Source organism: Astatotilapia calliptera, chromosome 19 (assembly GCF_964374335.1).
Source record: "Astatotilapia calliptera chromosome 19, fAstCal68.1, whole genome shotgun sequence".
In the NCBI taxonomy this organism is placed as follows: domain Eukaryota; kingdom Metazoa; phylum Chordata; class Actinopteri; order Cichliformes; family Cichlidae; genus Astatotilapia; species Astatotilapia calliptera.
In genome coordinates, this window is record NC_137440.1 from 24,320,079 (window position 1) to 24,608,436 (window position 288,358).

At 40.0% G+C, this 288,358-nt stretch overlaps 4 protein-coding genes and 2 long non-coding RNA genes across 10 annotated transcripts; 3 read left to right on the forward strand and 3 right to left on the reverse strand.

The window, feature by feature from the left end:
• Positions 1 to 21,856: 21,856 nt before the first annotated feature.
• On the reverse strand, positions 21,857 to 32,113 carry bmp4 (bone morphogenetic protein 4). Its single transcript, XM_026152662.2, has 4 exons — positions 31,816 to 32,113; positions 27,843 to 27,965; positions 26,835 to 27,199; positions 21,857 to 23,054 (listed from the first exon to the last, which is right to left on the reverse strand). The coding sequence occupies exons 3-4, from the start codon at positions 27,190 to 27,192 to the stop codon at positions 22,201 to 22,203; spliced, it is 1,212 nt and encodes a 403-aa protein (XP_026008447.1). The 5' UTR covers positions 27,193 to 27,199; positions 27,843 to 27,965; positions 31,816 to 32,113; the 3' UTR covers positions 21,857 to 22,200.
• A 15,488-nt stretch (positions 32,114 to 47,601) lies between these two features.
• On the reverse strand, positions 47,602 to 48,050 carry LOC145422524 (uncharacterized). Its single transcript, XR_013903837.1, has 2 exons — positions 47,920 to 48,050; positions 47,602 to 47,773 (listed from the first exon to the last, which is right to left on the reverse strand). It is a non-coding gene; the product is annotated as an uncharacterized LOC145422524 (long non-coding RNA).
• A 36,506-nt stretch (positions 48,051 to 84,556) lies between these two features.
• Positions 84,557 to 104,984, forward strand: ddhd1a (DDHD domain containing 1a). Of its 2 annotated transcripts, XM_026152135.2 has the most exons (14): positions 84,557 to 85,812; positions 86,903 to 87,079; positions 90,635 to 90,736; positions 93,701 to 93,829; positions 94,842 to 94,989; positions 97,102 to 97,211; positions 97,333 to 97,439; positions 97,526 to 97,788; positions 98,614 to 98,689; positions 98,921 to 99,070; positions 99,830 to 99,894; positions 99,995 to 100,167; positions 100,841 to 101,038; positions 101,939 to 104,984. In XM_026152135.2, exons 1-14 carry the CDS (start codon positions 85,167 to 85,169, stop codon positions 102,121 to 102,123), a joined length of 2,529 nt encoding a protein of 842 aa, XP_026007920.2. In that variant the 5' UTR covers positions 84,557 to 85,166; the 3' UTR covers positions 102,124 to 104,984. The 2 variants fall into 2 exon arrangements, with proteins under 2 accessions (XP_026007920.2, XP_026007921.2); XM_026152136.2 differs by lacking the exon at positions 90,635 to 90,736 and having other exon boundaries at positions 84,558 to 85,812.
• A 2,311-nt stretch (positions 104,985 to 107,295) lies between these two features.
• Positions 107,296 to 144,217, forward strand: fermt2 (FERM domain containing kindlin 2). Of its 4 annotated transcripts, XM_026151090.2 has the most exons (17): positions 107,296 to 107,539; positions 108,704 to 108,861; positions 121,461 to 121,694; positions 127,624 to 127,752; positions 131,006 to 131,038; positions 132,646 to 132,871; positions 133,000 to 133,102; positions 133,463 to 133,570; positions 135,526 to 135,660; positions 136,207 to 136,256; positions 136,818 to 136,942; positions 137,131 to 137,237; positions 137,319 to 137,534; positions 139,904 to 139,924; positions 141,146 to 141,270; positions 141,407 to 141,548; positions 141,913 to 144,217. In XM_026151090.2, exons 2-17 carry the CDS (start codon positions 108,705 to 108,707, stop codon positions 142,084 to 142,086), a joined length of 2,085 nt encoding a protein of 694 aa, XP_026006875.1. In that variant the 5' UTR covers positions 107,296 to 107,539; position 108,704; the 3' UTR covers positions 142,087 to 144,217. The 4 variants fall into 4 exon arrangements, with proteins under 4 accessions (XP_026006875.1, XP_026006876.1, XP_026006877.1 ...); XM_026151091.2 differs by lacking the exon at positions 139,904 to 139,924; XM_026151092.2 differs by lacking the exon at positions 131,006 to 131,038.
• Positions 121,723 to 125,585, reverse strand: LOC145422639 (uncharacterized). The gene is made up of 3 exons (XR_013903926.1): positions 125,338 to 125,585; positions 123,257 to 123,310; positions 121,723 to 123,062 (listed from the first exon to the last, which is right to left on the reverse strand). It is a non-coding gene; the product is annotated as an uncharacterized LOC145422639 (long non-coding RNA).
• An 11,160-nt stretch (positions 144,218 to 155,377) lies between the features above and the next one.
• Positions 155,378 to 223,278, forward strand: stxbp6 (syntaxin binding protein 6 (amisyn)). The gene is made up of 6 exons (XM_026151295.2): positions 155,378 to 155,702; positions 165,447 to 165,661; positions 209,060 to 209,190; positions 209,356 to 209,521; positions 220,060 to 220,217; positions 221,490 to 223,278. The coding sequence occupies exons 2-6, from the start codon at positions 165,508 to 165,510 to the stop codon at positions 221,511 to 221,513; spliced, it is 633 nt and encodes a 210-aa protein (XP_026007080.1). The 5' UTR covers positions 155,378 to 155,702; positions 165,447 to 165,507; the 3' UTR covers positions 221,514 to 223,278.
• Positions 223,279 to 288,358: the final 65,080 nt, after the last annotated feature.

Below are 288,358 nucleotides of genomic sequence, written 5' to 3' on the forward strand. Positions count from 1 at the left end.
ACGATCAAGTCCAAGTTAGTGTCTACAGCTGTTAGGGTGATGTTTTGCATGAAAGATTTCATCTGCTCATGCAAAAATAGTTTGACAATTTAGGGAAAAACAATTTAGTTTTCTTGCCAACAGTTCGATTAAAAAAGTATACTACTTTCATGACTGTCAAATATAAAGCTTCTTCCCATCAGCTTAACGTAACATAAAGATTTAAAACAGTGGAAACAGCTGCCTTCCATTGCTATTTAACTCATTAAAATCCATTTATTTAATAGTTTTACATTTAACATGTGTGCAAGGATCTTTACTTTTTATTTTCTTTGTCAGGGCCAGAGATGGGCAGTAACGCGTTACTTGTAACGCGTTACTGTAATCTGATTACTTTTTTCAAGTAACGAGTAAAGTAAGGGATTACTATTGCAAAATCGGTAATTAGATTACCGTTACTTTCCCGTAGGAACGCTGCGTTACTGCGTTACTAAAACCGTGATTTTTTTTGCGAGAATGTCTCATGACAGTGACGTAAGCAAGTGCGACGTTGGTGACAGCAGCTGTGTGCAGATCAACAATGGATAATATATCGAGTGCGGGAGAGAGTATGAGCGTGCAGCTTTTAAAGTGTGGAAGTACTGACCTTACTTTGAGTTTGATTCCATAAAAAGTGACAAAAACATTAGCGTCCATCGTGCGTGGGAAGAAAACTTCTTTTTACAGCGAAAAAAACCCCTAAACTTCCGAGCAAGCACCGAGTAGCTACGACATGATGGGAAACTCACAGAGACACTCGCGCAGATTCTTCAACTGACCGCAGCACACCTACACCAGGGTAACCCTCCGCCTACCCTGCTCCTGCTTTACAGGTGAAAATAGAGCAAAAGGACCGCTGAGTCTTTGACTTTATTTATTTTCTGCTGTGTTTTACTTGCATCTGTTTGAAAGACTGAGTGTAAACACAAAAAATATTTTTATTTTATGTGCTGGAATGTGTAGAAAATAGGTTTAAATGTTAAACTAATTTATTCAAGTCAGAGAATGTTGCATATAATTAAATGTTTTGCTTGATGCATAAAGTTAAAAGATTAAAACTGATAAAACAAGTTAAAAAAAGAGACTTTTCCATTTGATTACATTTTGTATGATGGATTATGTAGAAAAAGTAGAATTGGGCTGAAAGATCTATCACTTTATCACCTCTTCAGGTTGTAAATCGTGTTTTTAAAAAGTAACTAAGTAACTAAGTAATTAATTACTTTTGAAAATAAGTAATCAGTAAAGTAACGGGATTACTTTTGGGGGGGAGTAATCAGTAATTAATTACTGATTACTTTTTTCAAGTAACTTGACCAACACTGGTCAGGGCGAGTGCCCTCCTGGCATCTCTGCACTTTGGCTTAGTCCAGAACTGTTAACGAATTCATTTACTGTGTAAAAACAGCAGCATCAGTTCACTTCCCCTCAAGGTCTGGTCCGTGTGCACCTCTGGTTCTATTTTTACCACTAGTTCTAGACTTGCATCCGGGATTTCATCAAAAACCTAATATTTTCAGAGATTTCTAACATTAACTGTTTCAAGCTGACCTGGCTTGCATGTAATGGATGATCACTAGCGATGAGATTGTGGGCTATTCACTCAAAAGAAATGATTATTTCCCCTCATACACATGAAGCTGTAATTTTAGGTGAAGTTCAACTGGAATATATAAAATGTAAAAAAAAAAAATAGAGCAAAAAGGTTTTATTTAAATAATTTAGTTGAATTATTTGAATTTGTTCACGTAATAAATCGTTATGGTGAATATGATTGAATATATACCAATCAAGTACATTTCATTTGACCTGATTCCATAAACTTTCACATTACACATTTTAACTATGTAACAAAATTATCTGGAATTTGCATGTAATCAAACTACTTATTCTAACTGGCAGATTCATGGAACTATGATAACAACTCTAGTGGTTGCAATAGAAATTGCCTGTGATGTAAATAAAGAATGTCATTAAGGATCTGGAAGTACGAATATTCAACAGTCTTAAGTTACAGACACAACGATACCTCTTCATAAATTTCACCTCACCCTGAAAAAGACTGGTGACCTGTTAAGTGCATACCCTGCCTCTCACCCTATGACAGCTGGAATAAGCTCCAGCCCCAAGCAGTTAAGAAAATGGATGGGTGCACATTGCCAGTTTTGGGTTGCACACCCTTTTAGCTTCAGAACTGCCTTAATTCTTCATGGCATGGATTCAACAAAGTACTGGAAACATTCCTCAGAGATTCTGGTCCACACTGACATGATAGCTTAGCACAGTCGCTGCAAATTTATCAATGATGTGAATTTCCTGATCCACCACATCCCACAGGTGCTCTATTGGGACCTGGTGACTGCGGAGTCCTTTTGAGTACAGAAACCACTTTTAGGTGATTTGAGTGTTGTCATAAAGGGTTGGACATGGTCAGCAGCAATAGCCTATGTCACTGAAATTATACTCATTTGGTACTAAGGAGTTCAAAATGTGCCAAGAAAATACCCTCCATACCGTAACACCACCGCCAGCTCCCTGAACCATCGATACAAAGCAGGATGGACGCCAGTTTCTGAAGATACCATCTAAATGTTGCAGCAGAAGTTGGGTCAGACCAGACAACAGTTTTCTTCTGTTGTTCCATTTTGGTGAGCCTGTTCTAATCATAGCACCAGTTTCCTGTCATTACTGACAAGCAGACACCTGGTGTGCTCTTAGGGTCATGTAGCCCATCTGCTTCAGGTTTCGGTGTGCTCTGCATTCACAGATATTCTTCTGCATACCTTGGTCTTAACAAGTGGTTGTTTGGGTTACTATTACCATCTTGTCAGTTTGAAGTAGACTACCCATTTTTCTCTGATGACATCAACAGGATTTTTTACCAAGAGGACTACCGCTCGCTGGGTGTTTCCTCTTTTTTGAACCATTCTCATTCTGCATTTTCTGAAATACCTAGACCACCGTTCTTCCCAAATCTGATGCTCAGCTTGAACTTCAGCATGTCGTCTTGCTGCCATGCGACTGGCTGATTTGAATTAAAGAGAAGGTGTAAGGGTGTAAGTACCACTAATGAATTTGATACTTATCAAATAATTCAGTTGTGTGTGACATATCTGAATATAAGCTATGGATAACATGCATTACGGCTGAAGTAGAGGATAAATGTTGATCACATCACTGCATAACTGTCAGACTGTTTTTATCATTTTATTACTTCTGTATCACTTTGTTGCTTTCTTGGATTAAAAGTGACATCCATGGGAACACAAACAAATAACGGCAACAAAAACTGACATTTGAAATCACACATCATCCTCTTCGCTATGCTGCTAAACCTATCATGGCACTGCATTGCAGTTAAAATGGTTTGAGGTCATTCAATGAGTTAAAGGAATATGTCAGACCGCACCCTTGCAGTGTACATGAATTTTATGGCATTTAACATAATGCAAAACTAAATTACACAACGCGGCGTGACATCATTTCACACAGGCGTGGACTGCAGCTTTGGGGATTGTACAAAGTCATGAAGCCATGCTGACGACCAAAGATTCGTGGAGGTAGCTTCACCGCAGGTTTAACCACTGCCGGAAAACTCAACGGGTTACAGTAAAAACCCTTAAGTTTAATATGTGAATGCTGCCACACACACACACGAGGTTAGGACAGCTCTTAGGGTGGCTCAAAAGACATTTGGTAAATCTCATAAAACAGGCAGCCAAATAAACAGCACTGAACCAATACACACACAAACAAACAAACAGATTCCTATTAAGAAAGGAATTAAGGAAACTAAGTGACTGCAGCCTCTGCGGAGGAGAACATCACGCTGCGGGCCTGCCTGAGTCCTCAGAGTGTGTCTCTGTGCATCTGAGAGTGTTTATGGACTGGCTCTAAGTGGAAGTCATTATGGGATGTTTGAGTACGCTTGCGCTGATAGCAATGGTTCTGGGTCCACCCAAGGCTCAGAGCGTAGGTGGTCTGAGCTGGGGAGGAAGATGAGCGACAGAGCGAGGGGGCGGGGTGGTTCAGTTATAACGAGTGCAGAGACAGAAACAGAGAGAAGAGAAAGACAGAGGAGAGCTAAAAAGTTTGGCCTCCACCCTTTTCTACTATTTGCCTCTGCTGCAGATGTGGTTGTAAGAAAGGGAGGGGGAAAAAATCAACATAAAGTTATAATTATCCACATGAATGCAGACTGAATTTTGGGAAACTGCACACATACACACACAAACACATACACACACTTTTACTTGTGCCAAGAGTGGCTGTACCTTTGCGCATACTTTAAACACACAAACAGAGCTCTTATTTCCATAAGACATATATAATACAACATTGTGAACCACAAAGAGTAAAAGCTCCGATCCCAGGCTGTTGATGCATCATGAGAAAAAATCTGCTATTTTTGATGTTGGAAGGTTTGAAGCAGACAATGTGCAGCACGCTATTCCAGTGCAGGCAGCAACCATTTCATGAGCGGTTACAATCTGTTAACTATTGCATGCCTACAACTGGTTTGTATCAGCTAAGTTTACTTAACAGTATATTTCACCTCAGGACATTTGGAGAGATAACCAAATAAACCTTTCAAAGTAGGAATGTTCCCTGGAGCTGCCAGGTTCAAAGTGAAGCCCTTGAAGGCCCCAGAGCAGCTCAGGGTAGGTGCCTATACTCAAGGTGGACACGTTTTACTGAGGTCTCACTGATCACTAAGACATGGCAGTGTAATGGGGAACAGGAAGTACACTTAGCATTGAAAAGAAGAGTGTAGCAGCACTGAGGGTGATTTGGCTTGAGGGAATTGTGGTGGTGATCCTGGATTGTCGGGGAGGGGATGGGGGGGGAGAGCATTACCAGCAGCAACCACCCCAGCTTTGACACTTTGCCCAGAAGAGCGCACTGAGAATTCAAACATAGTCTCTCAGATGTTCCACTTCCTCTTGTAAATTTCAGGAATTCTTTCATGTTACAAGTGCTTTTGTTTTATGGCCACAGCACTGGAGAAGTGGCTGTGCAGAGCCCCACAGCTCGCAAATTTCTCCTTTCTCCCCAGGTTTCAAGACGGGTGTGTATATGTATGTGTGTGTGTGTGCGCGTGGATTAATTGTGGGCGTAAAGGGGAAGAGAAAGAGGGAGGAGGTGAGTTTGTGGGCATATCCCTTCCTCACTAGCCACTCTATTCATCACTTTGTTGTCGCAGCTGCAGAAGAAACCGCAATGTGGTGCATCCCTTTTGAAAAGTCAACATGATAAGAATTCCTGGATTGAAGTGGCACAGCCCACACTTCCTTGGCATATGGGCTATTTCCTCCTAACACTGGTCTGCACGGTGGAGTGGACTGTGACAGGACTCTGTGGTCGTCTTTGTCACTCCCTAAACACATCATGTCCTGCCTGATCACGCCAATGATAGGGTGTCCAGCATCAGACTATGATGTCATCTTGCACAGAGGAAAGGGAAGAACCCCGTCTGGCCTTGGCAAACAGTCGTCTGGGTCCCCCAACCATCTAATTAGGAAAATGTATACATGCGTCAGCGTGACGACAGCCGCCAACCACCAGAAAGGGCGGAGCTGATACTAGCCAGTCAAACTGCAATCAGAAAATAGAGAATATGTAAACCTCTTTAAAAACAAAAACATGTTGTACTTCTGGTTTAACATAAAATAGCAGCTCTCAAACCATCCAAATCCACATGAGGAGAACATTTAAACAACTAAGATCTACAGTTGTCTCCCACTTTTGGGATTTCCTCAACTTACTGACCTCAGCCGTTCTGTGTTTGGCCTTTTTTCCAGATAGAATCCATCATTTTTCCCACAGACAGTTAAGGCCAGACAACGGCCAGATGGCGTAGCTATTTGCTTCTCTTTAACTCTAGTCTGTACACCAGCAAGATAGACACAGGTCAGCCGAAAGAAGAACTCTGGCACAGCACCAAAAAGCCTGTGCAGTACAGTTTAGAGAAAAGGGGGCTTAATTCAGGTCCATGCTGACAGGTGGGACTGTGTCAAAGGTAATCTCAGGGCAGACTGACGTATGGTCCGCTCTCTTCGACTACTCTCTTCTTTGTTGGACCGTGCTGTTCTCTCCCTCCCGTTCTTGCTCTCTTGTTTCTCCTTCTGTGTGCCAGTGCACCTGTGCTCAGCAGGGGGACGTTCAGAAACGAAAGGCATTAACAGAGACTTCCAGAAAGTCTGTTCTCATGACTGATCTTTCACCCAAGTCATTTGTAAAACTTGTACAGAGGATGGTGTGCAAGAGTGTGTGTCTATCGGGGGTGTACAAATATGTACTCTTGATGTTTATTTGATGTGTTGTGTATGTGTGCGGGTGAATTTGTACTTTTGTGTAAGAGATCGAGCATAGCTGAGTTGTGGATGTGTGTGTGTTCTTTGCCGTCCATGTGCAAGAAGCCGGGTGCTGGAATCTATCCAGTACCAACTACCCAAACACAATAAATCAAAACAGGTGTTTCAATATGTCGACTGCTGTAACATGAAGGCCAGATGCTTGCCAGGCAATTCTTTTCCTCTCCTGCTGCTAAATCATAAAAACAGAGTCTCAGGATGCCTCATAGGTTCTAACCACAAAAATTCAGAAATTCTAAAATTACCTTAATAAATCAACAATCAACTACTCTTTGCTACAATTAAATCTGACAGTTTGCTGCTGTTCTTCAAATTTTCGACTGTCTGGATATCGGCACACCGCCTCCTTGGTGAACTTACCAAAATCTGTTTGAATTTTTGCGGCTGAATGATGAACAGCAATGACTCACATGCTTTTTTGTTCAACCCAAAAGCAATACTATTTTAAACGTGGAGACTAAAGGGCACACATGTTTACTAGGAAAAAACAGCTTTTGTCTGGTGAAATGGCCATTGTTGTAAACAGCAGCATCCCAGCTGTGAATTTCACGGCTGGCGCTAGATGAATAAGTATATTTGTGGCGATATCATGCAGTTTATTCTGCTTGAGATGACTTGGCGCAGCGTGAATCAGCTCGACTCGTTTTCCATTACAATTGAGTACCACCTAATGTGCGTGGGGTCATTATAGCGGCTGAACGTCCCGTGACGTGATTTGCATGTGACACAAACGCCACATCAAAGGTGGACCTAGAGGCAATGATATACCTGCTGCTCGGTCTGTGGCTTTTCATCAGACTCGGGGACCACGGTGTTGGTTTTTGTGCCTCCATTTCCCTCGTTGCCAGGTTTCAAAAATTGTGTTTTTGTTTTTCGTGAAAGAAATGCTCTCATAATTCATTGTGTGACACCATTGAGTGGGCAATTGGTGGCACACAATCTGTTGACATCACATTTTCAGATCGCCTTGATGGCTTGGAACCCCAGCCAAGTAGTACCTGGTACCAGGTATTATCACTTAATGAGGAACTCTAAAAACCATGTCAATCCATGTTGCACCAACCCAAGCAGGTAAAAATGGAAAAGGGCTATTTGAGATCTCATATTATTGTTACTGAAGTACATTATTACAGTGAATAGTTAACCCTGTTTGGCAGCGGTGGTGAGTGCAGACGTCTAGGCACCAAACACTTCTTGGTTGGAAGAGTTTGTGGTTTTGTTTTAAACACAACACCTCTCAGGATTGATCCTGTTGAGAAATGATGCTTATAGCTACACACTTCAAACTGTTGAAGACTATAACCAAGATTATTGCAACCATGTGAAATGAACCTGTGTTATTGTTGCCTATGAAGTGGTTACTTCACAGATAGGGACCAGGTCTGCAAACACTCACAGTCTGTTGCTGTCTTCAAAGTGGTTTCAGTCATCAAGACGGTAATAAAATGGCAATAAGACGGAGTCAGGCTGCTATCAGGTTGTCATTGAATTGGTAGGCAATTACATGCAATTTGTCTGTAATAATATGGCAATTAACAGTGAAATCTGTTGCTGTCTCTATATTTAAAATGTAGGTGTGAGTGTAAGTCCAACTACAACCTTACAGATTTGAGAAAAAAGATCAGAAAAATGATCACAAAGTTGCTGTACGATGGTGATTTTACTGTAAACTGTTAACTCCTTGGCTGTAGCTCAGATGGTAGACCAAGTCACCTGCTAATCGCAAATGTTGGTGGTTCGATCCCCCGTCTGTTCAAGGAGGAAACCAATACTGACCAAAACCAGAACACGAGGCTCGTTTCACATTCCCCCCCCCCCCCCCCCCCCCCAAAATCTAGATGATCCCCAAGATTTTTGTGAAAATATTCTGTGGACTGATGGAACAAAAGTTGACCTTTTTGGACGGTTTAAGTCCCGTTACATCTTGAATAAAACTAACAAAGCATTTTATGAAAAGAACCTCATTCTAACATGTAATCAGTCAAAGAATGACAAAAAATTCAATGCAATCACTGGCCGACCCCCAATTTCTTCTCAGAGGTTGCTGTCCTACGTTTACTCTAGAGTCACTGAGATGCCAACATTAACAAGCATCCATATCTGACAAGTTAGGTGTGAAACCTGTTGCACAGACTACTTACAGCAATTTATTTGTTCATTAATTATCTCATAGATATGCATCACTTCAAGAAAGTTGTGGCTCAGGAGGTAAAGTAGGTCGTCTACCAACCCAAACACTAGTGGTTCAATCTCTGGCTACTACAACCTGCATGTTGAAGCGTTCTTAGTCAAGATACTAAATCCTTGCATGAATGTGTGCATTACTGGGTAAATGAGGCTTGTATGATCTAGAAAGTTCCACCAATCGGCTATTTCACTTACGGCAAACACACCAAAGGCTGCTCACTTGATCATGATCATGCACTGTGCGTATCTATCCACAACCTTGAAGAAAGAATGCACTGCTAAAAGATAATCCAGTCTAGATCTGTGCAGATGTTTGCTGCTCGTCTTATGGAGTGCTGTATTAAAGTCTAAAAGGTGAACAACAAAGCACAGGAACCAGCTGTTCCAGTGTTACATAAGGCTTTCTGTTAGAACTCATTTGGAGGTACTCACCAAATACCATTCATATTTTTTCCCCCTGTCCACTGAACACTCTCTCTTTTCTTTTTGTTCATCCCAAAGTCTTTTGCCTGTATGCTACACTGCACATCTTTTTCCTTTTCTCTCAGTTGGAGTTTCTACGTTCTGGGCTAAATCATGTCCATTTGATGTTATGTCCAAACCTAAACAGAGGTAATGTAAACACTTATTTGACACGGAGGACCAAAACATGTCAAATTGTTGAGAGCTGCAGTCAAAACTTCCGTTGTGGTTTGCATTGCAGCACTGATTCAGCTGGGGCTTTATCCCGCTGTTGGTCTATAAGCAGCATTGCATGATATTTTTTTCTCTTCAACCTCTTTCTTGTTCTCATCATCCTGATTTGAGAGCATCCTCTGCTTGTAAGAGTTACTGTACCCAAGCTATAATGCACACCAGACAGCCTGACTTCCTAATGACTGGTTGTGCTCCAAGCCTTTCCGGGCACAGCTATGGCCGGGAGCCTCACACAAACTCCCACAGAAAAAGAAATGCAGCCACACACACACACACACATCATAGTGACATGTTGCTAAATAGCTTTAAGTTATGTGTCGTCTTACCATATCACCGTATTGACTCCCATAATTTGTGCTTTTCTCTTTAAGAGCAAATTCTTTATACCATTTCAAAAACATTGATCGTTCATCTCTGAGTTGTTTCATCTGTTATTAGATGTTGGATCGCAGGTAGCATAAGGTTAGCATGTGCCAGGAGCACATGTGAATACCAGGTGACGTGAGTAAGTATGTACATCCTTTCCCAAACGTAAAGGACAAATAACTGGAAGTATTTTGTAAATCCCCTGGCTGTGTCCAATAGAACAGACCATCCGCTGTGATAGCCTGGACTTAATTAGTACGGTATTCTTCTCTACCTTCCCTCAGATTTTTGCAGGACCTCAGAACCACAAGAAAAATTTTGTTTCTCTCTCTCATTCCACGTCTGTCAGCCATTACAACTCTTTCCTGTAGCGATCTTTTACTTTTTAGATATAACTCATTTTGATAGCACACGTGCACCACCTCAGCAGGGGCTTTGCTCATTACCAAGGCAACATGTCTGTTTGTTTGGTGTGACTGTTCCTCTGCCTTTTTATTACTGGCTCAAATGTTTAATTGTATGTTTTCAGTGTTTTCCTCTTTTCCACGTCTTCACAGTCAGTCAATCCTGGGGAAACAAAATCCTGCAAGAAAGGTAATTTTGTGAAGACTTCAAAGGGCAAATGTTCAGTTTCATAACATTCATCTTAGACAGGGGTTAAAGTGGGATCTGGCAGGTGGGGGAAACCAAAGATTGGGTGTAGCAGTGCACCACAGGGAAAAGAATTACTTAGAAATAAGTCATATAATAACTTGTTTTGTGAGCTCCAGTGCATTTTTCTTTCTGTAGGCTGTGATCACAGGACATATGAAGCTACTCCAGTATTCACGGCTCTTTGTGGATTTAGTCAGCTGAATTCAACAAAATATAAGCAGATGTCTCACGAGCTGTATGGCTGTTTTCCAACCCCTAGACACTATAAAGCTGCTATAAAAGTGTAAAATTCAGTGAGTGAGTCTAATCAGCGTCATCAGCTTAAACATGACTTGATGTCTGCTACCAGTTGTGACCGCATGCTGCATTGCTGCAGAGCAGTGGCACAGATTTGAGTCTGACCTGTGGTCCATCGCAGCGTGTCTTTTCCATCTCCTTCCTTTGACTGTCTAAAAAATTATGTATATTTTTTTGAATTTTTTAAACTATATTTTTTGATCCAGCTAGTCACATCAATCACATAATTTCATTGAACAAATTTGCATTTTGGGTCAAGTTTGATTTTTCTGATTTTAGCATGCAAATAAAAAGGTTTAACCAATCAGATCCCTGCATTTGGCAACAAGTACACTCATAACTCATAGGACGTGGCACTTGTTGCGGTGACCGCTTGCCCAAAACTTGTGTTGTGCTACCTGTTGTGCTCTGCTGTACATAATTTTGTGTGTGTGTGTGCCAGCTCATTGTGTGTACTAGATGCACCCTTTACCTAAACTACACATATTGCATACCTAAATACATCAAGCTACTTTATTGGCCAATTTAGTGGAAATATCTTTCCACAACACCACTTTCCTCCCTTAATCCATATAATCTAGTGGTTAACATAGTCGCCCGACATTTGAGCGATCCCTAAGTCAAAACTGAAAGGAAACCTAAAAAGTTGCATCAGGCCATCAGGCAGGATGTGATATAAAAACCTGCAGCAATGCAGATCCTGTCCTGTGGTGAACTCTTGTGAATAAGGGAGCAACTGAAATAAGTTTATAGCTGTTATGAGGAGATATATTAGCTTGAGAACAAAACCATTTTATACAAGGCCGTAAACATGTTTATTTCTGTTGTAAGGTTGGGCATTTTAATGTGGGATTCTATGGGACTGACTCATATTTGGAGCCAGGAACTGTAGTTTTTGGGTTTCTGACTTCATTTCTCAGCATTGGAGGTTGAGACTTGGTGGCACATTATTGTAGGAACCTCTTCAAACTTTTGCAAATCACTGCTGAACAAATGAAAATCTATTTTATCACATGACATTTCTTTTTGTCATGGAAACCAACATGGTTGAGCTTCAATATTTTCTTGTTGAGGTTTGCTGTCATAAGATGTGGAGACTTCACCTTAAGCTTATCAAGTTTGTCCATCATTTGTAAGGATGTTAATGGGTTTTGTCTCTTTAATATAAACATATGTTTGAGTAGCACAGTGTCACTAGTTTGAAAGAATAATAATTCTTCGAGCAGGAAAGAAGTACTGGTCATTCACATAAAACCTGAACCCTTTCTACTTTCCCAAGAAAAACTCATAATAATCCAAATGCATGTTGGATACCCTTGTTTGTCTCTCACTAGCTCGTCGTAGGTTTAAGAACTTAGTGAGCACGATTTTTCCACAAATGTCAGGGGATTAATATCTGAAGCATATGATCAGTGTTCACTTACAAAGCCATGGTGTCCCTCAGGGCTCACGCCTGCACGCTTTTACTGCTTAGACCATATGTTCATGATCTCACTTACACATGCCCCAAAATCCATGCTTAAAAATATACAGTTGTGTACATTAATGCCAAGATCAACAAACAGCCTTGCGGCGGTCACTTGCAATGAAGGGAGCTTAGAAATGGTGGCTTATGTTCTCTTTATACTTGTATGGATGTGCAAACATTCATATATTGTTGGTCGTTTTGTAGAAATCCATCCATGATTAAGCTACAATATATTATAAGTTGTTAAATAATGTGATGACATTTTCTCCCTGACCCTATTGAACTCTCCAGGTGGCTCTGGACCCAGTGAAGGCCGTGCTCTTTCACTAAAATGAATCATGTTTTGGGCTGAAGCAAAAACCTCTAATTGTAAGCCAGGTCTCCTATCTTTGTCAGGATATGTAACTTATGCTGGGTGGCCTCCCCACACAAACACAGAGTATTGTACTTTCATCTGAGGAAGCAAGTTCTTCTGCTGTCTCCAGATTAACACGCAGACGAACAAACACCCTTTCAGAGCGATGCGCACACAAAGGGCAGGTTGTGCTGTTGCATCCTGCCACCAGAGGGTGCAGACAATATGCCCCCATCACCCCTGGCTTCAACCCAAGATTCCTTTAGGACCAAAGAATGAAGCTCCGGATGTCGGATGGGCAAAATGAGCCCACCAGACAACAATGAGCTATGATAGGATACACACATACATTTTCCACCCATACACAATCAAATGTTCAAAGACGTGCCTACATATTTGAAGATGTGTTCGATGATACAAGCCTATTCGAAGAAGCTGTCCTCTCTCTGTCTCTGTCTCTTTTTCTCACATGTTCCAATACAATGAAAATTATTTGATAACCCTGATGCAATCCCCCATATGAAGTCTCTCTTTGCCTGATGTTTTCTCTTTCATTCCAAAGCATTTTTACATTAAAAGCACAAAGGAACGTTGTTGAGGATAGTGAAATAACAGAAAATGTGTATGATCTTAGTATAAAACCCTAAATGAAGAAAAAAGATTAAAAAGGATAAAAAAGCACTGAGAGTGCTTCAGATATTTGACGTTAAAAGTTGTTTCTTTTGTCAGATGACTGAGCTGTTGCATACGTCTTTTATTACAGGCCTTACTTTGTTCTGTTTATCAGTGTTTTCCTTTTCCTCCTCCTTTCTACAACACCCCTGAGAGGTTAAATGGACTGCAACCTAAGGTAGCACCAGCAAATAGGAAAATGCTGGTAAAACACACAAAAACACAACGGAAGTAGTAAAGAACCAAAAACTAATAAACAGAACACAACAGAAGTGATTTAGGGGAGACAATAATCTGATGGAACAACTGTGGAAGATACAGAAACCAAAATATGCAAAGAATTGCACTGAGACACACTGAGACACACTGAAAAGAAGCTTTTGGAGCTTTGCTTTTTCTACATCTATTATATTTTGTTCAACTTCACTTCCATTGTATTTTGCAAGTTAGTTTTGTGCAAAGCTAACTGAACCTTGTGTTTTATTATTGTATTATAACAATAAAATATTATTTAGGATCCTGTGCACTCTTTCTTATGCCTTTCTCCATCTCTGAGGGTGAATGTATCACACATTACCCTTTATTTTCTCCTTGTGGTAAATACAGCAACTGCATCTTTAGCTAGCAGGCACATTGTATGACAAACTGCACAGAAACAGTTAATTTGTTTGCTAATAATTGATGAGCTGTTAGAAATGTTGTATTTGAAATTATCTTTGAAATGATCCCCCACTTAAAAATGTTACTCTGTGTACGCTTGCTTCTCTTCTGTAGTATCAGGCCACAACCTTGTATGCTGCTCTTTAACTTCCTAAAATATTGCATTAAATAATTAATAAATTATATGTTTTTTCGTCTTTACGTCATATACGTCACACCAATAGGATTTTCTTTCTAATAATGCCTCCACCAACTGGGTTAGAATCAGTTTGAACATAACAGTGACAAGAAAATAAAAGTCCATAACTCTCCTCAGACGCCTTAAACCTAAAATTCTACTTATGAACAGAAATCAAGCAAAATTAACTCTAAAATGATCATTTGAGCTTTTTTCGAATGTAATTCTTTAGATAAAAACTTAATATGAAAACGTGTTCAGTTCACTGAATGAAAACGTTTTCATCTAGAAGCACTGAACAAGAGATCTATTTTGTCACATAGGTGTCTAGATTACAAGGTAACAAGTAAATATAAAGTGGGAAAACAATTCAGAGGTTAGACCAGGCCCACACCTCCATTACTACAGCATGAAAAAGTGTGCCAAGCATCACCCAGCAGCTGAGGCTGTAAACTGCAGAGCTTTGAGTTAAAACAAAATATCGGTATGATAGCATGCTAAGATATAAAATGTATGGGTTTATAAGCACGCTAACGTCTGTAAAATTAATGCTAAGCACCTGTAAATCAGCACAGTTGGGGCAGCATTTGTTGCTGCTCTCACGAAAAAAACAGCAAAAAAAAAAAAAAAACCCAAAAAAGTGCTGGTGGCTCAAGATGAAAATTAGGATTTGTCATCTGAGGACCATGACCACCATTCAGTTCAGTCCAGAGTGGCAGACACGCATACCAACAGACCGCTGTTAGTGCTAAAAATGGTTCAAATAACTGCTTAGAGATATACCACTTGTGCTCATTTTAGTTCCAAGATGTAAATAATCTATGATAGAAACATCACAACTTTCCCAGACTAAACTGTTAAACCTAGCATATAGTAAAAGGGTTTTGGTACTGACTCTATCAACGTAGTGTGTGTGTGTTTTTATTTATTTATTTTATTATTCTTTATTCACTCGGGCTGTGGTGTTACCAACATTTGTTTCACATTTGACTGTCTGTGACCCATACAGCACAAACATCTGCTTGTAGACCTGGAGAAAGTTTTGAGGCTCATGTGTCATCATATTAGCATTTCACCCTGTGTGGAGTCATACAGACGCACATGTGCACCCAGACATACTCACACACATCACTGTTACACATTACTCTTGCCCTACAGCACACGCAAATATTCTGAACATCCATATGTACGCAGGCTAGCACACACGCCATCTTTTTGCATTTAGCTGCAGGAGCACCAGCGCAGCACAACAGCAGCCATCTCTAGTGGTCTCCTTCACCACAGAATCTTGATAACCTCTGGGGCTTTTGTTAGCTCAGAGCAGAACCAGACCGCCACTTTAAAACACACATGCATGCACACACCACAAATATCCCACCCCCAGCGTCCCTAACTGTGGCTGACACATCAAAGGCCAGAGTCCGAGGAGCCAAGTTAGGGAGGGTCGGAGGAATCATGGGAGACAAAGGAAGCGATTAAGAGATAAGGATCAGTCTAAGATATGACATTTCATCCTGGGCAGATCCGGTAGACACACTCCATTCAAGGAAGGGTATATAGCAACTAAAAGGGAGGAGGGAGAGAGGGCGGAGGGAAGGAGCTGCAGGGTCTCTTGCTTCTCTCCCTCATTGCACCTTTCTCAACACCAAAGTCAGTTTCTGAACAGCTTATGTGCACGCTTCAAAAAAGCGCCGGACAACAAGGTAGGGCAGCTTCAAAGGTGAGCTCTATTGATTTTCCTCGCTTGTGTACAACAAGCAGCCATTGCTCAGGAACAAAAACTGTTGCTGATTTACCACCTGGTTGTACATTTTCCTCAGTCTCACTGCCAAAGCACCCAAGGTTCCTCATTTTATTTCCTCTTAAATACTATTTAGCAACACAAAAGGAGCGAATGCGAAAAAAACGTCCTCATTGTGGGCCTAATTGCCTCAGGGTCATGTTACATCTCCAGTTTCACGTTGTTGCTTTCAAACTGTAGCCCGCAAGCCCGAGGCACAATCCACCTGCCTCCCAGAGTGCCACACAAAAGGGTCAGCGTATGAACACAGAGGGAGTCTGTTAGCAAATAAACACTGAGATCGAACTCCAGCCGTGCCTCACTCAAACACCGGTTCTCTTTTCAGATATATATTAACCTGAAAGGGAGACATTGCCTGCGGCCAAAATAAGGCTTCTGTAACTAACCTGAGCAAAACAATGAGAAGTCATCAGATGACGCCATACTGTATATCAACTATTGTCGTGGTGAAAGCCAATTTGGTGTTTCATAGAGAAGGGAATGAGAGAATGAGATGGAGCAGTTGTGCATAAACAGCTTTATCTAATTACAGGCGGCTTTAAACAAATTTCTGAGCTTGCCAAAGCTTTCAGAGTGGTGGAGATCCATACATGAACTATGCTTCTGTTTAACTCACGGTCTTTAATTTACTGCCTTATATACTTAGGAATATAGAGCTAACACGTAATGTAATATGATGCACAAGAGAACAAAGTTGTTTTAAGGCAATATCTGAATGAAAGTCCTAAAATCCACTCAGGCACTGAATCTATGAAGATACACCTATATTGTAATTTGAATGAATCTATGAAAAATGCCAAAAATAATGTTTGAATGGCATAAAATAGCATTTCAATCTGACACAGGACCTGAGAGATGTCTCAGTGGAAGAGGGGCTGTTAAGAAGCAAAACAGGAAAGAAAATACAAATGGATAACAGATTTCAAATAACAAAAATACATTTTTATTTTATACTCTTGGTTTGGCCCTCTTAGCGCTGTGAAGAGGAAGTAAGTATCTTTGCTCTAACAGAAAATAAAGGGAGGCCTCTTTCTTCTATTTTTGGAAAAAGGGAATAAAATCCTGAACAAGTTGCTTTAAATTAAAATAATGTTGTGAAATGAGCTTGTGAAAATAACTTTCCAAAGCCTCAAGCAGATGAGGATGAAACGTGTTTTTGGCGCATTGGTGTAGCGCTGCAGGGCCAGCCAGCACACCTGTTCAGTTGGAGATGCAAGGCAGGAGCTCTAAATACAGGCCAGAAGAGTGTCAGGGGGCCAGGCTGCGGGGCCAGCCATCTTTTCATTAGCCGTATCTAATGAAACTGCACAGGGCCACAGGAAGAAAGACCTACTGCCGGGACACCCTGCCCTGCCCGAAATTACACCAGAGACTCGCCCACAAAAGAAGCATTCCGTCCGCACAGCGACACTGGCACTTGACACCAAATTTTAAACCTGCGTGTTGTTTCTTCGACAAATGGAAATTTCCACTGTGGGCCCTTCCCAGGCCGAGAGGCTGGTGAGAGAAACGACTGCTGAGGGGTCAGTGTGTAACTCAGAGAACCCACGCTCCATGCCCCCCCCCCGGCCCACAATTCCTGTGTGCTTTGTTTGGCAACAGTTGTCAAGATGCAAAAATCCAACTCTCTTTCTAATCACACAGTCAGCAGATAGTATTAAGCTTTCTTTGAGAAGGCTCCATTGTTTTCTTTCTGCTCATAACAACTGACAGACACCAAGGGCATTAACAGCCTCAATGGAGTGATCACTTGAATTTTGGAGTTGCCAAATCTTCAAAAGAAGGTATGCTTACATGTATGTATTTACTTTACATCTTTTCATAGCAAAAGATGTCCTTTCTTTATCCTAAATGTTCTTACTCACCTGAGTCTGATCCCTAACAAGTAAAATATCCCTCTGCTGTTACCTGTTAGTACCTCCAGCGTACTCATCATGCGTCTGTGCATGCATGCGTTTGTGCCAGTGACCCGAGGTCAAACTGTTCCACCGATGACAGCCTTATCCCCTTTAATGCACCATGGAGTGTCCCAGCTGCCATGTGCCAGCACAGAGGTGTGCGTGATGAGTGGAGATGAGTCACAGACAGGGTGAGAGGAGGTGTCACACAGATAACCCCTACAGATGGACAGCGGGAAGGGTCTAAAGTTTCAAACCTGAATGTGTGTTTGTGTGCCCTTTTGTGTAAAAATGATATATCCTGAAGAGAGTATAAAGAATATGTGTGCATTTCCATGCACGTGTGTGGAAGTATGAGTGAGAGGGTGTAACAAGAGGCCCTGACCTCGAGCAGCACTGACATGAGCTGTCACCATGATAGCCCCTCTTGATTCAGGACAACAGAATAAGCACACACAGTAAATGAGTCCCTTAATATGTGGACTCATTTAATATTTCCAGTCCAAAATTTCATTTTATAGAGCATTTATATACAAAGCCTTTTTGTGCAGTACTTTTCATAAAAATAATTTTATAACTGTATATTGTGTCCCTAGTGTTAGTAGTCTGGCTCACCCTGCAGATAGTTGTGGTTTTAGATGCTGTTTGGAGATCTCCGCTGTTCAAACATCTGCCAATACCTCAATAAAGCAGAGGTGAGCAAGTCTTTGTGGTGTTCGAGGCTTTTACGTGATATTTGAAAAATGCTAAATCAGCACGAATTTTCAAAGATATGCAGAAGCAACAGTGTTTATCCAGCTAATCTCAGAAATGTTTTGCTCTGAAAAGTTCTCTTTTGAACTTACAAAACTTGCCAACTATGCATCGCAACCATTATGCATGGCTCTGTAGTGAATGGATAGATTAACAATCTATCCAACAGTCAAAAGATTAAACCTCCTTTCTCTCTCATCTATTTTGTGTTATTGTAGTTTTAATTGACCTTAACAGACAACAGATATTTTAGGTATCTTTTATTTATTTTTTTGTTAGACAAGTTTACTACCAATCAAGTAACTACTTTCATGCTTGATTTGGATCATTTTAGAAAGTCTCTTAACTGGAAAAAGATAAAGGATGCCAGCGATAACAGTATTAGCTATGGTTGGCTGTACAAAATGAAGGATAAACGGAGCTAAACGGACTTCTAGAAATCTTTGTTTCTTAGTTTATTCTGCAACATGAGCCAGTGTAGTGCAAATTGATCTTAGCTGTGGTGCGAAGAGAATAAATCTTTTGGGGTTTTTCTATCGTATTTTCTTCACGGTGGTTACATTTCTGCCACACTTGCTTATAGCTTTAGTGTGAATGGAAGATTTTTAATTGAATCTGAAACAGTAAATTTTAATCGGTTTTGTAGAGTATTTGTAGCTCTTTAAATGCATGTTTTATGTAATTTGACAGTGAATATTGAATTTTTGAGCACTACCTGTATCACAGCTATTTTGGTGTCACACACAATTGATATTGATCACCTTAATGAAGGCTCAGCCTAAATATAGCATTTACTACTGCTGCAGTTACCTACTATAAATCAGTATGGCCACAGTAAACTAGGCCTACTCGACTGTTAGCGGTGAAATAATAAATATATAAGTGAAATAACAGTAAAATAGAATACTGTGGCACTGAAACATTTGATAAAAAGAAAGGTAGTATAGATGTATCATTGTATGAGACTGCAAGTCAAACAGGCCAGACTAGATTCTGCGTTAGAACTCTGTGGGGTAGTTCTGACTTTTTTTGACATGACATGTTATTTAGCATCAATTTCCCAGCCAGCATGGGGACTCAAGACAAATATAAACTGTAAAATACTTCTAGCTTTTTGTTTCTCCACCAATGGACAGAAGTTAGTGTTCTAGTAATTTTATGTCCTTTCCTAGTCCTCTCAAAGGGAGGTGATTGTTAAAAGCAGAGTCACATGACTTGTCTAAAAGATGCAGTCAAACACACTGAAGTCTCTAAAATCTTGTAACTGGGGGGGGGGGGGGGGGGGGGGGGGGTTTAGAGATAGGGGTATGGAGTGCTCCCACTATAGCAAGGCAATGTAAGCAAGGATCATCTTCCTTTGTTCCTGCGGGAGGGCTGGCTGTCTGTAAACACACGGCTCACTTTACGGTGGAATGTCCAAATAAAAAGCTTTTTGAAGACTTCACCCAGTCAATTAGTCGCGCAGTGTCAATAGACCTCCTGCATAATGACTCACCTGTAATTGCGTGAGAATGAGTACTTACAGGAAGCGGCGGGGTACGTCACATAGGAATGACAAAAGCCTCAATCTGTTTTTAAGGAATTGTTCTTTAATTGACCCCCACACCCTTCACCTCCATTCATGCTAACACACACTCATGAAGTCCTCACTGCTATGTGGCTGACTGCACTCAGTGAAGCTTCTTGGACTTGATGCTGCTGAAGGTTCTGTAAAGGTTGAGTCACCTCCACCAAATACACATTTTAAGGGCCTGCTTGACGTTAACCAAAATGCTAGCCTCACTAAGTTTGTCGAGCTTACATAAATGCAACTCGCTCTGGGCTTTTTAATAGACACGCATGCTCTTTGTGTAGGGTAGGGAGATAATGAACAGGCAAGGTGATTACCGTAACTAGCAGATGTTATCTCAACTTTAGGGGGGAGATCAGTTGAAATGTTGTAATTGTACTGTCAAGCTGCTAAAAACAACCCCAGCCCCCTTCTTTGCCAAGTCACACACACACACATGAACACGCACACATACATACCTCCCGTCCTCCTGCAGACACTTCAAAATTAAATTCTTCAACGTCCTCCACTCCTTTAGGAGTCACCCCTTTTTGAGGCAGATATGCAAGCATCAAAGAGACATCCAGCAGCAATTGGAGTGCCTCAGGGCTTGCACGTGCTCCAGTAGTAAAAACTAACAAACTTGTCTTTTATCATTAAATAAAACTGAATTAACGTCATACCTAATTTAGTTGATTCATCTTTAGTTTTTTTGTGTTTTCTGTCAATCGTTTAGTGGCTTAAGTTGCTTTTAAAGGTTATTTCAGAAAAAAACACCCATCAAATTAAAACTCTTTAAATGTAATTATACTGTTCTTTAGGCATTTAAACAATGCGCAGTGGTTTGCCGGAGACGAATATGTACAGGACGCTGTCTAGGCAACAATGCACAGCCAACGTCCCCCCAACAGTTCAAAGGAGACGCTCTCCCTAAACATTATCACATAATTTGGGACAGCTGTCAGCTTGTAAATAAGTGATGTAGAAGCCTTTTGTGTGATGGGGCACAGGTTGGAGACAGGCGTCTTTGCTCTGCCGGCATGAGCCGCTGAAGACAAAGGCAGGAGACAGAGTGTCTAACCTTTGATTCTTCTGAGGACTCAGCCGCCTTGTATGAGGGCAGGACGCATCAGCCACAATCATGCCCCCAATGTGGGGATGTCAGGAACAATAGAATCACTCTCACGCAGTTGGTCTGAACAACCCATCTCGACTGCAATTGGATTAGCAAGTATCCAACCACCACATGTTAGCCTAATTGACATTAAAGTGAAATTTGAGAACAATAAGGCCCTAACCCTAATCTCCTATGTCCTGTTAAATGGCATACTGCTTCTCAGAAAACAAAACAACAACAAAAAACTTCCTATGTTGTTTTAAAAAGATGCAGAAGCAGTTTTTCTGCTGGTTTTTGCTCTTCCTTTGATGAGCTGCAATCCATTGAAAGCTGGCGAGATACCAGATAACAAGCCAAACATTCTTTTATTTGGCAAAGACAAAACAGAGAGATTTCTGTGCTCGTCTCTTTTGTTTTAGTAAAAAGTGATTACACCGCAATTAACGTGCCACGGGGAGAAATTTCAGCCTCATGTTTAAATCCAAATTACAAAAGTAATGGGAGATTTAAGGTCAGATTGTAGTTTTTATTAACTCCTTTTTGTTTCTATTACATATACTTTACAATGACGTTTTTACCTTTATGATTTTGTTTTGAGGGCCTTTTCAAAATAATCAGATTGATGTCGAACGTCTTAATTAAAGCCAATACAATTCACCATTGTAACAAATTCACTCAGTGCTCTAATTTATGCAAGTACACAAAGGATGCATCATTTGATATTACTGAATGTGTTACTGGAAGCAATTCATATTTTTGTTTATTTTTTTCTATATATAATATGAAAGCAATAAATATTACCAGTAAATAAACTTTACTTTTTAGAGTTTTTACTATTTTTCAACAAAACAAAACAAACAAACAAACAAAACCTTATACAATCTAATGTACATTATGAAAAGTTGTACAGCTTTTTTATGTTTAAAATAAGGATTTATTTTTATTTATTTATTTTTAATATGTAGATATAAATATATATTTTGTCAAAATATATGATATAGTCAAAGAAAAAAAGTGAGACAAACATACATCTCATAAAAGTTATAAATAAGGGTCCAAGTGAACATTTTTGGGAGTAAAGACCTTCCGATTTGTTAGCGCCCGTGTTGCTTTTTTCAGTGCCGCAGTCCAAGCCCACACTTTAGTACGTCTGTGCGTTAGCGGCAGCCGCAGCCCTCCACTACCATTTCCTGGTAGTTTTTAAGGACCACCTTGTCATGTTCATCTAGGTAGAGCATGGAGATCGCGCTGAGCTCTGTTGGCACACAGCAGGCCTTGGGAATATTGTTGTTCACAGAGTTCACCAGTGTCTGAACAATGGCGTGGTTGGTTGAATTCAGATGATCTGCCAGAGGAAAGGGGCATTCCCCGTGGCAGTAATAGGCCTGGTAACCAGGAGGCGCCACTATCCAGTCATTCCAGCCTACATCGCTGAAGTCCACGTACAGCGCATGGCGCCGGCAGTTGCGGTTGCGTTTACGGCCCCGCTGTCTCGGGCTGCGCTTGGTCCGGCGAGTCAGCGGATGACCCTTTCCGTCGTGACCAAAGGTTACCAGGAGGGGGCGTAGCTGCTCCCAGTCTTCACCGGGCTCTTGGTGCAGCGAGCGGCTAATGCGAACGTGTCGGCCCTGGTGGCGTGGAGTCTGGTTGAGGTGCAGAACCTCCACAGCCAGCCCGTAATTGGGAAGTCGTTCACGAGCCCAGCGCAGCACGGCGGGGCTGACGTCAAAGCTCTCCCAGCGCGACGCGTTGTGGCGCACGAGCCGCGTATCCAGTAGCTGTGTGATAAGCTGCCCGGGTCGGGGGGCTTTGAGCACCTCGTACACGTTTATTCGGTGAAGTGCCTGGTCGTCTGAGATGGCATCAGCAATGGCCTCATCAATCTGATGACGGTAGAGCCTCAGTTCTGCGGAAGACAGAAGCTCGTCCTCTGGGATGCTGCTGAGGTTAAACATAAAACGAATGGGCATGGGTCCTCTGTCATCCAGCTCATGTAGCTGCTCCATGTGCTCTGAAATACAGCAAAAAAAAAAATATTTACTGCAAGCTTAACTAAGAAACTCAATAATTTTGAGACTATGTAAAATAGACTTATACATCCTGAGCAAGGGCAAAAATAGCAAGGGTACAAAATATGTGCAATATCCTGATTCAAAATTGCACAAGTTTACACTCATTTCCTCAGTTAAACAGCAGAATGTTTACTTTTATATGTTATCAAAAGTCACTACATGTTTGACTACCAAGATTTACATTTTATACTTTTTCTGTAATATTTATATCAGTATCAGTGAGTTCTAGCATAATCCTGTTATTGCCAGTTGCCAGTTGCCAATGACAGGATGAAATGAATGTTACTAGGTTTTGAAGCTAGGGTAGGCAGCACTTTTCCAGCATCTTTCTGCAAAGTAACCACAATAAGCAGACAGAATGCGATTTTTCTTCAGACAAATGCATGTTCTTCAACAAAATGCGAAGTTGTAAAGTTAAAGAGTGAGGCACCTTGACAGCTCTTTGAAAAGCGCATGTGGCATCAAAGTGTCACTTTAGGGTGCAAAGATTTCCGAGTTTGGTTCCCACCACATCAGTCTTTCAATGTTTTTGGTGATTTTGTTTGGTGGATCTTTGTTGTTTAGTGTCACTACTAAACCTACGAGGAATCCCTGAGAGTCAAAGGATGTGATAGCAGAGTTTGGCGAGTCACATCTTTCTAACCTGCTCAGGTAAGGTAACGTTGTATGAAGACAGCAGTGATAACAGTGGTAGTATGTCGGAGATGAATGGGTTAGAAAAGGCTTTCACGTTTAACAAAAGGGTTTGACGTGTCAGTTAAATATTACTCAGCGGAAAGTGCTGTGCTTATCTGTTGGGAACGCACTTAGGATGGAGAGTGAGACCTGCAGGATAGCAGTGCATTGTAGTTTTTTGTCTTTGCTTTTTCAGGTTTATGCCGACTGCAGTTTAAATGACTGATCAATATTAGTATGCCTTAAGCATCTTATGTGTTTTTCTTTTAATGGCACTCTGTGCAGCAAACTCAGAGAAAGTTAAACATGAAGAACTCTGGTGAATATCTTTGTGGCTGCCATGGCTCAGGCGGTAAAGTAAGATTGTCCACTAACCACAGGGTTGAACGGTTTGTTCTGATCCCAGCCTGTTGCTGGATGCGTGTGCAGAAGGGCTGCAGCAACTTTCAGCAATTACAATGCAATTTCTCCAGAAATTGTTTATCCTGGATTTATCTAACCAAATAATATGCTCCCAAAATCATCACTGCGATATGCACCAAGTTCAGTCTTGGAGATCTGTGCTGGAGAGCCAGCAAGGTTGTTGTTTTGTTCTTTTTTTGTTTTTTACTGGCATGCATCATTTCTCTGGACAAGTCTGATGCTAGATTGTGCAAGCAGCTCTCTGTCCCTGGTGTCATTTTAGGAGGTGGGCACTGTGGCTGTAGCGGTGGTTTATAGCCCCTAATTACGAACGTTTAAGTGTGTTTGTGAAGTCTCACAATCATATTTTTTCAATTCTTCTGGCAATTCTTTTTTCATATAGAGGCTCAAACAGACAGTAAATACATGCAGCCTAATTGGAAATCACAAGTATACTCATTTTTTGTTTCGGGTATTAGGTTTATCAGTGATCACAGGTGTGTATTGTACTTCAGCTGTATTATTTAGGATTTTTTGGAATTATTTTGACTCATCACATTTAAAGGATTTTGAACAGGGGTGCACTCAGTTTTTTTTTGTATACTGTGCAAGCATTGTATGCTTTCTTAAAAATGATTAGATATAAAATCATTTCTTTGTATAAAGATATCATTTTGTACACTGGAAATATGTTTACTTTGAAAGGCCTCCAGGGTATTCAAGAATATAAATGTATATCGTCCGTGTTTTCTTATCTATCTTTAAGGATTATCCTGCCCTTCTTTCAATGCCTTTCTCTGAGCACTTTGCTGAAACATGCATTACAAGGAGGGTGGTGATTAACGTACCACAGCTACAGTATAAACACAGTGGAGGCTCCCTATTCCACGCACAGTCTGCAGATTTCTGGCAAGATCATCATTGTTGGGGAAAGGAATGTTGTGTCTACTATTTTCCTGCTCAATCCACCCCTGTTATTTCACACCCAGGCCCTAATCTTACCCAGGTGGTTCTCATTATTAAAACCTGCTGTGTTTTTGATTAGCTCTGCAGTTTATTCACTTAAGACATTTATCATTTTCATCATGAATAATCATTAAGGAGTCAGACAGTACAGGAGAATCTCATTTATCTGAAGCCGGTGGGAAAGGAGGTGTTGCGAGAAGACGCGGTGCGTATTCAAATCCTCAACCAAATCAGATTTGAAGTGGGCACTAACACACTTCGTAACTTATGTAAAACAAAGAGATGCCATCAATTAGACCCAGTCAATAAACGTGCCATCTGAATTCAAGGTTAGAGGTTACACAGTTTAACCTGCCTATAAACATGTCTCTTCACATAATCATCCATCTGCTGCAGGCTGCAGTGCCTCCCTATGTTTTGGACAGATCATTTAACTGAGTCATACCATCACACAATGGCGCTGCCATGAAAGCGAGAACTGCCACTCTTAAGGCTTCAGAGCATATTATTAACATAGTTTAGTAAATCAGAAGAAGGGTAAATGCTTGTAGAGGAGTAGAAACCGATGCACAAGCACACATGTGCGCGTGTTCACATTGCATCATATGCAGAAGTTCCTGTACTAGCGGTGGTGCGCTTCCTTTTCTTGCTAGCCTTGCTACGCTACCATTTGAGTTCATGTGGCCGTGCGCTACCTTAGCAACACGTCTGGCAAGGCTGACTCATCCCTCCTTCCTCACTCCCCTCTCTATCCATAAATTATTCCCAGTTTTCTCAGTTATCCATGGTACAATTGAGTTCCTTGCTGACTAACAGTGATACATCATTTTCTTTCTTTTCCAAACACATTATCTTTTCAAACTAAGCTTACGTTTCACAGATCACTCAAACTGGACTTTCTCCAAGCCCAGAGAAACCTCTGCATTTGATACTAAAACGGATCAGTCACAATAAACAGAAACCCTTCTAATGTTCCACTCTGTCTATCACACCAGCTTTTTGAGGCCATTTTTCCATCTCGCCAAAGAGTTGCGAGCATCTGCTCTCAGCACCCACATTGTTGGCAGTAGGGGCTTTATTTAGAAGTCTGCAGAGTAGCATTAAAGATAATTGTACGTTGAAGAAGGTCCTTCTAAAAGAGCCCTCCATATAAACTGGAGACATGAGAGAGGAGCACACTACAATTCCCGTCCAAGAACGGGCTTTTTAAAGCCGTGTTCTCCTGGGTGGGGTGAGAAGTGTAAGTCAGTAATATGGAGGTATGCTTTTACTTCAGCTGCTAACCAAACACACAGAGCTTTGTCAAATTAGGCTCTTGAGAGCTTGTCTAGCAGATTTTTTTTTTGCCCCTCTGTAGACAGTGTTTGGTGACCACATCCTTAGATTCCTTGGTTATGGTGAGATGGGTGGAGCACTCTTACAATCATGTTTCAAGGGATGTCGGAAATGTGCTTTTTTTAAAACCCCGAATACTAAGCAAACCTCACCCATGCCAGCGCACTGCATTACCACCAAAACTATTGGAATGCTTGGCAACAGCGACCTTGCTGTAAGAGTGGTGTAATGGTTTGTGTGCTGACACTTGTATTTATCATCTCTCCTCCTACTAATGACATTCCTTCTTTCAGTTTTGTGCTCCTTAAAATTGTTTTTCTGGAGTTCATGTGTTTGCTTACCTTCATGGTGGAAGCCCCTCACAGTGTTGGCCCGACTGGCTGACCTTTCTGGGTACTCAAAAGCAATGTCGTGCGCTCCGGCCTCCTCAGCCTCACCCGACTGTAGCCGATAAAGGTCCAGCAGGTAGCGGGGCACAGTGGCTGAACGACTGGGCCGCGGCCGCCTTTTGAGGCCGAACATATGCAGCAGTGTGGCCTCAAAGTCCCGCAACAGTTCATGGCTTTGAGCGGCCGAACGACCCTGCAGGCCAGGTACTTTCTTTTTTCCTTCTTCAGGTATCAGACTAGCATGGTTGCTCTCTCCCAGCAGGACTTGGCATATTAAAATGACCATCAGCATTCGATTACCAGGAATCATGATGTCTCTGGTGAGAGCAGCAGATGGAACAGGAAGATAAATGATTAAAAAAAGGGCTAAATAGAGCAGATATAAAGGCAGCTATAAGATTTGTCTTACCCTCCATCCAAAACACCATTATTTTCTCTTGTATAAATGTTCCCACTAAAGGCAGACTAATTAGTTTCAATAGTCCAGTCTGCCTTGTTTACAGTAAAGTAGTCTCCGATCAGATAGACCATTTAGAGTTTATCTTTATCCTCCAAAGGTAAACAGCTAGCTCAAGAACCCATCTTTTTTTTTTTTGAATGGAATCTCAGGGCCATTCCTCCCCACTATCTCCCTTCCTCCTTGTCTCCTCCACTATAATTAGACAAATAAAAGAGGCAGCCCTGGGGTCTAAGCAAATTCTTAACTTGATAAAAAGTCTCGGTCTTAAGACATTCTGCTCAAACAAACCATGGCCCAAACCTGGGACATTGTGCCACACACTTATAAGAAAAAGCTCTTCCTCAGGCACGTGGCTCGCCCAACACCCCTTAGGGACCTTCAGTCCAAGTCTGGATAGACGCCACATAAATGAGTGAGTCAGCAGACAGAGAGAAGGGAGATGCAAGATTTAGCAGCGTGTCACATGCCGCAAATTTAAATGGCATGGCCCACTTACTTACCGACAGAAAATAAAGCATGGGGAAACAGTCCATGTTTGTTGGGAGCAGGCAATGGACCCGTTCTTCTAGGAAATGTCAGGTGGCGTTGGGTGGCTGCAGGAGAACTTTGAAGTGACCCTGTTCCTGAAAGATGAAGGCAAAAAACACAGGGATATTGTGAACTGACACTTGCAAACACTTGAGGTTGTTACATGGCATTTCTTCAAAGAGTAGCACAGGAGCTTGTGTATGTGTGTGTTTATTGGTGAGAGAGAGACCCAGTGTCTCTTTAAGGCTTATCATTTTGGCTGGTGGGTAAGCTAGCTATTTGCTGTAAGTGGAATGTAAGTAGGCATGTGCTACAACACAGACAGCAGATACCTAATGCTTGACACCCACCTTGGTAAGAAAATACAACTTATTCAATGCTTACATCTATTTCAGAGACACCCATTTGAAAAGCAGCTTCCTACTTTACATTAATGACAAGCTAAAAATCTGATTAGCGCCAGGTTCAACAGAAAAACGTCAGAACCCACAGAGCACAAAACAAGTCTGATCACAATTAGCAAACTCTTTATTCAAGATAAGAGGGCTGTTGGTTTACTAAAACTGAAAACCCACTCAGCCTTTACCCCTCCAAGCGACTGAGTTGACCTATTTTAGACAAGGAACTAAACAGATTCTTCTTAGAAGAGCTTCTCTTCCATTTTAGAGCTCGCATGGGTTGTGACTCTGATGGCAGGACTTCTCTACTTTGATAACACTGTACATACAGTAGTACATTCACCACTGATGTACGCATGATATACTGAGCAGAATGTGCTTCTAGAAGACTAATTTAAAAATATATATATATAACACTTCCACACACAAAAAAGAACCACTTTCCAAAAAGGGAAAAGTCAGAGCTTTAACAGGCAGGTTTAACAAGAACAACATGGATCAAATGATTCAGTTTGTACACCTCATTTGAAGTGTTAAGTGCTGCTGAATCGCACTAACAAGGTTACTGAATTTTAAGTGACCACAACAACAGCATCATGGAACAAACACTCCAAAGTGACACAAGGCTTCGGTCATCATTTGGATCTTGTTCCACTGGAGCACAACCAAGAATTACTGCACAGTGAGGAAGCATATTAGCTCACACTCTATCTGCGTGTGTGTGCGTGTGTCACATACAGTTTGTGTTTTTCAGCTTGCTAGCATGCCTGGCTTCATATCTATGTGATTAACTTGCCTCCTGCATGCCTCACTATACATGCAATCTAGGATCTATTTCCCTAACGGTATTAGACTTTGACCTCGGTTTGACCCTCCTTTTCTCGGTCATGACACAAGATCCACTGTGCAAGAAGAGAGGGTGACATGCAGTGTGCGCGCGCACGACTGCAAAACGCAGCGCATGCATTGACGTGCGTGTCCGCATAAGTGTGTGCCACCATTTGCATGTTCGTGAGAACTGCAGCAAAAAGAGTGAGGAGGATTCAGAACATGATCAGCTCTATTACCCATGGGGTGAGGGGATAAATGTGTGTGTGTGTGAGAGAGTCTGTGTGTGTGTACATCTCTGACAACAAACGTTCATTGTACAGAGAGGGCCTCTCCCATGATTACAGGGATTCATAGCACTCAAAAACACTGACCATACAGAACATCTTGTAACTGTAACCAGCCACTGACAAAGCTGCAGGCTAAAACAGACAGACACTCAAAATGGTGCGATGATGATGAAAGAAGATGTAAGGCAGACAGGGAGTAACGCTCAGCTCTGTGTCTCTCAAGCCAGTGTGCTCGTGTTTACTGGCCTGTTTTCACCAAGAGCGATAAGAAATAGTTTTACACCAAATTCTTAAAAAAACAACAACAGCAGCAAAAAAATCGCCACCCACACCTCTGCACTCATCATAAACGTGCAGTCATTTATTGCCCTCTCAATCAAACAAACGAAAACAACATGAGATTATAAAACAAAGCTGGACACACAGAAAAGCTTTCCACTAAGTGACAGAAATACATTTTGCAGCAACCGTTGCAGACCAGGCTGCAATTAGGCTGCAGCAGTCAAACTGCCCTTGGCTTTGCTTGATCCCCCTTGGCCTCTCTCATTCGTTCTCTCTCTCTCTCTCTCTCTCTGTCTCTCTCTGACCAGAGATAATGTGATCAGACTATGCACATGGCTCTTCAGATGTGTTTCCTGAGGAATTTGACAGTGATGGTGGGAGGGAGGATGGGAATGAGGGAGGGAGAGAGGGAGGAGAGCAACAGGTCACTGTGGAACAGTGATTTTATCATTTTAGTCACAGGGTTCTACTTATTGATTGATCAGTGGCAATGTCTATGCTTAATTCCGGTTGCTGCCTGTATAATTAGAAGACATTTATGTATTTGAATGGTAGTCCCAAAATAATGCCATGTTCTTGGAATGAGCAATAGGTAAAGAAAACACACACAACCCCAAATGTCAAACACTTTTTCTTTTTTTTTCTTGTCTTTTTTTTTTTTTTTGCTTTGTAGTAACCAAATTAACAAAGCTAAATAATAATATTTAACCAGTCAGCCTAAGAAAATTCTATATTTTATGTGCAGGTTGGGATATTTTTTAAATTTCTCAAGCTCGAAATTACAACATACAATGATGTTTCTCTGGCATTATAAACAAAAGGCAAAAAGTCTGAGGGAAAAGATGAGGTGTGTGGGATTTTTTGATGTATCCTGTCGGGTTTTTTTCCTTTTATTGAAAAATAAAGGGGAAAGTGTCAATGGCACGTTTTTTCTTTTAAATTAAAAAAAAAAAGTGTGTTGTTAATTGTGCGTTAATAACGGAAAACCCAGAACAATCAGACGGAGGCTGACAAGGAAAATGACCGAAAAAAATTAAAGCCATCACCAGAAGTGACATGTGACTTCTTTATATATAATATATATATATATATATATATATATATATATATATATCATATATATATATATATATATATATATATATATATATATATATATATATATATATATATATAAAAGTAATTCTAAAATTAATTTATTTGGCCATTCTGCTCCTCTGCAGTTCACGAGATGAATTTGAGTTGCAAACTAAACTGAGTGCCAAGGAGACCGGGCGTCCGCAGGCCGCAATTTTCCCTGCTGCAGTTTTACCGGATTAAATGACAGGATTTATCTTTACAACGACTTGTTGCAAACAGATGAAAAACACGTGAGTGGACAACAAACCGGACTCACATCTGCAAGACTCTGCAGCTGTAATGTATTAGCATTTCATGTTTTCGCAAGCATTATGTCATTACTGGACATCAGCTCGGTCACCTGGCGCAATTATGCGTCAATTATTGTTCAAAACCCGTGCGGTAAAATGAAATGAACTTCATCTTTTGCGAGAAACCCCCCAACTTATTTTCATTATCGCTCATCTCTGATCTGTCAACCTCCATCGTTCATACGAGCCTTCATACTTGGATGACAAGAAGCAGTTACAGATGTTTAATCAGTGTTAAACTGAATTATAAAATGCATACACGTGCGCAACGCTGGCGATTTCAATGAAAGACATAAAAAAACAGAACAGCAAAATCTGACGCTGTGTTTGGACATGACCTCATCTTGATTTGTCATCGGCTCAAGTCTCGGGCACAATAACCTGTTACTTGTTTGGCCATGATCACAGCGCCATTCGTTCCAAAATGCACTTTTATATCGGTTTTTGAATGAGTTCCGCGCGCTGTGAGTGTTTTTTATGCCCATTTATTCTCGCGCATTTATCCCGGAACGGTGTTTAAACTCTCAGCGGAGTCGCTTAAATGCGCACAAAGGAGAGACCCAAACTTAAAGTAACAACACTTCAGCGAGAGCCTCTCTTGCTCAAAGATGTGTGTGTCTGTATGTTGTTGCTGTTGTTGTTGTTGTTTTTTTTTTAAGTTTCGCTGTTGACTCTTTGATGTGTGTAGTCTAAATGTGTCGTTTGGTGAGCGCTTACCATCAGTAGAGGTACAGGTATCCTCGAATGAAGTGAATATGAAAGGGAAGGTGTAAGGCAGTCCAGGCGTAACGCCGAAAAAAAGCCGAAATGTGCCTTAAAGGAGAAATTATGCGCCTTTTTGGCTCATTAATCCTTTAGCGACACCTCAGAACGGACAAGAGGAGTGAAGGCCGGCGCTCGGGCTCTGCAGCGGGGCTTCTTATTCGTCTCCAGTGCGGCTCACTAGGGCGATCGGCGCGCAGGACTGCAGGCTTTCAAATGATCCAGCATCTATGGCCCCTTGCAGTTTTTATGTGTCCGCCCAATTTACCCTCTCTGCCTCCTCCTTCCTCCACGACCCCCACCTCCCTCATCTGTCTCAAACACCTTGGATAACCCCCCCCTTCTCTCCTCCTCCTCCTCCTCCACTTTAAATAAAGACAACTCACTGCGCTTTTCCCCCCTTTTCACTATGTGAAACTTTGCATTTTGTCTTTAAATAACGCCCAGCGGGTCAAATGCCCGGTAAGTCTCCATATGCAACGTGTTAGTGACCTAACCTAAAATAAATAAATAAATAAACGCCTTGCGTACCTGCAGATGTAAACAACTGGTCTACTTTAAAAATGCTATGCATATTTAATTATTTAAAAAAATATATATATACACGTGGCCACGTGCGTACATTTTTATTGGTTAAAGGCTTTTTCTTTAATCCTTCATCAAAATTTATGAAATGTATTCAAAGTGATTGGCTTCCCCGATATAAGCGATGTGTTCCCACTAATGTACAACTTTACAAAATAGCTTTTCTGCCTCTTGCACTTCTTATTGTTATCGTCATTTGAAATTATTCCACGATCGCATGCCGTGGATCCATGTTTCGATAGTGCTTTTGATGAGGGGTTTCACGGAACTTCATGACTGCTCTTTAAACTTAGTAGAGGGTTCATTTAACATATAGACATTTTATATGACTGGTATCACCGTTATGTACTTGTGTAACATTTCAATCACTGCCTAACCCCACAGTGGGCCATCTGTCTGAATGATTTTAAAATGACTGTCGTTTTAGAACTACGGATGTGGAACGGTGATAAAGAAAATGATATTAATAAAGCAGATAATCACAATTAATACCACGTACTAAAAAAGATCTAAATTCAGCCATAATGTTCTTTTCAGTCCTGTTTTTTTTAAAGTATGACTGAAATTATTCCTTGAAGGATTCCGTTTGGCGAACCGCTGCTTAAAAAGATAAAAATCCGTTTCCCCGTGTTATGACTAAAACGTTTCTGCTCCTGTATATGTTTAAAAAGCATTTAAAATGTGCCAGAAACATTACAGATTTGTTTTAGTTTGTTTGCAGTCTTAATAAATATTATCTCCACTTGTTCTTTCCCAGATTTTAGTCTTCCAGCATTATGCACTGTATACATGTGCATTTTGTCTTTTTGATGAGACCTTGCTCATTTATTTTTCGTCAGACTTAGAGCTTTTTTTTCTTTCCTGTTTTTTTTTCTTTTTTTCTTTTTTGATCCATATTTAACCACTTTTAACTGAAGATTTAACAGCTTGAATAATCACACCAGTGCCCAAGAGTCTATATTTAATATTACAGGTTTGTAGGGTTGGCAAGAGTTAGAATGCATAGATGAGTGTCAGATAGGTCGTGCAGTTTCAGTTTTACTACAGTACTACAGTTACTGTATTATTCTTTGTATAATGTAACTTAAAACTTCCTGTTGTTAAAAAAAAAAAAAGATTCACCTGCATTCATTTGGTTGTGGTTCCCCACTGAGTTGCAGTATTGTTAAAATTGCATGTGATGTACTGTGTATCACACATTGGTGCAGGATGAGTTTTAGACTGTAAAACTGCTTTGTAAAGCTGTGCATGGTAGAATTAGGAAGGGGTTGTTGTATTGTTTTACAAAAAAAATCCACTGCGGTCACTCTGGATATTTAGGAGTGCTATTCTGCCTCCTTATTTTCGATTTCTTTGATTTCTAAGGTGCATGGAGAGCATCCAGTCTTCTATCAACAAGTACTACCACAGCATAGAAATCAGAAGCTTGTGTGCAGTAAGTGGTGCTAGGCTAAAACAGACTTTATAGCTGGATGGCTTTCACATTAATCCAGTTTTCTGATTCACTTCCTGTCTTACATTAAGATTGACAGCATGTCAGAATAATACACACTAATAATTCCCTCTCTCATGATAGACTAAGTAAATACTGGATGGTACATTATATCACATCTTGAGTTAAAAGTTGCATTGTGGAATGATATGAGTCCGTGCTGATACAATGTCTGTAATGCAACACAAACATCTTTTCCATATTGTTAATAGCTTTAAATTCTTTACTTTTTTTTATTAGTTTTTAAACGAATAATCTTACAGATTGCCCTTTTAGAGATGTTTTTGCTATTAAACTGGTTCCTCTCAAGTCCTTAAGCCCTCTTCATCATGTTGATTGCCATTCAGAGATTCAGTCCTATTTGACTTTAGGTTTTATGATTAATTAAAGCAAAAAAAAAAAAAAAAAAAAAAAAAAGACAAACCAACAAAAAGAGTGTGTTTCCTTCTCGACAGTTTATTTAATGTGCGGGTGGAAATTCCAACATAATAATCCTCTCGGTGTTTTTAGGTGAATTAACAATGGACAGGATGTTTCTGTGAGGTCAAAAGATACAAAGACGTATAAGGCTGCATCAGGGTGATGTACGTAACCTGTGGTTGTCTCATCCATCAAAACAAGATTACACCAGCATGACTTTGTATTGCAAGTTTTAAACAGAAGATAAGCTTCAAACTAGTGAAGTAAACACAAACAAGCGGAAAAAAATAAAAACAAAACCTGAATTATGGCGCAATTTATTTTGGACAGATAAGATAAAACTCAATCCATCCTGTACCAGTGAAAAAAGAAAAGTTAAACAGTTCAAGCACACGTCACCTGTCAGATATGATAGATGTAAAGTATGTTATTTGCCTGCATGAGAGTGGATTTCATTTTTTTTAGATGATTAAAAAACAGTTGTCTCAGTAAAGCTCTAAGATCTTTATTATTATTATTATTATTATTACTATGTAGAATATTTTTTACTCATACTCATCGTATGGGTATGAACACACATATATTCAAACTTTAAAAAATATTCTACTATATTCTTTGTGATCCTTTTACATTAAAGGTGAGATTTTTTAAAATCCAAAATACACCACAAGTCACCCTAAAGTGGACTGAAAGGTTAACTTTCAAAACTGTCTTGAGTGCAAGTAATGTGGTGGATGCCCATTCCAAGCTGTTGACTGGGTTTAGCCTCTTTGAGCTCCTCAGATACGAAGGAGATTATCAAATGTGGGCGGCTTAGAACCACAGGTAGTCAGTGAGGAGCTTTCCCACTGCTTGCACCTCTGAGTCCAAAGTTTTCTATAGATGGCAAAAAAGTCCCGAAATGTCAAATTCAGGCATGTAAAAACATCAGCATTCTGGTAGCGCGAACATCTATTGAGGAAGGTAGAAGTTGCATGGAAAGTTCACCCTGTTTTTCTTTTCTTTGACTAAACTGAGCAGGTCAAAGAGCTCACTTATCTTCTGACATTTGCCTGCAGCTATTTGTGGGGAAAGGTCAGCAGCTTTGCTGTTTTAACGTAAGCTGGGAGAGTGGAGTGATTTCACCTACCTGTGTCACTAAATCCTGCTCGGAGCTGCTCACCTGTGAACACCAGCCCTTAATCAGCAGCGGCTCAAAGGTGACCCGAGCACCTAGACCTCCAGCCTGATGTCATAACACACCTTAATTTTCTCTTTTTTTCTACCTCAGAGGCTCTGCAAAGTGCTCACTAGTGCAGACACGCGCCACAGCCATTGATCAAACCTCAGCTTTCACTGCTAATGCTTGGATTTCTCACTGGAACATTCTTCAGCACAGCTGCCTCGTGTTTCTTTGGGTTCTCGGGCTGAGGGTTGCTTGTCCTGTAATCCCCTAACCCAGCCTTGAGACCTAAAAGTCTGTAAGTGGTGTGGGGGGTTCAGGGAGGGAGACAGACAAGGGAAGCAAAGTCTGAGGATAGATTGGACAAACTATTTTAATCCCTGTAATGGAATTGGCATGTAAACTCATGAACCTAGAAGTAAACAAAAAGAAAATGGAGAAGAATGGATGTTGAACTGATCTGAGCCTCTCTGGGATAACTGTGTTGAAACTCTTCTTTCCCCCACCAAACTGCTTCCAGTCTCTTTCACGAGAACAAAGGTGGCCCAGCGTCTTTTCCAGCCCACCCCGTTCAACAGATGTCATGCTTAAATAAACCCTACAACTCCCCTTTTACAAAGAATGTTTAAGCAAAAAGTTGCCGACCCACTTGGGGTTTTGTTCTTCTGTAGTCAAAGAAACACACAAAAACTTTAGCAAAGACAGTATCAGTGACCTTTTGAGTTCACAATAAAAATAAGCCATGCCAAGTCACCTCTTATTGGCACTCTTGCTGGAAAATATCATCAGACCCGTAACAAAGAGAGATCATCAGTGACACTCGGGCATATGAGATTGAGGCTCTGTGTGTCAAATGATGTGGAGCTGTGAGTGAGAGGACTTTAATGTCTGTCCATCTCATGCTGTCACTGGTGCAATCCTGCCCCTGCCAGATGTTATCAAAGAGACCTGGTCAAGTGAGCTGCAGAAGGGGGGCTTTTTGAGCCTTTCCCTCTCTCTGTCAGGGTGCAGGAAGATACACTTGGGCTTCAACACTGTCCAGACACAGCCTGAGTGCAGCAACGCCTGATGCCGGGACTCTGGGGGGTAACGCTGGGAAACTTTCTCAATGGATTAAAAAGCTTTTTTTATCACCATTTGGATTGGCACTTGAAGATACTCCTTTAATCTGAGAGGGGGAATTGACTTTGGCCACACCGCAGCCCCTAAGAGGCCAAGCAAAGAGGTAGCAGAATAAATTCTCCAGTGGTGAGAACTTCACAAGTGTCATGTTCTGGAGCTTGAGAGAAAAATAGATTAGGCTTGAATAGATGGAAATCAACCAGGAATAGAACATAATTAAATAACATGGATGCAGAAGGCTGATACACTGCCCTGAGAGATCCTGTGACCAGTGTTTCAAAACTGAATATCTAGGATTCTTTTTGGATAAGAACGACTGTGTAATATTCTCCAAATCAAGTTATGAGGTCACCGTACAAAGTTGCCATTCAGCAAGAAAACTGCTGCCATATTTTACTTTCTCAAGCCATAATAAAAAGAAAGGCAGATCTTTCCAAAACTTTACTAATCCATTTTTCAGAAAGTTACGTACCACCTTCAGTGACCCCGGCTGAAAGCAGAAAGCTGTATCAAAATGAGAGACACAAATCAGACTGCCTATCTACTCTTTAATTCTATCAGTGACAAAGAGCCTAACCTCATAAATCATAAATGGGCCACAGAAGAGCCGCAGCTCCCCCAAATGAACCAACACAAAATTCAAAACTTACCAGAAGTGAAGTACATTCAAAGCTTCTGCTCTAATTTAAAATGTTTCCACTTTGTTATCTTTTCGCTCCAAAAACACACGAGTGTTAACAGTATCTTTTCGAAACTTGACATTTAATGTAGTGCGTAAATCACTCCGGCGACCTGTTGTCCTTTTAAGAATGTAATTACATACTTTCAAATAAAACTTAAAAGGATCTGACAAGTTTTAAAATGCAGTGTGTGCTCTCAAGACGGAGGGAAGGAATTCCAAGCAGTTGGGATATGCTAACATCCCTGTGTGGGCGAAGAAGACATGATAGTGTTGAAATGAAAGAAGGAAAAACTGAAAGAAATATAAAATTAAAGGTAATCAATGCTGCATTCACCAATATTATCGTGAATCTGGGTTCTATTTTTCATCATAGATGTCAAATACTACTATTGAGGGTTTACTATATTTGTGAAATAGTGAAGATCACAGTGGTAGGAAAGACCCTCAGACATCAATCCCACCACCTCATTTAATTATTTATAATCTACGAATGATACAGTACTGTGCAAAAGTCTTAAGTTACAGTCATTTCTTTATCTTTTAATAGGCAAATGGTTGATAGAAATTTATTGAAACATGTGTAAACATAACACGCTTGTAATTATTTCTAACAATTGGTGTGGCCACCTTTACTCATCAGGCTGAGACATGTCAAAGCTTCCCTTTATTTGTTGCCTTTTCTTCCATTCTCTGTCAAGATGGTCTCACATTGTTTTAATAATTTTGATGTCCGAGCTCTGGAGAGGGCAATCCATGACCGATAGTGTTTTGTTGTGTGTTTTTCCACCGAGCTATGCTTTTACTGCATTGGCAGTAAAAGAGATCACTTGTAAAAGAGATCACTTGTATTTCAGATCACTGTCATGCTGAAAAAAGAAGCGTTTCAGATGATTTTGCACGGTGGATCAAAATCTGGCCATAATTTTCTGCGTTCATAATTCCATCAGTCTTGATAAGATCTCCAACACCACTGGCTGAAATGAAGCCCTGAACCATAACAGAGCCTTCACCGTGTTTTACAGATGGCTGTAGACACTCACTTATTGATGATTGACAACGTTGTGATGATGTAATGTGACAATAAAAGTGATTTGATTTGATTTTGATTATTTGAACCTAAATTACACATTTGGATTTTAAGCCTGTCAAACTGTGCTACCTAAAAAAGATTCAGTTGAAGAAATTGAACAAATGCCCTATCTCTAAGCTGCATTCTCTTTCAAAAGTTTTGGGAAATATAGTTTATACTCAGTTGAAGACTTTTGTTTTTTGGAAAAGCATGATCTCCTGAGGTTTGAAATCCTTCCTAGCACAGAGTTACACTGTTACAGGTCTTTAATGATATTTTCCTGGTATCTGATTCTGGTGACTACGTGATTTTTCTTCTGCTTGATCTAACTGTGATACATGGACCTGGTATTTCATTTACAGCATCTTGAGAGAATCCGTGCGTGTGCTTTGGAAGGATTTCTGCTGGCTCTGATTCCTCCTCCACTCCCCTGCTACACGGGGTTCCACAGGGCTCAATTTAAGGGCCACTGCTTTTTGTACTTTATCTACTTCTACTTGTATCCATTCTTAGAAAGCATAGAATCACCTTTCACTGCTATGCTGATGACAATCAGATCAATGTGTCATTAAAGCAGAGGGATGTTTCTCTCTCTTAAATACTGCATGAATAAGTCTAGCTTTTTTCATTTAATTCTAGGCAGCATTTTCAGAAAGTAATATATGCCTTTATTAGGTCTCAGCTATATTACTGCAACACACATTATGTTGGACTTAGTAAATCTCATCTTCAAACACATTTGTACTCTGTAGTCTTCAACTCAGGAAGACGCACTGTTTTTATTGGTGTTGTTTTTACTTTTCAGTGTATTTATTTATTCATTCTTGTGCACAGCACGTTTTTTATTATCTTAAAGAGCTTTATAAATGAAGCTCGTATGGTAAGATGTGTTTCTGCAACAGGCTGCTCATAAAAAAGTGCCATAAGATACAGAATAAATTGGTTGTTTGCTAATCGTCTGTTATGTGTAGACACAACACTGGTTTATCCCTTGAGTTAGGTGCCTTTTTAATGTTTAGATGATTCATAGGTCAATTTTAAGTGACATACCAAAAACAAAAAAAAGGGAGAGGGAAGAAAAGAAACTATTGCTCAAGACCACTTTAAAAATACTTTTAAGTAAGTAAGTAAGGTAAGTAAGTAAGTAAAAGTCTGGCTCCTTTGATCCAGAGTGTAAATAAATGAGGAGTGGTTTATGAATTTTGCACAGCATTGTATGTTTCTTAATACTAGGGTAAAAACCTTCTACTAATGTAGGCTGTTGCTGTAAGTTAAATAGCTAGACTTACTCATTATTACAGCTTACTCTGGGCAAATAAACACACTGTCCAAGTCATTTCCTGAACTTTTTCTGGTTTGTTTTGGTTAAAAAAGAGACTAAATGTCAACTTTTGTTCTTACTAGAGATCAGTATTCACCTCTTTGTCTGTGAAGAAATCTAAATCTTAACAGTTTGGGGCATTTTTTCTTTGCCAAATATTAAGCTGTGATTAATGTTCTTAGTTTAGCAAATAATCATTTCTGATCCATGTTAATATTAACAGACTATTGGACTCACAACATTTTTCTTCTAAATGTGGACAAAATATTTAAAGCTTCTTTTCGGTTTGCCCTACAGGCCTGTTCATGCCATCAGTTAAGAAATTCTTTTGTAATATTTCGTCTGTTTACATGATTTTTATCTGTGTATTTTAGTGTCTTGTTCCAAAAAAATAGTTCCTGATTATATGTTTCACAGGTCAAAGTGTTTAGTGGACTACTGGTTGCTAGCCACGGCTTTACTTTCCAAGTAATCTGCAGATGTTGGGTAGTCAGCTCACTGACTGATTATGTGCTTGACTGATATGTCAAAACACTAATAAAAGCACCATCAATTGATTTATTAGGAGAGACCGATCTGTTTATCAAACTTGGATATTTGTCAAAGTGAATTTGTTTGCAATGTCAACAGTGCACAAAAGCTGGATGTTGAATCATAGTGCAGCATGTCAAAGAAATGTATTTGCGATCGGCTTATTCACTCATATAACGTGACGCTGGATGTTTACACCGCTTATTTTGGACCTTATCTGAAAAGTGTGGAAGCTAGAAATGATACATTTCCTTTCAGTGATACAGTATATTCACCAGTTTAATCTAGTCTGAGCAAAGCCCCTGTGTTTGTGAGTTTATAAGGCTGAGTGAGGCTCAGTCTCCAATGACTCACTCCTGACGTAATATTTCATGGTGCAGTCAGATGTTACTCTCAGGGGTGTCTGGCTTGCTGCTTGGGATTTGGAAGTAGGTGGTGAGGCGATTAGGTCACCGCACTGCTTAGAGATCCAGGAATGCTGTAACCCAGGTTTTGGGATCTGCTCCATTTATGATCTCTCTGTGAGAACCAGTATGTTGCATGCTCGTGCCACACGCTTGTGTTAGAGCAGAGTAGCCTCCAGGTTCCACCCAGCACCATATTTCTAAACCAAAAGGGATTTTTACACACTTTAAAGAGAGAACCTTTCAACTTTACTTTGGGGGCAGCAGCATGTAATTGCTTTTGCTGGAATTGCTGACGTTTTAGGAGCGGTCGGAATATCTTGGCGAAGCCAGTGGCAACAAAGCTCTGATGCTTGGAAGCATCAGCCTGTTGTGGTTGCTTTGGGAGGAAATTCTACAAATATCACCATAAAGTGACATAAACATTCTCAAACATCATGTCAGTGTGAAGTGAAGCTATATAAACCCTTTTGCAAATACACAGAAACATAAAAAGCACGTTATTTAAGCAGTCATAGGATATGGAATTTTAGGAAAAAAGGTACAAGGAGAAGGGGAGGACTACTGAAGAATTCTCTTTTGTAGGATATCCTATGATCTTTTTCTGGATGGCTGACTGAAAACTTAATTTCTAGCTGGGCCTGTAATTGTAGGTCATTTTGCTCTATGAGTGCAATTGCAGATTTGATAAACAAGATCCCCTGGCAGTGCAGTGTTTACTTTCAGGGCCTTGATTTGAGAGCTGAAGTTCAGGGGTGGGATACAGTTTGCCCCACATACACTCACACAGACTGGCTAACATAGCATACGGCACAGTATGAATGCAAAGACACATGATCCTGTGGCAGGGCTCATTCCACTTTCTTAGCCTGCTGTTGCGCTCACTCCCAGCACATTTTTCTACTGTAAAGATTCAATCTTTAAATGCAGGCTACAAATTTAAAAAGCAAATAACACTGTATGTTTTAGCAAACATTACCCAATCATGAGTAAATAGTAAATCTGCAGGGGAGCTATTTTCAGACACAAATTAGTTGTGCTACTGACTATTTATGGCAACAGGACGATTCACTCACAGGAAAATAACTGCACCCATGCTCATGATACTGAATTAGCATTTCGTTTAGTACTAAAAAAAAAAGCATCAAGCCTACAGAATAGGAATGCCACATCTGTGATGATGATGAACTGAATCCCAGCTGGGAATTAAGCATAAGGTGATGTTTGAATTTCCTGATTTAAATTTACGGTTTGCACTTCTAGCATCCTTTTGTGTAGCGCGAGTCAGAAATTTATGAGGCCGGATGTAAGCTGAGTTGTTGAGTGCTGGGAAGCTCTTAAATACGTGCTTAGTCATATTACTTGTTTTCACGTCAAATCAAGCTTTAGGGTGAAAGCAAGCTTCTGAGGAGCCTGTGACGCAAGTGCGATGGAACGTGAGAGGGAGTTTGGTTGTGTAGTAAAGAGATGCTCCAATCTCTGCAAACAAACATAACTGAAACAAAAATAAAGCTAAAGAGAGGAGGACAAAGCGGGCAGATTTATTCGCTGGAGTTTCGGAGACATCTTAATGGATCCAGTTAACTGAAGCCACATTTTTCTCCTCTCGGTGCTTAACCGCTGGGGCTGGTTGACATGACACAAATTTTCCGTGGACAGTAAAATAAATAAATAAATAAACAATGGGTCGGTGATTCTAAAATGAGTCAAGAGCATTAAGAGTAGTAGTACGTTTTTGTGTACTCCATCTGCATTAGGGCTGCCGCTGATGATCTCAAAAATACTGCGACTTAGGCAGAGATGGTCCATCCTCTCACCTCAACTCAATCCAGTTATCTTCATATTATACCAGGTACAGTTGCTATATAATGTAAGGTAAAGAGCCTACAATATTAGTGCAAGAATCCCCACAATTAGACCACCGGATCCAGCTGTAAACATAAGTTTCATTAAAATGAAAGTTTAATCTTAAAATTAGGATCAGTGTCTGTCTCTCAATCCCAAACTGGGAGCTTTGTGAGTTAAAGAAAATGTTCTCCAAGATTTTCCAAGTTAATGGAATTTGTATTAATTCAATTCAGTTGTATTCATGTAGCACCAAATCACAACAACAGTCACCTCAATACTCTATATTGTAAGATAAAGACTACAATAACCCCCAACACTGAGATGACCCCCAACGAGGAAGCACTTGGCAATAGTGGGAAGGAAAAACTCCCTATTAACAGGAAGAACCATGCCTAGGGTAGGGACATTAGTAACCTACACCAGTGCTGTTTCTGTGCCATGATTCACTCTAAATCCTGAGTGAAATTCTTCAAATAAACGATTCCTCTCCAAATGGTAATTTTAAACAAATCCTTTGAGAAGGAATTTAAATGAAGATCAAAAGTTTCTAAAACTTTCACTGACATCAGTGAGACGGGTGTTCATTTTTTTTTCTATAATGGTTCTATAACGTTTCCTGTTTTCCTCTATTAGTACAGAACGGTAAGTAGTATGTATGTGGTGAGCTTTTTTTATGTGTAAGAAACTAGCTTCCCCAGGGTGTAATTCTTTTAATTGAAAGCCTTACTTTTATAAGGAATAACGTCGATTTGTGAATCGGATGTTCTTTTCCAGGATCTCAAAGAAAAAAAAACTTCTGCAAAGTCCCTTTTCTTGGAAAATCTAACTTATAAAGATTGTGTGTTTGTGTGCACATCAATAACCCTTTATCATCCAGGAAACACAAATATGCCACTTCTGTATTGACGCATGCAAACATCGTATTCCTTTAACAAAAGGCCAAATGTGCTCACATCCAAGCCACAAAATAAAAGCTTGCTGGAAAAAAGTTAAATAAAAGCACCACAGTTTTAGTGATATTAGCCAGAGTAATGATACATGTGTCCGTGTTATTCCATGTGTTGTTGTCTTTAGTGGTTTGGCTCACTTTAATTGTACATGAGGGCTCATTTGAAATGTTTTGTTTATTTATGTGTGTGTGGATATCCGGGAGCAGGATCTAAAAAAGATATGTATAAACATCTTCTCCAAAATTTGATCTTAACCAGAACACAACTACAAATCTGAAAAACAGTGAATGCAAGTGAAACTTCCTCCCTCCCTTCCTCATTGTTGTGCAACCGACACCTTTTAAACCAAGCTGCTTTTACTCTTCTGGAGCTGTAGGTGCAAAAAAAAAAAAAAAAATCTATTGTGGGATAACACTGGTTACCATGGCAGCTACCTAAACATGCCAGTGGTTGGTTTGGGGTTTGCTGCCAAATTTGTTGCCTTACTCCTCCAGTTTCCTCTCCAGGAACCTGGATCATACCATGGGGTGGGGGGATTGTGTGCTAAGAACCATCTTCTGCTGCAGGGCTATCAACACAAACTGCTTCTGTAATGACTGCAGCAGAAAATAAGCAGAAATGTTATGCGTTTCATCATCTCATCAACATGCACACTTACACTATGCTGAAAATGCAGGATTTTCTTTTCTTTTTTCTTTTTTTTTTGTCCACACCAGTACCTCATCCTCTTACCTAAATGAAATTCAACTTAAAAGGGAAGGAGTTGTAGACACACAATTTCAGGTAATCTGAATTTAACTTCAATAAAGCTAAAAACTAAAAACAGAATAAGTGGCGGAAGTGGTGCACTGAAGGTGATGACCCATAAGAGGAAATTTAATTGGAGATTATGTATCGGAATTTCAGGAGCGGGACCACGCCTCCAAACACGCTCCTTCCGGCTGTCATCTATATAGGTTCCCCCAGTTCTGCAAGCTGTTCATTCTCGTTTACGTGCCCCACCCTCCCTCCCTCCTTGTTCTCAATTCCATAACTTCTTCACTCCTATTTAGTACAAGGGGATCTGCCAGGCCCAGCAGCCGTCGCCAGTCCCCTTCGAGGCCTTCCCCAAACCGCAGCTCAGTTCATGTCCAATCATTCACCTTTACCTACTAAAATGCTGTCAAACCTAAAATGAGAACGTGGGCCCAGCTAGTGAAATAAGGTATGATTTATTTTAATTGTCCAATCACACTTCATACTTCTCTCTGCTACAAAAAGACTGCTGTGTCTTTGTCATTTTTCCTTTAGTCAAAAATTTAGCACAACCCCAATTCCAAATCAAGCTGCCACACTGTGTGAAATTTAAATAAAAATGAAATGATCTGCAAATTGCAAAAACATATTTTATTCACAATAGAACACAGAAAACATATAAAAAATGTATTGGAGAAATTTTTCATTTTGAATCTGATGGCAGGAATATGTCTAAAAAAAGTTGGGAACAATGTAGAATAAAGTTCCGCAACAAAGACTTTGAATATCTCATCATCTACAGTACATAACATCATAAAAGATCAGACATCAGGGACGAAGCCAAAAATCAATATTGGGCCCCCTCAGGTGGCACTGCATTAAAAACAGTCCTGATTCTGTCATGGAAATCACTGCACGGGCTGAGGAACACTTTCAGAAATTGTCTGTAAACATGGTTCAATCTGCCAAGAAACAAGACCTAAACGTGATCCAGAAACATATTTATCCACAAAGCAAAGTGGTCCCATTACATTGGATAACATTGGATAACATGCCCCCACCACATCTTATAGATGGAGGGACTATCTGGCTTGTTATCAGCACTTAGTTCAAAAGCCTGCATCTCTGATGGTATGATGGTGCATTAGCACCTATGAAATTGGAAGCTTGCACATGTGGAAATGCACGATCAGTGCTTAAAGATATACTCAGATTCTAGAGCATCAAATACTCCCATCCAGAGGGCATCATTTTCAGGGAATGCATTTCATATTTCAGCACCGCACATTGCATGCATTACAACAGCATAGCTTCATAGTAGAAGTCTGGTTGCTGAACTGCCCTGCCTACAGTTCAGAACTTTTACAATCTGAAAGCATTTGGTGCATCGCAAAACGAAAGCTGCAACAAAGAAGATCCAGGACTGCTGAGCATGTGCTAGAATCCTCTGTCAGACAAGAACGGGACAACGTTCCTCTCCCAGCAATGGTACATATTCTCACTTATAAATTGATATGTTCTATTGTGAATGCCATATTATTTGCATTTTAGTAAGCATCCTATCTTTTTTTTTTTACTTTTTTTTTTTTTTATTGAGGCTGTAAAGTGTTTAGAATATCAGATGTTTTCTTTTAATTTTTTGCCCCCGCAGGCTCAAAGACACTTCAGCGGGGTTGCTAAAGGATGGCAGAGAAGAACAAAATTGTCATTTTTTCCAGTAAAGATTTAATCTCCTTCCATTGTGTAATCAGTATTACATACACTTGGCTGACTCATGCTTAAATTTAGTTGATCCACCTTCGTGTCACTTCGGCACGATACCAAATTAGCAAACATATTTGAATACAAGGTCCTCAAGAGGGGTTGTTGACAAAAGAACAACAAACATTTACAGAAGCTGCTGCACCCTCCTTGGCAAGAAGAGCAGGAGATGACATCAGAGGGGGGAAAAAACACAGAAATTCACTGTTTATGTGGTGTATTTTTGGGGCTTGATTATGTGGGACTCCACAACGTTTTAGAGGCTTTAAGAAAACTTTAACCATTGGAGCCTCGGCAGATCTTATTATTGCCTGCATCTGTTGAAAACCAAATAATGGCGGGTGGTCACCTTTCATCATGGAATGATGAGAATGGGTTCTGTAAGGTAAAACCACACAATGCAAGCATGGATGTGACATCACTGCTTTTAAATGTGTTTTGTGTCCACTGGCTAGTAGAGACAGGAACCATCTGGGCTTGTTAGAGAAGGCTGGATGATAAATGGAGTAGCACTGTGACCGTGTGCATGTGTTTGTGCCTCTGCACTTGTGATAATGCATGGAGAGCAATATGGAATGTTTGAGGCTCACTTTTCCTCAACACTTCTAACCCATATTTAACTACGAGCTTTAAAGGTGCAATACATACTTTTCTTAACAGCGCATGAATAAGCAACAGCTGAGACTTTATCTTACTGACATATATGTATTGTATTGCTGCTGAGTTTAGGGCTACATGGTTGTGGCCAAAAGGATTATAACGATTAATTTGGCCTGTATTGTGATCACAACTATTGTAATGAATATTCATTGATTTTAGTGACAAAAGTTAAGAAAAAAGTTTTTACTTTACCTTCACATAAACACAACATTGCATCCATATTGTGTTGCATTTGTGCTAATGTACAAATCTTTGCAATAAAATAAAACTGGTCTACCTTAAGCATCTAAAATGATTGGATCTGTTAGAAAAGAAATATAAATACAATTTAAAAAAAAAACAAACTTTAAGTACTATGTAGCATTTTGCATATAGTACATGTACTGACACTATCAAAGTTTTTATACAGGTTCGCTTTTATGGACCAGTTGTGCTGTATTGATTGGCTTTAATACATTATTATACTGCAGCCTGCAGCGTTTTCAGGCAGCTAAATAAGTCTTGGTTAACTTTCCCTTTTGCTAATTCCAAAATATTTCCAAACAGCAGATTAATGATCTGTTCCAAGTGACAAGTTGGTTCAAGATACTGTGCCAGATATTGATTGTGCAGCTCTAACTGAGGTTAGCATGCTTACCAGCACACAGGCCTGCACCCAGTTGTTACATTTTTTTCTTTTATGCATCAGTAGCTGGTTCCATACATGAATTCTGGAAAATGTTCTAGGGAGCAGGCATTTTGAAGACTAAGGTTAATGGTTGCTCACACACGTACCCCAAAAACCCATGGCCACAGTGCATGTGTTAAAAAACACTCAGTATTCAAATATGCTAATGGACAGGTAACAAATGAAATGGTAAATCTATTATTCATGATGTGATTTAATACTGATCAGCTAGGGTTAGACTTTGGTAAAGGTCCAATTAGTTCACTTATCCTTCATCACACCTCTTTCAATTATCAAGAAGACAGAGGACTCAATGGCAGGACTCAGAGAGGTCAAGTTTAGAGCATTTATTTACAATGAAAAACCAGGGAGATATATACAGGTTGTGATTCAGGAAGCAGGGGATCCAGGGAACCAGGGAAAGGGACACCTAAACAATCCAAACTCTCCTCACTCAGCTCAGGCAGTTTCTCCAAGCACTCCAGGGCGAAATCCAGGGAAGGTCTGTACACGAAGGAAAGAACAATGAGATTAGTCACAAGGGGAAAAAGGCAGGGAAACCACACTAGACTAAAGAGCTGAGGTTTTACTAACAGCACAGTTCAATGCTCCAACAAAGAATGAACCTCAACCGCCCCGTTAAGTAGTACCTGCTGACGAGATCATCGGCAACAGGTGATTGATTATTGCAGGTGTGTTCAGCCAGAGGCGGGAACCTGCGATGAGTCCTGCCCATGAATCCAGATACAGACACACAAGCACAGAGAGAGGAGAGCGAGACACAGAGAGAAAATAAAGGTCAGGAGGACTGAGGGACCGTGACAGGAATGGCTTCTCTCTAGCTACCAGCATCAAGAGTAGTCTGGAAGCCTGTGAGCATGAACATGCTGTTGAACTGGTTCCCATGTGAGACAAAAATAGAACTAAAGAGTTCTATTACAAAACAATAGCAATCTCTTCTTGAAATAATGTATTCTACACATTGCACCTTTAATGTATTTGCAGGACTATGATTTATAGGACTGTCAGGGATGTCAGGTTTTGGGTGAATTTCAAAAACACTGGTGTTTGTGATAACACAGGTCTGGAATCGCTAAGAGATGATCCACCTTAAAACTCTCTGACACTCTTCCGGCCTCTTCAACTAGGCTCATGCTATTTATGCAACCCTGCCTACATTAAATACACATATAACTGCACACACACAACCACAGAGACACACTCACAAGCACACACATAGCTACCCACTACCGCCACCCTGCCCACACTCTATTTCAGTCTGGACTTTACCGTTCCAGAGACCACAGGCCCCACCACATAGAGAGGACTGTGTTGGGCTCTCTAAACCCAGTCAGACCAGGCGAGCTGCTGGGGTGGGGCGGGGCGGTGGTGGTGATGGGGGTGAAGGTGGTGGTGTAGGTGGGTGGTGGTTGTGGGGGTGTAGTGCTATCTCGCAGCTGTTTCGCTAAGGACGGCGAGGTCTCTCAGCATAAATTTCACTGATATCACCTCCATCAGAGGGCCATAAAGCTGATTTATTATAAATACAGCTCTCATGTGTTTACTGCGCACATTCTTGAGCCTGCAACATCTTTCAAAGTGAGCACTTGCAGGTGCTCTGGCTCGGTCTCCATGGGGCAGACTAGAGGAAATCAAGAAAAAAACAAAAACTGAGAGACACACCGCGAGGGGGGCCGATAGACAGGAGGGAGAGAAAGAGAGGGATGAAGCCGGTGAACTGGGAAAACATGGCAGCCATTATGGCAGTGATTTAAGTGTCTCTGTGATGATACATATGTGTGCTAAAGGATTGAGTTACTTTGCATCACCTTGCATTATGCTCTGAGAAAATAAATCTGGAGGTGAGATTACAGCTAATCAGCCTCTGCTGCAGCTCATACATTCCTCCAGTTGAGAAAGAACTAACAACTGTGGCAGATGATGGATGATGGCATAGTTTATGCCAAGTAGGCTTTAATTGTTTTTAGAGATAAATGAGAATTAGGCACGGTGCTTGAATTTTAAATTCGTATGTGCCTTATCACACCTTGGGCTGTTTGATAAAATGGTAATGAGCTGTGCTAGAGTTGTGCTTTTTGTTGTTGTTGTTTAACACTGATATTAAAACTTAGCAGATGTAAACAGTACGGCGATGGATCCCTGCAATCTAACCACATTACTGTTGGTATCATTAGCTTTTACGTCTCAATTAACAACTGCATCTCTTCTTAAACGAGCAGCATTTTAGGATAAAATCTTATGTGTCTGTTTCTTGTGTACCAGCAGTGCTGACAAGGAGCATGGGGAAAAGAAAACATGTTTCAGTGATGACATGAAGTGGCATTTAATCTTGTTTATGAAATAAAGATTTGGCGCTTCGTTTTAGTGTTGAGAAAATGAGCACTTCTCATCTTACAACCCCTGTTTATTTTAAGCTGTTTAATCCACTCACATAACAGGGTTCCTCTCCCTTAATCTTGTCACTTTATTGTTTGATTGCAAAGCAGCATGACAGGAGGATAACATCTAAAGGAAACAAAATGGAGTCCAGATGACCAAGAAGGGAGTATCCTTCACCGCAGCTTGGTGGATTTGCTTTCTCTTGATCTCACCTCAGTTTCCGACAGTGACACAACGGTGAAAGGACAAGTCAGAAGGGAGAAAGGAAAGAAGGAGGGAGAGGGGGGGGATTTCCAAAACATCTTGGCTCTATTTTGGAGATCGGCAATAATGAAAAAGATGACAGAGGGGGAGAGAAGAAATGTGAGCCATTCCAGAAATGCGAGGGAGCCGCTTGCTTTGTGGATACAACAGGAGACTGAGTAAACCTAACACCAGGAACTGTGAACACACCGCTGCACCACTGAACTGCATCATTGTGTCTGTCTGACCTCACACTCATATATTTTCTTTTCCAAAACATATGTGATGCAAAGATGATGCCAACAGTGGAAAGACAAAAAAAGATTTGGACATAGGAAACACTGAAGGGCTGAGGTTAGTCTGAGGATCTGCAGTCAATAGACAAAAAAAGTAAAGTAGCAGTGGGAGCACTGGATTTTTTGGCATGCGAAGAGACAGAGAAGATTATGAAGAAATCCTTCACTTTGATGGAAGCCTTTTAGCAAACCTGTCAGCGATGAATGTGTTCAATTCGGACTCAAACAATCCGCTGCAGCTCTTCACTTTTGGCCTTCGTCCCTCTTCTCTTTTATTTGCCCAACACTTCAGAGTAAAAGCAGGGGAAGTGGCTTTGGTAAACAGTAACATTAGGTTACAATTGTTTCAGAAGCACCTGCTATGCCAATTTAGGGTGGTTAGACTTGGTATTTATGCATGCACACACACAGGCAGACACACATGCACACTGAGAGACATGTAAACAAATACCCACAATCGTCCTACCACTAGTCCACAATCTGGCTTGTGTTTGCTTTCCAGCATTTTTTTTACAGGGTGGAAATATTTAGCCCTGATGAAACATGCATTTATCTAGTGTTTTTTTTTTTCCTTCCCAACCACAGGCCCTAAAATCAAATAAACGAAGGAACTCTATTCTGTTTTTTCCTCCATAAAACCCCATCAAGAGGAATGCTGGTAATCCATGTCTACTCCTCCATCGTGTCCTGTTCCTATCATTACCAGCCATGTTGTTCCTATTACGCCTCAACATCCTCTGCTCTTATCGAGATAAATGTGCTGAGATATCATTTCATGTTCCCTCATTTTGCTTATTGCCTGCCCAAACAGAGAACACAGGTTCACTGCACTGAACCAATTTACTGCATGGCTGTGGTGTAGGATATTTTTTTTCTTCTATACTTCTCTTTCTTTTTCTCAGGAAAAGCATTTCCACTGACTTTGTGGGCTGTACCGTTTGCATTTTTTTTCTAACTTTAACATGAGGAGTTGTTTACTTGGATCCCATTAAACAGGGAACACAAGCCTCCGAGACTTGAGTTAGTTAAAGTGATGCAGGGGAAAAAATGGTATAAACATGTACATGGAAGCCGTCCACACAGAGGAAGGGCAGTGAGCAGAAAAAGGGACTAAGCTGACACAAGATGTATTGTGTCTCTTCCCAAACCATAGTTTGAAATTCTTCGTCGTTTTAAACAGGAGAAAACAGCTCAAGACCCCGAGGTATTACGTCCACGTTGGGCAATTCCACATCTCAAAGTGTAAGTCCCATGCCAACATCCGTTGCTAGTGAAGGGAGAAATGTATCCATGTTAAGTTTTCCTACATATATCTGCATTTTTAACAACTGCCACCACCACTGCACAGTGTTTTTGCCTCCTGGGTTCAAATATGCGATCTGGCTGGGCCTTTCCATGTGGAGTTTGTTCTCTTCATGTGTGCATGGGATCTCTGAACACTCTGGCCTCCTCCACCCATCCAAGAACATGCTGTTAAGGGAGTTAGGTTAACTGGTGATTCTAAATTGAATGATTCTTAAAGACTGCTATTATACCAATAAATAATTATATTACCAAGCAAATCAATTGAATGTGAGTGTCTGTCTTCCTGTACTAGCCACGTGACAGACTGGTCCCCTGTCCATTGTGTACCCTACCTTTCACCCTATGACAGCTGGAATCGTCTACAGTCCTGGAATGGGCCATTTGAACACCTTGATTCTTTTCTTTTTCAGTCATTCTGTTATAGAGTTCCTGCTTCGCTCAGCATTGTCCTGTTTCAGCCAAGTTTTAGCTGTTAGACAGATGGCTCACATTTGACTCTGGCCTTGTAAAGCCAAGTGTATCATATTTGATACTTGAGTTTTTGTGGGTTTTTAAGACTTCCACATCATCAGTGTGATGTTCCCTCCCCTCAAAAAACAAAATTAATTCAGCAATACATGTGTAAGCATTAAATTCCAAAAAGAAATCTTTTTTATTTCATCAGAAGGTTCAACATATACTCCATTTTTTTTAAATGATTTTTTTGGTAATTATTTCATGGTTCAGGCTTTAAAGGGCTAAAATACTTTGGTATGCTTAGTTTTTCACACGACTACATCTTGACCAAAGTCAGATTAAGCAGCTAAAACGATTCCCAAAAAGAAACATAGCAGGTGTATGATGTGACCCAAATGTATTACATGGCTACCCACAACTTGCGACTAAAATGACTTGTTGCTGTGAATGGCATCAGACAGCTGCTTCCTTTCTGGGAACACTAGAATATTGACTAAAACCAAAGCCAGGAACTGTGACCACACCGTAGGTCATCACTGTCTGCCTTGTTCGTTCTAATTCACACGTACAACCTCCAACACTTTTAGCCCCATTTGAAAACCTTATGACGACGATAAAGATGATGATGCAAAAGTGACGCTGAAACTTACAGTAAAAGAGCAGCACAAAAGCTGCAGTCAGTACTGTGGTGTTTAACCTCTAATAGTCTGGGACTTGTGCTTCTTAAAGACTGCTATTATGCATATAAAAATAAATGATAATATCATTACTAAGCAAATCAAGTGAAACGTGTTAAGGAAATTATATCACAGGTGTATAATTCTAAATGGGGTTTTCCTACATCTGGGATAAAAGCTCAAAGATCCAGTTTTATATCACGTCCTTCACTTTTTTCTTGTGTGTCCTCTTAGCACACGCTGGAAATTTGGAAAGGGACCATGGCAAAGAGAGAGAGAGCGAGAGAGCGAGAGAGGAAGGACAAGAATGAGTACAATTAGCCAGTGTGTGAACAAGCTCTTGTTTATTGACTTTCAGGGGGAAACTTTATTAACCTGCCCAGCCTTGAATGGAAGACACCTGCTGTTGGCACTTAGGCCGTTATTACTGAAATAGCCACAGGGAGGGTCCTTACTATGCCCAGCACTGCCTGCTGTTCCATTGTACAGCGCTCCATCGTCCAGCAATTGAGTGCTACAACGTTTATAATGAGATTGCCCTTTGTTAGATATCGTCACTAGGCTGACAGACCTTTTTCCCCTCACTTGTCAGCAATCAAATTATAGTGGGCAAACCCACCGACTTCGGTTTTGTTCCTATTGTCCGTCAGTAAAAATAGACTCTGCCCGTGATTGACTTTTTTTGTTGAGGTTGCCACTGGTGAAGTGAATGAGTGCAAAAGAATTAAATTCACGACAATGCAAACACAAAACAGCAAGTTTGGAAGGATAAAGAGCCAAAAAGAGAGATACTGAGTCACTGTAGGCTACAAGCGAATCAGTGTGGACACCATAGATATGGCTGGTCTTTCTGATTTGACACAGTTCCATGTCAGCCAGGAATTCAATTGTCTGATATTTGCTTAAAAAACAGGTTTATGGTAATTTACTACAGTTTGGGTCTCATTTTTCATGTTGATCACCGTAACATTAAATGGACTGAAGATATTTGAGAACACATCATCATCAAAAAGGACACACTCAGAGATTCAGGTGGGCTGTAAAACAAAGTTTGTGATCTCAATGATTACTGATAGAATGTAAAAAAAAATTGAAAAAAGTATTTTCTCAGTAAAGCCTCAGTCTGCAGCAACAATTCTTGTAATTTCTTTGGTCACTACCAGTTCGTCACAGCTATTCGCAGTTTGCATGGAAAACACCAACTTGTCTGCAAAGACTCGTCCATTACCTTCCGGACTATAGTGACAATTAGAAAAAAATGCAGTGCAAGCTGAAAGAAAAGTGTAAAGTGACTGGAGCCTTACCGCTGCAACTAACACACTTCAAAAGGTGCAACTATTACTTTGAAGCGAATGGGCTCGATGTCCAGTTTGCATCGCACCTAGTCTCGCTACTGTTTGGTGAGCAGCTTTCAAGTGTTTGCAGACAGGTTAGCTTGTTCTATGCAAACTACAGAAAACCATGCTAGCACCTGCTAGCATCCAAAGCAATTGCAAGGAGACATTTGCATAGATTCACATGCTATTATGTGAATCTTTCTGATGAATTTCAACTAGCTAATGCCAGGAATCTTCCCTAACCAGTCAAAAAATATACACTTAGTGACTAGTGGAACTTTAGCGATCAATTTCACAGTAACTGGCAGCAACCACTCACAACTGGTCAGAGAATATTCACATCTCCTTTGCTGACTGGTGGTTGCCAGATAGTCCTTGACAGATCTCCAGACCTGTGTGACTATGGCTTTATGAGCCTCATTGATAGATGGAAAAATAAGGAAACCTTTGTATAATTGCATGAAGAAATTTTACAGGTAAATTTCAGGGTCGATGACTGAAACCTCACAAGTAAGTTAAGAACAAAGAGGCTGAAAACTAAGAATTTTCATGTTTGGGTATTGCAAAGATCCAAGTGATCCCAAGTAGACTCCTGAGCTAGTCTACAGGAGTCTACTTATCTTCATTCTGTACTTCATTCTGCAAAAAATGTAAATTAGATGAGGTGTCAGACAAGACTTTATAACCAATAAATGTATAAATCATCTACATGATCATGGAATAAACATGCTAAGTTAATTCTGATCTATGCCCAGAAAGGGGACGTGTCACTGAGGAGATGAGAGGATTGATGGGTCTTCCTACTGAGTGATACTTCCTCTAAAGTGCATAGTGTCAATAGCTGACTTTCAGCAGAACCGATAAAACGCAGCTACTCTGGCTTTTATCGTCCTTCCTGAGCTCAGGGAGCGCTGATACCGGCCATTACAAGGACAGCACTGAAGGCGAGCCTGGATGCGTGGGCTTCAGCATGTCTGCAGCTAAAAGTAGTATCTCTGTGTAGACTTGTGTGAGTTCTTGCCTACTCATTGATGATAGTCTACTTAAAAAGATGGAAGGGGAAGGAAAATTATGGCCATAAAACCAGAGTATACTTAACCGTCTAAAGTCTCTTTATGTAAGTGTGTATTTATTTATTTGTTCTTATTCAGGAAATTAGGTAACTGGAAACCAAAAGCAGTTTAGAACCAAATATCCACAAATATACAAGCTGTGCACATCCAACTTTTAACCTTACTGGGGCCAACATGTACTCTGTAGACCCCTCAGGCAAACACAATGTTGTGGATCACAGCTCAATAAAAATAATGTTGCAAAGTCAGCCACTGGCTTGTCCTTCCGTCCTCCCAGTGCCCAGCAACAAACTATTCATTTGTTTATACACTGTTGGAAATTATTTGATAGCAGACACTTAATTTCCTGCTTTTGCTTCTTTGTGTGTAACTTTTGTTCTCATTCCTATCAGATGGACCCACAGTTCTGAGCATGTATAAGAGCTGAAATGATTAACTGTAGCAAATTCCCAAGGATTACCAGTCAACTAACAGCTACAGGTCAGCTATGCCTGCCTTCAGAAATGCCAAACTATAAACAAGTCAAAGAATGAGATAAGTGTGCATTTTAGTCCAGCTTTTCTGCAGAGCTGGGTTCTAGTAGACCCTCAAACATGCTGCTGTATGATTGCATTTAAAGAAAATCACTATAGTGCAAATGAGCTGTGAGTCTCTGTGCCTGCATATGTTGTGTGAGGAGTGTTAATTAGGTGTGGAATGATGACCTTTGCCTGGCCTAAAGGGACCCTTATGCATAGCAGCCATGGAGAGATTAATAGCTATTGCTAAGCAACATGAATGTGGGGTCTGAAAATTCTGCCTCAAGTCATTACAAACACTTAATTTGACCATGCAAACACCAAAAAGCTGCACAGAGGGTTTAGATGTGGATCTTAAAGCTATGATTTAATCCATATAAATTATCGGCATGAATTCTGTTAATTCTAGGTTATCCAAAATAAGTGACATGTAAGGCTCCAATAGTTTGTGCTTGTGGCTTCTTTTTGCCTACAAAAAGTAACTGCATGTTAAACAAGATAACAGAGTGTATTTGGGCAAATGAGGAATGAAAGGTATTGTTAGAGCCTTAGCTCATTGTTGTCTCTCATAGCCTCATCCTAACAATAACATGTATCTTCCAGCAGAAGCCACGTTAGACGGATTGATGTCTGTATAAATATAAATGCATTGTTACCTTCTAAAGGCATTCATTTGGTGCCTCTTAAAACCTCCCTTCAACCATTTGTCTGCTGCTTGCTGGCCAGACACTGCTAACCAGCCCTCTCAAGAGAAAAGGCAGAGGAGCTAGGGTACTGAATATGCCTGTTTAAATAGATATTTTAACACAAAGGCACCGCCACTCTCTCTCTCTTTCTCGCTGTAGCTTCTTGTCTTTCTGGAGTCTTTCGATCTTCTGCATTACGTATTCGACCGGCGCTGAAGCCACTTCTGTGGTGCTTTTCAAGAGGAACCCCTTTGAGAGGCAGCTCCTCAGGGACTGGGGACAGGCAGTCGGCCAGCTTCCAGAGTAAACATATAATCATCCCTCGGACAGCTATAATTATATCTGGGACGTGAAGGAACAGAAGCAAGCAAGAGCCAGGCAGATACACAGTAGCAGAGGTAATGCAGAAAGCCATGCACTTAATATTTGTTTTCTGCTGGAATATAAAGCTCGGGTTGTGTTTGTGCAAACAGTGAGGGAAGAGCGGCTGATGGAAAAGCAAGTCAGCGCTCAGCCTGTTGTGGCGGGTTTGGGGCAGTGGCAGTGTTTTGCGCTCATGTGCACACACCGGCTTTGAATGTTAGGACACGTCTGCGTCGATATGAGCGCTGAAAAACACACAGGCGCACACACACACACACACACACACACAAACACACACACCTTGCATGCACATCTCCACCCTCATGCAGTTGAACCACACATGAAACAGTGGGTGGTTTCAGGGGCAGTATGGAGAGTTCCCCTTAGCCCTGTTCTTTAATCCAGCATCTCTCAACAGTGCGACTTTAATGCGGTTAACTAACTAGCAGGCTTTGTGGTCAACTACCATTCCAACAGTCCATGCTGAAGAGCAATTGATTATAGTGCCTGGCTGGAAAAAATCTAATGACTTCCAGGATGCTTTTTTTTTCTATAATTAAAAATGAATTTGTCACAACTGAGCAGCAAAAAAATGAACCCAGCCTGTGAATGCCTGTTTTCCTTTACATCACCTGACTCTCTTCTAAACCGGCCAAGCCTTGGTCTTTTATGTGAAAGTTCCCCTCTAATTTTCCTTGTCTGCGATGCCCTCGAGCCAGGTTGGATGGGGATGGAAGGGGTGGGGGGAAGGGTGACATCACAGCATTTAGGCAAATTCCATATGTAAGAAAAAAAGAAGCTATTCTCTATAAAGCAGTGGAAACACTATAAAGTTATAGGAAGCGATTACCTGATAATTAAGCAGCCTAAACAAACCCCCACCGTTCTCACACATCATTACTGCCTCCCAAACAGACAAAGCAGCACACATGTGCACACAAACACATGTTGCGGAGGCTGAGAAAGGGCTGTCTCTAGGGCTGCAGGTTGAGGCATCGGGAGCAGCAGGGACCAGGGAGGGAGGGCTGAGGGACCAGGCTGCAGCTGGGGTCAGGAGAAGGCACGTTAATCACTGCTATCCTGTCAACAACAAAGAGTGGGCCTCACCCAAATGCTCTGCTCAGTAGCCATAATAACGCCATGTTAGTCAGGCAGAGGTGTCACTAGAGAACCAAGAAGAAGGAAGAGGAGACATGGTGTGATGATGCAATTACAGGAGTAAACCTGGACAGGGGAAACAGAGTAAGATGGGAAAAATTCTCAAGTGATTCCTTCTCTTGCTTGACTATCACTTGTTAAAACCACAGGGTTTTTTAGAAAGAACCCCCCCCCCACCCCCCTCCCAAAAAAACAAACAAAAAAAACCCCAACACACACATACACACCCCAATGAAAATGCAATAAATTATCGTCATTGGCTGGTGTCTGACATGACTTATTACTTGCATGCCCCACCCATCCCAGTAATCACAGCTAGTTGTTTCATCTGCACCAGACATGCAGACACGCTGGAACTGAGTGTCGGACGCAGAACTTGGACACATGCACTGATCCGTTGTCTTATTTCTTTTCTGATAGCTTTATGGCTTTGCTTCAAATGATTTAACAGGACGTCTACATGCTGAAGATGCTTCCTTACCTTTTATTTTTCTTTAAGTTTCCCCAAGAAAAATGTGTTGTTTCAAGCTCCGGTAAGTGAAATGCAAACCCTTTCCTGCAGTGACCAAACCGTGACCCCACATCAGGTCACATTACTGAGCAATGGACATGTTTAGATGTTTTACTCCAAAGGAAAACATCATTAGGATCTGGGAGCGTATTTCACTTTTCCCTCATGTCCGCAGCTCAGAGGTAATGGCCACCCAACCCCAACCCCCATCCCTCGCAGAAAGTTCGGCCTTAGACCTGACCTTCAGCCTGCCGGGCTTCCGCAATATACACACATACACGCGCACAGACACACACAAACACGCATTATACATTTCGTCATTTGAATTTTGAAAACGCATTTACACAAGTGCAAACTATTTTGAAATGGTCTTTCTTTTCTCACTGTTCCATCTGGACTGTCTCTGCTTCAACAGTTGTCTGATCTGACACGGCCTGATAATAGGGTCGGGCCCAAGTGAAACCAGAAACAATTTGTTTTGGTCTGAGCTATCATTCCATTTCCCATAAGCCATGCCTCTCCCTTCTCTCCTCTCAGCCCCTCTTTGTATCTCTTGCCAAGAATTAAAAGGCATGACTTTAGACACAGTTACAAAAAGCAGCTGCTGAGTAACTTTCCTCTCAGAAACATACTAAAAGACCATTCCAGATTTACATATCTTATTCCAAATCACAAACTGCATGCCTTTTAAAGAGCCCCAAGGCCCACTGCTCGCTCAAATGGAGCAGCATTTCATAGCCCACCTCTGGAATGAATAAGGGAGGAAGTGGAGAGGCCACACTCACCCTAAGGCAGGAAGTGACATACTCATGATGCTAAGCAGCAGTTGTTTTGAATCTTGTAAGACAAAAAGAAAGTTCTTAAAAGGAATAGCAGATTGAAAGAGAGGGGATCAGGAAAGGAATAAAGTAATCTGATTAAAGTCGTTGCCTACAGCAGCATTTCCAATTCTAAACATGTCCATCCTAAACCTGCTGATGTAAACACGGCATGCTCTTTGACCTTAGTGGTAAACATCTGCTCAAGGATAGGCTTTCACTCTTGTTCAAGCACTGCCTGAGTTGACATTGACAAACTTACTTTTAATCACCCAAAGTTACACATAAAATGAATCTTGATTATCTCTTTATGTTAAAAGAAGAAGAAAAGGAGAGGCCTGCTGTAATACGAGTATCCACTGCAAAAGAAACTGAGGTTTCAAGCTTATGATTTGTTTACTGTTAGGTCTCTGATCTGTAAGAGCTCCAAATATCAGCTCAGAGGAAAAGGGATGCCACCATCTGTATAACTACTCAAATTATTCAAATCTTATTTTGTCTTTATTTCAGAAGACACAACTGCAACTACTGTGCTTTATACAGAGTACTGAAAACAAATATACCACCAATACTCCTGTTTAACAGTGCACGCTCAGGTTAATGTGCATTCTTGGCTTTCTTTAATAGGAAATGAGGTCCTGATGTTTTGCTTATCACATCAAAATACTAAAAAGTAGAGTGAATGGAGACTCTTGTGCTATTTTGGATTTTATGTCAAAAAATGATACTTTTCCCACATTCCGCCACTGAAGGATTTGTCTGACACAGCCTGCCCTCTTTTATGTCTTCAACTGCCTTCTTGAAAAGGACAGTGTTGCAATATTTGCATGTATCCAAAACCTGTTGCTATCCAGGTCTTTCATGATGTTTAAAAATAGATCACTCTCCTTTTAATCTGAAATGTGGGTTATTCTTGTCGGCATGCATCTCTACCACAGCTTTGGAAAGTGTTGGTTTTGTGTATGCTCAGAGCTGACTGTAAACAAGAATCCATGAGCTAAAAGCTGTGGTAAAACCCCCATTTGAGACGCATATCCAAAATGTGCTAAATACATCCAAAAAACCTCCTAAAAGTTCTAAAAACAGAATGAAAAAAAAAAGATAAATCAAACATCCAAATGGAATATGCTGTTTGCTTGACGTATATCAAATTCAGACTATTGTCATATTTAGAATGACAGTGGAATTGTTCATTCATAGCTATCTATCGTTTGAAAATGAAGACATGCTTTAGGAGACATGCCTTGGGGGAGAAGGAAGACCCTTGAAAGGGTGAGCAGCAGCCGGTGGGTCCGGGGCCCTGGGGCTCATAAAATTGCCGCCACCAGTGAGGAAGGAGGGGGAGGAAGGAGGCAATTAAAAGAACTCCAAGTGGCCTGAACGCTGTGCACCAGCTGACTTTCTTTCTGCTGTGATATGAGTAGATGCAGAGGTGGAGGAAAACGAAGTGAGAGAAAGAAATGGGGAATAGCGGTACAGTTGATAAGTGCTGTGACTCCGCTCTGGATTTAGGCTAGACCTGGCCAGACCACCACTGAGAAAGGGGCAGACTATCAAGACAGACGACTTCCTACTACCACTGCAGTCTGATTATCCCCTCGAGGCCCAGAGAGAGAGGCCTATAAAAGCCTCCTCATTAAGACTAGACCATTTATAGATGGCTTAATGAGTCTAGGTCTCTAAAAGAATAGAGGGAATGAGGGACTGATAGAGTGTCCACATACTACTTTGAGGTTCCCGTCTCCGCACCTCCCTGCCCTCGGAGGTCTTGTCGAAGAAATCACAAACATGAGTGAAAATCAGACACAGCAAAGGTTAGTTTTCCTGTAATCTTTGTCTATCTCAGTTAGGATCGTTACCTCAGAATGGAGGTAGGCTGTTTTTTGTTATGTTCAGTAAGACACCCTTACCCAATTCGTTCCCTTTAGAGGTTCTCATCAAAGTGTGTGAGCCTAACCTCTCTCAGAAATGCCCTGAGCATGTGCATTATATGCTTGAATGAGCACCCGTTCTAGATAAGTTGCGATAGCGATCTAACTAGGTTGGACTTAACATTTCTGTATCACTTTTAATGCTGCATAAGTCAAAACTGGATTTAGTCAGAGTAGCAGATAGGCACCTGCAGGATTACACATAGCTGTATCTCATGTCTGATCAACTGTGTCTTGTAAAGAAAATAATAAAACATTCCTCTATGATGCATTTTCAGCACTGTCTCTCGGAGCCTGTGAGAGAGCAACGTGTAACTAGTTAGAACGAACATGATCCGAATGACAGAATAGCATAACTTTAACAGAACTGCTGTATGTGCCATATTTACAAAAGGATGAACATGGCCACAGCACTAGTTGTTATTTAATGGCTTATAACACAATGTACTAAAAGGATGAATAGACCGTAAAAACTTGTTATGTGGGTGACAAACTGTTCTTGGTGACAAATCAAAACCACTAATTGCTCTGTTAAGTTCTCCAACACGTAATCTTCACAGGTTCAATCATCAAAATTCGCTGGAAGCCATCAGACATTACTTTTAATTAATCATTCTTGGAAAACTCTACACAACAATTTACATTTTTTCCCACAGAGACACAAAGAAAAAAAAGAATCTCAACCAAGCGACTGGATTGGTTCTCAACATCTGATAAGTTCAACAGTACAAACACAGCGATAAGCTCCTGTAGGTCATTCATCATACCACTCCCCCCTAAGCTCCATGCATCCTGGTCACCGCCCTCCATGACTTGATAACCCACATTGATTCTATCTGTCCCCCCAAGAACAATAAAAGCTACATATTGATACCATGTCCCATCAAGTTACCCCATGTGCGTGGGCATGCGTACACACCTGTTGTAAGCACGCACAAGTACTTAGATGCTTAAACGCAGGCAATTACAAAGCACGTACAGCTGTAATCTTTATGAGAACAAAATGCTATTTAGCGAGATGTTTTAAGAATAGCTTTAATTTGTTTAATAAGCGAAGAAAGCGAGAAAAACGAACAAAGTTTTCCTCTTTTAAACTTAATCCAGCACTATTGTTGAGACCACATTGTAAAATCCCTGTCAGACTAATCAAGCAATACTTATAATAATGTAATGCCTATAAATGGTGCAATAAAACTGCTGGCAGTAGTCCTGGAATCCTTTCACAGAACATTTGTAATGAGCGCAGATGGATAGGTCTCTGCCTCCTCACTTTCTTGGTGGCACGGTGGGTGTTATTCTCTTCCCCACAAAATAACGAGGTGTTTTGTTCTGTGAGAGAATGGATTAGGGATGGTATCAGTGCGCCACTTTGTGCCAAAGCAGAGAAAAAGAAAGTGAAAGCAAGTGAGACAGGCTGAAGAAGAGCCTGAGAGGAGTTAAGGATTAATGATTGTCCTGCAAGCAGAGACCTGTCAGGTGGGAATGAGCTGCCAAAATAACACAGGGTGATTAAACTCTTACACATTTAATTAGATAGTTCCCCTCCTACAGATCTCTTTAGCATATGAATCCAGGTTTCAGCGTAATGCTGCGGAACCCCAATGTGACAGGAATATCATAAAGAAAAGTAGTGTCTGACAATCGAATAATAGCTGGACTTAGGAGAACTTTTTTTTTCTTTCAACCAAAATGGGAAGCACCTTGGAGCATGAAATGTGGCTCCAATTGTTTCTCTGTGTGTGTATCCACCCATAGCACTGGAGAAGGGTTATTGGCAGGCAGGAGGAGGGGAGTTTGGGGAGGGGATGCTGAGCTGAGAATGCCAGGAATGTCCAACCCTGTTTACAGCTCGGGCCGGTTCACACCTGCAGGTCAGGGTGCTATCACCAGCCCCGGCCCCTCCTCTCCCTTTGCCCCCCCACCCCCACCCCCCCACCCCCCTCATTACAAGGGGGTCAAACTCAGAGGTGACCTAATTAGAAGCTCATTACATCACAGACAATCTCCATTAGCATGCCAAGCCGGCCTGTTAATCCATTAGCACCACAGAGGCCCCCAGTGCAGTCTTTACATTCCTACCCCTGTGGCCCTCACTCAGGGCCCCTGCCACACACAAACACACACTTCTATTGCTCCTATGGGAGATGCTGAAATAGCCCAAACATTCTTATCAAGGACACAAACAATAACAAGAACATTAATAAACTGCTACCTATCCTCATAAGCAAAAATTAAGATCATGCATTCCTTCAAGTGAAAATCTAGTTTGTTGGTTGCACCTGTCACCTTCTATTCTTTCGTCGTCCTTGAGCTAAGTGTGTATCTTTTTACGAAACACATTAGTTAAAATTGAAGCCGCTCATTGAGCAAATTTGTTTCAGGGTTTTTGTGAAATCACACATAAATCACTTTTTATTTATTCAAAACACAGGAGATTCATTCTGATGAGGCAGTGACGTCCTGACACGTCAAGGTGTTATAGGCACACTGGGACAGGTAGGAGAGGATGACTGAACTTTTATACCACAGTGGTCTCTGAGCGGGTCTACACCTGCGGGTTTTGGCTGCCGAAATACGCTGTTAGATCCAGTGTGTCTTTCTACATCTGCTGATGCTGCTGCTCCAAGATAAATCCTTTCTTCTCCCATTTTGACCATTAGAGAGAAATGAGAAAAAATGAAAGTCATATTTCAGTGAGCTGCTTTTGGCATTGAGCTCTCAGAATTACGACCCTCTAAATACTTTTGTCCTAGGTCTGCTTGTCATTATTGTACAAAGTTTTTTAAAAGTTTTTAAAAAATTACAACTCGTCTCACAGCGAGAAGCTGAGCTGCAGTCAAGCATGTGTCAACAAATTTCCCTGCTTCTCTTTTCAACTGTTCAACCCCATAAATGAACTTCCCTCACTGAGTCTTTGTTGGAAGAGGCCTCTAAAGTGCTGGATGCAGCTGTGGGGTTGTGGCCCAATACAGGAGACTGAATGAATCAGTTTCTATCTCGTCACTGGGGACCTGGGAGACACTGAGCCCCACTACCTTCCCTTTGAAACCTCTCCCCTCTGGTGACTGGCAGACCATACAACGCACAGGGCTTTGTAAGTGACTCCATTGTTAGGGGCAGATTGAGAGGAAAAAAGGGGACTAGCCCTAGGGATAGAAAAGCAAGGTGAAATAAAAAGGTCTGGCTCTGCGGTCTGAAGAGGGCAGGAATGGATCAAAGGACTGGGTACTGACCTGCGGCCTTTGTCCATCAGACAGCCATGGCTTCATTTAACCTCTCTCTGGAGGTCGACAAAGTCCATTGGGATATCGAGCTTCACAGGAGCTGTGCCCTATGGGCACATCTCAGTGCCTCCTCTCCAACCCCTCCACCTGGGACAATATCACAGGTGAAAGTGGATGGGAGGGGTTGGCCTGTGCATCGCCCTAACCTGTCAGGGATCCACCACAAAGGGAGCTGAGCCCTCTCCCCGGATGCCCGGCGGCCAAGTCTTACCTTACTATACGGTATTCACATGGTCTTGCTGCCTCCCTGCCCTGGCTCCACTGGGAAAGCCACAGCATGGAGGGAATCAGAACAGAGAGGAGCTCTCAGCTGCTCACCTGGGGATGGTAAACCTCAGCTATGTGGCAAACAAAGGTGAACTTAGAGGCTCTCTGCTGCATTGTTTAGTTGTGGAAACTTAAATCTTTTAGCCTTAATGAACTGTTGAATAGAGAGGATTTTCCATGGTTCAAGGGGCCATGTGTGACTTTCAAAAGCCCGTCTATCCTGCTTTCTACAGAGCCAGACCTAACAAACAGGCTGTGTGCAATACATACAGGACATATTCTGAAATAGCCAATAGCAATTACACAAAATGTTCTCAGTTTTCCATGATACCATAAAGCTTGTTGCCAGACGAGCTGATGCTGAGTAAAATATTCACATGCAGAAATAATGAAATTATTAAATTGTTTAATGTCCATGTTGCTATTCATTACATTCACAAGTTACTGTTTTACAGGAAATGCTCAACTGTTGCAATACGGCAACTGTTAAGCATTTCCAAACATTTGCCCAATTTGTGGGATTACCAGGTCACTGTGCCCCAAAAGGAGAGGAGAAGGAGAGGGAACCAGAATAGAAGATGTGGAGCAGATGAACAGGAAAAAGCAACACTGCGGATGGGAGGCAAATAGAAGCAGGAGTACCTGCACTCAAATGAGGATGGGGGTCTAACTATGTTGGGAACGAAAGCGGCCAAATTGTCCTGCTTTCATTAATGCGCTGAGTGAAGCCTCTGCCGAGGCCTCGATTCCCAAGACTCTCAGATAACAAGTGGCTTCCCACACTGAGGCTTTCTGTTTTCTGTTTCCTCTCCAATAAAACCAGCCACAGAAAGAAAGCGAGAGAGACGGGGAGCAAGAGTGATAGACGGGTGGGGAAAGGGGAGAGGGGACCCCCGTGGTCTACGGTTATCTGGGGCAGTTTGGTTTATTTTCCCCAACCCCAATGAATGGCTGCCGACAAGGCATTTCTGATGGCCATGATAAGATATCCCACCCCCGGTGTCCTACCTCTGTAGCCTTGACCAGACCTCCAGCTCCATCCTTTCAAGTAAACAGGTTAAGCATCCCATCAGGAGGTGGAGGTACTGACAGACAAAGTAAGGTGGTCTTGTGCTGAAATGCACAAATGTAACAGACTGAGTGAAAGCGGAAGGCAACGAGTGGAGGTCACTAATATTACCTCCCACACACAGTAATGCACAGACTACGACAAAAGCATTCCATTGGCATCCTGTTAGTGATAGGTCTAGATAGGAACCACTGAGCACTCCAGTGTATGCAGCTGGCTAGTGGATGGAGAAAATGTTATGATTCTCTGAGGCCTAACAACAATCAAATTGATGCAAGCGATTTAAATGGCTGTGTCTTGAATCATCTACTGCCATACTTATCCATTTGCTGTTTTGAGAGAATAAGAGTGAATATTTTTCAGGTAGGCTACAGCTTTATGAAGTGTACCCAGAAGGTACTGTATACACAAAACAGTCAAACCCTTCAGTATGAAACACTGTAAACGTTTCACAGTCAGCAGCTGCCATCTTCGCCACACATGGAAAGGGAGGGTCCACCAAAAAATATGTATCCATCAGAAGTAGAATATATTGTCAGCATGAATGATGTCAACAGGTATCGAGCTAACAATGGCAGATTTTATATCACATTAAATGGGCTGTGACATATTTTAGTATTTACGTGTGTTAAACTGTCATCTAAATTTTAGAGGAAAAATTGTATTATGTGCGATCTGAGGCATGTTTTTGATAAGTTCATAACTTGTACATAGAGTATAGTACACAACATGGACATATAGCAACTGAACTATCTTAACTGAGGTAGTAAATATGACTTCTATACAGTCATTAGTCACTTTGTTAGGTACACTTGTTCACCTTCTGGTTAATGCAAATATTTAATCAGCCAATCACATTGCAGCAACTCAAAAGACAATAGCCAGGCTGCATTGATCTGATATAGAAGAGCAACAAGAAGCTCAAATGGCCAGTCGTCACAACCAAGGTATGCAAAAGAGCATCTCCAGAACACAGACGTGCTACAGAAGCAGAAGGCCATATTGGGTAACACTCCTGCCAAGTAAGAACAGGAAACTGAGGCTCAATTTGCCCAACAAAATTGGACAATACAAGAAAATGTTTCCTGGTCTAATGAGTTTTGACTTACATTGCAACATCAACTTTTGTTAAACACAAAGTCAAAAATTATAGTTGTATAAAATCTGTATATAAACATTAATCATTATAACATTAATCTAATCTAGAACATGAATGGACAGTTTCCTCTAGTCTTTAAAAATGACTTGTTTAATACCACATAAAACGAAGTAAGAAGGCGGGCATTTAGGGAAGGCAGAGATAAAATCCACCTCGGGTTACCTTATTACTTCCTGTCATAACAGCTGTCCCTCCGTCCTCACTGACACATATTTGTGTATTGCCATAAATGTGAACTAAAATGTATGTAACTGCACATCACATCGCAAAACACCACACATAAACATCCAACGTAACTGGATGAATGTAAGATTTTTAGTACTTTTTTTGTCCACACTGGGAATACAGCAAAAGGGATTGTGAGCATTCATGGTTGTAGAAGCTAAACACAAGTATACAGCCACAGCATACTGATGCAACTGGATTCAAATTTAAAGGTTCCACTCTCACATCTGCACCAAATGGTCTTCACCAAACCTTCCTGCTCTCCCCTCACCTCTGCTGATAGCAACTCAAGGACTCTCAGCCAGCCGGCGGAACCGATGCTGAAGGTGGAGGAAGAGACAGAGGAAATACCAAGAGGGTGTCTGTGTTGGAGAGGTAGGGTGGCAGGAATGATAAACTGCGACCTTCTCCTCATACTTGCAACATGCCTAATGGCTGTTCTGAGTGCCACAGCTCAAGGTGTCTGAGCCTCTAAATGGAGGGGTATTTTTATCCTCATCACACACTCACTCACATATTAACAAACACTGTGAATTGTGTGCATATCCATGGCTGATGTCCGGGTGCACCACAGGGTGAACGAGGACTGGCGAGTTGGCACGCAGTGCTGGCAGTACTCAAGTTCCTGATAGCTTTCAGGGGCCTTTGATGTTCTTTGCATCCCCCTTAACCGCTCCATCCCCCGGGCCTCCCCCTTGCAGGAAATTGCATTCTGTCCACTGCCATAGCAGATAAATGAGGCAGGAGAGGGTGCTGCACACTGTCACCAGCCGACCTGGCCTGTCTCACACCACACCGCAACCTGTGTGTTAGCCGCGTGTCCTCTTATTCAGCACCCATGGCAGTCCTTGGGGAAAGAGAATGTATTTAGACACATAAATGCAGTCCTGCACCTACACACTGAAACATACAAACTGCAGGCAAGCATGGCGGTGTATACAATACAAAACATTGTGAGTTTAACGTTTATGCTAGCAAGTGGATCTTTGCAGGCTTAAAACATACAGTATATTATTATTTTTACAGTACAAGGTCCCAATCACACCACAAGCACATGCTCACTTTGACTCTGTAAGATTAGCTTTAGCATCCAACAAGGATAACAATGCATTTCACACTTCAATCAAAAGTCAGTGATATGTGATTACATCATTGTTAGAGTCCTGTAATCCCCCCATTGACATTGTCTGGGAATGTCAAGAAATAATACAGCTAAAAAGAAGTGCTCACGCAATGGGGACCCCAGTGGTACTTAGAGGGATGGAGGCGGCTAGAAATTTATGACAGGTTGAACGTACTTGGATGTGTGAGATCATGCTTTTTGTTGTATGCAATGACGTGTAAGTGTGCACTTGTGAATATAGGTGCATGACATGGGCGTATGTGCAAATATGTTTGATTAGTGTTTCACTACATACAGCACAGTTAGTGGTAACAGAATGAGTTAGAGCTATAAAATGATGTCAGTCCTATTGGTACCCAATGGTACAACCCCACCCTAAATCCTGTAGGTTTAGATTCCCTACACTTAATAACCACTATGTCAGAACGAAGAAAAAACAAACTGCTGCACTAACATGCTTAAGCTGAACATGTACAGTGTTCATAGATGTGCATAGATTTCACAACAGCTTTAGCCACCAAAATGATGTAAGAATCCTTTCAGAAATGATGCCACAAATATTTTTATTTTTTGCACAGAGAACAGTACATAAAAAGGGAAAAATGGTATGACCATGATTAGCTGTGACACAGCACCAGTTATTTGAGGTGAACTTGAGTACAATGGCCAGTTATATGAGCACTTTGCTGAGTTTCTTCTGTGGATTTAGCCTGTCTCAGTTGCCTCTGTCCCTTGACTTATCTACAACCAAGTTAGGGCTCAGGACATCTGTGTTTTGGACTGCTTTGTATGTTGTTTCAGGAGACAATTCTTTATATTTCCTGATGTACAGTTTGTGATTTTGACATGGTTGCTGTGAAACCAACCAGATGCCTTCTGTATGGTGCTGTATATCCATCAGATACTTCACTGAAATTCCATTTTTAGGCCAGTTTCTAATTACTCTTATCTTCCTGAGGTTTTATCACAGTGTTTCAGGGTGAGTCGTTGTTATTACACTCTCCCACATCACACATTGTGTACATCAGTATTTACAGAATTACTTATATATTGTAGTTCATTTGTAACTTATAAAAAGTGAAGATCTCAAATACGTTTGGCTTATGTTCCCAACCATGTGTGGCCTAAAGCAAAGCAGGAGGCTCCAGAGTTTTCAGTCATTCTACTCTCTGTGTTGTTTTCCTTTGATTGATCTCTGCCCACCATGTCAGCATTAAATAAACAGGAATGCCAAGTAGACCTCTGATCAAAGGTAGAGTTTTTCTTTCATTCTAAAACCCCACCCTGTTGTGTTTCTTTTCCATTTAACATGACAGTAAAAGCAACACCAAAATGTATTATACTACATGTCAGTTACAGTAAGAGTTACAATAAGCCTTACAGTAAGCCTTTTTTCTTCCCTGCGTGTAGCTTCTGGTGTTTCTCAGGTTTTATGTTTGTAAGAAAGCAGGTGTCCGAATGACACAAGCACAAGTCATCTAACCTAAAAGAGCTGTGAGTAAGATAATGTAGATTTCATTGCTCATTTTTCAATGATTTGTGATCTTTTCAGTCAGGTTAATTCAGGTTAATTTGAAATTTTATTTTAAAATCTGAAAAAGAGCAACAAAGTCAAGATAGGTTAAGTCTATTCAACCAACATCTTTCCCTTTTTCCACGCCAGCAGCACGCTCCTGTTGATGTGAGCGATCCTGCGTGTGGTGAGTGAGGAGAGCAAGGACACCATGTGGTTCTCTGCTGTGTAACACACATACCACATGCACACGCACACATTTATGTACACATCGACCCCATTACCCACCACCATCTCCACAAGTGCCCCATGTGACCCTTCATCCTATCCTGAGCTGTAGCAGAGCCCCCCTACACATCAGCAGGCTTCTGATTGACAGGCCGTGAAGATACACCAACATGGTCTCCATTTAGCTCAAGTACCACACCACCATCACCTCAGACACCCCCACCCTGTCCTCCTCTTCGAGTCCCAGGAGAAAACACACTTGAGCCAAAGTGTTTCAGAGCAGGATGTTTCCTGGGGAGAAAAGGTTTCGTCTCAGGTCAGTGTGCACTGCTGTGATGGAGGGTGCTTTTTCACGAGGGTGTGGGGGAGCGGGGGAGGCGGCGCGTTGGGGGGGAGGCGGTCAGCTTACGATGAGAGGGAAACGAGGAAGAGGAGGCGCGGTGAGAATTAGAGACAAAACTTGTGGATGTTTGAAGAAGCAAACTGCAGCACAGGCAGGGTGGCAGAAGTTTGTGTGTGTTTGGAAAGGGCCAGAAGTGGAAGTTGGGTGATTGTGTGATGAAGTAGTGGGGTGTATGGAGGGGGGGTTACAGAGTTTGGAGAGGCGAGGTGGTGGCGAGGGGTGCTGAGGGTGTTTAGTCCTGAGAGGAAACATTAGCAAAGCGAAGAGGAAAAGCTGCCAAATTAACTTCTCACCCTTTCAATCACACCCCTGAGAATTCTTGCCCCACTTTACCTCTGCTGATCTGGCTCCACTTTTTGGATGAAGGAGTTTCTTTTTTACTCTTTTCCTTTTTCTTTTTTCCCCCCCAGCTGCACACTGTGGAGAAACATCACACCCTCACACCAACCCAAGCGCAAACTTACCCCTCCCCATGCATCTTGTCTTGTTCCCTCAGTTGCAACCCTGTTTCATCCATTGGCCAAAACTACAAACATGAGTACCGCAGCCAATGAGTTCGCAGGACCTCCCTCTGCCTCCGTTCCCAATTCGGCAGCAGCAGAAGGGCTTCAAACATGTCCCCCCGGAATAAGACTAATGTATTAAGAATCAAACCCGTACCTTGTTAAGTATGTCCACTCCCAAACACCGGCCAATAGAATGAATCAAGCCCCAGAGAAAATTTTTAAAAAATCACTCAGGGTATTGCATCATTCTGTGAAGAAAGAAAAAAAAACTGCATTTATGTAGGTTTAAAAGATCACCAGAGAAGTGGAGCAGATGGTCTGTCATGACTGGTGCTTTTGTAAAGCTATCCATGTACATTCAGCTCAACTAGCTCCAGCCTGTAGATCTGGAGTGCAGTAATAAAGTTCAGACCTTGGTCCTCCTCTCTGTCATTCCCTCCCACCCTCCCTGGCATTCCTACATAGAGCCATTCTGCTCTAATTTGTTTGTATTTGTGCATTTTTCCCCCCAATCATCTCCACTTTCTGTTTTGCCTCTTTCCTTTTCTCTCTCCCCCTCTATCATTTTGCAGATTATGTGGTTGGTTCCTCCTCTTCAGGTCCTTTCAATCTAAAATAGATGATTAGAGTCATTCTGCAAGACAAATGTAACTTTTCTGGACGCTCTAAATCTGTTTAGGCACATTTAATAGTGTCAATTATTGTGGGGCCAGACAGGGGACTTGGGCCTTTCTGTAGTCAGGGCCCTTAATAACATTGGCTACAATGAGAAGCAGATGCTGACCCTCTTGGTCCCTTTGAAAAAAGACATTTGAGTAGCTCTGCTTCTAATTTATGAGCCCCCCTCCACATCTGGAATTCTTTATAATTAAAACATAAACCCCAAAGTTCTACTTCCACCTGTCAAATGTTGAGAAGATGAACATAGTAATAGGCTTCTCCTGCACTGGTTGAGAGATGGAAAGACTGGTTTTGCTTGTTCTTTCTTAAGGGAGGGGATTGGGCTGAAAAGGTGGTGCAAAGAGAGGCCTTCTTATGTGATTGTTTTGCTTTAAGCCCAGGTCTGGTGTGGCACATGACTTTTAGCTCTACGAGTTTAACCCAAGCAGCTACATATGCATTCAAAAGTGAGCTAGCAGTTAGCATATTAAATTACACTCTGGTTGCGGGAGTGCATAAAATCATATTAGTCAAATAATTTCCGGGTCAACAATTTAGCAAAAAGAAACAACAACAAATGTTGAGCCATTTTTCTTCTACAGTCTTTTCCTCTGAAAGGTTCAAAGTGATGTGGGACAGACGTATTACAGCCAGACGGAAACACAGATTTCCGATCTCACACCCAAAGTGAACAGGAAGCATCACGTTCAAGCTTAATAGAGTTCCTTTCCATGTATTTGCAAGTAATAAAAGCAAAGGAATGGATTTGCCACGGCTGGCGAATAACATAATTGCCCATAATAGGTTTGTTCCAACAGATCAATAAGACCTACATGAGTGAGCGTTGAGTGTGTGTGTGTGCATGCGTACGTGTCCGAGGAAGTGTGTGAGCATAAAGCCTCTCAGACTTCAAGCTCCCTTCATTAAATCGAATTAAGATCCTGCACCCAGCAGATTAATTTTCTTTGTCTTTTTCTTCTTTCCTCTCCTCCCACCTCCTCACACCCTCCTTCTTTTGAGAGCAAGACAAAAGCAGCTGTGAGAGGGGCCGTCAAGCTTGTGGAGGTTGGAGAGTGCAGCTCGTGCAGTTAATCCTGCTGTGGGTACAGCCATGAGGACAGCATTCCTTCTGTTTTCTCCTCTATTGCCAGATCACCGTAATAAGGTTTTTGGTGTTAAAGGTGGAACACGCCCTGAAAACACAGCTGATCAACACCAGCCTCTTGTGCCTGCACACCTGTAACACCTACAGTAGATATAAAAGGCTGCATAGATAACACTTTCAATTCCCAAAGAGGGGTTTAGCATACTGCCGATTTTGTGCTCTTACAAGGGGTCCCTACAAATCTTCTTCAACACTCACTGGAATAAACTACTCTCTGTTCCTACAGGTAACTCATGCCATCAGCTGTGATGAAGAGAGTCAACGTTATCTGCAGGTGTAAGGCAGTTAAAGTACTTCCCAACAACAAGCATAAAACGGAGAAGGAGGCGGGTGTTTTTAAAAAAAGAAGGAGGTTACGCTGCTGTCCTGAGGAAATGAAATGAGCACAGTGTGTGACAGGTTTGGGAAAACAGCAGGGCAGCAGGGAGGGGAAAATGAGCTAAACAAGGCAAACTTAGAGGAGAGGGTAGACTGCACCAGAAAAAAAAAAAAAGGGGGGGGGGGTAAGTGGCAGAAAAATAGGGTGAGAGGAGAGCATGAGAGGGCAAGCTACTACACAGAGAGGAAGAGGGAGAGGGAGTAAGTGAGAGGAGGGCCTCTTTGTGGATCATTGGCAGATAATGGGCTCATTAGGCCAAACGTAGCTTTAAAAGGCTCTGGCTCTCTAAACAAACAGAGCAGGCGCTGAGGAGACGGACTTAAGGGCCCGACATGGAGAGAGATATAATGAGGCCCTCCGCCCCCATCCTGCAGAGCTTACCAACTGGCTGCCTGCTCAAATTCTCCAATGATCAGGCAACCTGCATCAACCCAAGTGGTCTTTACCTTCCACCTTCAGAAATTACCCTCTCCTGATTTAAGCTTGTCTGTACTTATTTCTTTCTCTGTTTCGGGTTTTAAAATGAGCATATTTTTCCTCTTCCTTTGGTTTTGGCATTCTGTCTACACTAAACTTTCCGTAATTAAGAAGTCTGGTGCATGTTTCCTGTAACATTGCTCTTTCTGGCTATGTTAGTCTATTGAAAAGGTTATGACTGAGCGCTGCGGAGATAACTGGTTTAGATTAAGGGTAGGCTGGATTGAGTACATGCATTACAGTAAATGACTGGTTTTGGTTAGGAAATAATTTGGGCTCAGGTTGAAGTAGAGGAAAACAGAAGTCTGTGTCGGAGCAGATTCCAACACAACAAAAACTGTGCTTTATTGGGCATGGGAGAGTTTTGGAAAACTATGGCATCCACCAGCAGCCATGTGGCATTACACAAAAACTGGTTAATGGTTTTGCTTTGTTTTTTCACTTTTACACCCACCTCTGATCCTCTGTGTGATCACTTATTGTAAGCTAATGACACATCGTTATTGTTTACTTTACATTATTTCCATTTGTGTTTGTTCAAGTTAAGACGCATTTATGATGATAAACTGTTCACCTGGTTAACAGAGGTTAAATCAAATCAAATCAAATTTCAATAACTCTGTTACACAGAGAAAACCCGGATGAGTGGGAAAATTATTACGTGCTTTGACTGTGTTAAAAGAGGTGATCACATATATAAGTAGGTACTCATATCTGTATGGACAGAAGAAGAGACCGCCTATTAAAGTAGAGGTTGTTTCTAAAAATCAGAAAACACTAGTGTGGCTCATTTAGTGTGCCAGATCACCTGATCGCACTAACAGTCGACATACAGTAGTCTAAGGGTTTAGCTGATATGCTTTGACACATCTATTAGAGAATGTCATCTAGTGTGGACTCCGAAAGCCCCTTTGCAACCCGTCTCTTCCTTTTTCCACTATGTTTGACTTAGTTGTTAGTTGTAATTTCTGTCATCACCAATGCCTGTCCTTTTCTCAGACTTTCCATTATAAAAATGGAAGGGGGAAGAGTTTTCAAACCAGAGCCCTACCTCCAAATATAAATTGCTGCAGATGGAAATAACAGTTTTCTTTTGACCATGCTGGTCCTTACTGAAATAAACACTTTTCATCTCCTTTCACACCACTTAGCGGTTTGGCCCATGCACCATCCCCCCACTTGGTTTTACTCACCGTAAGCAGTTCGGTTTGTTGATGAGTGAGAACTACTCATATTGACTCATTGGTACTCAATTGCAAAACACATAGTTTCAGTCACCTTATAAAATGCAACAAACACCCCATGCTGTATTTTTCCCTCATTTAGCTTAGCAGTCCAGCACTATCCTCAAGCCCTCCCCGAGGACAATGCTGCAAAGAAAGAAAAAAAACTCAAGCGATACAAATAAAAAGTTACTGAGAAGTCACAAGAAATGTGAGCTGGAGTGTTTAATGCTTGTGGTAAAAGAGTGCTGTTCCAACAAAGAAGTCTGTGGGAAAGTTGAATTCTTATTAAGCAATTGGGATGTGAGCTCCATTGTCGGGAGGGGATGGCCTTTAGTTGAGCTCATTTGGATGCCACTCATAGCAAAAACAAAAAAAACAACCTCTCTTCAGGAGTAGCTTTGGTGAATAACATATTCCCGTAGAGGTCCAAATTGATATTGTATGAGAGTGCATGCGATTGAAGTGCTTCACTGTAGCATATTATTAGGTACTGTGGCTGTAAGCAATAACAGAGCAGTTTGCCTTGAACTCCTTTGTAATCAACTGAGGGAAACAGTGCATGGCTATCCAACCATTGAAACTGCCACAAGATTTATAGTGAGAAAAACTAAAGAGACTGCCGTCTGGTTCTCCAGGAAACCAAAATATCTTCCTCTCCCATTACAGAATGTTTGCCTTTGTTTGCCTTTATTAATGCCAATATATTACAGTGTGAAAAGCAGGAGAACATTACTTGGAAGGACTGAAGTAGGGATTAAAAATGGAGGTATTGTTGGGGGCGAGAGGCGGTTTCTGTTCATCTCCAGCTGCTTCCCTGCTCATCATGCTGAGAACTAACATGAAACACACTCACGCTATGGCCTCCTCTCACACACATCTGACATCCATTAAAAATACTGTGATGGAGGACCAAGCCTCTGAGGGGACTTGCGGTCCCATCTCTCAGCTCTTCTCGTAGAAAAGTAAAGAAAGGAAGGGGGAAGACGAAGGAGATTGAAAGAAGGGGGTATTTCTGACAACTGGAAACCAATCCAAACTTGGACTGTGTATGGGGTTTTTTTTCCGTCTCTCTCTCCTCTGAACAGGAATCCAACCAATTCAACATGTGCATATGTTTCCAAACCATGCTTAGATACCAAGATATGTACAATTCACATTCTTTGTATTGAAAACAGCATTACTTACCATTAAGATAAACACTTTATCATATCATCATAAGCACAGACCATGAGACTAGGGGAAACGAATATTGTTTTGGCATGTCTTTTCAGCTTTACCAGGCATCACGCCAAGATTAGGTGGTCTGACTCTACTTGAGATTATCAGGTTAAATATTTAAATTGACAATTAAAAATGATAACTGAGAAAACTTAAGAAACATCTTCTGGACAACACAACTCTTGCCCTGATTGTGATCCCCGTGCCATAGTAAAAACATTCCAAACCTTTCCAGAGGATATGTCTATTCCCTGGTTCTTTTTCCCTACTCAGATAAGTTAACCCTGACAGTGTGAAACATCATTTAAAAACACAGAGGTTGGTCAAACACATGTAGGTCTCTGTTTAGGTCCACAGAGGTCCTAAGGGCAAAGTACTCACCTTGTAAATGACAGCCAGAGAAATTTTACTCATGGACTGTGTAATAGGCATCATTTTCTGCACTCATAGAGTCATAATCAGGGCTGGAGAAGAAAACAACAGGCACTTTCTTGGAAGTAACAAACCCTAAACTTTAATGCAGGTACAGACAGTAACAAAGAAAAAAATGTGTTTGTGTTTGTGTTTGTAGCAATACACCCTGAAGTGTGTATTAGGGTGTATCGCTACAAGCACAAGTGAATTTGGAATACATATTCAATATATTCAATAAAGTATCATAGCAAAATATGAAATAATCACAAAAAAGCAGTATCGTGAAGAGGGTTTCAAAAAAAATTTTCTTCAAACCTAACACAGTAGTTTTATTGCCTAATCCTAACCAGATTATTTCTAATTCTCAAACTAGAACTGCATTTGTGATTAATAATGTATTAAAAATAAATACATATGTAATATGAAGATCTGTTACATGTATGAACTGAATTGCCTGGTGTGAGTGATTAAATAATTCACTCCACCACCACTTCTTCACCCTCCAAATGTGACCTTTTTCACTCCATGTAAGTGGAAAATAAAAATTTTGTGTGCACAGAGACAAATTGGTGTACATGAGACTGAAAAGATGAGCAATCACAAAAGAACACAAAAATAATAAACTATAGGTTGAGTATTTCATGATCTGCCACAATATTCTGTTGCCGCAGATTAATTACTGTGCTTTATTAAATGTACTTTATACAAATAAGAGAAAAAAAACATACATTGAAGCTGTAAATATATCAATATTTCACTGTTTCTATTGGACTGGCTGCTTGCTGTGGTATTTTGATCAACAGACATGTGCTACACCTGTTAGCAAGAGTAAAAATTAGCCCATTTTTGTCACGCTCCTTGGTCTTCGACCCTGTTTTTGAGTTTGTTCTGGACTCCTACTCACTTCTTTGGATTTATGAAAAGTTTACAATCATGTTTTGTATTACCTAGTCTTGAGTTTTGTGTTCTCTAGTGCATCTGAGTTTTGTTATCTCTAGTTCCTGGTTCCTTTTTATTACATTAGTTCGCCTTCATGTCCAGTCTGTTCCTTGTCTCGTCTCTGTATCTTGTCATCTGTGTCTCCTGTTGTAGTCTGTCTGTTCTCCGTGTTTTGTTATCCTTTCTGTCTCCCCGGTCAGTCCCCTGTGTCTGTCTGGTCTCTCCCTGTCCTGTCTCTGTGGTTGTCTGGTTTGCCTGTCATGTCATGTTTATAGGTCTGTTGTCCTGGTCCCCGTCTTTCTCCCTTCCTGTTTCTGTAATCATCTATGTTTTATCCTTTTCTCACTCATGTCTTCATGTCTGTTTATCTCCAACCGCCATATGAAGTTCACGTGTCTTAGTCCGGTCTCAGTGTGTGTTATTTCCTGTTTTGATTGTCTGTCTCCTGCATGTGCTGTTCAGATTTTGCTTCCCCTGTCTTATCAGTCAGATTCTGTTTAGCTGTCTTCCACAGGTGTGTCCACTCTGCCCTATTCTCCTCTTGTACATATAATGTGTGTGTGTGTGTGTGTTCTTTTGTTGTATTCTTCCTCATGGTGTGAGAGTTTTAGTCCGGCAGTCTTTTTATCTCTCAGTCTATTTGGCTTTCTTTTCTTTTTTTTTTAAGTCTGTTACAATCCTTCTCAGTTACTGTTACTGTTTGTTTTCTCTGCCTTTTTGCCAGCATAAATAAAGCTGTGATTTTAAGTATGCTTCCATCTGTTGAGTCCTGCCTGCCACACACCCAACTCAAGACAATTTTCCAAAATATTAAATTATTAATGTGCTAATTATTTAATTTGGGGAATAAATGTATTTGTCTGGTGAATACTAAGCAGTTTTGTTATTGTTAGTCCAATAAATTAATGCATTACATCACTTACATTTCTACCCAACATTTTAATGACGTCAACTTTCTCCATTTAAATCTTCTTCACTTAACTAAACCTACACTAAGTGTGTAATAAGGTAGAATAGCGAGGGTGCAGATTGAAGATGCTACCACTTGGAAAAAATAAGCTAGAAAAGATGTCTAAACAAGGAAACACAAGCTTCTTGTTTGATGTGCATAGAGCTAAGTGAGAGAAACATCACCCTGCTGTGTTCGCTGCCTGTTTACTTCAGCACGTTACCCCTTACGCCCACCCTACATGGACCCCCACACACATCGACCCATGGCCTGCGCACTTAAACAGAGCGAATGAGCGAAAGGCACACCTCATTAATCTTTCTGGCACTTTCCTCTCTAAGGCTGTCTATTTTACCAGTAAGTTTACTTTTACATGGAGGTGAAAGTGACAGATACTCAAACGGCGGCCTTAAAACGCGAAATGTCCAACGTCACCCACAAGTAATAACTTACACGGTTTGTAATTTACCCAGCGTTCTTTTTTTCTGAATGCTTCCATTTCCTCTGCATTGGACTTGTATCTTAAAATGGAATAAGGAATTCCAATATGTTTGGACACATAATCTATATTCTCTTGGCTTGGTAAGGAGTGAGGCTAGTCTCATGACATGCTTAAGAGAGTATATCCAAACTTTTCTTGATAAGTTTCATCGTCTAAAGACAGCCTCGGTGAAGTATGCTGACTCACCCACACCAAAAGGGTTCTGTCTGCAGACACAAACCAGGCAGGCTTAGACGTTCAAATATGTAAAAAGGTGCTTTCTGTAAAAGGAAAATGTTTAAGGAACTGGTGGTCACTCGACATTTAAGGTAATATGTTCACTCTGTTTCTTACCAATAGAATCCCTGCCCTTTATACATGTTAAGAGCCAGATTTCTTAACCTTTGTGTAGAACCAGGGTAGCTGTTTCCCCTCTTTCCTGCCTTTATAGAGAGCTAAGTTTTCCCTCTTTTTAAGCCACTTTGTTTCGGTTCCAACATAAATAATTTTGACTAGAGAGGAAGAAAGTATTTCTCAAATTGTCACACTGTTTCTTTAACGTTGCTTGCATTAAACTTACTTAAAGTTAAGCTTTGAACTAAGTTTTCCAAGTCAGATAACAAAAGTGACACCAGCACTGGCACAACAACAAACAAGAGGCTTGAATATTAAAAGGTGTCACTGCTCTGTCATTGTAATTAAAATCACACATGATGTAAAGACGTCTTATTCTCGACAAGCTCACTTTCACTCACACAAGCAAACACAATGACAGAAGTCAGGTGACAGTGAACTGAGGCATCAGACTTATAAACTGCAGCAGGGAATTTGAATGACAGTGGACCCTAAAGAACCCCAGAGGAGAGAGATGTGCCTGCCGTGTGCTGGAGTCAGCAAGCCCAATCCTGAAACCTTGAGCCCAGACAACTGGGGGAAAGGTGGAGCCGCTGGCCTGACTTCATCTACAGGCTGCTTGGATGGAGAATCCCTACCCAGAGAAAACAGCCTGTAGTATAATATGCAGCATCTCTGGCACAGATCTATTCCCAATAAATCATATTAGCACTAAGAGAGACCTCGAAGTTCTTTACCCATGAAAAGAATGATAAATGTAATGAAAAACAAAAACATCTTTGTTTAAAATAATACCTAAAAGAAGCTAACTACTCATTCCACGACTGTAATTGTTGCAGCACAGCATTAGCCTAACCTCCCTATTTGCAACCCTATTCAAATGTTAATTTTGGTTCATGCTGTTAATAGAGGAGGAACGTCATGCCAGAGAAAATCTCTTTTGTTTCAGGGTGTGGAAAGCAATTACCTGACCTGTGAACTCCCTTTGCATATGCAGTCTAAAAGACCATCACCACACCCATTCCCAGCTCATGATCCCAAATCTGCATGAATATGCATTTTTAGAAGAAATTCCAATTCACAGTAGAGAAAATTAATGTGTTTGAACTTTAACAGAACTACCTACCATTTTTTTTCTAATGCAAAAACTTAAGATACTGCTTAAATAACATTCTAGTTGAACTTGGGCTGAATTCCAAGAAGCATTTCGCCAAGACTGCTCGTATTTGTTTAAATTGACAGCAACTAGTGCAGCACCCAGTGTCACAGATGTCATTATGAGCTGACATTCTTGATAATGCACTACTTACTTTGATTCCTGCAATATGTCCGCCAGGTATGAAACGGATCAAATGAATAGTTCTTAAGACAAGCAAAGCACTTTGTAGTTTTTTAGGCAGATATCAGAGGATGCCAACTTTCTCAGAATTTCTGAAAATACTCTCAAACTGAGCCCAGGTCCTGCACTGTTGGTGACCTGCATGAGCCCACCTTTTCCATTATATTTACCCCAAATCAGCCCAGTTAAATTCCCTTCCATTTTGCTCATCTACTGCCAGCTCCACCTCAAACTGCTGGGCTCCAGTTTAATCACCTCTGTATGTGTGTGTGGAGGATGGTGGGGGTGGAGGCAAAAACCACACATTACATCATGTATTTACTTATCCAGGTTAGCTAGCGAGTGACATGGAGAGTGGAGCTGGGGGTGAAAGGTGAAGGATTCAGGAGTAAATGAGTCATGACCAAAACCAAAGGGTTGGATTCTGGGGACAAGGTTGCTTAAACACCAAAAGGCGCACAACACCGACACAAAGACTCTGGCGTATCTGCGGTTTGAGCGTAAGAGCGCTAAAACTTTTCACTTGAGCTTCATGTGATTGTTGCAGACAAATTTCTAAACTAATCCTCTGAGACTTCCCAGATGTACACATTTTAAACATAACCCCATAATGTTTCCCAGAATACAGAGTAAGCACTTTGAGATTATTTGCTATTAATGAGAACAATTAGGGGCTCAGGCTTTTGGTAGGATGCCAACTACTGTTTTAACATTTTTTCCTTCCTTGCAAGTGGAATTTGAGCTCTCCAAATTGCTTCCCTTTAGTAACAATGCAGTAAACACCCTCCAATCCTCTCTCAACCATCTGTGCATGGTCAACATCACCTCAGTAACTGCTCGTGACATGTGCTGAAGATTGGCCTTGTAGCGCATCCAACTGCTCCACCTTAGCGAGGTGGTGCAACTCAGAGAAACCGAGCAGATCCGGGGAGGGCAATCTGCAGACCGTTCCATTTAGTGTGAGCGTGGGATTTCTTTATTTCAGTGGGGGGATCCATCATTATGATGCAGTTGGTGGCTAACAGTGTGAAACAGAGTTTAAAAGAAAGAGGGACGGGATGAAAAAAGTAAAAGAAAGAAAAAAAAATTAGGTCAAAAGTAGAGATCAGTGGACGAGCTTCCACTCATTTGTCTGCTATGTCCCAGAAACCTTTCCCTGTCTGTTGGAGTGGCGGTGTCCCCGCGCGGGAAACATCAAGCACATTCCAAGAGTAGGCCCAATTACGGGCAGATGAGGGGCAGTTCTCTTTGTTTAAGAACAAAGCCAGAAGTGACACAACTGATCTTTAAAGGGAGCCATGGCTGGAGGGTTGTTGGGTGTGTGTGTGTGGGGGGGGGGGGGGCATCAGTGGGTAGAGGAGGTGACCAGGTGGTTATAAATATCTATTTGGTCAGTTACTGGAAGGGAAAATGTGCAGTTTGTTTGTCATCCACTCATCCAGGTGGTGGGCCTGGTGGTTGCAAAACATCAAAACAGGGGGAGAGAGAGCAAGAGAGAGAGAGAGAAAGAGCAACCTGTTTAGACTAATTCTTATATGAAAGCCACATGTCATCCTCTAGTGTAAACCTGCAGTAAGAGAAAGCTCTTGGCAAGATCTGGTTGCATATTTAACCTGGTAATTATTCTGGTCATACACATTACCACAAAGGGAATTATCCTTGCACTTATGATTACGCGATGTTTGAGCAATTTTTTAATGATTATTACCAATATGAGAATGCTCATGTGGAGTTGACTATAATTTGGGAGGGGGGGGGGGCAATTTTCCATAATGCAATGTATAAGTAAGCAACAAAAATGACAGAAAGAAGTAAAACACATTTATGGTTTTATAAGACAATGTGTCGTGGCTCAAATAGTCTTCATATGCTGCTTTTATATGTCTCTATTGCACTCGGGAAATCCACAGTTCCTCCGGAAGCTGATTCTGTGCGGATGCCCCCCCTTTTACAACCACCTCTCAAGCCTATAGGGGTTGTTAATTTGATACTAAAAAGACAGAATTTGGGTGGAGTAACACTTTAATAACTCACATTGTGCAAGTAGTTGTTGATGGCCAGAAGAAAAGAGTGCAGAGGGGCGGGACGAGCTTAAAGTTTAATTCCCACTCTGCAGTAAATTAGAACACAGCAGGGTAATGTCTGTTTATTCCAAATACAGCTGCATGGGCCTCTCTCCTATCTCTCTCTGTCTCTCTCTCTCTCTCTCTCTCTCGCTCGCTTCTCTCCCCACAAACCGCACCACGGCCCCAGGATCACCTGGACCAGCAGTATACACACACAAGTATTGCTAAACAAAACACACATTGTGCAAACACGCGCACTCTGCCTAAATAAACAGGCACATGCATACATGCACGCATAGGCAGATACAAACTCACACTGCACTGACGCACTCTCATACAAACACACCAGTTAGCACTATAACAGATATATTATAATCCACGTTGGGAAGTAGCCAGCAGTCCAAATAGTTCAACTCCTTTTTCTTTTTTTTTTTTGCTGTTTTCATGTAGTTAACCACTGAAATGAAAAGCTATTGTGGGCCATAAAATTATTATTATTTTTTTTTATTTGCTTTAGCATTAATTCTCTGATGTAATCTAACTGTCTTTGACAACCCCCGCCCTCTCCGCCTGTTATGATACTGACCATAAAGGCATGAAGACATGCCCAGGCAGTGCATCTTGGCAGACACCACCACACTATGTAGAACATGTGCAAAAGGGCAGGCACTAAGTGTTCACATAGTGAAGATGTGGATGAATGGGTAAACTCCTCAAAAGTATTGCTTACTGCTGGGCTATTCATTAGCAAATGTTCAGAGAAGCCATTGAAGAGAAGTTACCTGGCTAGAAGGACATGCTTGCCTGATGGACATAGTACAGAAAACTAAAACTAGGATTCCTTTCGTGTTCCTATAAATAAATAGGTGTTTGATTTTATTTCTTTTGCATTTATTTCCCTGCAACATGGCCAGGGTGTGCCCCATCCCTTGGCTGGTGAAAGCAGGGATCCAGCCCACCAATTCCCCTGAATTGCATAAGCATTTTAAAAAATGGATGAATTTATTTCAGGTTGTAATTTTGTTTGCCTCCACTCTGGTAACAGATGTGGCCAGAGGCCTTGTGCATTCATCTCATTCTCATCAATGTGATATCTGGGGGTTTTTTAAAGAAAAAGAATGCAGCTAAATAAAAAAAAAACAAAAAAAACAAAAACTAAACTAACAGCATGGTACCAAGATTTCTGATTAGATACATTTAGCTTTAAGACTGACTTGAACTCAGGGATGAAGTGATTAGAACTGATGGTCAAAGGTCAGGATCACTGATACTTTATATTATTAAAAAGAGATATGAACACCATACCTTTAAAAGATATTCCCACATGTATTATTTTGAAGATGGTGGTAGAGATAGCTGTTGACACATTGATGCAAAAAAAAAAAAATCATATATAGGTGTTCAAAGGACTAGAGATCTGATGACTGAAAGGCAGTCAGCAGGCACCATTTTTGTTGTAATTACTTTATTAACCTATATTTTGCACAGACACCAAATAAGGCAACATCTGAACTCAGAGTCAGTGTAAATTAGCATAGACTTGTTCAGAGTGATGACCTGATGGTCCTCTTTCAGGATAACAATGGCCCCATCCACAAGGCACGAGAGGGGTACAGAATAGTCTGATGGATCTTAAAATTAGGTGACCTGCTATGTCCTTTTCAGCCACCAGATCTCAAGTCATTTGAACACCTATATATGATTTTTTATTTTTTTTGCATTAATGTGTCATATGTGTCAGACTTTTAAAGGGCATTCAACACTGTCAACTGTTTCTATTAATATGTCCCTTTAATAGTTAATTGTGTATAGAAATGTGTTTTGAAAGTGTAAACTTGCAGTTCCTTAAACAGTTCCTAAAGCGGTGATATTAGGAATCTCTTTAAAATGAACAAGTCTTTACTGTCATCTAGTGGGAATTAGAGCATTGTCACGATCATTGCAATAGACTCGTGCCCAACGGCTATTATAGGTTTCTATCTCCATCTAGTGCACGATAAGAACAATTCAGTTTTTAAACAGAGGGCGGAGTGACGTAATGTTCTCACAGTTTCTACGTGCGCGTTCATGGATCCCGTGACCTGCTGTCAAGCACACGCATGCTAGCGCACTACGCGAGATTTGTTTGTCAACGAATGAATCGGAAATTCCACAGTGACCCGGAACACTCAAAGTATAGTGACGGTAATATTTACTCTTGTCAAGCAGCGTTACAGAAAGTCGATAACAGGAAAGTGGTTTGACATGTTTTTATTTCACTTAAAGGGCAAGAAAACTCGTTTCTCGTTTTATCGCTGCAGATTCGCTAATACGCAATTCTCCGAGTTCTCCAGCCGGTATTAGCTTAGCCAGCTAGCAAGCTGGGCTAACAAGGTGATGTAGCGACCGCTGTGGTGCGCTCAGGAAATGTGATGGAAGTTGGTCTAGGCGTGTTTCTTTATGAAAGTTTCATTTTTGGACTAATATGAAGCCTGACGATAGCTGCCGCGGAGCAGTAACCGCTTTCTGAAGGTGCAGTGAGCACAGCGCTGAGGTCGGGTTTCTTGGATAGTTATGAGCAGCATCAACATTACAACCAAAATCCCTCAATTAAGCTCTTTTTATACTAAAAGGTCAGCGCTGACACTACCGGCAACAAAGAGTGAGTTTTGAGAAGCGATGTGTTTTCGTGCTGTCACGAGATGAGTCTCGACGATGAAACACTGCAGGCTGGGATGTCCTCAGTCCAGTCGGGACTGGAAGGGCAGCTGCCGCTTTTACACGCCAGACATCACAGCGCTCAAGGCGGTCTGGTGTTGGATCTGAACTCCCAGGAAGACTACCTCAGCAGTAGCTCTCCTGAGTATGACAACTATGGGAATAACACCGGTCCTCTGTTCGAGAGAAGAAAGAGATCTAGATCCAACAGCTCCAGACATAGATTCAACGAGGTGGTCACGGAGCTCGGTCCGGAGGAAGTGCGGTGGTTTTACAAAGAGGACAAAAAAACTTGGAAGCCCTTTTTGGGCCACGATTCACTTAATATTGAGCTAATGTTTCGGAAACACTGCGAGCTGAACCCCGGTGCAGCATGCCCCCAGGCCAGTGGAAGAGAGGAGGAGAGCGGGTCTAGAGAGCTGGAGAGCACAGGGATGAACGGTGCAGTGCCAGCAGAAACGAGGACCAGCAGTGTGCACGGAGGCCGCGGGTCCTTGGACACATCCACCGTGTCCTCTGATGAGAGGGACGCTGAAAGCATTGAACTCAATGTAGAGTCAGTGTGTGTGCGAGGAGGACTCTATCAGGTTGATATAATACAGAGACAATGCTATCCTGTCTACTGGAAACGTAAGTATAATCACCCCAATGCAACCCAAATTAAATCACCTCTGCATCAGTCACATGTAAAGTAGCTCCTGGTAGAGAATAAGAAACACAACTTCTATTAGTCAAACCTCACGTAGATGTTATGAAAACTACAGAGATCTGCAATATATTAGCTTACAAAACACTTCACACTGTTCTGTAAAAGGTTCTAGTTTAAATGTTAAACCTGTAGCTGAGGAAAAGGCAGGGAACAAAGGAAGGCAGTTGCTATAGAGCTTCGGAAAACCTGACCTGAATGAATAGGGTTCATGGTTAACTGGGTCTTTTGAAGCTTAATTTCAAATGACATTTACAGAAGAGGTTATTTTCACAGTTGTTGATGCTGTGGATGCATTGAGACCCTCTCTGTACTCTTTCAGTGTGGTCTGACGGCTACGTTAACAGTTAAGAATGTGAAATAGATACTAAAGGAGGACGTTTGAATAGTCATCCAAAGCATATCAGTTCACAAGTGAGAGATTAGTTTACACAATGGAACATGTATAAAGGTCATTGATATACTATAAGATAGAAAACATCAGAATATTTAGAAAATAAAAAAATAAAAATCAAGGTTGTGTTAAATAGTTCTTAGCTTTAGTTTGGCATATTGCCGACAAGCCTAACAAACTTACTTGACTGAACTGTACCTACTGTCAGTCTATGTGTCTACATTAGCTTTAGAACACTTTGTCTTTAAATAGAAATAGACAGACTTTGAACAGGCTCACTCTGTAGAGAGAGAGAAGTTCTCTTTCTAAGGCAGCCTAATTTAAGATCCTACACTCTTATTCACCACCAGAGAATTACTTAATGATGTCACTCAAGACTGTAATCAAACATGGCCTCTCTGCATTAACCACTGAGACTTTGCCCCCCAGGATTTGTCAGACTTGTTGAGTTACAACGAAAGGATTCAGTTTCCAGAAACCGACTTACTTTCATTTCTACTTGCTAAATAAAACAATATATTTATTCCTTGCCAAAAATTGAAATTTCATGATTCCCATCCATGCAGGAACTATTTGTTTTGTTTTGGATTTGATACTAGATAATGGCTGTTGTCCTACAGAACAAGACCATATCCCAGTGATGAGAGGCCAGTGGTTTATCGATGGTACTTGGTTGCCATTAGATGAAGACGAAAGCGACCTCATCGAACGGGAGCACCTTAACCATTTCCGTGGGCAACACGTGCAGGATACCTTTGAGATGGATTTGGTTCCCAGGACCATTGATAGTAAAGATGGTGAGCTCTGGGGAAGGGCAAGGGCAGGACAGCCTTAACCTTGGTGCAGTAAATTCTGTAATATAAAGCGTTTAAAGACAAAAATGCGTTAAAGAACACAGCACTGAAGCATCCATTCTTATAACTAACACAATAAATGAACTTATTAACTAGATCATAGCTTAATCTGATGCTGATTGTTGCATTAGCCAGAATGTCTTTGAGTAATAACCTTCCAATGCATCTACTGATGACTGCGAATGCAAGTGAGAAGATTAAATGCTCTCATAGCCATTGCTGGTTATAAATTCCTTTAAAAAGTAAGTCAGTGAAAAACGCACCAAATCTGTGAAACAGTGAAACTAGAATAAAAGTAACCAGAGTCATAAATGAGAAATTTTGAGACAGCTCAAAATTGCTAGTGTAGATGCACGTTCAGTTGAAATGAATGAGGCAGGTGTGTCCATTCATGTGGGTGTAGGTTTTGTCATGTCACCCTTCTAGTATATAGCAGGTGCAACTCGTACGTTCTGGCTGGTCCTCCTCTGAGGGCTGGCTCAAGCGAAATGTAGCAGCATTTAGCTGTGAAAGGCAATAAGAAAGGGGTTCTTTGATTCAGCAGTCTCCTTTACGCAGCCAGATCTACAGGACCTTCACTGGTGATAAGTGTGTGGGTGTGTGATAAATAGAGCAAAAGCAGAGAGAAAAGCATGCAGCAGCTGATAAAGATGGTGGGAAAAGTTTAGTCTTTATTGTAAAAACAAGACTCACAATATCACCAAGGTAATCTGGGACTTGTGTACTACATTGCATACCTTGCTTCAATCTTAGTGACATTACATGTCACTATTTTTCTTCAATTTTTATTTAATCTCAAGACATATAAGAGAAAACGATATAAAGTCGCTCATGTTTGACACGCATTGTGTACACAGACGCTAAGAGATTTAGAAGTATATGGATGCAAGTGTATAAAGTCTTAGTGGAAAGAAGGCTCAAAGTCCAGTTATTTGCAAGGTGAGAGAAATAATGTACAAGGCCACACAAATTGGTTTTGTGACACTTGGCAGACTCTCCATTACTCAATGCGCAGATCATAAGACTTTAACTTGTCTAATGTACTATTGCAAGGGAGAATAACCTACTCACCCTTTGAAAGCCATACGTAAGATATATATGTTAATAAAACCTAAAGAACCATCATTTGCATGTGCATTCATGTAGTGCGTATCTTGGCAACATTCAAGATCTGCATGGGAAAAAAAAAAGTATTTTCCTCTTATATTTGTAAAAGCATGAAGGGAAAGTGAATGGTAGCTCCTGATAATTCACCTTGTTTGAGTTCCTCCTTCAGGCAGCTTTTAAAGAAATATGTTTTATCTTGAAACTAATCATTTGAAGCCCTGACAACAATAAGGGCTAGCACCACGATCTATAAATGCGTCATTCAATAAGGCAGCAATCCCTGACAGTACTGCAGTAAATACATTCCCCAAGATATCGCTGTCTCCTTTACCTATTGCTACTATTTTTATTGTGTTCCCTAGCGTAGACTAAATGTTAGTGCAGCAGAAGACATGGTAGGCATACCAGTATGCTCTGCAGGTACATCGTCATCAGTGTGGTGCAAGTGCAAAATATGGGCTGATATACTGCTTCTGCTGGTTCTTCTTAAATAATAAACAAGGAAGAGTTAAATCTGATGTGTCACCCATGCGTGATATGGTGTATTTTATGAAGTGAAGATTCATTGTGATTTTTACTGTTATAGAAAATTAAACAATGGCGTCACCCCCTATTTCCTTTTTTTTAAAATTTTTTTATTGTTATCGTTTGACACTTTCTTCAAGGAATGCCTGCTGTCATTTGAGTCTTAAGCTGACAGGAATCGCAGATGGTGATCACTGGTGTAAGCCAGTAGTAAAAACTATAGGGCGTGTCCAGTATGTCAGCCTTAAAAGACGTCAGGGAAAAAACAAAGCGTGCAGGCTGGACACTGTGTCATCTTTGAGCAATGCAGTGTGTGTCGTTTGACGTAGGCAAGCCTCATAAGTTAGTTTGTGTGCTGCATATTCTGCTACATTTTATTAAACACCAGAGTGTAGGAACACCATGGGATAATTGATGACTGATACATACTTAAAAGAAACAGAAAATTCACACTTAATAACATAGCGTACATTTGACAGATGTATGGTACTGACTTGTGCTTAGGATACAAACAAAGAAGTCATTTGGCAGGAAGAGTCAGGTTTACAGTGTTTACATTCACAGCCTACTGTAACAAAGAGTTGGTAAAGGGATTTGTTTTATCTTATCCGCAAAGATAGTTTTATATTATATGATGCAGAACAGATGAAGGTTATCAGTTCACTGTGACCTGTTTGGACTGCTTCCTCTCATACTCGGTATCTCAATCATAAGGAACCACTTAGTTATGAATGGATCCATCAGTGCTGTAATACCCAAATGCACATTACTGGTAGCTTTTATAACAAAACCCTCCCATACACTCAGCAGTTCTGTCCTCCACAGCTTTTCACCTCTACCAGTATTTGCAAGTCTGATGTCTGTGTTGTCTTTGATTGAATGTTTTAGTGAGACATGTCTTGTGCACTTGCTGATTTGATTAACAAATTTGAGAAAGCCTACATGTTTGTGGAACTGATTTTGTCACGTAGCATTTTTCTTACTAATTAAAATACTAGCATAAATTTAGTAATAAAATCAATAGAGAAAAAATTACCCAGTCATGATAAAATATTATGAATAACCAAGTTTTAGTTTCTATCGAACAGTGGACATATGTGTGTGGTTTTACATGGCTGTTTTCACAAGCTGACACTCATTTATTGAAGGAGAAAATGAAATTAGATCAGTCATCCAATAAGATATGGCAGTAAATTATCCTCATTCTCACCACTTCTAAGCGCTTGCAATTAAACTAAAACACCTACTTATCTCTAACTAATTAAATCATATACAAAGCAATTAGATTATTCACATTGGAAAGAAATACATCTTCTAATCTGTGCTCCAGGTAAGAGAGGCATTGGAGATAATCTCCCAGATACTTATTCAGAGCTCTTTGTAAAAATGTAGTCAGTAGGTTGGTTTCAGCATCACCTCCTCAAAATGGTTATAAATAGGAACATATGAATTATTCATTAAGTGAAATGGAAAAATAAGTACTGTTAATGCTGTTAGACATGAACTTATGTAGTACACGTAAACAAAAAGAAATAATGGGGATTTGTAGCCTGTATAGTCAGAGTCATGCCATGTGTAGATATTCTCTGTATTTCTTTGATAAGTGTAAAAATGTCGTCTATAGCACATGTCAAACAGTGCTGCATTTTCGGCCTGAAGGCTCACAATAAGTTCGCGTTGTATCAGGACATTTCCTATAGCCACCAGGTCGCTGCGGTAACCAGCGCAGACTCTTAGTCTGTCCTGGTTAAAGTGGTAACCTGACTGCAGCACTACTTGATAGAGCTACTTGTTCAAGAGTGATGACAGCAGTAGTCTGTGTGACACCAGGGTAATGGCCATTACTCACTCACTGTTGGTTGTTAGTTCTCTCCCACCTGCCCCCTTTCTACCTCCCTTTTCTGTTCAAATGGAGTGGATATCAGACGAGTACTAAACCTACATGTCACAAGCGCAAACGCTGCCAAGGTACTGTAAAATACAATTTTATTTTTTCTTCTCCCTAAAAAATCTGGTGTATTAGATCTAGCTTGTATCCCCTTCTTATAGCAGCTTGGTCTCTTTGAAACTTGAGTTTTCTTTCTTGTGTGGTTCAAACTTTTGAAATAATTTGACTATTTAAAAACTAGACCTAGGCTCAGTTAGCAGTTGTTTTAAAGGGAATTTAGGCTGCTTTCTGTGCTGCAGCCTTAACTGGGCCTAGTTGCTAGAACATCTTCCTTTGTGCATATACTTAAGAGTTTTGTGCTATAGTTGTTAGCATTGCTGCTTTTTGGGGAATCCTGCATATGTGTCTTTCATCTCCTTGCTGGAATAGTGAGTAGACAACAGGGTTCACTCAACTACCAGAGCAAGATCCCTAATGCCAGTAGACATGGAATAAATAAGCTAGTCTTCAAAAAAGCCTTTTGAAGGCTTCTGCTGTCTTTAAAAAAACGAAAAAACTCCTTTCCTCTCCATTTCTTACTCACTCTTTCTTTGCTCTCTTTATCTCAGTCCTCTGGCAGTATGACTGTACCATTAATGAACCACCATCATAAGCTCCCACTTTAAGGGCCATGAACAAAGCTCTTTGTTGAGACCCAAGCACAATTGATGAGCCAAACAGAGAAGCCATTTATGAACAGTTACTATTATAACCCTTAACAGCTTCTTTCAAGTCCATCACTGTCCTAGTTCTGGATTTATTGAATAGAGAAGTCCTGGGGTCTGTGTCCTCATCTTCTAGTAAATCTGAAGCAGCCGATCTAAAGCCTAGCTGCTATATTACATGAAAATTGGATTGTCTTTGCTGCTCTGAGGTGGCCCTGGATGAAAGGAATCTGTTATTTTTGTCAAGACATAGTCAAGAAAAAAGTTGAAACTTTTCGTCAGGAACAAATGTCACAGTCCCAGGCCAGTTTATTTCATTTTATTTCAATTTTGCCTTTTATTCTTATTCCCAATATTTATTTTTTACCTCTCTCCAGATTTGAGATTCTTGCATACATGAAGTTTCTTTCTTCAAGAGTTTCCCCAGTTCCTTCACTCCTTGCCCATCCCTGTATAACAAATACTCTCATCCTGTGTTTCTTGGTCATTCTTGACAGGCTGTTAGAGATCTAGCTCAGTGAGTTCTTTTTTTGGGTTGTCTGTCTGTCCCTGTGTACATTTTGATCCCCTCCTCTTTTACCTTCATTTCCTTACCTGCTGCCTTTCACTGTAAAACAGGAAGTGTTATTTTACAGCACTAAACATCAGTCAACAATTTTCACTCAAACTTTTGATATTAATAAAACCAGTAAAGTGGAGAAGTTAGGCATACTTCCTAGTTTTTTCCTGTTATTAAGTATCTCCTGTTTTACTGTGGATTTGGCTACAGATAAGTCTCAACAGTTTGAGTTGGCCTCAAACTAGTTTGTTTAGAACTGTGCAGCTCTTATAGCAAATGCCACCCTCCTTTTCACCTGTATGGTGTCTTCTGGGTACAGAGATATGAGGTAAGGAGTCTGTTTGAGATGAAACCAGCCTGGTTGGCAAAAGGCGCTCTTCTAAGAAGAACTGCTCGTTTCCCTTTCTTGTTGATTACTGTCAGTATTTGGTGATGCAATTTTAAAATGACCGGAAATATATGTGACAGAGAAAACTTTCTAAGAATTGCCTCAAATGGAAAGAATGTCACAACAAACAATTTTTTTATCTGCCAAATAAAAGTGACAACCTGTCACTTTGCCTGTTCTTTTCAACAAACGTTTCTTTTTTCAATCTCTACAAGTTATCCTCATTTCTTAGAGGCAGTCATTCAGCTTGGGACTGGTTACATTCAAAGTGAACAGGTCTTTAGTACAGTTTAATAAGGGCTTGTCATCACATTACCCATAAAGCAAACCTACCCACAGTGAAAGTATCCTGCCAAGCAACAGTAGACCAGTTTAACAGATGCATCAGCACATTTTAAATTCAGGTGTATTAGAGGGAGCTGGTAAATTCTCAAATTTATTGACAGATGTCTTATTTACTATTTATCTTTCCATTTTGTTAGGAATGTTTAATTAATAAAAATATGGAAATGATGCATAGTTGTGACACATGTTCATTTTTTTCAGTACTCTGTTATTAAGTAAAAACTGCATTTAAACTTTAAGAAATTAGATTCTCTGCGTAATAGTAATGTAGTTCCATTTTTTTCCCCAGGGTTTGTGTGACCATATTAAAGAGTTTGAAACTAGAGAACACAATCTGGAAAATGGCATTTTTCCAAGTACTATACTTTTTTGTTCTTAAGGGTTTTAATTCCCAGTTTGGTTCCGAGCAATGTGAAGAAATGTGACCTTCAGCTGCTGTACAATAGTGTGTGAACCAGACAATAGACTGTGCACTGGACCAGTGCACGAGTTTTCCACCAGTCTTGTTCAAATTAATTTGATTGCACAATGCACTTAAAGGACAGAGACATAAATAACTGTTGAGTGAACCAGTCTCACCTATTGCTCTTAGCTTCTGTAGCAAATGGTGCCTGCTCTCTAGTCTACCTCTGCTCTTACTTGCTCTAGTCACTGCATTACACTTTGAATTGAGAACCAGGAGGAAAAAAAATAACAGTAAGAGAACTAAATGTAGATATCAGTACCAAATATATCTACAGCTGATGATGCACAAGGAGGGCAACAAGCCAGAGCTGAAATCTGCAAACATAATTTGTGTTGGTTTGATGTGTTTTTCTGTCTGCAGATCAATGCTCTGTGCTGCATTTCATCAAGCCGTTAGACTAGTTTGTTCCTACTTTTGCTAATTTGCACCACATTCCTAATTACTGCTTTGTAAATTTGATTTATTTTGATTTTTCCTGTTACCTAAGTTTTCCTTCTATCCCCCCCAAGACCAATCTCCTTGTGTCCTGTCTTTCCTCTAACTGTTCATGTACTCACTCCTCTCTCTCACTGCCCCCTGCAGCCATCCATAGTCTAAAGCTGAGTCGATCACATGTGGATTGGCACAGCGTGGATGAGATCTACCTCTACAGCGATGCCACAACTTCCAAAATTGCAAGAACAGTCACCCAGAAACTGGGCTTCTCCAAAGGTCTGTAACCACTTAAGGTTTCCTTTATTTATTTACTAGCATTTCTGATGAAAGCACGGTACAGAAACGCATCATATCTGCTTAAATGATTTCAAACTACAATTACTAGCATCCCTTGACTTTACATGCATGTGTTCTACTGTGTAGTATTCAGCCGACACCAGCTTGCTAACACATTGTTATGGTAAGCATATCTGCTAAAGGTTAGCATGAAGTAACTGACTCAAGCCTTACAGATTTCGACATGCACACTTGCATAGGTGGAGAAAAATTTTATTTCAATAAAGTTTATCGTCTTTGCTAAGGATATGCCTATAAAATGTGTGAAGCCAAGTGTTTAGTCAGAAAATCGAATTGATTTCCTATTTCGTGAGCTTGAACAAGCGTCCAGTTCACACAACGACCTGTATATTAATGCATTTGTAGTTTGCATCAGGTATTTAAACGCAGTGTCCTAACTGGATTAGCCCAGGAGGTCACTCTGTGTCCATCTGCCAAGTGCTTAAAGGGCCCATGTGCTACTGAAAAGATAACAAAAAGCAATTGATGTTTGATCCGGATGGATGACTCTATTCTGATCTACAGTCTTCAAGCCCTACAGCACATTAATCTCTCCTGCTTTCAGGTTATTGGACAAAATGGACCTGGTTATTTCAATTTTACCTGAGATGTTCATTTAGTGCTAACCAGGCAGCAGTCCAGTAGATTCTATTACCCTGCTGTGTAACACATGACTAGACTAGATTATAGATTCTAAATAAGGTGACACACTTGGCCCCATTGACACATTGGCAGCCACAATCACAGCAGGGTTCCCAGGTTTCACCTACTGGCCTCTTTGGACTCCATCACTGCAGCTTTTTATAGCTTTCTGGTGAACATAGTTGTAATGTGTTTTTAAATACATAAATTCTACAGAAAACACTAAGTTTAAATAGCTGGGTTTTTTTTTTCTTTTTAAAGCTTGCTTTTGTAAAATGAAACTCCAACCCCGTCCTTACTTGTCTTTTAGCCTCAAGCAGCGGTACGCGGCTCCATCGGGGTTATGTTGAGGAGGCCTCACCCGAGGACAGACCGCCTCAGACTACGCACATTGTCTTTGTGGTTCATGGCATTGGACAGAAGATGGACCAGGGGCGCATTATTAAAAACACTGGAATGTGAGTTGATACCTGTATGTTTGTTCTTTTTATGATAGCAGTACTTTCAATTTCATTCCAATGGAATCCGGAATAAAATTAAAACCTAGTATAGATGAAGTCAAAGGCAATGTAAGAAAAGTCTTCCTGGGACATACTGTGGTGTAATGTTGGAACTGTCACAGTTCATGTTCTCTCTGCTAAAAACAAACAGTCTCACTTCTTGTTCCTCTTTTGTAGATTCATAGTTTCTCTGTGTGTTAACGTTTCTGTGCTCCTAACTAAGCTTACATCGTTTTGTTGTGGTTTTTTTGCAATGTGATATGATGGATTTGACATAAACCTGACACATACCTGTCTGTCTTCTTTTGTTGCCAATTATGTAGCTAGTGCATTTCTGAAGTGTCAGAGTGCATAACTGAAGCACTGCTCATACAACAGTATCCACTAAATCATTCAGTTTTCCCCCCTCCACTCCTGCAGACTCTGTTTTCTTCTCCTGCCTGATTTTCTCTACCCATCTTTCTCACCCTTGGTCTGCTCATGCCGTTCTGTTAATTTACACTTGCGTTGTTAATGTGTGATCACACAGTGTACCAAACCTTAAAAATAACACACATAGACACAACAGAACAGGGAAATGCAGTTCTATAAAAGTAAGTAAAGAAAAATGACAGGATTCATGTTGCAGAATAAAACCAGCTGTTTCCAGGACTGGAAACATAGGCAAAAATGTGGTTACAGTTTTTGCCCATGTTTCCAGTCCTAATCAGTTCCTAATCAAGTCGTGCCATTCTGTCTCAGTGTTTTATATACTTATTGGTTATATAACCTTCATCTGTCCAGATTTCATGCCAGTGGGAAGATGTATCTCTTTTATTTGGATCTTCTATAGAGCACTCGACACATAAAAACAAAACAGTCAGCTTGATGCTGTGTTGATACTTTACTTGAATAAACCTACTGAGTTTCTTTTGTCTTTCAAAAGTTACATCTGGTTATGAGGAACTTAGAAAATTGTAAATTATGTAGAGCTTAAAATGACAGTGCACAATAGACACTTCTGTCTATAGAAATCTGATAAAGTAAGTTATCACAGCATCAATTTCTCTTTTAAACTCACTGGAGTTCAGCTGTGTATACAGTATTGATCATATGTTGCTTAAGCTAGATGCAGTCCTTTCATATGTCTGTTTTTATCTAAAGGAATAACTGAAATAGCCTTGGACCATAGGTGTGGAAGCTTTAATTACACTTGTGCAGAACTGTCACTGTGTCACAAACTAAGGAGTTAAAGCAGATAAAGTACACAGTCAAGCTGCAATGTAAATGTTTACTGTAAACATATTGTAAACATTTCTTCTATCTTCATGTAGATTATAGCGCACACACTTTCTCAGCCAAGAGAAACAATCATCCTGAAAACCTGATGTATTTGTTTGATTTTTGATTGCTTCTTTTTACCTGAAGTAATATTAGGTATTTGTCTTTTCAGTCTCTTACATGTATGTTGATGAAGCAAATTGTGGTGAGATGTTCCAGTTACAATGTCCTAAAACAAAATCAGACAGTGTAAACCTGCTAATCCTCAAATGCCAAACCTGACTGTCTTCATTAAAGCCAATCTAAAAGCAAGGAAAACCTTACAAAACTTGGGAAAGCTGTAAAGCAGCACTCAGACCTTTGAGCATTTCCCCTGCACTGAAAGTCCTGTCAAAACCTGCATTAGGTGCTCTTTTCACAGTGCAGTCATTTAAAAGCCTCTCCCAACCTCCATTTATCCATGTCAACAACTGCCTCACCCCTCTCTCTTTGTGTATTTAGTGTATCCTGCAAGCTAATGGTGTCCCATATAGGGCTAATAGCAGTGTAGCCTTTGTATGCATGCTGCACAAGGGAAGCAGCTGCATCAGTAAAATGGGCATCATTCTTTTCTGTCTGACAGTCGTATGACTAAGACTATATAGATTTAGACTTCGAATCTGTCGTTATAATAAACTGCTCCTGAGACAAAGTGACAATGACATGGTTACTAAACAGCATATTCCCAAATGCACTCTTAAGTCCTTCAGTTGTATATCTGCAATATTGTTGTTAAATACATTATATGCTGTTTTGTTATTGTATGTTTAGGCTGCGGGAAGGTGTGAGGAAGATGGAGGAGAAACACTTCTCAGAGCACAATGAGGAACATGTGGAGTTCCTGCCTGTCGAGTGGCGCTCCAAACTCACACTGGACGGAGGTGTGCATGCATGTTGTTGTCTTTTGTGGAAGAAATACATTTTTGATGACTGCATATATGAACAATAGTCTGTTGTCGTTAGCTCTTTTTTTTGTGCTCAGATGTGGGTATGTTTCTGCAGATACGGTAGACTCGATCACACCAGACAAAGTGAGAGGACTGAGAGACCTTCTCAACAGCAGTGCCATGGATATCATGTATTACAACAGCCCTCTTTACCGGGATGAAGTAAGAGTCATACAGATTCAGTAATTAGAGTCCCTGGTGCTCTCTCTTCGTCTCTTCTCATTATTTCACATTCTCTCCCTCTCCAGATTACCAAGGGTCTAACAGAGGAGCTGAACAAGCTCTACTCACTTTTCTGTTCACGGAACCCTGATTTCGAGAAAAAGGGTGGCAAAGTGTCTATCGTGTCTCACTCTCTTGGCTGTGTCATCGCGTATGACATCATTACTGGCTGGGATCCCGTGCGGTTTTGTTTGCAGGAGCATCGCGTTGTGGAGGAGGACCTAGACCTTCGCTGGATGTCCTATGAAGAGAGGCACCTTTTAGAGCAGCAGAGGCAAACAAGGAACAGGTAGAGCTTTCCTTTGTAGGTTAATGACACCCTGCGCTGTATGTATAGTTGTGTTCAGTTCAGTTGTGTCTGTTTGGATCCTAAAAGATATGAGTTTAAAGCGGTTAATGTCAAGGAGCCTTGAGAATTGAGTTTTGATACTTTAATGGCAACCCCCTCCCCAATTCAGCTTTGTAGTCGAATTAGATAGGTTAAATTTAACATGTTTATTAAAATATTTTAAAAAAATAGCCACTCATACTGAATTTTAATGAAAAGCTCATAATTAAATGTTTATTTTGCCTCCAAAAATCTGATTAATTGAACTTTACTTTACTCCGAATGTTTCCCTTAATCATCTATGCCATAACATCAGTGGCTCAGTGTTACTGTCACTCAGTTTATATCCTTAAATTTAACATCAAGCCTAATATTTTTGTGTGTGTGCGTGTGTTGGGTGAGCAGTTATATATTTATTTAAAATAAATACGCCATGTGCTGCATGCTGCTCTTCTCGTGCCCTATTTTAAAGTTTTATTTTTACTTGTTTGTTTTTAGTGTGTGTGTGTGTGTGTGTGGGCTGCAGAGTAATACATCAGCTGGCCATTGCCCATCACGCTGTGTGCACAGTGCCATTATTGTGTGCACCATTAACTTTGTAAGACAAGAAAATGCTGTAATAAGGTTTATTGATCTGACTGAAAAGGGGACTTTTTGATGACTGGCCTCTTTTGTTAATAGGGCAATGGGTATCAATATTGAAAGAGATTTTCACGCTGGAGTTTAGAAGTTTCAAATTTCTTTATAAGGTGTAGTTTGGGCTTCTTTACTTGCTTCTTGTTGCAGGTTACAAGAGCTGGAAAATCAACTCGCCACACTTGAGGCCTCTAAACCCTCAGCCCCCCCAGCCCTGAAATTTAAGGTACTATATTGCTTTGTAAAATATCACTACTGTAATGTGTAAGAATCTTTGACAAACTTTTAGGTGTTAAACTAATATGTTCTGTACTCCTAAAATAAATGAATATATGTCCATATAGGAAATAAAACGGAAATTAAATGTGGCATTTACACAACAAATAAATCCTGTCTGTATAAATACGAAAGACTTCTACATTTACAGTAAATAATCTTGGTACCTTTCATTTCTCAGGTAGAGAATTTCTTCTGCATGGGTTCTCCTCTGGCAGTATTTTTGGCACTAAGAGGAATCCGCCCTGGTACCAGTGTTCACCAAGACCACATCTTGCCCACTTCAATCTGTAGCAGGCTCTTCAATGTCTTCCATCCCACAGACCCTGTGGTCAGTACCCTTACTGTACCCATCACTGTCTTGTCCTTTATAGATGAGCAGGAAAGGAAATCAAGAACCGGTTCCCAGTAGTTCAGTTCTTTGGAATTATCGGTCTGCTTACCTATCACGTCGGCTTATCAGTTCCATTTACACTACAAACAGCTGATTTCAGTTCGTGTGTCTGAGGAGGAAATTAGTGGCGCAGTTTACAGCATGGATATGGACGATACTTTAATTTTTATTTACATTCAGAGCAAAAACAACGGCATTTTGCTGCTAACAGCACTTTGGGTCTTTGCAAGCATCTGCACAGACAGCATGCTAATGCTAAGCTAGCCAAAATCCCAGAGTGATGATAAAGCTTTTTTTTATAGCAGGTGCATTTTTCCCCTTCCGATTAATCTGAATTGGCCTCCATTTGCTGTATTAATTATTAAAGTGAATATATTAGCTGATGAAATTGTTACATTTCAAGTTGATCAATCTCCATACAGTCCTACAGCAGTCCATCTTGACACTTTGGCTGCTCTGTGTCTGGGAAAGTGCACTTAAAGGATAAAAGTTAGCTGTGAGAGCAAACTTAAACTCTGCTGGTGAGCACACGTTTTTTCTGAATGCACATGAAATGTGGTGGATGTAATGTAACTGCTTAAGTCAAGATTTAGTTTTGTCTGCATGAATTTAGAGCGCGCTTTGTTCTGAAGAGTTTAGGTTTTTTGTTTTTTCCACTGTGCAATGTCAATAACTCCTGTTTTACTGCCTTTTTAGGCCTACAGATTGGAGCCACTCATCTTGAAACATTATAGCAACATTGCACCTGTTCAGATACACTGGTAACAATCTGAATTTTATCACCCTGCTATTCCTTGAATGGACTCTTAATATTTTATAAGTAATTATTCTCTGACTATTTGTGGTCTGTGTATTCATCAGGTGTAGCGCCACTAACCCCACAACTTATGATGAGATCAGGCCTACTTTTCTCAACCCTGTTAAAGATCCCACGTCGGATACAGAAAGCATCCCCAGCCCCAGTACATCACCTGTCCTACCCCGGAGGCACTATGGGGAGTCAATCACTAATTTGGGCAAGGCCAGCATATTGGGTAAGTCCAACACAAACTGAGCACATGTGTTTATGTTATTACAAGTGTTTGTTATCCAGCATCAGTTATACACTTTGAAAGAATTTAAAAATAGTCTGTAAGGAAGTTTAGAGTAATGACTGTTCAGGATCAAAGTGTCTGTGGTTGTTCACTACTTCAGGATAAGATTAGATGAACCTGAAGGAACAGACTACTGTGGTAAAAGGTAATTGATGTGTTAGTCTGAAAAAATGCTTAAGTGAGTTTTCGCTGTTGAATTAATAGCCATGTGAATGCGAGGATCCAAGGATTTCCAGCTGAACTTTGCATTGTACTGAGATAATTTTATACACTTCACTCGTCTATGTTCGTAATACTGTCGCTGATCAGTGCAGGTTGTTGACTGTTCTTTTAATTTCTGATGACAACTATGTGCTCAGAATGAGAGCTGGGAAAAAAATCCCTGTGCTATTTGTACTTTGTAATTAATGAATCTATTTTATCCTAAGAGGTCGTTGTATGTAGGTAAGATGAGATTTTTTTTTTTTTTTTTTAAATCACAGTTTTAGCTCCACAGTGCCATCAAGTGGAAATGAGAGGAATATGGTCCTTTTATAATAATGAATGCATTTATACTTTGAAATCATAATATAGACACTTTACCTTTATCTACTGTCTTATTCCGACACTACAGGAGCAGCAAGCATAGGAAAGGGCATTGGAGGAATCCTCTTCTCACGTTTTTCCCGCTCCAACAGCCAGCCTTCAGTGTCTCTGGGACTTGAGGGTGGAGCAAGTGTTGAAGAAGAGGAGCAAAAGCGCACAGAAAGTCAGTCAGCATACGGCCTCTCTATGTTGACTCGACCCACCTCACCCACTGCTGACACATCCTGTAAGTTCACTTATCCCTCGAGTAATGTTTATATTCTTTTTTTTTTTTTTTTTTTTTTGGTTTGTAAATAAGGCAAAAAAGTATATCATCCACATCCATCTGTTAACTTTCTTATTAAGTATTTTGTTTTTGAAATGGCACTGAGGTTCACTGTACTCAAGATTAGATTAAATCTAATTAAATTAGATTTAAAGATAAATAAAAAATGCAGTAACATAGTTATAGTATAGTGTAGTAATATAGTAATGTTTTTTGTTTTTATTTAAAAGAAAAGGATGTTTGTAGCCTCCAGAGAAAGTGACAAACGGCCTACACCTGCATTCTTTCTCATAGCCAGCAGGGGGCAACTGCTCTTTGCATAAAGAAGGAGGATAGAGTAGATGTCTATGAAAATAAACCTACTGTTCTCTTGATTCGTGATATTAATGAGTTTAGTCTAAAAATATGAAAATGTGAAAAAATACATAAATAAAAATGATGTCTTCAGGGTCATGGTAGTTCTTTTTAGAACTGAAGAAGCTTCGCGGATGAGAGGTGATATGTCTTTTAAGAAATGTAATGAAGTCCAGTCACTTTCTTTCCAAGCTCCTTAGACTAAATAAAAATGATTTTTTTATTTGTAGTAAGTGAAGTTATCGGATACTGGATAAAGCAGAGTAATCTAGGGCATGTCTGCTGTGTGATGAACAAGGCACTACTATCAGCATGATGTGCCCTTGGTTTCCAGGCAGATTCACACTTTCACTCACTACGTGCTCGGTCGACTAGATGTCAGTGTGGCTATGGACATCTTTTATGTGCAGGCTATTGATGTCATGTGGTGTCTGTTTTTAATCATGTATTATTATGCATTTGTCTTGATACTTCCTGTTTTTACTCATTTGTTTTTCTGTCTTGCAGTGGAGCTTGAGCGTCGCATTGACTTTGAGCTCAGAGAGGGTCTGGTTGAGAGCCGCTACTGGTCAGCAGTGACCTCACACACAAGCTACTGGTGCTCACATGACATAGCTCTCTTCTTGTTGACCTTCATATATAAACAGAAGGCGACACCCTCTAACCCAGCAGATACCCCGGATCCAGAGTGAGGCAGCATGCTTTTTAAAACGGAACACAACACTGAAAGAGTGAAAGCATCTCTTGTGACACATAAAGTGACTTTGTTCATTACTTTTTCTTGCTTACAAACTTAAATACGCTAAGAAAATCCTGTCTTTGTTTGGCTCCCGATCAAGCACTTTTAATACTTGGGAATCATTACTTACAGACTCAGAACTTTCTTCCAAACTTTTCATCTTTTTTGTTTGTTTTTTACGTTCTGCACAATTGCTTACCCTGATGGTGGATCCGGTGGACCAGGAACTCTTATTTAGGAACAAAAGCACTGATGCATAGGTGATTGTTGCACCCAGAGGAAGAGACTTCTAACTTCATTCCCTGTGTGAATTTCGACAGCTGAACTGTGTCTATCATGTCCATCGATTTCATGTAAAACAATACCTAAGTCAATTTGCTCAGCTACAGACTCTGTCTGAAACTTTGGGGCACATTTGACTAAGCCTCAGTCACTAAGGTGTCAAGTTATGTCTGATATTTTTGTTTGTTTGTTTTTCTCTGTTACACAAATGCACGCACACACACAAACATAAAGAAAAGAACATTTTTGGCAAAGTTCTCTTCTTCAAGTTGAATATTTAGCTACTGCATGCTAAGAAACCCATGGGAGCAAACAAAGGCAATGTGTAATATATAATATTTCTTTACTTTCCCACATAAAAGACACATAATGCATTATAATTAAATCATATTATTTTGGCAAATTATTATAATAATTATTATTTTGGTACTTTTTTCCCCTCTATTTTTTTTTAATTTTCAATTATTTGAGTCTTGAAATAGAGTGCACCAAATAAAGCCCAAGTAAAACACTAGTTTTATACTGCACAAATAGAGTATAACATTTTCCTTTGTGTTTAATCGTCACTGATAAATAGTGCAGTACCAAGGGGGCAGATGTGTCTTACAAACACAGTGACTAAATTGTATTTACTTATTTTCTTACAGTGTAGAGATCTAAACCATAGTCTAAAATCTAAATCTTACATACTCACTCGAAACAATATCACTATTTCCTCCTAAATACAAGCTTCTATTTTAGGGATAACTTATGGAGATGATTTTTGCCCGCGTGGCTTTGTATTGATGAATCATTGGTACTAGATGTATTTTTTCTTAAAACAAATACAGAAATATTTTTTCCTAGTAACTTTCGGACACTTTGGGGATCTTAAACTGGATGTTACCTCAAAAAAAAAAAAAGGGATTTGAGCTTGTGGCCAAATAACTTGTATGTGTCACCTTTTATTAGATGCCCTGCTCAATTAATGCTAAGGCAAAATTGTGGTTGGCCTGGAGTTAAAAAAGTAGAGTAGATTATTTAATTTTTAAACGTTACCTTCATTATAAAAACAAATGTCTTGTTTGCCTTTTTTTGTCCACAGTTCACACTTTGCTAGCTTGATCGTTTACTTACAAATTCAGTTGAAATAGAAAAGAAAGATGACAAATGATGGAAAATCATAAAATTTTATATATAAAAATATAATAGTAGTACTGATGGGGGTTATTGTAGCTATAATTCCAAGTACTGATTCAGCACAAGTTAGTGCTTACTCACTTTGCATGGTGTCAAATTAATAGTAAATGGATTGTTGGGACAAGAATAATGCTGCGTGCCAACACACATCCAAGAAACTTTATTCTGACTAAAAACGTGTGATTGCTTTTGGCTTTTCTAATGAATAGATTTTATTTGCTGTAGATTATGAAATGAAACTGTCCTCGTAAATATTTATGTGACAGACGAGCCTTTCTGTCATTGTCAACTTTAACTTGTGTTCTGCTTATTGTAATGTAGTAATCAGCTGTTTTTGAATTTGTTATGGTGCAAGCTGCAGCTTTACTGTGCCACACAAGGGCTGTCGCTGACTGTCGTTTCTTTAACTTCTGTGTTATGTGTACAAAGGCCTACTGACTTAAACCAGGCTGCCTTGTGGAGATCACCTGATAGGTAACCAGGAAGTAGTGCAGAAGCTGGGTCTAATAAGGGAGGGGGGTAGTTAAGTGTTACTGTATTTGATCTGGTGGCTCTTGAACATTCATGGGCTATAAATTGCACAGAAACTATTTTAACACAGCCCGTTTTTGACTTTTTATTTATTCTTTACTTCCCGTCTGTTACGGTGCATAAAACAATCTGGATATGTATTTCAAATACACAGTGCTGTTCTTACTTTGCATTCATTGAGTCAAACATTGTGAGTTTCAACACAGCAAATACGTAGTTGTAACAATAACATTGTTTCTAAAACTTGTGTGAAAATTTGCACATTTTCATATTTAGGCTTATTTTCAAATGTGTCACAGGCAAGAAACTGGAGCGCATTAAAGATAATTTTGGTAAAATATGCTGTAAGTTTCACTGTATGAGATTTTGATGTACAACATTTTGAATGACAATACATTTTTTTTTTTTTTTTTTTGTCTTGTCAAAGATACCACAAGTATCAGGGAAATGTCTGCTTGTACATTTTTTGTAGGTTCAACACTCTTGTCAATACCAGATTAAAGCCATAATTAAACAGTTTAGCACAGGTGTCCACAGACTAAAGACCTTTATAAATGGCTTTTGGGGAAATGGATGTACATTAAACTGTGGGTGTGTTGAATGAAATGGGATGATGAGGGATATGGTGATCTGGAGAAATGTCCCAGGAGCTGTGCAATAACTCATGCCTGTATTGGATTCTAACTGCCATCCAAAACACTGTATAAATGTCCTTTTTATAAAGTATTCCAATTTGGATGTAATCAGTACTTCATTAACTGTCTTTTTTTTTTTTTTTTTTTTTTACTTTTAATAATCAGAGTAAAATATTGAGATTGGAAACTTTTTTTGTGGAGGAGGACGATGCTTTCATTTCTCATTTCCAGACTGAGGACAAAAGAAGCGTTTGTTCATCTGAAACTCAGACCAGATTCTTTCCGAGGCGCCCCCTGAAGTGAACAACAAAGCCGACTTATAGATCGTGAATAGCCTGCATTGTATTAAAGCTGTTGTGGCTTCCACTGGGGGCGAGTTTAATGCAGTTTAGCAACATCTGCAAAGGCGAGGCTCACAGATGGGACCAGTTAGAGGTGACTCACAAAAGGCCCTGTTGTTCTGTGTTTGACCACAAGAGGTCAGTCATTGGTCATCTAATGATAATACTCAAAAAAACAGGACCACAGTGACCAGCTGTCCAGTGTCCTTCCTCTTAAGTCATTTCCATCTATTGCTCTTACCTAGTTGAGCTATTTTTGGCAGTATTAATATGCTTAAATATATTCATGACTGCTCTGTTGTGTTCACTTATATACCTTTAAGGAAAAATGGAATGTACTACAGCCATCTACAACCACAAATGCCAAAAAAACCCAATAAATGTGAATCCCTGAGCACCCCGCTACCTCCTACCCTTACCTCCTTCACTGCTCTGCTTCCTCCACTATACCTCCTCTGTCCTCATCCACATCACCAGCAGCCAAGCCAGCTCTCCATCTGACTCTCCTGCTCTGCATCTGGCTGACTCAAATGTTTACTCTGCAATTAAAACACAGCCTATAAAAGGCAATGGGTCGACTGCCAGACACTGACGAGGGGGTCGGAGCTGCAAGGAGAGCGGTTATAAATCGCTTTGATGCCGACCGTAGTCTGAAGGCCCAGATTCCTGAGCTGGAGGATTGGAGCTAAGTGAGTTCATCAGAAGACAGAGCCAGAAACACTGATGATTCATGGCCCTTTACTGCATCTCACTTGGAGAGCGGGTATTGTTCTGCTGCTCTGGAGAGAAAGGAGATGGCTGGCTTTCTGATTCCCCCCCCCCCACAAAGTTTTCATTTGATCACCTCACAGAAAGCATGTCTAAAAGCTCCCAGTGTTCCCTTTTCTCTGCAGTTACTGATGATTTATCAGCACTCAACATGTGATGCTTCTGTAATTCAATTAGTTTCTAATACAGTGTAATTAGTGGCTTAGAGACAGTTAAATATAGTTTACAAAAGATAATATGTGATGTGGAATTGGATAATCTAATTAAGATTATTTATTCACTACTGACCTATTTCTTCTTTCTTAGATTTCTTGTCTGGAGTTTTACGTCTTATGCTCTGGTATATTGTTTTCTATTACATAAAAATAAATATTTGTGAGGAAGTTTTCTTCACAGGCTCAAATTTTACAGCCAAATGTTTCAATGTCAGCAAAGAACAGAGGGATCTGCATTGCTTGGCTAATTTCCACACTTCATATTAATCGACTGGCTGAAATAGTGTTCACTTAAAGAAAATAACAGTATTTATGGCTATCAGTAAAGTGGGATTTTGGAAAAACACATTGGAAAAGTGATGAAACCAAAATTCCCTGTTATTCTGTCCACTTACTCCCATGAATAAAGAACCAAAGATCCCTGGATGCTGCTGCAAGGCTCAGCAGCACGATTGCCATAAAAGGTAGCTTGAGATCTTAACTGCATGTCTAATAACACTACCAGAAACGGATGAATTTCTTATTCCAGAAAGCAAAGCTGTAATAAAACAGCTTGCACATATAGCTCACATTCACACATGACTTATATTTTTAGATGGCGTGATTGTCAAATAAATGTATGGATTTGTCAGACAGCTTTTTAAAACCTGAGCCATTATGTTGGATTTTATGTCTCATATGCTGCATTTAAGATCTAGAATAAGGAAGATGATATATTTGTAGAAGTACATTTTTTTTTCATTCCTGTTGCTTAAAGCTCCAATCTGTAGCTATATAAAGTAGGCAGAAATACATAATGAAAATCACATAGACACACGATTTTCTTCCATCATGGATTTACTAAAAATATTAAAATACTGTACTATATATAGGGGATATACATTACTGGTATATCTATCAGCACCGCACTTTTACTTTTGAGTTCATTTTGATGCTATTATTTTTACCTTTTTTAATGTCCTGTTTTATTGCATTTTAATTAAGTAATAGTTAAATGTCACGCTAATTATTATTTCTACAACGTCGCATAAAGTATCGGGAGGGAGGCGACTCTCTCTCACACACACAGAGGCACACAAATCATTTGAAAGCTTCGAGTGTTACGTGTGTGAGAGGCGACAAAGGGACCAGTACGCGACCAGAAAAGCTCCCAGTATGAAAGGAAAAGTGGGATTGGAGAAGTGACGGTGACGTTATACTGCTGGAAAGAGAGGGAGGGAGGAAAGGGGAAGGCTGGACTCCATTAAGCCGAAGCCTGCGGGAAAACAGTTTGGGATACTTCACTTCTTCAGCGAGTTCTTCGGGGATTTCTTTCTTCTTTTTTATTCCTTTTACAGACTTTCTACATGATTTAAAGACGGGGGACTTATTCTCTACCGTGTAGACGACTGCTTCAGCGTTTTTTCGTCTTTGTGAAGGTGAGTGTTCAGAGTTAAATGCTGACCTCAAAGCTGTGCCCGTTCTCTGCTGTGAAATACATAAAAAGAAAACCTTTTTCTTTTTCCTCCTACAGCCTGTGCTGCGTTCAATAAAACGTTCAATATTAATAACTTTTCCGGCTAATTTAAGAGGCTTGTCTGCTTTTAGAGACACTTTCTTCTGAACTTACCGCTTTACGGACCGACTCGGTGAATGTGCAACACGGGGCCGGGTAGTTTGTTGTACGAGCTCTGCTTACATAATTTCCCCCTCTCTGCCTATTTGTAAGGCTGCTTTTACCGTTATTTTTAACAGGTGAACCGGCACTTTTGTGTAAATAACCGCTGCCAAAGGCCTCTGGTTAACTTGTAGCCTGGGGACTATAGCCTTTGTTCTGTTTTTTATTGATTGGACGGCTGTTTTGATCTGTCGGACACTCTCCGATCAAGGAATGACAAATTGGCTATACTGTAACTTTTTGGCGGTCCTCCAACAGCAGAGCTCGTCTTCTTCCCAGCGAGAGATGTGGCGCGATGGAAAAACGGTTAATTCCGTCCTGCTTCACTTAATCATTCTCCAAGGGTCAAATGTTCACCACAACTGTCAGAACTACAGCTTTGCCATAAGCGTGGAAGTGTTTTCAAGAAGTAATTAAAAAGTGGCTGAATGGGGGTTAACTATTATACCAACATTCAGATGTTTGTGGCAATCGGTAAATTATTTAATCACAGAAGGTAACACTTCCCACAGTGACCTTGCACACTCCACTGGAAACACTGTATCCTGGATTTCCCCACAATGTGCACCAATTGTATCTCAAAATACCCCCTGTCCCTTGTAAATGCCTGTGTTGTTCACCCTAATGACATGATAATGTCATAATTGAAAGCACAGTAGGTTTGTGCTTTCAAGAAATGAGCAAGTAACATGTTTTTAGTAAACTACTAAAGTAAATGTACCCATGCTAAGGAAATCAGCCTTCTGTTTGAGGCATCTAACAGGCTTCTTACTCAAGGTCTTGAAAGCATGCATTGGGGGTTGCGACACATGCATTTACTTACAGTGGCCAAAATGCTTCTCTTCACATCAGTGTGACAAAGGTTAGATAAGACCTTTGCCCCCCTCTCTCTTTCAGTCCCTCAAACTTTGGCTCTGTTTGGCAGGATGGCGCTGGATGGGATCCGGATGCCCGATGGCTGCTATGCCGACGGGACGTGGGAGTTGAAGATTCATGTCACCGACCTCTACAGGGACGTGTCGCTGAGGGTCACTGGGGAAATCCACATCGGTGGAGTCATGCTCAAACTGGTGGAGAAGTTAGGTATGCGAGTGTGCTGCTTGCTGGAGTGGTTGTGACTATTTTAATCAGCTAATCTAAAGTGTAATAAACAGGCACCGCGTGGTCTTAACACAAGAAAGCAATCCACAGTCAATAAGCAGATACATAATTAGATGTATTCCTGTTGTAATAAACCTTTCCTTGTGTCATCCTGCCACTGGTGAATTTCTGACGTGTGGCTGATTTGTGTTATCTGTTCATGTTTGCTGGGCAGTAAATACTACTTCTCTTCAAATTAGATGTGAGCATCCACACAGAAACACAGCTCTTCTTGTGAAAGCACAAAGTCTATATGGGCAAAGCTTAAAAGTATGGATTTAGGAATCAGAAGGAAAGTCAGAGGAAGGGGATCAGTTTAGAGTCTGGACACAGTTTGCTATTGTTTTTGAAAATAAAGGGCAGCCTGTTGGTTCGCCTGTGCAAATTGCTTAATGAGAATAAAAGTTGCTTGCAACCAGCTCAAACGGGGCTTAATGTTGCTCTTTGTTACCCTGCAGCATATATGGGTCAGTAACCCAAGGTATAAAATGAACCATACACTGTTTCCCTCCCCCCACTCTTTCATGAACTGTTGTGTAGCTGCAGTTATGCACTTGACAAGTTTGGGTGAAAGTAAGCATAAGAGTCTTCTGTTCCAGCCACTTGAACACAGCCCTGTTTCATGCAGTCTGCAGAAAGGTCAGTAGCGGTGGTGGTTGCAGTGCCATTTGGGAGTGACAGTTTGTTGTGTGTTGACGACGCTTGAATGCTCAGAATTCCTGCAGCGCTCCAAGGTTTTATTCCCTGCCCATGGTACTGTTTTTAGCTCTCCTGTTAGAGCTCCACATAATTGAGGTCTTTGTTCGCTGTGGTCGACTGTGCGGAGTGGCATCTCTGCTAGGAGAGGGAAGTGTTGCTGACGAGCGTGGGACGAGATGAATTCATTGGTCTTTCTGCTCAAGGCATGGCTTTGTCACTTTCTCTGAGTTAACTTTTCTTCACCTTCTTGGCCATGTAGTGTACTGAAAGCACATCAAACATTTGTTGGTGTTTGTGCGTCATTACGTTTCATACATGGGATATGATAGGTTTATATCGTAACACAAAAGGTGTTTTAGGTTAGACCAGTTTTATTACAGTTAAATCATCATGTATCAGAGGCCGCATCAAGGCTGATTGTCTATCTTTTGTTTTCACCATCTCTAATTTCTGTTTTCCTGTTTGTAAGGATGTTGTCATTGATGACTTATTCTTTTATTCTTCTAATCTCCTAAAGAATCCAGTGACTTGAGGTCTTCACGTCCACAACTGAAAATAGTTTTGATTTGTTAAGCTTGATGTTGGCTGTAAAATAGGAGGAGGTGGGTTCACATATTTGTTTGTGCCTTTGTCACATCCCATCAAACAATAAAAAAGTGCTGTAGCTTCAGCCTTGTTTACATTCATAAAATATATTGGAATCTTTTCCATACTGTCATGTTGCAAGCAACCTTTTTGCAGTTAATTTGGCTTACTCAAGTATACTTCAAGGTAGAGCAGAGCTTGTGTAGTAGCATTAAATTGCTTTCTGATGGTTTGATGTTTTTGTGCTTTCTAACATGTTTATGGAGACTGTTGGGACTTTCTTCTATCCCTAAACACGAGTTTGTTTTCCACTGTAATCATTAACCAATAGACAGTATAAGTTATCCACATGACTGCACTTTGCAGGACAGCATGCACTATTATTGTCACACAGAATTTTGGCTGCTTTGAACACGCACTTCTTATCTTAGTTGAAGTTTTGTTACTGTGTTGGTGTACAATATGAATTGTTTGTTCAAATTACATTCTGAGTTTGGGGGAAATGAAAAGCAAGACGTTTTCAGTAACCTGTTTCCATATCTCGCAGCTCTCGGTAGTGAGAGTGCTGCGTACTAAACACCCTTCAAGTGTTGTCGGGTACTCGCTGTTGGATTTGCTGGTGGCTTGGTCGTAGTGGTTATACATAGATGGCATTTCTCACATGGTGCTTTGAGAAAGAACACAGGTGTAAGAGTGTTTGCAAGCAAGGCCTCTGTCTCACACTCCCTCCTCTTTTCGTATTTTGGTCTTTTGCATTTTAAAATGAAGGAACCACCTTTTGACTCAGTTTTTTCAGCTGCTTTCCACAATGATGATAGCACTGTTTTGTTTGCTGTCAGCACCATTTGTTAATATGTGTGATAGGGTATATTTGCACACACAGTACGTATAATAGTTTTATGAGCGTGTTTGTGTGTGTTGTCTGCCTGTTATGCAAAGAACAACAGGCTATACATTTGTTCCTATTAGTAGTATTTGTCCATGTGTTTCCACATGCGAGTATGGTTGTGTGGGTTGGTGGGTGTGTGTCAACCGCATGCATCCTGCTTTCATCATTCAACCCTTCCTCTGTGCTGCAGGTCTCCCATCCACAGTGCAGGCTCAGATGGCCTTCGATAATGGATTAAATAGACAAATGCCAGGAAGGCACTCCGCTATTGATCACAGCAGCGGACACTGCTTCCATTTCCCTGCAAAACTCCAGGAGAGCAGTATTTAAAGCCAGCTGATTAACCAACCCCTCGTCCCTTGCTCTTATAATCCTTTCATCCTGCCATTGTGCTCAATCATTGGCGCTTTCTCTGACTTTGTTGATGTTTTCTAAAAGTGCTGCACTCCTCTCTAAAAGGCAATTCTGCGCCATTTAGGAGGCAAAACAAGTATTGTACAAACAACATTAGGAAGTTGTGCAGCTTTTAGTTTGGGTAAACTGGGGTAAAGTGCATAATCGATTAATGTTTTAGAAGTGGCAGGCCTATACTCTATACAACTTCCTCTCCCTCGCTTTCTACTCTAATTTCTTCTTCTTTGCTGGAAAAAAATATATAGTTTCATCTTTTTCCCGCAAAGAAGAAGAAATTAGAGTAGAAAGCGAGGGAGAGGAAGTTGTATAGAGTATAGGCCTGAACTGTCTCTCCTGTTGCTGTCTGTCCTCATTGTGACGTTAGCTACGCTGCTAAAATTCCATAAAAGTCTTCGACGAAGCAGGAAATGACTCCAAAGGTTTGGCATGCTGCTCTGGTCGCTGCCGTCATTGCTGGAGTCTTTGCTGCCTGCTTCAACCACCTACTGCTCTGTTTCTGTCTTTTCCTTTCTCCATGTTTCGCTCTGACTTCACCCTCTTTTCTCTGTTCCACTTTTTTCAAATATATTTTGATTATTGTGTCTGAATATTCAAAACCATCCGCTTCTCTGGCGTAGCAAGGCTTAATAATCAATAGCAAACACAGAGGTACACAGGTTTGTTCATTTACACTGACTGTTAAGTGTTACAAAAATAGAGCTTGCATATTTTTGAGAGTTAATGTGATTGTTTCCAGTGAGTGACCTGCAGTTTTTGGATCCCTCACCACAAACCCACCACAGAAAACCTTTGCTGCATGTCCTCAATGCATTTGTGATGATCACCATGTTCTTTTTTTGTTAAGTGTTGAATTAGGATTGATTTGCACGTGACTGTAATGTTTGCATTGAACAAATTTGGTTTTCAAGATAATACTTTATTTGGTCAGCTATTTAACTTTGGTGTCTTTAATAAAACTGATCTTGCCGCTGCTGCAGGTTGTGGTGACCAGAAGGCCCTGGTTTAAGACGGTGGTGTCCAGGTTTCATTGGGAAACAGCTGCCGTTTAGCACAGGATGTTGACCTTCCGCTATGGTTTTTCTTTTTTAAATGCACCTTCTCCTGCCTGTGTGCCTTGCATCCTCGCCTTGGGCTGAGGAGAGAGAGATGGGTCTGCAATATCAGTTATAGCTTTCCCGAGGAGAGCGAACACATCTCTCACATCTTTTACTTTTATTACAGTACACAAAGGACAACACTGATAGGTGGTTATAACCACCTGTGTTCTGTTTTCTATCATCGTGACCCGACACACGGTTTAAACAAATTGCTATACTTAATGAGACTCATTGATTGTGGCTGTGGAGCCTTTCGAAAGGTCTGCCCTCATGAAGTGAGAAATGGCCTGGCAGGCTGTGTGTTCATCTTACTGTCTAATCTCTCTGGCAGGAAGTACTTATCCTAAGTGGTGGTCCTGCCCAGGCTAGAGCTTTCCTGTTTCACCGGTAAGATGCTGTGATTGTGTTGCTCTGTACTTAGTCTTGCAAATGTGATCATATGCTGGCCATTGGTCAGTATAATTCTATACATACTCTGTGTTGGCCATATATAGAAGTGTTTGGCAGCCCAATTAGGTCTGCTGAGCTACTTCTTTTTTCTTTTTTCCTTTTAATATTCAGCTGATTATACAGCTGAAGTTGATGCAACCAGAATCTCATGAGTGCTAGGTTCAGAGCTTGAGCTATTAGTGGATTAATTTAATAATGATTCATTTAATGCTATCAAGATTATGATTTACCCACTGAAAATGGCTGGTAATCTGATCCCCTTTACAAATGTAGATTTGAAAAGTGCACCATTATCCAGTTGGATTTTAATATCATTGTTTTCCATTGCCTTCTCTCTGTAAGCACTTGTATGAAAGGACTTCTGTTTGTTATGGATGATTTAATTAATTATGTTTGGCATCTGAAACATGCACCGGAACAAAATATTATTGGCTCCTCTGCGACACTGATGCCAGGTTGTTGTTTTTTTTGCCCCCCCCCGACCTTTCTGTAGTACAAACAGCACAAAGGATCCAGTGGAAGGAAATGTTAGCGCTCCACATTGTTGTTGTAACACCACACACCTGTGTGTCAATGGAGTAAACTGATCTGGAGTTTTTGTTCTGCTTCTCAGCCCACATTCATTCATTTTAAAGCTGTCCCCACCTCTTTTTTTCCCCTCTGCTCTCCCATTCATAGAGAAAAGTTTTGTTTCAGTGATCAAATCATCTGAAATAAGAGTTTCTTAGCTGCCTCCAGTATTTAGAACTTTCACTTTGGTATGTTTGTTCTCCTGAGAATTTCTCATGATGTTGCAATATAGTTTTTTGCCATCCAAATCACAGGGGCATCAGCGGGCCAGCTTATCACAGTCCTGAAGGCACGTCTGGTAGGTTTCATACATGGAGGACAAATGAGTATTGTGTATCTGTTCCACTGATCTTAGTCCCAGAGTAACTTTGTAATGTCATTATTCCACCGGGTCCCTGAACACTTAATTGCATAAAGCTGTGTTAGGGTGGAGGAGGAGTACCCTCACTGTTTTGCTGTGTTTGGATTATGACACAAATGGATACAAACTATCTGTCTCTAAGGAGTTTTCCTTTAATAGCCCTCTGGCCTTTCCTAATGTATCAAAGCCAGCGCTGTTACACCCTTTTTACTCCTATCAGTAAATTTCATGTTAGGATATCTCATTTAATGTTATAAAAGCCTAGTTCAGCAGCTCTTACACTACCATCTTACGTGTAGGCCTCCATATTGTCTTCTTCATTTATAGTTGAAGCTGCTTGATCTTGTCCTGCAGAGTTGTAAGTTGCTGAGATGAGACTGGGATGTAAAATTGTAAGGCCTTGATTTCACTTCATGTGTCAGCGAGTGCACGAGGGTCTGCTTGGTTTCTGAGTGACCTAAATTTCATCATTAGGCAGTGAGCACGAGGGGTAATATTAAATGGGCTACTTACGTGGCACTTTTCTAAGTGAAATTCACCCATTTACACATACACATTCATGCAAGTGCTTTTTCCCTATATGCCTAAACACTTTTAACCTAAAGCCTAGGTTTTACCGCATTGCAGCGATAGACATCTAGATACACGACAGACGAGTAGCCATTTGGGTAAGCAGGAATTATACTTTCCACATCCGGGAGTCTGCTAGGGTCCACTTTGGTCCCAGTGGCGTAAATTTTGAAATCAACGAGCTGGGGTTTATGCAGACTTTAATGTGACCATGACTCGTTCGCAGAAAATTTACATTACAATGCTCCAACTATGCATTCTCATCAGGTGGAGGACCTCAAGCGTACGTCAAACAAGTATAACAGCAATGACTACTTGATCATTGTTGTTGTTGCATCTGCAGTGGAGTCTAATCTAGGCGTTATATGTCTTTTGATGTACGCTCGAAGACCACTGCCTGGGGCACATGCGTAGTTTGTGTATTCTAATGTAAATTCTACATGGACAAGTTGGTGTGGTCACAGAAAACAGGCAGGCACAAGGACTGTCTGATGACAAAATGTATGCCTCTGGGACCTGAGTCGATCATGAAGATCTTACAGACACAGATAGTATAATTGCTGCTTAACATTCACACACTTTTATTTCATTGGAGGCAATTTGTGGCTCAATATCGCCCAAGGATTCTTCAACTTTAAGGTTGGCGAAGCCAGGTATTGAACCACCATCCTTCCCATCAGTAGACCTGACCGTGATGCCTGCCAATTATATGCGACTCTGGGGTCTTTTCTATAGATTGTGTAATGGTTCACACGCGCTGCAGGCAGTGTACTTCAAAGAAGTACAATAGGAGTAAGTACTTGGGTGTGCTATTCATGTCTATATATAATCAAAGGTTAACTGAAGCAAAAAAACTATCCTGGCTGAAATCGTATCTGAAATCTTATTTGAACTTGTTATTTTCAACTGAAATCATAACAACAGACGCGGCCAGTTTCCTGTTTGCAGGAGAGACCAGCTTGGTCTGGTTTTAGCTGCTGCTGACAAATGCTGGGGCTCATGAATCTGTGGCTGTTTCATTATAAAAGTATTATTACTGTGATGTGTTCACACCCACGACCCTAAGTGGGGTAAGTTTCCATGGATAGATGGAAAGTCCAAAGTGTTCTGCACCAACACTGGTAAAACATGTTAACAGAGACAAGTTACTGTACTGTTCTTTTAGACAGTGTCACTGCCAATTAAACTTTAAGCCAACGATAAAAAAAGAGTTCAGTAAATGTAAACCTTAATAAAGCTAGCAGCCATGAAAATGCAGGGTAGATCTTTTTCCTTCGGTGATTACAGACCAGTTCTTAAAGGCCACTGTTGTGGTCATTTTCCTCCTTTTTAAAGTAAAACTTGTTATTGTCTAGCAATTTTGGTTGAATGAAAGGGTGTTGACCAAACAACCAACCAGATTACCTCTGTACCTTGTACACAAGCGTTCAAGTATATACCAGCCTAATGTGAAAACCCAGAGGGCCTGTTTATGCTTGAAAAGATGTAGTTTGTAGCATGTGATGTAGGTGGGAAGACAAAAGACTAAAGACCTTTAAAGGCGTGGTGAAACCGTCATGAAGATGACGTCAGTAATGGTATAGTTTCGAGTGTTGTTGTGTAAATAGGAGTCTTCTAGGCTGGGTGTGTGTGTTGGGGGGATTTATAAATTCCAAAATACATCAGAATGCACTTAAATGGTTTTTGGGCACTGTGTGTATTGCATATTTCTTTCCTTTGATAAATGGCATGTTTGAGGTATTGGAAGAATTCTGTGTTACGTAACAAAAGAGGCTGAAGTAATCTCAGCTAATTTAACTTAGCCTGTCAATGGAAAGCACTGCAGTTTTAACAGTGTTGCTTTGTGAATAGCAAAGGGATTAACACTGCATGTTTGTCTTATTAACTTTACACTTTTCTTAGTTGTGTATCACATGGAACATGTGCATCGTGTGGCTGTCTTCTGATGTGTAGTGATTAACACTGTTTACAACTCCATACATTGTCTTTAACACCAGCTGCTGAATTCATTGTATCGCTTTGATCTTTAAATACAATCCACCGTGACTTTGTCTGATGCCCTGCATACAGATACTGTCATCACCTCTCTTTTTAACCTGTTGTGCACATGTTGGCTATCTGATGTTGATGCTATCCAGCGTGACCGTACGAGCTACAAAGAACCTAAAAGCCATTTGCTGTAACTCTATTTTAGTGCATTGCAGTTGTTGGCTGTATCTTTGCTTGTCAATACCAACCTTCACCCTGCTTTAGATGTGGAATATATTTAGAAGGGCTTTCTCTTTGTACAGGGGGAGAAAGTGTGGGTGTGTGTGTGAGATATAAGGCTGACGAACCTGCTGCACTGTCTTTGTTGTGTATGAAAACAAATTGTCACCCTGCACCACTTCCCCGTGGCGTCAGCCAGAAGTCACCAAGGAAACTGCATGACCGAGCTAATTTTTATCAGCAGCTTAAAAAAAAAAAGATACAATCTTGCACTGCGTGGCTTTGGATATCACTGACAGCTAACAGATTTGTTGTGATAGCCACAATCATTTTGTTCTTTGCTAACACAAGAAATAGTCTAGAGCTGTAACCATGTCTTCTCTTAAATCATCTCCATCAGTGAAGCTAGAAATGAGCCTGGATTTTGCTTTAGGCAACAGCTGACTGTCACTGTGCTGGTTGAAACCCAATAAAGAGAGGGCATGAGTCACTGAGTCCACAGAGACCACATCTAAGAATGACTTGTGTGGTTTTTTTGTTGTTGTTGTTGGCGTCCCATCTACTGTAGAGCTGCAACAATTAGGTAATAGGTTGTTCATCTAGTGATCAATAGAAAAATAATCAGCTATTTTCATATCATTTATGTTTTTAAAATTCCGTCCTTTGTGGGCTTTTCCTGCTCTTTTCAGTCTTATTTGTTGGTAAATTGGTTTGTTAATGGAAGAAAATTGGCCGTTTCATCATTTCAGGTTGAGCTTCAAGAAACTGAGAGAGACACTTTGTGACATTTTAAAGACTAGCTGATTAGTTCAGAAAATAAATATAACTGTTAGCTGAAAACATGGTCACATGATTGCAGAACTGCTGGTTGTTTTTTTTGTTGTCATTCTGTACATTTTAGAAATATAGAAGCATTATTCCAATTGAGAATTGGTTTCCATTGATCAGATAAGATTTATTTATGAGCTTATGACATTGTTCTGCAACAGATGCAAACATGAATGTTTTAGTTTTTGGAGGCATGAGGACAATCGAAGATGTTTCTGTATATTTAGTGTTTTTCACAGATAGACCTTCATTTTGAAATTCCTCTTCCTGATGCTTCCTATCACTTGTCCTCTCACATTGTGTCCCTAGACAGAGCTCCTCCCCGTCCTCTGCTCATCCTCTTCCACTCCTCCTTTCCATGACCTTTCTCTCATTCCCTTTTTCTCATGCTTTTCTCTGTTGTCCCGTCCTCTCCCCCTCACAGACGGGCTCTCTACACACAGTCACTTAATATAAACTGCACCGATGCTGACTAAAAGAAAATGGATGAAGAGGCAGGATGTAGAAGGGAGTGGCAGTTCAAGCCCTTTAGAGTACAATTTTAGCATTGTCTGTCTGTTGTCTTTTTTGCTAAATGCCTCCTAAAACAATGGCATTATTAATCCGTCCTCTTTTTTTTCTAAACCAGTAATTCTGGTTGTGGTATCTGGTGCACAAAGCAGAGGAAGTGGTCTTAGTTGAAAGCTGCGGCAGTAAGGGTGACGAATGGGGAAAGAAGTTGGTTGGGCACAATTTATGAATTAATTTCGCTTGTTAAATCATGAACACGCACATAACACAGGGAGCTAATTTAGTTAGTGCATGCATAAGAAGACCACCCTCCCCTAGACTAATACCCACACCTCCTCACACATACTCTGTATCATCTGTCATATCCTGCAGAGGTCATAAAACACGGTTTTCCCATTCTCTTTCCCCTCCTCATGTCATTCAAGCTGTACACATGCGCACACACACACACACACACACACATCATTCTGTTAAGGCGCTGTGGGTCCACATTTAATGCAGCCAATTACTTAGGCCCCCCATTCCTCTGGCTGCTGTATTACGTCAGGCTTGGCAGATTGCATTTTTAGCTGGTAGATGCCATTGGCCCTCCCTCTATCTGTGGATTGAGTTACCATGTTACAGCTTTAAGAGTCCAATGGAGGCCTGCCCGAGCTGCCCTTATCCAATCACGACACATCGACCCACTGCGTAATGATACAAGCAACGAGACGGTAAAGTCGTGTCCAGGAAGGTTTTGGCATAAGATGGCAACAAAGAAACAGAAGCAGGGGCCGTAGAGAGCTTCTTGAGGGTAGCTGAGACCAGCCAAAAAGTGCACTCATGTCTTGCCACAGATTGTATGGTGGTCATGCATGCCGAGTATAAGGATATTTCTATAGAATGTGGTCTGTGGTGAAGACCTGAGTGCCAAACGTTAATGCTAGTTGTTCTGCAGGGCTCCCAGACACCAGAAATTACAAGGTTGAAAGAGGAAAAACTGTGAGCAGAGTTATGAAAATACATTCAGGATTATTTTCAGATTTTCTCTCTGTGCTCCCTCTCATTATTTCAGCCTTTAATAGCTGTAGAAGACTTAAGGGAGCAGTTTCTCTAAAGGTAGCATATGAAGTTGTTATCTGCACAGCTGAGGCATCAGAACTGCTTGATGACAGCTAGACCCCATGCTGCTAAAGCAACTCTCACAGGGCTTCAGAAAGCCTGGAATCTTTTCACTCAAGTAACAAGTGTTTGCCCACTGGAGTAAACAGTGCCAACAGCCTGACAAACAACCCCTCCCCAGGAGAATTCACAGAGCCCTAGGCTTTCACAATGCCATCTGCATTGACATGCTGGTGGCCACTCTTTTCCTTAAACTTGTTCTCCCCATCTCTTGTAATCCTTTCCTCAGCCCAGTTTGCTTTACTCACATCTCAGCAGTCTTGCTTCCTTGGTCTAAGGAGAGACAATCTGTTGTTTCACTTCCTCACCCACTAATCCCATTCATTCAGCTTTTAGGCAGAGTCCGCAGGAGTGTGTCAACAGTGTGTATAGATGCCTGTATGTAAAGGTCGTGGAAAACAACAGCAGCACATGGAAACAAAAGCCCACCATGGTGGCACCAAACTGTTTGACTGACAGAGAAGGTCGCAAAGAGAAACATTCAAGATCATCTTTGCAGTCTTTCACTTTGATGTACTTTTCAATTTATAGAATGAATTACCAGCAAACATCAACATTATAAAGGGAAAATGGATGTGAGGTTTTGCGCTGTTCTGTGTGTAACTGCTGCTTGCTCGCAGTGTACTTGAAGGTAATTGCAATCCATTATGGCTCCAGTTTGTGCATTATTACCTGTGTCCTTCCTCGTGTCATAACAGCAGAAGATGTAATGAGCTGACGACGTATTCTCTCCTGTGCTACCAGCCTTGAATGCAAACTAGGTCGGTGTCCTTAATGAGGAAGAAAGCACATATTTTTTTCCATTAATGTACAGACTCGATAATTCATTGAATTAGAGTTAGTTGAGATTAAATAGCACAATTGGAAGCTTCATAGGGGTATTTTGTGGTAAAACCTTTCCCTTAGTCTGCATATGTAAACTTTACTGAGCTTTTGTATTTTCTAACTGAAACCTGAATCATGATGTGCCAATATACTGTATTTGCACTATATTCCTGTGATCTGACTATTGGTTTCTTATCTTTGTAGGGATATCAAACGTCTGTCTGACAATAGGTTGTTGACGAGCATACAGACCTTTTTCAAACACCCTCACTGACCCCGCAGTATCAGTATCGAATGATTTGATTAAACGGTGACTGAGCAAACTGACGTCTCTGTCTGGGCAATGACTCACTAAGAGCATAGAGAGACTCAGAGTGAGACTGAGAATAAGCTGGAGAAACAGTGAAGAGGTATGTGGGTGGAGGAAATGAGACCGATCTGGGAAATGCCTTCCTGAAATAATGTCGGGATAATGACATCACTACTCGGGGGACATCTGAAAGTAGTCAAAAAAAACCTTCAGGCTTATTCACGTCATCTCAACTATCAGTCTGCTAACAAGACTGTTAAATTTTACTCTTGATCATAAAGGAACACGTGCACAGTGTGGGGTACATAAATAGCCGGTTGGTATTTTAAACACCGTGTAAAGTTATGAGCCTTTGAGCTAACCGCTTAACTTGCGTGGCTAATTTGTGAATGTATCCCAGTCACTGATGAATCGCATTAATACATGAGAACAATGGTTTTAACAGAGCTACCACTATGTCTGTGAATATTCGGTTTTGCTCACCACTTTGATTTGCAATTCAAATAGAGCTTCAGCACATTGCTGAGCTGCTCACATACAGACGAGAACCAGGTGATCTGCAAAACAGATGCTTTGAGTTCCCTCAAATCCCTGTGGTTTTCACCTTCCCCTTGAAGTGAGACACATACACCATGAGACTACAGGTCAGTCGCTATTGTTGGTGATCCCCTGCAGAGCAAAAGCCTGGAAGCAATGCAGGGTTTTGGGTGCCTTGCGTCTGCTTTAAAGGGATCACGGTGTGACTCTGGAACAAAGAGGGCGGTATGAACCTGATATTCCCTCAGCGTCACACAAACAGCCACATCTTTCACACATTCAGTCTTTTCCCCCCCTCCTCTGTCTTTGACTTCACCGTCTCTGCAATAATGTGCTGGTGCCCCTTTTCAATCAAGTGTGACCTCCAGCTGGGAGGGGATATACTTGGTTGGGTTATCAGTAGAGTGTTATACAGTGTTCTACCATACAGCAATATAAATGCTCCGTTCTTTGCTTAGTTTTCTTTGCAGCTTTTCAGTTTACATATTGATCACTGTAACTTCTCCATCTTTTTCTGCCTTCTCTTAGATGTAAAGAGGGACTGGTCGGACCATGCTCTCTGGTGGGAGAAGAAGAAGACATGGCTGTTAAAAACCCACTGGACGTTGGATAAGTACGGCATCCAAGCTGACGCCAGGCTGCTCTTTACGCCGCAGCACAAACTGCTACGGCTCCAGCTCCCCAACATGAAGCACATGAAAGTCAAGGTCAACTTCTCTGACCGGGTCTTCAAGGCCGTGTCGGACATCTGCAAAACTTTCAGTGAGTGAACGATCGACTCCTTTTCAGAGGAATAGAATGAACAGTTTTATTTTAAGTGGACATGTGAAAAGTTCTCATGAAGCCAGTGTGAGATGAGGTGTTGTTGGCAAGTAGTTATGTATTTGAAATTGTTTCACTTGCAAAATGGGGCATGCAGTTTACTTATGCACACCCTGTTTAACTGGAAACTTCCTGTGGTGATAGTATTTTTGGAAAAGGTCTAAAATGCTCGACATCAAACATAGCTAATCATGCCCTTCCTCCCTCTTTGTTTTTATCCCTGGCAATTTGTTGTGTTTATTAAACACAGTCTAAGCTCACAGAGCCAAAGTGGTGTCTCCTGACTTTCAGCCCAATCTAAAGTCATGTCCTTGAAACCTGGGCTCCAATCAGTCTCACAATAATGTTTCGTAAACAGAGATTATTTATCTGTCTCAGAAACAAAGGTGTGCAACAAGGTACACAGAAATGACTCCTACTGTTGGTCACAGTCTCCTTCTTATAACATCAGTTCTAATTTAAGTGTCCTCCATGGCGTAACTAATGCCTAAAGGTCACACGCACACACTATAGATATCTGCTGATCTGCCAAAGATGACTGAGGTCACATGCTGGACTCCAACAACCCCTGACCTACTAACATCCACTTTTCTTCAGCTCAGATCTCAATCCTTGCCCCTTGCCTCTGCCTCTCAATCACTATCTACAGTACAGTTTGAAGGTTTGAAAAAACTCCCACGCACGTGTATCCTTAGACAGGATCATAACACACCTGTTGTGTCCTGGTCACTGAACTGTGTTCGGCAAGTAGGATCCGGGGCTCCAGTGACAGGGTCTCCTTTTGGTATCGCTTGACTTAGCTTTTAGTTTAGTTTCTGCAGAGCATTTTATTTAGTGTAAATATACAAAGAAGCTTTTTTTGGGGCAGAGACATCTGTTATATTCACATTTACATAAGCATACATTTTAGAAAAACTTATTTTAGCTGACTTTGCAAGTTGCAAGATTTTATTTTCAAAAATAGAGAGTGGGGATGTTTTTTTTCCTTTTGCTGTAGATGTATGACAGTTTACAGTTGCAGTGACCTGGAAGCATTTTTTGTTATTTGGGCAGCTTTCAATTTGACAGTTTCCTCTGCATAGTTTCTCCTGCCTGCCTGTGAGCTGCATAGTGAATACGAGTGGACAGGAAGAGTGGAGGCCTGTCCAGCTGGCCTTTGTTTCAGACAGCAGAAAGGGAGGAGCAGGTATAGTGAAAGACGGAAACCAGATTTGATTCTTCTTTTTTTCCAGTGATGATGAGCTTGGCTTTAAGACCAGATCTAGTTCTCGTGTTTAGTTCTTCAGTCATTGGGTTACTTGTGCAAGTCTGCAAAACAGAAAGAGAAAACAGTTTTACAACTACCTCATGCAACAGTCTTTTACTTTGCAGTATTAACAAACATTATTCTTTCCTCCAAACTAATGTCTTGTCTGGTTTTTAGTCTCGCTAGAGCAATTGAATTCTGTCAGTGAACATCCAGCATAAGAAATCAACATAACACTCTCATTGTCATTACATACTTCTCCCATGTCCAAAGCAGCTTGTTCTTGACAAATGCACTCCATCTGGTAAGACTGGAAAAGAGAAGAGGGCTCAGCAAAAGGCTGATGTACTGTAATACACAAAAATCACTCAGTTCCACTCCTGTTTTGACCTTACATCGTGTCCTCTACTGCTTAGTTGATAGGAAAAAGAGGCATTTGGGATTTTCCACAATTAGTTTAAAGATAACAATTTTGAACTCTGTAAACAATTCAGAGTTCTCCAAAATTATATTTTTTCCACTTTTTGTAATGTCTTCTGTTTTGTGAAGAAATGCAACTACAATGCTACAGGGAAAACTTCTGTCACAATTTCCTGGCCCAATTCACACCAAAAGATACTCAGCTTAAAGTTTTAGAGAACAGAAGAAATTGTTGAATCTTCATTTGCTTAATGATGCAACCAATAACTTCGGTATATTGTGTAATTAAAGTTCAGACAAGTCATGAAATCCAACTCACTCCCCAATCCTGATGGATCAGCTAATGTCCCACAGTAGGGTGTACTGTTGTTAGCTGCCTTTCCTGCAAGCTGCTTTGCACCCCACCAAAATTCCAGCTCCTCCTTTTGCTCACTGTGCCATCTTCACAACCTGGTTTCTCATATTGACTAAATATATATTCAGCCCACCCACCCACACACACACACACACACCCTCTAACACCATTTGTTCTGTGAGCCAGCAGACAGAATGTACTCTTCATAACTGACTAACACATGACTGGGGACATTGGAGCCTGAGGTGGTGCAAATCTGCTGCCTCCCTTAGAAAAGCGTCATTTCAGACTAACAAGAGTCAAGCTGCTGCACTCAGAGCAACTGTGCAAGCTCTTTTAAACTACTGTGCGCTTGAAAACCAACACAGAGGGTTTTCTATGGAATGGCTAATAGGCAGCACCAGTAATGAAATGTTACAGTGAGCCATTAAATAATGTCTGGCAAAACAGATTCATGAGTAATTTGTCAGTAGCACCTCACATGAAGAGTGACTTTGAAGCAGACATCTGTAATTTTTTGGTCCCACCACTTTGTCCTCAAGAAACCTTTCTGATTTTTGTATGGACCTTAGCTCTGTCGTTTTGGTCCAGCAGAGTTATGACCCATCAACCTGTGGCCTGCTTGACTGGGCCCAAATGTGCTCTCAACTGTTGTCATAACACAGGAGTACTGTGGTTTGGCCTCAGCTCCATCTCCTAAATGTAAGTGCATCATTATCCTTTCTGAGTTGCCTTTTAGCACATATTTAGCCTTGTGTCTGACAGAGAAAGAGAACTGTCACTCTTCCCAAGCCACTAAGGCTGTTTGGTATAGATTGTCAAAGCCAGAGTGAAAAATAGTACAAGAGACTTGTGCCATTTTAAGAACTGAATGAACTCGTAGTATGATTTGACTTAATATAAACACCAAAAGTTTATCATTCCTTTATGTGTAATCAGCTCAATTCTTGAAACATATAATGCAAATGGTGTGTGTGTGAGTCTTTAGACCTGTGACTCAACTGCAACATCTAGCTTCCATGTGTGGTGACAGCAGAGCCTGTTCTGAAACTCATGTGAGCTTGGCTTGGAGCTGCATGAACCAGTTCTCCACTCCACCTGTTACAGGTACAGGTTTGAAGTGCCCTTCAGCGCTCAGTAGATCTTCTGAGCTGAAGGACTATCCTCGCCACTTGTAGTCCTTTCCACTGGGAAAGGTTTTCCATATTTTATATGGAGGACCGCTACAGCACCAGACTGGTAGCATGTGAAGCAAAGGGCCCGGCTTGGTGGTGAGCAGCTAAAAAGAACAGAACTAAAAAAAAACTAAAAAAAACGAGTCGCCAAATATCCTAGGCCTGTTGTTAACATACCTGGGCAGCCCGCCCAAGTAAAGCCTATATGTGGGAACTAGACCACCTATTCTTAACATTTAGGAGTATGCAAGGGAAACACAGGAACCAGATGATTCCTTTGTAATTTTTTGCCCATGTAGGTCTATATCAGTTTATACGGCAAACTTAAGTGCTGTAAAATTAGACTGTGATGATGTTTGTGATTCTTCTGCGGCTGGTCTTACTCACTGCAGTGAATCATCTGTTCCAAAGAGTAAATCTTGCATGCGCTGCTGGCTCCCAGTCAATCCTTTTCCTCTGGCTTCAGGCCTGGTTACTGCCACAAGTCAGCAGGACAGAAGATTGGGATCTTATTGTCTAGGTGTCATTTCTGCAAATGAAAATCCACCAAGCCTTTGTAAGCATTCTGACCATCACCCTCCTCCTCTTTCCTCCTCCTGACACCAGCCAAAAGTGATGAGCGTAGGAGTATGAAATATGTCAGCAAAAAATTAACTACAACACTTGCCCGGGATGAGAATTGGCATTTCCAAGACCATGGTTGTCAGCCAGAAAAGGGTGTACTGCCTGCTCTGAGTTAAGAGTGAAGTATTTCTTTAAATGGAGGCATTTAGCTGTCTTGAAGCCTGGTTGCCAAGTACGAGGAGAGCTGAGCAGAAGATCAGCAGGGTGATTGATGTAGTTTCAACAGTTATGGAGATAATCTACATTCCTACCACCTATGGCCACTAACTGTGGTGGGTAGTGACCTAAAGAATGTAATCATGCATACGAGCAGCATAAATGATCTCCTGAGTAGATAATTTTTCTGGATGTCGGTGCATTTTAGTGGAACAAATTTGCACGTTATTAAGCAGCCACAGATTTTTCCAGAAATCAGATACACTGCTGCATACGTGTACATGTTTATAGTTCTTAATTAAATGAAGTTTTTGAGCTGTCTGGTTTTGACAACAAACTCAAAGTAGTGTAAACAATTGAAAAACATGGCGTTAACTCATTTCATTGAAATAATAGAGATCGATTACATCAGATGCATTATCTCCCCCAGAGTTTGTCATGCTAATATTTATAATATGGAAAAGTTCCCAGTGTTGATGATAGGCTCATAACAATTAAACAGAGTTAGGTTGTAATTAAATGCCACATGGTTCTGCAATGTCTCACAAAAAGACACAGTCCTATCCATCTACTTGCCGTTTGATACACACTTTACTGTGTATATTTGCCTCCTCGGGGGCTAAAGCGCAGCAGCAGGCCTGGAACTCACATGGCTGTATAAGGGCACGGGGACTGTGCTCGTCTGTTACAGCAGAGTGAGAATGGGGGAGGAGGGAGGCAGAGAAAGGGTGAGCTCCCATCTGGTAGTTCTTAAAACTCCTGGAATGCTTTTGCTTTAGTTACACAAACCAAACAAGCTTGCACATCAAGCCAAGACGTTCTCTCAACCCTTCTGCCTGTGCTTTCCACAACACCTTCTTCAGTTACTTGAAAAAAATGATTTGATTCAATAGATATGAGAAAATGGATAGCTATGCACTTGATTACATAAAAATATGAAATATTGCTCTCAAGTATCTGCGTGCTCGTCAGTTAATATGGAATCCTCGAGAAAACCAAGTCCAGCTGTGGGTCCAGATGTGCGTTGCTTCTAGCCGAGCTCCATCTATTCTAGTCCTGACACATTCTGGCCGTCTCACCGCCTATATCAGAACCGCCCCAAGCCATCCTAAAACATCATTTCTGCTGCTGCTGAGTGATGGTTCCCTGGCCTCCAGGCCCAAGGGAAGGAGGGAAAAGAGCGAGAAGCCAGGGAATAAAGACTGCTCTGTTTTAGTCATTATATTCAATATGGCGGGTGTCTTACTGTCCGAGTTGGATCTTGCACACTTCTCTTCCATTTGCATACATGCAGTTACAGTTTGGTTCATTTCATCTTTATTACCTGTTTGTTGTGAATAGTTTTGGGAGGGTTTTTGGCGGGCAGGGGGGTAAAAGTAACGCTACCTTACTATTCTCCAATGTCGGCTGAATTGTGTTATTAATGTGTGTTGGAGGAATTGTCTAAGGAAGAGGAGTAGGAGGGCGATGGAGGATGTCTGCTCAGTCTCAGCTGGGGATTAAAGTTAAAGCAAGATTTGTTAGAGCCCTGAGAAAAGGGATTTACAGTATTCCACCCTTTATGTGCACAGCTGTCTGCATCTGTTTCCCTTTGCTTTTTTGTCCTTCTTCCCCCCCCCCCCCCCCCCCCCCCATCTGCCTCTCACCTTTTTTTTTTTTTGAGATTTGGGTTGGTTTAGTGTCCCTATTTTCACCTACTATACAGCTTAAAGTCATTGAGGTCATGTGGTTTTATTTCAAGCCTATAGTTGAAAAAACACAAATTACTGTATGGTTTTGGGGACTCTATGACATCCAAGCCTGTCTGTCTTTGTGTCCAAATGGCTTTGTTGCTAGTCAAGGTTTATGCTTATGTGACATTGAATGGATCTTCTTAATGTTTCTCCCCAAAAGATATCCGCCACCCAGAGGAGTTATCTCTACTGCGCAAGCCCCGTGATCCCAAAAAGAAGAAGAAAAAGTTGGAGGAGACAGAAGAAGATGATCTGGAACTGGAGGGTCCGATGTTAACACCTGGATCAGGTGAGCTGCTTCTATGGCTCGTTAACAATGTTTCCTAAAGAACTCCAACTGAGTTTGGAGTTGTTAGGAACAAAAATATTTCTTGATGAATAAAGCCAGGGTATTTTTGAGTTCATATTCCCAACCCATGAGTTGAAAGTTTGTATAAACCTAACCATTTAGGTTTTTACATTCTGATCTGTTTTTAGGTAATCAGGAAGAATTTTCACTTTCTTTTGTTGTGAAAAACAATTGCTCCTATTTTCCTGGGACAGCAGGTTGTATGGCAGGTTGTGCTGGCCCCATGAAGCTTCTTAGATTCTTTTTTGTATTTCATGCACTTGCGATTTAAAAAAAAAAAAAAAAACACCCACCCAAAACACTAAGATGACCCGAGTTTGGTGCGCCCTGCTTCTCGTGACCAAATATGAATGTGTGAGTTTGAGGCCTGCATGGGATCTACAGCCCTCGCTCTCAATTCCTTGGCAGGGAGGACTAAAAATGGCTGAGATTCCACACATAGTTGGTCACGCTGCCATTTTAAACCCAAACCAGGCTACAGGAGTGCAGTCATACTGACCCTCCTCCCTCCTGATGGGAGACTTACAACCATCTGAGCAGGGAGGAGCAGAACAAAACAGACTGCTGTCACAGAGTTAGCATTAAGCAGAACTGCTAACACCATCAGACAGGGTGAATGAGACTCTTTGTGCGATTAGTCTTTTCTGCTCTGCAGAGTCAGCTCTGTGTGCACTGAATGACTATATAGACTCACCAGTTGCAGGGATAGCAGCCTGAACACTCATTGTGAAAAACAAATTCTCCTGAAATACAGATTTGGATCTAGGGTTGTCAAAAAAATTGATACTCGGATACTATTTGATACTAAAAATGGCTCTCAGATTAGATACTCAACCCGGCAGTGCTGTCTTTGCCTCCTCTAGTTGACACAGACCTTCAAAAAGCACTGCTGCAGATAGGCAGGCACACAGCCCCTCCCCTCACTAGTTGAACACATGAACAGTAAGTTCAACACTGGACAACACTTCAAGGAATTTCAAGACATTTTAAACGGTTATCAGAAACATTAACCTGGCTACTGGACTCATAAAAGTTTGCTGTTTAACTATTAGCATTTACCTGGTAGCTACATTAGCCTGCTGTTAAGTTATCATTAAGGTGCTAATGATGATGCTAATGGTGGAACTAGGCAGGAATCGTTATCAGTACCTGCCCGACATTAATAGGCTGTGTAAATTGTGTTAGAGTAGCACAATTATTTGTGTCTAAAAAGTGTGTTGCTCTACCCCCTAACAGTACGATTTGATCAACAATGAAAGGATGGTGCCAACTCACCAGATGCACAGCACTACATCAGACAACCTCAAATTTTGCACTGCTTAATATGATATAAGATATTGTTAAATATATAAAATAACATTGATGTTATTGTTGGTTTAGTTCTTATCTTGTAGAAAAGAGTCATGTGTCTTATTTTATTTTCCTCCCATGGTACTAAGAATGCTATTGAGCATTACTTTGTATCAAGTTTAAAATTCTAGTATCATTACAAACCTATGTGGATCAGAGTGAACGGTGTATTTATTCACTCATATATTTAAACGTAATGAGTGATTGAAACTGCAAAAAGCAGTTACTTCCCAACACATCGACCATGCCCAGAGTTGCATCACCACATTTTAAGGGGTGTGCTACACACTCCTCTACGCCTTTGGTTTAGATACATTTTGTTCCCAGTGGGTGAATGTGGTCAGAGTATTAGGTGGTGAGGAGAAACAGAGTTTCAGTAGGAATGTGGAGAATCTGTTTACTGTCACCAGTCTCCTTGTGTGAGAGTGTGTGTGTGTGTGTGTGTGTGTGTGTGTGTGTGTGTGTGTGTGTGTGTGTGTGTGTGTGTGTGTGTGTGTGTGTGTGTGTGTGTGTGTGTGTGAGCGCACACACACACATCAGATCGCAGATCACATGCTACAGTCAAAGTACATTTTATGGCCAAGTTGTAAGATGTTATTCCGTCCCCTCGTGAGGAAGGGCTGGCCTCTTGGCCCAGATCTCCTGATAGAAATCACAAGGCTTTGAAAAGATGCAATCAGTACCACAGAACGACCTTTATCACATTTAGAACTGCAATACTTAGTTAACCAATTATTCAATCTACAGGAAATTAATATGCAACAGTTTTATTAGTCTTTTCACAATCCACCTTTTTAAATGCGATTATTATATTTTCTCAATAAGCTGATAAAACAACACATTTGATTATAATACCATTCATAAGAACGCGACAGTTATTTTAACACTTTTCTGAAGTATTTGAGTCCGATTGAATGTTTTGGAGATACTCAAGCTTTAAACAGATCATTTTGCCTTTTTCTCAATGTCTTTTTAACTGATTTATTACTGCCGAGAACGGTAAAAGAAATACATACAAGAAATGTGTGCCTATAGAGTACCTAAACACATGCAAAATAGCCTATGTGTACTGTACAGTGAGCTCCACACTGATCTCAGAAGCAAATGAAATGGGTGTTTGTCTAAACAACAAGTCCATAATGGGTACATGACCATTTATTTCCACTTGTAGACTGGCAATCTTTTTCCAAAACCTCAATCTCTATATTTAAAATTACTATTTAGGAAATGTCTCCACACTCATTTGACCTGCCTCACGTAATTGGTCATTTTTGGTAGAAAAACCATGTTACTCATCCTCAGCTGTTGTTGTTACACGAACATAGACACGACGCTGCCTGTGATGCCAGTTCAGCTGCTCCCAGTGGAGCGGCTACGCCTTGGCATGCCCGCTGTTTGTAATCGTCTGTCTTGTCAGTGTTGAGAATGACAGACCTCGAACGGCCTTTACTTTGTAAAAATGTGCTGCACTTTATACATGCAAGGCTGGGTCATTCTGACCAACGCCTTGCCTGGGTTTTCAATCAGTCATGCTGCGTTGGATGGTTATGAATGGGTGGATGGAAACTGCAGAACTTCACTAGTCATGCCAGGGCGATCTCCCTCTGTGAAGAGGGTAAACTGAGTCATCCACTCTGAGGCTAGCAGTTGGCAGTGTCTGTGGAAATGCCAAAGATATACCCCATTCTTGTATTCCTCAACTGTTGTCTTTTTTCCTCTGTTTCCTTCTATGCCTGTAGAGTTTTCTGTCTTAAATCTGTCCACTTGAGTTGATTTCTACCCGTTTCCTTCCCTCTACATTTTCCTGTCTTTCTTTTTCTTACTCTTTCTCTTTTCATCCTAGCCTCTGAGATAATATACATCGGACCTGTGAAAGGTAAGCTTTCCCCTTCCTCTGTCCTTTCTTTTCAGCACTGCTTCCTCAGCATTGCCTCCTTATTCCTCTCTACACCCCACAGCTGGTGTGTTAAGGTCACATGACATATGTAGCATTTGAGACTAGCAACCGAGTCACCTGACTGGTCCTCCTAAGGAAGTCAGCTGATTCGGGTGGTGTCATGACAAAGGCTTTGCGCCCTTTTAGCAATTAGCTCATTGCTCACTTTTCTTAAAGCTACTCCAGGGGCCTGCTCACTGTGCCTGCAGGATAGCCAATCACTTGCTTGAGTATGCAGATATGAGATGGTTGTTATCGGGCAAGTTATATGTAGGACATTTGTGTTTTTACCCATAAACTTGTGTTCAGAATTAAAATCACATGCTTATAATCCTATCTGCATGCTTCAAATAGCAGCCCACACAGGAGCGCTGTAAAAACCAAATCCATGACAGTTCATTTATTGACCACCATCCCATGGTTTACTTGTAGTCTCAACAGCTGATGGTGGTCCTGCTCCTTCCATCTAAGCCCTCTATGAATCACTAGTGTGGGAGTATTAGGGAGTAAAGTCATGTTAGCATTCTTTGTTTTTGCACCAGCATTTGAGATTCAATAAACAGGATGGAGGAGGCTCCTTTGTGTTATTAATGGAACTCCAGCTTTCAATTTATACACACTTTCCCTAGATATTTGGCATTCCCCAGGGGACCCTACGGGTGATAGGATAAGTCTTCTTGACCTGATGAACTTTGCATTGGGAGGAAAACCTTGAAAGAACCACTGATCACCCTCCCCCACAAGGAAGGGGAGGCCATAGCCAGCAACATGTTCTCATGACCTCAGTTTGCAAACATAAACATCCACATGCACACTCACATACAGAAACCAAGCCCACTTCCTCATTTCAGAAGGGGTTTAATGGTTTAGCCAGTGTTGCTTGACCCTACAGAGGGAGAGTTGGAATGGAGGGGAATGAAAATACTTTGGAACTTGGACTAACAGGAAATGCAAATAACTTCACTTTGGGGGCTTTTGTTTGTAGCCAGACTCCCAAATTAAAACACTGCAGACCAAATATACATATAACTCAGCATTTAAGTTGCTTAGACACTTAGTTTATCAAAGGTTTTTTTTTATTTAGTTATATTCCTTTAACATGTTTAAAAGATATTCAATGTATTCTCCTCCAATATTTTTGTACTCTCTCTCTTTCTCGTGGGTAAATTGTGCTGTAGTTTGCTGTGTGCAGTGCATTCCTGCTGGTTTTTCTTTTGGTCTGTAAGTAAATGGGTAAACCTGATCATGTTGTGCATCACCTGCATGCTGATCAACATCTACCCCACCATCAGCAGGAGGGTGGTGTTGAAGTCACTCATCTGCAAAGTTTGTGCTGGTAGTCACATGGTGTTTTTGACCACTAACTGGTCAGGCTAGGCTGCATTTGCGTGTGCTGAGAAGTCTTCACTCTTCCCCCTCAATGCTGTGTTAGTGACTTATGTGTACTTAACTTGATTGTGAGTGTCAGTATTTGGAAGTTTTTTGTGTTAGGTTTGTATTTCTGGCTCCGCAAGGGAATACGGTAACTGATGGTTATCTTTTTTCAGGGAGCATCTACTCTAGTCCAGGCTTATACAGTAAGACCATGACCCCCACCTATGACTCAAGGGACGGCAGCCCTTTGTCACCAACTTCCGCCTGGTTCGGAGACAGTCCCCTGTCAGAGGGCAATCCCAGCATCCTTGCTGTGAGCCAGCCAATCTCCTCACCAGACATTCTGGTCAAACTGTACAAGCCCCAGTCCCTGCTGGACAAAGCCAAAATCAATCAGGGGTGAGTTAAACTTTGCCTAGTGGTTTAGTTAAAAAAAGGTCGTTAACAGACAACATTTACAAGAGACTGCTTTCATGTTGTGTGAAAAAATAACATATTCTAATTAGCTGTAATCCCTGTTTGTACAGGTGGCTGGACTCGTCCAGGTCTCTCATGGAGCAGGATGTAAAGGAGAATGAGGTGCTGCTGCTGAGGTTTAAATATCACAGCTTCTTTGACCTCAATCCAAAGGTAAATCATACAGAAAAAACACAGCACATTGTAGTCAGTTGAGATAATTATTGAGACCCTGCCATGCCGAATAGCTCTGTATCATCATAACCTAAAAGCACCAGATATAAGTTATTATAATCATAAAGTAAGCAGGGATACATCCAGCCATTAGTTGCCATGATTTGGGTAAAAATATTTGTTTAACACTGGCCTGTAGAGCTTACGTTCTATATCTGGTACCGATGACCTGAATGGGGCGTTTGAAAGACTAGTTATTTGATACTTTTGTATCATTAATCTCATACAACCTTTACCTTTGACATCACTGTATTCAAAGTTGTCCAGTTTGCTCAATAATATGGTTTGATGTGCCCACAGTATGATGCCATTCGAGTGAACCAGCTCTATGAACAGGCCAAGTGGGCCATTCTCCTGGAGGAAATTGAATGCACAGAGGAGGAAATGATGATGTTTGCTGCCCTCCAGGTAAGAAGGTTGAGTGTTTGCGTACTGATACAGTTTAAGTTGGCAAGGTATGAAATTTAAAGAAACGCTGACCTTTTTTTATTGGGTGGAAGGCACGCTTTCTTCTCAGCTTCAAGGTAATGAATTGGATAGGATTGCAGCTCAGAGTGAAGCTGTAATGCTGAAAGCCCTGTTGCAGCATGCAGGCTAAATCTTGATTATTGTGTATTGTTTCCTATTTAGTTCATACTAATAACAAAGTAAATAGGCTTTTAGATTTAAAGAGAGGTTCTTATTACAGAAGTGTACTCGTCAAACAGTTTGAACCCAAGAATTATTACGTGACTCTCGGTAAAACAGAAACACAATTTTGGTCTGGGTGGACTTTAAAGGCACTGGTGGCATTGGATTATTGGGTTTTGAGACAAGTTCAAAGTAGATCAGTAGAAATGACAGTCGCTAGAATGGATATTGGCTCGAATGGGAGTGATGTACAGATTTGAAGCTCTTTTACACCCCTAGGTTTCCTCATGTACCATTGGGGTGGTGTTCCTTCTATTTCTGACCCCCATAAACTGTGGGTGCCAAGACCTGAGGACGCCACCCTGTCTTCACCCTGAGGGTAATTATAGGGCATCTTGGAGCACAGGACCCCATACCTCAGACCACCCACCCCAGAAAGACAAGGTCTTGTAGACCTGTTCACATTCCTTTTCCCACTCTTTCACTCTGAGGTGTTAGGTTTGTTTCGTCTGACCAGTTGTAATTACACTTCACTGGTTTCTTCTTACACTGCACTGGGAGAGATGCTAATCTAAGTTGGGTGTTTGGGCCGGTAGGTAGACTGTTGCTGCCTATCTTTTAGCACTTTAGTAGCTACTACTGCGTTTCAGTCTTGGCTTTTAGCTTAGGTTTCACTGTTGACAGATACTAAGGTCTAAATAAAGAGCAATGATTGTCCAACTCTGGTATGCAGCTGGCTGGACTTAGCATGCTGTCACCCGGATGTATCACTATGGTAGTTCTCAAATATGAGGTAATCAGTGGTCAAGATTAGTGATTGACCTCATAGTCATGGACTTGGGACACAGGTTGTAGTCAGTACTTCAGCAGATAAAGAAGTAACTCTGATGATCACACAAACAAACAGAAAAATGGGAAACACTCCTTCACAGAGTTGCATTTTTTAAAGATGAGCCAGAGGATTGGACATCATGGCAAGCTCTTTGTCCTACAATATGAAGCCTTAGCCAGCTAAATCCTAGCTAAATCAGCTAAATCTCTATCAAACGCTGCACTGTATCGCTCACTTTCTTGACAGCTGTTCATTCATATATTGGTGGGGGTTGCTGATGGGGTGACATTATAAATACCATTTATCTACAAGCTAAATTTGGTATCTGTGACTCACTGATGGGTTTGTTTGTGGGGGGTTTGTAATAGAGAACAATCTCTTACTACAGTCTTGCACCAGTCCTACATTCAGTATACACTTGGTAAAAACAATTTCATTGCCTATAACAGCCTGACCTCAGTGAATCTTTACCAGTAACTTTAGCACACTTCTCTTCTTTAGACAACTTTCTTTATCTTCAGCTTCTTCCAAAAAAAACGGCATAGCTGGTAAACTCAGTGGTGTATGCTGGCAGCACTTGCTAACACAAATGCCATCACATCTTAAAGTATTTATATGGCAATTATCACAGATTGTTTTTCCTTTTTATAAGATGTAGCTGGAGCGTTTATGCACCGGTAGCACACAGCAAAACTTTATAGAAAAAAGCAATACTGTTGACCATGTTGGTGCAACAGATAACAAGCTGCTAACAGTCTATCTCCACCTCACACTTTCTTTAAATCCCCGTGTCTCAAGTGTTTTATTTTAGACCTGGAAGCTTTAAGGGAATGGACACTTTAGTAATAGATTGCAGGTTTCATGCTTTTAACCAGAGCATCGCTCTTTGTTTCATTCTCAGTACCACATCAACAAGCTGTCAATCATGTCATCAGACAACCACATGAATAATAGTGAGAAGGAGGTGGATGAAGTGGATGCAGCCCTGTCAGATCTGGAGATTACCTTGGAGGGAGGGAAGACTTCCAACACACTGGTATGAGACAAAACCACTGGTGCTTGAGTGTGCAGTGGGCTTGCCTGCATCCTTTTTGTCCAAATGGGCGTCATTATGTGAATTTGTTTTTCCCAATTGTGAAATCTTGGCATCAGTTAGGTGCTTTTGTTTCTACTTGTGACGAAGTCTCCTTTCATCAGCACTCATAAACATGACAGGAAACGCACAAAGACAATGCAATGCACTACAGTTTGCTGGAAGTGCAAAATTTCACAGTTATTCAAAAGCTCTGCATCTAACAAAGAGCTGGGGGTTCTAAGGCCCCACTGAAAATATGTCTCTACTGTTACAACAACTTCTTGAAACATGTATTTAGCTTATCAGAGGAAACTGACCTCTGAGATATTACATAAGAAGCCAGCTTACTGTGCTGAGCAATGACATTGAAAATGTACAAAGTCAAGTGTGAGGTCATTGTTTTGTGTTTAATCCTTTCCCTTTTTTTCTTTCCTTTTATTCACATATATGTATGTATGTTAAAGTGTTCCAGGCTTATTTTAACAATAGCGTTCCCCTTTCTCCTAGGGTGACATCACATCTATTCCTGAGCTAGCAGACTATGTTAAAGTCTTCAAGTAAGTCCAGTGCCATGAGGTTAAATGCACCTTTACTATTAGCAAAACCACTAAACACTGCATGTTAGTCTATGCAAGATTACATTTTATCCAAAAGCTGTTGACTATGGCGGGACCATTCTCTGGCCAAGTAAGCCTGTTTTTCTATTTTTTTATGAGCTTAAAAGGCAACCTGAAAGCTCAGCCTGCAAATATTCTTTGGCAAAAAATCTAGAGTGATTATAGTTGGACCAAGCTTTCGAATCATATTCATTTTTGGCTTGAAGCTTTTGCTGACAGGCAGGTGGCCCCTTGGGTGGTTGTCTCATAAAATGGGGGGTATGATATCAAGAGGCATTTCCTCTTTTAATGGTTTTCCACAGTGCTGGCTTCTTTCCTATTCATCTCGCTGACTTTGCACTTGAGAAGCTCTACTTCTTTTCCTCCCCCTCCTTTGTACTTATGATCTCCCCTCCCCCGCTGTTCCTCCTCACCACCAATAAAGAAAATGGTTGTTTTTTCCTTTTTTCTTTTTTTCTCCCACCTGAACTCTGACATGTCTTCCGCTTTTTTTCTCTCTAGACCCAAGAAACTGACGTTGAAGGGCTACAAGCAGTACTGGTGCACATTCAAGGATATCACAATTTCCTGTTACAAGAGTAAAGAGGAGGCACATGGGACACCTTCCCATCAAATGAATCTTAGAGGTGCAGAGACATCCCTAGTTGCATAAGAGTACACACACACACACACACACACACAAAAAAAAACCCTCAATGTCATGCCCATTTATTTTTTCCCTGCAAATAAAAAAAATCTGAGGTTGCATGTCTAAAGAACAGGCTCTGACACTTGACCTCTTTTTCCTGCCTGCACCATGCTTTTCTATTTGTAGGCTGTGAGGTAACGCCAGATGTTAACATCTCTGGTCAGAAATTCAACATCAAGTTGCTAATCCCTGTGGCTGATGGCATGAATGAGATCTGGCTTCGGTGTGACACGGTGAGGCTGAAGTTGGTGCACCCTTTAATGCGCTGTCTTATTCCTTTTTAGAGTTGGTTAATTATGACTTTTCATCTCCAGGAGAAACAGTACGCCCACTGGATGGCTGCATGCCGCTTGGCCTCCAAGGGGAAGACCATGGCGGATAGCTCATACAACCTGGAGGTCCAGAACATTCTGTCCTTCCTTAAGATGCAGCACATGAACCCTGACCTACCCATTGAACCAGTTGCTACTGATATCAACCCAGAATGCCTGGTGTCTCCGCGCTACCTGAAGAAGTACAAGAACAAACAGGTAAGCCATTGTAGTCCAGGTTAGGATCTGTTTACAGCAATGTGGAGGTTAAAATGGTAGAAATGTTTGGTAAGGGGAAAAAAAGGGTTATCATCTAGTCTAGTGTGTGTTTTTAGAAAAGCTGATTACATGGTTGAAAGGTTGAAAAGCATCTGATTCATTCCAGGTGGGGTCCTCCTAACATCTGAGTTGTTTAAATACCTGTTCCTCTACTCCTCCTCTCTACATTTCTACCCACCACATTCTCAGCTCTGTGATTGTAGAAAAAAGGACTTAAAGAGCAGAGAGTCATATGGATACATATCAGATGCAATGGATCAGAAAACCCGTTATTATGGACCTCGTTATAATCTGGTGTAACATTTAATCATTAACGATGAATGTTCTCAAGTGTTATGTAGATTTGTGTGTTTGTGTACCCTGGAACAGCTGAGTACACAGCTGCCATGGTCAGGGATGGGTGAGGGAGGGGGTTCTCTTCTCGTAGCTTATTCACTCAATCTGGATTTGTTCTTATCGTAGTAGGAAAATACAGTGGTGCTAGGAGGCTAGAATGATGTTGGGAAGCTGCTGCTGGTACAGCAGGTGACGACTCAAATATTATCTGAAGCATAACTTTAAGTATCATTGATGTCTGGAAAAAAATTGCTCAAAGAAATGAGGGAATAAAGGGGTAAAAATGGATGTAGAACAGGAAAGGATCTAGGCAGGTTTGAACCATAGGAAACCAGGAATGTTATTAAAAGCAGTTGAAATAGAAATTATTGACACTCTAGGAGAAGTTAGACTTTGTTAGTCTGTGCTGCAAACTTCCTATAGGTTACCACAGTACAAAGCAGTGTTTCTCTTTAATGCTCCTTTCATAGAGGAAATGTGCATGTTAAGAGATCAAACACACAGCAGTACTAAAAGTCAGCAGTTAATCCCAAATTACAACAGCTCAAATTTAAAGTTTCAGTTCTGTCTTTCTATTTGAGCCTGACTCGCTATCTTCTTAGTTTAGTCAGGAAATCCCTTAAATATATTTGGGGTCACCCACATGAAATTACTTCCACATCTATAACAAAACCTACTGATAAAAAAAATAAAATCAAAGAGTTGATTTAGTGTCAGGTAAAAATGCCATAAATGTGTGTCACTGCCCAACCTACAGTTTACCTGATGTCACTGAGAGACAGAGAAGAGTCCTAGCTCACTTTGGCTCATCTTTTCCTGCACTATTTTAGAGTTCTTTACATTTTTCTTACATGCTTGCTGTATAACTTAATCAGAGCTGCAGTTGTGGCCAGTGACAAAAAAGGGGTGTAGAAATAGATAAGGGGTTTTTTTTTGTTGGGGGGGGGGTTACAGAAAAGAAACACTCTGTAGCAAAATAATTGCATGGAACTGGGGCTAGCTTAAATAGGAAGGTTTTTTTTCCCCTTTTTGTTTTTTGAGTATTAGTAGTAATAGCACAGGATGTGTGTCTGTCTGTGGTCCTTTCTGGCACAGATCCAGTCTCGCACTCAAACACAGTCTAATAGATGATCTCCCTGGGCATAACATTAAAGCGTAATGGTGTACAGTCCCTTGTTCTCACACACACACACACACACACACACACACACACACACACACACACACACACACACACACACACACACACACATATGTAGTGGGCGTGGGACATCCGGAAATGAGCCATGCTTGGGAATGTTGCGCGGGAAAACTGTCTGGGATAAGCCCATTAACTCTTTGGCCAGCTGCAGCCCCTCCCCACCTCCCTTAAACTGGACTTCCTGTTGCAAGATTTGTCAGAGTAGACTTCTGTGCTGCATCTCCAGCCAGATACACGCACACAGGAGTTTTGTGATTACGTGAGTCAGGGTGGTTTCTGGATAAATGGGTTTATTTTAAACAGAAAATAAAGACCTGCAGCTTGGAGAAGCCCAACACCTTTCACTGCTGCTGTCACACATCGCCATCTTGTGGCTGACAAAGATATTACATAGAAACTGACTTCAGGGTTTTTTGGTTTGTTTTTTTTAATGGCTCATTGTGTTTACAAAGAACAGGCAGGCATGATCTGACCTAAAATCTGCAGTTACACTGCCCACTTCCTTTATGTGAAAATGTGTGATTTCCTTGATTGCAGCTGTACTTTCCTCCTCCTGGCTGAACGCTGCATGCCCCTTTAGCTCCACAGCCTTCCTCCCCGCTTTCTGTTATTACAGTCATGTCCTGCATTGTTGTTGTTGTTTTTTTTAATCTTTCCTCTCTCAACAGTGATCTTACTGTCTTCTTCTCTTTGTCCAAACGTTGTATTCCTTCTATCTGTATGCATCTCCTTCATTCCCATCTATCTTCCCATACCTACCTCTCCTCCTCAGCCAGGCTATATCAGGGACTTGGTAAGTTGTGTCCACTGGCTGCTGTTTTAAGCTTTAGATACTTGCATGATTGTTTGAACTCTGAACAATTTATGTATCTGGGTTATCAAACCTAACAATAACTATAGCAAGTCATAGTGGCCGCCATAGTAGATGGTATAGTTTCTGTATGTCACTTGTTATTAACTCTAACAGTGTTCTTTGGGGTGTACAAGATAAGAAAGTAACACATAATTGTATCAAGTGAGCATCTGTGTGGTGTGGGGCTATAAATATACAGACTGAGTGAAACAAATGGACCATGCAGGTCTTTTGCATGTTTTAGCTCATTTAACACACAGTCCATATGCAGCATTTAACGTTAGCCTCACTGATGTAATAGAGCAGACCCTTGTGAAAATGTTTTTAGACTGATGAATAGTTTAATGTATTTTATTCTTTCTTTTTTTTTAATAATATGTTTAGCCTTTAGTTAGATGCTTATTTTAGTTCATGTATTTCTAATATATGTAAAGCAGAGCCCAGACTGCTGAAGATAAGTGATCCATCACGGTAAATCTAATTTACGTATTTTATTGTAATGCAGTCCGGCAGAGACCACTAAAGCTTTTCAAGTGCATTAGAGAAGCTGTGATGTTCAGGCAGCTTCACTGTAACCTTTTTAATGTATAAAATGATCAGTCCATGATGGATTACTTATCTTTAGGGGAGTTTACTACTCATTCTCTAAGTGTACTGACAGAAATGGTAGAATCCTTGTTTTGGGCTATGTGGTCATTTTGACTTTCTGCTCCTGTGCTCATGGTAAGGTTTAGGTTACAGCCTTAAGAATCATGTAGCACCACTGGAGGGAGGCACACATGTGTGAATACATGTATGCCAATTCACACAGTTCACCCTGAAAGCTTCCTTAAGTTGGCTCATTAACCTCAGTCTGGGTTCTAAAGCAGACTCGGATTCATAATTGTTTTCTAGCTGTACGTAGTAGACATTCACTGTGAACGTTCACTGGTTATTGACACCCTGCTCTGAAAGCTTTATGGGGTTAACCACAGCTTGTTTACACTTTAAGCGTGTGTTAAATTGGTGCATTGGGTTGTTAGAGTGTGGTGTGTGGGATGCATTTGTTTACAGTCATTAGTGTGTATGTTCGTGAATACTTTAAATGGTGGGAGTAAATAAAAAATACATAAAAAAAAAAAAAAGTCATGTGTGTAATGAGTGCGGTTTTGTTTCTGTCAGATTTCAGCCCGGATTCTTGAAGCCCACCAGAATGTGGCCCAAATGAGTCTCATTGAGGCCAAGATGCGCTTTATCCAGGCATGGCAGTCCCTTCCTGAGTTTGGGATCACTCATTTCCTTGCAAAGTATGTTTGTAACAACTGACTAAAGATGTGTCTTCATCCAAAAAAACTCATCATACATACTGACAGTCACATATTTAGTCATTGTATCAACACACTTTCATTCCACAATAGATTCTAACTCTTTTCTTCTTTGCAGGTTCCAGGGTGGAAAGCGGGAGGAGCTGATCGGTATCACTTATAATCGTTTGATCCGGATGGACGCCAGCACCGGAGATGCCATCAAGACATGGCGCTTTAGTAACATGAAACAGTGGAACGTCAACTGGGAGATCAAGATGGTAGGAAACCCACATAACTGCTTTACCTTTAGTATTACCTTCTTAAAAACATTATTGGAACATGACAGGCACACTGATTCGATCAGATACAAAATTAACACAGTGTTATAAAACAGAAGAGGCAAATTTAGCTTCCTTTTAACCTTCTTGGATTTATTTTGCTGGTTTGTTTAATTGTGTTTGATAATCAAGTGAATGACTTGAATTTGTTGATCTATTAATCTAGTAAAAAGGGTGGAAGTCAACAGTGAAAGTTCTTTGCATTGCTTGTTGTGATGTTAGCTTAGCTGATCACACATATAAAACGACTATGTCAGCCAAAAAACGACTGATGTGACTGATGTGACGTGCTCTGTGTGCACAGGTGACTGTGGAATTTGCAGACGAGCCCAGTCTTTCATTCATCTGCGCCGAAGTGGACTGTAAGGTGGTCCACGAGTTCATTGGTGGCTACATCTTCCTGTCCACGCGTGCCAAGGACCAGAATGAGTCTCTAGATGAGGAAATGTTCTATAAGCTGACAAGCGGCTGGGTCTGAGCTGTTCCAGGCTGCCAGGGTTCAATGATTGTAGGTCAGGGGCCAGGAGGGGGAGTGGCTGGAGGTCGGGGGGAAACCTCAATATATGAATTTATTTTACTTTTTCTTTTTAATTGTTTAGGTCTGCGCTGAAAAGCCCAGAGCAGCATGACTATTGCCATGGTTGACGCTATTTTTAAGGTCATAGTTTTTTGGAGGTTTTTTTGCATTAATGCTGACAAGGTCATTTGTTGCAACACTAATATTGTGGTGGATGCAGTTCAGATGAACTCCAGTGGTTGAGCAGAAAGCTAAGTTTGTCTGTTGTCCTACAACCACCTGTCTCCTCTCCTCCTGGACTGGCCACCAACTTACGTCCATGACGACCCTTTAACACCATTCAAACATCAGAATAAATCCCAAAGAATCTTTTTTCCCCACTTATTCTTTTTCACTTTCCTTTTTTCTCTCTCTTTTGGAACTGGACTAAAGAGGCTGACATAACAACGTAGATAAAAATGTAATTGTAGTGCCTCAGGGACCTACAGTTACTCATCCTAAAAGGTGGTTATCAAGAGTATCTATAACAGCAGAGGTCAGTCGATCAGATCTGCATGTCCATCCTGTCCACTCTGTGAAAGGTTTTTCTTTGAAGTCACGTGTAAGTGCACTTGTGCAGTATATAGTCCTGTTTATGAATAAGCTGTCCTGAACTTTCCGTTTATTTTTTTGCTTCTGATTTCTGTCGTTGCCTCACAACTTGTGTCCTTCCTGTTGAGTCTCTCTGTTGATTATGTTTTAGCTGACAGGTTTGACATTGTGAGATGTACTCTGTATTTAATAGACCGCTAAAAATGAGAGCACACTACAGTTCAGTGCAACAGCATGAGCATCAAGTGGGTTTGAGTTATCTGGTTTCCGGCTGATGTAAATGTCCTTGCTGCAGAAATGTTGATAGAGTGTAGCGCTGACTACAACCGCCTACTAGTTTTTTTTTAAAGTAAGGTGTAAAAATTTTCAGTTAGAATGTTCAACTAAGGTAATTAACATGCCTTTAAAACATGATGTCTTTTTATATTTTCCAAACTGTAAGCAGTCTTCTGTTTAGACAAAGCTTAAAGTGCACAGATTTTATGCCAGAGAGCATTAACACATCTGTTTATGGCTCTTTTTCTGACCACAGTTTTAGGTCAGCTTTGAACGGCATCCTCAGATCTGAAACCACTGATGTCTCATAGCGTAGTGCATGTACACTACATAACAGGAGGGACATTATCACATATCCCTTGTACTGGCTTTTACATTAACGCTGTTTTGTTTGTCACACCATATAGTATTATTACTATTATTATTATTGTTGTTGTTGTTATCGTTATTATCAGTACACACCAGCAAAAGGTCACAGAGTTTAAAAAATAAATATGCAAACTTTTTTTGTTCTGTCCTCAGTATGAAGGATCAGTAAATGAAGTATTTTTTTTGTAACTAATGTAAAAAAAACACAAACATTTTTATAGAATTGTACAGTTTTGTTTTGTTTTTCTGCATTTTGGGGGTTTGCAGGTAAGCCATCTGTCAACACGTGTAGTAAATGTGCCTGCTCATGTTGTAGTCTTACTGAGTTTCAGATGAAGATATATGTGAATATATATGAAGATAACACTAGTCTCAAACTCCAGGTTTGGTTAAGAAGTTCTGTTGAGTATATATATTTTTCTAAAATACAGATACACAAGCCTTTTTCACTGTGCCCTGTCTCCCCCCATTTCTGCTTTCTCTTCTACATTTCCATTTGTAGCTCTGTCATTTTTAGCTCATTTAAAAAAAGAACTGACATTGTCATTGATGTGCTTTTTTTGCTGCAAGTTTGACTCTATGCCATTTTAGGTTACTTCACTACTTACTATTTGTCTGGTATTTGACACAATTGAAGTGTGCAATTAAATAATGTCCATATGAAGGAGAGACAAATCAGCAAAAAAAAAAGAAAAAAAGAACAGAGGTAAGCGAAAACTGTTCTGTTAATTTTTAATTTCTCTGACTTTTTGTTTGCCTTCAGTGTCAAGAGTAGCAGTGCATGTCCTGCTGTTCTGTTTTCTGACTGTAAAAATGCATTTATTTAAAAAAAATGAATAAAATAATTTTTATTTAATTACCTGTATCTGTCCTTGATTTGACATAATTTGCCATTACAATATAACATTTGCACAAAAGTAAAATATGACATTAAGGCTGCAACAATTCGTCGTTATAATCGACGACGCGGAATTTTATTGTCCACACGTCCTATTCTAAAAAAACAAAAACAAAAAACAACCCACAAGTGTGTTTCTTGTACTTGCAGTACACTGCAGTAAGCTATATTCTGCTAAGACTGCACTCAATACTACAAAGAAGAAACTAGCGCGAACGGCAAAACGAAGAAGGACGGAAATGGAAACAGGTTTTTTAAAAAGTGAAAACATTTCACAGTAAACAAATGCAGACTGTGTAAAGTGGAGCTTTCCCACCGCGACATCACTACTGCAGTGTAGCAGAAGTGGCCTCAGAAGGTCTGCTCGATAATGTTAATGCAGCACTACGGATGATATCTACAGCCACGCTTACCGAGACTGATCTACAATACGGCAGCAGTGAGATGCTTGGCTAGAAGTTGGCAAGTGGATCTGAGGGCAGACCATAGCAACCTCCTCCCCCTGAACAGGGTCCAGTAACCATCACGGTGGCAGACATCCAAGCAAGGGTCTCTAGTATGAAGAGCATGAACCAGGCCCCGACATAGTTCACGCCTATTGGCTGAAGAAGCTGACTGCACTCCACGAGCGTCTGGCAGCACAAATGAACCAGCTGCTAGTTGACGAGAGATACCCGGAATGGCTAACCGAAGGTCGGACGGTCCTGATCCCCAAGGACCCCAAGAAGGGACCGGTCCCATCCAACTACCGACCAATAACCTGCCTCAGTACTACATGGAATGTAGTACATGTCAGGCATCATATCGGCTAAGATGAACAGGCACATGGGTCAATACATGAGCGGGGATTGGCAAGAATACCAGAGGCGCAAAACACCAGCTACTAGACAGAACAGTCAGCTGAGACTGCAAGACAAAGAAGCTTTTATACATTAAGTGAAGTTGAGAAAGATTATACTTACGGAGTTTCCCATTGAAACATAAACAAAAACTGAACCTTGTGATGAGGATACAATTTCCAGTTGCCGAATAATATACCCAACAAACACTACTTGAGTTGCAGCGTCATATACAAGTGTACTGATTATATTTCTCCACCAGAGGGCAGTCTACAGCCATCTGTACTGCCCATGTTTCTCCTGCAGTCCAGTGCTGGGTGCATTCTTAACCAAAAAGAGCTGCTTTTGCCTACATCTGAATGGTATACCTGGCATCCCAGCAGAAGCCAAATGCCAGATTGTGGAGGAGATTAGATCAGAGAACGACTGCAGACAGTCTGCCTATTTGCAAGCTTTTGCCCATTCCTCTATAGTGGGTACGGTGTATGTCTGTCACCTGCAGAGATGCTGGGCGATGGAGGTATTAAACAGGGAGCTCCTACCATGATATTTGATGGAGACTGTAAAGATGACAGGGACTGTGAGCACAGGGTTGGATGAAATTATGATTTTATGATTAGAATTAGGTGTGGTAATTAAAAACTGCTTTAAAAATCCAGTGATCATTATGAATATATTCTTTTTTTTAAAAGTTAATTGTTGAAAAATACTGGCCCTACTATAGAACCCTGTGGAACTCCATAACTAACTTTTGTATGTGGAAAACTTTGGGCCATAGACTCACTGCCAATGCTTATGTTAAAAAATATAGAGAAGGTTGTACATCTGAAGTTTAGTCTTGGAAACCTTAAAAATGTGTTTCACAAAAAGTACCGTAAATTTTTTTTCTCTGGTTGCTGAGATTTCAGCTTTAATGATCCCTTTAAAAAAAAGAAGAAGAAGACTCTCCAGCATTGGCGTTGAGTCCTCAACTCCTATCCTCCCACATTTCATTTAATAATCTTACAGTGTATTTTAACAGCCCTGCGGTCATTTGTGCGATCAGATGAGGTGTGCAGCATGACAGTGGGAATAATAAATCCTCCAAGAACATCTTGTTCTTGCTGAAAAATGTGTCACAATCCAACAGTTAAACTGGAAAGTTGGGCAGCGATAACTTCCAAGAAACCATTTGATGCGGTCAACAAATCAAGTTTCATTTGGCAACTGGATCTAGATATGGAAGCATAAATGTGGCTATTCTTCTAAAGCTCTCTGATGTTATATAGCCTATACTCCAGTGGGATCTTGCCCTATTGTGTTCAAAGCGTGCACTGGAAGTAAAGACGTCACAATAACGGCTCCAGCCAATGACGTGGAGTTCTTTGAACATCTAGACTGCCTTGATGTGAGAGAAGAATATGTTGCAGGAGACCTAAAGGTGACATTTATAGACTATATGCTTCTCACAAACATTTTTTTGCATTTTGCAGGAAGTAAACACATAAAAGAAGCAGCACAATACAGAGAGCAAAGTAGCACCTGTTGTCATTCAATGCAGCAGCTTCCTGGCTGTATAATTCAATTACAAGGAAGTTCTGCTCCGCTTTCCTGTAGTTCACAGCCAGTTAAAGTCATTGTTAATGTCATGGAGCTCTCTCTCTCTCTAGGAAACCCTTTCTGACATTTACCCTCTTTGCCTGCAGTGAGCAGTGTGCCACAGATAATGTGAGCGATGCCGGCAGATGTGCAGATTTTTTTTTTTTTGCTTTTCAAACCAGTTTTTATCTAGATCAATATTTTTATTATCTTCCTCAAACTCCTGGCACCTGCTGTTAAAATGTCATTTTCAGGGGAAAATGTGTGGCGATTCAACTACTAGCGGTAAATATAATGAGAGCGAAAACTGATTTTCGGGATGGCGATGCTGTTCTAATGGTTGGTACTCCAATATTTTGGATTGGTCCTGACTGTAATATTTTGCTTTTTTTGTTGTGACTTTTATAGTCACCGTGTCTTAATGGTTTTAGTTACCCTTTTTTACCATCAAGAGCCACAATGAAGTAAAAACTTGAGTAGATTTCCATTGGATTTATGATGAAACAATCTTGGCATTCTCCTAAATTCTTCTCCATTTTGTTCTCCAGCAGCAAACAAATATATTTCTTATGTTTCAACTCATGTCAAAACCTAATTTTTAAAAAGTTTTAAGCATAATTAATCGCCTTATTTATTTAGGTTTGTAAATCAACAACAAATGACTATAATCCCTGAAAGTCTAGTTTGTCTCCAGCATTATTTGAGTGTTTCTTTGTGCAAGCCAATTAATTTTGGAAGTTGAGATCCTACTCGTTATGAAAAGAAAATAATGTCAGATTCATCATTCTTTCCAAACCCTTTCAATTTCCTTATAGTATCTTCAGCGTACACACAGTCAGTCAGTGAGCTTCACCGTTCCATTTCACATATTAGATGACAGGAATTCCACCCTTGACAAACCTCACATATGTTATTGCCATTATCTTGGACAGTTCAGTGTAGATATTTCCATGGAAAAGGCTCAGTCTGGGCTAAACACTAATGAGTGCCAAGAATCTTATCTTGATGTCATCCATTACACTCTGGTGCTGCTAACCTGACTTTAAAGACTTTATGAACACATGTTCTTTTGTTTCCAAGGCTAAAAAGTTAATTCAATAAGTTTCCTAAATCCTCCCTATTTTCTTTGTTACTCATAAATTCAAATGGCACTGGTCAGGTCTTGGTTTACACAATCATACCATCACTGCTTTAACCTGTTCTGGTTTTGATGGAAACCAGAAAGCAGTCCCCTTCCATGACCAAAATTAGGCATTCCTATGTCTCATGTGTTGGATGAGCACTGTGAACCTTTGACCACCAACTTGTTAGCCTTGCTTTGAATTCCAGGACACCTCACATGCATTTGCAGAAATATAAGTGTGTCATTAAAGTCTCAGAGCCAACCCAGAGGGTGTCCTCCAAGCAGATGAGGTCATGTCACATGCTGTTTATTGAGATGAGATGGGCCTGTGGTGAGCCAAGACGCTTGCTTCATCACTTTCTGCAGGATTGCATGGTCATGCGTACAAACAAGTGTAAGCAATAAGGGTTAGAAACCATAGCTAAAGATACAGATGTTGTGTATTTCAGCTCACGTAACAGTTCAGCCTAAGTCTGCTGTCAGGCTATTTGCTGTGAGAGTCTTTAAAGTAATTCCCTTCTCCCTCAGGGATCTTTTGGCTTTAAGCACTGTTGCACTTAATTGGGTAATTTGCATCACCTCTCTCTCAAAAATGTATTTTGTGTGGCTAAATCATGCAATTTAAAACAGAGTTTTGGTCAGGGAGCACATATGGAACAAAAAGACAAGTGTCAGGTCACTTTGCATGGCAGTAGGAGAACTTATGGTTGCCTGAGGCATAATGAGAGTACATCTATTCAGGTCTGCTGACTTGTCTAACAAGGAAAAAAACAGAAGTAATCTAATGGGGGAATGTGCAGTTTAGAGCAATCCGACAGCACTTTTTATTGCATTATGACCTATTCCTTTGGAAAAAAAAAATCAGGTGTCTATAAATCGATCCCTGTGCATCAATAGCATTAAAACAGCCGATACAGCCATAACTTTTAAAGACCTCACTGGTGCGTTCTCCTTCAATTTCGCCCTCATTTTTTATTGCTTGTTTGTTAATAGATCTGTGTTTGTCCCAAAGTCTCAGTGGCTCCCATGTCCGTCCCTGCATCTCTACCTTATCTCCGTTTGGACTCATGGGTATAGCAGTGTCTTTTGTTCTGTCGACAGTATAAACGAAATTGAAACGGCAAATTGAAATAGGAATCTTAGCTTACTGTGTTACCCAGGGAGCTTTGCACTTTGATAAGCTAATTTAGGTGCTTTTGACTGTCAGCTGGCAGTGAAACAGTGATAAGGGGTAGAGTGAGAGTCAGTCACTGACAGGCAGAGATAGGAGAAAGAGAAGACACAGGACTCTTAGATGAAAACTCGAAAAGAGAGCTGAAAACCTGAAGTTGTCCAACCAATGCACAGTAAAATGATACGCTAGTTTTGCACTGCTGTAAAGAAACAACTTACCTTATATTTATGGCACCAGGTTCCAACATTTGTTAGACATTTAGAAACATATGTAGAAATGACCAAGAAAGTAGAAAGCTGTATATATTAAAAAAAAGTAAAAGTGCTGTATTAAAGGACGTCTTTAATGTAATGCATGAATACAGACAGAGTGACTCCTGTGATGATTGCAGGTGCCTTTAAAATGATAAAGGTGACAGTGTTTTGAAGAGTACCATACAATACCCACACACACACACACACACACACACACAGAGACACTCACAAAGCTATCATTTAGCTGTCCCGCTGCTGTGATAGAGATGGATTGAGTTTGTATTGTTTAATGGTGCGTGCCTCCATTACGGAGTTTTTTGCCCAGTGAGCTGCTCTCAGATTTGGCTTCAGCACACCCCAGGGTATTAACTTTGATTCAGGATGAGCTCTTCTGAAAAAATAATTTTCCCCCCAAAAACGCTGCATAAAGCAGCTGCCTGTGGACAAAATTAGTTTCTAAAGTGTTTCCACAGTGGATGGTGGCAGGCAAATGCAAAACAGAGGCAGACTGAACCACGTTTCACAGTTATTAAGTGTTTGGCATTTCACATTGTGTTTCGTTTGTACTCCGTACTACTGCAGCGGCCTTAGAGTGACAGGCTGAATGGTTCATTTTGTATTCACTACTTATTTGTGTTACTCGCCTCTGTCAGTGCGCCCCAGGGTGGCTGTGGCTACAATGTAGCTTGCCATCACCAGTGTGTGAATGGGTGGATGACTGGATGTGTAAAGTGCTTTGGGGTCCTTAGGGACTAGTAAAGTGCTATACAAATACAGGCCATTTACCATTTACTGATTTTCAAGGTTTTCATGGCTGATTTCTGTAAAAACTGCTAGATTTTCAAGCATTGTACTGGAATTTTACACTGTACATTCTGTAATCTAAATTAAATTATTATTAATAATAATTTTAATAGTAAACAAAATCTACAAAAGCAGTTTTCAAGGTATAGTAGTTTACCACTTAGTTGTGCTAAATGAGTGAATGAATAAGTGTGAGTGGTGCATTAGATGAGTTTGGGACAAATTCAAGCAACAGTGTGAGACTGAAAAAACCCTTTGTTATACTATAAAACTGTAAAGTAATTTGTTGTTATTCTTGAACATTTTCTTTCATTTTTTTTCAACAAGTGCAAAGTTTGCCTTTCCCTCATAAGCTGGGTCTTGATTTAATTAGACTTTTTTTTTCACACTAACCTGCGTCACTGATTCAAAAACCAGCATTTTATTAGGAATGCAGAATTCAAAACAGAGATTCAAAGCAAATATATTTGGCATTTTTAATAAAGAGACAAAGCCGCGCTGATTGATCAGACCATGAAAGTCATTACTTGCGGTTGGCTGGGCATTAACATGATTAATGGTTAATATCTTCTGCAAATCTAATTAAAGTGTCGGTCTCTGGCAAAGGAATGGTCCTGTGTTGGTCCCAAAATTCAGCAAAACTGTTGTCAAGAATTATGTCAGTGTGAGCGGTTATACGATTAGCTGGTGAGATCATTTTTAAGAAGTGACGGGTCCTTATGTTCCAGCAGTGGCTGAAAGATCGTATGGATAAGTCCTGCAATCAAAATAAACAAAATGAATGAGCAAATCATATGAAGCCTTTGGACAGGCAATGTCCTAAAATGCCTCACTGTAAAAGGATAAAGTCTTAGAAACTCTGTAATAACCATCAACACAGAGGTGCTTGTTTGTGTCTTCATGCTACACTGAGCACAACTGTGCACGCAGCCAAGCAGCTTGTTTACTCCAGGTGTATTAGAACTGGTTCTGATTACCAGAGGATTTTAACTAAAACTCACTCGTGCAAAGAAACTTAATTGTAAGATTCAAGTGGAAAATACAAATGATAATGCTAGAAAGTACCTTAAAAACAACACAGGTCAGATGCTTCTCTTTCAAATGTGATTAGCTGGGCTACGTGTGCATGAAGAGTGCAAATATACACTTTTCTTGATAAGTGAAATCTAAACGAGGAGTTTCAGACACACCCTTTTCATAACCGTACTCCTCAGCTCTGGATGAGCCAAGATTCAGGAAGAACTACAAAACAACCGATGGAAGAGTATAAAACATACGCTGTCTTGGAACACAAAGCCATACATGGAAAAATCAATGCATGCCACAGCTCACACACTGTGCACACTTACTGAAGTAATGTATGCAGCCACAATAAGACATGTTTTTCTCCCTAGTGAGCTCCCATGCAGCTCTGTAACCAGTGTCTGATGAGTGTGTGTGTTTCATACTTCACACTGTGCAGAGTAAGCTCCAAACCACATGAATTCAGTGTTTGATTTAGCAGGAGTGAAAGAGGGAAGAATGGAGATGGCGGCCATCTGGCCATGGTGTGGGGAGATGAGAAGCAAAAGCGGTGGTTGGAGCAAAGGGTCCCTCGCATCATTCCATTCCTTCTGTAGTCAGATCCCTGTGTTTACCCTGCTCGCCACATGGGACTGAGGAACCTCCTTCTCCCTGATCTCACGAGTGAAGTTGCAGGCTGAAAGCGTGTTTATCTTTTCCAGGATTTTGGCGGGAGGGAAAAGAGGGGGTTGGGGGGTAGTGATGGAGCCAAAGGAGAATAAGTGCCGGAGAGCCCTGACAGTAGCTTGGAATTGTATAATGTTCCTGGCTATGAGGAAATGCATTCCTCTGTGCTAACAATGAGCATAAAATGATGCACAACACATCTAAATGTCTACTTGATATAATGGTGCAGCTGAAAAGAGGGTTTCAACAGTGGTTTGAATATCACTCAGTATGACAGTAAAGCAGTTTTGAGGAAGCAATGTAAAAAAAAAAACTAGATGCATTTTGTGCTTCTTGTGTTTTACCATAATGTTTTACTCATAAAACTAAGCATCAGAAATTACAAAAAGTATAGATTTTACAATTATTGACTGCTGTCTTGTAACCACCTTGATAAAACAGAATGATTGCCTCATTAATGATTGAAAATTGTTCCTCTAAAGAGTGAAACAGTTAACAATTCTGCATATTTGCCACAGACCTTACTAATGTTATATCTCTTTGCTGATAGAGTCTGTTTTTCAGTGAATGGCTGTAGTTTGTTTTGTTTTTTTCCAACAGCCTTCCCTACGCAAAGATTCCACTCCTCTAACGTGTCTTGGAAACTTCAAACCACACAAGGGGAACCTGGAGGATGTGTCAGTCTCTGTGGTGTGTCATGCATCCAAAATTTAACCTCAGCATCGAATTGAGCAATGAGCATAGCCAAGGTTCCGACATTTTCGTTGGGCAATCAGTCTTGAGGCTTTTATTGAAACCTTGTCGTGGTTCAATGCTTTGCCTCTTTCATCAGAGAAATTCACTGACCAGGCTTTCCCTGGAGAGACTCAAGTGCCCCAAATCCCAAACTCAAAAGCAGGAAACTAATGCCTGCTAATGCCCTTTTCACCCTCTCAGCTTGTGTGTGTGTGTTCTCATATATATGTGTGTGTGTGTGGATCAGTTTCTCGCCCTTTGGCCACTTTCTGCTTTTTCCTCCACCTGGAAAAAGGGAGTCATTACATTAAAAAGTGTTTACTCATGTAGGAGAACACAGAGTGTGTGCAGGGCAGTGTCAAAGTACCTTCTTGTACTTGTCCCAGGGGCCTCACAGCCACAGGAGTCAACTATTCCCCTTTCAGATTACAATTTATACTCAACAGAAGGGTCTCTGTAACAAAGTGGATGGTCACAAGGTAGCCTCAGGTAGTCTCAGAGGATCAAGAGGGGTTTTTTTTGTTTTTTTTCAAATTCCACATTCCTGAAATGAACTACATGTTGTGCCAGATTGCTAAGCTACCTGCGGCAAGGAATAACAAAGCCATACAAACAGTAATACGATCCCAAGGAAGTTTTGGGAACGTTCATATTTAATTACTGCTGTGCTGTTTGCCAAGTGAAAATGTCCTCTGTTTCTGCATGAAGCAGAGTAATCTGACTATCAGCTGTACCCGTTATCAGTGGAATGATAAATAAGTTGCATTCTTGAATGAAAAACCGATTGAAATCTGCCATAAATACAGTTAGACTTATATTTCAAAAAATAGCATGTTGTAGTAGATTCCTCAGGCTCCAGAATGTAAAGCCAGGCAAACTCCTGCAAGTTGTTTTCAATGATTTTTTCCTGGACAAAACAGAAACATGAATTTCTGATTACAGCGTTGCTGTTTTTCCAGCCACAAGTGGTTTTCTTATCATGCATTTCATCTCATAAAGCTGACCTAAGGACATCTGCTATAGTACAGCGGGTCCTCTGCTTATCGTGGTAAGTAAGGATAGCTTAACCGCTCAACAGCTCCCTCCGCAACATGTTAACGATCAAATCCCCATAGGCAAAAAAACAGAAGCACATAAAATATGAGCTATCTCAGATGAAGCAGAGGTTTCCAAGTTTCTTCAAAATGAAGACAGAGCGTGTAAAAGAAGCCAGATCTATCAGGAGAGGAATTAGGGATCTGTGGGGAACATGGATGACTCACAACCAGACAAAACCATCCACTGTTTGTGTGTGTGTGTTTGTGTGTTTGTGAATTCCCATGGAGCAGATTTCTGTTGGCAAGGTTGTAGAAAAACAAAAGATGATGGTCCTGAACACTGACACCTCCCACACGTCCGGCGGGGCGTTATTGGAAAGTGTTCAGGTAGAGTAGGCCTGTCTAAACGACTAATTCAAAGAACTTGAGCTTCTTTTTTAGATGATCTTGGGAAATGCCCTAGTTAGCAGTCATAATGTGGGAAACTGCCGTATAACCACAAGTCTGTAATGTCTGCGCCACAGGCAGCGTGATGAGAATTGTTGTATAACACCATTATATGCTGTTGTTTTCTCATGAGGTGATGCTATTAGAACTCTAGTAACCTGTTTCAGGAGGGGAGACATGTCCAAACAAATGTGTAAAGGTGGATAAGCTTTTCTTTTTCTTTTTCTTTTTTTTAAAAAGAGAACTTCCTTTACAAGACTTCTTGAACAGTTACTGTTCATGAACTCTTACAGGGAGATATCACATACTGTACTTAAAGTCTGAGTCATACAGACTATGCAATAAAACCTATTGGTGTCATAACTGCCAGTATATCATCAGAGGGACTGTGAGGTTTACCTCACCAGGCACTGTAATCCTGTCCAGGCTAAGACCAGGCTAAATTAGTTGTAGAAGATATTTTGTAGGCTAAATATGATAATCAGTCTTCTTCAGTGTTTGAGACATAGAAAAAAACAAAAAACAATATATATAATTTCTCCACCACTACACTCACAATATCCTCAGAAGCCAGAAAGCTCTTTTTTATGAGCTCAGCAACCTTGGTAGTGCCATATTTATTTAAAGTTGTAACTTGGGGAAGTCCGAATCACTGAAGAGAAGCTACTTTCTGTTTTTTTTAACCCCTATAAACTATTAGTGTTTCATTCATTCACAGTACATTTCGGGACAATTTTGACACGGGCCACCAACTTCAGAAGCTCTCTCTCCTCTAGCTTACCTTTTGTCTCTTTTTACCCTCTTCTCTTTCCCCTCACCCCCACCTGGTTGCAGCAGATGTCTCTCCTTCCCCGAGCCTGGTCCTGCCAGAGGTTTCTTCCTGTTAAAAGGGAGTTTTTCCTTCCCACTGTTGCCAAGTGCTTGCTCACAGGGGATTGTGTATTTTTTGGGCTTTCTTTCTAATATTGTGGAGGCTTTACCTTGCAACATAGAGCACTTCCTGTTGTTGTGAATTCCATATAAATATAATTGAACTGAATTGAATAGGTGTCTACAACAAATTGACTAACTACAGATTAACTTGATTTTAACTTAATTTTAGTTTAATCTCACCTTAGAATTAAGTCGATTCTTATGTATTATAAATGTAAAAATGTAAAATCTGTTGGTGCTTGGTATGTGTTAGGGTCAAGGTTAATCCTGGTAAGTGCTTGTTGTACCGAATGATCATAGTTTGACACATTTCTATGAAGTATCCTTTTGCTTTCACTTTTGTGTTTGAATATTATACATATTATGACTTTTCAAGAGGCAATAAACATCCAGCCACCGCCTCCATTCAGCCTGGGAATTTTCTCCGTCTCGCGAAGCGTACAGACTCGAGGAGCTCACGACGTGGTGGTGTGATACTGTACGTGATTGGCGGGCGGGTGGGTTTGGTTTGTGTGTCTGGGAACCTGCTACTGGTCTCCCATCCATACACACTCACACACAGAGAGAAAGAGAGAGCCACGGTCAGACAGACTGGCTCTCCAAAACCGACAGCAGGGGGAAAAAAACTCTCCTCTCGCGGCTCAGAAACCAGCAACTATCGCAGAAGTGAAGTCGACGCGATGTTAACCTCGAAATGCTCTCTTTTATTTTGAGAGGAAGGCTAACAATAGGGAAGAAGCTGTTTAAAAGTAGGTGAAGTGTGACAGCTGGAGACATTTAACCCAAGGATTTGTTGACTGCACGTGGAAACTGCTCGCTCAGACGCATCGGTGAGTAGTCTCTGCGTCCCGCTTACTTCCCGCAAACAATCAAAAGTTGGGCAGATATTTTACACAGGCGTACGGGGGGAGTTTCTTGTTATTGATGAACGACTGGAAGACTGCGCCAACAACCTTTCAGCCACTTTGCGGTACAATCAATATAAGCGTGCGCGCGCGCTTGTTAATCATTAACTAGCGCACGCGACGGTGTGACTTACTTAAAAAAACAACTTGTGTATTTTTTAAATTATTATTATGTATCATTCTCTCGGGCTTTCTGAACGGATTTCTTTGTCAACATTGTTATTATTTGAATTGTTTTGCTGTTAGAAAATATATATATATATTTGTATCCGCGGTCACGTTTTTGTGCTTTAAAGTGTACGTTTGATGCCTGTGTTGTAAATTAAAATTAAATAGCTCACATAGTTTCTGCCAAACGTTTAATATTTGAGCGCCAGCCCAGCATATACAAATATTCCAGTGAAATTCCTTTGAGCCCAACGTGAATGTGGGGAGTTGTCCAGCACGAGTATTATGATTGCAGGGTGTGCTTCTCTGTCATCTGTTTGTTTGCTCGTCTTCATGTCACAGTGGCAAGTTAGAGTATAAAAGCCTGCAGATATTATCCACATGCTAATGCACACATGTTAAAGCTGCAAAGGGTTATAGTTTGAATTCCTTCCAGTGAACCGTACAGAGCAAGATGTTTGAAGGCTAAATATGTTCACCTCTTAAATCTAAAGCGTTCAGTGTTAATATTTGGATAATTTGTGCAATATCCAAAACCAGGTTTTTGGCATCTTTGTGCTAAAACAAAACAGTCCAAATGTGTATGGAAACTGTTTAGAGCCCCAGGGGCCACCTCAGAGCTTTTAAAAAGGGAATGATGAAATAGTGTTTTTACTTAAAATGTGTATCAACCAAATGGCCGTTTTAAAGGGAAAAAAGACATATGCTTTGGCTTTAAATATATCTTAAAAAATCTCAGGGGTGGCTCTTTACAAAGTCCAACACATGCTTGTATTTAAATACTACTATACCAAATCCCAAAGCAATTCCCACTTTTGTATCTCCAGGACATGCTGCAGACCTTGAAGAATGTTTAGTTGGGATTAGCTGTGAGGCTCCTTATACTGCCCCTATGCTCCTGGTGGCATTAACTAACCCACTTACATTAAAATATTGCTTCTTGCTGCCTGAGTTCAGGGTTTAATTTGCTCTGGCATGCCATAAAAGATAAGCTTATACCTTTCCCCATAATTCAGTGTCCAATTACAGTCATGATGTAAACTGTTGAGCCGGCTCCCTCCCTGGCTTCTTCTTCTGCTAGACAGCAAATATCCTCGAAGGCAGACATAAAGAGATAAAGATCCTTGTTTCTGCGGTGCATCTCATATAGTGAACAAATACACTCTGCTGCCAGGGTTTCTGGTAAAATGACATTGAAGTCTGGAGTCTAAGGCTTTCCCTGAATTGCTCTGCTCTATGCTGTGTTTTAATATACTTAATGGAAAGGTAATGAAAGGAAGACACAAGAAAGATATAGGGGTGTGTCCTTTAAGTGCCTCCCCCCCCATTGCCAATTGTTAACCTGCTAAAATTTGGGTAAAATACTGGCTGTCGTCCCTGTCACTTTCCCCAGTCCAGTTAGCAGACAGCAGAGGAAGGGCGTGACAATCCTACTGACCAGCTGCCACATCCTACTTCTGCAAATCTTGAATGACTAAACAACAGTGAGCCTTATCTGCACTAGATGACATCTAGAACTAACGCTGTATTAATGTGAAAAATACTACTTAAAGAAATGTCAGCTAGAGTGAGTTAATTCCAACACATTACGTGATATTCTTTGTCATGACAACCAACTCAATTATTTTCAGAAGAGAACCTGATGTTTTTTGGCTCGCCTTCAGATTTTTAGTTTCTTTAAATTCAGAAATTTCGTCTTGATGCATGCTCAATCATCCAGGTAGGTAAATCCACAAAATTTGATTCAGTTCATCTGGACGTAGCGTTTTCAGTGGGAGAAACGTTTCAAGGAACTGACCTCACAGCCCATTGTTCCTTCAGTGGTACTAGTTTAAGTGATACTGTTTATAAGACTGGGGACACCTGCAGTCAGCTGAGACTGAAGAAGTCACTTGGGTGAGTGACGAAATGTTTCTCCCACTGAAAATGCTATGTCCAGATGAACAGAATCAACGTTTGTGGATGTAGAATTTCATGCCTAACATCTCTCTCGGCCCATCACAGTTCACTTCAACTCATTGTTGCCAACTTAGTGACTTTGTCACTAGATTTTTTTTGTTTTTTCAGCATCCTGCAAAAAAAAAAAGTACTCAAAACGAAACACCCCCGCCCAAAAAAAACTTCAGGCGGTACTCCTTCGCGAACGCTCTTGTTCTCCCGCTGCTGGCGCAGTTTTTTCACCATCTGCTCTGTTCAGCGAGTGACACCGAACAACAAGGTTTCAGCTAGTGACAGACAGCTGTGCAGCTTATGAGAGGAAAAAAACCCATCAAGTTGCATCTGTTTCTCTCAGTCATCATTTTACTTGTAAACGCAGACAAAAATCACAGCACAGCCATTATATCTAACTTTGGCTTTTGCAAGATGATGTTGAAGGGCAGGCGCTGCGTTAAAAAAAAAAAAAAAAAAAAATCCGAATTTTGCATTGAGGGATTGTTGCTCTTATTCAGTATTTTGGCTGTATGGAGTGGCATTTTTGTCTTTTTACCTTGATGTATATTTACGTCTGTACTGTTATGCAATGTGTCATGCCATTGGTCCTCTAACAGTCATTATGCTCGTGATCTCTGCAGTGTTTGAGACATCTCTCATTAAGTGCTCTCTATCTGCTTTTCTTCTGTTTTCCCAGCCCCCTTCTCAAATGTTTTATTGCTAGAGGGCACTGGGCTCTAAAGAATGAGCTCATTTGGGGGCCTGGCATGTCATTCATTGATTCATGGTTAGCCCATGCTGCCCTGGCAATATATAACCTTCACTAACAGCTGACTTGCACAGGAAAATGGATGGGACCTTCCATATCTTTCTGTTTTAAGGGGAGAAAATAACATCCTATTCAGTCTGGTTGATCTATGGTGCTCCCTTTTAACACAAAATGGCCATTAAATGGCATGTGCACTATTCGTTCTCGTGTACATTGCTATATACACATATGCGCGCCATGTGTATTGTGACGAGAAAAAGTTTGCAACTCATTGAATTAACAACAGAATTTAAAAAAAGATCCTTATGCAAAAGATGTTCCTTACCTGAGTAAGAGCCTACAGTTTGAGCTTCTCTTAGATTATGTATGCAGACACGGATGTCTCTGTTTATTTTCTCAAAATCTGTGCGATGCCTCTGCTGAGCATGAGCTTCTCAACTATAAAAATCTAGAATGTGTGTAATATACTTTCTTGCCTTGCTGGCATTGTTACCCACGCAGTAAACGGTTGTTTAGGTTTGCATTCCTCGAGTCTTACATGTGACAGCTCTTCATTTGGATTTGGTTATAAGGAATTTGGAAATTTTGCTGCGTCAAAAACAAAACAAACAAAAAAGTGATACCTCAGAAGAGAAGATATGGCAGTTCAGAGCCCAATGTGCTGGATGCAGATTGGCTTTTATTTCTACTGGGAAAGTCTGACAAAGCTTTCAAAGCCTGGTGGATATTGTTTAGTGTCATACTTTTGATTCCTTCTCAACAGTACTATTGTTTTTTCCATGTAAAGTACATTTGACTAAATAGATTATATCTAAAGTGTCTTATCTTGCACCACTTAAACAAACCCCATTGCTATTGGACTTGGTTTTTATTTGGCTTTAAATGAAACTTTTTGAAGAGAGAAAAAAAAGATTTGATATTTTAAAATCTATTTTCAAAGTGGCACTACTATAGAGAGCAAACTATTGGATTCTCCAAGCTATAAAATGAGTCCATTCTAGGATCACTGACCCTCTTTCATTTGCTTGTCTAGGTAACAGCTAGGTGCTAATAATCAAACAGAAGTTTAGGCACTGGAACATTGAGGTGGGTCATAATAACACAATACCATGATGTTCCGATCCCAACAAATTCACTCCAAGGACATAGAATTTGCAAAAAAAGGCAAAAAAACTCTACAGGCCTCAGCTAGCATGTTAAATGTTAAAGTTCATGATTGTACAATTAGGAAAGGACTAAACAAGTATGGCGTGTTATGAAGCGTTGCCAGGCGAAAGTCTCGTCTCTCTAAGAAGAATATATTAGCATTTGTAAAGAAGATTAGGCTAATATCCCTTTGGATGAAGAGAAGATGGATGAAAGTCAAATAGAAAATAATTGCTTTAAGTTACTTGAAGTTGTTCTACAAGGTACTGAATCATGGGGTCTACTTGGTTTTTTTTTTGGTTTTTTTACTGGACTGGATGGAGTTCTGAGAAAAATCTTTTGCTTTCAAATGACTGTACATGTTTTTGATATATTGTGTATGCGAAACTGATTTTATTTTTTGTATTTGTGGTGTAGTGCTGCATTAATACAACGCAGGCTGGCAGTAACACCTCAAAAACAGCAGGATCGATGTCGTAATCTCTCAGTTATTTTATGAGAAGTAACATTCACCATCTGTTCGCGTGGCAGTGTTGGATATCGCTCAGTCAGTGACACGGGTGAATGACATCACTCTCTAAAGATCTAATCTGTGAACGTAGGTGCGCTATGGAAGGTTTCTTTTTTTCCTGTTAAATCGAGGCCTTGAAAAGAACCGCGAGTCGATGTGAAAGATGTGCATGAAAGACTGCAGATGAGGGAGCGTGTTTTTATATCTTTGAGATATCTCCCACAGTGGAGTGTGGAATGAAAGAAACTATTTTGTTTCTGAACATTTCCAAAGCCAGTCAAATGTGAGTGGGAGGAGTAGATATGTACTTCTTTTGAAGGTGGACTTATTAGTTAGTTATCGCGTCAGATCAATATATGCGATATTCCCAGCTGTACTTATTTCATATCAGTTCAGCTGAGGTTCAGTCTGCACTGCTTTTCGTATTGTTGGCTTATCAGGAATAAAAAAAGAAAAAAGATTGTTGGCACGCCACTGCAGTGCACCTGTATGTTTAATTCTCAAATATGGCACAAGGGACTTGTTTAACAAACTGTACACTGTGTAAAAATGTTTGGAATCTTTTTCTGGATATTAGTTGTGGATTACAACTTTCCATAAAGCTGAGTAAATTCCCCAACGTTAATTAACCTAGATTCCCAAATACGGCACCAGACTATATGCTTAGATTATTAAAGCTGTCAGTCTAAAAAGAAAAGTCTTAAGAGTTGGATATACATCCAAACTATACTGCTTTATATCAGTGATAGATAATTTACTAAACTTTTTAATTACACATACAGCAGAGTAAATATATTTAGTAATAGATGGATTTCAGATGGACTTGGTTGATGTATTTTTTTAATTAATAATCTTTTTTTTAGCCTGTGCCACCTGCTGATCTGGCTTTGAGCTTTTATGCCTCTCCAAAGGAAACTAAAGACACACCTTTAGTTTAGCTTGACAAAGCCTGTATCATCCACCTGTCTTTTGGGCCAATTTTCTCATCTCCTGCTGTTTCTGTTGCGGTGGAAAGAAGTTGCGGTTCCTGTGTGCTTGTGAGCACAGACTGGAAAGCGGGAGGACCGTGTTGATGCTTAAAGAAGAAGATGTGCATTGTGCAGGCTAGCTCAAAGACCGCACTCCAATGAGGTCCCAGGAGAGCACTGAGCATTGACTGAACACATTTCACATTAACACAAGAGGGGAGCAAGGGAATGAGCAGGAACAGGGCTGGTCCTTTTACTCCTTGGCAATACACAACCACAGTTAATGAAGTGTTTTTGAAAGGTTTTGCTTGAAAATGGGGTGATAAGCAGCCGTAAAGTATATGTCCGTCATTTTCACTGCTACAACAGCTCCTTGGCTGTGACTTCTCGCACAGCTCAGAATTGCATAAGACTGCTCAAAGTCAGACCATAAGCTGTGCACTGGAGCTGGCTACATTTCGCTGCCTTGAGGCTCATGTTTGCTTCCTTCTCCTATTTCTGTTCCTTATTCTCTTCCTTGCATCCCCCATCTACTTATCCCCCCCTTCCCGTCATGCTTCAGCGGACCACCTGAGGGGGGCTATGTGCTGGTGACAGCTTGAGGGGTGATGTGGGCAGCCTTCCTTTATAGCTAGAAGATAGTGTAGAAGAGGGAGAGGTGCTGTGGAATAGGGCTTTGAAAGTGAACAAGTCCACTGCACTAAAAAAAAAAAAAAAGTCCACTGCACTGATTTGCTACTAGGTAGCAACGAGACCAAACAGTTGATGCATATTTTCTGTATTTGCTTTGCAGTGTGCTATCTAGTTAAACAACAAGAAAATAAAATAATTGTGAGCAACTGAAAAGGTTGAACTAATTTAGAGTGGTGCATGTGGAATTTAAAGAAAAGCTGTGACATACCCCCAGTATTGTTAGCTAAACATGCACATGCTAAAAATAGAAATACCGCATCAATATATTGAAAAAGCTTGTTATATTGGGAGGATTTGATGCATAACTCTGGAGAGCTGTACAGTTTGTGCACATTGAAGTGGGGCTTCTGTCAGTTAATGAAATTAATTTTGTGAAGATTGGGTCAGTGTATTCAAGGGGGGGGGGGGGGAGGCTAAACCGTGGCAACTACTCTGGAATTCCTGCTAATGGCCTCGAGGCTAGCTCTCAAAGCAGGTCAGTCTAAAAGGATGTTGGAATCATATTGCAGTTATCTGGCAAACATTATTTTCTGTGTGGTAACTTGCACTAACTTGTTTTGGTATCTCGTCTGTGCCATAGATATAACCAAGGTTGCTAATGCTATCTTGAATGATAACTTAGCATTTCATCCTTTCATCAAAATGTGGTCACTCCTGACTTTGAGAGATGAACATGCAAAAATGCAGAGGCCATAAAACAGCTCTGGTCTGGTTCTGATTTTATTGCTCTAAAAGCTGTATTAGCAGTATAGTAAGAATTATCAGTTAATGATTTTATGAATTAATTGGCAGATCAAAGACTTTCCGAATTTCAAATGGGACATAATGAATGAACAAACAGGCTATGGATGTGCTGTCTGCATATGTAACAGTAAACCGTCACTGGGGACAGTGTCAAATCCATGAGGAACAACTGTTAATGTGTGTTACTCCTGTTGTTGTTGTTTTTCTTTTCCTTTTTTCCCCTCTTGTTCAATTTGTCTTGCTCTGTTTTCTTTAAAAGATGTCTTTTCAACCAGTCAGTGTTCTACCTACACACAGCATCACAGCTGTTGGAATTGATTGGGTGCACACAAACACCTCTCCCTTATTGCATACCCATAATCCTTTACCCAGCCAAGACCTATGCAAATGGGCAGGATCATAAATCCTTTATTAGGAGAATTTGCAAGTCAGAAATTTTATTAAATATGTACATTTTATGTGATATGAGATTTAGAGTTAACAGGTATGTAAAGTAATAGTTAGCGCTCCTTAATGAATCAAAGGTCTGCACATTGTCAGGAATAATCTGAAGACTAAGCTCTAGCTAATTCTTTATAAATAAGGCTGCAAGTTTTTCAGTCGGTGCCGGAGCTCAGAATGGCAGTATACTGTGCATGAAAGGTCTAAATTGAAGGAGCTGTCTTATGTTGAATGCAAAATAGTCCTGTGCATATTTTGATGGGAAACTGTGCTGTCTCTTAGCCAAAGTCTGCAGTTGTTGGACATCTCCAGTTCCAAAGAGAGACACATTTATTAGCCTCTTTAATTACTCTCCTGGCTGAAGTTTTTGTTTACTTTTAAGATTTGCATTGCTGAAAGAGCACACAAGAAGATGGATAGAAAGAGAGAATGTTTAATAAGTGCTGGCTGTGAAAGATTAAGTTGGAAATGTAGAATCACTACTACTGCTCGATTGTTACTTAAGCTTTCTAATCTTCTGTGATGAAAGTAGTATGTTTACCTAAAATAAAAAACATTGTCAGCACATGGTGATTGACGTTGACATTTTAATTTTAATTTGTAGTTTTAATTTTTTCAAAGAAAAAAAGTCAAGGCCATATTACCATCTTCAGATTTTTGTGGGAGGAGAATATGGTGACCTTGGAATACATTATATCTATGCTGAACGTGTTGCATTTTTGTGGGTGAGGTGCCTGTGACAGGGAGATGATTCATCTCATTTTATAGATCTTCTGTGTGTGATGTAATTCAAATGAAACCAACATAAAAGGATATATTAGAAATCACTTGGAGTGTGATGATGGGCTCCTTCCTCCATGACTATTTATTAGATTATCTTATATTGTAACAATGCTGTTGTGTCTAAGGCTTTTAAGTTCCACTTGTTTTGAAGTATTTCTTTTGGTATGATGTAATCCTGCTTTAACGCTTAGACCAGAGAACACTGAGGGTGCTTGGTAAAGTTTGTCCTTCTGCAGGTTTGCTTTTGTGCTAATCAGTCAAAACACCAAACTGTACTTCCACTAAGCTGCTGAGCACTAATTTCAAAGCTTGTTGCATTGTTACAAAAGACTTTACTTTGTGGGCAGTTGTTTTTATAAGCAAGTCAGTTTGATGAAAATGGTGTTTTGCAGTCTTTGCCTCGCTGTAGAGTAATTCAAGCACTACTTGAGGCTGACAGATTAGTTCATAAGCAGCAGGGTGGCCTGTGCTGGCCTGTGATGTATGCGGTTGTAAGTGGTCTGTGTCTGAAATGAATGTGTGTGGCTGAGAAAATGATTACGTTTCAGTCCTCATGAGGGGGTTTGGGCCTAATTAACCTACTTCTTTATGACTGTTTCTTGTGCTCACTCACGGTTAGGGCATCTAAGCACACCCTCCTTTGACACCATCACACGTAATGTTGTGTTTACTGTGGTCTAGTCGCCGTCCTCCAGAAAGAGATTGACTAGTAGAAGTTGGCTTGTTGTAATGGAAATATGATTGCTGTTCTGTATCTGTGAGACTAGCAGTACTCTTAACAGCTTCAGCTGAAGTCATTTCATCTTTGTGAGTGGCAATACTTCCAAGGAGAATATTGCCAAAACATTTAGAGATATGCAATGCTAAGACTGACTGCAAGGGAAATGCAGCTATAGAGGATTTTGGAAATAACCTAATGAGCTGTGCACTGTGAGCAAATTCAGGTAGTCTTGTGTGGATTTTTCTCTGCTGGAAAACAAGATTAACTGGTCCAAGACTAGGTTTGTGCATGGACAAAAGATCTAAACAAATCTGCAATTAAGTACCTCAGCTTTGTGCTACCATGGTACAAGGAAGTGTCTCCTCTTCTTTCCGAAACCATTAGAATTTTGTGTATAGCACAAAAGATAAGAGTTCCAATATTTAAAGAGCGCTTATAAAAAGTTACTTTAGGTAATGTAAAACTAAAATGTTTAGCAGTTATTTTATACTTTCAGTTTTTAGGGAAAAAAACTACCTGGGTTCCTTTCGTGTGTACATTTGACTTGTGCTGTATATTGCCCTCTCACTGCCATTACACAATGCTGCTTGCACCTTGTTTCAGTAGATTCACACTTCAAATTAGGATCCGTGTTATTTATTAGAAAAGAAGAATGGGAAATGCCCTTAATGTACTTGCTAAATGAAAAATGTGTGTTTCAGGATATGTGAGATCTTTGCTTTTTCTAAGCACAGTCTAGTTGGTCCTACTTAATTTAATTAGCTGGTTTTCTTCACTCTCTTCTCTTCTTCAGTGAAGCCTGGATTGCTCCACTTTAACTGGTGACCAGCTGTTTACGTCTGCCTAAATCAGAGATGAGTGCCAAATCTGTAATCAACAAGGAGGTGTTCATACCTCACGATGAGAAGATGCTTGCTGCTGTACAGGTGAAGCGGAGGACAAAGAAAAAGATCCCCTTCCTGGCCACCGGTGGTCAAGGAGATTACATGACATTCATCTGCGTCTCAGGTCAGGACAAATTAAAAACCTCCTTTTGTTTGCTTATGTTTAAATGCATTTTATGCTTTTTGCCTTTCTATTTGCGAGAGCGCACCAGTTGCGCCTTTGCAACCCACAGTCACATTTCCGCATGTCTCCCATAATTCTTCCACTAATGTTCACACTGATGAGCATGTTTACGTTTTCCCCTGCCAACAGAATGACACACTAAATCAATTTGCTGCAGGGCTTCATGTCAATCTTTTTAAATAGATTAGATTTAAGCTGAAATTGATTAATTGCTTCACCAGAAATTCAGGTTTCAGTTGTTTCAGTTTGGGGTTTTTCTCCCTTATTGTTGGAACATTAGCTGATGTATTACTTGTTAATTGAATTACCCAGGCAAATTGTTCATGAGGAGAATATCTAGATCCTCCTTAATTCTCGTGCCAGAAAAACTGCTTGTGAAAATCTGATACATTTTTCATTTTCTGTCTTGAACGCTGCTCTGGCAGCAGTAGATTACATGACTGAGGGTTATAGTTAACTTAAGGATGATTATGAGGAATTTAAAGTATAACCAAGCAGCTCAAAGCCAGTAAAGCTCTGTCTATGTTGGATTCAAATTCAAGGTTGCCTTGCAGCAGGCAAGTTACTCAACAGTCAGCCTCTTTATTTACACCCTCAGATACATGTACATGAAAGGCAACTGTAGCGAGCGCAAGCCACAAATTGTCAGAGAGTGGACACTGTTTTTCTAAAGGGTTTATAATGAGTCATTTCGCCTTTCATGTGGAAATAAGTATTGCTTGATATTCACTTCTTGTAATGCCAGTCTCGTCACGTCCCTTGCAGCAGCGTTCACCTTTGTATCTCATTTGAGCTTGGCCACTGTGAAATATATTAAAATCACTTGATGTCCTAATTGCTTATTTTGCATGGCAGAAAAATGTGGTAATTATCCGATGTTGTAGCTTTTTGTTAAATTCAAAATTACTTTGTATCTGAAAATTGGGTATCTATGTTGTTCCTTTGCCTGACCTAACGTCATGTGTTTTAATCTATCTATATTGTATTTTCTATGTCTTAATCCTCACTGACTTTGATACTCCTTGTGTCTGCTCTACTTGTTTCACAAGAGCAAAATAAAAAAGAAATGCATGTCACCATGGGCCAAGGGAGTCCACGCGTTTGTAGAGACATTTGATTTAGGTGGTGAACATCCGTGTGTAAGCATCAAAGCCTCTTGCTGACATGTTTTCTAATGACTCCACACCTCCGATACTGTGTTGTTGTCTAAGAAAAAACATGCTTGGTGTCATTAGTTGGCTTCCATTTGATTTGCTGGAATTGCTGCAGTTGTTTGTCCTTTCTGCTTGTTAAATAATTTTAAGTTTGACTGGATATTTCTCCTCATTATCTTTTTCTGCATTCATTTGTTGCCATCATTGTGTTGCTACTACTTTATCTAAGCCAAAAAATGCCCACTACTACACATTTTACAACAGTTGCAATCGGGGCAGTTGAGTAATTGGTCAATTCACTGACCATCATATCCATAGATGACGGGCACATAGTTAATTAAACAAAAAATACCTCCAAAGTTTGATTACTGGATATTTTTTTTATTCATTAGCTGAGCATTATTCTCAGATTCTCAACTCGGTGTTCCAAACATAATCTTTACCCACATGGACCTCCTAAGTAATGGTAGTCAAAGTGTATTTGGTGACTTATTTTAGCATTTTTAAACATCCTCAAGTGATTTATTAGTGGACAGTCTGCCTGTTGTTATTGCAAAAGTTTGGTGGTTTTGCATGCATGTGTCCAGGACTGGGGGAAGAAAATACTTTGGATTTATAAACCCAAGATTAATTTGTGCCACAGTGATTGCAATAGAAATCTATGGAAAAGAAAAGCATACCATATCATCTGTCAAACATGGCAGAGGCACACATACATGGTCATGTCTGGCTGCCAGTGGAAGTAGCATTATTGATGATGTGAAAACTGATAGAAGTAGCAGGATTAATTCAGTCCAAATGGGCCATCCAGGCATTTTGCAAAAGCAACCCAAGAGTTTCTCGAGGCAAAGAAATGGGATGTTATTAAATGGCCAAGTCGTACTCCCTATTCCAGCCAAGTGGAGCATGACTTGTAGTTACTGAAGACAAAACTGAATGCAGAGACCAACTGAAGATGGTTGCAGTAAAGACCTGGCAGAGCATCTCAAGGCAATGTCTGTGGCGAAGGACTTTTACTCCCAATATTAAAACCAGTTCTTATACGTAAAGCTGGTAGTTTGTTAATTCAGAACTGAAATTGGGCTGCGTATAAAAATGGTTGCAAGTACAAAACACTCAATGCAGTCATTTTGTTAAAACCTCTTGAATTACACCAGAAAGTATGCACTTCACTCTGGTTTGATTTGAAATGCACTGCAGAGATGTACTGAGATAAATATTTACAAAATCTGCCCTTATTCGACTGCCTTTGCCCCTAACTGTACTTTTATAGAGATTTTCTACAGTCATTGGCTCCAACCTTGGTCTAAGGATGGATAGGAATGCTGTTGTTGAGTATGAGTAAAAGGACTGTGAACTGTTGCATTCCCACTTCTTTTATTATTTTTTGGTAGGTTTTTGCATTGGTTTACACAAAATTTATGTGGACATAAGAAACGTTTCACATGCTGTCATCATTTTCTTGTATGTAGGAATGCATGTTGTACCAAAAGAAATCCAGAGAATACACTGTCTGAGAATTCTGCTATCACCACCATTGCACCCATTTATCTTCCCCTAGACACTCTGACCGTCTGCATTAGTGGTCTCCTGACTCGGCTGATGTTTTGTATCACATGTGGGAACAGAAGTAGTGCCTTCACTACTTCTGTTTCCACAAGTCATGTGGCTTTTAAGCCAGCACAGCATTGTTCTAGATTTTATGTGCGTTTTCCTATGAATGTGCTGCACAATAACACCACAAGTTTGAAACTAGTCAGCTCATGGCTCCCAGGGCATTTTAAACAGAGGGCAGCTTGTGTTGCTTACGTGTTCAGGATGTGTGTAACTGTAAAAGTACTGTGTGTGTGTGTGTGTATAAGGGTGGGGGATGGTGCTTGTTGACAGTCTCATGGCGACAGTAGCATATACTTGAAGCCTGGGGGCCAAGCAGTGGCAGAGTTATGTAATCTGTGGGATGTCACGGTTAAAGGAAGCCTAAAGTACCAGAAGCTGTACTGTAGAGACAGCCACAAGAGATTCACTCTCAAACTGAGTAAGGTAGCAGAATGAAACCACATGACTTCTGCACTCACTCCAGGATCATATGCTTTTGTGTTGTCAAAAGAGGAGTATCTGAATACGTCAACAATCAAGATGTTTTTGTAATAAATCACTAACCACTCAAGTCTTTGACTTGTGTGTTTGTTGAGCACATGGCTGTTTGTCTTAGGTAGAGAGCTACATTTATTAATGGAACAAAAAAGCCTGGACACCTGCCAGTTGGTGAGCAGTGCCGCTTACTACAAATTACATGTTGCTGGAGGAAAAACGAAACTAGTTTAGCTCACTTAGCTGGCTGTTGTTTGACTTTAGAGTGAAAGCTTGTAAATTAATCTTATGTTAGCAAAGAAGACTGATAATAATCTTAAATTCCCTGCAGCAATAAACTGATTTCTACTAGAGGAGGGGGTTTTTTTGCCCACAAGGTCTAGCAGAGAGCTCTCAAAAAACACTTGACTTTTTGGTGTGCATGATCATCTTTCTCTCCTAATTTGTTTGATGTAGTTCTCTGCATTTTTTTTTCTGTTTCAATCACAGTCTAGATTTAGTATGTGTATATACACAATGTAAAACTAAACCAGTGATATCTGTTATTCATATTACTGCCTATGCTAGTTGTTATTCAACTTAATGTGAGGTTGCATAATTTCTATTCTTTCTCACTATTTAATTTCCTAGCTCTTTCAAACACTGTTGGGGTCAGTGCATTGTGATTGATCCCTGTTCACATGCCAAACCACAGTGTCATCACAGTTTAAGTCACTGGTGGATCATTAACTTTCATAAGGGCCTGAATGAGAACAAGGTGTGTTGTGGAAAGCTCCATTAATATGATGAACTCAGTTCTGCTCAATACTGATTTTTATCTCTTCATAAAATTCCACTTTTAATAGTTTTTATAATTAGGCCATGAATATATGCAGTGGGCATAGTAAAATGGCAACAATTTATAATTTAAGTTTTGCAAAATTTCAGACTTTTATCAGTACTGTTGGCATTTTGCTTGTAGTCCAATTGCTTCATCTTCAGTTTTTCAGTTCCCCTTTTCTTGTTCAGAGAGAAAAATGTTAAAACCCAAAACAGACTACAACTGCACAAGAGTCTGGGTCAAAGTCTGTGTGGAAAATCCAAAAGACAGAGGAGAGGAGAGAGAGAGAGGTGATTGTCATTGAGAATGGATCTGTAACTGGATTTGTTAAACTGTGGATATTTGTTCTCGTAGAACGGTGGATCCAAAGAGAACCAACATCTTTACTGTTGGCATGCGAGTAAGACTGTTGCTCTCAGGCTGGCTTGAAAGAAACTGCATTTCATCTGCAGATAGGCCTTTGTCCTGCAGTTTGGTATTTAGTTCATTAGTGCAGTCACATCAACAGCAAATGCATTTGAGGGCTCTAGAGTGTTCTTGCATTTCTTCTCACAAAACTCTTAAGTATATATGCTTTTGAGTCCCATATTCTTTTTAACAGTTTGCCCAGGCTGAGCCACCTGACAGCTGTGTGGTAGCCTCTGTCACAACGTTTAGTCTCGTGCTCCTCCGAAACTGCGAACAGACTATCTGTGATTCAGCGCTCTTGCCTTGACCAAGTTAACTATTCATTAACAACATGGTTAATTTTTAGCACTGACTTAGATCACCTGGAGTATAATACAGTGTAAAAATACCAGTTTCTGGGTTCGTTTCAGTCTTTTCATCTTGCATCTGATTCAAAAGTCCAACATTTTTCCCTGTCACATTTGGACAACCATCGGGTAAAACGCCCACGAGTGTGTCCCATTTCAGCCCAAGCCCATCAAAGCACTTACCTTCGTGAACAAATCACTCCCTGTCGTAGTCCCTTTCACTGAGTGCATTGCTGTCAGCGCCTCCATAATCTCAAACTCTTTCATTATCCCACGTACAAAGATGAATAACTGGCTTGTGTTGCGGACATCACAGCTTTTGTTCAGAGCCAAGGATAAAAAGGAAAAAAACAGTCTGCTCGATCTGTCTTGGTACAGTTCTTCTGAAGAAGAGTAGAGTACATTCACTCGTGTTCATTTTCTTCTTCCTCATGGCATATTAGCATGGCAGAGTCCACCAAAAAGTCTTTGATAAGATCTCCATCAGAAAATGGCTTACTTTTTAAAAAGTTTTTATGGAAAATCACAAAAATAGTCTTGACTGCTCTATCCCTGAATATGTAAAGCTTGATAAAAAAGTTCTTGTTGCTTTTCTCTGTAATTTCATTTCCCATGAAATCCCAAAACAGTAAGTCATTCTGTTGGAGTTTATCCAAAGAGAAAACACTGTTTGGTGGCTGAAAAGGGACAAACTGGGTGATGTATATTTGTAGCCTGTTTTTTGTTTTGTTTTTTTGTGCATATTAAAGTTTTCAGGAGAACATGTTTGCTGGAACGATTGCAGAACCTTAACATTGACCAAGTTGGTTGGTAACTTTTTGTCTTTAATCACTGATGAAGCCCAACCAGCTATCAGAGTCTCTGACACATCCTTTGTGCACTTGGGAGCTTTACATGAATTTCCATTAAGACATTCAATGGCATGGTTGTATTCATGAATTGCATTTATGCAGGCATCTTATTTTGTGGGTTGGATTACATGTTTAATTTCATATGTTGGCTGGCTCTTACACATGTGCTGAGGCTAATGCTGGTCTCCTGTTTGTGGTGATTGTTTTTAAAGTTTAAGCTTCTTTTTCATCACACCAACTTAATTAAATGTTGAATAATGTAATGCAGTAACACTCTAGTTAATGTTGTAACACACAGGGATCATTTACTTTGAATACTGTTAATTGGAGCCAGTGACTTACGACAAGTGTGTTTATACATTAATGTTGCTGTCATCTGTCTTGCATCCTTGTGGTGTTAAAAATGATCAAAACTCTCAGTTACCACACTTTCTTGCGTATTGCATTTGTGCACTTTCAGCTTGACTCCATTCATCATCAGTGCCCTTGTGATTATTGATTCACTGGTGAGATGGGGCGAGTGGATTGTGTAGCGCAGTGGTACATTAAGCTGCTCAGACCAGCTAAAAAATCAGATCAGGTATGACCTTGGTTACCTGGTCCAGAGACATAGAAGTCTGAAATTCTCTTTTCATATACATACACCTTAGTTTCTGTCTCTATTTGCCAGGGTTTCTCTAACTTTAGCCGGAAGGGGATAGCTTAGGATAAGAAATGAATACTATCCCTAATAAATTAGTCAGCTGATTTCCAGCAATGCCTTTGTTCACTTTTTTAAAAATGTTTGCCGCGGCCTATAAAACAGACCAACAACATTAAAATGCGACAACAAGACTGCACATACTGATGATATTTTGTTATATTTAATTGCACCTTTAAAGGTGTCCCTCGAGTCCTACCTCCTATTGGTTTAACCTTTCCCCACAGAAATCACAGAAACTGGATTACTAGGATTACTAAAATGGAAAAACATTCAGCAGTTCCCCCATAAAGACTCATTTCAAATTAAATGTGTCAATTGTTTACAATTATTCAGTCCTCAAAGGAAAATGTAGTTTGACTGTATCACGTTTGAAGGACTACTTCAGGTCAGTTGAAATTTGACCACTGTTAAATCTGAAGCCTATAACTGAGGCAGTGTTAGACAATGTACAAAACATGCAGTATTTATGACCTGATTTTAAGATATTTTGGAATAGATTTGGTTTTATTTATTTAAAAAAAAAAAAAGCAAATTGATCTCTCCCATCAAGTATGTTATGTATAAATGACAGAGGGGAAAGTAACCATGTTAACTGCTGAAACATGTTTTTGAGACCAAAAAGGGAAAAAAAATCAATAGTATATTGAAACTGTTGTGGCCTTAATGTCGTTCTGCAGAATCAGCAAACACCTACAAGTCGCTTGACATGTCTTTCAACATAGACTAGCTGGAGGACTCCCACAGAAGCACATGTCTGAGGAAAAAGGGCGTACGAGAAGAGCTCTTCAGACAGCACAACTGAAATCAAACAGAAGAAAAAAAAATGCACTGCTGTGCTTTACCTGTCCGTTCGTAGAAAAAAATAACCGAGATACTACTTTGTTCATTTTAACTTTAAAAACAAAGTCATTTCTAGCTGAAAATAAGCCATTCCTACTTATACTTTTAAGACAAGAAGACAGAAAATTGTGCCTCTGGGGATGGTGCAAAGTTCAGTTCAGTGTACTTTACAGAGTTTTCTAGTTTGCTGTAGCATTCCTGCTGTATCTGACTGATATAACTTCTTTAAACATCTTGGGGAGTCTGGACAAATGTTTTTTAACGAGGTTCAGCCAGACGTGGGTGTCTGGATGACCTGGGTGCTATTCTGAAGATTGTTACCTCTGTGGGTTGCCAGTGGAGCAGCAGTGACTGATGCTAGTCTCCCAGTATTTACTGAGAGCAGAGACATACAGCCCACTCACGCACAACAGTAGATACATCAGCATGGCACTAATAACACAATCCCTGTAAGGAATCTGTGTGGTTATGTTCATCCATTTGTGTGTGTGTGTGTGTGTGTCATCCATACTAGAGCCTCTTTGTGTCAGTGTGCTATTGTGGGCTTATCTAGACTAATTAGGTTCTTGTAGTTCAGCTCATTTCATGGTAGGTTGACTACTTTCTTAAACATGAACTGACTTCACCTTTCACTTTGCACCCTTTTTAATGTCAGCTTCCCCCTTATTTCTTTGCCTCTTATCTCCCCTAGGCCCTTGATGAAGGCTTTTAAAAGTTTTATGAAAAGTTCTGGTCCTCAAGTGTCCTGAGCTGAAGGTAATAAGCAAAAGAAGTGATAGGTAGATGAGGTAAAAAGATTAAGGAGATGAAATGGCAATATTTTGTGGAATAGTGTGCATAAGTATGCATGCACACTATTTCCTTTTTTTTGTTGTTGTTGTTGTTGTTGATCTGAAAAAAAAATGGTTCGGTCAGATGGTCTGTAAAGAATTGCTGGATAACAGTTTTGCTCATGCAGAAAAACAGAATTTATTGGGATGGCTAAAACTCACTTGACCTTGATGCTCGATTGCTAGCAGACCTGGGGTTGTCATCCAGACTGATGAGTCTCCAGTGCAAGTTGAGCATCCAGCCATGGAGTGAGTGTGATTTGGGAAGTCTTTGTCCTCTTCTGTGACCTAAACACAAATCCTGATATCCCAACTGATTTCTTTTCTTTTTTGGGGGCCAGAGTATTTGGATAAAATGGCTTTAATCAACTTCATTTTTTTGGTATCCATCCATCTTCTTCTAGTGATGTGGTGGTTAGCTCAGCAACCTTACAGCAAAAAGGTCCTGTGTTCCAATCCTCTCCACACCTCTTTAGGGTGTGTCCTCCCTCTTGCCCTATGTCAGCTGGTATGGGATTCAACCCCTTGCATCCTGATTTATTGTTACACTTGTTGAAGTTATCACTTTTTAAACTAAATATTTCTGATAGAAACACAGGGACATAATCACGCATACCCATAATGCAGCATCCTTATGTTTTGTTGTCTAATACATCTTCTCACTCATACAGGACATACACATGGATGCAGCAGGTGTAGCTGATAGATGAAAGGCTTAGGTGCTCTGCAGGTTGACTGTGCTGTGTTTGGTGTTGTGCATACAAAGCCATCCCCTGCAGAGATGGCCAGCCTGTTTGGTCCAAGAAAAATAGGAACATAATAAGCATGGGTTGGGTGTACATCTTTTTTTAACCAGCACATACTGCTGAAGTTCTGAAAGCTGTATTTGTTGTACTTTTCTGTAACTAAACTGTTTATGAGGATTTCATCATCCAGCAGCTTCTTTTGTCCAAGATACATTTTATTTCATGTTCGTTCAGTTTATCATCCATTTATTCTTCATAAGCTTTTTTTCACAGGAATCTGATGATTTCTGTGGTGGAGGCAGTGTGTAGCTGGCTTGGAAGACTCCCTTCAGCTCCCTGTAACTCTTCTCTCTTTGGCTGCTGCTTGTGAAACTCTGCTATGTTTAGGGCTCTTTGTTTAGGACAGAGTGTGCTAACACGTAAAGCAGATAGGAGATGGGAAACGAGGCACTGTGCAGGTTTTTTTTTCTTTTTGAGGAGGGAGGTTCACTGTACCTTGCAAGCTTAGACAATACATTTGACTGCTGCAGTTTATTTTTGCTGTTTCTGAATGTTGTGGAAGTGTTGGTGGCCCAAATACGCCAGAGATGAGGTGATGTGGCAATGATGTGGCAGGTAATTATTTGTGTAGAGAACCACACAACACATGTTTTTGGCATCGTGTGACCTGACCATATGTATTAGCTCTCTAACACAGCAAAGATGTCAGTGCAATTTCCTGTGTACATGGAAAAAGTAATCTTCATGGTGTTCTCAGCTTTTGTTTTGTGCCAACAAAGCTTGTACCCCACATCCTTCCTCTCATCTGTACAGTGTGAAATGAAGGGAGAAACGCAGAACGGAGGAAAAAAGAAGAGCTGTAGCACAGGAGTGAGCTTGCCCTCATAAAAGTCAACCATCCGTATAATTAGCTGATGTGCTGTTTTTGTTCAAATCTGAGCTTTCACAGGTATTAATAATCAACTTTAGTTACTGAATGAAATTGACTTTCCAACAAGTTTATGTGGCCAAAACCTCCATCTGAAGATACTGAAAATAGAAATGCTCAAAGGGAGAAAAATACTTTTACGGCCTGTATCTGGTCTGAATAATAAGGGTCGTTTCAGTACAATTCATTTTCATTACACAGTGTACCGACACTCTTTGATTACTAAAAAGTCTGCCAGTGCGTTATGATTCCGGACATTTCACAAAGCTGTGTTTCTCAATCTGTCACACCAATTTGTAGGTAATAACAACCCCCCTTTGGGGTAAGGAGTTGCCAGATCAAATGAAAAAGAAGCCAAGCACTGTCAGTGATGAGCAGTGTTGGGTAAGTTACTTTAAAATAGTAACTTAGTTACATTACTAGTTACTTCTCTCAAAAGTAACTCAGTTACTTCAAGTTACTCGTTACTTTCAAAGTAACTAGTTACTAGGGAAAGTAACTTTGGTTTTACTCATAATTCTCTTGTTAATGTGTTGCTTCCATAACTTTGCCAGTCTTCTAGCTTGCTTACTTGCCACAAGTGCACTGTGCCACCTACCAATAGAAAGGAAAAGATAATGTGCATATTTCCACTAGAGAAATCCCACGCCTGGACCGTCATTGACTGCTGCCATGATTCTAGCCTACGTCACAGTGTCATGTGCGCCTTTTACATCAACACAAAAACTGCAGTCGTGGTGCTTTGATTGTACTCAGAACTCGGAAATTCTGCCTTCTGAATAGGAAGATGTAGGTAACACCAGACTGCAGATGAGCTGCATACAGGGCTGGACTGGGACAGAAAATTGTCCCGGGCATTTTGACTAGAGACCGGCCCACCATTATAGGAAAAATCATAAAGCCTTTGAATGAAAATAAACACTGTTGTGACAGTGATGTACACTGTTTTGATGGTATATATGCATCAATCTATCAATCGTTTGTTGTAAGATTCAGATTATTATTTTTTAAAAGCTAGACATTTTAAATGAGAATAAGAAAGAAAAGTATTTCTTTGTGCCCCCCTCTCCCTGTTAATGCCCTACCTGGCCCCCTGGCAACACTTTGCTAGACCCGCCCCTGCACAGTTACCAGCTGTCAGCTACGTAGAAAAGGATCCTGGTGTTATTTGTCTCTCAGAAACAGTTCATAACTTCAACTCATTCATGTCACCTAAAAGGTAAACCTGTTTCTCCATCACCTGTTCAGCTCTGATGATTCAGTAAGGACATCTCCTGGTTTCATCTTCATGTTTCCCTCTCACCAGATAACCAAACCATATCATGACCAGTATCTTTTTTGCAGCTGTGGCTCCAGCAAACATCAGCTGATACTAGAAATTAATATTAAATAAATTCTAACAACAGCTGATCAAGCAGGTGTCGCATTTATGTGACTGCGTTCATTCAGACTTGGCGCATGCTTAAAGTGATATATTAATGTTGCAGTGTTTGGTAAGATTTTATGGATGGGTTGTATGGAAGCCCCAAACGCAATTTCATTGTTCTTGACAATGACAATAAATAAATAAATACTAAATACTAAAAGTGCTGCTGTTGTTTAGCGCGACATCCGCTGGTTTCCTCTTTCGGCGCAAAGTGAGCGATAAACAAACAAGAGAGCCGATCAGCTGATCACTGATCAGTTTTCATGATTGAAGTAGAAACGGGAGAGGGAGGGGGAGAATGAGAGAAGAAGAGGCAGCTGTGCAGCAAAGACACAGAATAAATCCAGCTTTGTGCCTTTTTCATTGTAGCTGAATTACGGGACAAACTGTTCCTTTTCACCTCAATAAGAAACGCGTAATATTTTCTCTGAATACCAGACGGGATGGTTGGCAACTCTAATAACTTATGAACAAAATAAAGTTCAACATCATTAACTTCATAGCACCATCCAGCTGTATAGAAACTCCGTCATGCTAGCTAGCACGCAGTACGGAAAAAGTCAGCACAACGAAAATAAACTACACCTAAACTCAGTTTATATCTGACCCAGAGAGACTGCAGGTCATAACTTCTTACCTGAAGTTCAGTTCACACTTGGACCGGCGGCCGCCTCGGGTCTCTTTTCCTTCTGCGTCCCTTTTCCTTCATCCACCTGCTGCCTCCACCACTTTCTAATGTTACTGAATCTGTGGAAGCTCCGCGATAGCCACCACATGAAGTAACGAGTAACGAGCCAATCTAAATCCCAGTAACGAGTAACGCGTTCCTGATTTTGGCATAATAACTAGTTACCGTGCTCGTTACCACAATAATAACGTAGTTACTGTAACGCGTTACTTAATAACGCGTTAGTCCCAACACTGGTGATGAGAATAATTGATCTTATGGAAATGTGTTATTTATTTAAAAAAACAAAACGCTTTTCATAGACGGATCAGTTCATGATTCTTTAAAATCTGCCCCGACTAAAGACGTGTAATGTAATGCATTACAATCTGTCATGTAATCGGGTTTAGAATAAGAGAAGGCAACCATGAAATAAGCTGCTCCCGTTTTGTTTTTAATAAAGCCTGACCAATAAATCTGCCAGGTCCACATCAGTTCATTGCCGTTACATTGGTGTCAGTCTGCACAGTATATCATCATTGACATGAAATTGAAGTAGAGGAAAATCTTTTCTTTTCTATAATCGAATGTGTAAAAAAAATTCAGAATTGCATCGTGACATGTCCTTCAAGAAGATTGCTTTTCAGTTCAGGAATAGTCTATTCTTCAAGCACTATGGACCAAACAGGAGATTGTTACTATAGCCTTGACAGTTATAGACTAGTATTTTTTTCACCTTTTGAGTCCTACTGTAATGGAAGCCATCACAATGAGTACTGTGGATGGATTTATATAACCTTATTCTATAGACAGGCTTGTCATGGTATATATTTATTGTACACGTGTGTAATTAACATGAACGACTTCACTTATTGACTTCTCTTTAGTTTACTTCATGTTTACTTTGAGGTGATAAACAGTAGTTTCTTAGATATGTAGTGGCTGAATGTTAAACCAGAGTCACTGTAATTGCCAAGAAGGCCTTGAATTAACAGATCATTTTTGTAAAGAACTTTGTGGTTTTATCTTCAGGGACTCATTTGTATATAACAAGAACAGGTCAATGCACCACACACTTCTCTGCAGGGGATCTCTGCTGTTAAATCCCTGGTTGCTTGATTCTGTACAGTTCCACCTGTTCTTTGTTGGATAAAAGTCATCATATATGGACGTACTAAGGTCACTGTTGGCTGAATGCTACACTATTATCCTGGCTTTGTGCCTTCTCTAAAGTTTATCATGTGTTTGGCTGCAAACTTTGGCACATCTGCAAAAAGTATCCAGTCGTATAAAAACATATGCACATAATGCTGCCAGATGGCATATTTTAGAACTGTGGGTGTAGTTAAGCTGCTTTTACGAGTTCAGTGATGTTCTTCGATACATTTTCAAAATTAGTCATTGATCATCCTTTTTTAAATGAAGCATATTGTTCTATTTTATCCAAAATATGTCTTATGTATTTTTTTTCTGTGTTTGAAGTGTTAATGCAAATTAACACTCCCAACACTCCCTGAAATTCTTGGCAGCAGACAAAAAACTTGACACCTACAAAGTTTGACTAAAACAAATTTCAGTGGTGATAAATGACAGCTCTGAGAGTGGATGGGTCTCCTGTGTGTAAATTTACAGATGCAGCCAGTAAATCTTTTAGTCAAGAGCTCCTATGTGACTCTGTGTTGATGCTGCCTGAGATGCATGTCATTATTATTAATAATAAGAAAAGGAGGAGTATTTAGGGCTTCAGCTTAGACTGGGAGAGGAGCAGACCAGGGAGAGCAATGGATAGTGAGGCACAGATGATAGGGAGAAAAAGGGAGTGAAAGATCTCAGGGGTCCTGATCTCTGATAGTGTTTACTGGAAAGAATGAGGGTTTGAAATGGAAAGTAAAAGCTGGAAAGTTGTTACTGTTGTTAAGAACTTGAGCTATGAACTTTTTTTATATGCGTCTTTTTCCCCCTAGACTCTACATCCCCTAATTGGTGTTTCCCTGCCCAAGTGTAATCTGGTTTTCCTGTTTCTGGGTGCAGACAGTGGTTTAGACCTTGTTGTTAACTGTGTTTACATTCATGAAGGCAAGGATCTCTTGATTGTATACTTTGATAATCACATGCCTAACATTCTCGACTTGATAGATGTTGGGAAGGTGTCTTTTTTTGTTTGTTTGTTTTTTCCCTTCTTCTTTCCTCTTTTAAACCAACTATGCAATCGTCCACTTTAGTTGTCTTCTGTGGTCTTTCTGGCCTTTCACTGTTGCTGAGCTGGCCAGTGCATTCCTTCCTTTAAAGATTGTTGATTTGGCCACTTCTGAAGTTTTTGTTATCTCTGCATAAGGTTTGTTTTGTTTCAGCCTAATGATGACTTCCCTCTCTTGTGCTGATATCTCTTTGGCTCTCATATTGAAAGTTTCACTTAAGGATACAAAATCAAGTTAAGCACTTGGAATAAACTGTAGATCTTTTATTTGCTTAATTTGTGATGTAATCCAGTGTGAAGAGGCCTCACCCTGCCATGAACCTGCTTTTGAGTCAGTTGTTGTGTTACTTTGGAGTATTGAAAATTTGGGACTATGGATAAAATCAACCGTAATTACCAAACAGTCGATGTAATACTTTCATTAAATCCCTCAAGTTAAAGTGTTCAATCAAAACCTGATTGTTTAATTTAAACTCCACTATAGTGGTTCACAGAGACAAAATGGTAAAACTTGTAATTGTACTTGTACTCGTAACTGCCCGGAGACTTTTGGATCTAATTGCAGATGGCTTAATTATTTCCTTGCCACAGTTGATCCTTGAGTTGTGCTTGTAGGATTCTTTGTGATTGTTTCACTTTGTCTGACTTAAGACTTCAATAAGCTGGTGATATCTTTGCATACTTAAGGTCATATAAATTGAAGTGTATTATCTGAAATTGGATGTTTCCTCCAGAATATTGTTATCTGTGGAGTCCTGGTTTTGTGGCAGTTAAGAGACTCGTTTGTTCTACTTCCTCGTGCTGCTCATGTATGTCTTCCCTTCATTTACAATTCCTTTGATGGTCAGAATAATTGCATAAATAAAACATCTGTCTGTGCCAAATGGGCTGATCAATTTGTGGATGTCCACTTGTACTTTAACCTTGTGTGCACACACAACGAAATGCATCCAATCTTCAGGGTGTCCAGTATTTTCTTTTAATTCCACCACCAGTTTGTAAACTTGCTCCAGAGACAGATAATGAGGCAACATCATGAAAAAGTTCTTAGTACATTTTTTAATTTAGTTATATTTACACAGTATAGGATATACAATTTTCTTTATATTCGACTTTTACTATTCCATTTCTGAGACATCTGTTGTCATCTTTACATAACCTTTTAAGTGGATGGGGAGTTAATAAAGCCAAAAGCATGCTGTATTCGAGCTAGCATTACAGACAAATACACACACATAAAGAGCTGTAAGAATGAAATTGCCATGCGATAACCCCGGGGGACTCGTCTGCCTGGCTGAAAAACCTTAACAAGAAGCATGATATTTCTTTTCTGCTTCAGCAGGCCCTTTCTCTGGAGCTGTCCAATTATCTTTTGTTTAAATGTCTTTACTGTATAGTAGCTAGTGTGTGTGTGTGTGTGTGTGTGTGTGTGTGTGTGTGTGTGTGTATTTAAATTGTGTAAGAAATTAGCTAAGTGTAGGATTTCTGAAAAATAAATTTAACTGGCTTATCAATGAGACATTAGAATGAAGCGTCTGGCAAGCAAAGATATTTTTATTATATAATAATACTGTTGTGTTTCCAGTTTAGATCATGTTTGAAAATACAGCTCACCTCACTCAAAACTAAGACATTAACGTATGTGATGTAAAAACGTCTACTGTTATTTAAAAACGGTAAATACAGCCAATAGTTATATATTTTTTTGGCTGTTATTCCCAAATTAATGCAATTACAAGATGAGTCCCAGATGTACTGCTGACCCCATTTTTATGCATGATATGAATATTTTAAACCCTATACTGGATATATAGCTTTTCTAGAAATTTAAACTTAATGACCACAAGAAGTGCTGTTGATCTCATTAACTTTCCATCTTTCATATAAGACAATGTTTTAATAGCCCACAGCTAACTCTGTATGACTGGGCAGATGTCATAGTACACTGTAACATCCACACATCTCTTTGCATTGTTTTTAGTCCTACTGCTTCTGTGCTGGACTTTCCCTGTTGGTGCAACTCATGCAGCTCCTTCACACACAACGACTTCAGACGAAAGTAGTAACACAAAGTTTGTCCAAATGGGATTATTTCATATTCAGTCTCAAGAGATCAGCTGTTGAATCATTAACCTTAACAAGCCATATGCTGACTTTAGTTAGGTTAGTGGCATCTAACCAAGAAGCATAATGTGCAGCCTAAGAACTAAATCACTCTACAAGCTTTTTCTTTGTTTTCTTTGCCTGTTTTCTTAACTGACGAAAGTGCAAAAGGTTGTTAATGTTTTGTGCATGGTACCAAATGTTTTAATTACTAGGACTGCAACTAACTATTATTCTTTTTTTTGTAGTCTGCCCATTTTTCATCGATTAGTTGATGATTATTTCAATAACTCTTATGTCCACTTCCTATGGGGAAAACCTCCAGTTCTAGGCTCCAGTGCCTCACCTGCTCAAGTCTGCCCATCTGTAAATATCACCCTGTTTCTCGTCAAATGAAAATGATGACCCAGGAAAAATTTTAAAGCTGCATGAGCCTCTTTACAGGACAAACTCATCTATATGCTGGTGCCTAATACTAGTTCAACAGAACACAGCAGAGGCTCTGAAAAAGATCTTGCATGATCCATGAGAAGTTTCTGACAGGCAAGCTAACTTAACTCTCTAAAACTGTTTGTGCACTACAGTAGTTGTTGTCGTGGAAGGAAAGCTCCACTTTACACAGTCTGCAGATAACTGTTTTATTCTGTGAAATGCTTTCACATTTTTTAAAGTCTCTTTCTCCATTTTCTGCCATCCTCCTGTTTTGTCGTTTGCGCTATTTTTCTTCTTCATTAGTATTGAGTGAAGTCTTGGCAGACAATGTAGGCAATACTCTCCCCATAGCTTCCTATAGTTACAAAAGCACATTTCCGGGGTTTTAGAATAGGATGTGCCGACAATAAAATTCTGCGTTGATTAATTTTCATAGTTGACGATATCTCTTATGGTGGCAAGTTGTTGCAGCCCTTTTAATGACCTTGTGATCACGGCCTGGTCTTTAATGTATCAGCCTCTAGAGAAACAAGTAAAATCCTGGGACTTCTTTTTTTTCACACTTTGTTGTATCTTTTCTTTTTTTCCGAGAGGCCAATATGTTTATCTTATATTAGATGTTCCATTTCTTTGTACATTCCCTCATATCCATTCTGGTAGTTTTGGCCAGGAATTTGCTGACATCTGTGAATCTCTGACTGATATTGAGACTTTGAGACATACAAAAACTGCAGTGAAAAAGTAGCCAGAAAATGGGAGCCGCAAATACTTTTTGACATCTAAAATGAAGATAACACTGTATATATTGTTTTTTACCTTTTTGTGAACAACTAAGGTGTGTTGCTTATGAAAACCATGAAGTGCTACAGAGAAAATTACATTTTATTTATGTAATTAACACATTTTGAACTCTTAAAGAAATATAACAAAAGGAAAGACACCCAGCTGAACTAAAATGATCCATGTAGCAAACAAAAACTGTTGTGAGCCTCCACCCTTATATCGCCTTTGGACTTTTGGAGCCTTGACCTGACACCCGCAATCACACCTCGCCGCCTTAACGTCTGTGCTATCTGTGCTGTTGTTGGTATATGTCGGGCTGTGCGCTGAAAAGCTACAGCCAGCTGTGTGTGTACAGCAACTGTGTGTGAAAAGTGGTCAATAAAGAGATGCTGAAAAGCATGTTGATGGAAACATCATTGGTTCTACCGTGATATCTTTATAATGGGACTTCTGCTCGTGAACCTCTGCGCACAGCGTCTGCAAATCGGGGCTGTACGAAGTCACTTTCATCTTTACGCAGGACTGTAAGCTGTCATCTGTGAGGCGTGAGCGGTGTTTGTTTTTAACATAGTTCACGGTGGAGAATAGCTGCTGACATAATGTGGATCCGAAGATCCATAACTGGCCTACCTGGGGTTGAAAGTCTCTATAAATGCACGGCGTTTCAGCGGTTACACCGGCTTCCGCGAGTGTGACGCTTGAGCGATGGAAAAAATAATAAAATATAATTTTATTTTCATATTTCAATGTCACAATAATCTTCCAATTTAGAACTACAAGTTAAAAAATAACTAACACAAATAAAATACACTTCAGCTAAATACTTCTAATTTATTTTCCCAAACCGCGCAGAGCCGCACTATAAGGACTAAAGAGCCGCATGTTGCCGACCCCTGGTGTAGGGTCTCAGAAGGGTTTGCTTTACCTAAGACTTTGGATTTATACTTCTGTGTTAAATCTATGTTAGGCAAATGCGTTACCCACTATACCTATGAAAAAATAAAATGCTGCTATCAGCGTCTTCTTCTTTTTTTCCCCCAAACTGTCGGCTGTAAAAATATGTTCTCATTGCTCATGGAGAAGAATTGGCTTGTTAACCTTCTGTAAGTGATTGAGGCTGGGACTGAAAATTATTGATTAGTTCCTTTTGCAGAAAAGCCCTTTCAGCTCTCACAGTAAATATTTGGTTGGCTCTCTCCAGCCAGCCCTGAGTTTAGAGAACAATGCATACAGCATATGCTGAATAATGCTGTGGCAAAGCAAATATTTAACATTCGGTCTCCGTCACTGCCTCTACACATAAATAAATAGACTTAAGTAGAACTGCTGAGCTATTCATTCCATCTCTGTGAACTGTAATCATTGTCTCAAGTTTTACCTTTCAATTTCCTTTCTTTTTTTTCTTCTTTTGTTTGGGGGGGATTCCCTGATAATTCAGAAATTAAGAACTCCAATATTAATGTACATCATCTTGTATTCTTTTGTAGGTTGCACTCTGCTACAACCTTACAAAGCTGTATCTCTGCAGATATGCTGCTGCTGCGTCTCCATACTCTTACTTTGTGCTCCTTTTAATATCTCCTCAGTGCATGCAAAATTTAAAGGGAGTGGGAATAGTTTAACACAGTACATGCAGAAATATAGTGATATGTTACAAATTGTGGATGGATGGAATGATAATCCACATATCTCTACGACAACTCTACTCATTATTCTACTTGTCTTTGATGTATTCTAATTATTATTTTTTATCCCGTACTCTGCAGAAATATTCCGTACTTTGATATGCTCAGCATGTGGTGAGCCATAGCTGTCTTAGAAGGAGCAAAGAAGGTTTAAAAACCTATAGAAGGGAAAGCTTCTCTGTGAAAAGCTGGAATAATGCATAGCACGGTTGATACCATCAGGTGTAATGAATTCGGAGGCGAATTTGATTCCATGGTCCTATGCTTGCTGAGCCTGATGTTTCTTACATAATTTTAAAGCTGCTAAGTATTGATTTTGAAGTGAGGCACGTGGAATTGCTGAGCCAGTACATTTAGAGTTAACTCTATCAATCTCTTTAAAGGGAGAATGGATTTATCTTTGGCCCCAAAATAGAAAAGAATTTTGCCTTTTAAGCACGTCCGATTGTAGCTACAGTCTTTGAGAAGATGCAAGGTTGAATTTGGAACTGTGTGGTGTTATGTATTTTTAGCCCTTGCTGCAAATTTTCTGTATGTAACAAGGAATTGCACCACTTTATATTTACAATAACGATGCACTATTTCAATCAACAAAATTTATTTTGAACATGCTTTGCTAGGGAGGTTAACATGGAGAATGATTTGTACTCCCTGAGTAATATGTGCTTAAGGCTAATTCTACGTGAGCCAGCTTTAGCTCTTAACAGTGTGCAGTGCTTATGGCGGTGATTGGGACAGTATCCAAAACAGTCTCCTAGAAATTCTAACTTAGTCCTTAGTCTTTCTAATCCTTTAACTCTCGAAGGCCACAAATGAGCTGCAGACTGAGTGAGAGAGTGTAAGCAGGAACAAATGCTGGAGAGAATGAGTGACGTTATAGAGCAGTCATGCTATGCTAGATTCAAGCAGCGCAAGAGCATGGGATTCTGAAGTACTGCAGGTCGCCAGAGGTTTTGTGCACATATATCCACTGTGCTCCTTTACTAATGTTTCTAATGCTGGAGTATTTGGGCGTTGGTACTATGTTTATTTGCTTGTTTATGAGTCTATCCTTGTGAGTTCATTGCAGTCAGCCCATTAGATGTGGATCAGCTTTGATGCAAATAGACAGCACTGAATCTACTAAGCTTGAGTAATTGGACCTTGTGGGGAACATCAGACCCACTTCTGGAAAATGCACACACTCATTACAGCACAATCACACTCATGTAAATGAACTGCTTCCCATAATATCACTCTTTGTAACGGTTATCTGACAAAAGGCTAATCTTTTGAGATTAGAATAATGGCTTTTTTGGACAAGCACTTTCTTTTTTGCAATTGCAGAAGACACAGAGATGTCAAGGTCATTGAGATTGCTTTGATACATGCTTAGGGAGTGCCATGTTGTCACAGAAGGTGAGCAGGGCATAGTCAAGTTCCTCCACTAACTTTCAACTTATTTAAACATTTTGTAATTGTAGAATTTTTATACAAGGGCTGCACAATTATGGCCAAAATAAATGCGATTGTGATTATTCAGTGATTTGATGGTAAAAAAGTTACACAAACATTACATTGCTCTCACATCCACGTGAATCCAGATGGAATGCGAACGGTTGGTTATTTCAGTGCATTTTTGTGAGCTGTGCAGCTCTATACAGTGTGCAGGCTCAGTTTTGTGGACATTTGAGTTGATGTTAGGCGATTCAAGTCTTTATTCATTAATTATACTGCAATTTGTGCTGTGTTTTCAGGTAGTTGAATTAAGTTATCTGTGTTTCTTTTGTGGCGCTGATTTCTTCCTGGTTAATGTCCCTTCTGCTAAATCTGCTGTATTTCCAAACAACAGAACATTCTCCACTTTGAGGACCTATCTCTGTGGCTTCTGCTCTGCTGCACATTTGAGTTTTGTCTGCTTTTTAATACAGTATTACTTGTCCAAGCCAGTCCAGGAAACTTGGTGAAGCGTCATGGTGAAGGAAGCCGCTGGGATTGACTCATGCAGGCGTGTTGTTTGGTGGTGATTTTGGAAGTGCTTGAATCACTTTTGCTTTTATTTTCAGTATCACTCAAACGTGTTAATCTAATTGTGGGAAACCAAAATTTTGATCAAGATTAAAATGTGATTACTTCTACAGCTCGGCTTTGTATTATATATTCCACTCACCTCCATCATAATGGATAGGTCAGTATTTACTGGGAAGTAATTAACTAACTATTTAACATAGAAGAGAGCTAGGTTTGTGTATGTATTGTTCCATGTAGTATTGCTCTGAATGTGTCTCTTCATTATGCAGAGGCAAAGTCAAAAGCAGAAAATATGCAAAAGGTTTCAGAAACCTTATTACTGTATATTAGTGTCAGAATAATTGTGGTGGGTGCACAGTTGCAGTTTCTTAGACCCATCTGTTTAGCCACAATTTCCTTTTCTAATTCTGACTTCCAATATTAGCCCCATAATGTTTTAATCCACTCTGTTGCATCTGGAACGCTGAGTTTTTATTTAATTGGCGAATTCTAATTACATTTGAAAGTTTGAAAATAAGCTTTTAAAAAGTGTTAGCATAATCTTATATGAAGTTGGGGTTACAAACTTGAAGCATATAAAGGAAAACACCTTTTTTATGCTCTCTCCTCCTAATAACTAGCACGCTTTACTGTGTCTAACATGCTCATTTTTACCTTGCTACTTTTGAACAAGAATGCTCTATAATCAAGGCATTTCGTGGTGGTTGTGAAATGACTGAAATGTAGAGTTGCCAGAGAAAAGCATGGAATTGGAATTTGGCCTTGTCTCCTGAACTTATCAGAGTTGCAAAATGAAATGGAAAATATAATCGAAACTAGGCTGTTAGTTTTCTTTTCTGCGATTATATCTAACAAAAAGGCAGAACACCTCTGGGACATTATGACACAAAGCTGGTTTTCTGTTTTCTGTTTTTTGTACATGACGATTATAACAGTTTTATTTCCAAGAAACTGTGATGGTTTCTTTCTAACTGAGCTGTCGTGCTCATACTCTAACTGAACAAGCGGGGGTAAAAGGAGATAGCTAACCCTCGTCGTGTCTTTGATCACGTCATATTGAGTTTTCCTTTTCTGTGATGGCTCTTTGATCGTCTTCTTTACTCTCCCCACCCATACCCTGACATCTTTTTTTTAAAATTTTTTTTTTATCTTTGACCTTCTTCTTGTATTCAACATCTGTTGGCCTTCATCTCTCGTTTATCCTTCATTCAGAACTTTCTCACTGTGTTACTGAGGAAAATGACAAGTCTTTTGATGTAAAGCAAAAACAGGCTTCCCTTAGAAGCACAGTTAGACCACCCGTTAACTTTTGATGAATCACAGATGAATGATTATAACATGTTTAACACTTGAATTCACTTTATGAAATGGTTTAATTGTCTCGTGATTAGTCAATGATTAATAGAAGGGGTTATAATACATTTAAATTGCTGAAGTCATTACTGAAGATGCAGAGGTTATAGGGCATGCAAAGTAACTGTCAGAAAGCTATTGTAGATTTGCTGTAGTACACCCTTACACCACTAGTTGAAGAATAGCTATTAAATGATACGGAGAACTCTTGCAGTACTCTAACTGCATCTTGATTTCTGGAGAGATTTACAAGTTTTTTAAAATGAATCTTGAAAGGACGGTGCTCTTCTAACTAAAGTGCAGTAAGTTGGGTACACACAGCATCCTCTGAGCAACGACTAGCCTATGAAGTTGTAGCAATGAGCATATTTTAGGTGTAACAGTATATACAAGGTACTCAGTAAGCTAATAGGGTTTTTTTTTTTTTTTTTTTTTAAAGGTAACAAGCTTCCAAGTCCAGTGTAACGTTGAAGGTTGTTTGACTGAAATTGCATCTCCACTTCAGCCAGTTGGTTATGGGTGAAAACAGCTCTGTTTCTTAGCTCCTAGTTAAATAAACTGGCGACAGTGAACCCTGTGAGCTCTCTCTTTGTCTTGTGTTTCTTATTGTAAACAAAAGCTGGTATGCACATGATATTAATTTATTATATGTTGAAATGATGAGAGACTCAGAATCTACCAGTGCACACTTGCCTATATTTGTATGATTTCTTGGTGTAAAACTGTATCAACTGAATAACTACTACTGAGGAACAGAGCCTCATGACCAAAGCAATACAACGACTTCCACCAAATAATAGCATGCTCTGCTGCTAATGTGGAAAGCTGAATAATTGATTTCTACAGCCAAAAAATATACATTTCTGTCACAACAGGATAAAGAAGGAAAAAGTTTCTCTGTGCCTGGTTCTGCTTACCAGTCACAGGTTTATTAAAACCTTAGCGTAAAGCTGTGAAAATTCCTTGCATTTCTATATAGTGATGGTCTGCTGTAGGGAAATATCTGAGACATGCTCATCCCAAAGTTGGAGTGACTTGGTTAATACAGGCTCAGAGCTTGGTGCCACCTGTTTTTCTTATCTAACTATACTAATACTGAACACTGGCCTTACTCCAATTACACATTCTGCTAACAAAATAGAAGCAAAACTACCGACCAGCTTCAGAAATGCTTAAAATTTTAAGTATTTCACATCAAAAGTTATTTTGTGTGCAAGCTTTCTTGATCTTCAGGATTTATGATTGATGCCTAAATGTTGGTTTCACCTGAGGTGCTAGTTCATGTGTCTGTTACACATGAACTAGCAGCCAGTTGCATGTCAATGAAAGCTTATAGGTCTAGTGTGGAGACAGTTAATGTAAACCAGAGATTTGTTTGGCATCTGACCTTGTGCTGCTACTTATTGCAAGCCAGCTTTAAACAAACTGACACTGAAACAGTATCCTGTAAATAAGCAATTTTTTCAGTACGAAAGTATGTGAAAATATACAGTGTATACAATGTAGGGCTGCAACAATTCAAGTAATTTGACTCTAAAAGATTTGCAACACAAATGCTTGCTTTTAAAACATTGCTCGCCATGGAAACGCAAGCCACATTTGTGACTAAAACCAGACATGCAATACAAACGTATTTAGGAGCAGCATGTGAATAAAAAGTTTGGCAACATTAAGCCCACGCACACTGATAACTCAACAGCAGCAGTGACCATGACACTAGCACAGTTCAACTTGGAGTTGGTTTACAAACACATTGCGAAGAAGCGGCACCATTACTGAGAAGGTGAGCTCAGACTGAGTGATAGAAAATGTGTTTCTCATGTCCAAAACAACAGTGCTGTACTGGGAAAAGCCTGGCTTCATCAAATCACCCGATCGACCAACGCTGATGTGAAGAAAAGCAAACTTTGTCGTGTGATTGTGTGGTGACCACTTACAGAGCCAGTCCTAAAATTGCCCCTTTATAATGTCTTAAGAGTTAGCTGGCCAAATCAATACACGTGAGAAGTTGGCTGCTGCAACAACAAAGGAGCCTAGCATTGCTCTGTTCTTGTATCATTAGAAATGTGACACTATCACTGACCAATTAAGCTTTGTTTTTGTTTGCCTTTTCCCTGGAACATGAGAGCTGATGAGGCATGTAAATGAACAAGTCTGTTGAGAAGGCAGTGAAAATTGGAAGGTAATGGTCTCTGTTTTCACTTTGCTTTGATCGATTAGCTTTAGAATAACAAACAAAAGTTCCTGAATAAAGTGCCCGTTAGCTGTTGTGCAATAAGCTGACTGTTTTCTCAAATTGATTTTTTTAACATCCAGGATTTTTGACAACAACCAAAATGATTTGTAAATAAGATTGTAGCGCTCTCAGATGACCTTCAGCTCTAGACACAGAATGATGATGGCAGATTTGCATCAGGACGTTAAAGCCAATGCCAGAAAAATCAGTGCATATGTATAATGGCTTTGCAGCTCCATAAATATAGTTCATTATTCATTTATTTTAATGACTAATATAGACTGAGTGGTTTTGAGTGATACACATAGGCAGTGATAGGCAATATAAGACCTGCACCACCTTGCAATCTTAACCTTTAAGAAGATTCACCAGACACAACTTTATTATTCTCAGAAAGATATTTTTCATTCACAAACATTAAGGATGAATTTGATTAATAGCATTGTTGTTGAATCCCACCATATTTATTGGTAGCCTGATTTTATCAGCAGTTTTCATCTGTTTTTATCAATGTTTATAATGGCCATAAAATGAGAATTCAAAAAGTAAGAGATGAGAGAACCACCCTTGAACTATGTTATAAGTGCTGACGTTACCTAGTGCACTTCCAATGTTTGCAGCTCGTGTTTGGAAAGCCACAGATGCAACAACTAGTTGACCCAAGTATAATCAGACAGGCTGTAAATGAGTAAAGACATTTATTATACATAACAAATGTTAGGAAAATCTGTTTGTTTTGTTGTTTCATATGTCTGATAATGGCATATATTCAAATAATATAGATTATTTATCTGTTATTTGAATACTGGTGTAGCATTTTTTCCTGTTATCCACCCAGTTTTTACATCTAGAAAATATGCAGTTTAAAAGGTGATGTAGACTACAGTTATGTCAAGTAAAAATGAGCTGACTTGAAAAACAGTGGAAATTCCCGATCAGCACAAATTTTTTATTTTGTGTATGTGACATAAAATAAAACATTTTATGTCAGTAGCTTCATTATAAAGTTAAGCTTGTAACAGCCTATATTTAAATGCTGCTCATTTTGTCTTGATTTCACTGATATAAAGAAAGGTATTGCTTGTTTGTCAGTGACGGCTAAATTAGTAAGATTGTTGGACTTCATTGCATCTCTAATTCAGCAGCTGGAGGGGGACTCCAGCTTTATGAATGCTTTCATTTATATGATTGTCTTTTGCAGTGTTTTATTGTGGAAATAAATATTGCAATAACGCTTAAAGAGACAATACAGTTTTGTCTTCTTGGGATTTCAAAGTTTATGCAGCAGAACACCGGTGAGAGATCTTAATAAAACTAATGACACACTTACCCTGAAAGCTCAAGTATCTAATTTGACAATATAGTTCACTCTCTTAAAGATTAATGGGAGATGAGCCTGATCTATTATACAGTTTCCATTTGCACTGTGGCTCATTACCATAATATAATCTAAGGAATACACAGGGTATAACCAAATAATGTTAAGCACTGAATGATACCACAGTTTCAATTGTTTGAATAAATACAGTATAATGTAGTATTAGTTCCCATTTCATGAAAATGCTTTTTGATTGTGTTCTGTATTTTTCTTAGTAATTCAGTAAAGCAAACACATTTACATTTACATTTTTGAGATGGCCTCTGTGGAACCTGCTAAAACTACTTGTATATGCTTACAGAAAGAATGATTTGCAATGTATTTTAAGTTCAAACACAAAAAGGTGTTCAATATGATGTTTATTGTATATACAGTTCTTTATGTAACATCTTAAAAAACAACTACAGAAGTAGAAATTGTTCGAAACACGCTTTTCTATTCTACCTGAACACTGAAAATTCTTTATCCTTCCAAGAAGAAACGCCCAACTTTAGAGCAGAAACAAGCAAATAAAAGAGCATGGTACAAAATAATCTGAATTACAGCATCTGTCTCAAATCTACTTTGGGTTGACTTCACAGTCCACAATGTCCATCTTTTATGTACAGTATATGGAACAGGCATGTCATCTTGTTCCAAAGGTTTCTTTGTTTTTTTTTTTAAAGATCTTTTTATCAGTTTTGATTTCCTCCCATTTCGATTGACCCACTTCTTAAACTTTTTTTGGCTCTCCACTGCCCAGCTGTGTCAGGCCTTTCGGCAATCCCTTCTCTCACTGTGATTACAGTGCAGATTTGACTGCAGTATAGTGTGCTTGTGAGTGGCATGCATGTTAATTGTGATAATGAAGGTCACCTAGAGGAGCAACTGGAGTCGCTCTCTGAATTTACAGTACTCCCTGTAGGGAAGTCACTGCCCGGTGTGAACCTCACCAGGATATCGAAAAACACCATATGCTCCCCACCCACCACCTCACACCTTTTCCAGGCCTGCCACTGAGAAATTCAATCATAGAGCCAAGAGCCTTTTGAGATATGTGTGATATTGTGAGCTCTACTGTCCAAACTTGCATCAATTGAAACAAAGAACAAATTGAACTAAAATAAGCTCTAGAAAGCTTGCCCTAGTCAAAGTTGCAGTCATGGACAGGGACAGGCTTAGGGCGTCGGGGGGTTCCCCGGAGGCATCTTCCTTGGGGGGCTCAACCCGGGGTAGCGGTCACGTCCGGTTGGGGGCTCTGTTGGCTCTCAGGTGACTGTTTCCTCGTGGCTGCGTGCAGCGGGGCTAGGGGAGGGTCTGTGCTGACGGGCGTGGGTTACTGACCTGGCAACCTGGCTGCCCCTGGGTGGGTCCGGGATGGGCGTGAGGTTCTGGGGGCGCTCCGTCTCGGGCCTCGGGCCTCGGGGGCTTGGGTCCTGGTTGGTGTGTTGCCGGGGTTGTGGGCGGGTGGGTGCATGGGGGCCCGGCCCTGGAGCAGGGTGCCGCCGGTGCGTCGAGCCGCCTGGGGGGCTCTTCAACTGGTGGGGGGGATGGTCACATCTCGCAGGAGCTTTCTTCTCTTCAGGAACTCTCTGCAGGAGGGGGAGATACAGGAGAGGTGGAGGAAGATCTCAGCCTGGGCGTCTACCGTCTTATGTAGTCTGGAAGATGTGTGGATGGTGGGGTGGGTGCAGTTTTCTCTGTGGTGGGGTTGGGTGGACTGTCCAGGGCTCTGTGGAGCCGGAGGGCGCTACTGCACTGGGCCCCGGTCTGATGGGCCTGGGCCCCCCTTCCCTGGCGGGTCGCGGAGGGTGGGAGTGCCTACTGGGGTCAGCGGGGGAGCTGGCCCCAGGGAGGGGTTACCTGCCCCTCCCTTCCTTCCCTCCCCATCTCCAGCTGCCTCCCTCTTCCCGCTCCTCCACAACCACCCACACATGCAGGGCCTTGGAGTGGGGGTATGTCACCAGGGTGCAGAGGAGGCTACCCCCCCCCCCCCCCCCGTCCCCTTCTGGCTGCCTCTGCCTCAATTTTATCCCACAACTTAGACATTCACATTATTCACACTCCCATTACACATACATATAGGATCTTGGGGGTGGGCACAATCACGGAGTCCAAATTACCATCAGGGTGTATACTTCACCCCTGACGTCGTTGCCCACCTCTCAATTTTAAATACACTTAGTCATTGAGGGCTAGCAGGAGGGTCTATGCGCTTACCTGCTGCTCCTTGGCAGGTAGCTCCATGCCCTCCTGGGTTTTAATTGCACCTTAGAACACATATGCATCAACACTACAATGAGCGGGTGGAGGGAGGTTTGGAGTCTTCTCCCACCCCCATTCTCTGCGGCCTGCTGGAGCGGGAGGGCTAGTAGGAGGAGTTGGCCGTCCGACTGCGGTCTGGGGTGTGGGGCCTCCCTGCTGCTGCGGAGTCGGGGTGGTCTGCCTCTCCCCACCGCAGGGAAAAGGGTAACACCACCTGGGTCTGGGTGCAATTTCCCCCCTCCAGGGGCAAGGGTACCTAGACCCGGTTTGTAGAGTACGCTTGGGGAGTGTGATTGTGTGTACAGCGTCTCTTTATGTCTGTCTCCACGTTGGTTGAGTGTGGAGTGAGTGCATATGAGAGCATGAGGGTGGGAATGGATGTTTGTGTCTGTGTGTGCCTGTATGTCTGTGTCTATATGTCAGGTTGGGTATCAGACGCCACCTCTCTGGGGACACCTCAGGCCCTCCAAGGTTTGGAGGCCTATCTCCACCCACCACCACTTCCCCTGCCGGTGGCGGACTCCCTCAGGTGTCGGTGTGTTGGTGGTTCTTTGTGTCTGGGGGTGGGCGTCCGGGTACACACCGGCTCACTCCTTGGCGGCCGCTTGTCGGGGCCTCTCGGCCTGGGGCTCGGTCACTCAGGCACAGCTGGGGGCCGGCGGAGCTCACGGGCGCGTCACTGCAACTCCCCCTGACTTCTGCTCCGCGGCTGCTGGGCGAGCCCTCATCTGGGACTCTCCTCAGCTCTTACTGGAACAGTGGCGCGGCTGCCCCTCTGTTGGTCTTCCATGGTCTCTTGTGTTCTGGGGGCCTCTGGATGTCTGGAGTTTTGATCTCCTCCATACCCGCTTCACACCCTGGAGGACGGGGCTGTGGCCCCCCCACACTCCCTAGCAGATCATTACATGGAGAAACCTTTGGAATGCAAGCATGCTGATCCACACAGGTATGCACACATGGGTATTCACAGACGCGGACTAAAGCTTTCTTGGCTGCTACCTCAAAGCACACTGTGCGCTGTCTATCTTGCGTGCTGCACAATATCGTTTATTATTTAGTAAATATTGATATCTATGACTAGCTAGTTTATTGTGATGGTGCTTTGTTTTCTCTATTATTATGTTGCTCTTTGTTGTTTGCTGTCTCCTCTGTTTGTTTTTTTGTTTGTTTGGTTTTTTTTCTCCATACAGGTGACCCAGGAGTTCTTTTTTTTTTCTCTCTCTTCCCCCCCCTTCTCACCGTCTCTTCTCCCCTTTGGTTTTCTTTCTTTCTCTCCCCCTCTTTCTCTCATTCATTCCCCCTGTCCTATTTATTAAAAAAAAAAAAAAAATGACAAAGGATGAACTGAAGCTCTGCCATCACGTAATGTCGCATACTGCTGTTTCTGATGTCATTTATAAGAAAAAAAAAGAAAAAAAAAAAGTTGCAGTCATTCCATTTAATCATGATTTTGCCAAGTAGGAATAGAAATGAATCAAAGAAACGCCACCTTGAAATCAAGCTGCAGGAGATGTGGCAGAACAACAAACAAGTTAATATTGATGTTGGTGGAGCTCAATACAGACTCGTGCTGACATTCTTACCATAATCACCGTTTTTGATGTGGATCCAAGTATGTGGGAGGGTTTTTTGTTGTTGTTGTTTTTCTTGACTTCTTTTTTCATTTATTTTCTCTGGCGGAAGAATCCTCTCTGTATATGATGGAAAAACTCCTGGGATGAATTTGTATCTAATTTTTTGTTTTCTCAGATCCAAAAGTAGGCAAGAATACCTTAGTATGCACACAATGGGCATGCAATATTGAGATAATTCAAAAGATTTTATTTCATAAACCAATACCCCCCCCCCCCCCCAAAAAAAAAAAAACAAAAAAAACAAAAAAAACAAAACAAAAACATTGTACTAAAATTCAAATAACAATGGATATACTAGCTGGTATATTGGCTGCATTGAAACAGATTTGACTTTTTCTTCCCAGTGAGGGGAAAGATCAATGTTTGTCATGAAAAGAAAAGTATAATAAAATGCATGGATGTAATAATGTTAATGACTTGTAATGAGAATACTATTGTACATTCTTTGGATTTGCCTTCTGTTTAAATCTATAAATGTTACTTTCATTTAAAACAGTATTTGCTTAACACGAGAGATTTGGTATACTAATAATATATAGTGAGATATCTTCTGTACATCAAGTTTTCATTGCATGTGTTAAGGCCAACACCTGGCAGTTAGACAACTTGATGTTTAGTGCTTGTCATGAGTCAAAGGTTAAACAGGATATGGACTGGCACTTTGTGTCCTGTCACCAGGCCAGAGATGCCAGTCTTCTGTTCAGACTTCCTTTGTCAGCCCTGGGTGGTCTTTACTGTGGTATTTCACATTAAGGGCATGGCATAGCACCCCTGCAGGCTCCCTGACAATGCGGTATCAATACACACTGTGTCAGTAGTGGGATGCCAAGCACACACACATACAAACAGGAGAAAATGCACATTTGTTTGGTTTCTCATATGTTTCTTAAGTAGAATGTGAGAACACCTGAGGTTACTTTAAAGACATGTTTCTTTTTAGTTGTTAGGGTTATAAGATTCTCTCTTTTTTTCCTGCATGACTCCATGCTAAACATGGAAGGAATGATCTCATACTTTAATACCAATCTCACAACCCCCAGCTGTTTTCCTACTGCATGGAACATCATTCATGGGAAGACCAGATGGAAAGCCATTGACTGCGGAAACAAATGAAACTTTTTCCTGCATGCTCACGCAATCTGTGCCCTTCAGTAACACCATTTACATGTGTGGGTGTTTGTGACAAACCCTCCTCCCCCCCCAGGGTTCATATTCACTGTGTCCTTTCACTCAGTGCTCTGGAGTGCAGCGTCAGCCTTTGCTCTACAACTGCTATTCAATTGGAGATGAGTTTCAGCTCAAGATGCGGTACAATGTCATAACACTCCGATTTACTCTTACAACCTGAGTCATACTATAAAACTATCAGTTTCAATTAGATGTGTGTTTGGTTTGAGACTGTGAGCTGGAGGAAAGCTGTTTTCTACGTTGGACTGAAAGTCAAAATAAATATCCAGCGTGTGTCGTCAAGCCTAATGGATACTTTGTATTTCAGGTCTGCTGTTGTTGATAATGTCCCAGTATTCACCCTGTTAAGGGTCTCCGATTGATTGATTTGTAATGTCTTTATTACACTTGTGGTAAAACAGTATGCTGCTTGACTTGAATTTACTATTATTTTTTTTAAATAACTCAGAGTACAGACTCTTTTACCTTGGTGTTTTCATTTTCTTTAGATTTACAGCACTCTCCAGTAAAGCTGTGCACCTAATTTATTCTTTGGGTATATCTCATACAGATCTAGACTGTATTACAGAGCTGTGTGTCAAGCTGAAACCTGGTTTAATGTATCACTGCACACATGTTCACAGTGTACTGTTGTATGTGTTTATGTGGCCAGATCACCCTCTGTTTCCTCCCTTGACACCTCTGTTATGAATCCTGCATTATTAATCTTTTTCTCCACTCCTCCTTTGTTCCTGAGAACAGGGATGATCAATTTAAATGGAATGAAGGGAAAAGCAATTAATTTCCTCACCCATGTAATTTGAATAAACTTTCCCTTTTCAATTGACTTTAACTACCGAACAAATGGGCGAATTATTTTATCATTTTGAGACTCCTGTAGTTAATTGTCTATTTCCATTTTCAATTTGGTGGTCAGATTTTGGGTCAATTAGAAATGAGCATTTGTTTTTTTTGTGTTTTGCATGCCCATTTCCAACAATGGTCTGCAATTACTTGCAGTGAGGGCCTATATTTAAGTGGAAAAAAAAGTACTTTGCAAGCATTTGGGAACTGAGAAAAGCCGTTGTAGTTCTGACAGAAAAATTCTTTCTCATATTTGCTTGATACAGAATTTTAGCTGCTCAACAGTCTGGGGCCTCCTTTGTCATATTTTTCTTTTCATAATGCACCAAATGTTTTCATAGGATGATGGATCTGGACTGGGAGACTAGTTTAGCACAGGGGTTCTTTATCAGTGGAGCCATGCTATTGAAAATTCTTTGCAATATGATGTTGGAAAGTGTTATTGCTATACTCTGCTTCTGAAATGCTGCTTCTGTAACATGTTCACTTTGGACACAATTGTGTTACTAATTAACCTCATTAGATGTTTTGTTGCCACCGTCCTAACTTTTCATTATAAATGACAATATGTTATCAGATTAATAATCATTTTTTAATGACTATCAACATACTGAATGTGTTACAATATCATGTTCCAAGCACTACAAACTGCGTGGTGACTGTAGCCATATCTTTTTATTGGAGACTAACTTCCTTTTAGTACTCAAAAAAAAAAAAAAAACAGAAGCTTTGATCCATTTGCTTCTTTTGGACTGGCAATTTTTTTTCTTTGTTATTTGTCCTTACATTTCAGCATCTTTAAACTTTATATTAAACAGGGGCAATAAAATTGGTGGAGGTGGAGGACATGGGTGGGGGCACAGGGTTGTCTAGTCGGTGGTTAGGCACAGACAAGGCGTAGTTTTTGATCATTAAGCTTGTCTCACAAGGGCAACCACCAGTTCCTGTCAGTCACAGTGTCCACCACCTGAGGTGTATGGGAGCATAAAGGCGTAATGGAGGCTGCCGCAGACTTGCACGCCATGGGAAACCAGTGTGAAAGCCATGGGAAGTGTGACATGGAGCTAGGCTCCCACAGAAACCTTGTTAAACTTATTGACTTTCTTTAGATAAATCTCATTTCATCACCACATAAGGTGAACTAAACAGTAAGTAAGTCTGGACTTTTAAGAGGGCCAAAAGCATGTGACTGAAGACAAAATGAATTCTTTTCTTCTTGGAGGCCAAAACCATAACTGAAAATAAAATCTGATAAATTAGGCAAACTTACTTTTACCATTATGGAACAATGAAAATTGACTTTAATGAATAAGAAAGAGAACAAGAAGCATGATTGAGCAATATTTTAAGAATATGTGACATAATAAAAAAAATACAATTATAAAAATGTAATTAAATTATTTAAAATAATATTTACTACTCCAGGTTGCCTTAATTTAAAAATGCCATTTTAATAACTCATGAGCTTTGTTGTACATACATAATGGAGCCTTCTGTTCTGCGCAAAGTGCATTATTTGCTAATTGTTTAGTTTCTTTAGCTGTGTTTATGACAGTTGTGGTTACTACAATTTTCAAAATTCATCTATGGTATTCATGCAGTATAATAAGCCCCACTAAAATATATTTGACAGTGAAAATATTACATGTAGATTTACATTTTCGACTTTGTGGACATGTACTGACCTTACTCTGTAAAACCTGTAGCCACATAATTAGCAAGGATCCTGTCTGCATCAGTACAAGCCAAATCTAAACTCCTGATGTATTGAACCGCATAAATTCATGCACACACACACAGATCCAGGTGTCACACCACATCCGGATTCACATACAACTTGTAGATATGCTTGTACATAAGATTTATACTTTTGAACAAAAGCCTACACACCCTTTTTAAATGGGAACATCAAACAAATGCCAATCCCTTTTTTGTTAGCTTTAATCTTATAACAAGTAAACGGTGTATCAAAGCAGAAAGAAATAACCTTGTGGCATTGTACTTGGCATACTTGTACTTTAGATAAAAATAAAAAAATAAATAAAAATCAGACAAAAATCATCTTTTGAATGTTGTCTTTTCCTCTCCTTTTTCTCCTTATAGCTTTTTTAAAAGTGTACGAAGAGTGAACAGTATGGGTTCTTGGATATTTGGAGGAAGTGCAGTAATGTGTACACCTGCTTTTCAATGTTGCATACAGTCAGTGCTTTACTAAACCTTGTCTGAAAGAGAACAGATGGGCTGGGAAATGAAATCTGGCAACAAGCTTGAAAAACACTATTTTGATTCATTTGATTTCACTTTTTAGTGCCAAAGGTAGAATACACTTGCTTGACTCACTCATATTTAATCCAAATCAAACTGTCATTTCAGCTGTGAGCAACTTAAGGAGCTGATGGACAATCACAGAATAGAAAGTCAGACTACCCAGACAAGTAATAAATACTCTAGTATTTCTAAAATCAGTGGATAAAATTATAGCAAGCTGGACTTGCTATAAGAGGACGATTTACATAATAAAACTGGTGGTTTTACAGCATTTCCTCAAGAGGTGTCTCAGGATCATAAACAACATATTTGATTTCAGCTGAACGCACCGTTCATCTGGGCTCACAACCCGGTTATTACTAAATAAAGAATTTTGTCAGATCTTATTGAACCCAAGTTTGACACAAGATGTTTTTACTTTGAGCGCATATTTTCCAGGGAAATCATTTTAGGCAATCCTGAAGGAGTAAGTGTGGAGGAATGTGCCTTGTTTTGACTGTTTGATATACCAGTTCTTGCTATTGTGTGATGATATGCAGATTGGGTTGCGATGAGGTCTTTGCCTATTAATGTGCACCAGAAGGTTTGGCACATGCAACTCATTTCGTATGCGTTTTATCTTTTTCTACACAGAGATATGAGAATGTATTACAAAACCTGACGACCTTACTTTATGATCTCCCTCACTCTCGCTGCGCACTTCTTACTTTTTCAGCAAAGTGGAATAATGTGGAATAATTTTTTTTTTTTTTAATCCCATAACATCACCACTGTAGGTAAGGCCTCATTGTAATAAAATGTTTCCTTGTATCCCTGGTTTCTGGCTTCAGAGGAATGTCTGCTATGTGGATTGGAGCCTAGCCTGAATAGCGGAGTCCTTGGAGCAGTGGGTGGTGGATGAGCTCAAGGGAATACAGACCTCACAAGAGGCTTTGGTTTTTTCCCTGGATGTGTTCAGGAGTAGGAGAGAAGATGAAAAAGACAACTGCTCTGATCTGTCGCTATGGAAAGTAAAATGGGTTTCTTTTACTTAATATTTTTTGATAATGTTTTTCTTTTGCAGTTACTTTATTGGAAAGTAGTACACAGAAAGTACACTGTGTACTACTTTCCTGAAATTGCTTCTGGAACAACATGGTCTTCATGGTCTTTGGTGCTCTTTTGCGATCATTTTGAAGCATCCTCTCTGCAGACACAAGTGCATTCAAGGCATGGCAGCAAAATGCTCTCACAGCATAGCAAATGCACTGAATCGCTTCACTATTAAGTATCATTTCCCCAAAATGTGTTCATCTGCGTTCGGTTTTCATTTTTCTCCATCCATGCAGTTGACAAATGGCTCGGTTACAGCGTAGTTCACCCGGAATGGAAGAAGTGTGGTAAAAAAAAAAAATCAAAGATTAAAAATACAACATGAAACGTACAGACAGTGTCTGCAGTGGAAACTCCTGATTTCACTCTAGGTTTTGTATGTTTGATGCTGCTTCCATTGACGGCAAGGACACTGCAGGTAGGCGGGATGTCCATGAATGCATGGACTGCCTTTGCTCTACTGCCGGCCAAGCATAAAACAATCTGGTCAAATGTTTGTTTTTGTTTCGTTTGTCACCTGCCTGTATATCTTTGCGTGAACAGAAAAAAACTGGCATATATTACACACAGAAGATGATCAATTTCTGTAGTCTTGCAAAACAAAAGGGGAGCCTAAAGTTCAGCCATACTCATGAAAACGTCTTCAGTGGCTTTGATTTGAACTGAACTAAAGAAGTTTTGGTGCTTCTGAAGAGAGTTTGAGGTTTGAATAGCTGACACACGATTTGTTAAGCCTCCGGAATCCTTTTAATGTGTTGTCCTTGGGTAAGTGTTATAACTGGCTGGATAACAGATGCGACTCCAGGCAAGAAGCATCTACAACAATGTGCATTTTTTAAAAAGCTCATTTGGCTTTGAAATTCTTAGCTCAAATGAAAGAACAAGTTGACTTTCAGAAGCTCCTTCTAACAAGGACACTTGTTTTATTTCGAACATATTGTTTGAACATGATGGATGCACACATTTTTATATAAATGCTATCCATTCATTCTCTAGTTAACATTCAGTTTAAGCAGACCTGAAAGTGGTGCGCTGTTGTATTTTTTTCCCCAATATAAATGCTGGTCTCCTGTTTGCTGTTTTAGACAGCAAGGGACCCGACACTAGCAGGTATAGACATATCAGATACCTATTCAGAGTTTTTTTTTTTTTTTTTTTTTTAACATGTTATTGCATTTCTGCTATTGTAACATCCCAAGCAATAAAATATTTTCAGTCATACAAGTTGCTTTGTCACTTAAAACTGAATCTGTGTTGTGATTAAGGGCATTATTGTAATACTATTGTCATGGGATGAACTGCTTTATTGTTTGTGCGATTTAATCTAATGGTGTCTGTATCTGTTGTGTGAGAAACTTGTCACTGATAAGAGTCGAAAGCTAATCTGTATAGCCGATATTCATCATATGGTCTCCCTTTTACTGTTGGTGCCTTGTCACTGCTATGGCACCGTCATGACTGAGAAGAACTTGTAAACAGCACTGACTTTGTTTTCAAAGCCATGAATAGACTATAGAGGCCTTTGTTTCAGGCTGGTGTTGCCAGTCTAGCCTGTGCAGTGGTTCACTGGCGTGACAGCTTCTTTCTCAAGATCACAGTGTGTTCCAACTCGAGCAAAGTGGGGGCAGCTTTAAAATAGACCTGTAATCACGGACCCAGATGGAGAAAAAAGTCTTAGACATGCCCTCAGACGACAGCTCTAACAAAAAACAACAAAACTGAACCTGTTGACCAAACTGCTTAAATGTTTACCTTTCATTCTTGATACCAAGAAAGAGGATGGTCCAGTATTTGAAACCCCTAATCTGCAAATATAGATCTTCTTGTCATGAAATATGTAGTTCACGTACACTCATGAGTCACTTTATTAGTCACAACTATTAACGGCTTGTTAACGCATTTATAAACGAATCGCATGGCAGGAACATGGTGAATTTGCATGGTCACGATGGACTGCTGAAGTACACACCATGAGTACACACCAAAAGTGTAGAGAATGAAGTGAGAGGAGCTTGGTCGGAGAGCTTCAAGCTGATAGGCAATACCTGAAATAACTGGTCATTACAACCAAGGTATGCAAAAGACCATCTCTAAACAGACAACACATGAAACTCTGCAGCAGATAGGCAACAACAGCAGAATGTGGTCTGAATTGGAAATTCACATCATGAATGTGCAGCCAACAAGTCTGCAGCAACTGCATGATGCAGTCATGTCAACCTTTTCCAGAATCTTTGGGGAATGTTTCAGATACTTCATTAAATCGCTGCCATGAAGAATTAACGAAGTTCTGAAGGCAGAAGAGGGGAATGAGCAGGGTGTATTGTAATAGACAGTTTAAAGGTGAAATGAGCTAAACACCCAGCTGAAAAATGCCAAAGGTTAATTGCTGAGATAAATGAAAACTATGCGTTTAAACAGTGATAAACAAGTTTTGAACTTTTTCCCAATGTTTTTTTTTTTTCTTAGTTGCCTTGGGGTTTAATAATGACTAATGTGGCGTCATATGTTTAGTATATCATCTATCCCTGGAGAGCACTCTTTTGTTACAAACAGAAAAGCCCCAAGCCAAGACAAACAAACTGCTGCGCTGTATTTCTTTGTAGTCCAGCAATTAGCATCCATTAGCTTTTCTTACTGTATCAATGACTGTGTCAAAAACTTGCACATGGACATCTAGAGTGTCTTTTCTTTCTTTCTGCCATATAAATGTAAATCGCTATGGCAACTGCATGTGCCTAACGCTGGAGTAAATAGACAATTGACTGCTGATGGAAAGAGCCTCATTTTCAAGAGGTCTTTAGCCGACCTGTTTGAGATGGATGCTGCAATGGGTTTCTTTGAAGAAGGGAAACAAAGAAGTGAAATAATTAAAAACATCATGACATTGATATAACAACTATATAACAAGATGACTACAGCCTCTCAGTACAAAGTGAAGTAGACAGAATTTTGTTTATGGACGAAGCTGAGTGTCTCATCTAGCCACACTTTAGATTCTTCTTGGTGGGTGAGTGATGAAACACTCGACTACAACACAGCGTTTCCCAGACTGTGCACATTATCTTCCATATCTGATGTGATCTTTTGTTATTCTCAGATTTTTTAGTTTTCAAAGCTTTGCTGTGCTGGGCCAAACTGTTGATGCTCTTTGCCTTTGGCTGCACGCTTTTGATAAGTGTCAGTGTTGACATGAAGATGATGCTGTGTTTTTATAAGGGAAGGAAGGTTTTAATTTTATGCCTATGTGGGTGGCACTTCGTTGTCTTTTCATTTTCTCCAGCTGTTATAATGTTGTTAGTTTACCAAAATATTTCTGGATAACATTTGTTTTCATAGTACTCTATTTGATATTTCCAACAATGCCAATATGCAATCGGTAATGCACACAATCATTGCATGATCTGTTATGTCGTTTACAGCCTGTGCCAGAACACCACCTCATGCTCACATTTCTATTAACAACCACAGCTGGGGTCATGTTTCCTTGAAGTTAAGTTGATTCCAGGAATTTTTCCTCTGATCTCTGCAGTCGGTGAAATGTACAGTACGGGTTTCCCTTCAGGCAGCACTACTTGCACATAGCCAAACACAACAAGGGATCCACTGGAGGAAGTGAAAGCATGTCACCATCAGAGCATGAGAAAATAGTCAGACAGGAACCTCAGCATGGCCTTCCTCTGATAGCCAGCCCACATAGAAACAATGTGTTTGGCTGCTTTTCAGTGGTTGTGGTCATCTCTTGGCTTTTACTTGCACTAGTTAGTCAGGTGTTATTTGTTCGGTCTCAGCTTGTGATACAAATAATGTTTTAAGGGTGTGACTCCAGTAAAATTGAGAGAAATGGATCACATTACAGATTGTTCATTTTATGTTCAGGAAGGGATAATGTATTCATCCATCTTTGTATTATCACAATAACTCAAACTCAGTGAACAGAATAATTGAGAAACCCAACATAACCACTCATCTAAAAAATTCGTTTTTTTAGTTTTATAATCAGCAGAACAGTGATACATGATACTGTACAAAAAGACAAGCTTACTGACACTGGATATTAAGTATTGATAAAATGGGTTCAACATGCTTCATAAATTCCTTACTTTTTTTACTTTGCTAAAGTGTGCTGTTCTCCAGACTTGGTGTCTAAGTGAATATATTTATTATGAGAGCAGTTTAAAGTTCATTTATTACAAGAGCTTCAGTATAGGTTTTCTCGTCCTTGATTGCTATTTCAATAACGCCAGCTCTTCGAACTTTCAGTAATTGTTTTAATATTCCAGGGAGCCACTCAGACAAGGTGGGAGTCAACAGCTGAATATGAAATTGATTTGAGAGGCTCAAAGGTGTCTGGCAGTTTGATTAAGATCTCTGTGTTGATGCCTTGACAATTTAGCTCCATGGCCTTGAGACAGCGGCTCTCTTTCACACATTTCAGTAGTTCAGTCACATTGCAATGTCGTCGTATAGTGAAAAAGATACTTAGGCAAACAGTGCCACCCAATTAAATTTGCTGTAATTTTTCTCCCCTCTTCATGTGAACCAGGGATGATTAAGTATGCATTTGGTGTGCATTTCTCATGTGACATATAAATTTTTTTTCTGCGTTATTCTAATCCTGGAGTCAGTGTGATTACTTTGAAAGCAGCCTGACTAGAAAAGCCAGTGATTTGTCAGTGTATATGCAAGAATGTGTCAGTCAGAGCTGCTCAGGCTTGAGGGGTCGTACTCATTCATATACATGATTTTATTTTTATCATCGTTTGTGTTCTACACAGTATGCTGTGGGTGCAGAAATTTACAATCAATGAGCCTTGACATCAGTGGCTGCTTCAGTATATTGTAAAGCTACTGTTGGTGTATGTGTTTGGTGTCTTTTCAGCATGTTGCATTCTCCTGCTGTGACTGACTGTTCAGCTTTGAGTCAGAATACATTTTGTGAAAAGGATTTCTAGTCACATTTCATTGTGGAGCTTGGCATCTTCAGCCAAATAAAGAGACAGATCATGCTTAACATTTGATAGATTAGTAATTTATCAATCTTGAGCCAACCTTAATTTCTTTGTATTTGCATCTAAAATTCAAGTTTAATAAAAAAATCTTTTGAACATTGGCTCAATTTTAGTCCAGTCCTTGTAACTCCACTTAACACTGACCTGTGAACCATCCATCCATCCATCCATTCGCTTCCGCTTCTCCTTTTCAGGGTCGCGGGGGGCGCTGGAGCCTATGACCTGTGAACCATTCAAGCATAAAAAAGGCACCTAACTCAAGGGAAATGGACCAGTGTTGTGTTCACATAACAGAAAACTTGACCAATTTTGAACTGTATCTATTGCAAAATCACATTCGTTCACATTTCTTTGGTTAAATCTATTGAAAATGCCAATAACAACAAAGAATGTTTGCACTAACAAATTGATTCTGAAAGACCTGTTGACCTGTGTCTCAGCAGGGTGTGCATTGTGTCCTTAAACAAAATAAAAAAAGAGAAAGAGAAATGAAAGAGAACAGAAGAGGTGGCAGGCCTGAAAAACTATTTACAGCAGGTGAACAGGATTTTAAAAGTCATACCCTTGAGAAATAAGAAAAATATAACAAAGACCTGACCCAGGACTTGAGAAGATGCATGTGACGCTACATGGGGAAATAACGAAATTTATTAAATTAGAAACACAGAAGAGATTTTTATTGTTATGCAATGCTATCTGTAAAATATCTGCTTGGCTTCATTTTTCATCATGGCAATGAGCCCAAACACACTGCCAATGCAGTAAGTGAGTACCTGGATAGAAAAACGCACAGTGGAACACTAAGTAATGCATTGACCTCCCCATTGACCCTGTTGACCTCCCTAGACTTCAACATTATCGACTCATTGTGGGATCATCTAGAGAGAGAACAGAACAAAAAGTAGCCAACATCCAAAAAGGAGCTTTGTCCGTCACGAGGTTCGGAGAACTATTCCTGAAGACTCCCTGAAGAAATTAAAAGAACACTTTCCTAAGACAGTTCAGGCTGCGTTGAAGGCATTTAAACCAAATACTGACTTTCAAATTCATTGCCATTGAATCTTTGCCCAATACACTGGATTTCAGTGTATGTTTCACATTTCAATATATCATTGCACCATTCCCATTTTCCAGCAGAGCACAGAGAAATGAAGAGTGGCTTAAGATTTTTGCACCGTATTAATCAAAATGCTGAAAAGATAAGGATAACCCACTTTTCCCCATTTTAAGATGGATATAAATTTGAAATTACATTTTTTTTAGAAAGGACATTTGAATTAATTCGGGGGGAAAAATGACATTCATTGATAATAGAAAATAAGGATTAATTCCTGCGCCATGACGAGTAGGCCATTTTCTACAATTTCTACTTGATAATTTTGAGGAGAGTAGTGGCTCTGTATTATAGCCTATCATCTGCCACCAGTGTAAGTAAAAGATAAATTATTCTCGCTGGGAAGTGAATGACCTTAGGTTCTGCATTTCTACCCTTCAGCACATTGGTTCATTACACCGAGCCTGTCGTCTGCTTTATGAAATTTTCTGCTTTCAAGAGCTCCTATTAGCCTTCACTGTCACACAAGACAGATGTGATCATTCTGTTCATCTGTAAATCATGGTTGTGATTCTTTATCTGATTGAAATTCTCAAAGAAAAGATGAGGAAGGTGTTGTAGGAAAGAAGAAGAAATGCTTGTCTTCATCTATCTGTCTGTTCCACCCGGGCCAGCAACTCAAGTATGAACTGCAGCTGTCTAAATGGATACACAAAACGTATCCAAAGATCTCTCATCTCATGGGAGTTTGCTTACTGGCCTGACATTCAGCCCTACCTTTATTTTCCATTTCCAGAAACAGGTGTGGAAAGTCTTTCAAAAAGTGAACCAGAACAACAGGGAAAATGGAACAGCATAGTCTTGGGGTTTTTTGTTTTTTTTAAAAGAAGTGTAGGGTAAAAAACTGGAGAGAATGCAGAGAAAGTGACCCACACACTTCCATCTCTCTGACATGACACAATGGAGGATATGAGAGAGCGGAAGCAGACCTTTGCTGCCTGGGTTAAAAAAGCAGCGCAGGACCAATTGTCCCTGAGAATGACACAGAGCTCCAAAATACAGTCTTTTAGTTTGAACATTTTGTCCAAACTAAAAGCCTTGACGCGCTACAGAAATCTGGTGGTCTTATTCTCAAATGCCAACCTACAGTTAAACACAGAAGTGCAATATAAACATATGTTCTGCAATGCTTGGATAACTGGAGGGGAAGCTGAGGACAGGAGTTTGAGTGAAGCCTTAGTCATATATACTAAACTACACATAAAATACCTGAAAGAATATGCTATCAACCAGCTGGCAATTAACTCTGATTTGTAGATACTAAAGTTACTGATTAAAAAATCCCCAGCACCTAATAAGCACTTTTAGATTATATTTTATTCATTTGTTTTTGGCGAGTTGTTTAAATGCCCCTCACCCCACCCCCACCGAGCTCATATTATGTCTTTCAATTAGTTTTAGTCAGCAGTGCAGAAGAAATACATCACATCAGTGCAGAGACCGGAGCTGTGTCCCACACTGTTTTCTGGTGACAGAAACAATATAGCCAAGACTTTATGTTTTTCAAAGTAGTGTAGTAAAAAATATGGCATTATGTTGTTAGAGCACAACAGAAATTTATAGCGCAGTTTACTGTATATAAGATTACTGCACACAGATTGGTATGAATAATAAAAAAGCCATGTTTACAGGGCGTATCTGTTCAGGGTTAGGCTGTGTCTTCTAATAGGAAATGTTTATCATGGTCTCTGTTGCTGTTGGCTCTAGAAGCGAAGTAATCATTGTTAATGGATCCCTTTGTTTCTGCCGCCTACAGAAAGGAAGCTCGTGACTTTTGCTTGACTAATATTCCACATGTGATGACCTGAGCTGTCCAATTTTCCTAATCAAAACTTGTCTGGGAATCATGTGCATGGGGTCTACAGGTTACACAGAAACCTCGTACTCTGAAATTTAATGTTGTTTTAATTATTGCTCCATTAGGCCTTACTCTTGTTTGGCTTTTGTTTCTACAGTGACGAACAAGAAACCATCCCATGTTTCAATCACAAAGGTGAAGCAGTTCCAAGGATCATCTGCCTTTGTAAAAAGGTCACAGTGGACAATTGACCAGCTACGGCAGGTCAACGGCATTGACCCCAACAAAGTATGTAATTTCCCTTCTCCTTTCCCAGTGAACACAAGTATTGCTAATTCAAAGCATGTTGCTATGTACTCCGTTCTCAATTTTCTTATAGTTACTTCTTGTTCCTTTTCCCTTACTACACACTCTCACTTCTTATTGGTGTCTCCCTTTCACTGCTGTTCCAAGGACTGTCCGGAGTTTGACCTGATGTTTGATACCGCTTTCGATCAGTGGGTTGCTGGTTCATCAGGGGAGAAGTGCACCTTTATCCAGATTCTCCACCACACCTGCCAGCGTTACAGCTCAGCACGGAAGCCAGAGTTTGTCAACTGTCAGTCCAAACTGCTAGGGGGTAAGACGAAAAAAAAAAAAACTTTTCAAAATCCACTGGCTCTACAGCGCCAGACTCGCTGCTATCATGCTGTGCTGTAAGCCAGTCTGAATCTAATTACGTATGATGACAAACAGCACCTGGTGTGTATGAAAATGCATGCTTATTCCTCGTACACAGCATCTGTTGGGCGCTCTGCTGACGTGAGGTCAAAGAGGATGTCCAACGAAATATATCAGTTGTGACTCAAAGCGTCTGGCACAGATCAGCTGGTTATACAGCACATATAAACACACACTAGAACACTAAATAATAATTTTTCCTATTTTAACACATTTTGCTGTGTGCCTGATGAGAATCATTGTTTTTGAATGATTTTTACCCTTTAAAATAACTCTGACACTGGTATTGAATCAGTGAGCAAACACTCAACTGAACACTAACCTCTGTTTTTTTTTTTTTGTTTGTTTTTTTTAAAAAGTGTATTTCATGCCCAAATAACAAGCAAGGAGGTGCTGATCAAACGAGTCATTGCATAATCAGCTGCCAAATGTTTTCACCATACTTGGTAATTTCCCTGCCGTAAGAGGTTTGTTTACTGTAGGTGGGTTGTGGTGATGGTAACAATGCAGCATCCTGGGTGGCTTAATCAGATATTGATCTGTTTTTGCCTCCAAGTTTCATCTTTGAGAACTGCTCAGCCTATTGTATTATTCATAGAAATATTTATGAAAACGCATTCCCCAGCTGACCCATGTGTTGTGTCCTCCTGCACAACCCATAAAGAAATCTGCTACCGGAAATAGATATTTCTGAAAAACAGGACTTTTTGATTGTGAATCTTATGAAAAATCTATAAATAATAATGCCTGAGAGTTCCTGTGATTTGTGGTATTCCTTATGTACGTCGCCTCATGATATGAAAGGGCCAGTTTTGTGAATTTGTAGGTTAAAAGTTAAAAAGTGTTATCGGACATATAGTAGAATGTAGGGACTAATGACTGAAATATAAATTATGTGTATAATGACACTGTAGTTAATTGCAGATTTGTATTGTTCCCATTTTTCTTACTGTGCGTGGGAGCCCATCATCTATTCATTGATGACAAACCTGCCAGTTCTTCTCAGCATTGTTATATTGCCATGACTTTCCTCCTACTCTGAAATATATGCTCATATTTAGCTCTCTTCAAATGAACTTGGGATGTACTTTGTATGTGTAGGTGGGAAGGTAGTGGTGTACCAAAGAGCATTAACCCAGGGTTCATAGAGTAGGATGCATTATGTACTGCAAATGTTGTATATCAAATACATGCCTGCGGTGTTTTAGAAAATTACAATGCACTGTAGCATTGATTTTACCATACAAAGTTTAATAAATCTGAGGAGTGTAGCTCTGATATAAATAGTATAGTATTCATGATATAAATACTTGTAATAAAGTTTTATTTCAAATACAGTTTTGTACATGCCAAACTGGTAGTTGTAAAAGAAGCTACTGACCATGAAGCAATCTGATATGTAACCATCATCTGTAGAGGAAGCTTTAGCGTGATGGATCAAAAACTTCACCATAACAGAATGAACAAAGAGGATACTGCCAGTCCTGTCCACTCCAGTTTAAGTCTCACACCAGTGCAAAACAAAAATCATGACGCTGCTCAGGTGTGGGACCATAACTGTGGGAGACTAACTACAGCAATACCTGAGATGGCAGAGTCCTATAAAGACAAAGGTAGAAATGTGAGGCAGATAATTCCAGTGTTGCTAGTAGTTAGTAGCAATCAAGCTCCAAAGCAGTGCATATGCAAATATATTGATTTGCATTCCTACAGATGGTGTGATGTGCTGTCATTAAAGATGGCAAAGGTAAAGCATGATATTAATGCACAGTAAAAAGTGTTTTCTCATGCATACCCCAAATGTAAAAGGTAATGTCAGGTTGCATTTGAGCATTGTTTAACATCTTCTTGATGATGATTACATGACACTACAAAAGTTCATTGAAAGTAACAAACGGATGTAAATACTGCTTATCCATGCAGTGCCTTTTAACACAACCATCATTTCAAATGATGTTTAGTCTGATAATGATGTAGTGACGAATTAAAGTGATTGAAAGATTTCATATCATGATTCATTTACATTTGCATTTTTTTTATTTGTTATTTAGATCTTGAGCAACTTTGAACCTTAGCCTGTATGTATATTTATATTTTTGTTAGATGTTTTATATTCTTTTTTCGTTTCTTCCTATCTTTTTTAAAAGCCTTCTCTCAGAACATTACGGTTCAGATGCATGGGCATATGTTTTTGATCCTTGATGAGGCATGTAATCAGTGCAGAAATAAAAGCAGCCAGTGTGCTAATTGAGTTGTTATCAGTGCCGAGTTGGGCTGTTGCCCACATTGTTATACGATGTTGGACTCCAATTCCCACCTGTCTAACTGGCATGTATTCGTGAGTTGATTCTGAATTAATTTTGCTTCTCCTGTTTTTCCACTTAATGTTTAATGATTTCCCTTAATGAGAAATGATGGGTTAAGACTTTTCTAGAGAGACGCGAACACCTGGTGCCATTATGTGCAATTTCTAAGAATGTTTTCACCTCAAAAACCAAGCATATTTTCATGAGAATGAATGGAAATCTTTTGCAGTTAGCCTAATGCAGTTTCGGCGTCAGTGTTTCTTCAACATTTGCAGAGTTCAAACCTAATGCTTCCTCTAACATGACCTTTGCAACTCGAACAGTGTTAGGTATTCATGCATAAAAAGGTTCAGTGTCAGAGCTGTTGTGTTGCACAGGGTGAACATGCAAGTTCCATACAGAAGAGCTTTAGCCATTCATCTGAAACTGTTCACAGAGATGCATGAAACTGTCAGTGTTTCTTTGTCTTTTGTTTGCCCTGTGTCAGTATTTTATGACTGAGCCATGATTTACACAAACAGTTTTTCCTCGAAAAAACCAGACTGACAGTAATTTGAATTTTTACGCCTTAATTGTAGCCGGGGGCACTGAATTTTTCCAGCTTGGGCTGCTAATAATTATGAAGTACAAATGTTTGTGTGTCATTAGTTTAGGCAAATTTGTGTTAGTCTATAATTGTGACTTGGACAAACATCAGACCACATTTTATGGCTCATTAATGATCAGTGCTGAAAATATTTGTAATTCCAAAGTGTTTCCAAACCTTTTCGTTAAACTTTATTTCTTCAACACTAAATACATTTTATACAGGATTAATTGTGTGACCCATTTATACATAACCAAACTCTAACTGCATTAGTTTATTAAAAAAAGAACTGAACACTTGTGTGCTTAACACAATAATCCAGTCCCTCTCATCCAATTCCAACCTGCGTGTTTTAACAAAGCTGATTATGACTTTTGATATTCTCTTGTCACAGAAGGCCAAGATGTAGGTTCAGTCATTTTCCGTTGCAAGGTCTTTTTGAACAGGAGGAGGAAAGAATTTGTTTCACATCAAGGTCATCTGCTAAGACGAGGTAAGCGCTAAATTAAAAGTCCCGCCCCCTTATAGTTGAATAACTTGCTCCACCCAATTCTAGATATGACCTAGACCTCAGAAAAGATATCTTCTATTAATCAGTGATGAGTTCCACTTATCACCAGGCTTGAGGAACTACAGTATCTTGTCTTCCTCCCATCACTTCCAACCGGTCATGGCTGATGGCTGCTCAGGAAGGAGCAGGAGGTTTCATGAAGTGGGGAGTTTTTCCTTCCCACCATTGCCAAGTGATTGATCAAAAGGGGGTCGTTACCTTACCATATAAAGGCTCCTGTTGGTCTCCTTGGTCTCATGTCGACACAATAGGAGTGTGTTTTCATTTTCTTGCTAATAACTGAACAAATGGGCACAAATTGAAGTAAAAGCCAGCAACGCAGTCTCTTAGTAAGGTGCTGCACCACTAGATGAGTAAAGTGATTCAGCATGTTTTTACAAGTCTTACAATTCTGTCCAATTTTTTTGTAATGGTGGAGATACAATTTAAGGCTTGTGGTTTTAATTTACCATATGTACAGTGTAAGTATTGATTAATGTGATAGAAAACATTTTCATGCTCATTAAACCGCACAGTTTTACATTTAAAAACACACCCAGTCAGGAAAGAGATGTGTTGATTTGCAAAAACTATTCCCTCCTAGGGGAGGGTTATTGGAAGTTGGGCCTAACCACGCCAGCAAATTGCTTCTTAAAGCACAGCAGTGCTACTAAATTAACTCAAGAGTGAAGGATTCAGTTTTTTCTGTAATTTATCATCCCTCTGCTGTAGTTACACTTTGAAATCTGACCACAATAAATTGTTCATTCAGACAGGAATGAACAAACTTGTAACTCGTACTTGCTATTTTTTTCCCTGAAAGCCGTACAGAGAGCCATGTTTTATACATTTCAAGTGAGTACAAGGACATTGCTTTCAGTGGCATGTGTCCCTGTATGGAGATGTACATTGCTGGAAGGGATTTTGAGTTTATATCCAAAGGTTATATGAGTTATGTTCGCTGTCCTTGGCCCCTCTAACAAACTGTGTACATGGTCACTAATGAAATCTGTGCAGAGGTGCAGTATGTGTATTTAAAAAATCATTACAAAATGTTGGCTTTTTAAAATTTGTTTGAAATAGTTTTTCTTTTAAACAGGGCTCACTGATGAGGTGATATACTTGAACAGCATATAGAAAACATGAGCTTTTGGAAGTTGAACAAAATATTAACATTTTTTATGAAAAAAGAAAGCAGACCCCCTGGCCTCAGCCCCTTTACCAGAAAACGCCTTGCAGGTGTTATTGCCTGCAAGGTGTTTTCTGGTAAAGGGGTTCTTTAACTTTCAATTGATAAAACTTTGATAGTGCTGATAATGAAATGTTTGAAGCGTTCCTTGCATACACTGCCCACAACATTGCAGTCTGAGCATTTGTGTAAGCCATTCTATAACACATTTCATCTTTTCATAGTCTTAATGATGTATTAATAACTCACTGCCATAATTTGATTCAGTGAAGTAATCCCAAACCCTGATACTTGAGTTGGTATGAGGTTCTGCTGAAAAGTTGTCTTTGGTCAGCTCCAAGCTGTGACCAGTATATTTAAATTAAAGGTCCTTGCCTGCACTTGTAATTTTATTCAGACTTTCGTTTTAGACTACAAAGACTTTTCCCTTGCAGATCTCGTAATGAAATTTGGGAGTTCTTTAGAGACAAGTAGTCTGTTTTTTGGCATACACAGCCCCTTTTTGCCTTAGAGATTCCTTTAGATCACAGTATGATGACACCAGTCACGTTGGTAGCAAAGATAACAGCACACTCTGGATGTCAAAGGTTGAAATAAGACATGTTCCCTAGGTTGGTCCCTATTGAGATACTAATCTTTTGCCCTTAATCTTAAAACCCTTGGATTGAAGGATTTGGTTGTGATAAATGGCAGTGGTTTCGTCAATTTTCCCGTTTGTTTGTTTTTGTAATCACTTAAATGATAAAAATGTAAAATCTCAGATTACAGTGTTTTGTTGGAGAATGTCAGAAAAGCCAACAGTTTTCATATGATGTATTTCTTTTCTTCAAGAGTGTAAATAACAATCTGGGGTTCAAAGGTAGCACAATGACAAAGTGCTTCTTCCCTAATTGTTTCCTCAGTATAGTCTCCACTCCTGTGAAGCATATTACAAATTAGCATTTAAGCTTAGTAAAGACTGTAATCATGGAAATTATGGCTGGTAATGCATTGTGTGATGCTAACATTAATCTGCTGATTAATGCTGCTGCGAGTAGGCAGTTCATGAATACCTAGTAGCTATTTTTCTGTCAGTGCTGGCGCAGCTCTGTGTTACATTTAGGATTTAGTACTTTGCTGAAGACTTTTTAAACAGCTTAACTGTGACTAACCTAAAGGCCAACTGTTCAAAGGTCTGTCCTTTGCCTTCATGAAAACAAGTTGTGGCATCATTCAGGGTTCACGTCCCAGAATTAATGCACACATCTGTAGGATGCATACATACTGGTAATAAGATCATTTTTTAAACTCATGGACTTGAAAATTAGGAGAACGTAATTGAGTTTACGTAGGTTGAAATAAATATTGTGTGACTCTAAACAACTTAAGGTTCTGAATTCTGGAGAATAAATAAAAAGCAGAAAATTTTGGAACTTGAAATAAAGTGATGTTATTTGATATGCAGGGTATCCAGTATGTATTTTATTGTAAGTAAGTGCTGCCTGAGGTGGGTGGGAAGTCGGGTACAGATACTTAAAGGAGCTGGAGGGAGTGAGTATGCTTGATTAAATGGAGATTTGGGGGTGAAAATTTAATAGAAGAAAGTAATTTGACCATGGGGAAAAGGTGCAGGATGAATGTGTGGAACAGTGATTGGATTAAAAAAGAAACTGGATAACTGGCTATAGAGAAATAATAAGTGTACATCTGGAGCCAAGGGGATGTGCCCTTCTTGTTTGAACCTCAGCTATATTTTCATTATGTTGCGGTGGGTAATGTCAAGATTTGCATTAATTAAACTGCAGCGGGGGGGTTGGTTATCTTGGAGTAGGAGCAGCATAGCTGTGCCTTTAGGCTCCTAGGAAGTCTGTTTTATGATTTTAATCCATCATTTTGTACATCATTCTTTTGTGTCTAAATCATTTGGTATGAGGGCTTTACCTGCCATGCTCATTTTCTACACAACAAATGTAACCTTTGGGGAAAACATTGACAGGTATTAAGACATTGTTTGACTGATCCACATATAGAAGAATGTAAAGTATTTAATTTTTGGAGCATTTTTCTATTTCTTGGAAGCTTTACTTACTCTGTTTAAAGCTTCTTTTGGCCTTTATAATGTATTTAGCTCTTTGATTTAGTTCTCTCCACTGGTGTGTACACACACACACACACACACACACACACACACACACACACACACACACATCCGCAATACTCTTTTTAATCCAAAAAAATAAATTGAAAGGTGTCCTTTTATCACAAAAACATTAAAATTGTTAATACATTCAGTTTAAGATAAACTATTATCAGAAAATTGCAGTTACAATAGAAAAATGCATTTTATACTCATAGCATCCTTCACACACATCCTTGTTTACCTTGTTTTACCTTTTTGCTTTAATTTTTAAAAACGGGAGTATAGGATAATATTGGTATCGGAGTTAGTTTTTTGTATTATCAAAATGGTTGTATTTGTATTTTTTAGTTGTTCTCATTTTTTTCTCAGTCTAATTCCAGGTACTTTCTACAAAGGGTTTGCTCATTTCAGTTTGAAGATGTTTCACCTTAGTTTAGTTTCAGTGCTACTTTGAATGTTTTGTGGTATTTTTAGATTTGGGCAAATTTAAGAAGTTTAGAATGAATGCTGTATTACAATACAAATGTAAAACATTTTGAAGATTCAGTCATGAACATCCCTAATGCCAAGGATCTTCTTCAAGCAGGTGTGATGCAAACATGACCAAATTAACAGAGTAAAACTGAAGGTATTTGCTGTTTTTATTCTTATTTTAATGTTGTGAGTACACAGTATTGTTTAAGTTTTTGTTAATCTGCTTTTTACTTTTCTTTGAATTAGTGAAAAAATTTTTTCACATATTACTTTGTTTTGGTAATTGTGATTAACACAATAGAAAAATGCAAAGAAGCTCTATGCAAGATGAAAATGGGCTATTCTGTACTTCAGAGTCAAAATGCTGGTGATAGAGGTGAAACTGAGCATTAAGCATTGGCTGCACTTACCAACATCCTTGACAGTACATTTTATATTTGCATGAATAACACCAGCCTCATTCATAATATCTCATTGGAGCTGTTATGCGCACGCTAATGCGTAACAAATGACTGCAAAACATTCTCTCCCCTAAATCACCCACACACACATTATACCCTACAGCTTTATTCTAACAGACTGACAGCCTGAAATATTAAAAGCACTCCAGCATGGATCTTTTGTGTCCAATCTTATCAATCCCATGTATTGTAATAGTAAATGTGACTTGGCTGTCAGCATCTTGTGAAGTGTATCTGACATGCTCTTGTTGATAACTATCAGGTTATTTTCTTTGCCTCACAGCAGCGCAGGCTGTAATCTGCTGCTTACAGACAAAGTGGAAAAGGAAGGGTTGACTTTGAATTATCCCACCACCCCACACCCCACTTCCTTGTTATGTTTGCCTTTGCTTGTAGTTTTTATTTTTCTAGAATATTTTGCCAGCAAACAGCTTGCCTTTTTTAGCCTCCATTGTTTGAGAAACCCTGGCTGATCATGTTGATTTCTGTGAGTAAAATAACCAAATGCCTTTGACATTGTCGAGACAGGCGCGTCATGGGTTTAGCAGATTCAGCGCTGTCACAGATTGACAAATCTTTACAAAAAGCTCCTCTTTAAGATTTACTAGTGCGACATCAGTGTCATAATAGGAGATACTTTAAACTTCAGCTTGAATTAAAACCCATATAAGTTATCTTTTTTGATAACAGTGCCTGATCAGCTTCCACTTCAAGTGCAGACACTAGGCTCAGAGCAGCACAACGATGGCACCACATAACATAATCTACTCCTACACATTTCATTTGGCTTCTGATACTGCACCTCCTATCAAAAACCCTCCAGAATGTCTCCACCCTGTCTTTTATCTGAGTACTTTCTACAGCCTGTGTTGCAGGCTGCAACACATCTCTGGGAACAGAGGGAAAAAAAGGGACGTGATATTGGTGGGGAGACAAATAAATAGATATATTTATTGAGTCTGCATGGTGTTGGGTGGTTGCGAGTGTTGGGGTTATATTGAGGATGAAGGGAGTATTAGTCCCAGGGCTTCCCTGGAGGAGGAGAGGATTAAGAAGAATCTGTCTGAAGGTGAAAAGGTCTCATCCTTTCTAGTGAAGAGAATATATTTCCTAGGAGAAAGTATATTTTCAGCAAAGTTTTTTTTTAACTTAAAAAAAAAAAGGAAATCAAATGGGGAGTGCATGATAATGACAAAGTGTAGAAATGCACTCTGGCAGTGGACAGAATTTAAAATGTAGACATTATACTAAATAGAAAAAGAAGAGGTATGCGGCTCTTTTCTTCCAAGGTCCAGATGTGTTTGCCACATTGACTGTGCTTCATTTACTGTAATTTAAAGAAAATTGAAGGGAAAACTTGTGTGTGTTTCCATTTCATTTAGTGTGCACACGAATGGGTGTAAACATCTATACTCACATCCATCTGTGTGCTGCAGTACTGATACATCTCTACATAAATTGCTTTGACTGTCAAGTTAACTTCTTTTGAAGGAGCACCAGCTGGCCTCACTGTCTGCTTTTGGGCTCTCATATAATCACTGAAGTAGGTGACTACCTGCCTTGATGCCAGAGGATGTACACTACCTATATTGCACTTTCCTGTGAAAAAGATAGAATCAGGCTTATCAGAGCCTAATTACATTCAGTACTTCCAAGCTTTACTCTGTGCTGTTGGCTCAACCTGATTATATGCATATTTTTTAATATTATATATTATCATTTTATATCTGTTTTTAATTAAGTTCACTCACCTGACCTTTTTGATGGTTGCTAACAGATCAATGCCCAAAAAAGACAGAATGATCCAAAGTCGTGTTATATGTTATGCTACAGTAAAGCTGCCTTTATTGTCGTTTCCTATTTTCTTATTGTTCAATGATGTTTGGTAGTGGACTGTCTCACCACAGAGTGGAAAGTTCCATTTTAACTCCAGGAGAATTGGGACAAAGCAGTATGAGGTGAAAATGTTAAAAAAAAAGTGCAGACATTTCCCTTAAATTACATCAGTATAAAATGACAAATTATATAGCAGTGCAACTGTTCCACAAAAAGAAAACAGCAGGAAGATTGCTGTTCCCAGTCTAGTTGTTATAGTAGTGCATAATGGCAGAACTCCCAATGTGTGGTAGATTAATGTCTTGTCAGAGGAAACATCCGCAAGGCTGCCACAGCTATCTGAAGATGTGCTCTGTGTCTTATATCCACTACGGGTCTCCGGGGTAGCCCATGCCGCCGAGCACATATCTGTTCGTTATTATATTGTAGTTTAGGGGGGAAAAAAAGGCAGCGCAATCACAAAGCTGTCCACGAAAGTTTCAAATTGAAGAAAAGTAGTGCTGAATGTCCCCAAGAATAACCCGCTTTCCTGAAGGAAACATTACATTCGGAGTTACTTGTGTTGCAGTTGCATTCTTTCAAGTTGGGGAAAGGTTAATTTCCCTTGATCCTACCTTGAAGTAAATCAGCTTTGAAGAAAATTCATTAGGCACCTTCCCACACTGCACCTGTTTGAAGCCATTTTGTTTTTCATGGTTTTGTCTTCCACAATTAACACTGAGGCTTAGGGTCACTGATTGCACAGCCCTGAGCTGATGTCGCCAGTTCTTTCATGACAGCTAATCTGTTTACATTATTTTTTCTTCTCTTTTCCCCTTGTCTTTTCACTCCTTTTTTGTTGTTGTTGCATTTGCTTGTCTTTTTTCTCCCTTGCCTACGTCTTGGCTTGCTTCTTCTCTCCTACCCTTATCTGCAGGTAACAGTATACTACACTCAGCTGCAGACAGTGTGACGAGTGCTGTACAGAAGGCCAGCCAGGCTCTGAACGAGCGTGGTGAGCGATTAGGCCGGGCTGAGGAGAGGACTGCAGACATGATGAACAGTGCTGAACAGTTTGCTGTCACTGCACACAAGGTGAGTCCATTTGTTACTAAGATGCATTACAATATGTAACCGCAAGGTGGGATTACTATTTTAATGTAGTACGCTGGAATTCTGACTTTGAGATGTTGCAGAATTACCAGTCATTATTGATGAAGATGAAACCTTTTCCAAAACCTGAGCATGTCTGCTCTGTGAAGATAATCATTTTTTCCCCCCTTCACTGACTCCATTTCATAGTTCTCTATAGGGTGTTCCCTCACTCTGCCTCAATCCCACATCTCTTCGTCGTCAGGAAAACTAATTGCATGCTGTTTAATGAGGCTATTAGTGCATGATCTTTTATTTTTATTACTTCAAAACAAGAGCAAATATTGTATTGCTTTGTAACGAGCACACCTGATTGTGATCATCATATATCTAACAACATCGTAAATCAGACGCCTCGGGTTTGCAGCTTGCTGTTCAACAACACCATTCACTGACAGGCATATGATTTCTGGCCATAGTGGGATATCATTGACTTTAATAGTAAAGCCATCTGCTACCTTTTGAAGTTGAATGATGCATTGCGTCTTGTAAGCCACGGTGAGATAATTGAAAGACATTTGAAGAGTATTGCATGGCCCTCTCACAGCTAAAAGACGTGTTTCCCTGCTGTGAGAAATTACAAAAACTGTAATAACCACAGGGGAAAAGCAGGGAAATAGCTTTGGTGGTTTTAGAGCATGACTGCACAACCCCCACGAAGAATTTTTCATTTTTGTTTCCCATTTCACTTGATGCCATGAGCATCGAGTAAAATGTGTTATGAAATATGTTTGAAATATGACATGTTTCAAACTTGTCATTTGTCTTGCACGTTATCAAGATTCATGCCGTTGCCTGCCTGAAATCCTCAGTTGAAAGCGCTTTGGTAACCTTAGAGACGGATAAAAAGTCTTGTCTTATTCTGTTTGAGGATGACTTTGAGAATGGATTGGCTGGCTGGAATGTGAAGGATTTGGGTTTTTTTCTTCCTACATTTTAACATTAAGCATCTGTACTGCTGCGAGTAGGTCACCTTGACTCTTCGTCTGAGTCCACTTCTGCAATCCCTTGTTGACAGCTACATAGCTGCACTCTTCAGCTTTAATCCGAACCCCTCATTTTTGTGTGCTACTTTACTGCCCCCACTTGATGGATGTGTAGAATTCTCCTCATTATTTAGCACCAACCTGTAGTCTTTCTGTGTGTGCGTCTTCCACACTTTTCTTGCATTCTCTCACTTTATTGTCTTTCAACCCTACCCAAATGTTTCTACAGCTTGCCATGAAGCACAAGTGTTAGACCACTGCCAAAACCAACTGGGCTAAGGGAGGGTCAGCAATCGCCAGTTGCTGTACAGGAGAAGGATTCCAGATTTTATTCTTTGTAAAAGTTTCAATATGATTAAAATTTGTTAACAATGTTAACATTTTAATGTTTTGGGTTACTGTACTCCGGTGCTTCTCGTTCCTAAAGACGGATCGTGCAGGGGACCGAAGAGAGGTAAACAAAACTGCTTGACACTGTCAACTGAATGTTTCATGCTTCTGTTTGCCAAAAAAAAGTTACAAGCCACAGCTATGACTCTACTTGATAATGACAGTCACTCAAGACACTTCCTCTTTTCGTTCGCTCACACACAAATGAGAGCGTACACGTGTTGCCAAATCATCATCGGCAATTACTCCCTCCTAAGGAACAGCTTGGCTCCCATTTATACTGGTTATTTATGAGAGCTGCGGTAATTATGAAGTCTTAATTTATGAGTGAGGGCGCCCTCTGATTGCTCGGCTTTGGATTGGCTGCCAGTATATAACATATAAATAAGACACATATGTAAAAATAGCCTAGATTTGATGCCTAAGTTGTATTTTAATAGATATTTGTGGGAGTGGGAAGTCGAATGAAAGGGATGATCACATTTCTGTTTGACATTTAATGTTTCCTTTTCTGCTCTGATTTCTGGACATTAAACTCGGACCATAATTTCAAAATCTATCAAAACAGTATTAGTTAAAAAAAAGTTTAAGATATGATTTCATAAACTGCTGATGAGACTGAGTGATGAGTGGTTTGGGTGACAAGATATAAAAATGTTGAAATATTTTTCCCTCTTGTTATGTGTCCGTCATTGAAAAACAACCTAAACTACATGGAATAGATTTTGGGAAGTGTACTTGAAGATTTCATTTAAAGAATAAGCTTTTAAAGTATATGAATTACTCTGTCTAATACTTTATGTTAACAGGGGTAATTCAGTAAGCCAGCTTCTGCACTGTAAAAAGCAACATGTAATTCTTCTTCTACTATTATCTCGGTGTCTGTAGAGCTAATTTGTCCCTGAACATGGGGATGCTTTGAAACTGATCCTGGCTGTATTTCAACTCTAAACTCTTCAGTAGTCATACCTTGTGCTTATTGTGTAACTTGGGTTGGTCATTATAATATGTATGCTGATAAAGGAGAAAATGTCTTCAATAACAGCAGTGGCGTGTGGTAGTTTTCTTCTTTTAGTTTTTTCTTTTTCGTTTGTTTCTTTTTTTGTTGTTGTTGTTCAATCCGCTCACTGTTCGTAACTTTGGCTTCTTTGATGGCAAGACACCGCCCTCACGCTTGAGATGTATTTGATTCTTTTATATTTTCAGTTTTGTAATTCATGATGTTACAATGCACTGACGAACCTTATCTTGCAGAACACAGAGTTCACTAATGAAATGTTCCGGTTGCCTAACACTTGTGTGCTTTTATTCCTCTAACACTTTTGATGTTACTTGTTTTAATAAAAAAATAGATATAAAGACAAATTTATATTATTCTGTGTCCTTTTTATAGCCAACTCGAGCAGTTCAGTCAAACAGTGGAATCAAAGTCCATGATTTTATGGACTGCTGTTTACCGTTTTGGATTTAGCTCACATTGTTGTTTCCGGCTTATAAACAGAACACTGCTACAAAGTTTAGTGTCTCAGAGGTCTTTATGCCATTTTCGCTGATGTTCACAGTTCCACCTCATCTTTCATCATCTATAATACTGTAAGATATGAAATAAAGTCCACTCCACAATCACAGTAAAATGCTTCCTTTTTTCCTTTTGTGGCCTCTTTTTATGTCTCTCACCTCAGTCTGCTGAGGTTAAACTCCAAACCCTATAAGCACATTGCAAGCACTGAAGAAAAAAAATGCATATTTTTATATTGTCTTTGCATTATATTTACTTAAATATAGACTTTAAGTCAAACTATTGCATTCTGTAACAACCCACCTCTTTGGAAACAGAGTTGTGTGGTTGTTTTGCTACACGTTCCCAATTAGGTAGCTTCCTTTGAAGGTGACTGAAGAAGATGTTTGTAGCTTTTATTACAACTGAATGAAATAATCTGTATTACAAGTCATGAGGAGGTATTTTAAAATTTTAAACAAATGCAGTGATGCTCCAAAAGTTTAAAATAATTGATTGGAGGTGAAGACGATGCTTCCGTGAGTAGGGAAACTTTTGGCATTCATTGGTGTTTGCCGTCACTTTAAAACTAATAAATATAATTTTTACATTTGATTCATTTCTCTTGTTTCAGTTGCAAAGGGTAAGTTGACCATAATGGCAGAAAGTCTAGACAGTCTAAGGCTGATAGAACTAATCTTTAAAATTCACTGACCCCAGTCTGGAACATGGGGTCAGAAAAATGTGATGGAAATAAATGCACCGCACTAATAAATACATCAGAGGATGTATTTAGACATTTTTCACTGCAGCCATTTTAACACAAAACAGTTGACATGGGTCTAATCAAGTGGTTTTCAAGCAAACTGCTAATAGTAAGTTTTTATAATTCTTATTTTAGCATTCTTAAGCATTACTGATGTTCTGTTTGGACTCTAAGGTCCCCCTATTGGAACTGCTAAGCATATTTTAATGACCTTTAAAAAATAAGTACATATATATATTTTTCTTTGGGTGGCAGTTTGGGAATAAGTTTTGAGTTTTGGGAGGACATTTCCAGGATAAAACCATGAGGGAGATGAGAACTTCAGAAAGAAACATTCAGCTAAACAGGTGGAGGTGGTTCTCCGAAAAGGAAGAAAGGAATTACACTAGGCAGGTGGTGATGATGGATGTAAGGTAGAACTGTAAGGGGGTGGATGTGGAATGGAAAGGGGAGAAAACAGGTGAACATGTGGGTAGAGAACAAATTAAAGGTACAGAAGCGATAGAGGTGGTGTGGAAAAAAATTTGGTGGGAGTAGAGGAAAGGATAGATAGATAGATAGATAGATAGATAGATAGATAGATATATGCACAGCAGAAGGACAGATGACAGTTAGTGACAGAACAAATACCTGATCTATAGCTTTAGAGAGAGCAGTAAGTGTAAGACTCACTGAAATCTGTGCACAGGACTATTACTCACTCTGACAGCACTGTGCATCAGCCCAGATTTTTGTCTTGAAACCCACCATCTCTCCTCTCTCTCCCTCTGAGCTCTAGAAACAGTGAAGTTCTTGGAATTGTCTACTGTTTTAGCTAAGATTACAACCCGGTTCATTTGAATACTGTTTTGGATTCCATACTAATTGACAAAACATTAGGACCCTGTTACTTTTTCCACATGTTGTTTTTATATGTTGAAGTTTTATATCTACAAAATTGGCATTATGCTCTTTGAAAAAGAATTTTTTTTTTTAGTTCTTTTTACCTCTTTGTCAAATCCAGGAAAAAAAATCAAATACTTAGAAATTGTGAAGACATTTTACGTTTGATTAATACACCAAGCACAGCTGAATTTCCTCTGTACACCACTAGATGGTGTGCCAGCCTTGTTGAAAAACATCAACTCTTATTGGTTAGCATTGGAAGGGGATCAGGTGGTGAGATGGAAGAAATGACTGAGACGTGTTCAGTATCTGTAAATGCTGGTTACTGACAAATCAGAGCAAATCACTAACCTGAAGATGGGTCGTGATTCATTTCCAGTAACAGATACATTATCAATGTAATTATGTAGGAGGTTTGTAGTGTAAAATATTGTCTTGCTTTTTTCTTTTTTTAAAAAATATAATCCATATGCTGTTTTGTAATAACTGCTTATTACAAGCAGTAATAGAATAGAATAAACCTTTATTATCCCACGGATGAGAAATTTCAGTGTTACACAGCTCCTGTAGCAAGGGGAATACAAGATATACAAGGAAGACACAAAGTGGTCCTATACATAAGCAACTGAGGTTTGTATATACAGGTAACGATGTACAGAAATATGTATAGAAAAAACTGTACGGAGATACAGTATGTGTAAAATGTACAGTGAACAAACAAGCTGGTGAGTAAGATGACCAAAGGATGTTAAACTGTGTTATAATGGACTGTTAGCAATGGTAGAAGTATGCGTAGATGCTGCAGTGCCACGTTATAAAAAAATACCCCCTTGCAAAATTGTGTTTACAGCATAGGTGTAAAAGTATGAGTAACATTTATTTAATTTATTTGGTGTATTTCCTCAAATATAAAACCTCTGTGTGTATGTTACATGTTTAATATACATACATATAATGCTGAAGAGTTTAACTGAGGTCAGAGTGAACACATGTGCTACTTAGAAAGGCTGTAGACTCTTAAAAAATCCTAAATTTTCCTTATATATATTGTAGATGAAAGAAATCATAGAATTTATTTTAAAATATTAACTGAGACTCATCTCAGTTAACTTTTTTTTTCCACATGTAGTGAACACTGGTGTGCATGTAACACTTTAGTAATGTATTTCTTTAGTGATCTTGGCACAAGACGGGAGAGTTTGTGCAGTCAGGTGTCACCTTGAGAGCTGCATTGACATTCCTGTCAGCCAGGGAATTTGTGTCACTTCAGCAGAGCCTTGGTGGCTGTCTGACTCTTTAACTGGCTGGCCAACCACCCTCAGGGCAACTTCTTTTTAATCTGCCAACCACCCCATAGCCGCACTGGAGTAATTACAAGTTACACCCAGAGGTTAGAAGGATGAATGAATTGGGACTGCACCTCTACTTCTCATTATCGCATACAAATCTCTGCAACGATTCCTGAGTAGACCCATTAGCCAGGACAGGATTTTACCTCAAAGTTAAAGTTTAAAATGGACATTAACTGCAGCTTTAAGGTATTCAGGATAGTGAGATGCAAAGCCATGTGTCTGGAAAGGACTTTTACCAACTGAGTACACCAAAAGAAAAGTGCAATAAAAACTTTTGCATTGCTTTCCTGACCTAATTAGTATAATTAATATGAGTAATTAGTTTGTAATGTATTTTTGGTTATAGTTTACTTAACAGGATTAATAACAATAATCTACAGACTTTATCAGTATGTACGCAGATATAATGAAGAGTTCTAAATCCGTTATTACAAAATACAAAAATTAAGCACAGAAGTAGCATTAAACTAATGAGCTAATATTATTTGAAACTAAACTTTAAGTTTGTGTTTTCTTTTTTATCTTTAGAGGAGGGATGAAAGCCAATTTTATACTGGCCTCCAAAGCCCAATATATTAATATTAATCTGTGTTGCACCTGGTTGGTGAACATGGCACCCCCATAGTTATTTCCAGTTAATTGATCTGACATACTGTTATGGCAGAACCTACTGTTACAGTGGCCTTTTAGCTGTTGATTGGCATATGTGTTATGATGGCTTTTTGCTATAGTGCTTATTTTTTGTTTGTTGTTTAAGTTAATATTTACATCAATCCAACTGCCAGGTATCCAGATGATAAGTCATGTTCCTTGTTCTTTAGGGTCTGTATTTCAAAACAGTCAATGTAAATTAAAATAAAATGCACTGTGCATTGTTAAAGTATGTATTGCTAATATTTAATTGCAGTAGTTTAGTAGTAGTCTAAGTCTAGTAGTCTAATAGTAGTAGCAGCAGCAGTAGTAGTTTAATGATGAACACCATCATCATCTGCCATTATTTTAGGTAATGAAGTAGATGGTGCATAACTGTTTGCTGTCTCTGACCTGTTGACATAACCACATGCTTTATGCCTTCCTCTGTTATTTTATCCCATACCCTTAATAGAGCAGCCCTCAGCTCTTCCTTGTCGGAACCAATGCAGCTGTTCAAGCTGCCTTAGCTTTCCTGCTGTTGCTGTGCTGCTGCAAGCTGCTTTGCAACCCATCTCCACCCCAGCCCCTCCTTTCATGCTGTATCTGACTTAAGTGGGCGATCGTGGCTCAAGAGTGGGCAGTTTGTCTTGTAATCGGAAGGTTGCCGATTCGAGTCCCGGCTCGGACAGTCTCGGTCGTTGTGTCCTGGGGCAAGACACTTCACCTACCGCCTACTGGTGTTGGATAAAGGGGCCGATGGCGCGATATGGCAGCCTTGCTTCTGTCAGTCTGCCCCAGGGCAGATGTGGCTACAACTGTAGCTTGCCTCCACCAGTGTGTGAATGTGAGAGTGAATGAATAGTGGAATTTGAGGGTCTCGAAAAGCGCTATATAAATGCAATCCATTATTATTAATCCTCATTTGCTGTCACTGATTTCTGCCCCGTTTAAGTGTACAGATGAGGAAATACCAATTGTTTCACTTAATACAGTTACTTTCAACACTAAGATATGAGAACAGATACATACGGCAAAGCAGCTAAAAATAGACAAAAGGTTAAATAGCAGCAAAATAAGATGATCTTACGCCATGAAGCAGTCAGTCAGAATACACTGTTTACCTTGGCTGTGCTGAGATATTCATAGTCACTTGTCTCCAACAAGGAGCTGCATCTCACAGACACCGAGTCAGCACATCTGATGGAGAGGAGGAGGAGGAGGGAGTTCACAGCTACAGTCCCACCACTACTGCTGTCCAGACCCGTTAATTATTAGTGCTCCTTGTCACATGCAATTAACTGCAGTACTGTGTGTCCTGTTCGACTGGGGAGTAAAAGTGGGAGAATAAAGATTATGTTAATTGGCAGAATTAGGATTTTATGTAAGGAAACGTCAGAGACCGGTGCAGCTTGGGTCACTTCAATGATTGCCCACAGTGACTTGGCAGATATGTAGCGAAGTAAAGTGCACAACAGCTGCTTGCTCTAAATCAAGCAGCCTATCCTCCCAATTCTCCTCTCTGCCTCAGAGTTCCTGTGGAGTGCAATGTCAGCTATGCTGGAATCATCATTCATTATGCGGACATGCATTCACCTCAACCACCCCTTTCTTCCTTTTTAAAGATCAGTACTTTTATTGTTCATACGAGTTTGTCCTCACTTTACTCCTTATGTCTCCTGGATTGCCAAATACTTGGATTTGTGTCGGCTTAAGTCAAATTCTGCATTACTCTAGCAAAAGACACCTAATATAGTTTGTCGTGTTTATTAATAAACTCAAAGGGATATTTTTGAGCTGAATGGATAGACTGAAACACGTGCCTTCTGAGTAAAAATATCACCCTGAATAAATGAGTTTCAAAAGACAAATGGGAGTGGAAGGAAAAAAGATCTGCAGTGACCCACTTCCTTGTGGACCTTTTCATGCTGTTTATATTCACAATGCAGTGTACGCAGGAATATTGTTGCTACGCAAGGCACATGGCATTAGGATATTTAGTGTTTTTGTGAAATAAAAAAAGAGAAAATAAATAACAATATGTGACCATGTGCATGTAATATACAACAAATAATGTATTTTGTATTAGCTGCTTTAGTGTTTATGTATTTATAACAACCCTACAAGGGATCTGATAGTATACTACTGTATGTGACATCAATATTGATTCAACAGCACTCCTTTCTAGTGTATCCAGCTGTTACCGTATTGACTTGACTGAAGAAACGGATTGGCTTTAAACAAGCGGTGACGTGCAATCTTTTCCTGCTTCGGGAGAAGTCACCTGATTCATCATAGGAATGAGGCGATCACATGAAGGAATCAGCTGTTAAATACAATCAGCATCAAAATGAAGTGTTTCAAATACAGGGAAGATAGACTGTACAATGTGCAGGAAAATTGTGTACATGTTTGAGGTTCACTTAATTAGATTTGCTATGCATTTGAATGTAAACTTAGTCTGAGATAGATTTGAGTTTAAATGTATGTACCATGAATATCATTCACTCAGGATAAATATCATAGATTTGCTCAAATGAATGAAATATGCTAAACTACCTCTTAACTCACTTTAATCATGCATATGTTATACAAATTGTTTAAAAATGTACCATGTTTTTTTAAGTAACCTTGTTCTGAATGACAATTTTGAATAATAATGACATGCAAAACACGCACACCACAAATCACAGAGGGATCGTGTGGCATTAATCACTCTTGCATATCAGTTCGATTATGTTTACGCGTCTGTTATCAGAGCAGAGAGATTGTAACACAGGCACTGCGTATGCTTTGAAATGCACGCACGTGCATCACTTAAGATATGGACCACCTCACTTTTTATTTGCCTGAATCCTCTGTTATCAAGCTTAGTTGCTGTTTGAAGGATGTCTTCAGAAGTGCAAAGTCTTCACAGATTTTTTGATATTTCTGTTTTCCTCTGTGAAGCATCGCCATCCTATTACAATCTAGGGAGGTGTCCCATCCTATGAGCCCCTCTTGAGAGCGAACAGGACATCAGTATGCAGACAACGCCCTACAGTTTGGCAGTGCATGCAGCGTGAAGCCACTAAATTATGGTGGAATATGCAGAGGGGAGAATTCATAACATTCTGTCATTTTCTGTTTGTTTATGATCCATCATCACAACCTGGTTGATATTCACTAAATTCCACAGGAGGACTGGGGTAGGCGACGGAGAGTTTTGTGTGTGTCTTTTTGCATGTGACTGCAGTGTGAAGTTGTGCATCAGCAGAAGCGTGTGTCTTCCTCTTTATCGACTTAAGAGATTTATCTTGTGGACAAAGGGGCGGTGCCCAAAACCGTGTATATCAGCAAAGTAACGACAACCGTGGCACCAGCGCCAGAGGGCAGCAATTAACATGAATTAATCACACTGATTTAGGCTCTCATCTGGTTAGAGCCCCGCCTTTCTCTCCTGCGTGCACACATACATGAAGAGGCACACTCACCTAACCTGTTATCCATCAATCAAATTAGTTTTGCCCAGAATAATGGGATGATAATGGCTTCTTATCATTTGGCTCTCTGAACAAATAGAGGTCAAGTTTAATATATGTAGAGATCCTCAGATATGTGTCATCATCTTCTCATCAAGATACAATAAGCTGGTGAAGAGAACGGTGTGTAAATCTCCATATTAATGAAATGACTTGAATTCAAAGCTTCATATCCTGTAAACAGAAGACAGTAGTGACAAAATTCTGACTGTCAAGCCTAAAGGAGGTTCAATGGCTGTTTCCTTATTCATATTCTGAAAAGTAATTATTGTTTTTTTTTTCAGCCTACCACACATTTCTATTCATTCATGTAATATAATACAATTTGTCCTTTCAAAGGAAAAATGATCATCTTGTAGCATAGTGATGTGCTCCGGTGTCTCTTTTCCTGACCGTCTCTACTAAGATCTCTAGTCTCTACTACTTCGACCACTGAGGGGCACTGCAGCTTCAGTTGAGTCCAGTGGAGCTCGAGAACCCGAATGAACTTTGAGCAGCGCGCACCAGCCGAGGCAGCGTCAGATCCTCACTTCAGTGCCAGCCCCTAAAACTTACCGAGGATGCCTAAATCTGCTGAGCTGTCTCCTCCTCCCGCTCCTCTACCGCAATATGACTTTTCCACCAACTCCCGAAGAAACTTCTTTATATCTCACTCTTCTGGTTATCCTCCTTTCCCCCCGTTCGCTTTCCCTGTCATGTTCTTACTCTATCGTCCTCTTTTCTTAGAGGCATCAGGTCCATTCCAGCTGTAGTCAATCTAATCCCTCTAATTCAGTTAATCTAATTTTCTGGATATGGTCACACTGCTGATCTCCACCACTGGTTCTGTATAATCTCTCTCTCCACTCAGATTTGGTGCCCAAATCCCCTGGAGCCTGCTCTTTCTCACTCCATCTCTACATTACTTATAAAAAAAGTAACAGATTGGCACCAGTTTGGTGAAGGTTGACAAAATATAACAACTACCAACAGCTTGCTTTAAGACATTCATTAAAAATACAGTATAGAATGATTTAATCTATGTAGCTTTTAGTGTTTGCTATATTGGGTGCTGCTTGTTTAAATATCGGCGGCATTATGCATGACTTTAAACTCAATGATTGGCATCAAGGCTTGGATGATTCATCTTTCATAATATCACTATTTTGCAAGTCAGATCACTTGTTAGGGGCAGTCCAAGCAACAAAAATAATGATTTCTTTAATTCATTTAAATCAGATTCAGGCTTGCAGTAATATAGATATGAGTAAGTATTTTAGTTTTTTCAGAATTGGGTTTAATAGATCTAATAATTTTTGGATATTTGTCACATTACAAGGAAGGCAAGTTTGCTAATTGCTCATCTTTATAGTTTTCTGAAGATTATGCACAGGAAGTATACTATAGTGTTGAGAACACATCTAGAAATTTTAGTGGTGGAGAATCTATGAATTACTGGTTTCTAGCAAACTAGTCTCTCTCATTCATTAGAAGCAGTCAGTGTTCGGTACATGCGTGTTTGAGGGATTACCAAGGTCTATTAGCAGATAAGAGGGACTTTCTCAGTGGAAATCACTGGAGATACGTTATGTGGGTTAAACACTGTGTGCCCTGCCATTCACTTTTTAATCACATTGCTTGATAAGCTCAGTGTTATTTGCATCTTGCGGACCATTTTAATGCACAGCATCGCAGCATTAAAATACCACTTGTTCCATGATGCACTCACGCTGCCGCTCTTTACTTTGTCTCCCTCACTTTGCCTCATCTATCCGTGGCTCCTGACTGCAGCAAATCTCTGCAGTTATTGTGAAAAAAATGAATGCGTTTTATCCGCATGGAAAATCATTTTCTTTACACGCCCTCCTTTAAACTGTTATCATGTAAAAGTACAAAAGGGGGGGAGGAAAAAAATCCAGTTTGCGTAGGGGGACAGGAATGGTGTCAGTCTCCGAGAGAGGATTAGGGCCAGGCTAACCAGAACCAGGACACACCCTTGTGTTGTTTGTCCTGCCTGACGGCTGAAGGGAGACAGCACATAATATCCCTGTGTGTCTGTCTCTTTCTATTTTTTCCTCCCATCTCTTTGGACTTCTCTTTTGATCAAAGCTCTCTAAGTCACACTTCTTTCATCTGTGTCTCTCTGTCCTTTCCCCTTGCCCCCTGCGGCCCACTTGTAGATTTATAGGTCAACCGTCTGGCGATTTCAGGTCTATCTTATTTAATTCCCTCCCAGTGGGTGAGATATCTGCTGCAGTTCAGTTTTCAGAAATACAGCAAGTAACCGTCCGGTGTCAGCTAAACTGATAGACTGCAGGAATGCAATCTGTGCTGCACACGAAGAGTAAAATAGAAGTGTCCAGGATGAGTCTAATCAAATGTGAGAGTGAATAAGTGAGTGGTAGAGATATTTTTGTTCACAAATGATTTCATTCGTGAGGGCTGATTAGAGTTGATTGGAGCAACATGTGGCTTTGTCCTGTGACCTTCTGTGTCTAATGGAAAATTCAGACAAGTTTTGTCTTGCTAATAAAACAGGGATGTGTGAGACATGCTGAAAAGTTTTCTTTTTTCTTTGTTGTCACTTTTTATTATATATTTATTACACTTCCTTGCGTACATCTTTTTTCCCCCATCTCGCATTAGTTCTGACATTGTCCTAAGCTGCCTTTTCTTCGATCTGTCTTCTTTTCCCCAGTGAAATATGGACGTATTCAGGATGACTGCAATGCAGTTGAAACAACAGCAATGGTCTTACTCTCACATCAGACAAAAGGGAGGGTGGCCTGTCATCCCGGCTTGCGTAAAGGTTTAAAGAGCCCATGTGCTTTCAGGATCTGGATTGGACTGGGCCGGCTGACCTGCCTCGCCAACAGATCCTAGAAGAAGAAGAGAAACGCGTTGCTCTTGTCTCAGCATGGGCATGCCACTACAGAGAGGGAGAGATAAAAGAAACAGACACAGAGAGATAGAGATAGAGACTGAGAAATAACAAGACAGACTTAAAAAAATGGAGAAAAAAAAAGAGAGAAAGTTAGAAAGCATAGTCACAGCCCACTCTAAAGTTCAACTTCCATGCATTCACAAAGGGAAACAGTCATGAAACGAAAGGCAAATATAACATATTTTTCATACGCAGCACAGAACCTGCTATCATTATCATGATGCAGTATTTTCAGAAACCGACCCGAGAGTCTCTCAACGTCGACTCAGCCTCCTGCGGTCCGTGTAGGCAAGCCAGACAGGTGTTTTCCATTCTGCATTATCCTTTTGTTCAGTATTGCTGTCACACCTTAGCCAGGCCCCACGCCAACACAGCAGGTGACTCAGTGGCAGCCAGTGCTCACCATGCGTCAGCAAGTGTAAATATAACACTGACTTTGGGGCTTTGGAGTTAATTTGAATGCCATATGCAGCTCACCGTTTCCTTTCACTGATGTTGTATACAGTCCTGATTGTGAAAACAGTGGACAGGAATAACTAGAAACCAATAATTATTGCTAATCAGCTGTACAGATTTAACTGCCATGAGACACGAGATAACACATCAGCTGCACTTGGGGGCTGTTGTGTCAATTTGCTTGGATTTCTTACAGGATTGTAAAGTATAAATTATATATTTGTTTAAAAGTATGGGCTTTTTTTTTCTTTTTTTTTTGTGGAAAAAACAATGAAAGGAACCATAATCGTATTTTTAACCCTGTAACACCAAGTGTATCATACTCCTGTACAATCTGATGCATTCAATCAGACACCTGCAGTACTACTGTGAACAATAAATCACACAAAAATAATGAATGTACATGTAAACAGCATGTCTTGTGTCCCATGTGAATGATCAGGACTGTCTGTCAGTGTCCTCCTGCCTGTCAACCTGGGATGACAGACAATTAGTGGCAGTAAGAATGGCTTTTGAAGCAGACCCATTTCCCCCAAATTCCCTTGTCACAGCTCAGTGTAATAAGACTATGACTGTAGAAGCACTGCAAGCAGGATAGCGGGGCAGTTACACTGTGCATTTATATTTCAACATCCACTTGGGCTGGGATTCATTTAGAAAGGCACACACACACACACACACACACATAAATACTCACCATAGCACTTAGAAAACAGGTCCTGCTCCATCAAGCACAAGCACGGTGTTTCACTCAAGAGTCTGATTATGCCTTCATGTGGTGCACTGAGCCCCAACATCGCTCACCGCAGATGTATTTAATCCACTCGATGAGGGAAAAAATTTTTTTAATGTGATATTCAGAATTTAAATGCACTCCGCCACTGCGTGCTTAAAAACTACTAACTTATTCAGTGCACAAAAGCAATTAGGAGAAGAAATGTCTGCATTTGTGAGCACAGTTGATGTTTGCTGCTGTAGCTGTGGAGTGAATTAATTTTCAGATGTGCCAGAGAGAGAAATAGGGGGAAAAAGTTGAAAATGTCAAATATAATCAGGAAATAATCTGTTAATGTGTTTTTCTTTCTCTGGTATCGGTGAACTGAGGCGTTATGTTGTTGGCTGTCTTTAGTTAAGAGAAAATGAGCGCATGCCATTTTTTCCCGTGCTAAACGTTAGCAGGGATTAACATCACTACGTTGATGCAGCATGTTCAGCTTGTTACTTTCATTAATCGTCAGCCACGTGCTGCTCGAAATTAGTCAGAGTAAAACTCCTAGAGTTGTGACTCATGCTGTCATCTGTAAGTGTGTGTGTCTCTGTTACTCATCAGTTTGGGTAGATTTGCACAGAGAATTTTGCTGTGAATTAAGTTTCAGAATAATTGCTCTGTTTTTGTGAGTTTGCAGAAACGTGTATTAACTTATTAGTGCCAAGTTATACTTAATAAAAGTTATTTAAGTTAAAACTTTAATCTGAACTTTTTGTATTTATATCACTTGATATGCAGAGAAATTGCTCACATTCGTTTCAAAGAGGAGGCATAAAAATCAGTAATTTTGCTATGAATTATAAACATTAACCTGAATGACCCTCATATTAGAGATCTATTTAAACCTCATAAACAGGATATACAAATTGGTACTTTAATATATAACTTATGCGAAAACAAATTAGCAAAATGTTAATTTGTTTGTGCATAAAGAAGCTATTATTTGAAAGTGTTACACAATAATTTAGATTTCATATATTAGCAATTAAATAGGTAATTACATTTGTGAGAAAAACATAGGTGATCATTAGGCATACAGATTAAAGTGCATAAATGTGATTGATAGCTAATTAGTGGCACATAAAGGATGCAATTATATATACATTTATATACTCATATGTGAAGTTATATAAAATTTCATGTAGCAGATTACATAGTAGTTTAAATGATCTGCATGTTAAATCCTTCAAACAAGCTTTACCAATTTACGCAGATTTTTCAACATATCAAGGGAGGAACGTTACACTCTGCATGCTAGCTCGTATCAAGGTGGATGATTGAACACTACTCATTTACAGTGATGGATTTATTTTTACATAAATCAGTTAAGCTTAGAGTACTCTTTTTATTTAACCTTGCCAGATTAATCCTAAGCATTATACATGACCAGTAATGCCTGACAGCATACATTGCAAAGTGAGTGATCCAGTCTCCAGATGTTAAGTTGTATGTGTATGTAGTGTAGCTTGATATATGTATTCCAGCGTGGTTACAGAACTCCAATTTTAAAAAGAAGTTGGGGCATAAAAACATTATGCAATGACTTGCAAATTGCATAAACGTATTGTATTTATACTTTATTCACTGTAAAACAGAGTAAACATATCAAACGTTCAAACTCCTATTTGAAAATTTCCCATTTGAAAACCCCCCCAAGAAAGGTCATTTTGAATTGTATCATAGCAACATGTCTCGAAACAGCTGGGACAGGGCCACTGTGTTGTATCCCTTCTTTAGCAACAGTACATAAAAGTCTGGGAAATGAAGATACACTTCCTGGAGTTTTGGAGGAGGAATGCGGTCCAAGTCTTATCATCCAAGATTCTAGCTGCTCAACAGTCCTGGATCTTCTTTGCTGTAGTTTTCATTTCACGATGCTCCAAATGTTTTACATTTGTGAAAGGTACTGTATGAGCTAAAGTCCACTTCAGCAGCTGGACTCTTCTGTGCAGTATGTGGTTTAGCATTGTCTTGCTGAAATATTTAAGGTATTGTCTGAAAAAGATGTCGTCTGCATATGTTAGCAGTGATGGTGCCTTTCCAGATGTGCAAGTTGCCTATTTCATAGGCACTAATGCAGAGATGCAGACTTTTGAATTGAGTGCTAATAATAATGGGTGGTTCCTCTCCTCTTTAGTCTGGAGGCATCCACGTTACCCAACAAGAATTTCAAATTTTGATTCGTCTCATTACAAAACAGTTCATAGCTTGGCTTCAGTTGCGTGAGGGCCCAAAGATCATGGGCATGCATTCATTTCCAGCCTTGTTCCTTGAGATTTCTCCAGATTCTTGGAGTCTTTTGGTGATATTATGCACTGCAGATTCGATTTTCATATTCAAAGTCTCCACGGTTTTATGTTGAGGAACCTTATTCTAAAATTGTTCCCCAATTAGTAGATTTTTTTATTGCAGATTGATGGACCTCTGCACATCTTTACTTCTAAGAAACTCCACCTCTCTAAGATTCTCTATTTATACCCAGTCAGGTTGCTGACCTGTTTCAAAATAACCTAATTGGTTGCAAAAATGGGTTATTTCCCCCCCAGCTAGTACTACTTATTTTTCTATCCAATTTTGTGACATTTTGCTGCCATCAAATTCAAAATGAACAAATCTTTTTCATGAAATAGTACAATCTCTTACTTCTAACATTTGATGTGTTTTATATTATTGTCTTTATATATTTTCTTTCTTTTTGTGGAATTGGGGCTTTAATTCAGAGATGGTGAAATCATTCTCTGTAGAATGTCCGTAGAAAAAACTAATAGCTGTTTACATGTATTAATATGTGTGATTGGTTGGAAGCATAACAGCTTCACATACACTTTACAGCTCAAACTGAGTTTATACTAAGAACAAGAACAAATGCAGGGAGCTGGTGATTTGGCATGGAAATCTAGTAGACCTAGTAGTAACTCTGTAGAAGAAACTTATGTCATATGTAAATTGCAGGGGTTTGAGATTTAAAGCTGACCTTTGTGCCCTGACCTTTTGCATCTATCTCTGAGTCAGCAAAGCTGAATAGTGGGCACTCAGCATCCCACTGCTGGATAGAGCGGGAGCTGAAGGGGAAAAATATACAGGACGAGCTGGGACTCTTTAAGCAGAGCTCCATAGGTTGGCGGGTCAGAGGGAGGCACCAGGCCTCTGAGCCCTGCTTTGATCTCCTGGTCATGGCTTTATTTTTGCCTCACTTTGGGATTTAACACATGTGCTCCTCTGGTCAGCAGTTTGACTTAACATTAGCATTATTACAACGTGCTGGGCTGTGACATGGATTGCAGGTTTAAACCATTCCCCATGTGAGTCGGATTTTATGCGGCACTGTTCGCCTGTTGCATACTGAGATGCATAGATCACTATCTTAAACACCTGCTCATTATGTTCTACAGTCAGTAATATTAAAACCAGTAGCTGCAAAGCCTGTTATATATAGTAACTAAACCTGGCAGCTATATTAATCTTTTCTAATAAGCATTCATATTTCTTGTATTTGCTGAAAGAACATTTTCCTCAGGTCTGATGAGATCCATTATTAAACATTATGTATTTCACTTCTTGTATATATTGAGCCAAGCGTTATGATAAAGAATGCAGATTAAGTTTTTTACAAGGTAGACCCAAAAGGCACCATCTCTTGCAACATTAATGTACCATTATATGACAGTTAAAGCTGAATATTACATTCACTAACATCGGACATGATGTGCTTTTGCTCTTTGAATGTCATTTACCCTGAGAGCAGCGGCATGTCCAAGTTTGTATTGTCTTAGTATTTTCTGAAGGCACCGTATTTGGGAACACTGAATAATTTATGACCCCTATCAGCCACCAGGAGGAGGAAATTACATAACATCACACCACTCGCTCCAATTTACACCTTACTCGTCTACAAGCACGGCGCTCATGCCCTATCAGCTCTAACCAGCTGCAGGGGTCTAAAATTGTCATATCAAATATGATCTGAAGATGAGCAGCTAATAAAATTAATTTAGCCACTGAAACCCAACAGTGATATTTGTTCTTTGGGTAGTGGATTTTCTTTTTAGCTGTTGTACCCCAGGTGAAAGGTTTCCCTCTTGTTTCATCTCTGCTATCAACACTCATACCAAACCCCTTTTCTTTCAGTGTATTATTCGTATCAAACATTGAGCCCTTTAAAGCATTCCGAACATCATTTTTCTTACGTGGGTAGTTAGGTTTTATTTTTACAAAATTTTGGTTTATTTAACACACAACGGTGACTTCTGCTGCTGTAATTTGTATTTAATATAAAACACTAAACACAATCCACCTTGGCCCCTGTGTCACAAATGTCTCTGTTGGTCTGTTTATCTCTCTTCTGTTCAATGAATCTGTCAGTCCTCAGTCATGGCAGGTTCAGCCTTGACCCTGACCTGCACCAAACGTGTCAGAGCTGACAGCATTTTAAAAAGCCAACACATGTTTCCGTCCCTCTCTTTTCTTTGTGCTCAGCTGGTTTCCTATGTTCTTTATGTTGTAGGTGTATTTGATAATCACTTGAGTATTTTTGCATTGCCTGTGCATCGCTAACAGTTTTAGACCTCTAGGATTTAGGATGGCTTATCTTCATTTTGTTGTTGTAAATGGTTCTGGTCAGAACTGATGTGAAGCTAGAAAATGTTAGCTTGTATCCTCAACTGTTGAAGAATTCATACCTCTGCTGTCCTGTAGTATCAGCTTCTGGTGTGTCTCTATCAGACTCAGCCCTCCATCGTTGCCCCTCCCCTTCTCCATTCCTCCCCCTTGTCTCAACCCCCTAGAGAGGAGTGATACTGCTGATGCATCACCACCCAAGATAATTTGTTTAAATGACAGATTAGGACTATAACTCGATTTGTGTCCAATGCAGTATGTAGTGTCTGTTACCAATCTAATAAAGTCAAACTCTCCACCCCCTTTGCTCCTTCCTCTCAACCCATTCTCCTATCTATATACCCTGCCCCCTTTGCTTGTATCTGCCGCAATAAACTCCTAGTTCAATGAGAAGGGAAGAGGAGGCGGGGGGCAGGAGAGGTTTGTCTCCAGTGTTTGCAACATGATTGTAGGCAGGGGCCACCAAGGCTTCCAGGTAATTGAATTGCAAGGCCGGGAAGCTGTGAGGTTTGGCGAGGCGCTCATTGACTCATTGATCGGCGCAGAGGGGCTTCAGAAATACGCCTCGCAGTCGTGACCAATCAATCAAACAATTAAGCCTCGTCTCTGCTGCCGCCTGTGCTCCATTTAAGTCTAAACTCTTCGCTCCCGGTGCAGCACATTCCAAATTAATTGCTTCTTTCCACAGAATAAGCCCACCTTACCCCACCCCCTCATTTTTTTACCTGTGGGGGAAAAAAAGGTAAGTGTGAGTCTGCATTTCTATAGAGCTTATGTTAAAAAGTAGAAAAAAAATCCAAAATTCCTGCTCTGCAGTATGTTTGCATAAGGGATGCTCGTGGGAGGGGGGTTGTGGGTTGGAGTAGCGCGGCCTTTCCTGCGGCATGCCCCTCCTCCTCCTTCCGTTACCACCACCTTCATCCCCTTCCCTTTTCCTCTTGCCTCCTTCCAGTCTTACAGGGCAGTAAAACCATGTCCTACAACAGCAGCAGGAGGATTATTCCTCGTTCATGGCTTCGTGACTGGAATCCACAGCTGCCTTCTTCTAGCCATATGGCATTATCTTTTTTTCACTGTGGCACTGCCTATCACCTTAAGACTGCGCCTCCCTGGCATGCCGCCCTAGCTAGCATCTGTCATACGGGACTAGTGAGGGTTTGATGTCTCTCTGTCTTGCTTACACTCTGCCTTTTTTCCTCGCTTTCTTCCCTTTCCCTCTCCCAGTTTTCCCTCAAATGCCCTCCTTCCATTTCATTACAGTCATCGTGGGGTGTAACATTTAGAAGGGTTTAGGAGAGATTGCGGGTCTAGTCTGAAACCTCATGGGTATCTGCAGAAAGCCTAGCTCCCCAGCCCTTTACTGATGCCCTTTTATAGCAGAGATATGATAAATCAGATGTGTCCATTTTTTAGGAACGTGTCCTTAATCTTTCCATTGGCCACCTGGCCTGATTTGTGACCTTGAGGATATGTGTCTGATGCTGCGAGGAGCAGCAGGATGTCACAATTGCACGCACTGGCACACACTACATATGCTCATGCATTCAGTGCACACACACGCACACATGCTCACATACATTCAGGCACATGACAAGAAGCCCACTTGTCACATGGATGTCCTTGAGCTGTAAACACAGTCAGCCTGAGAAGTGAAGGACCTGGGATGTCACGAAAAAAGGTGTGAGGATTAATTCTGTCATCAAGGAGGCATCTGATGTAAACCACCAAAGACAGGCAGAGACAGAGTGTTCATATATAAATATATGTGCATATATATATCTATATATATATAGATATATATATAGATATATATATGCATGTATTGAGACAGACAAGTGGGAGTGTATAATTTAGGCTAAATTATACACTCCCACTGCTGTGTTTTATCATTAATGCAATCATATATGTGTGCACACATATTTAATGCTTCTAATGAAGTGCAGTTTCTTAAGATATGTAATCCCTCTGTCTGTGTGTGTGTGTGTGTGTGTGTGTGTGTGTGTGTGTGTGTGTGTGTGTGTGTGTGTGTGTGTGTGTGCGTGTATGTGTTTTATCATGCAGTCTTGTTTTGTTGTGTGTAGAAATAGTGGGTTTTATGATGAAATAATCCTGCCACAACAGATTGTTTATGAACATCCTTAAATCTGATGCTTTGTGAAGCTCTGCTCCTACTTTTTGTGCATCTGTCGATGTATTTAGTGCTTCTTACGTAGTGTTTTTCAGGGTTCAGTCCTCAGCTTTTTTCTCCTTCATTTTTTATGCCAATAAGCTGAGGTTACATTATCCAGCATGACCCACAAATTGAATCAATAATATTACACATTCTGCGTGTTATTTTAGACACGTTTTGGTTCAAACAGCCAATCACAAAATGTAATTCATTCACAAACTAGCCTCTGTTTGTTGGGTATATGGTCAGATGCAGGACAGACGAGCTCTACAGAGGGTTGTGCGGTCAGCTGAGCGCACCATCCACTCCGAGCTCCCTGACCTGCACTCAATCTACAGCAGGCGGTGCTGGACTAAGGCCAGGAAGATCGTGAAGGACCTCAGCCATCCCAACAATGGACTGTTCTCTCTGTTGAGGTCAGGAAAGCGATTCCGCTCCCTGAAGACCAACACAGAGAGACTGAGGAGGAGCTTCTTCCCGCAGGCGATACGGTCTCTCAATCACACCACCACACAGTACTGACCCACACATATGGTTCTTACACACACACTGGACTTTCTGGACTTTGTTTTTGCACAACACTGGTCACTATATTCTTCATTTCCAGTTAATACTTGTACAGCTGCTGTTATTGTGTATATATTTATTTATATTTAGATTTCTTCATACATTCTTATATAGTTCTATATTGTGTATTGTGTATTTTGTTGTACAGTTATTTTATTTTCAACTTTAATTTATATATTTTATCTTATTCTTCCCAGTTAAATTTACCCTTCATTCTAATTTGTGTTGTACAGTTATTTCATTTTTAACCTTAATTTATATTTTATTCCTTCCTAGTTAAATTTACCCTTTTTAATTTTTCATATTTATTTCCTATCTTATTCATAGCCTTTTCCTTTTTTGTTTTCTTTAGGTCACGAGCAGTTGTCCAAGCATTTCACTACATATCGTACTGTGTATGACTGTGTACGTGACAAATAAAAAAATTTGAAATTTGAATTTGAGATTTATCAAGGGCTCACCAGTATTTAAGGTACAAAATCTCTCTTGTCTGGTTTTATTGTATTATTTTATTCTAGTCTTTGATTTTATTTCTTTCTTTTTTCATTTTTTTTTTAAACACAGTTAATAGTGTTAACACCAAAATAAAATCAGGGAAGAGAGAGAGAGGAAGACAGACAGCAGCAGGAGGCTTGTGTTAACATTTACTTCTAAGCAGCTCCAGCCTGTCTTCAGTAGAACATTTACACTGTATTGAAATCATCCCAAACGCTGTGGCAGCTTATTTTAGCTTGGCAGCACTTATCTCATAGAAGGTAATTTTTAGTAAGATGATGTGTCTCTTATCTGTACGTTTGGAGCACTGGATTCTCAGAGTCCTGTGATTTAATATTCACAACATAGACGGGCATAAATGCTTCTAATCCGACCCGGGAGTTCTCTTTGCTTTCAGAAAACGAACATAAATATTCAGGTCGCTGATTCAGTGATTAAGAAATATTAGAGTGGCTGACAAAAACACTGGAGCACTATATGTTTTCAGGATTGCAAAAACCAGCCTCGAACTTGCTTCTTATTTGTGGGAGTTGATCTTTTTCATGGCTAGTCCCTCTTACAGAGATGTTATTTCCCCATATCTTCTATTCAGGTTTTGAATGTATGCTTGGAAAAAGCTAGCCTATCTAAGACAGGCATCTCGGAAGAAAGACAGCATATATTATATCCTCTAAATTTGCCCCTTTATATTCACATCTTCTCTTAGCTCTTTGCATATGCCTTCATTAAGGGTTCACTCTTTCTCTTTCTCTTGTACTGTGTAACCATGACAAGAAAATGTTCGCTGTTAATGACTATCACACTTCCAATCACTAATTAGCTTAAGAGAGGAGCTCGTTAATTACTTTTTATACAGTTCACCAGTCACTTCTTTGAGGTTTTGAATACTGGGAAGGTGTTTTTTTTTTTTCAGCTAATATTTCTGTTTTCACTGTATAGCCCAAAGAGAAAATGCTGCTTTATCTTCATTTTACTTTGTGTTATTACATTTCCAGTGAAGAGGTGGTTAACATCTTTGTCAGCTGTCTTGTAAAAACATGACAGCTAGCTAGCACATACCAATCATGTAATAATAACAAATACTAAGCGACTTATGGGCTTTCTGTTTTCCTCACCGCTGCTTTGAAAATCTCACTACTTCTGACAGCGTGTTACCTGTCAAGGTAACACAGACACACACATACACACAAGCTGTTGTGAATTACAGAGCTTGTTAAATAGCTGTCTGTTCCCATGTTTGTGTCAGAGGAAAAATGAGACAGCAACTGGGGAAACGGGGAGGTAGGCACATCCAATTATTCTGGAGGGTAGGCAAAATTGTAAACATTTTGGCAAGTTGCAGTAATTATGACTGCCTGGCTCACCACTCCAAAGCACTCATCTGGAAGCTGAAACGCATTTGATGACAGATTCTTGTGTGTTTCTGTAACACTGAATGCAAGCTTTTGTATGCACGGGGAGGAGGGGAAAAGACAGAGACTAGTATGTCCCCTTATTTAGTTTTAAGCTCCGGCTCTGTCCGCTCTGACTGCTGACAGTGTGCAGGTTCGCGGTGAAAAGCTGCTGAGGAATCCCACAGGGATCCTATTAGGGACACTTCATCTAGATGCTGAGACTGCATTGCAGACATACAGGGCACACTCGCTCTCTCTCACACATGCACACACAGATCATTTTTATTGGGCCACAGATTGTAAAATTATACTATCATTTTGGTGTATTTACTTCTGTTATTGATGTTGAGTGACAGTTACCCAGGCTGTTAATACTCAGTTAGTGGACATTTATATTCCTTGAAAAAATACACTAAAAATGGAATTCACCTCAACATTTTAGACCGATTTCCCCACCCAAGCATTTTGACCAAACATCCCATCCCCTTTTTTGATTTTGGTACAGCAACTATGTTGAACAGGTGCAGAGAGCTGAAGCAATGTACTATTGAACCGTTTAAAGGGCGTAGATTGATCTTGGTTGGAAGCCATCAATAAATGACCATCATGATAATCAAAGGCCGATCAATACGTGACCTTGTTACCGAAATACAAGTCAATACACAACCATGTTATTATCATTTAATGATTTAACCGGCCATAAAATACACATCTGTAGAGTGCTCAAGCAACAGTGACGGCTGCAATGGGGATAAAGAGCAGAGCTGAAGTAATTATAGTCAGTATATATTGCATCTTAGTGATAAGTGTTTAGAAACAAGCAGATACTTTACTTTTATTGTGGTATCAGTTTCAATGCACCAGTGACTATTTGATGTGTCAGCAGATGCTTGTTTTATAAACCAAGAAACCATGAAGGAAAAAAAACACAAAAGACAAATGTGTGGGATGGTATCCGATTTTCAGAATGTGACAGGGAAAATCACTTTGCAAGGCTGCATTGTTCAGACCTTTGGGAGAAGCCAGAGAACATGTAGAAAGTCAGTGTCAGAACAGGGTTACAGTGCATCCTGTTGGGATCACATGTACCATTTGATGCTCTGTAGAAATATATGAAATATGAGACTGATTCTGAAAGTGAATGAACACATACAATGAGCACTGTATCTGCTAAGTCTTCCCTAGGGTCCTCTCTTACATTACTTGAGAGCATTAAGGAGAGGGTGAAATAAAAACCTGTCTGGTTGACTGATTGGAGGCTCATTTTCTTTATTGGTGGATTTAGGCTCATTAAGACTGTTTTGCCCCATTACTTTTATTTCCAGTAGCCAAAGCAAAGATGTCCAACAGCTAAAACATGGGAGGGTGGACATACAGAAACTGTAATGCATAGGAATGAAAGAATTATTCACTGTACTAGCAACTGGAGATTTATTTAATACAGTTCTATTATAGTAATTGCTGAAAGGGAAAATTGTGGCTGGTAAGCTTTACTTTCGTGCTAGTTCATTAATTCCTCAGTTTTTGCTTTTTTTTTTTCCATAGGAACTATGTGAGACACCTTACCAATGTGCATGCCCCACTGTTGATCAATAACTGAAGTGCTATGCTTTAGCCACTAGCACATTTTTGATGGCTTTAACCTCTAAGCAGCGAATTATAATTGCCCCAATGCAACGGCAAGTTTCTGCAGCTTACACCACTGATGCACATTGTAAATATATACATTATATGCACCTACATGCAAATTTGCCCACCTGCACGCACTTGTCACGTTGATGTTGTTTGTCCACACAGCTGTACACATAGCTTAAGCAGAGATAACAGAGCCCGTATTTGAATTGCTGAGAAGGACTAGCAGTACGTTTGGCTCTTAGTCAGCGGCAAGATGACCTTCATTCACATCTTTCTAGACAGCATAGATCCCTGTGAAGAGGATGAAGGGGATGGAGGGAGAGGCAGGTGGGGTGATGGTGGGGGATGGTGGTGTTGATGTTTCAGTTCTGTTCACTGGCTGCATTTCTATGTGTTTCTGGCTCTGAAACAGATACTCTCTCAAACAGGAGGAAGTGAGTTGGGGAGGATGGAAGACCTCTCAAGGTGAACAAGGCAAAGATATTCACAGATGGACATATTGGTAGTTGTGGTGGTGGTAAATATTCTTTGCATATCTTTGCAAAAGATATGCAAAGAATACAAATGAAGGCTCAAACCAGGTAGCTGCAGTGCGGAAGACTGAGGAGGAAACTTCAGGGTAAGGTGGAATTGTAAATGTATTTCTCCTGGATTATTAGACAGAATTCATAAAGTTCCTCAGTGAAATTTATGCACGAAACATCCAGAGCCTCACACTACGACACCCATGTTTTATTTCTAATTAAGAAAAATGAGGTAGGTGCTACGTAAAATAGCACTTTCCAACTCGTTCATGAACATTAAAACTATACTGCATGCATAAATTAAACAAACATGCAAAAAAGGGGGGAAAAAAGACAAATGGTGAGATTCTACTGCGCTCTCTACGGATGTTTTAAATTGCAAATGCATACTGCCATACATTCATCTGGCACATCCGGCACCCTCCCAGGCACATAAAGTGTGAAACATGCATGATAGATAAGCCACGGAAGAGCATCCTATGTCCCTTTAATCAAAGTAGCAGGTGTAGTGAAGTGAGAAAACTACGCTGCTAAGAAGCAGAGATTGTTGGATTCCCAGCACACAAACTGATTGTACAGGTGGGGGAGAGGGACCAGCAGAGAAAGAATACAGTTATACAAGGATAATGTAGGTAAGAGTGTCCAGATTAATGTGCTTACACGGATAGATAAGACGAACACATACTCTTTTGTCCTGGAAGGTCACCAGGTGAAGTATATGTATCTGGGAGTAGTATAAGGTCAGTGTCTTCAGCCAGTGAATCATTATGATAATCGTTCAAGGACATCATCCTTGCTCCTGTGGACTATCCACAGAGCAGGTGGCTCAGTGAGTGTGACAGGGAGAAGCTGTTGGGGAGACACCCTTAGCTCCTCCAATAATAAGCGAGCTACAGTGATGACGCTGACTTACTCTGCACCTGCGGCATACGTTTTTGTCTTTGTCTGTGAAAAAGAGCAGCACTTCATCTTGGAAGAAGTTTTCAAAAAAGAAAAAAAAAGATTTTGAAGTTCTGAAAAATGTTTTTTGTTTGTGGTCTCTATCTTGCGGAGACCTCAGCTTATTCATTTATGTCTCCTGTCATGGATATTTGTTTTTGGTCTATATCTTATGACTTATTTGAGCTACGCTACTAAGTCCTAATGTGCTTACAAACCGTGCTGGGAAGGTTACTTTTCAAATGTAGGAAATGCAGGAAATCACAAAAAAATTTAACTGAAATAAGCTTTTTTCAACACTTTGTCACATTAAACAAATGTCTAGATTAGTGGTTGAAACTGATCATTTTAACATGGCTGTAGTGTAAGAACTTTTTAAAAAATTGTTTGTTTGAACCTATTTCACTAAACTTCCAAATTGCATTTAGGTGTTCTAAATTAAACATGTGCAAGAGTTTCCTCTTCAAAGTAAGCTTAGACTCAAGTATTCAAGACTCAAGGTAAATTCAATAAATTACTTCAAATAATTAAAATCCAGCGTACACTTGAATTAGTGCTTAGATTTCTGCAAAAGAGATTTGTCTTGCAAATGGATACGATGCCAGAATTTGTACCATATACATAAAAAGTATACTGTCATGTTTGTTTAGTTTTGGGGGGTAAAATAATTGCCCCTGTGATGACTGCTAATTAAATTCTTAGTTTTGTCCTTTGACGTGAAAATGTATCAATTGCACTGCTGCTTTGTGCAGATATACCCTCACCAGTCACTGTATTAGGTACACCTGTTCAACTGATCAGCATGATGAATCACATGGTCAAGACCACCTACTGAAGTTCAAACGGAGCATGGCTGTTGGTGCCAGAGGAGCTGTCTGGAATTTTCCCACACAACCATCCCATGTGTTTACAGAGAAAGGTCTGAAAAAAGTGGAAACCTCACAACAAATTATAACAGTTGTGATAGCAATAGAGGTCTAAACTGGCATCAGCAAGGCGTACTTGTGAGTGTGAAAGAAGTATAAATGTGTTTCTATAGTTACCCCAGTTCAGTTCTTTGGCTTAGTGTAGTAACAGTTTACAGTTTATGAGTTACATTAAACATTCTTGCTGAGCCAGTGTTGCTGTTGTTGCATTATTAAAAACTGTGTTCTTTGTACGTAAGCCCAGGTAATGCAGACTTGTGTATAAGCTGATTGTCCCTCATTAGATGTCTGGATTAAGATCAGGATTGTTAACCTGCTCAAGGACTCTCTGACCCTCTACTTTTAGATTTCCACTTTAAAACTTAGTATTTTAAAGTGTTTTAAACCATTGCCATTTTCACCCACCAATCTAGCATTTATAACAAAACTGATTATTACCTCCACTCAGTTGTTTTCCCTTTTTTAATATCTGAATCTTTTATCAACACGCACTTTGTAGAAACACTTAAGCAGCAGATTTAAGTACGGCACTTTTCTCAGACAAAGGTCACAAAAGAGTTTCACATTGAGAAGGTACGTAGTACGTATTGAAACATAATAAAACATAAAAGGAGGTAATTATCTAAAAGCCTGTGTCAAAAACAATATCTTTATCTGTTTCCTAAACATGCCCTCAGAGCTAGCAGAGCAAACAGTAACAGGAAGCCATTCCAATGTAGGTGTTACCTGCAAACCTGGAATGAATGGACTTAATGGGTTTTTAATCAAGTATGATTTACTTTACATTATCAACAACCTTCGGTTTACTGAAGAGTAGACTAGTGTGTAGTAACTCATGAGTGGATGAACTACTTAAGAGTCCAGTGTCTTAAACTTAAGTGCAGCTTTTCCCCACTTAAAAGAAAAATGCATTCACTTTTAACTTTCTGAAGTATTTTTTAAAGGATAATTTTCTCTTGTTGGCAGTAGTGGAGCACTTAGCATCTCCTCTTCATAACAAATAGGTCCTGGGTTTGAACCTGCCAGCCAGCCTGTGCCTGCGTGGCTTCTCTAAGGAGGTCCCACTATCTTCCCAAAGATATGTTGTCAGGTTAACTCATGAATCTAAACTGGTCATAGATGTAGATGTGAGTGTGATGTGTTGTCTGATTTTCTGTGTGATGGACTGACAATCTGTCCAACCTGTACACCCTGCCTTTTGCCCTATAACAGCTACAGGGGTGGGCAATCTCAGTCCACGAGGGCCGGTGTCCCTGCAGGTTTTAGATGTGTCCTCGAACCAACACAGCTGATTTAAATGGCTAAAATAGCTCCTCAACATGTCCTGAAGTTCTCCAGAGGCCTGGTAACAAACTAATCATGTGATTCAGGTGTGTTGACCCAAGGTGAGATCTAAAACCTGCAGGGACACCGGCCCTCGTGGACTGAGATTGCCTACCCCTGAGCTAGGATAAGCTCATGTTCCTCACTGGATAAGTGGTTAAGAGAATGGATGGATGGATACATTTTTTAGTGTTCATGGCATTATTTTTTAAAGAATGACTACTGCACCTGCTGTTGGCAGGTATAGCTACTACCCACCGTTTTGCTTCAGTTGCCTTGGATACTCTCAATAGCCTCTCATTTTTATTTTAAGCCCTAAAATGTTATTTTATTTTTCATTTGTTCAGTCAGTTTCTTACCATGTGCAGCTGTGGTGTTTTAGACACAACCCAGGAGAGGTGAGATCACGGTGTGGTGTTAACAGATTACTTTATCATCTTGTTCATTCAGTTAGCTCTATTTAAACGTTATACCTCTGTTGACACAGATGTACTTATTTCTATAGTGCTGAGGTTGTTTTTTGGGCCCTGTATTTTCTAGGTAGACTATTTAACCTGTTTGTTTTGAATTAAACAACATAAAAACTATAGTGTATAAAAATGTATATAGTATACATGCGGTTGTCGTATGGTGATGCATTTCTGAATCTGGATCCCTCTTAGAGGTATCTGTTTGAGCCCTTTTTGTTCATCAGATTTAGTTAAGCAAGAAGGTCAGAGAAGAATCATCTGATTCAGATGTGACGTAATCCAGCTCCCCAAGCTGACAAAGCAGGGGAAAGGCGGGCTTTGTGTGCCTATAGTGACCAATGTGCCTGTAAGCACTAAGCTGTGGGGTCATGGGTTTCTGGACACGTGTCATCCAAAGAAAAACTCCAATCCCCCAGACACAGTTACCACTGGTTTTCAGTGTCACATCCCTTGTCAGATGGATGCATTTTTGATATGGTTATGTGGCAAGACACTGGCACGAAACTGAATTAAAATCAAAATAATCTCAGGTTTTTTTTGGTGACAAAAGAAAAGAAGGAAGAAGGAAGTGTAGACACAGAAAACCAAGCGGATTGCTTGATTTTCGTTGTGCCTTAAGGTTCAACTCTGACTTCAGCTCTGCTTTGACGCTGGATCCAAATGACAGCCTCTGTTTCAGCTGCAAGACACCAACACTGACAGCTGTGTGTATGTGGTTATGTCTGTGCTCAACATAACTGGACTGTCTAACATGTTTCACAAACTTACGCATGATAAAACTTTTATGCTCCTAAAATAACGCTAAAGGTAGTATGAAGACACACAGAGAGAAAACACATGAGACAGCACACACAAACACCCAACATGTGCTTTGATCTGTTTACACTGATGAAGAGAGAGGGAATCGGGGGGAAAAAGTAAACGTTTGTCCACCCATTTGCCATGCCAGCAAGGCTTAATTACTCGCTGAATCACACTGGCAGACTTGAAGCTCTCTTGTGATTACTGTAACTCAGAGGAGCTTTTGATGTGTCACTTTGCTCGCTGTGTGCACGCCTTCACCACAAATCTTTGCCACCGAGCTCCGGGCACAATCTGATTTAAAAAACAAACAAAAAAACTGTCCGATTAGGTCATTTGTAACTTCATTTTCATATTTTTAACTTAAAAAAATGCAGCAGCTTGATTGTCTGACAAATTAAATTAGATATTAAGATTGTGCAGCTATGTAAGGCTGTGTTTATGCAGTACTTTGAAGCATTTTGAACTAAGCAAAATCATTTTTGCCTTCTTTGTTTAATTTGTGAGCATCCTCTGATTTTCTGATCAAGCCTAACTGTAGCTCAGGATAATGGGAAGCCATTATTTTGCCCATGTAGGCATTCACAAATCTACATATTGCTTACATAATGTTCTTTTTTTTTAAATCTCATAAAACTGTTATATGGTAAATTAAAGGATTACAGTTCTTCCACTAAATCTACCAATGGAAGACTCTTGGTAGCACATGAACAAAGTCATCTGGATTCATTGTTGTAAGTCCACAAAAGTCTGTGCAATCCTTGTTTAGACATTACAGTAAAAACCAAACATTTTAACCTCACAGAGGTTAAAATGAGTAAGTCAGGAGATCAATGAAATCAATAGGATCCATCTTCAAAATAACATGATTTGTTAAGATTTGCTGGTGTGATGGACTGCCCCTCACAACAACATTACCAAACTTGAAGAATGTTTTGTGTACCCTGAACGTAGCACAATGATCACGGCTTTTAATTAATCTTAAACCATCTATGTACCTCCTGCAATCCGTGACATTGTTACTAATGTTCTGTAGCATAGAAAATAATCTGCAGTTCATCATCGAGAGCTACTAATTCTTGCATGCCCACTCAGGCGTCTGCCTGTCTGTCTGTATCTCGTTCTTCTATGATAGGCCATCAGTCAAATTTAATGACAGGTCATTTACGCCCAATCTGTCACAGGACTATGACTGCTCTGCATGTCTTTCTATTCACCGGGAGGAGAAAGGGAGAGATTAACAGGAAGGAAGCAGGAAAGAAGACAGTAGGTGGGCAAAGATGGAAACAGAGATGCATTTTTATGGTTTTAATGCGAGTGTCACTAGGAACCTAAGCCTCTGTCAGCCCTGATTCTCCAATAAAGTCTCTGGCTTTAATCCAGAGACCTCTTAAATCTCTCCAGAGAAGTATGACTAGCTTGTCCCAACATCTTACCCAGAGGGGTAATGGATGTTAGATGAGGTTAGAGGTTTACCACCTCAGTGTGTAAAATGTTGCATGTATAGATGTGCATGTATAGGTGATTATTCTAGTGTTTATCCAAGCTTGTGGTCTTGTCAGTGTATGCATTTATACATTATATGTTTGAGGGTATGTGAATTGCACATGTTTTTTGGCTTAAACTGCGGTCACATATGTTAAAACTGCTTGTTGGGCATTCATGTAAAAGCTATTGATTTTTTCCCTTCATTTCTCAGTGGATCAATATCTGTCCGGGACAATGCATGCAAATGCTGAGCTGAAAATCAGGGAACAACTCCATTGATGCCTTTGCTCTCAGGGTTTCACAAAAAACCAAAGATACTTAGATGGTGTCTGAGATTAAGAGCGCTGTTTCACATTGGCTTTAGTGTTTTTAGTGGAAGGATGTACCATTGTCTTGTCACCAAAAGCTCCTTCACTGACCTTATGAGGTATATAACTGCCACTGTGGATGGCTGTCATTGCATTGTTATTGCTAACATTATTTTTTCAAATTTTTAATCACTATTCACATTAAAATGGTCTCACTGTGCGATGGCCCGTGTAGTTTAATAATTACAGTTTTACTCAACATAGTTATTTAGCCCCATGCTGCTACATTTATTTCTGGACAATTTCATTACTGTGTGTCATTAAATATTCATAGAATCCAAATAAAATCCAGTTGGGGGTAATTATGTGTTTGTTAATGTGCAAACTAATCCTTTGTGGTGCATGAAATACTGACTGGCAGCTGTCAGCCTAATTTTAACTGTTTGCTATTATTTCTCATAGAATTGTTCTACCACAAATAACATTTTCTCTTCATTTAGTATGTATTTAAATAAATATTATTTAGAGTTCTTTATGCCTTTTGTATAGTCATATTTACTGAAATGGTTCTCACTGGGAAAAAAGGCTAACATATGTTTTATTTCTTTCTAATTTATTGATTATTTTTCTTTTGGTTTGGATGCAGTGAAAATTCTGATCTCATAAATGTTCCACTTCCAGTTGTTGAAAATATCAATGCCTTCAACTGTGCCGGGTTTCATGATTGATTTTTTTTAAATTGTTCATCTGTTGATATAGCTATGAGTACAGCACGCATAGTGTCCAAGAAAATGAGAAGTATGGAGCAAAAAAGACTGACAGCACCTGCTGTATTCTGAAAGACCGCTGTCTCCACTCCTATCCCATAACCCCTCTCTGCCTGTCAACACCAGAGGAACACAGCAATATGCAGTAGCAGGTGACACTTCCATGGCTCATCACAGTATGAATAAACACACGCACATACAGCGGATCAAGCTGTCAGTGTATGTGGAGGTCTTTGTAGGAGCATCATGTCTTAGACATCTTGAAAAATCAGTTCGCCTCCTGCATGTGACACATAACTCACAACGAATATTTTTAAAGATTTGTGCCCTTTTGTTCAAAAGGTTTTCAGAACTTTTTTGCTGGTTGTTGCATGTCACCTTTGAATCTGTGATAGCATCTTGCTGGTGCCATAAAAAATGACAGCAGCTTTTTCACCTCTAGTATCTTTGCTTTATGTGCTGCAGTGGGAACAAGAGAGGGGCAGATTTACTAATAGAAACCCTCTTTTGGAATTCAAAAGCCACTCTCCAGTGACCAAAGATGCACCGTGTATATTTTGTGACAGAAAGGAGCAGACAGAGTTTGGTTGTTTTTGTTTCACATTTATCAAGAATACAGCTGTTTCTAGTATCTAAGAACAGACACAATCCCCAGCATTTCTAATACAGAGATCCAACTCACCCATTACTATCACTGTGGTAGTTAAGCAACTCCTTGCAGCTGGGCTTCTGGGGTGACCTGTGTTCCTTGGGACCCTTGATGTTGTAAGCCTGTCTTGTTGAAACACTTATGAAATATCACATTGAGATCTCTGGATTGGTGCCTCTGGATTGCCTACTGGGGTGTTGGTTGCCATATAGTTTGCCCCACCAGTCTATATGTTTTTCTGTGAAATTGGAGAAGGCATTCTACCACGTGTCTCTGGGGATTCTGTGGGATGCGCTTCGAGAGTATGGGGTATCTGGTCAGTTGCTATGAGCCCTTATATTCCTGTACAGCAGCAGTGAGAGCTTGGTCCTCATTGCCAGCAGTAAGTTGGATTCATTATTACCAGTGGGTGTTGTACTTTGTTAGGACTGCCCTTTGTCACTGATTCTCTTTATAGTTTTTATGAATTAAAAATATGAATTTTGAGGTGGAGCAAAGAGGTAGAAAACTTCCAATTTGGTAGCCTCAAGATCTCATCTGAGTTTTTTTTGCAGATGATACAGTTCTTTTGGCTTCATCAGGTGGTGGCCACCAGCTTGCTCTGGAATAATTTAGAACCAAGTGTGAAGCAGCCTGAATAAGAACTCTCAACCAAATCAATTAGGGGTCAGGGACGAGTTGAACAACAACTAACCAAATCAAGAACATTTTCAAGGAGGTAGGTGTCGTGGGGTCTTGGCCACAAGTGAGGGGAGAGCTCGCTGTCCATCTCCCACCCATCTGCAGTGATATGGATCCTGATCCAGATCTATGTTCCTACCTTTGCCTATAGTCACGAGCTCTGGGTAGTGACCAAAAGAGTGAGACTGTGGATACAAGTGGCAGAAATGAGCTCCCTTCAATGGGTAGCTGGGCTTTCCCTTAGAGATACAGTGAGGAGTTCATTTATTTCAGAGGTACTGATGGGAGAGCCACTACTCCTCGACATTGAACAATAGAACAATCTGAGGCGGTTCAAGCATCTAACTAGGATGCCTCCTGGGCACATCTTGGTTGAGGTGTTGATAGCAGCTAACAGAAGGCTTCAGGGTAGACCCAGGGCATGCTGGATAGAATACATCTATTGGCTCACCTGAAAATTCCCCCAGATGAGCTGTAAGAGGTGGGGCTGGTGAATAGGAAGTCTGGGCTTCTCTGGCTAGGCTGCCGCCTGATGACCAAGCACTAGATATGTTACAAAAAATGGATGGATGGATGTTTATGCCCCTCTCACACGAACTGTACTCAAATAAGTACAGCTAAACTTTTGATTGATACGGTATTTTGAAACTAAAAACATAGAAAGGAACAGCAAAAATATGCAAATAAAAAAATGGAGGCAGTGAACATGATATACATAATACTAAATAAAATTAAAGAAAAGTAAAATCTGATTAGTGTTTAAGTTATTGCTCTTTATAAATATAAGAAGAATTTTTTCAATCCTTATAAAATGTTGACAGTGAAACATGCCTGTATACAAATGTAACTGGGCCAGATTCAGCTATCCTGTCAGTTTTGCATACACACACATACACACAAAGCTGTCCAAAGCTGACAAGCTCAGCAGGACAGGGCCTTCTTCCTCTTCATCATTTATTCACCAACACAGCACACTGTGGGCAACACATCCCATAGAGCAAACATTTATTCTCAGCATTCTTCAATTTCCCTCACAAAGCTCTTTTCAAGCTTGGTGCTTAGCCGTTTCACTATGCAATGTGCTGGCAATATTGGTTGTGATCCGGTCAAATACTGCTGAGAGGTGATATCGGGGTAACTGAATACATGCATGCATGGACAGTATTATATGTGAATGGACAGGATGGAGTCATGTTTTTCACAATGTGTCGCCTGAAGGTCTTAATTTGTCAGCCTAAGACAAAGCACTGAACCAATGGCAGCTCTGGGAAATGATACATATCACCTGAAGTCTATTTGAAGTCCAGTTTGAAGCTACACTTGGTTCCATAAGTTTTTGGACAGTGACACAATCTTTGCAATTTTCAAATATCTGGATCGCAGATATCTGTATATCAGTTCAGCAACACCAAAAGGTCTGAAAGACCACAGAAAAAATTAAAGTGCATGATCCCAAATTATTAAGAGCAACTAACCACATCAAGAACATTTTCAAGAAGGTAGATGTATCATTGTCAAAGTCTACAATTAACACACCCTTTCATTAGTGTCAATTCAGTTACATAGGACAAAACTGAAGGCAAAAAGACCCACAATGTCAATAGCAGTATTTTGGGGATTTTTACATTTACCACCTGTATACCTCTCTCCATCTAGGTTGTTTTATAAATATATCGTACTTTATGCCACCATTTACAGCTGGAGATGGAGAGTTTACAGTGTTCAGTGATACAGTTCCCAAAATGAAGCACATAAAATGTGAAATGGCATGCGCGTTTTTTTTTATTCACATTCCTCGCTTGCCAGAGCTATTCTATGCCGTTTCTGCATAGGTTGTGTCTCATAAGTCATACCCTAATGGTATTTGTGCTTGTGTGCCTGATAGATAGTTTCCCCATTGCAAATGGAGTTAAAGCAACAGCAGAATCATTAGCAATACCCCATTAGCACTGTAGTGGCAGGCACAAAGATTGGATGATTTAACTCACGTGTTTGTTTGTAATTCTTTTCGGGTACTATTTACTGTTTTTTTTCTACTTCATATATTGTGCACAGAGAGGCAATTATATGAAATGACTTAAATTAGCTGCATTTAAATATTCTCACTATGACAACAGTATTAGAGCAACACAAGCATTTTTAAAAGCCTTCATGACATGTCATGTTATTGCATCAGTGAATATGTGAGGGAAAATGTAGAGTAGATCATGAAAATTTAAAAATGTGGATGGTAATTACAAGCTTCCATTTTCTAAACTCTGTTGTTGGTATGGCATGCATCTTATTGAGTTTTTCTTTCATACAGTGCCATGATGGAAGTCTTAGCTAAAGGTCTGTACTTTTGGGTCTAAACACACACTAGGAAACATTTAGCAAAAATCACCCAAAACAGGATGTTTTACAGCCGCTCAAACCAGGAGGGAATAGCATTGGAGGGCACTGATAAACTAGACGCTGTGCAGTGTCTATACAACACAATATAATTCAGTTTCACACAGGCATGTTTAAATAAGCTTGAAGAGTAATGGCCAAATTTATACTTTTCTATTGAAATATCAACAGCAGCTGAGAAGCATCATAAATCAACATGGGGAAAAACGGGAAATGGCTACAGTAAAATAACATGAATCCTACAGGATACTAAGAACATGTAAGTGTATAGTGAGGAAAGTCAGGCATATACAGTACTGAGATTCTTTGCACATTAAGTATTTACCCTGTTTTCGTCATCTTTTCAGTCACAACAATCCTTATTATAAGACAGTGTTATTGCAGCTATACCTTTAGCTATTTCAAATTGAGGCTGTATAAGAAATAAAGAGATAATAATGTCTCTTTATGAAAGTCAAATCTGGAGACGTTGCCAGGTTGACTCACAGATTGACAGTCATAGGAGATGCTCCAGAGCAACATGAGTAAGATGGTGAAATGAAGCGCCTTAGACTACAGGGGGTTTATGAGCTCTGTGTCATTCACCCACCCAGTGCCTGTCCAACCCTCAGGGGAGCGGAGGAAGTCCCTTACTCGAAGCTTGAAGCTGAATACATCATGACATTGTCCCCCAGTTTGAATCCTGCTGCTCTCCCTGCTAACCTCTGACATGAGCAGCTCACTTATGCACAAAGGCCACAAAGTTCTATTAGAGGCGCGATGACTCTGCAGACTTTTGCTCACAGCTCAACTGAAAACTTTGCTGCCTAAGTCACAATGTACCAGGCGGGCATGTGTGGTAAGTGCTCAGAAGCACCAAGTTTCGTAATATTAGTCATTTCAGCTACAGAGGGATATAGCAACCTTGAGGCTGCAGTTCTGGCATTTGGAAAATAGAGTTGGAAGATTTAGAAAGGCATGAGTGAGAATAGGCAAAGGCTGTTGGGCTTTTCCCTCACTAATTTTCCGTCATAAACATTCCACCACCCTCTCATTTAAGGATGTCACCTGACTTAATTGCACCCATCTTACCTGTGATTTAGATATCAAATCTGGCATCTGGAGCTATAAAGCACTGGAATTTGTGCTATTCAGTCTACCAACAGCATCATTTACTATCAAAGGATCGTCTAATTTTGATGTTACCCCTGTGTCACTTTCCATAGAGGAGCACATTGTTTTACTGGGTTTATTAACTGTGCTGCCTCTCTTGGACAACACTTCAAAGACGTCTCCTTGTGGTTTAGCAAGGTTTGCCAGTGTTTCCAATAAGAAAACCCAGGCCTACTATGGTTCTGCATCAGATCATCTGGGATGCCCAATGGTATACCCGCGTCTAAGCAGGACAAGCAGAAATACTCCCAGTCTCTGCACACATGCGCAAATTCCTCCTCTTATAGCTGTTTGTGTATACAGCTCACCAGAAGCAGCTTAGCTCCTTGTCGACCTTGAGGGATAGATGCAGAGGTGGTAGAGCAGAGCTGAGTGGCCATGTGGAAGCTCATAAATAAGAATGAAGGATGGCCCCAGGGGCCTGGAGTGAGGAAGGTTTGGGGGCCATCAAGAAACACCCTGGTATACAGAAGCATGATATAGACACTTGGCTGTCCAGCACCCCCTCACTCATCTGGAGATTCATTACGCCCGTTTCAACATTACTATCCAGTACCCCCATCCTTGACTCCTTCAACCTCATATGCACTCGTCATCCATGAAAATCTATCAGGCTACAAATTGCAGTATTTATGTTACTGTTAGGCTGCCTTAGAGGCTGAGCATTCCTATTCTTGTCATCAAATATCATTTAATATAACCTCTTTTCCCCACTGCATATCTGTAATCATATATGCAATGCAGGAGTAGGCGACGGGACTCTTTTTCCATTGGCCTTTCCCTGCATGATGACAGTGCTGCACTCATCACTCACCACATTGCCCTCAGAGCTTAAGCTGTCATTGGATATTGATAAGGCCTTTGAAAAATCACCCTCATAGAAAGCATTCTGCCAACAAGACCTATAAAGTAAGCTGTGGATCTATAAGGAGGGATAATGATGCTTAAAACCTGCCACACCGTACATGCTAATATATCAGTTGCCAATTATGTGGTAATTGTGGATTTCTGCAACAGTGCGCTGTCATTTAGGGGAAACCTTCAGTTTTACAGGAAATTCTGTTTTCTTTTTTTTTCTTGAAGCTTTCAGTAAAATCTTTTGTAGCTTTCAAGTAGCAGGTATGCTAAAGGAGACATGCAATTAAAGCTTAGCTTAATAACAACACACAACATACAATTATTTCAATCCACCCTGAGCCTTTAGTCAGTAATTATGATTTGTGATTGATATAAAGCTAAGGTCTTAATTCCTTTTATTTATCTCACATACCCATCTATTCATGAGTCTGTGTAGATAAAATACTGAATTAAGTCCATTTCTGCAGTGTGGCTATAAAAGTGAATGTCACGGCAATGAGAAAAGCTGACATTTCTGCTAACTTTGTTTTAAAGTATGATGTGACAAGAACGCTGACGTAGAATTGATTTTTCACTTTACACTGGTGTGATATGAGAAGCATGTTATTCCGTTAATTGGGAAGTATTTAGCAACCACGTCAAGGATTAAATACGACTTTAGAGATTTTTGCTTTAGATCCAGTTAAACTCTTTTTAAAATAAAGCCTGCTGTTAATAAGGATAGAAAAAAAGTATTCCCTTGTAATTTGTAATATAGTGTAGTATCATAGCTGCTCTAAATATAACGTTCTTTTCCTTTCTTAAACTCACAGTGGCACATAAATGTTTTTATGTCTTTATCTTTTTCTTCTACAATATAAAAAATTCATAACTGAAGTGGAATATGTGAGCAAGGGGGCGCTTCATGGCTCGTTTAAAAATAATATATCACTTTTAATTGGATCATTTAAACGTGAACGGCTTACCAAATACGGTGAAATCTAAACACAAAACGCCATTTATTAAAAGTCGTGTCCCATGGCCCACAAGTACTTCAGTTTTTCCTACAAGACAAAAGACCATATAAAGAGATAAATGTGGAGTTGTTTATTTGTAGGAAGCGCTATATTTTGATCAACCTACCTTTTTGAAAAATCTACAATAAACCCAAAATGCTGTGAGGTTATATCATAAACTAATCTGCAATTTAAAAGTACAACAAAAAATTAATCAAAAGAAAATCTAAGAAAAAAGATTTGCAGATAGATTTATAATGAAGTTATTAAATATTATATTAAATATTTTTAATATATCACAGCAGGGTTTTGCAACGCTTTGAAATCATGAGCCTTTTATGTTGTTTTGCAGCTAAATCTCATGTCAGCAGCTTAAGAGAGATGGATAGCTTCTATTTACAGCCTAATTATATGCCAGCAAAATTGCTAAACTTGTCTGTAGATCATGTTTTAGTAATCATTAAATGGTTTCTGGTTTGCAGGTGTTTTCCCTGGAGGAGCCAGGGTAATGAAACACATTTTTACTGATCCTAAACTAGACCTAGAAAATATAAAACTGTGGAAGATTAAAAACTGGCTCCCCAAGCCTGATTGGATTGTCTCTTGTCATGAATATAATAATGTAAGTCAGTTTTTAATTCAAACTTCCAGATTGATGTGCGAATAAAGGATATGGTTTGATAAGAGGATTCAATCTGATTTTCTGTTCAGCTCTAAATTCTACCAAAACCACCAAAACCTGATGTGATCAGGGGTTATCTTTTCTTCCTACCCAAGCCCAACGAGAATGTGCTGCTTCAACAAAAACTTCTACTGTAACTTTGTACTTGTGCTGATGCTTGAACATTTACTAGCTTTATCTACACATTCTTGCATGACTCAGAACTTTTTAAAAATGATTTTGTTCCCTTTTTTTGTTCTGCTCATACCCTTCGGTCTTTGCTTTTGTATCTCTGTTTCCATCTCTCTATATATCTGTCCATCTGACTTGCTCCCTCTGTTTTTGAATCTAAGCTTCAGAAACCCATACGGGGGAAGATAGCTGACAGGCTATCTAGGTTCTCAGTGAGAACATGACAGATATCCTCTACTCTCGCCTCCCTATGCATGTCGAGCCTGAGTCTGAGCAGTGCGGCTGTTCAGATTGCATTGTGACTGCTCTGTGTCAAAAAAGAAACCTCTCCATTATCTTTATTTATTCCTCAGGGAGCCCTGTCACTTGCATATCACCCTTACCCTCTGAAATAAAATAAAGTTTACAGGTAAGAAGAGAACAAACAGAATTCTTAGTCTGTATATTTACCATTAAAACACCTGCCAGATTCACTGTCCCAAACATGGAAACATCAACAGTTTGAAACAATATGTCCCAGTACACTATAGATTGGACTTTGCACACCTTTCACCCACCGTCTGCACTGCAGTAGGAGGTGTAGATGCTCAGTAATTTTATTTTGCTTAGGGTATCTATTGATCCAGCCACAGGCATAGTGCTCTAGAAATAGAACCAAAAGAGACAGAAGAGGGAGGGAGGGAGGGGCAAACACCTTTCAGGAGCCTAAAGTAAAACAGCCGCTGTTATGTCATGCTGCACCCCTCCACTCTCCCCTCTCTACTTTCTGTTTGTGTCCCTGTCCATCTCCTGATCCAGAATGAGATGACCTCTCTGAAAACAAACCTTGACTTTGCACTACGGGGACTTTGGTTTACCCACTGCTGGTCAGGCCTGTGTTGTGAACCCCTGGATCCGCTCTTAAGTACCGAGACCATGCAATAAATCAAAAGGGGTAATGGCTGTTCTCTCCTCTTCTGAGGTTATTAATGATGTGTGCTGAGAGAGGACAAAGCTGGAAGCTTGCTGCTCCTGCTGGGAGTATGAGTGTCGCCTTATATTTAAAAGCCCTATTTCCATATTGTTGCATGTATGTGCACATGTCTGGATCAACTGTGCACGTGCATGCACATTGTTTTTCACTTTGAAATTCCAAATAATTCACCACACAGCCTTCTTTATGTGATAGCAATGCAAATGGGATGATCAAAATGGGATTTGGGAGCAAAAACAGATAGCAGTAACACTTCCTGTCCCCCCAACCAAAAAAGAAATCTAAAATTTCTGTTTAAAGGAACCTCCTCAGACAGCAACAGTCACTGAGACCATCCAAGGTCAACACTGACTAGACTACTTGTAGAGCAGAATGTCTTCCTGTGCTTTATGAAGTAGGGTTGTAGTCAAAGTGCCAAAGCAATGACAGCATACTAATATGAATATTTTATTTACATAACCATCTAAGTGTAAACTCATTTAATAGTAACTGATGTGAGGATCAGTTTAGTTATCGAAGTAAATAAGATGTTAAAGGAAGGTTATGTTAGTCTGAAAAGGTTATGAATATCGTTGAATTATTGATTCATGGCTTTTACGCATAAGAATAAATCATTCTGACAGTTTATTGCCTCAAGGGGCGAAAATGTTTTTATCACTGCTCTTTGATTCTTTTTTATATGAATAACCCAGAAAACAAAAGGAAGATTATGAAAAATAAATAGAATGCAATCTTTACCAGCAATATTTAAATGATTCAAGTGTTTTGTTTTAAGTTTTCAAATACTCTCATATTCACAGCAGGTAGCTTCACATTTTTAAAGGGTTTCTGTCTTCATCTAGGAGCAAACTACTCTTAATAAACGAAATATTGAGTCTTTATTACTACAGGGAAACACGCTGTATGCTATAATTGTGCTTTTCTGTTCCATTTATGATCAGTTTTCAGTCATCGTATACACTTGCAGAAGCAAAAGGTAGAAGCTGTCCTGTGGTGCAGTAAAAGTACATCAACTTTTTTGTCCCTGCAGAAAGTTTAGCGAGTGCAACAAGTCATTTAGAAACAGAAGAACAGTGCTGGGTTTTGATCGTAGCGTGGGGGTTCAGGTAAAGAGTTGAACTGGCAAGATTAGAGTCATTATTCAGAAAAAGTAAAGTACATTACTCATTACTTTGTAGTAATGTATTATATTACTTGCTCCCCAGAAAAGCACTTTTTATACTACTTGTTAAATAACTGTCACATTTCTCCATAACATGTCCTGAAATGCATTATCACCTAATTATACAAACAGTCTACTGTCCCACACACTGACACAAATTCCCATTTTAATGAGGGTATGTATGTAATCTTACTTTTTATTGTTTAAGTATGAACACAAAGCGAAGCTGAAAAGCTCAAAGAGCCTTCAACTCAATCTCGTTTCCGATTCTACAGTACAAACATGTGCAGGTAGAAATGGAGGCTACGGTGCTATAACCCAGACAACATTGCTGCCATTATTTCTTGTTGAAGATCAGGCTATGTCTCCTCGGTCAGGTCGGCATATAGTAGTTTCGCTCTGAGTTCTTCACCAGCTTTGTGTTAGCATGGTGTCTGTGCAAGTTTTCGCAACAAGTAGATGTTGTGTTAGCACAATAATGCAGTTTTTGCACTTTACCATCACGCTCTTATCCTTTTGTGCAAAAAAAATAAAAGTAATGTCCACATCACCACTCCTTAAAAGTTCTAGGCTGCTCCAACAAGTGAAGACTGTAGAAAGTGTATAATACAATAATTTAACTGAAATAATAACATAATTCTGACTGGAATGATTACTGAATATATTGCGTTTAAGTATTGCTGTGCAAAAGCAGATAGAAAATCATGCTTTTAATGTAGTGGAGTTTGAGTTAACTACTGCAGTACCATTAACCCTTTATACAAACTGTAAGGCACATACAGAAAAGAAAGACTATGTTGTCCTAGGAGCATCTCTGCAGCTATAGTCGGTGACAAGAGAAAATATAACACCAGGGAGCTTATTTCCCACTTTCCAGCCTTTATTATGAGAAAGCACTGAATAATGTCATATATGGCAGAAAGATTTAGCCTACAATAGTCCATAATTAGTTGCCATAAGAAGACGAATATAAGCTGATCATGTGAAAAAGTATTATGTCAACATTGTGTTTTTATTACTTTTCATTATAATTTTAAAAACCTCTTAATAGGTTTTTTCAAGCTCTTTCTACATATATATAAATGGCTAATGACAACAGAAAACTAATAATACACATTAGCTAACTCAAGAGTTAAATCATGCACTTAAATATGAGTGTACAAGAAATTTTAGATACCTGATATGGCACTCCTTTTGTTGTTGTAATTTGTGTCTATGTTCATTCAGTGTCAAAAATGATAAAACTTGAGAAAACTTTTGTCATAAAAAAAATGAAAGAATGAAATGACAAGCTCAGGTATGGAAATTCTTTATTTTTAACTAAATCTGAAACTCTCAGATGAGGGTTCCACTTTTTTCTTTTGGATAAAAGGAAAACAAAGGAAGAAGGGAAAGTGAAGAACCAAGTAGAACAACAAAACAGGTGACACGGGAACACTATCCAATGGAAAATGAAGTTGCTGATGTCTGCTACGTAATACAAGTTGACATCTGCTTGTGTCAGCAGATTTTTTTATGGAATGCTCCACCCCCTCTCAAGAGAGTGTCACGGCAAATATTTCATGTCATCGCCAGGATGAAGAGAGTCTCCCAGGTTCTGTCATGCTCTAACCTCGGAAAAAGGCCGATATCAGCAGAGCAACCTGTCTTTGTATCCGGGCATGATGTGGCCTGTACTTTTAGGGGCAGCACACATCATCAAACCAAATCCATATTTAGATATGCCACAGCAAAAACAGAAACATTTAAAAACACCTGTATGATTAATTATCCTCAGAACAGTGCTAACAGAGATTAAATCTTACCCATTTTGCTTTTGGAAGTGTTACATGGGCGGTAAAAACAACAAGCATAGTGTGACAGGAAGTAATGCCTGTAGCTGTAAAAATTATAGCCCGCAATGCAAAAGTCTCATGACCTAAATAAATCAGCACAGACTTGCTTTCAGCTCCTTAGACTGTAATCTATGAAATGCAGGGAAACTTAACGTATTCTACAGCTACCCAAACATATCATGTCCCATTGCATTTGCTGAATGGATTGCATCGCTGTAGATTTAGATTTTTATTTGCTGTAACTGCCAGCTGTGGCAAATTTGCAGCCAGTCTGCTGACAGTTTGTTGCCATGTCTTTAGTTCTTTTCTGTAATCGTCGGTGTCAGAAATGACTGAAACCTCTGACTCAGAGTCACAAGTCAGAGGCAGAAGTGAATAATTCTTTCACTCTACTGTTTGTAATTATGACTTAATCGATATGACGTGAACATGGCATTAATCCCTAGCATTGATTCACCCCAGGTGCTTTAAGGTGGTCTGCAACTGTCTAATTTGCTTCCTTTTTTCTCACTCGTCTTCTTGTCTACTCTGCACATCCTCCTGTGTCAATCCTTTCATGAAGTGTACACGAGTTTGGAAGCTTTGATCATTCCACGGATGCCTCCTGGTGTGAGAGTGGGAAGCTCATTAGCTGTACCTTTCACCTTTCTGTATGAGACAACAGGACTAACCAATCACTAATTAAGTGGCACATGGATATTACATCCTGTTGTTTATTGGACACATATTTAATATGTTACATGTATCCATGAAGTATCTAGAGTTTACTGAAAAATGCTACACTTTAAACATATATACTCGTAATCTATACATAAAATTAGGACAATTATGTAATTCATAGTTTGATATGTTGTTGATTACCAAACCACCAACTGATTTTTCCACAATCAGCAATTACAAATGGCACAAATGTAACTGCTCTTTATGCTTGTTCCAAATAACCACTTTATGTTGGACATAAAACACATCCAGCATACACTCGAGCAGCCACCCACAGGTATACCTGTTCAATTCCTTGTTAAGATAAATATCTAATCATAGACAAAGACTGGTCCAAAAAGAGGAAATAGCCAGAAAAGTTCTCTGTGTGAAAATGCCCTGTTCATGCTAGAGGTCAGAGAAAAAATGAAGGCAACAGTAACTCTAATAACCACGACTAAAACATGCTGTGGTTATTAGAGTTACTGTTACTGCTGTTGTGATGGAAGACCACACCCATCAGATAAGAACAGTAAACTGAGGCTATAATTTGGCTCACCAAAACTGTAAAAAAAGAAGACAGGAAAATTGTTTCCTTGTCATGTGAGTTTTAAATTCTGATGCAACATTAGGTCAGATTTTTACTAGAGCAATATGAAAGCACTGATCGGGTGGTTTAGGCTGCTGATGGTGGTGTAATGTGTGAGTGATATTCTAATATTTATATCTTTTAGTACCATCATTTAAACTGTCACTGACTGTGTCCATTTATTACCACCCATTTTTTGATGGCTGCTTTGAGCACAATAACAATCATGTCACAAAAACCAGAGCATTCCAAACATCATCTGTTTTCTTAAACATGTCAATTAGTACTCAAATAGCCTCCACAGTCAACAACTCCCAATCCAATAGAGCACCTTTGGAATATGGAGGAATAGGAAATTTGTATTTTGGATATGCAGCTGACCAATTTGCAGCACTGTGTGATGCTATCATGTGTCAATACGGACCAAGATCTCAGAGCAATGTTTCCAGCACTTTACTGAATATAATGCACAAAGAATTAAGCCGGTCCCAAAGGCCGAAGAAGGTCGCACCCTACCAGCAAGCTGTAACTAACAAGATAACCTTAATGTACAACATCCGGCATCAGAAATATATGAAATGTTAGTCCCTTAGGTCTATTCAAATATATCACAGCAAACAAAATGCTTTCCTTTTTCTTAATTTATGACTTTGCAGAAAGTTGCACAATAGGTAAAGCCTGATTTTGATGTGAGTTTGCATTTGTTATAGCACCACTGGGCCAGTCTATTGTTTTCATGGCCTTTGGAGCTCTGCAGAAATGAGTAAAAGTGCATAAAAAAGCTTTTCAGGGCACTGCAGTGGTATCCTACTGTATTTATCACCTGCTTGTCCTTCCTCTGTTCTTCTACTGAACTATATGAGTCACCAGCATTTATTGGCTTTGCTCCCTTTTATTTATACCAATTAATTTGTTTATTTCTTTTAAAATAAACTTTTGACCCATCTATCTCAATCTTTTCTTTCTGTCCTTTGAAAAGTGTCAGTTCACAATGGATGAGCTAAGTTTGAAAACCCTTCACTGGGATAAATTAGTGTAGTTTTAGATTTTTTTCAAGCCTCCTAGGAGGTGCTAAATCAGGTCTTAAAGGAGGCAGAGGGAGTGGAACACAAATGAAGCAGTCAGAAGTGAAAGGAAAGACAGAAAAGAGAAGCACAGTGAGCATGAGGACGCTCTTTGTACTTTATTAGGTCGATATTGCAATCTGAGTGTCGGCGATGCAGTTCAGTTCATACTTTATCAGCCTCTTCTCCTCCCTTTCCGCAGAGAAAATCTCTCAGAAACCATTTACTCTCTTTCTTTGATGTAAAGAACTTAATGTCATTCTGAGGGCTTTCTCTTTGTATTAAAAAAAGAGTTTCCTGAGCTTTCAGATAGCTGTGATAATAGCAGAGTTGTCACTGAGAACTAAGGCAACAATTGTCCTGTGGCTACTAAAGTGAACTTGAGCTCATTCCTATTAATATTTTGTGGTCAAGTGTGGGACATCACCTGAGAGAAATGTGCTTTATCCTTGAGGAAAGAGAGAAGGGGTGAAGGAAAGATTAATTTCAGTGTATTTCGTAGTATCTCCAGAAGCGACTAATTAATTATAGCCATAACGAGCCAAGAGAGCGAGCGCAAATTCCCCCTCTAACCAATGGCCACATGGTGGTGGATTTGATCTTGTACTGTTTGTTTTAGCTGCCGTTAGTTTCCCACCATGTGTAAATTAAACTAACTAGAACTTCTGTTTTTTAGCCATTTTATATGAAAGCATTGTTTTTATTTATATGTATCGTAAGAAGCACATATTTTTGCACCTGTCCAAATTTGTCTAAAATGTAGAACTTCCTTACCTTTGCTAATTTGTAATTTCACACACGTGGATAAAAGAACTACAGCTTTGGAACTATGTAACCAGACCGGCTCAGGTCTCTGGTGTATGGCAACATAAATATAATTTTTGTCACTGACTATTTCACTCTGTTTATGTACTTTGATCCTCAGGATGGAATTGCATAAAGATAAGTAGCAGAGAAAATGTTTTAATCAGCATGCCTTTATCTTGACATTGTAAGCTAAATGTTTCAGAAACTAATGCATTTCAAAGTTATGAAGCACAGTGTGGCTGTCAGAGCAGAATTTGAAAAAACAAAAACAATGATATGATATGCTTTACATCAGGTTATTATTCAACTACTGCAAATAGCTTTGTATCCATGTAGGTCTGATGGTTGAGATAGTTAATGTGTTTCAAAAAGTCTGACACTGGGATTTGGAAAGAAGGCCCCTCTTAGATTCCTCCCCATATTAACAACTAGTTCAACTGATCAGTGTTAGTCAGTGATACCTCAGTTCAAGTTGAGGACAAAATGAGACTGTACTTTTTAGGCTGTGGCTCTAAGATTGCAGGACTTTCATGGGACTTAACATCTACAGTATCAGTCAGTATCAGTATCAGACCTCTTGTTGATACCTTTAAAAAGCAGATTAAAATCTTTCTTTTATTTCAATTAATCTATTTAAGTTTTTTTGTCCTATATTATATTGTCCTTGTACTTTTGTGACTTTTGTTCTTAAAAGAACTATATAAAAATATACTATTACTACACAAATGTCAGATTTTTTGGAATAAATGTCCCATCTTACACAAATTTTGCTAATGTAGTTTTCATCAAAGCTCCGAATTTAATATTTAATAGCATAATAAGAAAAAAAAATCTCCTGTATAATTTAAAACTCAATGTCAAATCTGTCAGTGAAAGTAGACAGTGAACTTTTTGATAAAGAAAAGCTATCTAACAAAGTTATGCTAATGTAATCAGGATACATTTATTAGATAGATATGCTGCTAATGTATTTCATCTGCTTTGTAGAGGAATATATGCAATCTACAAACTAAACAAGTTGTAAATATATCTTTTTTTAATCTTTAGTGAAATTATTTTTCTTAAGAGTGAATCCTGCAGATTTTAAAAACATAATTATGCAGTCATTAAAACTGAATTGAATGGTATCAACCTTTAATTTGAATTAGTTTTCTCTTCTCCTTATTGTAATTCTTTTATTATTATTATTATTATTATTATTATTATTATTATTATTATTATTATATTATTTCTTATTTTGAGGACTTTTCCCAAGACCTCTGACAGACGTCTGGGCCATAGGAATTAAATTATAGTCTAGTTATAGTTAAATTATCCTCAACAGTGCTGATTTAGTACCTGTGACTCCTGCAGTCCTCCATCAGCTTTGATTTGTTGATTCAATCGATCTTCCCCTTCCAAGATGAGCAGCACAGTGATCAATTAGAATACTTGGCTTTGGGAAGAGTCGCTCCTTGATATGGTTTGGTTGTTTTAGTCTCAGAGTACTTTAAATTTCCTCCTAATAAAGTAATTTTCTAAACATCCTATTGAAAATATAACTTTTTCTGTATTTTAAACTTGTATTAACCCCCAGGATCTAATACATCATACTTTTTTTATTCTTATTGGTTAATGGTTTAAATGTTTAACACTTTATAGTTTGAAAGCTGAAACAATTGATCCATGGGTTTTTTTTTTTGTTGTTGTTGTTGTTTTTATCTATATACTTAATCATTTCAAAACTTTGCAGGTCTTTAGTGTTTATGTGTTTTTGTTTAGCACTAACTGTGATGCATGGTAAAATAGGTTCTGCGTGAGATGCAATCAACTTTCATTGGGTGTTAACTGTTCTCCACGCTCTGCTTTTCAGTTCAGATAGAAGCAGGTTGGGTTGCGATAAGCCAGGATTGATGAGACACCCAGATCCCATCATGCCACGGATCATCCTAGGCTTGCAAACCAGTGAATTACAATCCTGACTGCCCTTTCAGTTCTTATTTGCTTATTGATCACAGATTGTCATCAGTCTTAAGTATTGAACTACTGCTGCGAGGACGGTCATGAATCTTATACCAAATAGCAGCACAAGCCATAAGTTATAGCCAAAATCAGGAGCTACTTGCCCAGTGGAAGCCCAACTCTCAGACTGAGGTTAACGTTGTAAATCCAGATCCAAGGCTTGTGATGGATATGTGGGGGCTGAAGGCTACCCCTGGGCACATCTGCAGGTTAATAACAATGTGAGTTTTGCATCAACAGCAATACACCTAAGAACAGCTATACATTATGTTGCACATACCAGACCACACCATGCACGCTTGGTGCAAGCACATGTATTTGTGCAAACATCAGCTGCATCTCTTATGCACTTCTGTCTGCATTGTTTGTCACTGTATCTCACAGCCATACAGCATGCACTATATTCACTGCTTCTCATGGTTTTCCCAGAAAACGGGGAGGGTCTCACTGACCTTTCAATTATACTGAATTATCATGTCAGTCCTGGAGTAACTACCAAGAGGATCATTAAACACTGCACCTTTATGTTCCGGTAAAGACTTTCTAATTCATTTCAAAGTTGTAAAATACTTTCAGTATATTAAATGAACTTATCCTTGCTTTTTCACATATTTTCCCAAATGCATCCTTCTGATGATGCAGAAAATGCTTCTCTACTTAGTCACTGACATGTCTGAAAAATATTTTAAAATCTGTTATTCTTTGGCTGAATTAGAATCATTCATAGTTAGCTTGTGTCTGTCTGTGCAGAACATAATCTCTTAAACTGCACTGACTACACATGCAAATCATTGCTTCCTTGTGAGAAGGCTTTTGCTGCATTCCCATTAACTGGAATGAATATGCTGACTGGACATGCATAATACATGAGAAAATGCATGCTTTTGCAATGCGTGTTTTTCAGTGGCAGTACCCTCACGGAGACAAAACGGACACTTACATCCAGTAAAAGGGACATCACAATACTGGAGGCCCATTGCCTTGATGCAATGCTAAGAAAGAAGAAGGGAGGAAAAAGAAAGAAAAAGAAGGAAAAACTCAGAAGCCCAGAGCTGCTTCTTATTATTGTTGGACTCTCTTTCTTTCTCCCTCCATTTTTCCTGCCTCTCCCATCCTTTCTTCCATCAGCCTCTGGCCCTTTAGCCACCATCCTCCTCTTTCCCCACTGGGCTACCACCAGTAAGTGGATATGGCCTGGATGTTGGCACTAAGCGCTAATTACACTGTCTATCTCACCACAGTGACAGTCATGGCCACGAAGATCTCTGCTCCCTTTTTTGCTAATCCACAGCTGGGGAAAGAACACTTCCATGAGCACTTGCTCCCAACTGATGTGTTTAAGTTGACATTTAGCAGCATACAAAAATGATGGGAATTCTTGCACCACAAGAAAGCATCCGTTGTCCGTTGGCATCACTCCAGCAAATGAAATGGCTTCAGAGGAATTATGACATGCTAATTATCATGTGTATGTACTGCATATACCATAGATAATTAGATTTGATGTAGTGTCTTGTGTGGTATGGTTAATGTGAATGATGTGATGCTGAAATCAGTGGTCATGCAGTCCATTCAAATGCTTGATTTTCCATGTTGCATAACATGTTGCATGTCAAGTTGAGGATGTCTGAGGAGACATGGGGTGGCACCACTGCAGACAAAAAAAGATCTTGGATCATTTACATTGTAATACACTTTACCATCCCATGTTTAGATGGTAAACTCCCCTAATCCTGTTACTTTAAGCCTTCTTTCAAACCTGAGGCTGCAGGCTGCCAAGCCTATTGCAGTGCCCACTATGTGTCCCAAAACGAATGATATCTCGAGAGAGGCACCTGTGTGGTTGTGGCTAATCATGTTGATCGTGCGCTTGGTCATGCTACCTCATCTCTTGCCATAAGCAGGATAAAGGATAAGCTAACAAAAACAAGCCGAAGCAATGTTGCAGTTAGTGTGCTCGCCAGTGCAGTCGTCTTTTCAAAAGACAATCATGTTTGTTTTTGTTCAGTAGAGAGTTGCATGAGAGACAAAAGACAATAGAGATTCCAGCCCACACTGACTTGAACAAATTCTGCCTTGACCCATTTAATCAAAAAAGGAATTTATGTTTACTGGAACAATGTCTCTAAAATTTGAGCTTTGATTACGGCTTTATTTTTTTGCATCACTGGTATTTTTGCAGCATCAAAAGTGGTGATAAGTTGATAAGATGCTGCCTACTTACCCAAAATTAGTAATTATGCGACATGTGCGACACAGCAGTTTTCGACACTTCCTCTTCTTTTTAGCCCTCCTCCAAAAACTGTGGTAAATACATGGGGGTGGGCTTATATTACTGATGATGATGTCTATGACTTCCCTTGCTAAGTGCTGTAGGTAGCGTTACAAAATACTTTGATTGTTAAATGTGTTTTTGATGCATAGCATAGCTGGAATCCTCTGACAGGACAGTTTCAGGCAAATCCTCAAAGCTTGAAGGAATGTGTCCACAACAGGCCATTCTTATTTTATCTGCTAAGCCTATTTAGTTGCAACACTAAGGACATCAGTGTTTTCTCATTGTCATGTTTACTTTTCCCAAACCCCATCTCCTGATACCACACAACAAGGTCAGGCCAATTAAATGAGCTTTAATGAGACTCTAGCAGTGTACTGCATATGCGATTGTTGTCTGAGGGAACAAAGGTAATGAATAGCAGCTTGAAGACATTGCAACAGGTTCTATTTATACTTTATGTGAGTCAATAGTGATATATATATATCTATATATATCTATATATATATATATATATATATATGAAAGTTATCCAAGTAGCATTTGCAATCCCCAAACATTTCTAGTAAGCTGTAGCTTTCAAATATCTGCTGATTTATTTAAATAATTTTCTTCTAGTCATGTTACAGCACACAAAGACTGAGGGTCACTGGGTTTGACAACCTGTCACCTCACTGTCCTTGTAAGGTCTTGCATATGTGTGTGTGTGTGTGTGTGTGTGTGTGTGTGTGTGTGTGTGTGTGTGTGTGTGTGTGTGTGTGTGTGTGTGTGTGTGTGTGTGTGTGCAGTTCAGTATATTACTTCCCCTGCAGGATAACCTTTCAGGGACATATACCTTCACAGTGACCGGAGTGCTGATCAGCAAACAGGGATGAGGTAAAAAAAAAAGTGGACCACATCAGTCCAGCTCTGAGGTCTTTACACTGGCTGCCTGTCCGTCAGAGGATAGACTTTAAAGTTCTGATGCTGGCCTATAAAGCTCTGAATGGTTTAGGACCAAAATACATCAGTGACCTCCTGACCCAGTATGAACCTTCCAGATCCCTCAGGTCATCTGGATCCGGTCTTTTATCAGTTCCCAGAGTCAGAACCAGACACGGAGAAGCTGCATTCAGCTTTTATGCTCCTTATATCTGGAACAAACTCCCAGAAAGCCTCAGATCAGCTGAAACACTCAGTTTATTTAAATCCAGGTTGAAGACTCACCTATTCTCAGCTGCATTTGAATAAAGCACCAAATCCATACTTTTAAGCTTAAATTTCAAAACTTACATTTAACTACTTATTTCATCTACTGTTCTGATTTTATCTGTTTTGATTTCATATACTGTTTTGTTTGTTTGTTAATTAGTTTGTTTGTTTGCTTGTTTTAATCAATTTTAAATCATGCTTTTTATTTGTTTTTGTTTCTAATGTCTCTGTAAAGCACTTTGAATCACCTTGTTGTTGAATTGTGCTATACAAATAAACTTGCCTTGCCTTGCCTAAATACACGTGCCATTCACAGCCACATGGGATTCCCTCTCCAAATGCAAGGGGGGGGGGGGGGGGGGGGGGGGTGAAAATTAGAGACATTTGGGCTTTGACAGTAGACTGCACAATGCAACTTAAACAAGAGCTGGCAATATACAGGAAGCCATAGAGCTCTATCCCTTTAATACAGTTGCTGACCTGTACTGTATATTACAGTGCAACGACTGTGGAAAAGATCAGTTTGGGTCAGCTCCATCTCCTAAGTCAAGGTGATGTAAAAGAATCCGAGTCCTGTCTAAGTGAAGCCCTGCTGACTGCTGACCTTTGTGTCTTTTCCCATCTATCATGCCGAGCAGACTATGTGTGTGCGTTAGTGGTGAAGGGTGCTTGTTTGCGTGCCGGTTGGTGCATTTGGATGTGCATGTGCAAGTGAGGGACTTTGAAGGATTTGTCTTTGTCGTTGTGTTGCGTGAATGAGCAATCTGTCCTGCTCATATTCAGCCAAGCATATCCAGTTGTGGCCCTAGCCCTGCCTGTGGTGACAGGAAAGCCGTGGCAGTTTAAATCAGTTGACATTGTTCTGGCAGTGGGAAGTACTTATGGTGAAGATAAATCTGTTTGTTTTTGGTGATCTGCAACAATAAGAGTAGCAGAGTCATTGATAGATGCCAATCAGGGTGCAGAATTAAAGAGTAGAGGAAAACAATGCTGTAGATCAGAACTGCATTTTTACTATAGACATAGAATAAAAGATAATTTAACTCTATTCTTTATTTTAAAAAAATACTTTTTTAAGTCTTTGAAATGACTCAAAATAATGGCTTTACAAGTAAATCACATTTTCACTTTCTTGTTAAAAGTTAGAAGATTGATAATATTCTCAGACATATCTATTATAAATTATAGAGCCCTCTAGCCGATATGCTTAAAATTCAAGCCCTGAACTTCAGGACTTTCCCCAGCAAAGGTGCATTCATTCGTCTCAGTTGGGCACTAAACCTTTATCTGTCAGCTCCCAAAATCTGTCTGTTTAACTGAATCTATTTGTGTAGATGTCAGAGAAGCATAGGTAAATGCAAAATTCAAATAGTTAGATGGATTCAAAGCTGGCAAGTAGGCATCATTTGTCTTCCCTCTTGCATGCTCTACTATGACTGCTAGTGGTGGGCGGATCGATCCAAATATTGATTATATCGATACCAAGTTGGTATCGGATCGATACTCGCCTGTTGAGATCAATTCTTTACATTAAGTTCTGCTCTTGTTTGCAATGATGTTAAGAATTTTAATTGTAATTTTTGTATTATAGTTTCTCAACAGTACTTGTTTGTTTTCATTTGTTTACTGATTTGTGTGCACTTTTTATTTAAGATTTTTCTAAAAAGTAAAAGGATAATATAATTTTCTATAAGCATTTTCTATTTAATTATAAACTTTGTCCTAATTATGTCCTGGGTTTTAACTATTTAGTAATAAAAAAGGAAACATCATAAAAAACACTTAAGGTCATGAAAATTTATTGAGATTTAGCAATTCAATGATGCATCCACCTTATTATTGAAAAGTATCGGTATCGGCAATACTGGCCCATATTTACTTGGTATCGGATCGATACCAAAATAAGTAGTATCGCACACCACTAATGACTGCACCCATGTGTAAATCAAATAGTATTTCCAGTAGTGAGAACTACTCGGGAAAATGTCCCAACATTTTCTATATTTGATGTCTGAAAACACAGATAGTCCATATGTCTTTGGACAAGCCCCAAGGCTGGACTGGGACAAAAAATCGGCCCGGGCATTTTGACTGGAGACCGGCCCACCAGGATAAAGATTGAAAATGTGACGTCATTCAGGGGTAAAACCGCAAAGGGTTCTGGGAACTTGTGGCAAGAGGTATTAGCGCACGCAGGCTTTCAATTGAACTCAGTTACACAGCGATAAAAAGAAACCCAAAAAATGGCAAGAAGCTGTTGTATTATTAACTGCAATAGCCGGTCGCATGACAGCCACAGGAAGCCGACGGGTAAAGAGATGGGTTTTTTATCGGATTATGTCGTTGAAGAGAAATTTTTTAAGCCATGTTTCCGAAGTAACAGCCACGGATGGTCTGGATATACCAAATATAACGTCTCAGAACACTCCAGCTCACATGTTAGTCTGCTCCAAGCATTCCCACAAAGGTCAGAGTTTTGTAGTAGTTAATACGTCATTTTTCTTAACATAATTGGTGATACAAGCAAGTCTGGCGCTGAACAGAAATTGTCGCGCTATGCTCCTTTGTTTATTGTGCATAAATAGTGAATTGTCCTGACACAATATTGCGTTTCGCTTCTGTTATTATGGTACATTGACAAAAACATATACTTTTATTCACAGGATAAAACAGTTGTTTTGTATCACTAATTGTCCAGTGCGATTACAACATACAATATTATTGTCACTGCTACATTTCTGTAATGCTACCAGAAATTATTTCCACTACTAATTAATTACCGTTGAGCTCAAAGGTCCTATTAATAAACGGTTAACGAATGTGTATTTATGACGACGATTTGTGAGACTGGTAAACTTACCTTTGTTCGTACGATGGTCTTTCGTTCTACACGGTGCATTTCAAGGTCCTGCACCCATCTGTCGGTAAACTGTACCTGGGCTTGTTGCAGTGACCTGAAGTTACTAAACTTCATGAGTGTATGCACTCACTCCAAGAACCGTATAATTATAAATCTGAGCGTGGTGAAAGTTGGGCAACACGCTAACGTCTTTTGTCCACTCTGTGTGCTCGTAAGGGTCTGACCCTTTCACTCCTTTGATTTTTTCCTCGTATCTTTTCTTTGTCTTTTCGTCGAGTCTGTCTTTGTACGGACCGACATTGTTCTCCTTTTGTTTTGTACATTCCTTTTTTGTGCGTCAAAGAAAAAACAAGAAGGCATTGGAACCGGAGAATGAACGTTTTGCGGTGCTGCAAATGCTTGCATTTGATGCGGTACTTGGATTGTTTTGCCACGAGTTCCCGGCATGCAATGCGCAAAAATCACGTGATTGCTAAACAAGGGGGAGGGTCCATCCGGCCTCCTCGGCTGTAATTGGTCCAGCCCAGAGTCGATCATGACCAATTGGCCAATCCAACACCTTTCATTATATATACCCTTCCTAAAAAAAAAAAAAAAAAAAAAATCCATCGGCCCATAACAACACAAAATCGCCAGCGGCCCACCGGGCAAATGCCCGGTATGCCCGATGGCCAGTCCAGCTATGACAAGCCCACATTATTTTGGATATTTCCTCTTTATAGCACCACAGAGAATTTTAAATCAAACCATTAATATTTGATTGAAGAGGAAATGTTTAGCTTTAATTCACTAAATTAACAAAAATTGTGTTATTTAGGAATTAAAGACATTTTTTCCATACTCTCCTTTTTTAAGAGGCCCAAAATGATCTAGAAAAACTAACATAAGTGTAAAGGTGAGAATGTTTTTGATACATTGAAAATCTTTTTCAGTCAATGCCTACCCAAAGTCTAAGAACATTTCTTCCCTTTAAGATCTCTGCCAGGCCTTTATAACAGCCACCATCAGTATCTGCTTATTTTTGCGTCTCTCTGCCCTCAGCTTTGTCTTCATTAACTGAGAAGCACACTCTATTTGGTTGAGATCAATTGACCGACTTGGCCATTGACGTATATCCCATTTCTTTGCCTTGAGAAACTCTTGGGGCGCTTTTGCAGTCTTTATCTATTTGCATCATGAAGCTACGTCCAATCTGTTTTGCAGATTGCTGAATCTCAGCAGAGAGTATAACATGTACATTTCAGAATTCCTCCTGCTGCTTCTATCAGCAGTCACATCACCAATAAACACTACAGGGAGTGCAGAATTATTAGGCAAGTTGTATTTTTGAGGAATAATTTTATTATTGAACAACCATGTTCTCAATGAACCCAAAAAACTCATTAATATCAAAGCTGAATGTTTTTGGAAGTAGTTTTTAGTTTTAGCTATTTTAGGGGGATATCTGTGTGTGCAGGTGACTATTACTGTGCATAATTATTAGGCAACTTAACAAAAAACAAATATATACCCATTTCAATTATTTATTTTTACCAGTGAAACCAATATAACATCTCCACATTCACAAATATACATTTCTGACATTCAAAAACAAAACAAAAACAAATCAGCGACCAATATAGCCACCTTTCTTTGCAAGGACACTCAAAAGCCTGCCATCCATGGATTCTGTCAGTGTTTTGATCTGTTCACCATCAACATTGCGTGCAGCAGCAACCACAGCTCCCAGACACTGTTCAGAGAGGTGTACTGTTTTCCCTCCTTGTAAATCTCACATTTGATGATGGACCACAGGTTCTCAATGGGGTTGAGCTCAGGTGAACAAGGTGGCCATGTCATTACTTTTTCTTCTTTTATACCCTTTCTTGCCAGCCACGCGGTGGAGTACTTGGACGCGTGTGATGGAGCATTGTCCTGCATGAAAATCATGTTTTTCTTGAAGGATGCAGACTTCTTCCTGTACCACTGCTTGAAGAAGGTGTCTTCCAGAAACTGGCAGTAGGACTGGGAGTTGAGCTTGACTCCATCGTCAACCTGAAAAGGCCCCACAAGCTCATCTTTGATGATACCAGCCCAAACCAGTACTCCACCTCCACCTTGCTGGCGTCTGAGTCGGGCTGGAGCTCTCTGCCCTTTACCAATCCAGCCATCTGGCCCATCAAGACTCACTCTCATTTCATCAGTCCATAAAACCTTAGAAAAACCAGTCTTGAGATATTTCTTGGCCCAGTCTTGACGTTTCAGCTTGTGTGTCTTGTTCAGTGGTGGTCGTCTTTCAGCCTTTCCTACCTTGGCCATGTCTCTGAGTATTGCACACCTTGTGCTTTTGGGCACTCCAGTGATGTTGCAGCTCTGAAATATGGCCAAACTGGTGGCAAGTGGCATCTTGGCAGCTGCACGCTTGACTTTTCTCAGTTCGTGGGCAGTTATTTTGCGCCTTGGTTTTTCCACACGCTTCTTGCGACCCTGTTGACTATTTTGAATGAAACGCTTGATTGTTCGATGATCACGCTTCAGAAGCTTTGCAATTTTGAGACTGCTGCATCCCTCTGCAAGATATCTCACTATTTTTGACTTTTCTGAGCTTGTCAAGTCCTTCTTTTGACCCATTTTGCCAAAGGAAAGGACATTGCCTAATAATTATGCACACCTGATATAGGGTGTTGATGTCATTAGACCACACCCCTTCTCATTACAGAGATGCACATCACCTAATATGCTTAATTGGTAGTAGGCTTTCGAGCCTATACAGCTTGGAGTAAGACAACATGCATGAAGAGGATGATGTGGACAAAATACTCATTTGCCTAATAATTCTGCACTCCCTGTAGTGTTACCCATTGCCATGAATAAGATTGCTTCTGTCACTGCAGACAGGTGACCGTGGTAAGCTTTTCATCATAATCCTGCATTTGTCCTTTGTGGACTTTTCTCTTCCCATACAAATTAATCTTCTTGAGTGTAACTAGAGGTTTTATACCTTTTTATAAAATATCTTTACATTTATGAAAGTGTCTCTTTGTCTCTTCAGTGCTTCACTAAGACATGCCTATGTTCTTCAACTGTTTTCTTAAAGTGGCTAGATGTTGTCAAAAGTTTTCCATAAACAAGGAAGGAATTATGTGATCATCCACTTTGTCTTCTGTGGTCTTTCAGGCCTTTTGATGTTGTTGAGCTGTCCAGTGCATTCCAACACAATTCTTAAAGAGTTAATGCAACTTCTTTCTTAAACCTCTGGAATTAAGATGAAAGTCATATCTTCATTGCTTGATTTCAAATTCTCTGTGGTGGTGTACAGAAGCAAAATTACAAAAAAAAAAAAAAAAAGCCCAATTACAAAAATTGCCCCAAAACCTACTGACCTAAGTGTAGCTTCGGAGTATTAGTCATTTCCCTGCAGTTGCTCTTAACAAGAAAGCATCAAACAGCAAAGTGTATTTTCTAACATGTCAGCTATTGATTTATTCCCTTAACCTCTCACCTCCACCCCCTCACTGACTTAGCTGTCCAGAATGTCTAATCGTTACATGAAATATATTACCATGGTCGGAAAATAAATGTACTGATGCACAAACCAATAAGAATAGTAATAGCAGGGATCAGCATTCCAACATCTTGGTAATGTTGAGGTGCAAGTGTCATGTCAGGGGAATATTCACAGTTTTCCTGTCTTCCACAAGGATAACAATGGTGTATACAATGCAGTGCCACAGATGAGAGAGCTCAGACAGACAGTGGGATGTGTTTACCAGTACCAGAGGCATTCCCCAAGGCTCCATATTAATGGCCGCCTTACTCTGCATCTTTATGTTCATGGTTTTGGAGAGTGGCCAGTTCATTTCTTCTTTTTTCTTCATGCTACTTCATCTCCTACTTCCTACCCCTTGTGTCTTTTCTTCTCCTTTTTATCTTTTACCCTATCCTTCCTCCTCCTGCCTTTTATCTTTCACCCTTTGTTTTTAGCTTGTCCTCTTTCTGCCCCATGCCAGGGTGTAACAGTCTTTCTGTCTCTGTGTGTGTGTGTTTCAAGCCTATCACTCTAGGCTGATTTACTACACCGTGGGGGAGACCAAGGTGCAGGAAATGGAGGTCAGAACTCATTGTTAGTGGCAAATGAATTCTTAATTAGGGCAACAAATGGTGCAGTGCTTCCAGTGTGGCTGGAGTACTCCCAAAGCACCAGAGATCGGAGGCCAGTCACCTACACTGCATGCTGTATGTGATTATGTGTTGGACTGCGGCAAAAATAGGTTATCGTTTAACTTGGTGAGAGCATCTTTTACATACAGTCTCAGCAAATTGCAGCTTTAAAATTTGCTCTTATTGCAAAGACCAGCTTACTAATGTTTTAAGATGGAAGGCATGCTGAATAAATGAGAGGAGCGAGCAAAACCTATTATAAAGAGTCTCTGAGCGTGGTGTGGATGTGATATTCTATGTGCCTTAAGTGATAAAGTGATAATGGGAATACAACTGTGTGAGCTTGACTGTTTATGCACATTTAATGAGGACAGTAAGACAGCAGGCATTTTTAAAGTGCCAAGAGACAATTATTTTGTCTTGCTTTCATGTAATTGAAGCCGGCAATACCCTTTCTGGGAAGGGTCAGGACGAGAGCAGTAAAGCGAAACAGCTTTTCTCCATTTCCAAAAATTCATTTTAAAATCTTGGTGATTATTAATAAGTAAGAGCTTGTTGTAGTTTCACTGAATAGCACTGCATAATTACAAATTCCTTTATCATTCCTTTGGGTCCAGTCATTATGGTGAAATATAATAAGTTTTACAATTCTCTGGCACTCAGTTGGATCTGGTTATTGTGCATTTTTATCACAAAGCCTGACTTGGAAGAAGACGTTAGCAAACTTTGCAAGATTGTTTATAACACTTTTGTCTTAACTTAGTGAATTTGCAAGCACTGAATGTGGGAAATCTTTTCCAATTCCAGCTTTCTATTCTCAAGGCTGTGCAGTAAATGATTCAAGTCAATACTTATCTAATTAGCAACTCAGCTTGTGACTGCTTGCCTTGACTGTAAAGACAAGTCATGGTCCACTGGTTCCCGATAATTCTCTAACAATTTAGCAATGTTGTTGCTGGAATGCAACATCTGTCACACATAAACAATGCTGGGTGTAAAGGAGCAAATACACTATATAAGGTTTATACCCATATTTACTCTCTCCCTTGGCGCATGTGTTATTTTCACCTGTTCCTTTCTCCTTTTCTCTCTCCTCCATCCATCTCTTCCTTCCTCCCATCTGTCCTCTCATCCTCATGTGGTACATCAAACGTTCCCAGGCTGGCTGTATGCTGACAGGCAGCCCACTGACAAGCTCCCAGGCCATTGTGAGGGGAGCCGAGCTTCCCTTCATGAGGCTAGAAGAGACAGTGTCACAGCAAATCCACTCTGGATGCTGCCCAGCCTAGTCAGGCTTGTTCAGAGAACACACTAGAAACAAAACATAGGAGTTCTAGTTTGTGCATCTGTAATGTGTATAAAAAAATTACAGCTAATGCAGTTATGTTGCATAACTGAAAAACAAAGGGCAAGGTTAAGATTCATTTAATGTGATAATTTGAGTAGATATAAAATTTCTAAAGTTTAATTCTAGCCTTTTAACACATTTTCCAATTATCCAACTATATATTAGCCAACACTAACACGGACAGTAAAACATCAGATTTGGATGTAACCTCTGGGTCTGCAGCATAAAGTTATTGTAGAAGTGTTTTAAACCTGCATTTCTTATAACCAACAAGGTGTGACTTAGTTGGTTGCAGGAAGATGTATAAGAGTGTATGGGAAAGTGGCCTTAGCTACCTTGCTTTGAATGGATGTACTGTTCTAATGAGGCTGTGGACTTACACTGAATAAAACTTGAAGTTAATTTTGTATAATATGATCATTATTAGAGTAAGCCAGGAAGGATGATTATCCAAATATGGTCAATATGGTTTGGAAAATAGATATTGTCTAAAGATGGTTCATTCAAACGGTAGTGTGTCATTAGTTTCATTGTCAGATTAAAACATAAAATACTATAATTTTATGTACCAAACTTGAAGCACAGAGTTGTCTCTTAATACCACTGTCAGATAATTATTTGAACGACAACAAATGTGGGGTTAGTGAATCCAATCGGTTGTGAAACTCACCTGTCACTCAGAGCTGCCATTCCTCTAACAATACATAACTTTAAGCCTTAATACAATATGAACAGCTTAGTTATGAAATGTCTCGCTTTTGGAACGAGCTTCAAGCTACCTGTTGTTGGCCTCATAGGTTAAAGTAGGCTAGGGTTATCGTTTAGCATCGTGAAAAATAATTTAACTGGTAAAAGTGTTTTATTTTTCCCTTTTCATTTCCTGTATTTTGTCTTTTAGGGCAGGGCATGACTCTATAATCCTTTTTAAGTCTGAAGCATGGGTCCTCAGAATCATCCTTTTTGAATATTAACCCCCTTTGGAAGAATCAATGAGCTAGCATTAGACTAATTTGCTAGTTAGCTACAAGAGATAAAATCAGCTAGCAGAAGGTTTTGGTGAGAAATTTAATGTCTGCTTTTCTTTGGATCTGTCAGGTTGATATCAATCTCTTTTGTTCAATTTCAAAGCACTTGCTAACCTAGGTGTGATAGTAACTAACTATAGTTACTATAGTTGATATAGATATCAAAGACAAATGCTGAAAGAAACAGAAGGACAACTGATAGGCGAAGCGTATGGGTCTCTTAATATCACTCTGCAGATTACCTCAGTTGACTCAGTCATGGGACCAGTTAGAATAAGAGTAGCTCCCCAGGGAGCCTTTATGTAATTTCATCCCATGTTAGTAAGAATCAAATCTGAGTGCTTGTTTCTATTCCTTTTAATCTTTTCTATTCTGAACAGCTGCCAGGATTGCATGTACATTTTCTATTTGTTGTGCTTGTATATGTATATGAGCGAGTCACATGACATCTTTCGTAATCTATAATTAAATGCTCTGCCAGAATCTGACAAAGTTGCAGCTGATTAATAACTAATTAATAAAGACAAGGCCCCAGAGGTTGAGGCAAGCCCAGAGCAATTGACAAAGAAATGAATTCATTACAAACAGAACTAAATCTTACAATCTAAACTAACTTTCCCTTTTCTGAGTTCTGCCTTTCATTTGTCTCATTTGTTGTTTTCATCTTGTTCAGCATTTCAGGAGTCTTATCACTGCTACCCTTTGGGAGAAGCTGCCCTGAAATTATCTGAAACGATCAATCTCACTTAACTTTCCTCAGAAGCTTCTCTTTGTCTGCCCTTTGGGAGGAAAGGGTGCTATGTTGTATGCATGTGTTTGTCTATGGCAGAGAGAAAGACAGTGCAGAGGGTGGTATTTAGATAAGTACACCCTCTACAATTCAGTACCTATGCTTGTTTATAAAAGATGTGGGATTGAAGATCAAGGAAATACTACTAAAACATAATGCTGTCCAACTATATCTGATCATCCTCACACACCCCCTCTCCAACGCAGATAAGCTTGCATTCACAAGGGCGCACAGGCACACGTGCAATGTACACACAGCAACACGCGCACAGTGTCATCTTCAAAGGCACCCAGGGGCGGCATGGCCGACGTGACAACAGCCCTAATGAGCTCGCCTGAGTGGGTGACCCTGGTGCCTGGCGAGAGGAGTGGTGTCGCCATGGAGATGCGGGGGCGAAGGGTCTTAGTCATGGTGTCATGCAGGTGTTTTTGAAGAAAGATTAAACACCTTAATGTCATTTTAGTATTCTTACAAGTATGGAAAGTTACATGATGAGCCACTGGTGTGAGAAAACATCTTAAGAATAAACAATTGTGCTTAAAATACATTTATTACCACACTAGATTTTCATATTTCCAGCACTGCCTGGGGTTTTTTTGTGCGTCTATCCATGGTATTTCAACCCAACATGCCTTTAGCTTATAAGTGCCCATTATTGTGCCTGACAGTCCAAACCATGACATATTTAGAAGTTTGAGGTGTATAATGATGCCTGTGTGCATCCCAGTCTTTCATCATCTTCAGCAAGAGAGAGAGAATGAGAAAAAGACAGCAAAAGTGTGAGAGAGAGGGAGAGAGAGGGAGATGGAGTACGGAGTGAGAGGAATGCGGAGAGCTTCAGGGTCCCCACTGTGCTCAGTGATGATATGCGGGGTAATGAACATCCAGACTTTATGCATCAGAAAAATGACGCTCTGCATCGCCTTGACTGTCAGCAATTTCTGCCCTTTATTGGAGAGATGAGCCCCCCTATAATCTCCTTCCATCCACTCCATACCAGCTGTTGAGGCTCGCTCTGCCGACTTAAAGCCTGCATTTCATTTGTCAGCCTAATGGTGAAATTTGTAAGGAGTTTAAATTCTTGCTTCTCTTGGAGGTGTCATGTGTCATTGACAGTGGTGTCAGCGGGGAAAGAAACGTGCTTGCTGCTTGGTTTGAAAAGTAATCACTTTAAAGTTAGAGTGAGTTAGAGTGTCCTCGCAGAGGTACGACACTCAGTGAGACTCAGTTGCGTACAGTTGCAGTTATTATAGCGTAAATGTTGTGGATGCATGTATTAAACGGCACATTTTGGCTAATCCTTTAAATTGCCGCTTGGTTATTTCTCTTGGATGTGATTGCACTGTGTTCATCAGAGCTGAGCTCAGCTGGAGTAATACATAACAGATCTAAGGAAATAATGTGGCTGAAAACTAGTAAAACTGTGTTGTTTTTTTCCAAACTGAACACACTCCAAAAGTAAAATGAATGAGATGGGTTGTTAACAAGACAAAATTATTTATTACCAAAAGTGAACCCGACAGCATAGTCATTATTCCCTTGAAACACAGAAATTGTAAAGATGGCAGTGGAAGTCTCTGTAGTGTGATGTATGCCCACAGCATTCATTCTCCTAATTACATTTTGACAACCTGAAATTTGTTTAATATCTTTAACCTTTAAATCCAAACAGCCACACTGGCACAAAAATGCACAGCGTGTGCGCGCACACAAACACGCCCGTGCATTTTCCGAAAGAAGCAAGTTTCTTGGCTTGCAGTTGAGAAAAGCCAGAGCCTCTCATCACACATGAATAATTAAAACCGAAATAATGCCTTTGGTTTTTTGCAGGGTCAGCGCACAATCAGTTGGAAAGGTCGAATCTGTGGACTCTGTTTTGAAGGGGGAGGGAATGAAAACAAGCCTGTGCTGCGGCACACAGATGAAAGAGAGGTGTGGTGTTGAGATTGGGTGGCAGGAGGGTAGGGCATGGGATATTGGACGGGGTTTGAAAATGAGATGAAATAGATTCAGAGAGGGCGGATGCCTCTTTGGAGTTATTACAAAGAGGGATTGATATCTTGGTTTGGATGATTGAACTGAGAAATTGATCACATCTGTGAGACTGGCTGATAAGACCATTTCTGCTGAAGCATTACCACCATGCCTGTCTTTATTACGTATTGTAGATGACATGCTCTGTGTCAGACTTTTTACTAGATTACGGTTGCAGAGCAACATTTCTCCATTTGAATACGCTAATGTTTACATGCCTCTTTACACGAATACTAAAGATCTGTGCTGATGAGCATGTTGTGCATGTATGGAAATTAAAATATGCTAATGTGAGTGAGGGTCTGTATGTACATCTATAATTTGTTATAAAAGTATTGACTACTAAGCAGTGACCGATGTGTCTTATTAAACTGAATGAACTTTGATATTCGATATTAAGCCCTTCAAGTAGAAAAAAGAAAATAGTGCTCGTTCTTTATAGTGACTTACAGGTTCCGATGTGGAAAAGTATATCAATTACAATCAGCTTATTCTAAAATTCTGTTGTTGTTTTTTTCCAAAAGAGATACATATGTTTGCATTTATGTATGTGTGTACCTGTAATGTTGCCTCTACACTACATATTAGCTAGCTGCCAGCTGTCTTTATTAAGGAAACCAGAGCCTCAACTCAATTACTGTGATGGCTTAGTCCTGTGGTTCCCAACTGCTTTGGCTTGTGACCCCTTAAGAACAAAGCAATAACTTCTTGTGACCTATTGTCCCTAGTTCCTACTGTTACTAATGGTAGGGTCAACATACCAAAACTAAGCAATTCTTTCCCATGTCTGATTTTGATGAGATGGGAACAGATAGAACCATTAGAGTGGCTGACCCCTCTAAATATAGCACAAAAATGTATTTTTTAAACACCAGGTCCTACTTTTTTTAAGCTGAACTAGCAACTGTTGGTTATATATAGGCCATGTGTTCTGCAGTGATTACCGATCTGGTTCTGGGTACAAGGAGAACCTAACCCAATCAGCATTTACAGAACTCTAAGTCCTCATCAGACTTTCACATGACCTCAGATTGGTACCAGACCATGTGTCCATTCTGCCCACTCTAATCATCAATCCGCAGCCTGGTTCACCAGCCGCTGGCACCTGTCAGGATGAAAGACATGGATTAGAGACATAGAGAGAGAACGTGAAAAAGGTTGGCCACACAATACTAGCATCACGTGTTCCGTTGCTAGGGAGGTTGTATGTGTGTGTTTCTGAGTGTGTGTGACTTAGGTCTGTCAGGCCTAGCCGCAGGCACAATGGGATAATATCCAGATTTATTTGTGTTTTTGTGTGTGTGTGTGTGCGTATGTGTGTGTGTGCTTTCTCTTCGACTCATGTGTGGCTTATGTGATTGTGTGTGAAGTGCAAGAAAGCTTGTGCTTCTTTGCGATGTTGTCTTGGAAAAGACTATCACCATGCATCATTCTCACCCATAGAATCAAACCTCCTTATTTGCGTGTGTACACACACACACGCACTCACACACAGCCACATGCACATTGCTTGTACTTATCCCCTCCCCATTTCATGTCTAAAAATAGATCTTTTTCTCAATGATCTCTCTGCTTCTCAAAGCAGGCGGGCATGTGCATGGGGTTAACTACAGCCCATGCTCTGAAGAGCTTTCTCTTTCTCACCCACCCCCACCTCCACCCTTATACACATGCACACGCACCCTCAGAGCAGTCCATTCAGGGTGCAGATGGCAGCCAATGTATCTGAGACAAGAGACCCTGTGCGCTCAGACAGTTAACAGGGAATCGGGCTCATTGACATGCAGGCAGCGCTTCTCTTCCAGTCCAGGAGAGCAAGCCTCACCCTATAGAGAGCTGGGAGGTAGTTAGCTCACAATCTATGACAGCCATGTCTTCATTACACCCTTACATCCTATCACCTCCCTCTGGAGAGGTTAATCTCAGGCTTACAATTAACACAACAGAATCTAATGTAACAGAACTTGTAGTAGTTGAGCAAGTATGTGGGCTAAGGATGGACTGCTAAGGAGCTATAAATATGCAGGGGTTTTTTTCTTAATCTTGCTGGACATTTGTTGTTATGCAGAGGACACAATATGTTTGCTTCTATAATCAGCAACTATAAGACTGAACATCATGTAAAATCACACAGACAGTTAGCTCCTTAGCTAGGTGTCTTCCATGTAATCATGCAGTCATTCATATAACCAGGCTATCAGTTTAGCTGCACAGTGATTATGAAAGAGAATCGGGTGTTTTACACATAATTATCATTTAATATTTACTATTAAATTCATGAACAGGTAAATAAATATGGGTTACGTGAAGTAAACTGAACGGATTTGCAATTTTAGATTGAATTAGACATTATTCTGTGGGTGCAGATGTAAGCTACAGCATACTGTATTAGCGGTTGGGTAAGCTGGCAGGTGTTGTGAGAGAAATGTATCATTTATTTTGGTCTATGTGTAGGATTTGTCACAAACATGAAATAACACAAGCTTTTTCATCTGCATTGCATGTAGTGCATGCAGAGTTTTTTTTCTGTTAAAACATTTCATGTAGATTCAAGTTTGAACTGACAGCACATAGCCACAAAAAACACCCACAGTTGCAAACATGCAAGTAGCCAATGTCCTCATTAGGAGGTACAGCGTAGTGTTGCAGGTAAAGGGAAGGTCACTGGGCTGTGATTCGAGTCTACTTGAGTCTAACAAGCAGACAGGATCATGTGGGATTAGTACAGCCAAGCAATCTCGTAAACATGTGCAGGGTGACCATGAGTAGTTCAGAGGAATCAACTGATTTAAGGTACCTTTTAGTATTTCAAGTTGTTTATGGCCACTTGGGGCTTCCTGCATTTTATACTTTTGCACATAAACTGTCTTTTAATCCGTTTTGTGTTGTGACTTATGAGCCACGTCAAAACAAAGCACACACAATAGAACACAAACCCTCCCTCACACTCACTCCCCAATTAGTAATACTGTTCATGTTCACGTCTTTTTTTTACTGCCTCATGCAGTCATGTTAATTAATAAAATTGTCATCCCTCATAAATTAGGATAATTGCTGGACTCTGTGTGTGTGTGTGTGTGTGTGTGTGTGTGTGTGTGTGTGTGTGTGTGTG

Bases quoted from the DNA above. Each gene is read 5' to 3' on its own strand.
- bmp4 (XM_026152662.2), bottom strand. From the start codon at position 27,192: ATGATTCCTGGTAATCGAATGCTGATGGTCATTTTAATATGCCAAGTC. The intron at 23,055-26,834 runs GTAAGCAAACAC...GCTGTATTTCAG, and splicing joins GAGGGGCTTCCACCATGAAG to AGCACATGGAGCAGCTACAT.
- ddhd1a (XM_026152135.2), top strand. From the start codon at position 85,167: ATGAGTCTCGACGATGAAACACTGCAGGCTGGGATGTCCTCAGTCCAG. The intron at 85,813-86,902 runs GTAAGTATAATC...GTTGTCCTACAG, and splicing joins CTATCCTGTCTACTGGAAAC to AACAAGACCATATCCCAGTG. The intron at 87,080-90,634 runs GTGAGCTCTGGG...GTTGGTTGTTAG, and splicing joins GACCATTGATAGTAAAGATG to TTCTCTCCCACCTGCCCCCT.
- fermt2 (XM_026151090.2), top strand. From the start codon at position 108,705: ATGGCGCTGGATGGGATCCGGATGCCCGATGGCTGCTATGCCGACGGG. The intron at 108,862-121,460 runs GTATGCGAGTGT...GCCTTCTCTTAG, and splicing joins CAAACTGGTGGAGAAGTTAG to ATGTAAAGAGGGACTGGTCG. The intron at 127,753-131,005 runs GTGAGCTGCTTC...TTTTCATCCTAG, and splicing joins GATGTTAACACCTGGATCAG to CCTCTGAGATAATATACATC.
- stxbp6 (XM_026151295.2), top strand. From the start codon at position 165,508: ATGAGTGCCAAATCTGTAATCAACAAGGAGGTGTTCATACCTCACGAT. The intron at 165,662-209,059 runs GTCAGGACAAAT...TTGTTTCTACAG, and splicing joins GACATTCATCTGCGTCTCAG to TGACGAACAAGAAACCATCC. The intron at 220,218-221,489 runs GTGAGTCCATTT...ATGTTTCTACAG, and splicing joins TTGCTGTCACTGCACACAAG to CTTGCCATGAAGCACAAGTG.